The sequence below is a fragment of the Epargyreus clarus genome, unplaced genomic scaffold (assembly GCF_041222505.1).
Source record: "Epargyreus clarus isolate Ecla_fem2 unplaced genomic scaffold, WU_Ecla_fem_2.2 ptg000035l, whole genome shotgun sequence".
NCBI classification, from domain to species: Eukaryota; Metazoa; Arthropoda; class Insecta; order Lepidoptera; family Hesperiidae; genus Epargyreus; species Epargyreus clarus.
This window is the reverse complement of record NW_027332240.1, coordinates 42,501-301,196: the sequence shown is the minus strand read 5'-3', so window position 1 is coordinate 301,196 and position 258,696 is coordinate 42,501. Positions and strand designations below refer to the sequence as shown.

Sequence of the window (258,696 nt, the reverse complement as noted above, 5' to 3'; positions counted from 1 at the left end):
ATTTTATATCATGGTTTTTAAACAATAAAAAGTTAGAACTGGGTTTTTAGGGTTAACATATACTAAAAATACAATATTGAAAATAAATAGGAGTCGCCATACAAGAAACCGTTATTTTTCGTTTTATCTATTGAACCGTAATTACGTAGACAGTTCAAATTTTCACAAGGCATTTACTTTTATAGATGCTACGATCACAAATACAAAAAAAAATTTGACCGGAACCCTCCGTGTCCGAGGTCGATTCGGACTTGGTCAATTATTTTATTTTATGTGTCAGGTTTATGTCTCAAAAATCAAACTTATAAATTTTTGATGAATTGATTCTCACAATTTCTGATGAAAACGAAACATCCTGTATAAAGTAGCTATCACTCATGGCGTGTGGCAGCCCTAAGCCTGGATAAGGGGGCTCAGTGGAACCGGAGACTCGTATCGACGTCACTTCCACGGTATGTATTTGCCACTTGTAATACTTGCTTTCTCTTTTGTAACATACACCTATTAATAATATAGGGGTGTTTTTTCATGTCATGGTGTTTGAAAAAGAAAATTTAGAACTGAGTTTTTCTTATGATATTGAAGTAGTAAAGAATGAATGATGACTAGACATCTGCCGTTGTCCCTGTAGTTCCGGGACCAGAATAGGGCTACGGTATACCCTGCCTGTCGTAAGAGGCGACTTAAAGGGGGTTACCGGGGTTACGGGTGGCAAGAGTGGGACCTCGAACCGCCCAGCCAGCAGCCCCGGGAAGTACGGCGGTATGTGTGGTCGTATATCGTCGTACGCACCAGACGGTGTGGCGAGCGCCAAGCTCACCTGGGCGGAGCCCGACGGGGCAACGCGCTAAGAGGGCTCCGGTTGCGTTCCTTTGAAAATCCCGGAGCCCTCTACGCAGCGCCGAGGACGGCCACCGGGGGGTTTTAGTGCGGTAAGAATCCCACATAACCCTACGTCGCTCCCACGACACCGGGTACCTTTTGAAGGTTTCCCCCTCGTAAACAAAAGACAGCTGCCGTGGTCGTCAACCCAATACTGCCCCACTGCTGGGCATGGTTCGAAATACGATTCGAAAATTGCTGGCTGGTACGGGATAGTATACTTTACCCACCCTTGAAAACGTTTTTAAGCAATCTCAGGCGTGTAGGCTACCTTAAGAATTTTCCTTAATCCTCTAAGCTAAATACATACACCTGATGACTTTAAATGTCCCATATGGATACCCTTACTACACCTTTCAAAAAATTTTTAACAAAATAATACAACCGACTTCTATGTCACTACAAAGTAAAAAAATATTCAAATAAATGTTGGTTTAGTACATATTTCTGAAGTCGGCGCTCAATATATTTCGTTGGATAACGATGTAAACAGCGTGTCTAATATGAGCGCCTATATGAGCGATTATAAGGCAAAACTAAGTGGAGCGGTAGGTGCAGAGTCACATACGAATTAAAAAATATATCTTATTTCCTAGTTTAGGTTATACCCTATATTATCATATTTATGTACAAGAAAAGTATTTCTTCAAAATCATTTTATAAATGAAGATACCCCGAAATAAATAGCATTTACTTTCTAAGACTTACACAAAATTCAAAAGGTCACCGATTATTCCTTCAAAAATGAGATAAGATACTCAATTTAATATAATTTGCTTTTTTATTCATTCTTCATCAAACTTAACAGAAATTGTTAATTTCACCTGCTTTTGAAATATTATCTTCCTCATAATTATAATTTTAGGAGATAACAGAACATCATTAAGGTACAAAATCAATTATGAGGCTCATCATACGCTTACTTATTATCAGACCTTTTATAAATTGAATTTATTGTCTTTAGGGTTCCGTACCCAAAGGGTAAAAACGGAACCCTATTACTAAGACTTCGCTGTCGGTCCGTCTGTCACAGGGCTATATTTCCTGTACCGTAAAACATAGACACATGATTTTTTTACAGAGGATGCATAACGGTGGCCGCTATAACAAAAAATACTAAAAATAAAATAAAATTGAATATTAAATTATATTCTACAAAAAACCGGTATTTTTCGGCAATTTTCGATCTAACTGTAAAACCGTCCTAGGAACACGGTTGATTTTTTTACAATCCGTTTAGTACTATAACTGGTATTATAATAAATACAAATAAGAACCATAAAACATATTGTAATATAGTTATTTTAATTTTATTATGCGTTGTTTACGTATCATTCATCATCACCAACGCCATCTATTTTTGTGTCATATAACTAAGTATTGTTAAAAATAATAAAATGAATAAAAATAAGTGAAAAATAATGAACATTTGGTGGTACCGAAGCCCCCATGTGCGAGTTCGACTCGTACTTGGCGAATTATTAAAAACCCTTTCTCTACCCTAGAGGCACCACCGCCACGCCCACCGGTAAAACCCAACAGCAAATAGCAAAATTCGTCATCATCGCTTGCTAAATAAATGAAAGGAAGGATAGTAATGAACAATCATTATGTAGTCGCGGAAACTAGTAACTAATAATAGATTAGTAATCCATTTAATCAGTTGAACAAAGCGTAATCCGCATGAGTGGCCACCCATTCTCTCATCTACGTATACAGTGCATGCTTAGTGCGCTGTGCGTAAATAACGTAAGTTTAATTAAAGACGTTTGACTTAGTAAGCATCTTATCTATATGTAAAATGACATGGCGCTCATCAAGAAGAGTGCAAAAGAAGAGAGAGAGAAAAAAAGAGCTCTGTTTCAAAGTCGGCAATGCATTGGCGACTCCTCTGGTGTTGTAAATGTCCATAGGTGATGGTGACTGCTTTCCACCAGGTAGCCCGACTGCCTTATCGTTAGGTATACTTAAAATATATATGGAAGAGCTGTTTAAAAGGGGTATATTTAGGGGTAGACTTTGTTGGTACCGCCCAAAATATTTTTACAACTAAAATATTGAAACAAAACCTAACCATACTCTAAAATTGAACTAAATTACGATCTGAAAGCTGAAAAAATATTTCTATATGAAACATTGAGAGCACTCGACCTCTGGAGGGTCGAAATTATTTTATTGTGTATACGAATCAGCCTTCGTTACTCGATTGAAAAGCCTCCGAAATAAAATGAAAGGTAGGCTCTCAGACCTCAGAATCAATAAATATATAGAAGCCGCTTTACGAGATATAATCCTCGTAAAACTGCTAGTCCGCTCTAAATATAGAAATGAATCACATTGCCAGTTGTATGACTACACCTGCTCGCAACAACTTCAGAGCGGACTAGCAGTTTGGAGCGGACTATACCTCCCTATGTTTTTTATAATATAGAAGTAGCAGACGAGCATGCTGCTGCCCGGATGTCTGTAATAAACCCCAGATAAGATTAAATTCCTACCCACAGATGCGCTGCTTTTACTTTAATTGGAATGCCTCTCTCTCTCCCTCTCTGTTAATGAAGACGGTCTTCTTAAGCCTCGCAAAATCTCGGAAAATGCCGCCCATGGATATCTGTAACTTCATATAGAAAATAGATTCTACCTAAAGTCGACCCTGAGTCTACACCTAAAGAATATGGTCTTCCATATAAGCAGCCAGCATCCACGTACTTCTAGCAAAAGGCAAGAACTGCTATACGCTAGAAATAGATACGGCGGTGTTATGTATCTCCACCGTGATGTCACCTTTCCTATTAAATTATTAAAAAAAATGATTTTAAAGAATTTTTAAATTTACATTGCAAAATAAACTCACAAATTCTTCGCTCCCAAGTAAGTCCTTCGTAGTAAGTAACTATTCTTAAAAGCCTGTAGCACATTTTGATACATAAGTCAGAGAAGAATAAAATTTCAGGCGCAATTTTGAAGTAATTTTGTTATCCTTTCGACAAAAACTGATAGCGTATTATTTTGTGAAATAGTGTGATATTTTTAAACAAAATATAAACCAGAATGTACCGTTTCATATTAATTTGTTCACTCCTTCTGCATATTTTATACATTTTAGACCCCAATTAGGGTATTTTGCGTGGATCTATATACGAGCATATAATCCGATATGTATATGCAAAGCCAGTATTAGGTGCAGGTAGAGACCCTTGTCACCAAACTTAACAATACTTTTTTAGTATAGAAAAATAAATAATATATTTTCGGGCAGATGGAGGGGTCGATTTAAAGCCTATACAACAAATCTAATAGACGCCTAATTTAGGCGACTTTGGTTTCATTTACGCGTACTTACTTAATATTTTTACCACGCTTTTATTAGCTTGGGTTGTATCTATGTATGTATGTAACGGAATCTTTGAACTCGATTTTTACCCACTTTGAACGGTCCAATTTATTTAAAATTTTGAACAATTATCAAGAACCAATGACAATATACGATTTTAATCATTTTATCCCATTTTCGTCGTCAGGATCATCAGGAATCATGATTAACGATTTTCCTTGTGCGATTTTAGCGTGGTTTTTAGTTTTTAAACTATAATTATTGGTCTTTAACTGGCATTAAAATTATGACGCGCTTAATAAAGCCAATGACTATGTTATCCGATTTGATTGGGTGAACCCTTTTTTACTAATAAAGATGAATTTAAAGGAAGTCAACTTTACGTAAAATATAAAAATCCTTGTCTAACACTTTTTACACCTTGTGTCATGAATTACTAATTTAAATTCTTGTTATTCATACCCTTAATACATTAATTATTATTAATCAAGATATACAATAATGAAACAATCGTTAATTTTATGTCAATCCCAATAACACCAATCCCTCTCTTCCCGTGGGTGGAAGCAACGCAGAGATTATTTCCCGGAAAGAGAGCCTTAAGGCCCCCCTCCCCCTTTAAGCAAGGTTTTCCTACGAAGTTATTACAAGCTTTAGATATTTATTTAACTCCCTTACGACTGAATTTTATTTCAGTTATCCCCAACCGATTGAGCTGAAGTTTTGAAAACACATTTGATTTGGATGGCGTGGCATGATTACTTCAATGATAATACTCTAGATTTAATAAGGCGGATGCCCCAACATGGCGGGTAAATTACACTTAAATGCCCCCATAATATGGGCGTCAAATAAATGGATTAATTTAAAAATAATACGAAATACGAAATGACGTTACAAAAAAACTTATTTTCAGAAAGATTTTTGTAAAGTCGGTTGCAACCATATTGCACAGCCAAGTAACTATTAAGGTAAAAACCCCATTTCTAGGGGAATTCTACACATCAAATTTTATGATTGTAATAAATCTTTAAGAATATCCTTACTAATATTTAATATTATAAATCCGAAAGTAACTCTGTCTGTCTGGTTGTCTCTTCTTCACGCCCAAATCACTGAAACAAAGATAGTCTGAGACTCGGGAAAGGACATAGGATAGTTTTTATCCCGGAAATCCCACGGGAACTAGGGATGGCGATCTAAGATCGATTAATCGGAGAATCGAGCTTTTATTAGTAAGGATTGAATCGTAAACTATGCATTTAATCAAGTGATGATCTTTAGCAAAGTTGAAGGTACGAATTTCAGTTTTATGTATGTTAGTATCTTATATTACTTTCTTTTAAACGCGGGCGAAGCCGCAGGCAAAAACTAGTTTTTTTATTAATCATATAGGGAAATTCCATTACTCAAAGGTCAAAGACAATTAATTGTTTCTGACCTAAATAAGTATTCATCACTTGTGGTTTGTGTAAAAGGTATTTTTACGAACAATAGATTTCAACATCATAGTATTCGTAAAAATATATTTTCCTGTTTTGTAGCGACTTTTAAGGTGGTAGAACTCTGTGTTTCGACGGTGATCACTGCCGCACACCTATTCTGCTTACTAACAGCAGTGCTAAGCGCTGCTGTCTTTTGGTTCGAATGATATGGGAATACGTTTCCGAGGCGTTCCAGCTTAGTCCTCAGGAGTAACGGCGCATCTGTGGCCGACCTCAGGTAGGAATATCTAATCCTATCTGGATTGATTGCAGATGTCCATGGGTAGCAATAGCCACTTACCATCAAATGGACTGCATGCTCGTCTGCTACTACTGTGTTATAAAAAAATAATTAAAATGGTAGAACACTTTGTGTTTCGACTCCAGATACCGCCGCCGCCACACAGTGTTGCTCCTTAATAACAGCAGTGTTTAATGCTGGGTGTGTTCCGGTTTGAAGGGTATGGTAAGAGAGACGTTTATGCAAGGCGTTCCAACTTAGTCCTCAAGGCAGCAACGCATCTGTATCTAAGATAAGACTAATCTTATCTGGGGTTGATTACCATGTACCATGTCAATGGCAGTGATAGCCTAGTGGTAAAGAAACTCGGCCTCTTGATCGAGGGGTCCGAGGTTCAAATCCCAGGCACGCCTCTGATTTTTCAAAGTTATGTTCGTATCAGAAATTAATCAGGAGAACCGTGCCCAGCAGAGGGACAATAATGATGATGATGATGACATGTCAATGTAGGGCACTTCCCATCAGGTAGATTGTATGCCCATTTGCTGTGTATGTCAAAACTTTAATCTCACATATCAAATAGCTTAATTATACTATAAAAGTAATTTTTTACTTGCGTTTGATAAAAATACAAAAATTAAAATTGTACGAATAAATCACCATACAATACTTCCTCCTCTTTCGCAATTGGTAACATAATAAGGAAAACTCTCAAACTCAACTCTTTTGTTTTTGTATAAGTGAGGTATACTCCAGGGGTTTCAAAACAAGTCGATATTAAAGGTGATCGTTTTCCTGTATACATCAAATAAAGGTCCAAGGCCTTTTCAATTTTTCCGTATCTATTTTATTGAACAGGTAGATCACTCGACTCGACTAGCACTAATTGGCCGAAAGTGCGAAATATTTGGCCCAAACTGCACGCTATTATGTTCTTAAATCATGTCGATTGGCCCAAAAAATCGTAACAAAAAGACAAATCCCCACACTAGGATTCCCTGTGTAGCAGGTGCCTTAGACACACATAGACGAATACCCAAGCACCCAGAGCCAGAACAGAAATCTAAATTCATCATTAAGATATCTGTCTGGCCAGGGATCGAACATGAAACCCTCTGCGCGTCAGACTGGTATGGTTAAGACAGGTGGTCAAACCAATGACATTATCGACAACATATAATGGTCACTGTTGGGCATTTTACTCTTAGAGTGAAAGGGGTACATTAGGCCATACCGCATTATTAGTGTGTTCGTGTGACAACATACTTAACCTAAGCGTTCCAGCAAAGTATTCTGGGGTAGCAAACTCCTATCTGGGGTTGATTATTGACGTCCAGTAGCCTTACCATCAGGTGGTTTCAATGATCATTACTCTTATCAAAAGATATTCAAACTAGCAAACTCCTATCTGGGGTTGATTATAGACGTCCAGTAACCTTACCATCAGGTGGTTTCAATGCTCGTTACTTTGATCAAAAGATATTCAAACATAAATCCATCTGATATTCGATATCATTAATTAAACCAATCCCCCGACTATACTATTCCTTAACCTTTAAATCCTGCCGTTACGGTCGAGAGCCTAAATCGAACCCACAGTCAGTCGGTCATGTGTCTAATCGCATTAGCACTGCGCCACTGCCCCGACCTACATGAGGTGAGGTTTCAATAAAACATATGATAAAGGCCCTTTGCTATTTTTTCAGCTATCCACTGCCACTGCTATCTTTGTCGATTAAATTCGCTGTAAAAATGTGCCTTAGCTTTTTTATTTTTTACTAATGTCAATGAGTTGTGAAATAAAATGTTTTTTTTTAAGTATACAAATAGAAAATGAGCATGTAATCCATCTGATTATAAATGGTAACTGCCCGTGTACATCTTTAATCAACCCCAGTTAGTGAGAAGGGTTAGGTTAGGTTAGGTTAGTGCGTATTGATCGACTTCACACACCCTTGAGAACTTTTTGAGAACTCTAATACTAATGATGATACTTATAATAGTATTAATAGTAATAAACATGCATAACTTGAAAAATACATACAGCAGAACAAATTCTACTCATTTTGTCGGTAAAAAATCAGAGGTGTGTGCCAGGGATTCGAACCTGGGGCCCCGTTTGAAAGTTTGATAATTTGAATGACTGTCCTTATGTACCGATATTTCGAGTTAATTATAATAACGTACCTATAACTCATAACAGCAGTGTTAAGCGCTGCTGTGTTTTGGTTTAAAGGGTGTGGTAAGGGAGACATACTTTTCCGAGGTGTTCCAGCTTAGTCCTCAGGGGTAGCGGCGCATCTGTGGCCGACCTCAGGTAGGAATATCTAATCCTATCTGGAGTTCGCCTGCTACTCCTATATTTTAAAGAAAATGAATCTTAGTTTTTTACAAAATAAATCATTATACAGCGAGTGTCAAAGCGACCGCAGTTAACCATGTCGGCTAATACAATAACGTTGATCAAACGATCAGCCGATCAGCCCGCGGTCACTGTAATCACTGTTCTGAACGGATTACAGCTAATGCTATCCTACATATGTACATATGTTGGTATGTACTCGTATAGCAGATAATAACATTTATGTATAGTTTCATTATGTATTAAATAATACCTAAATATAGTTAGTAATAATTAATCATCAACAAAATTTCGTTAACCAAAATTCGAAATTTAATTTGTCAAGTCAGACTGTGTGGGTAAAAATGGTTAAGATTGATTATTAATAACGGTCGTGAGTTAAAAGGCTTCGGCTAAGCATGAGTAGCTTAGTACATCCATGTAACTGGAATTCAACAGCGCTTAACACTGCTGTTATAAGGCAGAAATAGGCGTGGCTGTGGTCTCCAGATTCGAACCATAAAAGTGTTACCTTAAAAGTTGTACATGACTATGTAACTATAGAGAAAGCGTATTTCAACATACATTATTCGTAGTTCATACAGCATGATACAGCGTGTGTCAAAGCGACCGCAGTTAACTATATCAGCTAATACAATAACGTTGATCAAACGATCAGCCGATCAGCCCGCGGTCACTGTAATCACTGTTCTGGACGGATTACACTTAATGCTATCCTACATATGTACACACGTTGATATATTGGTATATGCTCGTATACTAAAGGTATAGATAGCATTAGACTGTTGTAGAGGTACGTTTGAAGCTACGAATTCGCACTTTGCTGGTTTTTGTCATGTGTATGTGAAAGTTATCGCGTCAAATATTTTATGTTTTCCAAATAAAAATATAATTTAATTAAAACATGCGCAAAATTGTACCGGATAAGTTGAATAGATGTTGCGACTGTTGTTATTTGTACTACCCGCATGGTGAAGTGGTCAGCCCACCGTTCTGACACGCAGTAGGTTCCGGGTTCGATCCTCGGCCAGACAGACATGTAATGAGTTTTTTTATAAGTTTTTAGTAGCAAACGAGCATGCAGTCAACCTATGGTGTGGTCACTGTTATACATGAATTGATTAGAACACAGGCTCTAGGTGAAACCAATTACAAATGTGTCTCATAGGTAATCAGAAAGTATCCAACTATCCATACCTTTCACTAAAACGCAAAACTAGTCACTAGAAATAGATATGGCGTTGGTACCTAGTACTCTGTTGAACCACACTGATTCTACCACCTTGCTACTACTTACCTACGCGCTATGACATGGGGCTCTTCAAAAAAGGTGCAAAAAGAACTCTCATTCAAAGCCGGCGATACATTGGTACTGCAAATATTCATAGGCGACGTTGACTACTTTCCATCAGGTAGCACGTCTGCTTTGTCGTTAGGCTCAAATATATATTAGGCAGGGAAGCGAGAGCGCAGTGCCACCACTGCGGGCATGCCAGGGATTCCGCGCAGCACACGCTCGAGCACTGTCCAGCGTGGCAGTCCGAGCGGCGAATCTCTCAGACTCTCCCCCAGATCTCTCAGACTCTCTCCCAGACCTCTCCCCGGAGGCTGTCGTCGCAGCAATGGTCCGTTATGGCGAGGCGTGGGATAGCGTGGTTGCATTCTGCGAGCGCGTTATACTCGCCAAGAATCCCACATAACCTTGTATCGCTCCCACGGCACCGGGTACCTTTTGAAGGATTCCCCCTCGTAAACAAAAAAAGAGGCTCGAGTATATAAAAAAAAAATACTTTTACAAACTACCCTGGCATTATGTAAAACTACGTAAAAGTTGATTAAAATGATACCAGTTACATGCATCACTCGAAGTTAACATTTTAATCACGAATTTTACATCACGTTCCGTTCAGTCGTTCGTTCAATTGACCTATTTCTTGCAACTAATCACTGCCCATTTTATTTATAATACTCATATTTATACAGGAGGGCTGCTTTTGAAATTAAGGGATTTGGTTTTGAAATTGAATTCTGGAATTGATTAATTGGATCGCTTCATATAATTGAAGGGCCCTCTGATATCAAAATAAGCGTTAATTTCTAAGCTCATGTTTTTCATCTGCTTTCGTTTTGTATGGAGTAAGCTTTGAGAAATTCAAATTCAAATTCTAATTCTAATCTCATTTATTCAAAATTGATTCATACAGAATACTTTTTGAAAGTCAACAAACTACCACCGCTTCGGAAGGGGTTTCGCTATGGAGAAGAAGCGGCGCAAGAAACTCCATACGTGTGCATATTTGGATCTTTTAAAGGGTAAATATACAATTATCATTTACATTAATTATTGATGTTGAAGCTGGAGTTGTCATACCATGCGGATTTATCATTTAAGTATTGATTTACATTATAATAAGCTTCTTTACATAAAGTTAATTTTATAGTAGATTTAAACCTTTTTTCGGATAGACCGATAATGTCTTTTGGTATTTTATTGTAGAAACGGATACAGTTCACCATAAAAGAATTACACACCTTGCTTAATCTAAATTGAGGTATGGTCAGTTTATCTTTATTTCCAGTATTATGAGTATGCCTTTTATATTTTTTTTTTCCAAAGAAGAATAAGTCCAACGCACACCGTTTTGATTAATTGCTAATTAGATTTTAATTAAGAAATCTACCCTATCGACATTTTTTTATAATTACCCGATTTTTTATAATAACACGAAATTCCCTGTGTCGTAAATGTGGAGACACGCATAAATAAATACCCAAACGCCTAGACCCAGAAAAGATATCTAAATTCATCATTCAGATGCCTGACCGGGGAGTGAACCCAAAACCTTTTACGTGTCAGAAAGGTATGGCGACCGCTCCGCCACGCGTCTACATTAAAATATCTTAAATATAAAATTCTCGTGTCACAATATTAGTTACCGTACTCCTCCGAAACGGCTTTACCGATTTTCACCAATATTCCTTAAGTAGTTCATACCCTTAAGTGATAAGGAGTGTTCACCCTTAATATTTTTTTATTTATATGGCAACACAACGTTTGCCGGGTCAACTAGTAATTATACTTATATATACATACAAAGTTATGATTTTAAATTTTCCCAAAAGACATGTAGTAGCGAGAGAATATTACCCGGAATTGATTTAATTCCGTCCTCTCGGGACATTTCCCGCACAGAATGGCGTAATCAGCTGGATGCAAATTGTATCAGAGATGTAGAGTTTGGGGGCAAAGGCGACAAGTCATCTCATAAAAGTGTGATATGAAATATGCAAATATATAGTTTTGCGGATAATATCTATTATAAATTATTCTGATTATGAAGTTGGATAGACGTGATCGACTCCGGCACCACCGCCACTATCAACTCCAGATAGGAGTTGATATTCCTACCTAAAGTCGGCCACAGATGCGCTGCTACCCCTGAGGACTAAGGTGGTACGCCTCGGAAAAGTATGTCTCCCTTCCCATACCCTTCAAACCGGAACACAGCAGCGCTTAACACTGCTGTTATGAGGCAGAAATAGGTGTGGCGGTTTTGCCGACGGAGTCGAACCACAAAGGATTCTACCACCTTTTTTATTCTGCGGTAATGGGTTGACAACGACGACCTAAGGACTAAGATGATCGCCTCAAAAACAAGTCAGCTGACATCCACAGTCCATTTCCTTTAACTATAGCACATACACTAGAAATAGCCCTTTAACATCTTTCATAAGCAATATTAATTTTGATTTTGATTCTAAACGTCATCAGTAAATCCAACAGAAATTTCCAATCCGATTTCGAGCTACAAACTAATAAAGCAACGCTCATGTTTACCTTTCAGATGCTGGGAGCAGAAATCAACTCTATCAACAAAGTTGCCGACTATTTCGGTTTCTACACGAATTTAGATATGTACATTTATGTCGGCACATAGTTGCTGGAGTCGTATGTAGTGTTTAACTTATTTATGGCCCATTTAGATGGAGAGAGTTTCTCGTCTCGAAGATACGATTATCGAAGGAATATAAAATATTTTGTTCGTCTAAACATTCGCTCTTCTCGCTCGTTGCCTTGGGCGATAATTGCCTCGCATGGAATATTTTACTGTGTCCGTGTAAACAGAATTTCAAAGCAATAATCGAGTATCGAGATTTTATGCCAGTTTCTATTTAAGTATATCGTGTTTTAATTAAATCTGCTCTTCTAAGGCAAGAATTAATTAAACGGAAAAATATGAAAAGGTTTTGGATTAAAAAATGGCATATAACACGTTATACCTTGAATTACAATTGGATAGTCACTATACTCGAATGAGAAATCTCGCACTGAAACGTTTCAAACTGATTTGTACGATACTCGTACGAACTTCGAAGTATATCATACGAGATCGTGTTTATACAAGTCGAGATTCTCATAAACAAGAATCTCCTTACTATAATTTCGTCGTGGAAACAAACACAGGCAATTATCGCCTGGCGATAAGTCATATGCGAGTCTCGTATGACATAATCGTAGACGAGATTTTAGTTCTCGCCTGTGTTAAACATTTTGACACGATTATGTTATGGCGATTATTGCTTGTCACAGTTGCTTACGATTTCTCGACCCGAAACGTGCGAGAAACTCTCTCCATCTAAACGGCTCTTAATGTACTACATTTATGAAGATACATAGTTGTTGGAGTCTTTTGTAGTGTTTAACGTAATTTATGTACTACATTTATGTATATATAGAGTCGTTGGAGTCGTATGTGTTAAACTTGATGTTTCGACTGAAGAGCGCAGTGCTCTGTGGTCTATGTAGATCAACTGATCAACAAAGTTTGTCAAAGTTAGATGCAGTTGAGCATTAACGATGGGTGTCCGCTAGTAGCTAAATTGGCGTTTCCGTACTTTGTACCATTAAGCCATCAATATCAGTTGTTGCTTTTCGGTAACAGTGGTTCAAAGACGTCGAAGGAAGAAGCATCAGGTTTTTGAAAATATTGAAGTATTTAATAAGCATGAACGCATAAATGCCGCCCATGAACATCTTTTATCAATCACAGGTTCCTATTGAAGGTTGTCAACTGATGTGTTACTAACTACTCCTGAGGAGTAGTCGGAACGCTTCAAATAAGTACGTCTCCCTTTTTTTTGTTAACGAGGGGGAAACTTTCAAAAGTTACCCGATGCCGTGAGAGCGAGACACAGGGTTATGTGGGACTCTTACCGCACTAACCCCCCCCCCCCCGCTCCCCCCGTGGCCTTCCATAGCGCTGCGTAGAGGATTCCGGGATCTCCAGCGGAACGCAACCGGAGTCCTCTCGGCACGTTGCCCCGTCGGGCTCCGCCCAGGTGAGCGTAACGCTCGCTACATGGTCTGGTGCGCACGACGGTATGCGACCACACATAGCGCCGTCCATCCCGGGGTCGCTGGCCGGGCGGTTCGAGATCGTCTTAGTCTTCTTATTTGCACTACAACCCTTAAAGTGGAACGCAGCAACGCCGAACAATACTATTATTAGGCAGAAATATAATCTATATTCTATATCTATATATATATATATATATATATTATAGGTTTGGCGGCGGTGCGTTCATACTCGAAACAAGGGTTCTACCTTCGGCCACTATGTTAATAAAGTGCATGTTTGAACATTGCTCATATAAATATAAATACTCAAGTCAGGAAATTAGAAAAACGCTAGTTTCTTCAGCACATCATATAAGTTGAATACAGGTTGAAAATGTCTGACACGAAATTGCCATTAACTCCTACTCACTTCCTCTAACTCGGCTCTTTTTATTAAGTAGGAGCAAATTTAATTGCATCACAAGTTCTTTTTATTTACACTTTGTTTCTTGGTTCTCGTGCGAGTAGTATTATTCTCTACATCAGGTTAATTAGAGCATTACAGGACCGTGATTTGATACAGTAATACAATCTTCCCGACAATTCGTATGTGATCTTACGTATCCCAGGAAAGGTGGTAGAACCCTTTGTGATTCCACTCCAGCGGCATCACCGCCATACCTATTTCTGCCTCGTAACAGCAGTGTTAAACACAGCTGTGCTCTGGTTTGAAGAGTGTGATAAGGGAGACATACTTTTCCTAGGCGTTCCAGCTTTGTCCTCAGGGGAAGCGGTGCATCTGTGGTCGAACTCAGGTAGGAATATCTAATCCTATCTTGGGTTGATTACATATGTCCATGGGGGGCAGTAGCCACTTACCAGGTGGACTGCATGCTCGTCTGCTAGTCCTATATCTAAAAAAAATACATTTTTTTATAATATAGGACTAAAGGTAAAATTCCGATATTCCTGCCTGATCACTTGTAAATAAAAACAAAACATAAGCCTGTGTAGCTCTCATTGGATAAACATGATGGAGTGCTTCAGACCCACCTACGTCGAGGGAAATACCATTACCATAAATCAGTGGTACATAAAAAGGTGCAACTATAAGACAAACAGGTGTGACGGTGGTACCACCGCAATCAAAGTACAAAAAATTCAATAGTTTTAGATATAAAACTAGATAATACAAGATTAAAAAACAACAATACAACAGCGAATTTAACCTAGATAAAGATCTAAATAATAGGTAATAAACATTACAAACAATAAAAATGTATATACAACGATTGTGGTCAATAAAAAATCTACAATAGTATCAAATGTTTTACATGAATTATATTGTTCAAATTGTAAAATATTAGATTCCAGAACGTAAATGAAATAACCAGAAACATAATCCATTGTTAAACAAATTTCTATACAACGAAGCGGAAAAACTAGATATGTTTAAACGAAAATACTTATCAATTTTATATTGTAGTCTTTTAGTAATTGTGTTAGGGAAACTTTACCTTTAGCTTAAATCTGATTAATGTATATTTGATTTATGTTTTTCTGCTATACATTTTATTAAATCTACATTTTGATTTTATAGCAGTGATAGCCTAGTGGTTAAGAAAGTCGGCCTCTCGATCGAAAGGTCCGAGGTTCAAATCCCAGGTACGCACCTCTGATTTTCAAAAATTATGTGCGTATTAGAAATTAATTATCACGTGCTTAAACGGTGAAGGAAAACATCGTGAAGAAACCTGCATACCTGAGAGATTAAAAAAAATCTCAAAGGTATGTGAAGTCTACCAAAACGCACTTGGCCAGCGCGATGGACTATGACCTAATCCTTCTCATTCTGAGAGGAGACCCGTGCCCAGCAGTGTGACAGTAATGGGTTGTTGATGAAATCTACATTTTACTAATATGTTATCGTTTTAATAACGTGCATATGTTAGAAAACTAGGAATTATTATAGAAACAAAAACCTGTTGCTTAAAATTATAATCCACTAGTTTTGCCCGCGGCTGGCGGTCAGAGTTTTTTTTATCTATCCCTGGGAAACGGTACTTCTTTACGGAATCAAAGGTACCCTATGTACTTTTCTGAAGCCTTGACAATGTGTGTACAAAAGTGCATGAAAATCGGTTATGTAGTTAAGGCGTGAACATGTAGCAAACAAACTCTAATTAAGATAGTTAATTATATCAGGCGTTACCTAATTTGCGGATATCTATGCTATTAAGTTAAGATTAAAACTACTTCGCAACGATCCGCAAGAAATATGTATGATGGTATATATATATTTTTTTTTTAAACCATGCAATGCTATTAAGTTAAGATTAAAACTACTTCGCAACAATCCGGTACAAATATGTATAATGTATGTATTTTTTTAAACCATGCAGTATGTATCACCCTCCCTCCCACAAAGGATGCGTGCAGATGAAAAAAAAAATTTACACAACCATACAACCACCACCAACACGTGTCTCGCTCCAAAACGGAGCATCATCAGGGTAAGTTGACTCTACGACGGTTAATCGTTAAGTCTAATTTATATTTATAATGTTACTTCCTCAATTAAGACGAATGCAACGACACCTCATGTTAAAATCCTTCAAGCCGTTTGGACTGCAAAGTGCGCCAAAGAATGAGACATACATTTATGCTCGAAAAACCTTACCCTCAGCGGTATAGTAAAAATACATACTTCGAAAACAAAACTTACAAACGTAGAATTAAAAAAATGACGTCACTAAACACTAAAATACATGCCTTGAATTTTACTTCGAAAACCGTTCACAACTTGCTACAAAGCTTTGCATTTTTATTAAAAGCGGTTAAACTTCAAGTACTCAACATTTGCATAAAAATAGCACAAGAATCATTGCCCTTAGGCGCGCAATTCTTACCGGTTTTACTTATTTACACATCGTCTATGTTAACGGGTTTAAGCAATAAACGAGGTACAGCCAGCTCCAAAAGTAGATGAACATATTAAGGTTTAAAAAAATACCTATACACCCAAGCATTCATAAGTAGCTGAATACAACTTTTTTTTTTGTTGACGAGGGGGAAACCTTCAAAAGGTACCCTATGCCGTGGGAGCGGCACGGGGTTATGTGGGATTCTTACCGCACTAAAACCCCCCCGGTGGCCGTCCTCGGCGCTGCGTAGAGGACTCCGGGATCTCCAACGGAACGCAACCGGAGTCCACTTGGCGCGTTGCCCCGTCGGGCTCCGCCCAGGTGAGCTTGAAACTCACCACACCATCTGGTGTTCACGACGGTATGCCACCACACATACCGCCGTCCATCCCGGGGTTGCTGGCCGGGCGATTCGAGCTCCCACTCTTGCCGTCCGCAACCCCGGAAGCCCTCTTTTAGTCGCCTCTTACGACAGGCAGGGGATACCGTAGCCCTATTCTGGTCCCGGAACTACAGGGACAAGCTGAATACAACTAGCACCATAATAAGATCTCCGATGAGTATCTAAAAGATACTCGCTGAAGGTCATACAGGTATATGCGCCGACATCGACACACTCCGACGACGAGGTTGAGGTTATGTATGAGGACATATCAAAAGCCATACATACCTCAAAATCGTACTTCACGGTTGTGATGGGGGACTTCAATGCAAAACTAGGTGTCCAATATGGCGATGAGTCGAAGGTGGGGCCTTTTGGATTTGGTCATCGGAACCATCGAGGCCACTTGCTGGCTAACTTTTTGGAAAAGGAAGGATTCTATATGATGAACTCCTTTTTCAAGAAGAAGCCCCAGAGGAAGTGGACCTGGATGAGTCCCGATGGTACTACCAAAAACGAGATTGACTTCATATTGGCGGACAAACGGCATATATTTAACGATGTCTCTGTGATCAATAGGCTTAAAACCGGAAGCGATCACCGGATGGTTAGAGGCACGTTAAATATCCAAGTCAAGCTGGAACGGTCCCGCCTTATGAAGTCGATACTTCGTCCAACACCTTGCCAGGTCCAGGGCTCTGAAGACTTTCGACTCGAGCTCGATAATCGTCTGCGATGCCTAGAACGTTGCGTAGATGTTGACGATATTAACACCAAGTTGGTAGAAACTGTCCGTGAGGTGGGGTCGAAGTATTACCAGACCGCCTCCAAAAGAACAACTCAAAGGCTCTCAGCCCATACACTCGGACTTATGGCAGAGCGGCGGGCAATGTGTGTGCAGTCTCCGGCTTCACTGTCTAAGTACAGGCGGCTCAACGCACAGATCTTTAATAGAATGCGACACGACTTGCGCCTCTCTAATGCTATTCGCATTAAAGAGTGCATTGAGCGAAATAAAGGCTCCAAAGTCTTCGCAAGGGATCTGCGGGTTGGGCAAAGCTTGCTGACGCAGCTGAGGACGGATGCCGGCACCACAGTTGCCACGAGGCCTGAAGTTCTGAGAGAAATTGAGAAGTTCTACGGACAGTTATATACCACTTCGCGTGCGCCTCTACGACCTGTCTTTGACAAGCGAGCCACGCTAACCCGGCACTATACCGAAGATATCCCGGACGTCAGCCTTTACGAGATAAGAATGGCCCTCAAACAGCTCAAAAACAACCGAGCCCCTGGCGAAGACGGAATAACAACGGAACTGCTAAAAGCAGGTGGCAAACCGATTTTAATAGCACTCCAACAGCTATTCGATTCCGTCATTAGCCAGGGTATAGCACCGGAGGCGTGGAGCAAAAGCGTGGTGGTACTGTTCTTCAAAAAAGGCGATACGTCTTTCTTGAAGAACTACAGGCCCATTGCGCTTTTGAGCCATGTCTACAAAGTGTTCTCGAGGGTCATCTACAATCGAATAGCTCGCAGGCTTGACGACTTCCAGCCTCCCGAACAAGCCGGCTTTCGAAAAGGCTTTAGCACCATGGACCACATACACACGCTGCGGCAGGTGGTACAGAAGTCCGAGGAGTACAACCTGCCGTTGTGCGTGGCTTATGTGGACTATGAGAAAGCCTTCGATTCTATCGAGACGTGGGCGGTATTGGAGTCACTCCAGAGGTGCCAGATCGACTATCGATACATCGAAGTGTTGAAGTGTATGTATAAGGCAGCCTCAATGACGATCCGATTACACGACAGAAGTACGAACCCCATCCAAGTGCAGCGAGGTGTGAGACAGGGTGACGTATTGTCTCCAAAACTGTTTACCGCTGCACTGGAGGACGTGTTCAAACTGATGGAGTGGAAAGGATTCGGCATCAACATCGATGGCGAATACATCACTCACCTTCGATTCGCAGACGATATCGTCATCATGGCGGAGTCGCTGGAGGACCTCAATACCATGCTCAATGACCTCTGTGACGCCTCTCAACGGGTAGGTCTTAAGATGAACATGGACAAGACGAAGATCATGTCTAACGTCCATGTCACACCCATGCCGGTCGTTGTAGATGGCGTCACACTCGAAGTTGTTGACGAATACGTTTACCTGGGACAGATAATCCAGATGGGTAAGTCCAACTTCGAGAAAGAGGTCACTCGTAGAATCCGACTCGGTTGGGCAGCGTTCGGGAAATTGCGTGACATCTTCTCATCCAAGATACCTCAGAGCCTGAAGTCGAAGATGTTCGAGCAGTGTGTGTTGCCAGTGATGACGTACGGTGCCGAGACGTGGTCTTTCACTGTGAGCCTTATACGAAGACTCAAAGTCGCTCAGCGAGCTATGGAGAGAGCTATGCTCGGTATTTCCCTACGCGACAGAATTCGTAACGAGGAAATCCGTAGGCGAACGAAAGTTACCGACATAGCTCTCAAAATAAGCAAGCTGAAGTGGCAATGGGCTGGCCACATAGTTCGCAGGACCGATAACCGGTGGGGTCGGAAGGTCCTCGAATGGAGACCACGTCTCGGCAAAAGGAGTACAGGACGCCCCCCGACCAGGTGGACTGACGACCTGAAGCGGACGGCGGGAAACCGCTGGATGCAGACGGCCCAAGACCGGTCGAAGTGGCGCAGACTAGGGGAGGCCTATGTCCAGCAGTGGACCAGTAAAGGCTGATGGATGGATGGATGGTAATTTTGTTTACGTATTTGCCCATATAATTTCCAATCAGCGCCCCTAGCGGATTGTGTCAGAACTAGGAAATCGTATGGGCCAATACGTAAACAAATACCAAAACAGTCATATTTGTCAAAACGTAAAAACTCATGGTAAGGGTACAGAGCTTAACACTGCTGTTATTTCAGTCACAATCGAACCAGAAAGTTAAACCTGAAGCAGAAATGAAGTTGATACAGTATCTGATTCACTCATGTGTTCTCTTATTTCCCTTACACGACCTGCGTGCCGGAGCGGTCACCATACCGGACTGGTGCAGAGGGTCCCGGGTTCCCAGACATATATATTTAAATGAGTTTAGATATCTGTTCTGGGTCTGGGTGTTTGTGTATTTGTCTACGTGTCCATGGCAAATAAAAAAATGTTAAGGGTGAACAACCCTTATCACTTAGGGGTATGAAAAATAGATACAAGCCGATTCTCAGACCTACTGAATATGCATATAAAATTTGGTGAAAATCGGTAAAGCCGTTTCGGGGGAGGACGGTAAATAATATTGTGACACGAGAATTTTATATATAAAATTTACCTAATCTATACTGACATATACCCGAACCGCACACACACGTACTAATTAATGTAATATGTACAGATAAATCAATCCACTACAACCGTAACTTGCTCAACAACCATAAACTATCATACGGCAAGTAAGCCGGGATCAACTCCAGTTGCTCCCACGGGACAGCTATCCCGGAACTCGGAGCATTAATAAGCAACAAGCTCATTTGCATTTCAGTCACCCCGGTATATATTCTAATATATATTCTATATATATATTCTAAACATTGCTTTGGCATAAGACTTTATTTTATCTGTAAGTACTCATTCGGTGGCAATAATTTAAGTATTAGCAGTAGGTATTTCAAATAAAATAAATCGTAAAAAGAATAGAAAACCCTTCTGTTTAAAATGATTAAGAGAAAAGGTAAGTAATGTAGTCTATGCTTTTCCCAAAATTTAGATTAATCCAACGACACCTCATATGTTAAATCAATCAAGTTCATTTGGCTGTAGAGGCTCTGTTTTACGAGGGGGATACGTGCAAAAGGTACCCTATGCCTGGGAGCTCCCAGCAGCAGCAGTAGCTATACGGGTCGGGATCCGCCCAGGTGAGCAAAAGCCACTCCATCTGGTGTATACACTTGTACAGCGGCATGTGGCGCCACATGCCGCCGCCCTTCCCGGGGTCGCTACCCCCGAAGCCCCCTTTTAGTCGCCTCTTAAGACTAGAATACTATAGTCCTACCATATCCTATACTGGTCCCGGAACTACAGGGACATGGGCTGTAGAGCCTGCCAAAGTATGAGATATATACGCTCAAGAAACATTACCCATCGTAGCCAAGTAAAAAATACACTGCATGTTATTTCCTTCACAAATATCATAAACATATAAAATATGTCGTAATAGCAATATATGACCGTGACATCACCACAGAAGAACCTTAGACCACGATTTTATGCTATAAACTGCAATTAAATGTGTATTCATGATCATTATTATTGCAAAAGATGTTTCTAATAGACAAGTTTAGCTGCGTAGAACGGACTGGACATTTTCCCCAAATTCAAAGATATTAAGGATTTTGTACGAACGATACATGTTTTGAATTACACGTAGAGTACGGCGACAAATTTCTAGTCCGCTCTGAATATAGAATTGAGTTGCGTCGCAACAGTAAATTGTGGATATTAGCGGGAAGAAGACAGCGCGGGACCATTGGCCAAGTCCGAGTCGGACTTGGGCACAGAAGCTTTCGAAATATTTTTATTTCACGACATAAACTACAAAATGGACTTATTTACAAAATATATACAAGAAAATTATAAATAAAGCCATCTAATTGCCGTGGGAGGCATGGTTCCCGAAACGCTGGCGGCGTTTCCTTGCTGCACGGCAAGACTTAATCTTTGTGCAAAATAGCTGCCAGCTTTTTGGTCACCGGAAGCAGTGACAAGTTTGGTCGACATGTCTGACATGAATGTTTTCATGTCAGATGACCATGGACCCATTGTCTCTAAAGCAAGCGCCGCAAACAAGTAATTGTCTAATAAATTACTATATTTACGACGCTTGAGAGTTTGGGCATGGTCGGCGGCAGCCCCCGCTTTCACTGAAGTATTATTTATGTATTAATTTTCTTGTTATGAATAAAATAAATTTAGTTTGTCGATACTTTTGTTCATGATTGGAACGAAGTTCCTTATCGCGCGGTACGCTAGGTAAGGGAGCTAGGTGAGCGTCACGAAACATCCTCACGACACTTTTGTTATTGCTATAGTTGTAAGCCGTGCGGCGTGCGCTTCTCTGCCTGTCTCGCTCTCTCATAGAAAGCGAGCCAGTTACTTTCGTTTCGTCTTTCGCATTGAACAGTGTGGTGTCGCGACGATTATTTTTGTTGAGTGGATACAGGTTTTTTGTACATAATAAATAATAAATTATTATTTTGATTATAACTTAAAAGAAATAAAATTTTATTACAATTCCTTCACTATTAATCGAAAGGAATCGAAAGGAACGTCATTCCATCCGGGTGTCCCTTGACACCCCTCATTATTTTTATTAATTTCACTATAATAGAAAAAAACTAATATATCAACCCTTATTTCACTATATGATTTTTTCCGTCCTCGAAGGTACTTATTTAGTTTTTCAAAATCGTTTATCCACCCTTTAAACCGGTGCAAACAGACAGATTTATATCCCTTTACTAATATAGATTCGCCTCGTGAATTCACACAGAACTAGTTTCCTCATTAACGTAACTGAGTTAAGGAACTTGTTCTCATTAGCACTCTGAGCGAACATCTTTAGAAGGCGTCGTAAATTGTTTACTTGTTTTAAATGTCATCTGCAATTTATTTTGTCCACAAATGCAGTCGTCTCAGAATGATAAGGGCTTAGGTTAGGCAAAGTCCACCACGCTGGCCCAGCGTGAATTTGGAAAGTTATACATTAGAGATCAAGGTGGAAGAACCCTCTGTGGTTCCACTCTGGTGGCACCGCCGCCACACCTATTTCTGCCTTCATCATCATCATCAACTCATTATTGTCCCACTGCTGAGTCTCCTCTCAGAAGAGACGGATTAGGCCATAGTCCACCGCGCTGACCAAGTGCGTATTTGTAGACTTCACATACCTTTAAGATTTTTTTTTATAAATCTCAGGTTTCGTCACGATGTTTTCCTTCACCATTTTAGCGAGTGATAATTAATTTCTAATACGGACATAACTTCGAAAAATCAGGGATGCGTGCCTGGGATTTGAACCTCGAACCCCTCGATCGAGAGGCCGAGTTTCTTAACCACTAGGCTATCACTGCCTTTTAAGGCTATATCTGCCTAATAAGTGTTAAAGGCTGTACGTTCTGTATAAAGGGTGTGGTAAGGGAGACGTATTTTTTATAATATAGGAGTAGCTGACGAGCATGCAGTCCTGATGGTAAGTGACTTCTGACGAACCTGGAGTCGCACAGAAGGTTTTACCACCTTTGGAAGTCAAAGTCCACAACGCTGGCCCAGTGTGGGCTTGAAAAGTTATACATCAAACTATTAGGGGCGTAGCTAGTAGCGACTTCAAGGACGCACTTCGAAGGGTGTGGTATGGGAGACATATTTACCCGAGGTGTTCCAGCTTAGTCCTCGGGTGTAGCATCTATGTATCTTGTACAATGTGGCATATTTAATATTACTGTACGCCAATATACATCACATAGAAATAAATATAAAGTTAGAAACATTTTCAATATTAGCAAAGTTATATTTTTTCGCAGTTCTGAAATAAACCTAATCTATGTTTCAGTAAACTAACGTAACAGCTGTTGCTCTTTTCAGAAAGCTGAAAGGAACTCACTTCGGAATAAATAAAAGGCTGTATTTATTAAGGACGCTATTCATGGAAATTTATGCTTGAAGGTAAAATCTGAAGGCTTTATTTCTCAGAAATTTAAATTTAAACCTTTAATTTACGTACGTCAAGTTGAAGATGAATGATGGTGAAGTATTTACAACCCATAACGTTGGTCACCGTAGGTCTAAGGTTCGATGCCTAACTATAATGTAAGCAACTTTATATATGTTTTCGAAATCTTCTAGGAATCTACTTTATTTTTTTTTACTTTTTAAGGACCCTCATAAGTGTGTAGACCGGAGTCAAATATTGTTTTCCACCTCATGGTGTCTACAAAACATAGAAGTATACATAAGAATGTGAACAAAAAAAATTTAACACAAAAATACAACCGACTTTTATGTCACTACAAAGTAAAAAATAATTAAAATAAATATTGGTTTAGTACATAGTTCTGAAGTTGGTGCTCATATTTGAATAATAATTAAAATCGGTCCACTAACGGCGGAGTAATTCGTGTACATACATAAAAAAAATATACCTGCCGAATTGAGAATCACCTCCTTTTTAAATTAGTTAAAATTCACAAGCACCCTAATGCAATAAACAAAAATTGAGCTTTTTATAATATCAAAGTGGCAAACGAATGTAGTCCATCAGATGGTAAGTGCCACACATGCGTTCTAACATAAAGATTAAGTTGGAACGTCATTAACCCATTATTGTCCCACTGCTGGGCACGGGTCTCCTCTCAGAATAAGAAGGATTAGGCCATAGTCCACCGCGCTGGCCAAGTGCGTCTTGGTAGACTTCACATATCCCTGTAGTTCCGGGACAAGATTAGGGCTACGGTATCCCCTGCCTGTCGTAAGAGGCGACTAAAAGGGGGCTTCTGGTGGCAAGAGTGGGAGCTCGAACCGCCCGGCCAACGGCCCCGGGAAGGACGGCGGTATGTGTGGTCGCATACCGTCGTATGCACCAGACGGTGCGGTGAGCGATAAGCTCACCTGGGCGGAGCCCGACGGGGCAATGCTCTAAGAGGACTTCAGTTGCGTTCCTTTGGAGAACCCGGAGTCCTCTACGTAGCGCTGAGGACGGCCACCGGGGGGGTTTTAGTGCGGTAAGAGTCCCACATAACCCTGTGTCGCTCCCAAGGCATCGGGTACCTTTTGAAGGTTTCCCCCTCGTGAACAAAAAAAATATGGTAGACTTCACATACATTTTTTTATATAAATCTTTCTTTTTACAGGCCTACCTCTGATTTTTCAAAGTTATGTGCGTATTAGAAATTAATTATCACTTGCTTAAAACGGTGAAGGAACACATCGCGAGGAAACCTGCATACCTGAGTGATTTATATAGAAAAAAGATAAGTTGGAACGCCTCGGATAAATATACCTACTGTGTCCACTTTGAACACAGCAGCGCTTTAATACAGGCAGATGCGTGACGTTGGTGCCACCGGAATCAAACCATAAAACATTTTTACACAAATTCTCTAATAACCAACAGAAATGCCACAAAACGGACAGTAATTCTATAACATCTAGTCCATAATAAACCAGCTTGGCTGGCACCCAGCGATGCTGCCAAGTTCCACGGGTCCCGGTGAACGACCGAGGCTGGCAGTTATAAATACTATGTTGCATCCTGCTCAGATGTAAGTCTTTATACCAGGATGTTGTTACTGTTAAATAATTGCATGCTTCTTGTTTAGTTATTTAGTTTTCTTTAATTGTTTAGTTTTGAAGGTGGTAGAACCCTTTGTGGTTCAACTCCGGCGGCACCACCGCCACACCTACTTCTGCTCCATAACAGTAGTGTTAAGCGCTGCTGTGTTCTGGTTTGAAGGGTGTGGTAAGGGAAACATACTTTTCCGAGGCGTTCCAGCTTAGTCCTCAGGAGTAGCGGCGCAAAAATCCGTTGATAATTCATAACTCAAAGCAAGACTGAATATTCCAAAAATATAAAATAGAAAAGTATTTAATAAGTGACGTAAAGTATTAATGACGAGGGATATAAATGTATCAATGTGATATGTCTGTAGAATAGGAAAGAACAAAGTATATATGATTTTATAATAAAATAAGGATAAAGGGAAACTGTTATCAAATTATTGCATTGTAATCGGTCCTTGGTACGTGTGCAAATTTTCAAATTAATCAAAGTTGTGTAAGTTGGTGAACATTATGCACAAAGATTCCGTTACATACATACATACATTGATAGATATATCCCAAGCTAATAAAACGAGCCAAGTGTTAAAAACGAGCTTTTAGTAATGTAATTTTGTTTTTCTTAATAAATAAATAAAAACCTTTTCATATGATGCAAAATAGATCCGCCATGTTGGGGCATCCAACATTTTGGATTTTTTTGGATGTTCCTATTTCGCTGCGAGGGTGTGACGACTTCTATTAGTAATTTTAAAATTTTGATCTTTGGTTAACAAAAGATTCGATAGATTACTTATTAATAATGGTCGTGAAACGATATAATCGGAGATCGAAACCAGAAGCATCCACAGAACCGGTATGGACTGTGTCAAGAATCAAGTTTTAATATAAAAAATATTCGCACAAGTACTTAACTATTTTTTTCTTCACGAATACAAGGAATTATGTTCTGCAACTATCGTGAACTACGTATATATCAACAATGCTACATAACGATTAATAAAATCGGCCAAGTCCGAGTTAGACTTGCAGACCAAGGGTTCTGTATAACTACGCCACCAATATATTACCATTGACATGACACCACCAATGTGGCTATTTGCCCGACGCTATTTTACAAACAAAACTGTTTCATTTCATTATTTTCGAGCCTACCCCTAACCCCGTCGCACACTTAGCCAATTTTAATTGTTTGCTATTTACAGTTTGAAGTTAATTACACTGAGATTGACGTGTACGACCGTTTTTGCGGTAGAGCAAAAACAAAAGACGTTCAATAATCACGTTTCATAAATAAGGAAACCTTAATTTTTTACTTTACAATTTTAAACATTTTTAAGGATATCCTCCATAATTACATACACTCTGTGAAAATGTTAAGTACCAGTTAAAATTTATAAAACAAGTCACAAGCTTTTTCGCAGATAGGACAGACAAAGAGAGAGAGAAAGAGACCGACGAATTAAATGAAGGGCGGATGAACAGCTGAACGGAACGTCGAACTAGCGATCTGTACCCTTACCAAAACATGAGTTATGAGTTTTCAAAATATCCCACAATTTCACGTTATGTTTACTCGATCCAATATTCTGTCCCGTTTGCTTCAGTAGACTGAGTAAACGTAACAATAAGTAAGTGATCAAGTATTTCTGCCTGCCTCACATGTTCGCAAAAAAGAGAGACAAAACATAAAGCGCCATTTTGTCAATTTAGACATTTAATGTTACGTTCCTGACACTATAGTTCTAATACAATCCGCCAGGGGCGCTGATTGGAAATTTTATGGGCAAATACGTAAACAAATACCAAAACAGTCATATTGTCAAAACGTAAAAACTCATGGTAAGGGTACGGATAGATGGGTATGGTCAGTAGGACAGACGGACAGACGTCCGTCCGTTCGGACGAACAAATTAAGGAGGGGTCGGAGAAGCAGACAGAACGAAGGACGAACACGAAACCTATGTTCGTATAATCTATGGCATCCGTAATTAAACTTAACCAATGAATTCAATATTTTGTACCACCATAGACATTTTACAAATAAAGTGGTTGGAAATTGACAAATTTCAATCTTGAACTTGGATAGATTGATACATACATGATAACCTTTCCGTACCGATCCCTAAAAATGTTTAAACATAAATATGTTACTACTAGCGATATATGAATACGGATGCAATTAAAACGAGGTCAGAGGTTTGCAAAAGATAACCACGTCACTTATTCTCTAGAAGTCTCGTTATAGGGCAATATCGTGACACTCGATAAATTGCGATCTTGCTAGGACTAGATATTACGAACCAGTCGAGTCTAAAAGGCACGATTTTTAACTGACTTCAACAAAGGAGGTTCTGTATTCAACCGCTTTGTATGTATGCTTGTATGGCCGCGATTTTCTCACAAATTACTGATTGAATTGGTATGAAATTTTGGATATTTGAAAGCATATCTGGTAAGGAAGGTTTTAGTTTAAAATACATAAGGGATTTCTATTGTCCGTCTAATGTTAATTGGTACTGACGCCCACATACATTTATAATCAGCCACTAACTGAGAGTCCTACCAGAAGTCAGACACAAATGCGTCGCTACCCCGGAGGACTAAGTTGAAACTTCTCCTATGTTATGAGTTAATTTGATGAACACGGTTAACTTTCATATTAATTTCATCCAAAATTCTGTATCAATTTAATTTTCCGCATCTGTATTTAACTTCACGAAGTACCTTAAAAGAAGGAAAATAGAAAGAAAACAGCTTCTAGATCGATTCCGGTTCTATTAGTATTTGGTGATAGGTGTCCATGAGTTGCTGCTCCTCACATAGGTAAACAATGGAATTCTATCTACTGTTATTCCTAATTTAAAAATTAATAATTATAAAAATGTAGGATTGTCTGTATGTCCTTTATAGAATCGTAATCTATGCATTGATCATGTGATGATCTTTAGCAAAGTAGTTGTGCATGAGACCACGAAGGTTTCTGAGTTGGTATGGACAATTTTCGTGAATGTTTGTGTATTGTCTTTTATCCAAATTTATTTTAGTTGGTGGCGTAGTAACGCGTTCAAGGTAAAGTATCATAAAATAATGCAAAAATGTCTGTAAGTAATACTACGAAAGCAGAACATTTTACATGTTTCCTACTAACCTGTTCAAATTGATATCCTCAGTAGTGATGGGCTAAATCATCTGTGACTGATCAGGCCATTCGAGTGGAACATTACGCTTCATTAGCACTATACAAATGGGTTATATCGTGTTGGAGCCACTGAAGTGCATTATGAAGTAGTGAAGGTTTTATTAGTGTCATCATGTCCCACTATCCTAGTACTGTCCTAGTGCTTGGCACTGATCTCCTTTCGGAATAATAACCATAGCTACGCTCGACAAATGCCTGTTGGTAGACTATATTCAAATTTGAGAATATTTTTTTCTAACCTACATACGAGTACCTAATTATGCTTAACAGTTTAGTCTACTAATGCGCATTTGGTAAGCCTAGTAGTCCTAGCCTAGACACTTTTCATATTAGGGTTCTCATCGGTCTCCATGCATAGTGGAAAAGTAATGGCTAGATCATGATCAAGTGGATAGCTTAGTCACATTATGTCAGTATTTCATAGAGGCAGCGTTCTTGCAAGAATGTAGAGTTCTTAATAACATTAACTGACCAAGTTATATCTAATTTTGTGTTTTGTAGAAAATAATTAATTCCCACAGAGCGTTCTCTGGCAAACAGTTCCACTCCTTGATTAACAGACACAAGCAAAGGCTTAGCTAAAGGAACATCTACGAAGTAAGGCTATTAGCCAAACTTTATCGTATCAGGAGGTCTATTTTGTAGTGGTGACTTTTACATTGGCAGCACTGACATTCCCTTAGATAAATATATATAGATAGATGGATAATAAAGCAAATCACTTTATCTAAGGGAATGTCTACTAGTAAGGGTTTTCGTCTGACTGACGATTATTACATCATGACAGGCATAGGTAATATGTGGAGGTGAGACTCACGAAGCCTGCAGAAATTTCCACTCATTGATAAACTGGAACCAGCAAATAGCTTTCGCTTAGCATATCTTGTGCCCTAACCAAGATTTCCAGTCTTCCAGGCATCGTTGACTAGGAAATTGTCCCGGCTAAAGGAATGTCTACGAAGTAAGAGTGATCGGTCCTGGCTTTAGGGTCCTGGCTTTAGGTCCCGTTGGCTAGAGGAACACCTTCCAAGCAAGGCTGGTAGCCTGACTACATCAAGGGGTATAGTGGTGGTACTCACGGAGCGTGCGGGGAGCGAGGGGTGCGGGAGCGGGGGCGGCGGGCGGCGCAGGCGGGCCAGTGCGCTCAGCAGCCCGTCCGTGGTCACGCGCCGGCGCCCCGCATCTGGTGACAATAGTACCTGGTATTATGTGCCTTAGGTTCTGACACTAAAGCTGGCAGATATAAATTTGCTACAAAACGGAAAATGTGCACGATGACTGACCACTGTAATTTCGACATGTTATTGATCACATGGTTAATAAAAATAACTGTTAATTAATTATTTGGTAACTAAGATATTTTATTAAGATGCTTAATGCCCATATTCTGGAATAATGTTGTTTTGGTATAATAACTTTTTGGGACTTTGAAGGTGGTACATCCTTCGTGATCGTGATCGTGTCGAGATCCGCAGGCACTACCGCCTGCTTTCTGTCTTTAATTTAATTTAATTGGTTATTGGATGTTTTAAGGGAGAAACACCTATATAAGGCATTCCAAATTAGTTTTTAGGTAGCAAAGCATCTGTGGGCGACTTATGGCAGGCAGACATGTGGAGGGCCTCATGTTGATCATCTAAGGTTGATTCCAGATGTCCATTGGCGGCAGTAGCCACTCAACATCAATTGGAATTCATAATTTTTGTTTGCTTCTTTTATATTTAGAATAAAAAAGGCCTTCCTCGTAAACATTATGAAGTTATTCGGCCATAAAGCGTATTTTTCAGCTGAAAACTGTTTTCGACGTTTCGAAGAGTGACTGCATTTGATGCCTCGTTAATTAAGTTCGCAGATTGTTTACCGACACGTTTTGACCTAGATCTAGGCAGGATGTTGGCTAGAATATCATGACAATATATCGTTACACAAGTTGTTGGTTTAGTTTAGATATAAATTATACAAGCTAATATTAAAGTGTCTGTTTGTAATATCGAATTACAGGTTTTATACTAATTACTTGTGGAAGTATATACGGTTATTGTAAAGAAAAAAATATATGTAATTGACATTTTTGTCTGTCTGTTTTGTTCCAACTAATCTATGAAACGGCTGGATTTTGACGGGAGCAGATAGCGGATGTTAGTAAGAGTTACTCAGGGTACTTTTAACTTAAAAAAGAATTAGGGTTCAGCGCAAAAACATGAAACCCATGAGATCTCTAGAGTATTTATTACACTTATAACGCGAGCGATGTCGCGGGACAAAGGTGGTATGAAATAAGTATGACAATTGATATGTCAATCGTGAAAAAAAAAATTGTGTTGCTGTGGAAGCAAGTGATACCGGCTGACTTGCATGTGAGTAGACTATCTTAGACATATGGACTGGCAAAAAATCTGTGAGCGGTAAAGTATTTGTTCTATATCGAGTGGATTATATATACCCATGGATGCGAGTGACGGTGGTAGAACCCTTTGTGGTTCGACTACGGCGGCACCACCGCCACACCTATTTCTCTCATAACAGCAGTGTTAGGCGCTGCTGTGTTCCGTTTTGAAGGGTGTGGTAAGGTAGACATACTTTTCCGTGGCGTTTCAGCTTAGTCCTCAGGGGTAGCGGCGCATCTGTAGCCGACCTCAGGTAGGAATATATAATCCTATCTATTGATTACAGATGTCTTACCATCACTTGGACTACGTGCTCGTTTCCAACTTCAATCTTACAAAAAGACTTAAAAATAACTACTAATTAAAACTAATGGAAACACTGCTTATTTTTTTACCACTAAAGTTTCGTCATCAACCCATTACTGTCCCACTGCTGGGCATTCTCCTCTCAGAATGAGAAGGATTAGGCAATAGTCCACCGCGCTGGACAAGTGCGTATTGGTAGACTTCACATACCTTTGAAAATTTTTTTTAGATTTCTCAGGTATGCAGGTTTACTCACTATGTCTTTCCTTCACCGTTTAAGTGATAATTAATTTTTGATACGTAACAACTAAACTTTTTTAAAAATCAGAGGTGCGTTGGCTGGGATTTGAACCTCGGACCCCTCGATCAAGCGGCCGATTTTCTTAACCACTAGGCTATCACTGCTATTTTCCCACCAAAGTTTTCCTGGTATAGTAAACTTATGTCAGTCCCACAAGCTATAAAGTTTCCTACAATTTCGTGGCACAAATTGTACAAGTTTCCTACTTTCCTGTTAGCCTGGTACCTCAATTATAAGCAAGCATATATTTTATGATTTTTGTACACTTTTTATAAGACTGAAGTAGCTAACGAGTATGCAATCCTAGTAAGTTACTGCTGTTCATATACATCTATAATCAACCATAGATAATCCTGCTTATGTTTGACCACAGATGGGTTGCTACTCCTTTCCGCGAAACCTCTTAGCACCTCTCAAGCAGCGCTTAATACAATATTTTTAGGCAGAAATAGGTGTGACGTTGTAGCCTCCGGAGTCGAACCTCAAAGGGTTCTCTCATCAACCCATTACCTACCTTCCATTCCATACCATTGAAAATATATTGTGCATAGTCATATACACGTTTCCAAATGAATCTCGTATGAGTCATAATGTTACAATATTAGAGGATCGCTTAAAAGAGGTTAAATGCCACCGTGTGTCATAAAGTGACTCATATACTCATTCATAAACCCTCCCATGAGACTTAAATGTTCTTTTTTTTGTCTGAGAATACATTCAGTAATTTTCCCATTTTTTCCAATAGTCCATGGAATATGGGTAAAATGCTTTTTTGTATTTTTAGGAATGAATTTTCCTAATGGAAATCCCCACGTTAGAAGGTACCAATGATAACAATGTAATATCAAAATGCTATGAGACCATTAGTAGGCAATTTAATTTGTTTACCTTGTTTACATGTTTACATTTTAATCCTTAATACTTACTATTGCAATTTTGTAATGAAGATTAACTAAGAAACTACGAACGAAATATGCACTTGGTAGCCATTCGATCAGATTTGACTCTATAATAATTATTCAAACTTATGAGAAGTATGAGGAAAGCACAACTGAGATTTTTTAAATAGAAATTGGCCAGCAGTTGCTTTTGGTATAAACTGGTCACTCGTTCCCAGTAGTGAGACAATAACAAGTGGACGTTATTTCTACTAGAGTCACTCGACCGCACACGTATATTTTTGTAAAGAAAATGCACCTCAACAAATCGAATTAAGCTCTCATGCGCTTATAGAACAAAAGGGGCGCAGTGAGGGGAACTGAGACCTGTACCCTTACCATGTTTTTACGTTTCGAAAATATGACTATTTCGGTATTTGTTTACGTATTTGCCCATACAATTTCCAATCAGCGCCTCTAGCGGATTGTATCAGAACAATAATGTCAGTAACGTAACATTAAATGTCTTAATTGACTAAATGGCGCTTTATGTTTTGTCTCTCTTTTTTGCGAACATGTGAAGCAGACAAGAAGACTTGAGCACTTACTTATTGTTACGTTTACTCAGTCTACTGAAGCAAACGGAACAGAATAATGGATTGAGTAAAGGTAACGTAAAATTGTGGGATGTCTTGAAAACTCATGGTAAGGGTACTCTACAAAAATAATACATAACCTGTGTTTTATTTACGTTTATGAACAGTTTAGTGGTCTATTGTTCTCAACAATGAAGTGACTTACACTTGAAAAATTTAATTCATTTTACATTGTTATAACTTTGTGTTATTGCTAGTGATGTCAAACTTTGAACAATGGTTGTTGTTCTTTTTAATACTGACATTTCACTATTGTTATGAGATTACAGTGGTCACTGCCGCCCATGGACTTTTATAATCAACTCCATATTGAACAGTTTACCTAAAGCCGTTTTCGGATAAATAGGTACTCGTACGATACTAAGGATAATGATAAGCAGTCCTAAGGATAAGCACTGTAACATCATAGTTAATATAAAATATATCATTATAATTATCCCTTTCATTATACGTATTAGAAATTAATAATCACTTGCTCTAACGGAGAAGGAATCTTGAGAAACCCTGCATAACTGAGAGATCTTTTGCACACCTGAAAAAATCCTTAAATAAGTTCTCAAAGGTGTGTGAAGTCTACCGCTTGGACAGCGCGGTAGAATATGGCCGAATCCCTCTCACTCTGAGTGTTCCACCAGTGGGGCAGCGTGTATTAATAACAAATTATCCCTTTAATAAAAAAAAATACGTGTGGCACTCGGAGACTGCCGCGGTAAAGCTATTACATAGCATTTTTTATGCTATGAAAACGCTCAGAAGGAATTCCAGAAATACAATACATTCTTCCATAATCATCAACATTTACATTAATACACATCTTTATCCACTATTTTATCATATCTCCATTATATAAGACATTGCAAATATTAAGACGCAATTTTAAGATTTCCGCACGGATTATAAAAAAATGTGTATTACTGCCATGTGTTCAAGTTGACGAATCAAGGTTATCAAATAAAATAATAAGGAATGTAAAATAATACTTTATTCAATTATATCCATATTTTTCTATTGACAGTCAACAACTCGGTTGCCTGGACACTTGATATCCAACAGTCCTCCACTGCTATTTTAACTTACACCACCAGGGGCGCCGGCAGCATTTGGTCAAGGTGACGGCGCACCAGTATGCCATTTTCAGTTCTGACTTCATAATGGAGTCTACCTAATCTTCGGATGACGACTCCATACTCCCATTTAACTCCTGGGTTGGTGTAACTGCGGACTTGTACCTTATCACTTTGTCCGAACTCCTTCGTTGGCGGTGCATTGTAATGTAATCTGGATAGTGGGGCGGATTTCTTAAATAAGGCATGCATATAGGTTCTTACCTCTCTGCCGAACATTAACTGATAAGGTGATAACCCTTTTGTATTAGGTGTACGTCTCAAGCGTGCCTTGACAGTTAACAGTTTATCAAATAAACTTCCGCTCTTGCCGATATAAAAGAACATTCAGGTATTAGCCGATTATTTTCTTTTTGTACATTCAAAAATTTAAATTTTAGCTTTGTATATATTTCTTCAAATTCGTACCTGTATTTTATTTCCTCATCTAAATTTTCTTCTTCTGTAAGCCCTTCAATTTTTTCTTGAATCGCGTAGAATTTGTTCAAATTTTCTTGTAAAGAATTCAGTCGTATATTTATTTCTTCATTGTCAATTTTTTCTATTCCCGAAATGTAATTTTCGGTTCGTTTCATTAACCCACGTAATGTGGCTCGTATTTTCTTATTGTTTTTTAGTTCATTCGACATCTCGTCGCCAATGTCAAATAAAATAATAAGGAATGTAAAATAATACTTTATTCAATTATATCCATATTTTTCTATTGACAGTCAACAACTCGGTTGCCTGGAGACTTGATATCCAACAAAGGTGTTATTAATTTTCGTTACGGAATTTCTCGATTCGGTCGCCGCGCTCAAAGCCCGCGATAAAAGCTATGCAATAGCTTAAAAAACATACCAAGACATAAATTTGACATCCATTTCGTAAAGCCATCGACCCACTTACATACAACGTACACTCACCGCTTCACAAAATGGCTGCGACACAAAATGGCCGCCAAACAAGGTCGAGAGTGCTTCGTTAACGACTAAATTCTGAATGCGGGCTGAATTAGCCGGACGTACAACATTTACTGACATGAAGTAATGAAATGTGCTTAGAAACACACGTACAATACATAAACGTACAAAGAAATAAAAAAAAACAATCGTTGAATCAAAATCAAAAATTACTGTAGTGTTTCTCGGCGTGGATTGCCTTACTTTTTTTATAATATAGGAGTAGCAGACGAGCATGCAGTCCACCTGATGGTAAGTGGCTACTGCCGCCCATGGACATCTGTAATCAACCCCAGATAGGATTAGATATTCCTACCAGTGGCCGCGCGTTAGCCACGGATGCGCCGCTACCCCTGAAGACTAAGCTGGAACGCCTCGGAAAAGTATGACTCCCTTACCACACCCTTCAAAACGGAACACAGCAGCGCTTAACACTGCTATTATTAGGCAGAAATAGTTGTGGCGGTGGTGCCCTCACAGTCGAACCACAAAGGGTTCAACCACCTTCAAATATGCCTAATATTGAATACTGTAAATGATATACTTGATGATGATTACTTAATGATATAATGATATAGTTTTTCGTTTTATCTTTTGAACCGTAAAAGCACAAAATAAAAACATAAAAGGTAGACAGTTCTAATTTTCACAATGCATTTATGTACTTCTATAATTGCTATGATTACAAAACTAAAAATAAACATAATGAATTTCTTGATACGGAATCCTCGGTGTGAGAGTTCGACTCGCACTTGGCCAATTATTTTATATTAGAAACTTGTTTAAACAATTTGTTTATACGGAATAGTAGTGACTTGTCAAGCTCACAAAGTCTTCACGTATGACGATTACTAAAGACGAATATTTTTATCAAAAAGAAGTAAACCAGAACAGTACTCTTACCACGAGTTTTCAAAACGTCCCACAATTTTACATTACGTTTACTCAATCCATTATTCTGTTCCGTTTGCTTTAGTAGACTGAGTAAACGTAACAATAAGTAAGTGCTCAAGTCTTTTTGTCTGACTCACATGTCCGCAAAAAGGAGAGACAAAACATAAAGCGCCATTTTGTCAATTTAGACATTTAATGTTACGTTACTGACACTATAGTTCTGATATAATCCGCTAGGGGCGCTGATTGGAATTTGTATGGGCAAATACGTAAAGAAATACCAAAACAGTCATATTGTCAAAATGTAAAAACTCATGGTAAGGGTACAGACCACTAAGCACTTACGAGTAACATCAAGACTGCATATTCATATATTATTTTAAAATATAAAAAGTCTGACAGAAACGCAGTGACCACAGCACCTTCGCATACCAACTACCAAGAGAATTCAAGTTTTATAGATACAAACCACTAAGTTGCGGGAAAGTGCATCTGCAATATACTGTAAGAGGTTTTCTGTGTTTGCAAACTCTTGCATTATTCTTTGGTTTTACTTTGTCATTCTTGAACAAACTTATGATAAACGATGGTTAACTCCACGTTTAGATAACAATATGATTTACTGGAACTTCATGCATTACTATTAGTCATTTTGTCAAAACTTTGAATAATGATTGTTTAAACTAATGGTAGCAGAGATAGACTAGTGGTTAAACTCGGCCTTTTGAGCGAACGGTCCGGGGTTCAAATCCTAGGCACGTATCTCTGATTTTTCAAAGTTATGTGTGTATTAGAAATTAATTATCACTTGCTTAAACGGTGAAGGAAAACATCGTGAGGAAACCTGCATACCCAAGAAATAAAAAACAAGTTTTCAAAGGTATGTGAAGTCTACCAATACGCACTTGGCCAGTGCGGTGAACTATGGCCTAATCCTTCTCATTCAGAGAGGAGACCCGTGCAGATTAGGACAGTAATGGGTTGATGATGATGAAACTAATGATACAAATATATTTTAATATGTAACGGGTACTTACGACACGTTTTTAACTGCGCCGTGACCACGATCAATGCAATTGGTCAAAATATCAGCAAAATAAATTAAATAACCGCGTGTCGTGAGTGCCCGTTACATATTAAAATGTCAGATTTCCGATAAACTTATATATAAAATTCTCGTGTCACAATGTTATATTACCGTACTCCTCCGAAACGACTTTACCAATTTTCACCAAATTTTATATGCATATTCAGCAGTTTTGAGAATCGACTACTATCTATTTTTTATGCCCCTAAGTGATAAGGGTTGTTCACTCTTAACATTTTTTTTATTTATATGGCAACACAACGTTTGCCGGGTCAGCTAGTATTAGTCTAAAATCATATGATATAAATATATTTTAGTGTCTATCTGTGATTTTATTATAACTGTTATTTTCCCGACCCGCGTGGCGGTGTGGTCATCATAACGGTCTGAAACGCAATGGGTTCTAGGTTCGATCCCCGGCCAGGCAGATGTGTAAGTTTGAATTGGGATTTCTGTTCTGGGTCTGGGTGTTTGTGTATTTGTCTTTGTATGTGTATATCCATACAACACATTTAATTCCTAGTGTAGGGCTTTGAGTGTAGAAAACGATTTTTTTATTTATTATGCTAAAATTTCTACACACATTATTTTTAACGAAATAAATAATTAGACTAGATGTAGGCTGTCTTTTTAGTTTTAACAACTTTTATTGTTCTTATGGAGTATCTTAAGCCGCTTCTCTACATCAAAATACTTTTTTCGCACTCAAAGACTCACACATATAAGCTATGCGTACCATAGATACAAGGCACACATACATAGACATCTTATCAGTTTTCAGCCTGGGAATTGAACAGGAAACTTTGTGCGAAACAATTCGATACTATCCTAACTTATCTCGGGTTAATTACTCATGTTCAGACGCAGTAACTGCTTACTATCAGATGAACTGTAAGATCCATTATGACATCAATCTTTTAAAGAATTGGCCAAGTACAAATGCAAACTCGCACACGGAGTGTTCCGTACCACCAAAATTTTCATTTATGTTTATCCATATGGCGACCCCCATTTATTTTTATTATTTGCTGTTATAGCGACCATCCTCATACATATTCTGTAAAAATTTCAATGCTCTATGTATAACGGTTCAGTGAACCCTGTGACAGACGGACAGAAAGCGGAGGCTTAGTAATAGAGTTCCGTTTTTATCCTTTGGGTACGGAAACCAAAAAAATAAAAGGTTAAAAAAAATTGCCTTTAAATCTGTTACCATTTAGGCTGACAATAATGATTACAATAATACCAATGTAGTTATTACTAATTACTTATCAACTTATTTAGTTAAGTAACTTTAGACCAGCATAAAAAATTCCAAGTTATGCTTCACGTGTAACCAAAAAAGTCGGTTTATCCGCTCGTATCATTTGCATTTATACGTTAAATCCTTTCTCAGTGAGGCAATAGATAACTGTTACTAAGTCAGGTTGGGAATACGTAAACATACGTAATACGAGGAAAACGGTTGGTATTGTGGTAAGAATAACAATAATATAAATGATCAAAGGTTTCGAGATATAAATTACAATAAATACTTGTAATAAAACCCGAAAAAGACGAATTAGTTGTTTCAATGCCTTAATTGTTAACTTGCCAGCTCTAATTTCGTCTAAAATATTTTTTGGTTATAGATTTTGGCCAAAAGCGTAAACTCATGCTTACCATCAAAGAGAGAAAAGTCTCTTACTTGGGTCACATTCTACGGCATCCACGTTACGAACTTCTCCAGCTCATTATAATGGGCAAAGTCGCGGGGAAAAGGCGAGTAGGGAGAAGAAAAAGTCTTGGCTGCGAAACATTCGAGGGTGGACGGGGATAGCAAGCGCAGCTGAACTATTTCGCCTCTCAAAAAACCGTCAGGGATTTAGACAGTTGATAGCCGACCTTCACTAGTTGGAGAGGCACCGCAAGAAGAAGAATAGATTTTACGCAACGGGATTTTGCATGATTTGCTAAAAAAACAACTAGGATATACTTGAGCTTAATTTCCATAAATTGTTATTAGAAAGTTATCAACCAATCCACTAAGTAGGTCGTTTTGTATAGCATTCGAGTCCAAATGTTAAGCGCCTTCTAAAATGGCTTCTTATAAAGAGTAAGCTAGTCTGCCAGTTAGTATCGTATCTTGTTTTAGCAAATATCAAAGCACCACCTTCACTTGTTTCTTCGATATAGGTGTAGTATAACTGTGTTGTTTAGAATTGAAGTAGTAAGACTCAAGTAGTAGTAAAATACGGTTCGACTCCGGCGGCACCACCGCCACACCTATTTCTACCTAATAACAGCAGTGTTAGGCGCTGCTGTGTTCCGGTTTGAAGGGTGTGGTAAGGGAGACAGACTTTTCGGAGGCGTTCCAGCTTAGTCCTCAGGGGTAGCGGCGCATCTGTGGCCGACCTCAGATAGGAATATCTAATCCTATCTGGGGTTGATTACAAATGTCCATGGGCGGCAGTAGCCACTTACCATCAGGTGGACTGCATGCTCGTCTGCTACTCCTATATTATAAAAAAAAAAAAAAAAAAAAAAAAATGATTAAGTAAATAAAGTAGTAGTAGTAGTAAGTAGTAGAACTGTTTGCTGTTGCTTACCAATTTGCATTTGGTCAACTTGTTAGACTATGGCCCAACCCCTCACATTCTGAGAGCTTTAAGATAATAATAGATAGACAATAAAAAGCGCCTTTGCTTCTTTTTAATACGAGCTGGGAGCAAAGGCAAAGGGAGCAAGAAGGTAAGGCTAAGGCAGATTTTTGTCCTTTTTAGAAGACCTTACTTTCAATCAGACTTTAGAGGATATTTATTTTCAAATTACACATTATATTAGCGACTTATAAACAATATGAACAGAATCATTAGTTCAATAAGACCTAGGATAACGGTTCAATGTTTAACTAGATATAGTCAGACAAAGTCAAGGTCCCAGCCTTCACCGCCGTGACATCACCCGCTATATTAAGTAAGAGGTTGTTGTTTTAAGTATTTTGTACGAAACCTTGGAATTCTTTGAGGAATTCGACCTCGTAGGCTTACGCACCTCACGAAGAGACATAAAGAAAAGAATTTATCACCCCAAACCCAGTGTAATAAAATATGTATAGTCCGCGTTAAACTGCTAGTCCGCTCTGAATATAGAAATGAATGGCGTCGCCATAGCAAATTGTATGCTCATCTGCTCGCAACAACTTCAGAGCGGACTAGCAGTTTGTCGCGCAGTATACGAGTAGGTACCTAATATAATATCTGGTTATTTGTAAATAAGACAATAATCGAGTGAATCCCTTTTTATGTCCTACAGCAGAAGAAATTTAGTATTTCTAATATTGAAAATAAAGATGCAGCTATTTCAATACCTCTTCAAAAAAAAAACATTTTTAACTTAAAATTACTCATATGGTACCGAACTCTACAACGATGCATTGGAACTCAATTAATAAAAATAGCTATGTCCGTCAGTTTAAAAAAAAATATTTTAAAATGTGAAATGAAATTATAATACATTTGTTTTGTATAGGCCTACGGTGGCACTTACAAATTGTCAGTTATTTTTTCTTAAACTACTTCCGGATCGGGACGCTACCTCTGTAGGTGTTAAAATAATACACAGTGTATAAACACAACATTTTTAATTCAATCAAAAGTTGTTTCACAATCTCCATTCAATCAACAAACTTGATTATCACACAGCAATTGTTATAAAAATTAAATGTACAGCCGACGACAAAAATTACATAAAATTATAATAAATAATTTTTAAGTAAACATATGAGACGACATATCGCATCGATCGCATTAAGATTTGGAATTTTTTGTTAAGCCGATTGTTTCTGAATAGTTTTCGACTTTAAGGTCAAATATTATATAAGGAATACTTCCGATATTCGGACAAAACCACAGAATATGGCCGAGTTATTTCCTGAGTATATTCGTTAAAATTACAAATTAAATATTATTTTATGTCTATGTTGTATCAGACATACAATTTTTAATCTCCTCTTAAAGTCAACTCCACACATTTTCCTATTTAAAACAATACACTACACATGTAATGGCCTGTAAAACATAATAGATACATGATGAAAAGATGACATGTTTCCTTTGGAAAGTCCTTTAAAAATAAGGTACCTACAATATTTTTGGAAAACATAGAAGCGATACTTTAAGGTAAGTTATGGTACATGAAAATTTGGATAAAATTGAGCAAAAATATATCTTTATATTTTTTTAATTTATATGTTATTCAAGGGATGGTTAATTTCTTTTTAATTTTTCGAAATATCTACAAAATAATACGTGTTACAAAATACTACCTATGTGAAATAAACATCAGTAAATTTTCCACTAAAAACTTATATAAATATTCGGTGATAAGAATTCTAGTATGGCCTAACCCTTTCTCTGCCTGATAGAAAACCCCTGCCGTGGGTCCAGCAGTGGGACAGTAACAGGTTAACGAAACATCGAGGTTAACTTAAAAATTTCAAAATAAATTATGGAATACTCGTAAGTATAACATATTTTTTGTTATTTTGTTTAGCAAATATGTCAATAAAACAAAAGAGAAAAGCAAACATTTTTATAATAGTAAAGAATAAAAATCCAAACCGAAGTTAAAGAGAGGTATAAAATGCCTTGAATGGCTTCGAGAAAAGATAGTTACGGTTATGCCCTTTTTTATATTTACTGAACTTGGCGGGTCCACTACCGTGCACCCAGAATAAATTATTTTTGCAACTACAAAAGGACACGCTGAGAACTGTGTTAAATGTATTTAAGTTTCTACACAGAAATCTGCCAAGACCTTTAGAATAAAATCATAAAATCCCATCTGGAATTTTTAAAATAACTAAACGGACTAAATTAAAACGCCTCATTTACACCTGCCTCAAATAAATATAAAGCAAATGACAAAGACACAATAGTGCTAATACAGTCAAATCACAAAACATTCCACATCAACAAAAAACCGTACAAACATTAGTTAAAAAATTCCATCAACTCTTTAAAAATTTAAACTCAATTATGTTTTATTACACTCAAGTACTTACATCTACTTATGAATAAATTATAACTTGCCTCTTATATCTTAGAATCACTGACGTGTTATCTTAACTAATACATAATTAGAATTAATTAGTACCCAAGGATTGAGATGGGTATACTTTAACCAATTAATTTAAAGCTAATACATCGAGTTACAATCTTCGAATTATTTAAATATTAAAATAAGGTATATCTGTTTAAAATTTAGTTACAACAAACTTTTGTTCCCAATTTAGTCCTTCAGGGGACAAAAAAATGTAATTTCAGTTATCATTGAAGTTATAATTATAAGACTTATTTATAAAGTTATGTGATATGACAATAACACGCACAATAATAAACAAATCAGTGTCACGTTTATTGTACAAACAGATAAATCAATGTTAATCTAGAAATAAATTATACCAAGTGTACGGTAAGAATTGTTTTTCGTAGATAAAAATACAAGGACTCTACCATTAACATTATTTGTTCGGATTTCAGGTTGAACACAAGTTTTTGTTTCATATTTAATGACAGTAAAAACATCTAAACCTGATCCTGTCCTCTATGATCTAATTTACAAAGTATTTCGCTTTAGACTTGTACCCTTAGTATGAGTTTTTACGATTTTACAAAAATGAATATTTTGGTATTTGTTTACGTATTTGCCCATACATTTCCAATCAGCGCCCCTAGCGGATTGTATCAGAACAAAATGGAAATATATGGGAAATACGTAAAAAAAAAAAACAAAAACAGTCATTTTGTCAAAACGTAAAAACTCATACTAAGGGTACTGTCTTGTGACAAACAAATATTTGAAATAGTGATTAGTGTTTTTCTACACATTTTCCAAGTACTTTAGCTTCACCTTTAGGGCATCCATCACCATTGAATGATGTCCTATCATCTAAATCAGATCCAGGTTCAGTCTTATTAGGTGAGATTGTTGTTGTCGTTGTTGTTGTAGAAGTCGCATCCCACACCCATTTCTCTTCTTTATCATCCTCGTTCGTATTATATCTAAGTTCATTATCAGTTGTCGTCTTAACTGGTCCAATGGGTTTAGGGTTATCTTGGTCTATAAAGACCATGCTATCGCCAATGCTTCTAACCTCTGGAAGGCTATCGTCCGTTTGAGGAACATCAATGCGACTATGTATGTTCAGGTTGGTTTTAGCAGATTGACTGGAAACCTTCAACTCATCAGAATTGTTACCAGATTTCTCGTTAGTTTTAACACTGTCTTGGGTGTTTTGATAAGAAGAGTCATTGCTTTTTGTTTTATATTCAGTGGTTTGGTTGGAAGAGATGTCACTTACATTAGATTGGGTATCAAGATTTGTTTTTAGCGAATTTTGTTCTTCATGTCCAGTCTGGTTGTGTTTTTCAAAACGTGGACTATTGTTTTGCTTATTATCCCTGTGATGATGTCTCTGGTTTGATTGATCCATTGGGACATTTTCAAAATTTGTTTCACCTCGCCTTGGTTCATCTTGACTATAATTATTCGCTGGTTCACCGCCATGTTGTAATATTGCAAGTTCATGGTTCTCTACGTGAGGCTCGGTACGCCCAGTTCTGTAATTATCTGAATACGTGTCCTGGTGGACTTCGATGTTTCCAGAGTTGTCTGGTCGGAAGAGCCTTCCATCAGGAACGTGTCGGGCTAAAGCCACTTGCACCAAACTCACTATAAGAATCTTTGTGTACATCGTCACTTAACTTCTCACATATTTTACTGATCGAAACGCCCGCTCTCGGCGGTAGCCGGCACTCAACTGTTTACGACAACAAGTCAACAGAGAGAATTAATTTTTACACCGAGAAGGTGAGGTGGTCGCAGACGCGTCAACTTAACTACTTAAGTTACCATCATTCCATGACTCAGGTTCGGAAAACCCAGCCATGCATTGCATGAGTTTTTCGTAAATAAAATATTTTACTGGGTATATTTACGTACTATTTCCGTTATGTTTTAAAGATTATGTCACTCGTATTAGTCAGAACACAAACTGTAGCTAATAATGCTAATTTAGTCTGTATACATTTTAGAACATAAAAACTATATTATTTTGCGCTAATTAGAATGTAATATACCTATAAGCTGCACGTAATATCATTTGTACCGTCTGTTCTAAACGGTGTTGATTACAGGTGTCCATGGACGGCAGATCACTTACTAGTGCTCGTACACTACTTCAGTCTTATAAGAAGTGTGTATATGTATACTTATGAGTACGTATATATGGTAAGTATTACATTAGTACATTAGTATGCGCGTAAGAAGTGATACTGCTTTAGCGTTTTAAATAAAACGACAAGAAATGACTGCACCTTATACCTAAACGAGCTTTTGCCCGCGGCTTCGCTCACGTTACGAAGTAATATTTTCATCCTCTATTTTATCACCTTGGGGGTAGAATTGATCAAAATCCTTTCTTAGCGGATGCCAACGTCATAACATCTACCTGCATGCCAAATTTCAGCCCGATCCGTCCAGTGTTTTGGGCTGTGCGTTGATAGATCACTATGTCAGTCAGTCACCTTTGAGTTATATATATTTAAATAACGAAATCTCATTTAAATCGGATTAGTATTTTTATTCAAATCGGACATACATATATACATACATACATAAAGATCGAACAAAACTTTCTTTTTGTGAAGTCGGTCAAAAATAATGTTATGTCGAGACAAGTTATGTTGCAAGTTTTGCAATATTTACAAACTATATTCATGGTGTCATAAAAATTTGTCACTCTCATTTTTATCAAATGCCCCAAAAGCATAAAATTTCAAAAACCCGACTGATCTAAAAACCTGTCTCCTCTGTGCAGTTCTACAATCATCTTTACATCAAAACCTTGAGTTTCTGACGCCCTTTTCATTTTGTAATAATTGTCAAGTGCCAGACTAACTTGCACCCAGATGGTTCCGTACCACCGAGATTTTCATTTGTTTCCCTAGAGCATATTTTTTAATGATATTAAAATGTCCTAAAATTAAGGATTTCAATCCTCAAGTGGTCTATAATTAATATTATTGAGTTTCGATCACCAGGAAAACTAATAATAAAAATCCGTTGAAAGATTTCACACGTTTATTTAAAATCTAAAATCTAAAATCTAAAATTTCTATAGAATACGATAAAATATTTTACTTAAAATTAAAATACATAAAGTACCTTAACTTATCTAATAAAAGTTTACAATGTTATCAGTTTAATTGCTATTATCTTATTGAAAGGGTAAAGTGAAACTACTGAAGCCAGTAAAGGTTTACGATGCTAGCAGACCAACTACTTTTAGCAAAGGCGATTTGCGTTTTTGCGATTGCGTCGCTACTGCGATTAGGCGACACGAAAATGCTCGTTTCAGCGAGTGCGCCACGACTATTACCACATCGCCTCTTTGGGTTCAGTTGCTTTATAATATAGGAGTAGCATGCAGTCCATAGTATGTGGGTACTGCCACCCATGGACATCTGTAATCGACCCCAGATATCCCGATAATGCGCCGCTACCCCTGACGACTAAGCTGAAACTCCTCGGAAAAGTATGTCTCCCTTACCACACCCTTCAAACCAGTACACAGCAGCGCTTAAAACTACTGTTATTAAGCAGAAAGAGGTGTGGCAGTGGTGCCGTCGGCGTCGAACCACAAAGAGTTCTTTCTACCACCTTCAAATTTGCCTGCTATATAGAGCTTCAACCTGCTTAATTTGCTGATCGTACTTATTTACACTGATCGTACTTATAGTACTTACTTATTTAACCATCCATATTTAGGCAAAGCATTTACATATATAAATACTATGTCTAACAGTAATGATGTTTTTTGACAATTTATCCGTAAGTTTTTTCTAATATGTATAAATCTCTTGTCACAAAACTGTTATTCACTTGCAAAAGTTTTATGTTTAGAACATTGAAACAAAAAGTTATTTAAATTTCTTGAATTAAGATTACCCAATATGCAGGCCACATAGGTATTATGAAAGACAGGCCACTTATTATTTATATTTGATAAATATACCTAACCATCTATTACCAATTTCGGAATTATGAAATCAAAGATTATTCCGTGATAACAGTAACTGACGTTTATTTTGCTATTACGGACACATTTTGTCATAACATACTTACATATTGATTATCTAGTTCAAAGTTCAACACGAGTTATGTTTCGTTATCAATAATTTAAATTATGAGAAATACAGTCTTCTTAACTTTGGTTCTTTTATAAACATTCTTCAACTAATAACTAAATATCACAAAATTCGTTTAAACTTCATATTTTTCGTTCACTTATTTCGTCGGATTGACTTTTCATGTACTTCTATACACATACCTAATACTTTAGGCTGACCGCCAGGACACTTACCGGCTTCAAATGAGACCCTATTAGTTAAATCTCCAGACAAGTCTATTAAATCCTTATCAAATGAATTCACAAGTTCTGTAGTAGTATCTTTCCCTACCAATAGCTCCTGAGAATTACTTTTTGTCTCATTCTTATTCATTCTAATTTCAAAAGACGGGACTGTCGATATAGGCTTCAATTTTTCTTCTATAGTTGATTGAGTAGACTCGTCATTATTTTGCCATATTTGCTCATTAGTTATATCATCTGCTAATTTATTGTTGTCATGGTATCCATTTCCTAGATTGTTTTGTAAAGCGTCCTCGTGTTTAGCAATAGGACCCAACTTGGGTCTATTATCAATATTTTTACCGTCACTTTGGTCTTTTTTGGTTTTGTTTTGGTGTTGGTGTTGGTATCTCTCACATACATCTCGAATGAGCTGTTCAGTGTCATGCCAACTTAAATTAACACCATCATGATTTCTTCTATAATTTTCGATTGCATTAAGTATGAGCTGTTTCAAATCAGATGGTTCATCGCTGTCTTGGTTTCGCAGTTCAATACTATCTTCACCACTATCTTCTTTAAAATATACCTGACCTTCAGAACTGTGCTGGGGAACGTGTCGGGCTGCGACCACTTGGAATAAACTCACGATTATAAATATGTACATGGTCACAAGGCTTATCACGTATTTTAGAGAACACGACACACGCACTAGCGGCAATAGTCGGCACTTGACTGTTTCAGGCATATTAATAATCACTGTTATATCAGCTCCATTTTAGGGTTCCGTGCCAAAAGGATAAAACTGTATTTATTACTAAGCTTTCGCTGTTTGTCCGTCTGGCCGTCTGTCACAGGGCTCTATGTCCTGAACCGTAATAAATAGACACTTGAAATGTTTACAGAGTATATATAAGGATAACCGCTATAACAGTGAATACTAAAAATAAACAGTTTAAAATAAATTGGGGTTGCCATACAAGAAACCACTACTTTTCGACGTTTTCACTTTGTCTATTGAACCGTAATAGGTTTTCACAATGCATTAACTTTAATGGCTACTATAATAACAAATACTAGAAAAGTATATGATAATTTTGATGGCACGGAACCCTCCGTGTTCGATTTGCTTGTCAAATTATTGACTTTGGGGTGTTCCACGTGGAACGAACAAGGAAAATAATAATGTATCCAAATTTAGTAATATCATTACGTGATTCCCATATACGAGAATGTATATCGTTTGGATTACTAAAATTGATCACTACAATTATTGTTACTAAGTAAAATTAATTTAATTTTATTCAGTGTTATTAAATATCTTCATATGTGGAAACATAATATTTATTATTGTATTATTATTTCGTGTTATCCTATGTGCTAGCCGTAAGTGGTAGAACCCTCTGTGGTTCGACTCCGGCGGCACCACCGCCACACCTATTTCTGCCTAATAACAGCAGTATAGGAGACACTTTTCCGAGGTTCCAACTTGGTCCTCAGGGGTAGCGGCTTGTGGTCGACCTCAGGTCTCAGGCATCTTGTCTCAGGTCTCAGGCATCAGGGGTCTTGTTTGGGGTTGACTGCAGATATCCATGGGCGGTAGTAGCCACTTACCGTCAGGTGGACTGCATGCTCCACTGCAACTCATATGTTATAAAAAACATAGTTGATAGACTCTAACTTAGGATGTCGTTGGAATCGCCTAAATTGTAAGTAATCGAGATTTTTTGTTTTTATAACATACTAGCTGTACCCTGCGCGCGTTGCTACGACACCAACTAAAGTAGCTTTGTAGGTTGTACCAACTCAGAAACCTTGCGGGCTCATGCATAACAACTTTGTTAAAGATCATATGATCATATGCATAGTGTACGATTCTATAAAGGACATACAGACGCACAACATCCCTTATATATATAGGACACATGCTATTTCTGTCACTTCATTTCGTACTTCGTCAACAGGGAATACCTATCTGACATTAAAATGTAAAAATAAATCTTCCGGGAAATATTGCTCTCATTTTTGCGATATTTTGCTAAATTTTTGCAAATATATGATATAATTCGACGATGGTTTTTCAGTTTTCCTGTCAAATTGTTCGCAGTAGCGTCGTGTCGAGACCGGATATCCGGTGCCATATTGCCTTTAATATAATATTTTTCCGACATTGCGCGATATTGGGAACATTTCCTTAAATTTTTGTAACAACGTTTTGTTATTGGTTATCCTCGCTGATATATGCGTGTGGTGGAAATCTTAACTTTACTACTATTATCTTTATTAGGTTATATTATTAGTTTTTACTTGTAAAACTCTACCAAATCTTAAGGCTGTATGTGATCGAGGTTGAATCATATTTTTTTTTAATTTGGCAACCTTATGTAAAAACAGGATGTCCTAAAAGAGAAATAATACATAATCCGAGTTGACGAAAAAATAAATAAAGATATAATTCGCTCATATATTTTAGTGAATGAGCGTAGTAAATAGAAACGCCACCATTTTGTTTTCATTCGAACAAGTTACTACCTACTATATGAGATTATTACATTATGTTTTTACTTAAACACTAGCTGACCCGGCAAACGTTGTGTTGCCATATAAATAAAAAAATGTTAAGGGTGAACAAGCCTTATTACTTAGGGGTATGAAAAATAGATAGTAGCTAATACTCAGATCTACTAAATATGCATATAAAATTTGATAAAAATCGGTAAAGCCGTTTCGGAGGAGTACGGTAACTAACATTGTGACACGAGAATTTTATATATAAGACTAGATGACCCGGTGAACTTCGTACCACCTAATTATGAGTGACTATCTGTACCTCGTGGTTTCACTCGTGTAATTTATGTATTATGTCCATAAACTACTGGTAAATATTAGGAAATGGCCACAGGAGAACAGGAAAATAAAAAATACAATTAAATAAAATTCACTCTACCTCTCTGCACTCTGTTATTTTTTTACCGACTTCAAAAAGGAGGTGATTATCAATTCGGCCGGTATCTTTTTTTATGTATGTACACGAATTACTCCGCCGTTAGTGAACCGATTTTAATAAATTTTTTGGAGTTTACTCCTTAAGAAACGATTTGAGTTATAAGGCCCGGTACGGAAATTTTATGAGGAGTAAAATCAAGTGTAACACGAAAAGTTGAGGCGTAACGTAGAAAGAGACAAACATATATATCTGTAGGATTGAACGTGTAAGAGAATGAGATGGAATACATTACACAGCGTATCTCATTCTCGGGGTCTCCTCTTTGCGCGATACTTCGTAGTCTCACTGTACAGTTCACTACCTCCAGTCTGAGAGTTGAATGTGTGCGTATGTTTGTACGTGTGTGTTGCGCGCCTGCGTATTACGAAGTTCTGCCACAACTTGTATACTGCTGCCGAGTACAGGGTATGCTGTATAATAAATGCATAAGAAATCAATCATCCTAAAATTGGATTTGTATAAATTGAACACAATTATTATTATTATTTATATTATTTTGTAACATACTTTATGTAATACGCATTATTGAAGTAATATAAATAATCCGAATAATTACAGATATATGTTTGTTTCTCTTATCATTTTAGCAGATGCGTTCATTTAGGTACCCTTTTTTTCTATTCGATATATATCATAATTATCGTTCGTATGGAGTAAACTCCAATCGTGCGTCGTAGCACACACACACTTTTTTATTGTGTTATTTTTTATTGTAGGTTCTAATGAAATTACAAAGTCAGTTCATCATTGACTATTTAAGGGTCTGATAATGTGGCTCGGAGACAAAATATGTAACTCCTCAACCGATGGGAATAATTGAGTCGTGTTTGAAGATATTTGGTGTAGGAGGTTCTAATGAAATTGCAAATCATTGACTATTTAGTTAGGTTAGGTTGGAACATATAAGACAATATAAAACTAAGCGGGCAGGGCGCGGCAGCGCCCTGCGAGCGGGCGGTTCCAATCAATGTAAATTCAGACCGTACCTTAATTCATGATCACGTTTATACAATTTTATATTGTATTAATATAAATGTTATTATGTCATCACTAAAAAGGGTAAAAAAAAATTTAACAAAAAATACAACCGACTTCTATGTCACTACATAGTAAAAAATAATTCAAATAAATGTTGGTTTAGTACATATTTCTGAAGTCGGCGCTCAATATATTTCGTTCGAATTATTTTTTACTTTGTAGTGACATAGAAGTCGGTTGTATTTTTTGTTATTTTTTTACAAATACGCGAAAAGAAGTACCTATAACTTCAATAACGGTTTTTTTTAAAGAAAGTTTATTTACTTATAGTACTCTAATCGGGTTGTTGAATAGCTAAAAATGCTGAAACAGGTGTGTAAATAGAAAGGCGATTTATAACAGTCTTAAGGGTTGATCTAAAAAAACAAACAGTGACTCAGATGCTTCATACATAATGATACTTGATACACTTATGATAATTTTCTTAGTGCTCCAAATTAACGGATATTAAATTAAAGTTCCATACCCGATTAAACGACCCTAAAGGTTGATTTTCCAAAAACGGTGAAAAATGTGTTCTATTATTTTGAATCAAAAAGCTAAATTCCAATTTTCATAGACTTTGCTTCAAAATCTGCCGATTTCTAAACGAAGTGTCTTCTAAAGCCAAATGCCAATTTTTACAGTTTTTGCTTCCAAATTAACGGATTTTAATATAAAATTCCAACCCCTACTTAACCAACTTAAGGGTTGATTTTGCAAATATCGTAAAATAGATATTTAATTACTTTCTATCGAAATCCTATTAAATACCAATTTTCATATAGATTTGCATCAAAACTGGGGGACTTTAATACAAACTTTCAACTCTTATTTATTCACGGAAACGCGGTCGAACAGGATAAAAAGTATCCTATGTCCGTCTCCTGGTTCTAAGCTACTTCTCCACCAATTTTCAGTCAATTTGGTTCAGCCGTTGTTGAGTTATAAAATGCTTCACGAAAACGCGGTCGAACGGGATAAAAAGTATCCTATGTCCTTTTCCTGCTTCTAAGCTACCTCTCGATTAATTTTCAGTCAAATTGGTTCAGCCGTTCTTGAGTTATAAAATGACTTCACGGAAACGCGGTCGAACGGGATAAAAAGTATCCTATGTCCGTTTCCTGGTTCTAATCTACCTCTTTACCAATTTTCAGCTAAATCGGTTCAACCGTTCTTGAGTTATAAAATGACTTCAAGGAAACGCGGTCGAACGGGATAAAAAGTATCCTATGTCCGTCTCCTGGTTCTAAGCTACCTCTCCACCAATTTTCAGCCAAATCGGTTCAGCCGTTCTTGAGTTATAAGTGGAGTAACTAACACGACTTTCTTTTATATATATAGATATATAGATAGATATACTTTTATGTACAGTCAGGGAAATAAAAAGGCGTATTATTATAGCCTTCAATCGTTCAAGTATAAAGAGAACCCACACCCTCCTACACTTAGCACAAATTATGAAATGACCTTCGTGGCAATCAGACTGAACGTTTAGCTGATCCAATGATCATTGAAGATAGAAATAGATCTACCCCCCGTAGGTTATAGCTATTATATTGTCACGAGGGACCGTGGTAATAGTCCAAGGTTTTTTCAACATTTTTAGCGTTCCGTGCCCAAAGGGTAAAAACGGAACCCTCTAAGCCTCTGCTGTCTGTCCGTCACAGAGGTCTATCCGAGGTAGATTAGAGCCCTACATGAGGTCGGCCAATGCGTTGGTATCACTACGGAATTAGTTAAAACGTTTCGTGTGGTAGCCTAAGGCAGAATCATTCCATGCCAAAAAACAATTTAACTAATTGAAACAGTTTTACATATTGTTAATGTTAATATAATTTAATTTAACCTTATTTTTGTGTAAACTGATGTCTTGTTTTCATGCTGTCTTTGCCTATAATTATTCTAGCACTTACCTTGTACTTTTGTGTATTGTTTAATTTAAAATGTAAAGGTGTAATGAATGTTGGCAACCTTTAATAAATAAATAAATAAATATTTGGGATGCCTCCTACTAAGTTTACATGACCACCGACGGTCGCCACCTGTCGACGGTGACCGTCGCTGACGATCGTCGCTAGAAACTGTGGATGGTTTACCCTATCGCTCATATACTACGTCCCTTAGGGCAACAAAGTCAACCTTTCTAATATTAGACCTAGACTATTTAAGAAGGCAATTCTTAATTACTTGTGAAGCTTAAAATAGACATTCATAATAGCTGACGATAAATGTCACAGCCCAGTTATAGAATCCCCAACGGATTTTTACTTACGCTAGACTTTTTACAGATTTTTATTATTTTTTTATGTTGACACTACCTATATCGTGCATTTAGCAAATACGAGTAAGAGGGTCAGCATAGAAAGCAATGAAGTGTATTCCAGCAAGATGCCAAAAATTTGGTATATTTTTTGGAAATAAATTGAATACAAAGTAATTGATATTATTTTAATATGTTTAATTTATAAATCAATTAATGCTGTTCATAAAATATGCAAAAAATATTTTACAGTACAAAACTTGTTTATATGATAAAAAAACATCTACAAATTTTCAAAATATTTTGTTATAGATTGACGCCCGTTACTAATAATCAATCTATCCATTTTTCTCCAAAGATCAATATTGGACGATTCCTAGCCGTACTTGCTTTGCCTGCGTATACAAAAATCCTAGTTATTTTGGTAGCAAAAAGTACCCTGTATTATTTTTTATGATTCCAAGTTTAGGCAAAACAATAACTACTCGTTATTATTTAATTTATTTGTATAGATTAAACGCAAATCTGTTAACCGAATAACTTAGAAAGTTCACTTTATATTAAATAATGGTCTGTTTTGTTTTCGCAAACATTTTGCATAAATTTCGGGAGCCCGCTTCATTGAAATACGCGTTTGACTCAGAATAGGATTGTTGGCGATTTCTGATCTAAATGCTAAATATTTTGGAATATTCTAGAGTTTCTGGGAGTACTTACACGATTAATTTAATAAAGAAATGTTGATAGCTTACCACAGACAAAACATGACATTTTTATAAAGTCTACAGTTAATATATTTTTATGGAGACCACGTCAAAACGCAGGGTATTTAAGAAAGAAAGAAAGAAAACATTTATTTCGGTAAACATCCTATCACATTTAATGGTACATAATACTTAATACATATAAATAAAACAAACAGTATAAATAATAACACAACATGATACGAGAAGTAAGTAAAATCATTACATGAGTAAAATATTTTAGTATACAGTTAATAACGGTAATGTGTAGCATTTTTCGAAATTTTAACCTCAATTAAAATATTGTAAGTTTAGATAAATATAGTATTTATATTAGTGGTATCGGCTCATCTGTCGCCGATCTCAGGTAGAAAAATAATCTTATTTGGAGTTAATTACAGATGTCCCTAGGCGGTAGTAGCCACTTACCAACAGGTGGACTGCATGCTCGTCTGCTACTCCTATATTATAAAAAAACATAATGTCGCCTTTGTAGACTGTCTGCGAATACAATACTTTAAAATATAACCTAAAAATGTATGTATAGTGAAATAAAGTTGGTAAAAAATAGAGTCATTGTCATGTTTGACGCTACATTTTATAAGCTGGATGTAATCAGCCGCTCTACTTCAAGCACCGGAAGTAGAGCGCCGGCGTAGAGCGATTTGTCGTTTGGATAGAGTGCTTTGTGACTCACAACTTACCTGCGGACATAAAATATGCAAAAGATAGATAGGTACTCTTTTCCATATAGATAGTTCATTGGGAAAACCGAATAGTATTAAAAAATTTATTTGTAGGCGAAAAAAATCAATATCTTAGATAACATACATCAACATCAGTCCAGCCTCTTCTAAAATTACCTAGTAAAGCAACCAAATAATACTTTTAGATGTTTTTCTAACCTTTTAATTATGAACTTCAAAACTAACTACTAATATTAATATTGTTAACGAGGGGGAAACCTTCAAAAGGTACCCGGTGCCGCGGGAGCGACACGGGGTTATGTGGGACTCTTACCGCACTAAAACCCCCCCGGTGATCGTCCTCGGCGCTGCGTAGAGGACGCCGGGATCTCCGGAACGCAACCGGAGTCCTTAGCGCGGTGCCCCGTCGGGCTCCACCCAGGTGAGCTTGACGCTCGCCACACCGTCTGGTGTGCACGACGGTATGCGACCACACATACCGCCGCCCTTCCCGGGGTCGCTGGCCGGGCGGTTTGAACTCCCACTCTTGCCGTCCGCAACCCTGGAAGCCCCCTCTTAGTCGCCTCTTACGACAAGCAGAGGATAACGGAGGCCTATTCTAGCCCCGGAACTACAGGGATGAATATTAATATTATCTAACGATGTAACTTCATTACTGGTAACATAATAGTAATGTTAAACATAATAGTTAATGAAACTACAGATAAATCGATTATCTTACTTGGTGACTTTATTACCTAAATTAATGGTGTATTTTAAAGGTGGTAGAACCCTTTGTGGTTCGACTCCGGCGGCACCACCGCCACACCTATTTCTGCCTAATAACAGCAGTGTTAGGCGCTGCTGTGTTCCGGTTTGAAGGGTGTGGTAAGGGAGACAGACTTTTCCGAAGCGTTCCAGCTTAGTCCTCAGGGGTAGCGGCGCATCTGTGGCCGACCTCAGGTAGGAATATCTAATCCTATCTGGGGTTGATTACAGATGTCCATGGACGGCAGTAGCCACTTACCATCAGGTGGACTGCATGCTCGTCTGCTACTCTTATATTATAAAAAAAAAAAATCCTAACATATTACCTGTAGGGCTAAAAATAGAATTCTACGCAAGGTCACCCTAGACTCTAGGACGATAAAGTCAATTTAATGTACCAATAGTACCGATAATTGAACTTCATATTTCAGTTTAAGTGTCACGCATTTGTTGTACATTCCCGCAGAGTAAGTAACCAAATAGAAACAAAATATAAAATAAGTATAACATGTGATAAAAATAAGTCTATTTCAATAGTTCATACTTCACTGTAATGTAAAAATCCTGTCAAAATTATTATATTAATATCTTTCTGAAATTCGTTTTGTTGTTACAAAAATGATACCTATAATTTTATAAAATGTTTTGAGATTTTAGAGAAATGTCAAAATATTTCTGCAAAATTAAATTTAATGTAGCAAAATGTATTCCCTAAACAGTTTTAAAATCCTGAGAGCTTTTCAGGCTTTTACATCTCGTAGCGGTCATTGACCCAACAAGAATTTCATTAGCGCAACCTCTGATATTTTAAAAGGTTTTTTTAAATATACGGATAGCAAAAGAGCATGCAGGTCATCTAATGGTAAGTGGCTACTGCAGACCAGGGAGATCTTGACATGTGTAATCAACCCCAGATAAGATTAGATTCCTGAGGTCGGCCACAGAAGTGCGGCTACCCCAAAGGACTAAGCTGGAATACCTCGGAAAAGTAAGTCTCCCTTACCAAACCCTTCAAACCAGGACACAAAAGCGGTTAACACTGTTGTTGTCAGGTAGAAATAACTGAAATAAGTATGGCAGTGGTGCCGACAGAATCGAACAACAGAGAATTCTACCACCATCAAAATAAGTTATTTTAATTTACGCAGAGATTTTGCTTTTTAATACGCGAAAATTATAAATCTATTTATTCATTCATCCTTGGCTTGTACTCGTGGGTACGATATAAAATATTAAATGAAACACTCGTCGAAGGCAGTCACGCGAGGCTTACGCGTTTCAAATGACAAGTATTTGTATCTCAATTATAGGTACATACGTACAACATGTGTGAATACGTTTTAATTTAAAAACCTACCGTAATTTTAATCGCAGTCGTCACCGTCATACGACATACGAAATCTTTCATATAACAGCAGTTACCGTTGCAGCAGCGCTGCTGTGTTTTGATTAGAAGGGTGTGATAGGAGTGTTCATATAGCCTTGCTAGAAAAACTACCAATTTAGATTATAATTTTACAGAAGCGTCTATATAGGGAGATTCTCTTTATCATCATCAACGTCTATTTAGGCCCGCAGTTGGACTCGGACCTCCCCTTAAAATGACAATTGAGTTTATTATTAGTTTTTTCAGGTCCCTTTACAGTATTTTCAATCACAGTTTACATGATTATTAATTTCTATCGAGCACATAATTTCGTAAAATGATAATTTGCTGCTATTAGACTCGTACTAGCATATCTAGATTCCGAACTCCGCACCACCAGGAAAAAGCCAAATTTTGAAACTAGTTAGGCATGATTGATATTCTTTCCATACTATATTTTACTAAAATCCATTGAATGACTTGAAAAATGAGACAAAGAGAAAGTTGTATATTCATGGAAGTTATTAAGACACAGGACAATAGAGGTCGCCACGTCCGGGTGGCGTGTTAGCGCCTTTGTAACAAACCAACTTCCGCTCCCCGCTTTTACAAGCCCCCGTATTTTATTTTTCCACCCTCGATTTTTTTTTCTGGGGTATCTAATATTAAAGGTACATTTTGTGATGTAAAAGTTGATTTCTCGTGGTTGGACTGCGTTGGTATGTACGTGTCACTACTATCTCTATATTAAGAACGTTTTTTTTGTTTCAAAATTATATTCAGGTAGACATTCCGCTCCAACTGAGAGTAGCCCGTGCTCAACAGAGGGATAATAAAAGATTGACGACAATGATTAAGAGATAAGCAATTTCATAAAGGTATTTTAAAAAGTATTATTCAACATTTTGCCTTCTTCCCGACATTTTGCCGTTTGCCGGACATTCCGCCTGGCGGCAAACTCTGACACTGGGAAAACTAATCAACCATGACTTCTTTTTGATGGGTGCTTAATACAATAGCTTATTTATTTATTTATTTTAAAACAGTTTGCGAGATTACAGCTTGCGCCAATGCCTCACAAACGCAATAGTAACACAAATAAACTTAAGATAAACATATAATATACAAATCACAAACAAGCACAAAAAAAATACATTTAAAAATAAAATAAAATAAAAACAAAATTAAATTATAACTGAACTAAAGTAATATTTTGAGAGAAATGCGTTTAATTTATCATTAAATACGTCGGCGGCGGCTTATATATTATAGTTTCTTAAAACAATTAATCTATTCTAAATATTAACAAACATTCTTTACCTATACTTTGGTATTCATACACCTTATTACCTACTCTTATTTCAATGGCCATACCTACTTCGATGTTTACGCAATTTTGATTCGACATGAGATCCACTTGACAAGGTCTGATATTTGTGAATCAATCTCATTGGTCGCGGGTTCGAGTGCGCATAGACCTCCACGGTTCAATGCGTCTCATTGACAAATCGAGAGGACGTAACGTACGAACTGGGCAAATAGTAAGAGCCTCTCGGGCCTACATAGTTTGCTTGATTTTGATGATATTAGAACCCCAAATACAAATCGTATTCCTGATTATTTGAATACATTAATTCAGATAATAATTTTCTCCTAATGGTAACCTTACAACAACAGTATTAACCTCTGTTTTGGTAAAATAATGATAGGCAAAGTTTTTCGAAGTGCTCTATTTTAGTCTTTAAGGTGATCGGCTTGTAATAAAACCTATATTCTATAGAGTTGGTGATAGATGTCGGTAGGTAGTGACAGTAACTAAATGCCATCAGTTGGACTGCACGCTTGTTTCATCATCATCATCATCATCAACCCATTACTGACCCGCTGCTGAGCACGTGTCTCCTCTGAGAATGAGAAGGATTAGGCCATAGTTCACCGCGATGGCCAAGTGGGCATTGGTAGACTTCACATACCTTTGAGATTTTTTTTTATAAATCTCTCAGGTATGCGTGGGCATTGGTAGACTTCACATACCTTTGAGATTTTTTTTCATAAATCTCTCAGGTATGCGTGGGCATTGGTAGACTTCACATACCTTTGAGATTTTTTTTCATAAATCTCTCAGGTATGCGTGGGCATTGGTAGACTTCACATACCTTTGAGATTTTTTTTCATAAATCTCTCAGGTATGCGTGGGCATTGGTAGACTTCACATACCTTTGAGATTTTTTTTCATAAATCTCTCAGGTATGCGTGGGGATTGGTAGACTTCACATACCTTTGAGATTTTTTTTCATAAATCTCTCAGGTATGCGTGGGCATTGGTAGACTTCACATACCTTTGAGATTTTTTTTCATAAATCTCTCAGGTATGCAGGTTTCCTCACGATGTTTTCCTTAACAGTTTAAGCAAGTGATAATTAATTTCTAATACACACATAAATTTGAAAATCAAAGGTGCGTGCCTGGGTTGTGAACCTTGGACCCCTCGATCGAGAGGCCGCGTTTCTTAACCACTAGGCTATCGGTGCTTTTATATGCTTGTTTGCTACTTCAATATTATAAGAAAGACAAATAGCAAATCAATATATACACAAATTTATTACGAAAGTGGTAAATCCCTTTCTGATTTGAAGGGTGTGGTCAGAGAGACATAGTTACCCGAAGCATTTCAATTTTGATCTTACAGGAACAACGCATCTGTGGCCGATCTAAGGTTAGACTCTTATCAGATAAGAGAAGATGGTAATGATGACAGATGGCCATGGGCGGCAGTAGCCACTTACCATCAGGTGGACTGCATGCTCGTTTGTTACTTCTATATTATTAAAAAAAACGGGTTGCACTCCGGGAGCATTTTTTTTTATATTGGAATGCTTAGGGAATTGCTTTGAGTAATCAGTATACAATAAATACAAGTGGTAAAATACAATATTAGTCTGTTGCGCTATCGTACACAAACATTGACATGTCTTACGTATTTTCGATCAGGCCACGTGTCCTGACGCGAGTTTAACATTTTTACCCATCAGAAAAAGTGCACAACGCCGCTAAAGAAGTTTTCGTTTCAAAATACATTTTAGTGTACTTTTCTGTACAGTTCTATAAGTCTTTTCTATCCCCGATCGGAGCACTAAGCTGGGCCGCTAATCCCCGCCGACTTGTAATTGTGCATGGATAAGACGGATTAAACTTGGCTTTATTTTATTATTTTCTATTCCACTAATGCAATGCTTTGTAATTGAAATTTTAATTACATTTTACAAAAACAAAAGTTGTATGTATTTTTGGGTAAAGTAGACTTAACACAGCTAATTATTTGTCACCGGAAAACAGGTAAGTACAAAGGATACTTCTTGGTGTATCCTTGTGTATTGTGTGGTGGTAAAATAATATATTTTTGATTACCCCTATATTTTAACAACTTCCTCAAATGAACCCATTTTTATGTGCATGTCCATTAATCTAATGGATTTCCGGTACACTTAAACACTCGTTAAATTAGAAAAACCATAGTATAAGTTTGACAAATAAGTTTGGAAAAAGGTTGTTTTGAATCACACGCCTTACATTTATTTATACATACAGATTGATGTCTTGGATTTAATTGCTAAATACTATTGTCCGACTCATGGGTGATATCTGGTCGAAGCCGAAAGCGAAGACGAAAATATTTATACATTTTATACTCTATATATACCATTTTGATAATGATTTTTACAACTCGCGTCACTACACGCCTACCAGTGGGTTATGGATTCGATCCCCGGCCACATGGATATGTAAATGACGAATTTAGATTTCTGTTCTAGTACTGAGTATTTTTGCATTTTTGCAGTTTTGTCTTTGAGTGGCACCTGTGTCGATGAAACCTACGACACAAAAAAATCTTAGAGAAGGCAATAAGTATAGAAGAGTTTTTTTTCATAAATCTTTACTTTGACTCTACATAAACTACTTAGATTTAAGAAAGTGATAAGATGAGAATCACTCACCATCAACGTCTTTGCAATTTCAGTTACATTAAAAATCTATGCAAGCTTGTGGAAGGTTATCGCTATCCAACTTTACTATGACAGGTCCTTCAGAATGGGTTGCCGCGACATGGCGTGACACTATCAATTAGTGGATAATAACAGCATTCGGTAGAGTAATCACGGTACTCGGGCAACCGGACTGCCACGCCTCGGCGGCTTGATGAATGGGTTCCAGTGATTTGTATTTGATCGGTTAATCAAGCAGTCTGTAGCTCTAGACTACGAATATTCATGTTTGTAACAAAAAGAGAGAGTTTGTAACAGGTCTTATAGAAAGTGAGGTAAATAACTATCACTGCTTTCTCTTTCGTATGCCTGTATTAGGATTCGCTCTGTCGTAGGCATGCACAAAAATACCTGTTCACAAAGATTCACCTCCCGAACAGAAATAAAAAGGAAGCTTGTTAAATATCGTTACTTTATTTATAACATAGCAGTAGCAAACGAGCACGCAGGCTACATGATGATATATGGCTACTGCCGCCTGTGGACATCAATAAACAACCCCAGACAAGGTAAAAGTCCTACCTGAGATCGGCCGTAAATACGTCATCACCCCTTAGAACTATTAGAAAGCCCCGGAAAAATATATCTCCCTTACCACAGTCTCTAAACCAGAAATTTCTATCTAACATTACATTAGATTTAAGCGCTGTTGTGTTCTGGTTTGAAGGGTGTGGTAGGGGAGACATACTTTTCTGAGGCGTTCCAGCTTAGCTCTCAGGGGTAGCGGCACATTTGTGACTGACCTCAGGTACGAATATCTAAACCTATCTGGGGTTGATTACAGATGTCTGTGGGCGGCAGTAGCCTACCATCAGGTGGACGGCATGCTCGTCGGCTACTCCTATATTATGAAAAAAAAACAAATATCATAATAATGCCTCAAGCAACAAGAATCAAGTTTCAAGGGTCCAAAGTGATCAGAGTTCTCGGTATGACTTACTTCATATCATGCATGTAATTTAGTTTGCATATTGAATGCACGTGCCCTGAATATTGAAGTCGTGACGAACAGGGCTTTGAGTTTATTACTTAAACGTATACCTTGAATATTCTTTAACAGAAATTCTTTTTCATTTTATATTTTAATTAATTATAACTTCTAATGCAACTTGGGATATCTATATGTACAGACTGTTTTTGTATTCATTTACGTATTTCCCACACATTTCCTATTAGCGCCTCTAGCGGACTGTATCAGAAGTGATTGGAAATGTATGGGAAATACGTAAACAAATAAAAAACGGTCATTTTTGTAAAAACGTAAAAAACTCATACTTAGGGTTCTGGTTGGGCGAACGACCAAGGGATGCAGAAACTGTTCAGTAGCTTAAACGGCAAGATAACAACTTATACAACCATCGCTCATGCGATAATAGCCAATGAGTAATCAGCCTTATAAAAATAGAGATAATATGTATAATATCAATGTAAAACTATAAATATGTATAGTGTATATGTTATTAAATAGTTACCTTAGTTAAACGCTAGCGACTGGCGCTTAACGGAAAGTTTTGTAATAACGGAATTGTTTTGTTTTGGAAGTGACGGTTATTTTGACATAACTGAGAAACAACAATTATTTATTGTTGTTTTTAATAACGAAGTCTCATATTAGTACAGAACAGCGTCGGAATAATTATGTTTTAATAAACGACTAGTTTTTGCCCGCGGCTTCGCCCGCGTTTCAAAGAAAATAATATAACATACTAACATACATAAAACTGTAAATTCGTACCTTCAACTTTGCTAAAGATCATCACTTGATCAAATGCATAGCTTACTATTCAATCCTTACTAATATCGATTAAAATAATCGATGTTTTGGGTCCAGAAGATCGATTCTCAGATCGATCCCTAGTTCCCGTGGGATTACCGGGATAAAAACTATCCTATGTCCTTTCTCGGATCTCACATTATCTTTGTACAAAATTTCATTAAAATCGGTTCCGTGGTTTAGGCGTGAAGAAGAGACAACCAGACAGACAGACAGACAGACAGACAGAGTTACTTTCGGATTTATAATATTAGTAAGGAGTAAGGATTAGTTACAGTGATAGCCTAGTGGTTAAGAAACTCGGCCTCTCGATCGAGGGGTCCGAGGTTCAAATCCCCAAGCAAAATTAAGTGCGTATTAGAAATTAATTATCACTTGCTAAACGGTGAAGGAAAACATCGTGAGAAAACCTGCATACCTGAGAGATTTATAAAAAAAATCTCAAAGTTACGTAGTTTACCATTACGCACTTGGCCAGCGCGGTGGACTATGGCCTAATCCTTCTCATTACGAGAGGAGACCTGTGCCCAGCAGTGGGACAGTAATGGGTTGATAATCGTGATAGAAACGATTATTGAGTGTAACTTGCTCTAACAGTGAAGAAAAACATCGTGAAGAAACCTAAATTATTGAGTCAATAAAATAGATTCAAATTTTTCGAGACTGTACTTGGCCAATGACCAAGGTGGTACTTACGGTGGAGATTAGCCCTTCTCAATCAGTAAGAAGTGCCATGCCCAGCATAGGGATAATATGTAGATAATAATGACTTGCGAGTAATAAGAAACTAAAGAAACACGAAATAATTATTACCAAAATTAAAAAGCGTAAATAATTAAAAAAATGCATGACGTAAATTAATAAATATGAGAAGATATTACGTTTATAATGAATATCTTACGACTTAAGGCTTGAATTAATTCTTCATTGATTACATTAAAAACTGGATTTGGGCGTGATGTGGATGCATTTCATACGCAAATGGTCAGCAACACGACAAGATTGAGTTCGGACTTTCCCAAATTGTAATAAAGTTGTAAATTGTTAGTAATTTGGTTTAAAAGACACGATAAAAATTCAAAGGACGTATGCCATATGCGTCATCTGAAGGTATTTAACATGATTATGGAAGTGTGCAGAGGTGACAGTGTATTAAGACTGCAGAGATTAGAAATATATGGCTAGAGAGTGAACAATGGAGACATTTTCAAAAATTTTATACAAAGGATGGACCTTTGTATGACCCGTTTTACACTGACATCATCTCGGTGTGATTGACAGTTGAAATAAACTAATTTCAGATTCGCCAAATGGTAATATGATATGGGTGATATTTTTTCTATCTTTGAGTCAGCTCCTTTAAATTTCCGAGATAAGGAAAATTTAACGAAGAATCTGTTTATAATTTGAAATATCTCTATTTTCAAGTACACAATTTTGTGTTATTTGCAAGTTACCATACAAAAATTGCCAGTACATATACTTCACCATAAAAATAGCTTAATCTATCTAAACTCTAAAGTTATTTAAAGATATTTTAACCTAATTACGTTTTTGGTTGAAAAAATATGCATATGTGCAAGACTTTTTAGAGTTCTAAAAAATCTAAAGGATGTACACTTCTACTAAATAGACCGGCTCTCACTCTGAAATAAGTTGACGACGAAGTTTTACTCTAAACGGCACAAAATGTTTTTTTTGACCAGAATGTCTTAAGAAAGAATGAATCTCACAGAAAAAAAGTTTATACTTCTCGTTAAACGCTATGTAAAAAAGCGTATTATAGGCTGAGTGATTATTTCACTAATAAAACGGTGTGGTCTGTAGTAGCTCCAGCTCCACATGTACCATTAGGTTAAGTGCCAGTATATAAAAGTTGTATTTTTTTTAAGTTGTGTGTTATGGAGTTTCTTTCGCCGCTTCTTCACCATAATGAAACACATTGTGAAGTGGTGGTAGTTGTATTGACATTCAAAAATTGCTCTGTAAAGAACCTATTTTGAACAGAAAAAAAATATTTGATTTTATTTGAAAGGATCTTCTCCATTCCTCTTAATCTATGTCAGTGCCATGACTAATAAGAATGACATAATCTTTGATACCAACATAAAACGTATCAATAAAATATTGTGTTTACGAACAACACGTGCGCCTCGAGACCGGGTTTCCCGATCTGAACACGTTACTCATGGAAACTTCGGCGCTTAAATTGATACGTCTGCGACCACCTTGCCGATTTAACGGAAATTAATCCTTGATATTGATTAGTTATAAACAGTTGGTTGCCGGCTGCCATCGCAAGCAGGCTCGCGTTGTGCAGCAAATTATAGTTTAAATGACAATGTACACAAAAATTCTTATCGTGTGTTTGGTGCAAGCGGCTGTAGCCCGACACGTTCACGACGTAATGTTACGGACACAATACAATACGGAAAGTGAGTTTAGAAACTCTGGAAGGGAACATTTTGAAGTACACAAACGAGAAACCCAGTTTGCAAACCCTGATGACTATGATTATACATATTCTAATGGAGACTACAGTGGACATCACGAGCCTTACATAGACAATAATGATGAATCTTTTCGGCATAACAGTCAACCAGCCAATAATTATGAAATAGAAAAACATGAGAGACTTGAAACGAAAATAAATGACCAAAACAATAACGGAAGGGATCATCATACTGAAAGTTTTGGTAGCCGTGATAGTGATAATTATGATAATGCCCCAGGGAATAATTTCGAGTATGAAAAACAAGATAGACTAAGAACTAATCTCGATTCCCAATACAACGGAAAAAGTGACAGCTCTTTTCATCGAAGAATCGAGTACAACACGCCAGACACTGATTCTTATTATGATCAAAGAACAGAAGACAAGGTTAGAACTAACGGAGAAACTAACTTTAATTCAGACACCCATACTTATTTCAATCGACCCATCGAAACCAACCCGAATATAAAGTTTATTGATACTCAAGCGACACCTCTGCCAGAACTTCAAAGGAATGATGGGGCAAATGAGAAATGGGTGTGGGATACTAACACTACGGTGGAGCCTACTAGGACCTTATTTAATAGGACTGAACCGGGATTACCTAGCGGTGACGTAGACGATAGGACAATATTTGAGGCTGATCGCTGCCCAAAAGGTCATGCTAAAGTATCCGGAACGTGTATACAGACCATAGATCCTTGTAATCGGACTTCGAAGGCACCATCACCACATATAGGGTGCCGTGGTCCGGTTTGAGGGGATCGTAAAAGAGACATACTTACCTGAAGCGTTCCACCTTAATCCTTAGGATAGCAAATGTGACTGTCCTCAGGAAGGACTCTATTCTTATCGCACATCCATGGGCGACAGTCACTTACCGTCAGTTGGACAGCATACTCGTTTTCTATTTCTATATATAAAGAAGATAGACGATATAAGGAATGTGCCAACGTAAAAGCTTGATTTTAAAAGCCGTTTTATTGGAAGAATGGAAATCCAAGGTAAATTAAATCATAAACATATTTAATGGTTGATAGGCAACAAAAACTTGTGTTGAGATAAATATGAATATTATAATATTAATGACTCTACTCTTTTGCATTTTCGTGGACTTAAAGAAACTCTTTGTAAACAATGATTTTCTATAATAAATTCATAAAATTAACCTTGAATTTAAATGTGTGTTAGATTATGTTTGTTGTGTGTGTAAATATTATATTTAATTATGACGTGTATAAGTAGTGTAAGTACTGTGTGAGATGTTGTAGGTACCTATATGATATTCTATAATATAGTGGGTAATTATGTGTTCTAGATGTTGTAACAACTGACATTTTTATATTATGATTTTTAGACGATAAACGATTAATATTTTTATTATGTTTTTTGTTTTTATAACAGCTTCAAAACTAACGAGCCGGATATTATGATTATAAGCGACAACGACCACTTCGTATTAGATATCTTCGCTCAATATTGAGTCATTTTGTTTTTGTATCCTTCACAGAAAATTATTTCATCTGATATCTACATTTCAGGGGTACGTAAAAATAATTTAAATAAATAATTTACCTACCGTCACGGGCGCATACGTCATTATTGATTTAGAATTGGGTACAAAACAAAAACAGGTCTGTAATTTAAAATAACATCACGAAACTTATCACCTATTATAATCTAAACGAAATTAAAGAGTTATGCACAATTTCAGTTGAATCGGTTAGGATGATGTAGTCTTAAATTCAATTGCAACAATTTGATTTTGTCCCTCACATACATACGAATTAACAAAGCAGGTCAATTAAATAGAAAAATGAAAAATTATAGTAAATAATTGAAGGAATCAAAAACCCAAATGCAAGAAATGACAATTTAAAGTAATGCACTAAAAATCAAAAAACCTTGAGAATAAAAAGAAATTAAAACAAACTAAACAAAGTACAACTTCAATTTAACCTATATTATGAACTGAAGCCTAAATTACAGCGAACGGAATCCGTTAATTTTAGTTCGATTCATAATTTACGTGCGTCCACGTCGGCTTGAGAAATACGTAAAATAATAAACGAAAAGTCGCATAGAAACAGTTTTGAAAGGAATATCCGGTGCCGACGTGCAGTCATTGTGGTCGCACGCGTGCCATGCGGCATTCTGGCGTTCTGGCGTTGACAACAATATTGAGAAGCTCCACTGGAAGCTTTGTGCGTTATGAATTTAAACTTTACTTAAATATTTTCTGACATGCAAAAATCCTTTATGTAAAGTTGTTGTGACATTGAATTCACCTTGTGTGGATGCATTAATGTTAATAGAATAAAAGTCCTAGGAACATAGATGCGTTTATACTCTTCAGACCTGATTGTAATACCTCTTGTAATTATCTAAGCATCATTTTAATAATAACAAGTAATTTAGGATGTGTAAACAATTTTAAAATAATCGAAGTCTACGCTTACCGCGCTGTTCAAACCAACACATCAGCACTCGAGAAGAACCCGATAATGGTATGCCATCACACACTACACATGCGCTGAAGGTGGTAGAACCCTTTGTGGTTCGACTCCGGCGGCAACACCGCCACACCTATTTCTGCCTAATAACATCAGTGATAGGCGCTGCTGTGTTCCGTTTTGAAAGGTGTGGAAAGGGAGACAGACTTTTTCGAGGCGTTCCAGCTTAGTCCTCAGGGGTAGCGGTGCATCTGTGGCCGACCTCAGGTAGGAATATCTAATCCTATCTCGGGTTGATTACAGATGTCCATAGGTGGCAGTAGCCTTTTACCATCAAGTGGACTGCATGCTCGTCTGCTACTCGTATATTATAAAAAATCACACACCTTTAAGATTGTTTTTAATATATCAGATGTGCAATTTCCTCACGATATTTTCTTTCGCCATCAAAGCAAGTAATAATAATGTCTAATACGCACATAACTTAGAAAAATCAGGCCTTTCCCAAACCTATAACTTAGATTAAGAAGATTTGAATTCACAATAACACCAACGGAGTTTCAGCTAAATATATCTATGGAAATTCATATTCTCCTGATGTAAAATGCGATATACCGGAAATTCGGTGGCAGCGGCGTTATTTTGCCGTGACAATGCTCGCTGACATTTCGACAGGAAACGAACCAGCGAGGCATTACAGATTATAAATGTTGCAATGTATCATACATTGTTATTTGTATATTTCCATTTGTGATTGAAGTTTCGGTTTCGGTACAGTCGCGCATTTAAGAAGTCAAATTTTTAGTTTCATTTTTATAAATGTGCTTTTGAATCAAAAATGTAATGTTAATATGGTATCCAGTCTAAATGTTTCTATGTGTGAAAATTCTTAAATTCCCAGGAAAATATGTACCTACATTTGCAACTAAAAAACCGTTTGGGTGGGTCACTCATTTTCATTATCCTCAAACATCCATAACGGTTAAGTCTGGCTTAAACTCTTTCAAAAGCCATAAATTCCATTCGCGTGCCTTTGTCGTTGTTTTAAATATATAATAAATAGTTATGATTTATGTGCCTATAACATACTATAGGTGTTTTTTTGCGGAATGATAAACACTTAAGGTCAAAAGTCGATACTGTCAAGTTTTTAGATACTACTATAAAGTATCTTGGGATTAACCAAGTGTTACTTTACCATAGGTACAGGAAAATCTTAGTGATTAATAACTCGAAGTCTGCATCGGGCGATCCGAGGTTCAAATCTAGGGTCCAAACCCTTCATTTATCAAATGTTTTAGGCGCATTAAAAAAAATATTACTTGCTTTAACGGTGAAAAAAAAATGTTAGAAAACTTTAATACCTATTTTTCTGTAAAGAAATCAAAGATGTGTAAAGTCTGTATTCACACTTGGCTAGCGTAGCAGACAATGGCTTAAAGTTTATACCAATCTCATAAAAAAGGCATACCCATGAGATAGTAGCCAGGACAATTTATTAAGGTTTATTTTTTTTGCAGGGCGTCTCAATAAGAACTTGAATTTAAATTTAAATTTGCATACCTGCCAAGTAAACAACGATGACTAAATAAGCGATATTTTATCTCATGTGTAAATGTCATTATTTATTAAATCATTACACATTGATGCAGAAAAAATGTTAATAAAACCTTTACATTTTATTTACTGAGACTATTTTTATATATTAAAATTATTATTATATTTTTTTACTAATTTTTAACTCTTTATTAAAATGTTGGAACCGCCTCTGAGACACTTAAAAAATCAATAAATAATTTATTTATTTGTGTTCTTTAGTTTTATTGTTATGCCCCTCATCGCTACATCCATTGCCTTTACGAATATATGCCCGATATATCGACTGATATATGCACATAATTACCTATTACATAGTCATATTGTATTTTTATGCCATTTCTCTTGCTGAAACTTAAGTACATTAGTTTTTGTAAAAGTTGCCTTTGACAAGTTATGAGCATTTGTTTTAAATGTATATGTTTGAAGAAATATGAAACCTTGATATTTTCTTAATCAACAAAACTTATGTGTTCATATTGTATATACAACAATAAAACAAAGTACAGAAATATCAGTGGTAGAGACACGCAATAATCAACCTACTAAAACTTCATACAGCTCACCATTTAGGGAAAATCATAGAAGCGCTATACCTCAAGGTAGTATCATTGGACCATTCCTATTTTTAGCATACATAAACGATCTCCCTGACTCTACGACAAACCAATGCATATTGTTTGCAGACGATACTACCCTGATTATAAAGGATAAGGACAAAACGGAATTAAAAAATAAAATAGTAAGTTCATTACATGATATAACAATATGGTTAAAAAATAATAATCTGACATTAAATTTAAATAAAACTAAAATAATTCATTTTAACTCAAAAAGGACTTCAACTGATGACATGGATATAAAATATAATAATGAAAAAATTAACGTAGTAAAACATACAAAATTCTTAGGTATAATTATTGACGAAAATCTTAAATGGGCAGAGCACATCGAAAATATCTGTAGTAGGTTAGACCGGTTTATATAAGCTATTAGGAGGATCAGATATACAGTATCAGAGAAAGCGGCTTGGTGTGCCTACCACGGCTACGTCTCATCGGTACTCAGCTATGGTTTGATTATTTGGGGAAATTCACCACATGCGATACGGGCATTTAGAATTCAAAAAAAATGTATTCGTGCAATATCCAACGCTCATCAGCTGGATAGTTGCAAGCCACTCTTTAAAAAGCATGAGATATTAAGCCTGCCTTCTTTATATATTAGGGAAATTTGCTTACTGGTCCACAGATATCCGGAATATTTTACTAAAAAATCGGACGATTCCACTAGGACAGTGCGATATCCAAATAAATTGCTTTTACCTAACTGTGCACTAAAACTGTATCAAAACAATGTACACTGCATGGCCATTAAATGTTATAATAAATTACCCGAAACCCTAAAACTTTTGACTTATAATACTTTTAAGACAAAATTGACAAAATGGCTAGTAAATAAATGTTTTTATACCACAAATGAATATTTAGAAATAAGTAAAATTGACATACAAATTTAATATACATTTTTTTAGCTATTTGAACAATAATATATTTTAATAAATTAATTGTAATAATGATGTTATTTTGATGATGTTATTTTATTATGAACAATATAATGATAATTTGCACACCTTATAAAGGTAGAATAAGAGACGATGTAATTTATAAATTAAGATCATTTTATGTACCTTATCCTTATGCAAATAAAGAAATTGAAATTGAAATTGAAATTGAAATTGAAATTGAAATTGTTTTAACATTGTGAGTCATAGTATTCCCAACCAGCTGTGCTCTATGGTTTTAATCGCGTTTTAAAACAATTTCCCTGTGTGAAAAAATATTGCATAGCCTTCTTTAGTAAATTACCTGTCAAATTTAAAAAAATCTGATTTGTAATCCTACACTATTGCTATATAATACTGGTAATACTATACATCAGTGCTTTAAAATAAGCAAACTCTTCAACTGAATATAAGTAGATAAATAAATATTTAAACGTTACAAAGATGAATATGTGTAGTTGAATGTGTACTATTTATTGCAAAATCGAATACAATGGTTAGATGCTCTCCAAATGTCTTGTAAGTGCAACAAAGCAGCACATACGAGTACGTTCGAGACAAATGTACATATTATTCAACGTTGCATTCGCTTTGTGATGCCAAAAACTGGCAATAAACTGGCTGGGAGCGGAATGATGAGCTCTTCACAATATCTCAATGTCTGCAATAAAATGGCTGAAGGGCTCAAGCTCTCGTAACGGGCCAAATCCTGAGTTTTGCAGACAATTTATTGAGCATGTTTATTGATTTTACTATGTGAAATTTTGAAGTATGTGGAATATAGAAGTTTATTGAACAAGAGACCTAGTGAGCCGGGGACAGGGGGGTGGAACGGCCGACATTTTTGGGGGAAGGGCGTCAAAATCTTACAAATTTCGCAATTTTCCTATTAAATTATTTGTATTTCCGATAGGAAGTCCTTTCAAATTGAAATAATGTCACAGGCATATTTAGAGGCGGCAAAATGGTAGGAAGAGCATTTTTTCGCTGTTATTTCAGAAACTGCATATTTATACTAAAAGAAGATCTTTTTAATGAGATATAGATAGCAATTTAACTTCCTCCTTAGGCGGCTTGAACTCCAATAGCCCTGTGGGGTGATACCATCGTCCTTGCAAGTATTTAGGGAAATCCTATTTAAAGTATCTTTCAGCGCTTCTCCTCCATAACGAAACTCCTTGCGAAATGCTACCACCGTTATTACCACTTACCACTATTATTGATGTTCAAAACCAGCTCCGTAAAGAATCTACTTTATATAAAATATTTATGTTTTGATTCTAAAATATATATCCATGTTAGGTATGTAGATATTGCGACTGAGAACAGTTTCTTAATAAATAGGTAAACGTTTTATTTACTCAGTTTTACCATATCATGACATTCAACCATATCCTTTTTTCCATTGACCTATTCGACGGGGATTCCAACGAATCTGTCTTTTAATTAAAAATTAGGGTCCCTCATCAAAATAAATGAATGTACCACGTGTTTACGAGCGCAAGCCCGCAGGTACCTGCGAACCCGGACAGATGTGCCCTACTTATTCATTGTTTTTGGCACAATATGCCGAGAGGTTGAGTAAATCAATCCCCAAAAACATTTAATTCTGCTCAAATTTCGGAGATTTCGTAAAAGTAAATCGGTAAAAACAAAAACATGAAATGTTTTTTGAATGTCTGACAACAAAACAGCTGAATTTAGAGCAATTTATTAATCACCTAAAATTGCGTTTGCTGCTGCAATCTGTTACATTTCGATTTAGTTTGGCGTTTTTTTGTTATTTATAGTCAAATTTATACCATGTATCTCTTTTTTTTTAAAAAACAAAAACATAAGGTTTCCCTTATTATCAATTTGCTACGGAAACATTTGGACTTATGTTAAACCATAAATTATAGTTGGTTAGTTAATTGTAACCAAATAGCAAAAAGAAAAGATTCAAGCACCTATAAAAAATATACAGGATTAGCATAAATGTACTACACGATAAAAAAATATCTATCCATATAAAAGTAAACTGGTATACCTAATGGTAAAAGTGCGCATTATAGTGCCTTTAGGATTTATCGTTCAGAAGAAAGTGTACCTATGATTTTTTTTATTCTATCGGCAAGATACGTGCTTCTGAAGCTGTAAAAAGTGTTCTGCTCCCCTAACTTATAAGTAGAGTAAGAAGAAACATTCTGAAAGTAAGCTAACTTAAATAGAACACTTTCAAAGAAATTTGTTTGTATAACTTATATTGTGTACATATTTTATGTACCTATAAGATGTTCTTAGTAATATGGTACGTTGCATTTTACAAACGCAGGGGTTTAATAAGTTTATTTATCACAGTATCTTTGATAAATACTAGGAATATCTTCAAACTTATTTTAGAATGAATATTCATTCAAAACACTGAACCCTTCACCGTGTGCTGTCCGAAACATGCTTGACCGGTTTTTTGTATTCGTGTGGAGTACTTACTTGCTTTATTTCCATATATTCGTAGTATTTATATCACGGCATTAATGTGTAAATTTTCTATGAATATTTATAACAGCTCGCAGTATTAGAATTTTCGCAAAAAACCTCCCTTAAGCAAACGAGTGTGAAGCAAAGTACATAATTATTATAATGTGTAGCAGGTTATAGGCGATATTTCTGGCCACGAGGGCTTCATAAGGGGTTGATTTCAACTCACGCTGAATAAAGAGCTGGATAATTTTATATATTCTGTGCGACGACGCGCGATCGCACGCCTCAGAGCACCATGAATATGGAAATACGAGGCTCGATCCAAATCACATGTTCACACAAAATATGCCAACACAACAAATATTATCCAAAATATAAGAATTTATAACAAGAAAAGCATTAAGAAAATTACTGTTCTCACTTACCGTTAAAAACAATCCAAAAATCTGGTGGCTTTCTTTACAAAGGTAATAAAACAAAGACGTTACATAGCACACGCGTGGTTGCGATTTTTGTAAGACAATCGCAAAGACCGAATGACACGTCTATCGCGCACGGTGTGCGGCGTACGACTGGCACGGACGGCGTGTTTACACCACGCGCGCATGCGTACATCTACCCTCGTTTTACAGTGCGTTTCACACCACATTGTTATCTGTCTACTGTTACTGAAATTTCTACTTTATCATCATTGAAATAGTGATATAGTGTATGTTAAAACAAAATTACATTGTCTGAGACACGTTGTGTGTGTATAGTACAAAGCGGTTATTGTTATTTCTACATCAATTTGAAATTAATTGGAGTGTTTTGTGGGCGACGCAACGAATTGATTTATCGAGTCTGTTATTATGATTTAATTGCAATCAGCACGTTAACTGACACTCTAATATTGAATCAAAAATTACATGTGCTGTGAAATATACTTAACATGTAATTATTAATTTTTTATATGTCCAAATCATATAGGTTTTAGTTTTGAGTCTCGTGGTTTTTAATTCTGTATTGAAACATTAATTATTTATTTTTGTTAATTCGTGAAGCATTATCCTCTATTATTATGTCTTCCCTACTACTCTTTTTTATAATATAGCAGTAGCAGACGAGCATGCAGTCCACCTGATGGTAAGTTGCTACTGCCGCCCATGGACATGTGTAATCAACCCCAGATAAGGTTAAATATTCCTACCTAAGGTCGGCCACAGATGCGCCGCTACTATAGAAATATTCCTGCCTCGGAAAAGTCTGTCTCCCTTACCACACCCTTCAAACCGGAACACAGCAGCGCTTAACACTACTGTTATTAGGTAGAAATAGGTGTAGCGGTGTTGCCGCCGGAGTCGAACCACAAAAGGTTCTACCACCTTCAATACTCACTTTCACTTAACAATTAAATGCCCCTTGCCGAGACTAAAACTCTTACGCTATGTTCCAATGAAGAGGGTTCTTCCTCAAGAACTTTGGAAGCTACAAAAGAATGAACTAAAAACTTCGGTAGCTCCATTGTCCGCGCCACGTGCGAGTAACGACTGCCGATTCAGAGCTGTTTAAATGGTGTAATAAGAATAAACTTCAAATATGTTACTTATATAAAATAGACAATGTTATATTTTTATCGTATACAATAGTAAACGTACCTGCAAGTGCCCACCTTAATAGCAAGATACTGCGATCAACTTTTGTAGCTTCATCAAAAAATTAATAAAACTTTTATGGACAAGTAATCTTGCCTGATATCAAATGCAGAAGACTCCTGAGTCCGGAGGATAGAATGGCCTCGGTAAAGTGGATTTGCTTAACTATAGACGCGCTTAAAAAACTACCAGAGATTAGTACATCGACCTATTACTGACTCAAGTGGCATAGCTACCATAACTGTCTGTCTAAAGAATTGTAGGTTCAGTTCAGTTAGCAAACGTTTAGCAGCAATCTAGCCTAATGGTGAGCGATGATGCCTAAAAATAGACACGCTTGTCTAGAAAAAGCCTATTCACCCCCGCTTTGAAGTTTCAAGTCATATATTAACATACAAGTAGAAAAGGAAGATGCACATCTTTAGATACGCGCCAACAGAACTTTTAGAAGATACGTATGTATGGATAATCGGTCTTTTGGCCCTCTAGATAGAATAGTAATGGTTTTCTAGGCTTGTTTTAGTTTTGTGCGAATCTTTGTGTGTTCAAGGCCACAGGGCAAAAATCAGGAAGAATCCGGAAGGTCAGGAATATTGCTATAGTAGTCAATGTCTGGATTCGTGTTTATTTTTACTTTTACAAATACAACGTAACTAATATAGGTACTCTAGTAAACCTTTATAAGTTTCATAAATAAGTATTCATATATTCATTTCGTAAATAACGCTAAGTACAGATACCTATACATATTCCCAAGTTTTCTTCAGGTATCATCGACGCACAGACAAGAGCATAAATAGATAAATACGCATACTCAAAACGGAAATGTAAATTCATTATCGTGGCTGACTGGCCGGGGATCGAATCGGGAACCATCTGCTTATTATACAAGTAAATTGACCACTCTACTGCGACTATCATTATAAATAATAATTAACTATAATCAAGCCTTATTATTTAGAAGTTAACTGTTTATAAGGCCTCCCGCTTGTTTGGGTCCTACTGTTTACAAAGTAAATTTGACTGACCTTTTGTAACGTGATATATGAGACACAATTTCGGAAAAGGTCAAAAGTCAACTGATTTTTGGCAAACAACGTGTTTGGTCTCTGTCATCCGTTTTACTAAATAATGTGTAACTTTTCATGTGCTCTATGTTCCATATTGGGTTCATTGGGTTAGTCCGGAGGTCAAACGAACAGATTCTTCGAAAAATCAGCAATAGTAAGAATTGAAACCACACAAAATCAAGATTTTGTATTTGTTTTTATATTTACTTAGATTTTAGTAACTACTTTTAGTAACAATAGGAATGTACTTAAGAGGAGGTCTTTATATTGCGGCAAAAGACATTCTTGAAATTCGAGGCATTCGATACTTAAGAATTTCCATTGTGATTTTTTTATTATTGAAGTAGCGAACGAGCATGCAGTCCACCTGATCTTAAATGACAACTACCGGTTATGGGCGTTTTTAATAACCCTTACTTAGTGTCCTAACTCCTAATCCTAAGGACAAGTGGAACGCCCCGGCTAGGTATATCTTCCTTACCACCTTCATGATTCAAACCAGAAAATAGCAGTGCTTAACACTGCTATTATAAGGCAAAGTAGATGTGGTGGTAATGCTTTCAGAGTAAAATCATGAGGATTTTAGAGAGTTTGGAATCTGCCATCTCTTAAATAACTTCAGGAATTTAAGCTAGTTACCGTTAAAATAATTTCGAAAATGAAGGTAAGACAAAGCTAGCTTACGGGAAAATAATAGTATGTAAGTAGGTACAGAGCTGCAGTATAAAATCGTGACCTGACCAGACTTCATTTACATAAATATTATTATGTTAAAGAATATTTACTTATAATAAAGTTATTTATGTCTTATAATGTGTTACGCAAGGTTATACCTACATAATTGCATATTATAACGGTAATATGTAAATAAGTTAATAATAGTTAAAGCAGCTTTAATATAGTTTCATGTGAAATATTTATTTCACTTTCCGCTGGGAGGTTAGTAGATAGTTACTTTAATAACTATAAATAATTACGAACGACGAATTATGACGAACGAAAAATAATGTTGTAAAATAATGTAATAAAGAGTTTATAAAACATAGGTACGTTTAATAATGACTTTAAACGAAAATCTTAAATTTTATATTTTTTTCAACCTGCATGGTGACGTCACACTATTTGTCATATACCTACCTATTGCAAACAAAATCCTTCATGAAACTCAACGTGATTCATAAATAAAAATACTTCTAAAAATTACAATTTCAAATCCCTGTCTATTTTGTTTTAATATGAAACAAATGAACCAAGTTGCCGCTAAACAAATTTTAAAATGAAGAATTATGATTAAACTTTGGCCATTTGAAGACTTCCGCCACTGCGGGCGCTCAGAAACAATAAAACTCCTATTAGAAATTAGTTCTCTAACCGCCTTAATATAGCGCACAATTCATTTAATTACTCAAAACTTGCACAGAAAATTACGCCCTAACATTCCGCGATAAGGGTGAGTTTGCCAAGGGGTAAGTAAATTAAATAATGAATGCCCAACACCCTTAAACATGAGCCACTAGTGTAAAGTGGATCAAGTGGGGGGCCGCAATGGCAGGCCTCTGAATTTTCTCATTAAGTATACTCATCAGAAACCTCAAGACCACTCACGTAGCGCTCACTTTAACGGAACTCATTATAATGATATTCAAAGCGTGGAAACGCAAATCTTCAAGTCGATTTTAGGTATTTGAACCTTTGGAAAAATGAAAAAACTCTGCTCATTTTTGTCACCTGACTCTATTTGGGGAATATCAAAAAGATGATGTAAATTATACAGGTAATAAATGTATATTTTTAAAAAAATGTTCTATAATATTAGTAACTGTCCGAAAATGGCGACTGACCGCCTTTACCTACTGTCCGACACAGAACCTTCCATCTTTGTCCCAATTTCGGCCGCAACCTTCGCTCGGTCACTATAATAAATATTAATTTATGGATTATTCCGTTCTATAATATAATAACAACGCTATCAGTGCTAAGTATTACTTTGTTTTAGCTTGAATGGATCAGTTTTAATCAAAGATACATAAAACGTTCAACTAGTTATGTTTTGAAGGGTAGCATCTGCCAACCTTAGATAAGATTCTTAATCTCCTAACCATCCACCAGATTATGGTGATGTGATGTAAACTAAGTCTCGTTTCATGCGGCAGTTAAACTGAAATCAAGGAAATTAGAGTAAAGGTCTATCGGATCGGCTGAGCCCTTCCTATGCGCGATAAGCTTTGGGCTCTTATTACAAGTACCGATCCCTCAGTCCTCGCTTCGTTGCACAGGAAATTATGCCATAACAAACTGCTAAAAAGCACGGGAGCGCATTTAATAGAATCCAGAAATCGAATAATTATTAGATACGATGGTTTTTGTGATATTAAAGTAGCCAACGAATATGCAGACTATCTGATGGTATATTCACTGCCGCACAATTCTACCTAAAATAAACCCCAGATAGAATTGAAATCCTACCTGAGATAATCCACAATTGGTTTGCTACTCCAGGGCAGATGGAATGTCTTGTATGACTCGATATTTAAGTTCTCGCCAAACACAACACAGTAGCACATACTGTTGTTATAAAATAAAATAATAGATATGACGGTGGTGTCTCCGGTTTTTTACCTTCTTCAATAAATATAAATTATAAAAATGTGTGTTACGAAAAACAAAATAATTCAGTTTAGGACATCTTGGGACAGTCTACGGGGAGCTCGAGCCCAAATATAGTTGACATGGCCCTTAATATGCGATCCCAAGAGAACAGCGTTTCTGAATAAAGTCGTTCCCTTCACTGTTTTATATTATTGTTTGCTCCCTGTCATATATTGTTGTCATGTCACAGTAATATTCCATGAATTATGTTAAAAGTGCGCTTATAGCAATGTGGTGTTACATAATGTTTTACTTGTGAACGGATGCATACTGATTGGTTGATGGTTCAAACTAAATGAAATGCACGCCGTTTACCGAAACATTATTTAATAAAATAAACATACAATAATTGTCCAAGGCATCAAATTATATTATCGAGTTCAATTAAATCTGTTTAAATTAAACTGACTTTAAATTAATGAACACATAATCATTGAATCTGTGTTTCGAAGTCGAGAGTTAGATTACATTAATAAATAATGATACATCTATTAATCTATTAAGAATGATACATCTATTAAATGTAGACAACAGATTTTTCACTGTTACAGTGATAAAATTAATTGCGCTAAAATGAAATATAACCGTGGTTAAAAAACCGTGTGTAATATTGTAATGTTCATTAATTTCACAAACTGCAGTATCTCACATGAATTGTTAATAATAAGTATTAAGGGTAGACCGTAGGACGATGAAATAAAAGTCAAAACTGCTTTTCCACTTCATACTCACTGTATGTCTTTATTTATTATATTTTTTTGTATTTTTTTATAAATTTATTTTATTTTAAAACTTCTCTTTAAATCAAACTTTATATTAATATTAAATATATAATATCTCGGATGTATTTACACGGTATGTACAGCCCTCGTATGTACACTTACTGTATATGTATTTACAACAACGGTTAGGTATACATCTAACAACGCACTATGCTAGCCAAACGAACCGATACACATATACAAAAATACCCATTCGGTGGCAACGAAACTTTGAAACCAATTAAATTATTTTAATTAAATTTCTGTAAATGCATCAACGGCTTAACGCTTTGATCAATGGATTGATTAATTCTGAGACATGAGTAGACTAAATTCAATCAATACTTGATTAATTATCGGTCAATAGACCTAGATTACGTTTAAATTTTACTGAAATATACTTTATATATGTTTCAGATATGCATATTTATTGCTGAATTTACCTAGCTACAATCTCCGACCAAAAAAGAAAAGACAGCACCTAGCAGTGCGTTGTATTGGACATATTTGAGTGATTTGATTTAATGAACCGCACAGTAGAATTCATTTTGCAAACCTTTTATTTACTTCTATTTCATTTACTTATCCGAGATTCTTTTGAAGCAATCGGCATGATTTGCATTGTATGCATGATTCGAATATTGACAGAATATGCTTCAATATTTTCTAGCGGGGCAAGTCTTTTTCTTTTTGGTCTCAGGCTACAATTCAAAAATGAGGTAATTCAAGTGACGGCCAGTGGCCAAGGCAAAATGGTACATCGCTAAATTTCGAGCAAAGTTTACAATAGAGCTAAAGAGAGCTATATTGCTATATTTAAAACATTTTATTTTCAACAATATTTTTCTTCACACACGTTACACACAAGCAAATCTTTAACATTCAAATTTCGACAAACTAACTTCATTCTACCCACAAATACACTCAAGTTGCACGTTTAATTTGCGGGTATTTCGAAAAACCGTTAAAAATTTCACTGCCACCAAATGAACCGGCTTAAAACTATATTCGTACAGTAACTTTAGTTGCACTCGTTATAATATATATTTTTATAGCATTTTTATATATATTTCTATTTAGCAACAGCAACATGTTGCTGCGAGTGATGTTTGAAGGCAACACGCGGTCACTAGTGGTACATTTGTCTAAAGGAAACAGTCTTATCGTAGGTCATATTGTATCATAACAGGCGTAATATTCAGAAACATTAGGTATATAGTTACTAAGTATAATCTCTATACGACTCTTAGTTTTCCCTAAACACAGTGTGACTCAAAAATGTATACTTGTACTAATTTACAAAAAACAGCGAATAACAAAACCTAGGATTCAGCTGAAACTAGTTTTGCTGACGAGCTGTAAGATGAGTTTTTATTTAGGATATGTTAAGTTAGATACTACGAGACATTTATCGGGTACTCAGAAAACCATCAAATACCTCGGAATAGTTCTCAGAGGCATCGACTGACTTGAAATCCAAATAAATATGTGAGTATGGTAGTACAATTAAGATTAAAACCTGTGTTAAAACAGTAAATAGGTTTATCTAGTTCTCAGACGCATCCAAATTTATCTAACTCAATTGTACAATTTTTGATTCTATTAGTTCCGACTAAGATGATGATTTATTTGGGGTTTTACCTCAGAAATATACTTGCATTATATTTTATTGCTGTGATCAATGAATTACTGTGATTAACAACTTCACAACATTCCTTACTACTTTAATACCAAAATGACTATGTACACAAATAAACAATGTCTATAATGTCATAATAGTAACTTTTTACCAAAAGTGTATTGTATATGAAAGGTTTATAAAATACTTAGAACAAAAACACATCTATTTAAATTTTTGTCTGATCATCTGTTTATTTTGGCTAATCTCATAAAAACCAGGACCGATTTTTGCGGATATTTTACTGGCAATTAGCTGATTATATACGGAGTAATTTTCGCTAATTTTATTTAAAAAAAAATAATGAGGGTTTTACGCATAAAGACCCACAAAGCTTCCGGAGTACGTAGTATTTAACAGCGAGTGAAACCGCGGGGCACAGCTCGTAATATCATAATTGCTTTAAGTACGGCAATGTTTATACGTTTTTCTTGTGACATCGTAAGCAATTGACATCGCCAGCGCCTGATAATGACTAGAATTATGCTTCTGACGTCTTTGGACAAGTTATTTATGTCTCGAAAAGTCACGTTGAGTGGAAATCCTTTATCATTCATCATTCAATCATTATATTGTTCCACTACTAGGCATAGGATCGGCTTTAAAAATGTCATAGTTTATTTTTAATGTGATAATCGAAACAAATTTATGTATAAATGGAGAAATATGTTTTTTTTTTCTTTTTTTGTCTGATTTTTGCTAACGAGATTTATTGTTTAAAAAAATTGAATTTTTATATAGTTAAATTTCAACAACTACACTAACAATATTTTATATAACGTGCCTTCTTTTTGTACTAAAAAGAGGAACTTTGACATTTTTTAAGAATTCTTATATTTTTGCTAATACAATTTTGAGCCACTCTGAAAATACATAATGGCAGTGCGCTACAAGTTCCTAAATAATTATAGAGTCATTTGATGACGGCGTGCGGCACACCGACTGAGCGGAACGAAATAATGAATGAAATTGTTTATTACCGCTCAGTGAGTTGTCAGGCCGACGGCGCAAAATAAAAAGGTACAGAAGGCAATCTTCATACGATGCGTGCTCGAGCAACGCACACATAGCCACCGCTCACCGACACGTTATCTCGGTCGGATTCAGTCGAAAACGTGCGCAAGTTTCGGTCCGTTCGAGACACTCGTCAAACCTTTTTATTTTGTGCCGACGGACAGGCACAGACGGCGCCAAGCCCCCCTGCGCACTAGCGGTTAACCGCAGCGGCCGCTAACCGGATAACCGCCTTTCCAGTTTAATATGCAACCGTTTGTGATTGTACGCACTTAACCAACACGAAATAATGAGGTGCTAGTCACGCGGTTAACCGCCCCAGAGTTAATGTTAACCGCTAATACATAGGAGGGGTACCGCTTTGAATTTTAAATTGGATAGAATATTTCGCTACTGCGTTCTGTACGGAAGGATGTGTTGTGGGATTTATTTATTTTTGTCTTCAGTGCTAACATGGCATTTACGATCCAATGAGTGCGATGACTACAACCACACATATCGGAACGAATTATACCAATTTCATAATTCATAAAAATAATATTTCATTTACAATTTTATAAATTATGAGAAGATCAGAAGACAACCCCAATGCACGCCAATTTATTAAAAACTGTTTTAACAACTTATTTTCCACACAAAAACGCTACATAACCAAAACATAAACGCGACGTCTGTACCTGCCCTTAATTTTCAATAATCTACACAAAGTGAACTGAGCCAATCAGTTTAAATGCTAATTCGTCAACGGTTACAAAAGTTCCTTAAAACTAAGTTTAAAATCCGTTAGATATTGAAAAGACGCCATACAAACTCCACAAAGGTGTTAACCAATATATATTACAAATTACTATACCACTGAAACTAACAACAAAATCATGCCATATTGTTTTAGAAATTTTCCATAGAAACTTCTCTTGAAAATTTTAAAATGCTCTTCCAGTAATTGTACCACAAAAAATCAACGTCACAGAACTTTATTAAGTAGTATCTTGTCAATTTTATATTTCATAGACTTATTTGCTATAGAACTTGCTGCTTTTTGATTAAGATAAATTGTCTTGTTTCATGACAAACGCGTTAAACTCCATCAAAATCGAATAAATAACCTACCTCACACCGTTAAGTAATTGAACATAGGGCATATGACGTTCGGACACCATTACAACTATATTACGCTAGTGCAGGGCTGTTCAAACCACGAGCCGCAGACCTAGAGCAGTCCACAACATATTAGTGCGGCCCGAAAATCCGTTTTCTCGATATAAAAATACTAGCTGTGAGCAAGATTAATAAAATTTTGTTTATGACTTTAATGAGATTTTAAATACCATTGGAAGTTGGATTAATTTTTAATACTGTTTATCCCCATTTTTACCAGATTTTTTAAGGCAATTCAAATCTTCCAAAATCTAGATCCATTTACATCTTACGTGTCAGACAGGTTATATGACAAAACAAAATCATATCGTTATATACAATGTGTATGAACATATTTCTATCTTCCGTAACACGACTGCGCAGACACGGGTCGTGCCTATCAAAATATTGCATAAAAAATATGATTTCGTCTGACACGACACGTTTATTGTCTGTAGATATAAATATCTAACACAGACTGATTAGCGTTACAAGTATTTTTATATCGATAAACATAAAAACTGAGAAATTATTAAAATCAACCTTGCAATGCTATTTATTTAGTCGCCAGACATAAACCCTTTATATTTTCCATAACTTTTTGTGATATATAGATATCGCCTATGCTATACGTATATGGCCAGAAATAACATACAACACTGGATATAAATATAAAGTTAAATACAATGTATCTACATAAAATACAGCAAGAGATCTATTATTTCATGAAATTGTTACATTTTGTTGCAATGAAAATTCATTAGTCTGCCAAACTATTTTATTCCTACTTTTCGGTGCACACCAATCACTGGATTTGAAATGAGATCTAACTAGATTTGACTCCCTACTACACTGATTAGGCGGCTTACATTTCATTCCAAGGCGATTATTTTATATTACAAGACAGACAAGAAGTGGACGTGCAGTTAGCCTAAAGCATATACAATAGAGTAAATCTGAACAATTTAACACTGAAATATTCTAGGCATAAGGTTGTCATAACATGGACATAAAAACCCAACTATTTTGCAAACCATAATAAGACAACAACAGGCGAGATAATTTCATTGATAATAATAAATATTATACCAAATGTTGACAGAGTATAGAATATAATATGTTGTGAATTATAGCTACATGCAATAATTAAGTACCTATAGTCATATTCTGTTGTCTAGCGAATGAAGCAGTATTTAAGATGATTTAAAATCTATATTATTTCATATTTTTGTTCTTGACCAGATAACTCATCAATTTTTGTTTAGATTCGAAATTTATTTATTTCATATCTTGGTTCTTATTTTTTATCGTGAATGTGTGGAGATCATAAAGATTGTGATCTCCACAAATTCACGTTGAACCCTAGTGGAGTATCAAGCGTTCCCTTCGAGCTTTTCAAGTAATTTTATATCTCACACCCATTAGTCACCATACAGTAAGTAACCTTTAAACTTTTGACAACTGGGACAGCACGTGTAAGATCGCTTAATAAAGTCATGAGTATAATGACGTCATGTCTAAGTCTAAAAATAACAGGTCTAAAAATAAAATCATCATTCATGAAATTGAGTATGACGTCACAACTTGTCAACGAGAGGAGGGGGGGAGGGGGGGAGAGGTCGTAAACTATTATTGTGTAAAGTAAATAACCTTAATGGTTTTTAAATAACCTACCCTTTACATAAGGTTGGCTAACAAATGCTATCAATATAATTACAAGTTTTAAAAGCAAGTTCAAATTAAATAATTATTGATCATTTATTTTTTGTAGTGATTTTTTTATTCTTATCAACTTCAGTTATGAATATTGCATAATATGCATACCTAGAACAAGAATATTATGAAACCTGCGATTATTATTAAAATGCAGTAGTCGTTCCAGTAGTTCTGAATGGAAATGGTTACATAACACTGTCCTAGCTGCCACTACCTCCTGTGATTTGGTAGACGCAAAAAGCAAAATACCTTTTTTACCTTTACAAGTTTACTGTACAATTTGCTAAATAACTACAAAGTTATAATACACATTATTTTTACAATACTAATACGTACATGTACATGAGTCAGCGCGTACCAATATAATTAAGTATTGCTTTTGAGCACATGTCACAAAGAAAATTTACCCAATTTATTTCATCATTTTTAAACGATTATGCAGGGTGATGTTTTTTCTTATATATAAAATTCTCGTGTCTCAATGTTAGTTACCGTACTCCTCCGAAACGGCTTTACCCATTTTCACAAAATTTTATATGCATATTCAATATTCTGAGAATCGGCTACTATCTATTTTTCATACCCCTAAGTGACAAGGGTTGTTCACCCTTAACATTTTTTTTATTTATATGGCAACACAACGTTTGCCGGGTCAGCTAGTAATATCTAGTTCCATGGCATGCCTTTCAACCGTAATAGCTTATCGGATTTTAACATGAAGTATCGTCGATTTGTCTAAAGATATAGGCTATATAACTTTTATTTTCAGTTAATTATTTTCAAGCAGTTTATGTAATAATTACTGTATATTTCATTTTTTTATGCAGAAGATGTAGTCAAAATTTATTATTTATGAGGCATATGAGATGTAGCAGAGCATCTGTGATCAACATTATGTAGATAATACAGATACTTTTTTTAAGTTTTATTTTTGACAAATAACATAAAGCATTAATTAGATTTAATTTCATATTATATGCTTATTACAAAATTTTCCTAAGTGTCCCAAATTTGTAAATAATGTACGAAACTAAGTAAGACAAGATATGGGCCGTGTAAGGCATATGAGGTTGAAATGTTTACAGTAATTTATATTTAGCTACAAGCAAATTGTAGCTAAATATATATTTCTACAATTATAAATTTATATTTAGCTACAATTTGCTTGTAGCTAAATATAAATTTCTGTAAACATATCAATGCAATTGTTAATCAGAATCTACCTTACAGTGGAGTAAGTAACAGGTGTGGTTATATGTACATATTTAAATTGAAAATACTAGAGAAAATCCTGTACAATCCACTACAGCAGTTCAATATTCATGAATTAACTAACTTTACAAAATATCACATCTCTTACAAGATATGATTGGCTACAGTTTAATTTTTACACTATTTATTTGTTTTACTTATTTTACACGCGTTGGACGGATTGAATATTGCTTCTCGTTAGAGTTAGATTATATTAGTCAATTTGTACAAATAAATACAATTGAAGAGACTATCTGTGCTTTCAAATTTAATTATTTTCTAAGCCCATAAGTTTCTTTCGCACATTTGATTTTAATAGTCTCTATCCATAAAAGCTAATCTTTAGAATATCTAAATCAATCTTGATAGGACTTTCACATACAGATAGAGAAGATGACAGAAAGTGGCACAGTATACGATACATTTTACGATGATATTTCAACAACAACAAATTTACATGAACTACACAATGACTTAAACTTGTAAAGGTAAATTGTTTTTATTTACATGAAGCATACTTTAATTAAGATGACACACCTCACGAACTTCAATTTAATGTGTAGTAAGTAGAATAATTTTAAAATTAAAGTCAAAATCAAAGTTGTATTTCGAGACCTTGTTATATGTGAATATTACCAAAAAATTTAACAATCTACATCGATTAGTGCAATGAAACTTATTTTAATCTGCTGCAAGTTTTGGATATCAATGATTTTTTATATTAAATTGATTCTATTCTAATGCTAGTATTCTTGGGACTACTATATCAAAGCCTAGTATGTACGAATCTTACTGAAGCCTTTAACCGGAGAATATTTATGTATTTGTTTAACATAAACTCTATGTATGATGACTGAATACTGCTCCATCCGCTCTACCTGGTTTATTACATAATTTCTAAGAACCACAATCATCCTCAATGAAATGTACACAGCTTAGACATGTAAAATTATTTGGAACAATTTACAACATTTTGAACATCCCCTTTTGTATAAAACAGTGAACCAACTTAACATTCTATACTCTTATGAATCATCTAGCTGTAGATAGAAAATTACTAAAAATCCATTAATGTACTCTAATATGCCAATTCAACCCGTTAATCAGTCCAGTTTTAACGCTAAGGTCGAAATCGAACGACTAACTTTAGTCCTAGACTATGCGGTAACACAACCTTATTTTCAAATGTAAAATATATTTCCAGTTACAGTATATATGATACATAGTAAGGCAATGAAGCGTTGTCTTAACAGTGATAAATATCCAACAGTTTTGAGACTTTGGTAAGTAACAACTGTACTATGGTGACTGTTAATTCAATGTTGACCATTTTAGAACAAGCAAACAAATAGTCCACCTGATGGTAAGTGGCTATTGCCGCGAATGGACTCCTATTATCAATCCCAGATAGAATTGGCGTTCTATTAATTAACTTGAAACTTGATTAACTTGAAACGTCTGAAATGTCTCTCCCATACCACACCCTTCAAACCAGAACACAGCAGCTTAACACCACTGTCATAAGGTAGATATTACCATTGTGTCTGCTACAAAATTCTGTTTAAAAAACTTTTAATCTAATACCCATTGCAATACTCCATAGCAATGCTTGTATGCCAACAGTTCCAATTATACGAACAGTCACCAATTTAGCCTTAGAAGACAGTTTTGAATACAAAGTGGAAAACGTCAATATTTAGTTACAAAAGTCTCAAACTCTCCATGTACCAACGCGTAACGGACCGTCTAGTTACAGTAACTACTCTTAAATCACAATATCTCCGTCAGTTTGTATGAGAAACTCACTATCAGTCTATTTTATTGCTGTTCACTTGTGGTTCGCAACTTATCTTTATAAAAATGTACCCTACGAGTACCGTGTTTATGCTCTGAACTGCAATGGTCCACATATACCACAACATTTACCACTATAGACAACAAGTTTGTGTAACTCTTATGTCTCTGATACCGGTTATTACTGGTTATAAGTGGTTGAGGACCATTGACCACAAAGCCCCTAAAAATGGCGTCTAAACTACATTGTTGTAATCACAATTTGAATTCGAAGTTATGCTTCTTTGACATTTGTAACAACAAATCAGTTTACATTTTGCGTGGAACGGAGTTGCGCGCCGATGTAACACATAATTTATTTGTATTTACTTTCATCTATTGTGTTTGCTCAGTTAAATTTATTTCAATGCGTAAAAAAATATTCTATGAATTACGCCAAAGAAGTATAACTTTTTATGTGCGTACATAAGTACACAAACGTTTTTTAAAGCCACATCACACTCGTGTGTTACAATGTCGCACTGGTTACACATACAATAGGGCCAACCTAACAAAATCTCTGTTAACCTACCATAGATAAATGATTTTAACATTATTTTTCTCATATTTTTAGATTATTGAGTTTTCTTCTATTTTTGGTTTTATATGTAGCTTCAAACTATGCTATGTTACTCTGGTTTATATACATAACACTTGTCATACATACCCAACACAGTTAAACACTCTCATCATAACTTAACATACAATATAGTAGCAACTCGCCAAAGCATTTACAGCTCATGCTTAACATTTTTATACACATCTCCCTTTACTTACACTCACGACACGTCTCTTAACCGATTATTGAAAATATTTTACTGATATTAAATAATATACACACCGTTAAGTCATCAGTAGGATTAAAGTTTGAATCGCGAGCGCTACGTTGCTATCAGTTCATTATTACACTGAAACGCTCGAGATACACTTACAGCTAGCAAACAGTATCGTGTTGTACTATACTTATTCCGACAGCAGTCTAATAAATTCACTCGCACCCGCCACGTGTCACAGATCACTGGTCACCGCACACTACGCACCGGCCGCGGCACTAGCAGTCGGTCCGGCGGCGCGGCGCGGGCGGTCGGTATCATCGCTGCGGCGGCTGCGCGAACTGCCGCCGCTTCTTGTGGCGCTCGCCGCCGCCGCGGTACGCGCGCGACGGCGGCGAGCCGTTGTACCGCCGCTGCTTCGAGCTGAACGAGCGCGCGCGGTTCTTGCCGTCGCCGCCGCCGCCGCCACCACCGCCGCCGCCTCCGCCACCACCGCCGCCGTTGTTGTTGTTGTTGTTATTATTGTTGTTGTTGTTGTTCCCTGTGCTCGTCGGCCCGCCGTAGCGCTGTTGCATCACTCCTAAAACAAACACAACGATTATAGATATGTTCTAGTTATATACCGTCCAGAAACCATGTAAACACCTGTATTATGCAATAAATACTCTTAGAAGCATTTTGTCGTTCATAAAATATATTTCTATAATCAATCAAGCAATTGACGTATCCGTTATTATTAATCAATCCAAGATCCAAATTTGACAATTTCCGCGTACAAGACATAGTTTTTTTATCTTTGGTAAAAAAAAGAATTATAATATATTTTTATTAATAATATTTATAAATAATGGGCAATATTATAATCAATGGTTGCCTGCAGGTATGTTGTGTGAAAATGATTGCAATACCTGAAGATATTTTGTTTGCAATGGTTGCAATACCTGATGGTATGTTATTGAAGTCGGAGTTGCTAGTGATGTGGTGTATGATGAGAGACTGGTGCGCGGAGACGCGGCGCGGCGTGGGCGAGGAGCACTGCAACGCGGACAGCGGCGGCGGCGACGTCGGCCGCGCGCCCGGCACACCCTCCCCGCCCGCCGCGCCGCCCGCCGGACCCACCGCCGGACCGCCGGCGCCAGAACCGCTGTCTGACCACTCCTGGGAAACACAATTTAATACATTACTTTAAGTTGTAACTGGCAAATATACTTATCGAAGTATTGTTTGTACAATGAAGGTTGGTTTTCGCTAGGATGGTGAATAAAAGTAAAAATAATACTTTCCTCATTCATTAATTTTCTTTACATAGTTAAAATCAATATTTTATGAATATATGTATTACAAAAATATAAATAAACGAATAATTAATCCGTTTCCTTTGGGAAGTCACTTACAAGAGTATAATGCCGGAAAGTACTGCGAAAACAACAGATGCATCTGTATCACATCTGATGTAACGACTTAAATTTTCTACTTTAACACACCTTTTATAATATAGTATTAATATGAAACATGTTGAGAAAACTTCTACAGCGTGATTCAGGATACTTGTGACGCCATTTCTTGACGAATACTGTGAAATCGCCAAATTTATATTTGCGTCTATTCCTCTGTACTCGGCGAGCACTAGTGGTCGTGGCAGCGTGTGTCAGCGTACCGGGTCACTGTCGGAGGGCTCCGGGCTGGGCTCGGGGCTGGCGCGGCGCAGCGGGAAGAAGTACGGCTGGAAGGTGTCGCGCACCCAGCGGCGGTACTGCAGCACGTGGTCCGTGACGCGCACCACGCGGCCGAGCGCGCTGTGCCGCGCCGCCAGCGCACACGCCGCGCTCTGCGGACCCACCGCCTGCTGCAGGATTATGTAGCCGTAGTCGAACGCCTGCCGAACACAACACAATACAATATTTAAAGACAGATTTAAAGTATAATTTGTTTATTTCTTTTTTAGCAACGAGAGATCTCCCGCCGGGCTAGGTGATCATGCCAGGGGAGCGGCCGTGCTCCGACAGTCTCAGTTAGGACAGGAGCCTGTATACAGAGTATTTTTTTTAAATAAGCCTTCAGTCTGCAAAACTGCATCATTAGTTTTTTTTAATATCTTTTTCCCTAGCAGGGAATCGAACGAGTTCATTTTGAAAAAATACATCCTCTTTATTAATCCACTAGGTATCTGATAGTGTCACTTATAAAGACCAAATTATAGGAAATAATGTTATGTGACAAACTGAAGGAAAAGCCTCAATTTTAAGTTTAGAGATTGGGCCCTGAAGGCCCATTTGATAAATTCACCCTGTATATGCAGGATGTTGAGAAAACTTCAATAGCGTGATTCAGAATTTTCGTGACGCCATCTCTTGACTACCGACATAACCACTACACCCCGCAGATTATAATGGTCATAAAATTATATTTATTTGCGTTTTAATGAACTATCATTAAATTACCTGTTTAACTTGCAACGCGCCGTAGCTGGAGCGGCCGATGTCGTTGCCGGCGGTCAGCGGGTCCTCTATGCACAGCAGCGACGGTCGGTGGCCGTCGTTCATCTCCTACAACATCGTTATTATTATAGTCCGCGCCAAACTGCTAGTCCGCTCTGACGTTGTTGCGCGCAGGTTTAGTTAGCTTATACTCCGTAACGTAAGGGCATACTAACGCAGCTATATAACCGTGGACGAGAGCGGGAGAAGGGTCCCGCGCTGTCTTCGTCCCACTAATATCTACAATTTGCTATTCGACGCGACTCGTTTCTATATTCAGAGCGGACTAGCAGTTTGGTGCGGACTATACTCATACTCATACATTATACATTCGGTAATACGGTAAACAAGGAAATTACCGTGCATGCAAATAAGCACATGAACTTAGATTATATTTATTTGAAAGTAGATGTTTTTGTACTCGTACATAAATTTGACCGTTCTTGAAATTTACATACTAAAAATAGCTTGATTTGTTTAACAGATTTCAAGAGAAACAAATATACATGTAATTTCATTAAATAAAGGTTGTAATGCAAAATAATAGCATTTTTATTTGTGTAGCGAGAAACTTATTTGGAACATACATATTTAATTACATTGAAACAGACAATTTTATAGCCTCCATTTATGTGTGAGTGACAGACATAATATACAAAAAACATTATTTTTACACATAGCATTATTGAACCAAGTCCTACATACTCACGTACACCACACATAAATACATACACACAAACAAATTCATTAATTCCTCATCATTCCCTCATTAATTCAGACCTGCAACTCACCTTCTGTATATCGTCCTTGGAGACGTACGAGCCGCCGTTCTTCACACGTATCGCTGTCTTTACGTAGTTGAACTTCCTGCCGTAGAGCTCGAAGAACTCTATCAGCAGCACGCCGAGGTTGTGCGGCTGGCGGAGGCGCTCGGGCCGCGGGTGCAGCTGCAGGAAGCTGATGCACATCAGGATGAGGGAGTACGACGAGATGCCGCCCGTGAACACCTCGTTCAGGTCGCGCTGCAGCAGGAACTGCTTCAGGACCATCACGAGACGCGAGAGCACCGGGTACTTCTCCTGGAAGTGAATGAGTCAATTGATGATTCGTTCATTTTGACGCTATTGTGAATTGTACTGAAGAAATGCCCTGCGTTTCTTATTTTTTAATAAGTGGAAATTAGGAATATTCTTATGTAAATTAGATTGCACTTTATTTGAAGGTCACTAATCTACCTGTGGTTAACCACAGACGCGTTGCTAGCTCGCTACCACTGAGGACTAAGTAGGAACGCCTCGTACAAGTGTCTTTTGCGTACCACACCCTTCAAAACATAACACAACAGCACTTGACACTGCTATTACGAGGGTACGTTTTTAAGTTCGCGGAATGAGGGACAAGGAGCGAAAATAAAATGTCAAAATTATTTTTCTTTTTCTACATATTCTCCTGCAAGACGAATGCATTTTTCAGATCTTTGTATTAACTTATTTAAACCCTCATAAAAAAATGTTTTGTCCTTGTCGGAAAAATACGAGGAAATTGCGTCCTTTACTTCTTCGTCTGTAGAAAATTTCTTTCCACGAAGCTCTTTTTTCATTTTTGGAAAGAGATAATAATCGCTGGGAGCCAGGTCTGGACTATAGGGTGGGTGATTTAAAATATCAAAGCCCACCTTATGCAGGGCAGCCAGTGCAATACGGCTCTTGTGTACGGGCGCATTGTCGTGCAACAGCAGGACACCTCTGGATAATTTTCCTCGTCTTTTTTCTTTGATGGCTTCTTTTAACCGCTCCAAGATTGTTGCGTAATATTCTCCGGTTATAGAGACACCTTTATCTTTGTAATCTATTAACGAAATTCCTTCTGCATCCCAAAAGACTGTCGCCATGAGTTTGCCGGCCGATTGTGACACCTTAAACTTTTTAGGAGGTGCTGTACCCTTTTTATGCCACTGCATGGAGTCTTGTTTAGACTCAGGTTCATAATGGTGAACCCAAGTTTCATCTCCAGTAACAATTCGATTCAGTACAATATCCTTATCTTCTCCACAGAGGTTCAAAAACGCACGGGAACATTCAACGCGCTGTTGTTTCTGAGGCGGCGTGAGCATTCTCGGCACCCACCGCGCGCTGACCTTAGTCATGCCAACATGGTCATGCAGAATTTTAAAAATGGTTGTATCCGATACTCCAACAAGCTCTGCAAGCTGTTTCTTCTTTAGCCGAGCATCTTCCAGTACTAATTTTTCGACTTCCGCTATCGTTTCCGGAATGGTCACCTCAACAGACCGTCCTGGTCGTGGGTCGTCTTCAAGTGAATCCCTGCCTTGCTTAAAAAGGTTGTTCCACTTGTAAACCATCGTTTTTCCAGGGCAAGAGTCCCCGTAAACCGATGACATCTCTTCCATTATGATTTGCACAGACTTTCCTTGCTTGGTAAGGAACTTTATAACGGCGCGATGCTCGATTTTCTCCATACTTCCAATTTTCTTCCGGATTGAGTTGTTTAATTGTCGATAGTTTTAAAACTAATGATGCAATTGTGATAAAACTTTATATTTATACTATTTATGAGTCACTTAACACGTACCGCCCTTAACGAGCCCGCTATCCCCCCTCCAACCCTGCCATTCCGCGGACTTAAAAACGCACCCTCGTATAAGTCAGAAATAGGTGTCATGTAACCTCCAGAGTAGAACCACGAAGGATTTTATCACCAAATGATATTTACCAAGCGTATATCGTAGGAGCATGTCGCAAAAAACCTGCATTTGCAAACCACAATCCCTGATCACACGGCGTCATGTCATATCTAAGTAGATATCATAATATCATCAGTATTGTGTATAATAGGAACGTGGCGAACAAAAATGATGTAACCGCGGTATTTATACAAGTGCACGCAGGCACGCCAAGGCCCCGCCATCACGGATAGGCAACAGTGCGAAAAAATTCTCCACAGGACTGATAGAACATCTTTACCATTGATGCTGTAAGTTACGTTTATAATAAAGCCAGTAATTAATGAATCATATAAAGAAGACTGAAAAAAACAACTTAAGAACTAGACGGGAAAGATGTGGTTTTGGTAAGTTAAATAATAATTATTTGATCGTAATCAGATTCAATTTAATTAAAGCACATAGGAATTTTATTTTGAAGGTCGCTAAACTTGCGTGTGTGTACGGGACAGGCGTTCGCTCCAGACGTCCTGGGAGCTGCCGCGTACGATCGCCCCGTGCGACCGCGCCCTAGTAAGTCCGCTGCGGCGTAAGCGCGGACGACATTCATTATTTACTTTAATTTACTCTTGGCGTAAAAGAAAAGCTTCCTCAAGAGCTCACATTTAGCATAGCTTGTACTGTGCACATAATCATATTATAACAAAAGAAAATCTGCTGCTTGTTGCTCCAAAAGCTTTATAAATTGACAAAATACAATAAAGGTAGAGTAATATGGAGTACAGATAAAAGCTAATAACCTAATAAAAACTATCAGTAGTATATAATATTATAGTAAAAAACTAAAGATCACGGTAAAATCGCACAAGTAAAATCATTCATCCTCATGATCCTTATGAGGAGAATGGGAAAAAAATAATCGGTTCTTGATAATTGTTCAACATTTTGAATTAATCTGACCGTTCAAAATGGCTTTAAATCAAAAATACATACATAATTATATACCTACACACATACAGGTCAGTAACAACATATGGTACATATACATAACGTAATCGCGAGTAGGACGATACACGCGTCACACGCATAAGTCATACGAAGATGAGCAATAATTGGCATCAGCTTCGTCCACCGACCTTAAAGTGCTTGATGAGCTCCGCGCTCTTCACCCCGCTGCTCATGTTGAACGAGATGTCCACCTGACAAACAACAACAATTAGATGAGTAAATAAATAGTAGAATATATGTATTTTATATAGTAATTGTGTGGTATGAAGTAGCCCCAGCTCCATATATATGCTCGTTAGGGTGTCCTATGCATAAATTTTGTGGTGAAAAGATGTGTGTTATGGACATATAATTAGCTGACAAATACTGTAACATATTTATTCTTTGGTAATTGTATGGTATAAAGTAGCTCCAGCTCTATATGCTCGTTAGTTGTCTTTGTGTATGAATTTTTATATGATGTGTGTTTTGGAGTTCCTTTCGCCGCTTCTCCTTAATAACGAAACACCTTTAGAAGTGTTGGTAGATTATACTGATTGAAAAATAATTTTGTAAGGACTGTGCAGACGAGCATGCAGTCCACCTGATGGTAAGTGGCCACTGCCGCCCATAGACATCGGTAATCAACCCCAGATAGGATTAGATTCATACTTCAGTCCCGGCCACTGATGCGCCGCTATGCCCGAGGACTAAGCTGGAACGCCTCGGAAAAGTATGCCTCCCTTACCACCAAACCGCTCTCACTCTGAGGACGACCCATGCCCAGCAGTGAGATAGTAACTTATGTTTACCACATCCTTAAGTGATAAAGTTCATAGATTAACATATCCATAGTGTTTTGTTCTGAAATTCACAGCGCAAATACCATCCAACCTCATAACGATTGCATGATAACAGTATAACCGACGACAAAAACAAAATATTCTGATCCGAGCGTTATTTATAAAATTAACTGAACATGCCATATATGGAAGTCAGGAGACGGAATTAGCGTATGCGGCGAGGCGTGCTGGAGTGTTTTGTTTTTATTGCAATGATTCAGCGCCGTCGACATTATAAGGGTCCCGTGCGCGCAGGCTAAATACTAAGCCCCGATCAACAAGTCTCTTCTGTCTGTTTGTCTGATCGTCTGTCTGTCTTATTCTATCTCTAGAACCGCAATAGATAATCGATTTTTTTTTACACAAAATGTAATATTGTTGCTATAACAACAAATATAAAAACATTAAAAATAAAATGTGTCCATAATGGCCATACAAAAAATATTTTTAAGCAATTTTTAAGTTTAAGTTTTTTTCTTCAGTTTAAATTATTGAGCCATAATAGCTAGATAGTTTAATTTTTACAATGCATGCGTACTCCTGTGGTTACTATGATAATAAATACTACAAATAAAATATAAATAGAAATTTAGTCATACGGAACCCTCCGTGTGCGATTTCGACCCGCACTTTGCCAATTATGACATTCAGTGTTTCTGACATTGTTTTTCAAGTTGGACGAGGCATGCATCTGAGATATTTTAATGTTGGACATTTATTTGAAAGCTTACGCACTAATAATCGCCTTTTAATTGTGGCACAGTTATTCATAATTGTGTAATTTTGTCACTATGCCGAAACATAATTTTGTTGTTTTCTATGTATGTATGTATGTATGTATCTTTAGTCGGTCCCTCAATGCCTGCGGATCGTGACCTCTTTATGTATAAATAATTAAAGATAATTAAACAATAAAACTCATCCATTGGTATTTCTAACAAATTATTCGTCAATATCGGAGGAAATATCCCGCAAAATATAACCACATTTTGGAAATTTATTATTTAGATTGAAGTTGAAATCCAGCAGTAAACTTAAGTTGTAACTTAAGTCTCACCTTAACATCGGAGTACTTGTCGGTCATCTTGACAATGGGCACGGTGGCCTTCTCCAGCACCTTGATGCTCTCCTTCTCCGCGATGTCCTGCACCACCAGCTCGCGCTCCAGCGTCCACAGCGGCAACTTCTCCCATTGACCTGCGGCAAGGACGGAAACCTTTACTTAAGATCCTTCAGTATATAATAGTGTTCATCTATAGTACTACTAGTAAAGGTCTTTGGTACTGCGAAAAAAATAGATATTCACAACAACAGCCAAATTATTTTAAAAAGGTTTTTTGAAGCTTGAATCAACTAACGTACACGATATCATTATTATATATCATTATCCTTTAGGCAAATAAACGATTTAGTTTGATTTGAGATTAGCGTTTACGAACATAGTAATAACCCGCCGGATAATCGGACTTTCCCTTATTGTATATTTTTGGAAACAGTACTACCGACCTTGACATACACACGTGACTATTGAATGTACTGCATAGAAAGAGAATGCGTCCCCTCTACTTCTTAACATAACAATATCCAGGGTATAGGCGTAACAACTTAAAATGAGCTGTAGACTTTCGTACCATTTCATAACGAAATAGGCCAGGTACACGGTCCCGACACAATTTACTGTCAAATTGTTTCCATTCGACAGTGAGTCATACTAATGACGACTTCCTCGGCTATTCCATTCAAATATATTTGTGACAGAATTAGGTCTACAGTCCACAGCGTGTTAGTGTGCGAATGGCCTAGACAAGGTCGGAGTTGATTGTTCAACAGCTTTTCGTTTAAGTGCAAAGTTTAAGGAGAGTGAAGGGGGGACTGTATGTAATATTTTTCGATTATAAGATTGAATTGGTATGTAGTGGTCACTGCCTACCACGACCATCTGTAACCGATTATAGAAGAGGATTTCTACCCTAAGCTGATAGTCACCAGATGCCGTCAGATGCGTTGCCTGAGAACTGACTGACTCCTGAACTAATATGCTCGACTCATATGTAACTCATATGTATGTGTATGGCGTGACAATGTTTAAATAGAGTTCTAAAAATGACATCACATCTACTACAAAATTCATGATTATATTTCATATTAAGTTATTAAAAAACATTACATGTTGCAACTGCGTCATAAAAGTGAGAGGAGCCTCATAAATGTGACAATGTCTGATGTGACCAAGTTGTATTTTAACCAGAACTATTGAGTCCTGTAATTGGCAACATGTCTAAGATATTAAATCACCTTATACCTACATACTATTTAGTCATCTAATGTAACATTACGAGCATCATTGACATCATCAACCTATTGTTGCCCCACTGATCAGACAGGAGATGATTTGAGACACAGTGCACTACGATATCAAGTTTAGTATTTTAAAAAGTAGGTTTTTTTTTCATTCACACTCGTACCCCTTCACTAGGATTCCTTATGACGTGTGTACAATGGACACACAAATAGACATAAACACCCAAACCAGGAAAAAACATCTAAATTTACTGCTTAGATTTCTTCCCCGCTGCGACAAACGGGTCGTTTATTTCGAAAAACCCTTAGAACCTCGATTTGAACCCCAGACTATTATAGGTAATTACGTGTACTGCAAGCATTATTTGTGTAGTGATGCGATTGTTTAGCAATTTGTACAGTTCCATTCAAACGAGTGATTCAATAATATGTTAATGAGAGTTTCCTCATTCGCCTGACTCATTTCATTCAGTCACTCTGCATTTATATAATTCTTGTCATGATTTGATTCGTTTTATACTTTGATAAGTTAAATAGAAAGATACTTCACGCTTTGACATTGAATGAAGCCACAAAAGGATGATTTTATCATTTATTGTTTGAATTCTTGACAAATAAAAAACTTTTTTGAGAAAAATTACAAATAAATAACAAATACTACGTAATATGCGTAATAAATTAATAAGTATTCCAATTTTAGGAACATTTTAGAACGCAACAATTTCAATTCTCATAACTGGTTACCTATACTTTCTCATTAGGAGTGATCAATCTATATATTTTACTCATCTAAGGTTTTATATTTGGTGTTTCAAAGATTAACGCAGCATTTTATACAGATGTCTATGTCTGTTCTCTTCGAGTAAGGGAAAGCAAAGAGAATAATTGAATGTGGGCGAGTCAAATATTTAGACCATTGAACGGGAGTCGTTGAACTGCAGCTCATTTGCAATTTGAACGGCTTTCGGCTCACATAAATTTGTATAAAATCCATTTTACTCTTTGCTTGCAATCTTAATCAAATTCATACCGATGGCACATTTTAAGATACCGTAACAGATGCGATATCTATTTAAAAATGCAAATAAAAATGAGATCTATGAACGTCGGCGCAATACTGAGCTGAACTACAATCCACACGTATTTATTATATTCAGTTAACTATGTCTAATTGCTTTTTATGAGTTACGGAAAGATTTAGCCATCTCGTAATGAGTTGCGGGAAATCATCACACTCGCGGCAAATCATCACATTTTTAAGCATCACCTGTTTTTCTATCTGTCGTGCAATGTGCTACCAGATCATACGGCGGACCCATTGATAACAGTGATTTTCTAATTAATTGGATTTAAGGCCGAATTGTCGTTATTTTTTTTATAACAGTTTAAACCACTGAAAATATTTTTACATGAGCGCATGAAAAATGTGAATGCAATTCTTTAGTAACCTTATCAAGGATGAAATAAACTTCAGCATTCAACAATTCCGTTCGCATTGAATGAGTCATGCAGTAATGACCGTTACCTCGTTCACCACAATTATTTCATTCATTCTTGCGTGTTTGGGCTCCACTGTGTAATGTTACGTTTTGTTTGTTCGCTGTGCCAAGTTCGGCCTTGACAAGGCCATGAGTACGAGTGACAAACTCGAATAACCAAGAAATGACAAATATTTCAGTAAAAACTATATGTCACGGAAACTTGTTTTTATGGAAACAGTAAACGAGAATGTAACGCGCCTCGTGTAGTGTAGTGTACCACAGCCTTTAAATTAGAACTCGGCACCGCATCATTGCTGCTAGTAAAAATAGGTGTACCGGGGATATCCTTTAAACAACTATATAGCTCTATCACATTCGAGTTTATATATTTTACGACAAAATAGAGAAACATTTTTGACAATTGATCATATTTTATTTCTACAAATCCTCTCTATGAAAATTTCTACAAATCCTACTTATGCTAAGTTGAGCCAATTGTCGATTGTATGTGTACTGTTGGATAACGTATGTCACCTAAGTTTTTACACTACGAATATCATCCCTTACAAAAATTAGAATACCAACATGAATAACGTCAAAGTGTACACGTACATAGGTGTATTAGCTATTACAGGGCCAGCGAGGCCGTTTAACCGTGCGACTCGTCTGTCAGGCGCGCGGTATAAATAGATCGCGACTGAGAAATAAACAACGATCGCATTGGGCCATTCGATACGTTATTAACGAGACCGAGAGGACGGGACCTACCTCGACGGACACGCGCTCAGCGATCATAATGTCGATCATTACGTACCGACACTCGTAACCACATTCCAACTTAATAATATTATAATGACATGTTATGCACTTTTTGATTGCAATTCAATGCAACAAGCAGAAGTTTAGCAACGCCGTATGGTATGGCGACCAACAGTGGTCCATATGATGTTGTACGCGAGTAGGAGATTAAATCTTTGAAATGGGCAGCGTCTTCCCACCCAATCATTAGTACAGGGCATAGGGCGATCACGAACCAGCAAGCCAGCCTGTCCAAGGGTCCAAAGGGGAGCAAACGCAATGAAACAACTTTTCCAAATGAGCACTGATATTTATTTCTTTGGGGTATATATATGCCCAGTAAAAAATCTCGTCACCGTGTTCTAATTTTGGTACAGAGACATCTATTAATGACATGAAGTAAATTATATGTTAAATAAAGAACGTCAAACAAAGAACGTCAAACATTCCGCCCACCATGGACAAAATGTCCATAATCTTAAAGTTAATTAAGTACATCATGTCACCAAATTACCGCCCACCATGAAAAACGTTGACAATTGGGCACTTCGAAATAAGCGGACTGTATACAATTCAATAACTTAATAAAATTAAAAAACATTCAATTGAAATAAAAATAATAGCCTTAAAATTACAACATAGCACAATCTAATAAGAAAATATGCTTTTTTAACTTGCTATGGGTAATACAATTAGTTTTGAAATAGGTCTTTTTATTATAGACCCTTTGCAACGTAAAGACACGACTCTCGTAATGTGATCTGGACCGCAATGTTTTTCGACAATAAGCCCGTGAAGCCATCTTGCAGGAGGCAAGTCATCCTCAATGACTAACACTACATCACCCACGTTTGGTTCAGGCGAATTGCGTGACCATTTATGTCTTTGATGAAATTGAACCAGATATTCACGAGACCATCTGCGCCAAAAGTCCTGTACCATACGTTGAGTCAAATGCCACCTTTTTAAGTTGCTTAAGTTTTCAAAATTAGCTTTAGGGACAAGTAACAAAGGTTCCCCAAGCAAAAAATGTCCAGGGGTTAAGGGACATGGATCCTTTGCAGAACAGCTGATAGCAGTTACTCGAGTTAATCTCTGTAAAGTTGAAAATCTTGATATAAAATCATCTTTTTCCCCTTGCTCTTTCACTAAATTAACTACAACATTTGATTTTCTTTCTTCTAAATTAGTATGAAGTAATGAACTCTTCTTATATTCAATCACTTCATTTCTAAGCCAACTAGGTCCGGACACTCATAGATCAAGTTTGTCTAAATCACACGGATTCACTCCACGTGACGCGCAGTCTACTGGGTTTTCCTTTCTGGACATGAAACCATTGATTATTATTCATAACTCTAAGAATCTCTGACACTCGATTGCCTATGAACGTTTTCCAACGACTGGGGTGGCTACTCCACCAAGCAAGTACCACTGAAGAATCAGTCCAAGCCTGTATATTATCCCTCACAATTCCTAAAGTGTCTGAAACTTCTAGCAGAAGTTTTGAAAGCAGCACAGCGCCGCACAATTCCAAACGTGGTATAGAAACCTGTTTGATGGGAGCCACTTTAGTTTTCGAGGCTACTAGACTGACGTGAACATAGCCATTCGAATCAATAGATCGCGTGTAGACCACAGCTGAGTATGCATATAAAGAAGCATCGCAGAACCCGTGCAATTCAAGAGACTTGTCTTGACGACTTGTATGAAACCATCTTGGCAGACGAAAGCTCTGAAGATTATGAAGGTTACTTCTGTAATCCAGCCAATCTCTTAATAGGCAATTAGGCAATTCTTCATCCCAATCAATGCCTGAGAGCCACAGTCGTTGGATGAACACCTTAGCTGTTATTATTACAGGTGCAATCCAACCAAGAGGATCGTAAAGGCGTGCGATATCAGAGATCACCCTTCGCTTGGTTACGGGTGTCTCCAGTGGAGGAAGATGGACAGCATACTGGAATTCGTCTGAACTTCTGTTCCACTTCAATCCTAAAATTTTCAAAGACGCATTTATTTCAAAATGAAGAGTTTCGTCATCTTTCGATTCGGAGGATTGTAATTTAGTCAGAAGATCGTTGCTATTGCTCGACCACTTCTGAAGCTGGAAACCTCCTCGACCGAGCATCTCATTCATTTGATGATAAATCTGTTCACCTTCCGCCACAGATTCACAACCTGAGAGAAAATCATCAACGTAGAAGTCCTTTAAAACTCGTTCTGACACTAAAGGGAAATCTTTTCCTTCATCATATGCTACCTGTTGAAGAGTGCGAACTGCAAGGTAAGGAGCTGACGACGTACCAAATGTGACACGTAATAACCTCAAATGTAGCAATTCAGTATCTGGGCTTTCGCGCCATAAGATACGCTGATAATCCACATGTTCGTCGGACACTTTTATTTGACGATACATCTTCACGATGTCAGCAACTAAACATATTGGATGGCAACGCCAACGCATGATGGTATGACGTAAATCGGGTTGTAAGGTAGGGCCTACCATCAAATCATCATTCAACGAAACTCCATTGCATCCCGAACAAGAAGCGTCGAAGTCGACCCTGACCTTAGTGGTACTCTTATCTTCGCGTACCACGGCGTGATGCGGTAGATATACCGCAATCTTCTCAATTTCCGACTGGGGAACAATCTCAGCATGTCCCAGTTGAAGATACTCTTGAATGACAGACTTGTACTGCATTCCCAGTTCAGGATTTTTCATAAACTTCTCCAGTATGTGGAAACGTTTTCGAGCTATCTCCTCTGATCTACCATATTGACTCTGCGGCTCTTCAGATTTGAAGGGCAGCTTGACAATGTATCTTCCGGTAGCATCACGTATAGTTGAGCTAGAGTAGAAGTCATCGCATTTCTGCTCTTCTTCTGTCAGTATGACCTGATGTCGGGTTGAAGACTCGTCGGATTCTAACTCCCAAAACTTTCGCAAAAGCTCGTCAACATTTGTACGTGCGACTACGCTGCAACATACTGGTACTGTCATCGTTTTGCTGACTTCGCCTGATAAAATCCACCCAAGCTTAGTTTTCTGCGCAATAGGTGTACCAGGCGGACCTTTAACTAAACCTTCCTGAAGAATCTCGCCCACTACACGCGTACTCAACAGTAAATCAATCTTCCCAGGAGTATCGAACGATGGGTCAGCTAATTCTAAGGATGCAAACGATGATGGTAAAACCTGAATAATCTTCCTTTCAGGAAGAAGTGATGTGAGTCTTCTCAACACATAAGCACTGACGGGTAAAACAAAATTGGGATCTAGGCGTGATTGTATTTTAAAACTTACTATCCATCTAGAGGGCATTGTAGCACCTTCATCATCGCCTAGTCGAATAATGTCAGTGTGAGCTGATGTTTTCTTCAGGCCGAGCAACTGAACCGCGGACTCTGTAATAAAAGAGACCTGAGAGCCCTGATCCATCAGGGCCCTTAAGACAATTGGTGATCCAGTCTTTGACTCGACGTCGACCAAGGCTGTGGCTAACAGTCCATGGTTGGTAACATCTGCGTAACAACATACACCAGCGGTGGGCTCATTTTGGTTGGACGATGCGGCTACTGGTGCAACAGAATTATTTGAATTAATTGTTGCAGCAGTGGTGATAGATTTAGGGTGGAGTAGTGTGTGATGCCTTTTCTTGCATAAATGGCATCTAGTGGCTTGGCGGCAAGAATAAACATTGTGAGTTTTAGACAAGCAATTAAAACATATTTTATTAACTCGAGCGAACTCACGACGAGAGTCAGTGTCCTTCTTTGCAAAGTCCTTGCAATGGCATAACTTATGGTCACCGGAACATAACATACATATTTGAGAAGCTACATGGAACGACTTTGTATTATATCGGTTGACATTAGGCTTTTCTGGTTTACTATCTAAGTACTCTAACGATCTAAACCTAGATTCTAAAAAATCTTTGAATTCATGAAATGTAGCTAGTTTATCGCCTGCGCTAATCTGTGACTCCCATAGCTTACGAGACTCAAAATCTAGTTTGGCACTTATAATAAAAACAATAATAGTATCCCAAGAGTTAAGATTAATATCAAGTGTGCGCAAGCCATGAAGACAATCCACAGTAGTATCTAACAGATTTTTTATTGCTACTGAAGATTCTTTGGAAATTGTCGGTTGATTAAAAAGACGTTTTAACATACAATTAGACAAAAACCGTTTATTATTATAACGCTTTGTTAAAATTGACCAACATTCTTTATAATTCGAAGCAGTTACTGGAGTGTGGCGTAGCAGTTGTTCTGCTTCCCCTGATAAATGACTCTTTAAATAATGTAACTTCTGAACGTCATCTAATGCATCATTTCTATCAATAAGTGAGAGAAACAAATCACGGAACGTCGTCCATTCTGTGTATTGTCCTGAAAATGTCGGCAAAGAAATTTTTGGTAGCTTTACGATACTTTTATTTGCTTTAACCTGTTTACCTTCACTACTTACAGACGTGCTACCACGCATGCACTCCTTTAACTCAGTCTTATACATAAAATAAAATTCCTCTGTTTGGTCATACATTTCCTTCGTAAAATATGAATTATTTAAATCGTCATCAGTAGCTACTTCTATAATATTTTTATGGATTTTAATGAAATCTTTCCAGCGGTCTTCAAGTGATTCTAATCGCGTTTCTAGATAGACTTGAGTAAGCCTATCCTTTGGTGATTTTTTAAAATTAATTCTCGCCTTCTCAATTAACTTTTTGTTCTCAAACTGGACCTTCAGGAAAGACTCCATAATTGTATAATTATTTTAAATTTAAATATTGTATTTTCGTTGAACCGAAAAAATTACAAGTGTTTTTGACTTAAACTAAAATCAGCACAGCACAAACATATTAAGGAAAGAAAATTGCAAGTTTTACAAGTGTTTTTCAAATTAATTTAAAGAAATAGAAAATTGGACATGGATTCCACGTCTGAACAATTTTAATGAAAATATTCTAAGTCCAATTTCTACCTAAAAAATTACAAGTCTTTAGTAAGGACACACACAATAAAATGACTCTACTGACCGAAAAGATAAAGTTGAAAATTGTTTGAGCACAGCACAAATTATTCAAAGTCAACTCACGCTGTTGCCAAGTAACCACCTTTGTTGTTTACTCCACTTGATATTCCATTTAAGGCTTCATCCGATTCCACATCTTATTGCGTCTGCTTCCTTGATAGACAGTAGACACCACCTCCAAGTGGCACCCTCTGCCAGAACAATCCGTCGACTCCTTGGTGCGGAGCGACGCGCGGCAGCACCTTCGGCGGTCGCTGCTGGGGTGAGGCTGCAACTCGTGCAGCACTCAGGCACTTCAGTGACAATTGGCCACTGGTTTCTGTGCCTTAACAAAAATTGGTCCCGGACATGGAAAACTAGTCTTAATATCCGACTCGTAAGGCCCAAAATAATGTCCAAGGGTCCAAAGGGGAGCAAACGCAATGAAACAACTTTTCCAAATGAGCACTGATATTTATTTCTTTGGGGTATATATATGCCCAGTAAAAAATCTCGTCACCGTGTTCTAATTTTGGTACAGAGACATCTATTAATGACATGAAGTAAATTATATGTTAAATAAAGAACGTCAAACAAAGAACGTCAAACACAGCCACTAATCTAAGCAAAGTAAAGTGACGTGAAATAAAATCTTCCCTTTCTGGTGAAAGTACGTTATCACACATCTTGGAGTCAAATTCTATGTTCCTTGTCAATCATTGTAGGGTCTGATTGAGGAAAATGACACAACTCAATTTGATTAGATAGCGACGGGGGAGTACCCAATCGTCTAGGCCAGGGGTTCCCAATCTTTTGTAACCCGCGGCGCAGTTATAAGTTTAATATTCTTTCACGGCGCCCTGTGCCCTGTGCTAGCTAACTATTTGAAGAAGACAGTCGAAAGAAATAGGTAACTACAATAATAGTAGTTACCTTAGGTTGATCGAAACGAATTTAAAACACCACAATATGAAATTGTACAATACGTTATTATAAAATAATTTAAACGGAAAACAAGAAGAAAGACTTGAGGATAACAAAACTAAAATACGATATGTATTCAGTCAAATCAATGTGAAGGGTGAGCTAAGTGATCTCCGCGCAGTTTTTCAAAGCGGGGAATATCACTTGACACTGCTATTCTCATTTCTTGCTCCACATTGATCCGATATTTGTTCTTTATCACAGCTACATCTGAAAACCCAGCTTCACATAGATATGATGTTGCAAACGGAATGAAAATTTTTAATGCTTTGGATGTTAAATTTGGATATTCATTTTGAATCGATGACCAAAACGCCAATATTTGTGGTGTCCAATGATTAGAGGATCGACTCACGGCGCCCCTCTTTACTTTCTACGGCGCACCAGGGCGCCGCGGCGCACACTTTGGGAACCCCTGGTCTAGGCAACTTCGGCGATTATTAGTCACTCTCTTCATGTCACTAAAGAATGCATTTTTACAATTAGCAAGTTGGTATATTAGCAACATCATAAGTACAGTAGTCATTTTGTAAGAAAATAAATTAATATTGAAAAGTTTTTTTTTTTTGTATTTGCATTAAACCCATTTATTTTGAATCCCATATGAGTATTATGTACCCCCAAACCGGTAGAATTCAAGAAAAATATTTCATCTGACTTTTTGGGACGTCTGCAATAAAATTGGACTTATCATAACGTCTATTCGTAACACCTATTCCAGACTCCTAACAGCAGTATTATCCGCTGTTGTGTTATGGTTTGAAGGGTGTGGTAAGGGAGAAATACTTTTCCGAGGCGTTCCAATTTAGTCCTCAGGAGTAGCAGCGCATCTGTGGCCGACCTCAGGTATCAGTAATATTCAATCCTATCTGGGGTTGATTACAGATGTCCATGGGCGGCAGTAGCCACTTACCATCAGGTGGACTGCATGCTCGTCTGCTACTCCTATATTATAAAAAAAGAAATTCAATATTAAGCGTATTCAAATTTCAATCCAATCGGTTGTTGTTAACCGGTTTTAAAGTCAGTTCCAAGATTTGACCCTCGAATACTTACGAATATAAACTATCAAAGCAAGTTAAATAAAAGCTTATAAAAAATAGCAGATTATTAATTCTGTTTAGTTTTAATACCCGAATAAATGACGCTTTTAACATACGACCTGAACTATAAATGAGTCAGCGCCAGAAATAGTTCCAAGTTTATCGCATACATTTTATTCATATAGTAGATCATTATAAAATCACAACTAGGTCGCACACTAATATAAAATCTAGTTATAAAGTGTATAGAATCGATTATTTTTATACTTTTTTGTTGACTTGTGAAAACTAATCGATTGGTAATGATATATAATAAGTACAAGATAAAGTATGTGTAGGTTTCCAATATTGTTTTCTAGTTGAGTCATGTCTACAAATGGACTCCAATGAATTCAATCCAGAACAGCATAACTGGGGACTGTTGTTTTACAACATACTGTTATACCAATCAACCATACTCCGAAAGCGTTACAGACAGCTAGGTTACAATGCACAATTGCACATGTATCAATACTTAAAAACTAATTGGCAGAATAATTATTTTCTTATCGCAATGTTCCCGCCACGGTATGTCTCATCAGCTTCGTAGGTGTTTGAAAATGAGCGTTTCAAGGAAAGGAGACCAGTGTAGAACCAGTGTAGAGACAGCGGTAGAACCACTATGATTTGACCGAGGAGTTACCAGGTTACCATCGTTACACATATTTCTACGGGGAAGCAGTTTGTTGGAAGGGCGTTTTGTTGGAAGAGTATGGTTGACTACTATATGCGACGACCGAGTCCTCAGAAGTGGCAACGTATCTGTATTGACTTCAGACGGAGCTCCTGTTCTACATGGTTCTGTAGTGTAAAATAACAACACATATCCAGTACAGCGTGAGTTCTTCGACCCCTCTCAATCTCGTATGACTGCACAATACTCTATTGTGTCGTGAAGGAAGCATTTCATTCAATCAAATAGTTGTAAATGTCGGTCCGTCGAGTACCTACACCCACACAAACACGTGCTAATGTATTCTCGACGTGGGCTTATCTGAATGATGTAATGGTAACTTGAATAAAAATGCCCTCCAGATGATAATGTCAATGTATCGGTTATAGTTTGTTGTGATTTTAATAATCTTTTGTTATTCACATTGTACTGCATGCTTCCATGCATACAAAGTTGAGGAGAAAAATTGTTTTTATTTCGTAATGTTATCAATGTTATCAGTGTGTCATTTAGATGTTAAAGTAAAAGTTATAGGTATCTTTAATTTAATGAGCCAAGCATATCGTTTTACAAAGCCCGAACTGCATTTATATTTTTTCTACAGTACCTCCAATACAACCCTCTTGAATTGACGTAATGGTTTGTATGACAGCCCTCTCCCTGCTAAGGGCACCAAGGTCGTCTGTACACTATCTGAAATTCTACATAAATCTCTCCGATAGAGCCTACTTTGACATTTTTATGAAACTTTACGGCCTCCCGATATGAAAATATGGAAACTTATTTCTCGTGCCGTAATAACCAACCCCTTATTCTTACCTAAACGGTAATGGTTGGAATACTGCACACTCACATCAATTTTATTTGCATTATAAAACAGACGAACTTGTTAATCAGATTATTACATTCCGTAAGGACATAATTATGCACCCAGACAAAAACCAGACCCAAAAGCACACTCGAAACTTGCCAGATACACAAATGGAATGAAACAATAACATGCAAACATTTCATGCAAGCATTCCGAAGTCATCGACTTCGCTAATCCCACCATCTTAATATCAAGAGATGAGATAGCATCCGCTAATTATCTATCTGTTTGACATCTGTAGGTGACAAACAAACTGGAGCGGATTATATACGAATCAGCAAACAGGTTATCTGCAACATCTCCATAATCAGTTTTACGAAGGATCTCTCATCCAATCTGTCCAAAGTCGTATGTCTCGTGTGTAAACAATTACTCTTGTACACATCCGACATTTGTATAAAATCACATGCTAATGGCAACACTGTAAACACGTACGTAGCTCATACGTGTAGTTCCCAAGGTCAAGTGGCTGTTGCCACACTGGCGCCTTATCTGTATCTCTATTTCGGTTGTGCCGTAATCGCGGCCGCGCCGGATCACTAGGTTTTTAGATATCTCTGACTGATTGTTATGTTCAATAGTATAGTCCGCCGCAATACGCCGAAATAGTTCCTGCGAAGAGTCACTTCTGGTTTGTAGCTAATCTTAACTACTCCATATCGCAATTTCACAGAAAAAGAAACAACGATAAAATTCATTTTTAAGATGAACATTAAATGGTAATCAATCCTAAACCAAAGAAGGCTATGAACTCTTCGTTTCCTCGTGATAAATAAGGTAGTTAAGTTAGAATCGTAAAAAAATAATTCGAATAACTACTCTGACCTATATTACAATGCTAGTTCTAGACCAAACAACTGCCAATGATCTAGATAAAGAGAGTCAATCAAAACATGAGCGAAACGTGTGATGATGATTATAGCATTCTAAATGAGAATAAGAATATAGGAAATAGTTGTCATCAAAGAAATAATGTCATAACATTAATAGAAGTGCGGAAAACAGTCGAGACTCTTAAATCGCCTGGAATAACTTTCTCATTGCCAAATTATTCGCAGCATTACTTTGGGTAGATGTTATTTTTCTATTACTCGTGTTATCCTAAAAATCTAGAAATTGGAAGCGAGTATACACATTTTGATCAAAAATTAAGAAGCTTCTCTGATAATCTAATTAAAAACTTGCGATAAACTTACCGCGTTCTGTTTCAAATGTATCACTTATTCAATTAAATGATAAGTGAATTTATCTATGATACTAAAAACATATCAATCGAAGTTAGAATAACATTGAAAAACTACATTTATTATAGAAGCAACTATGTACAATTCCTAGTATTTATTTACGTTAATTTAATCTATAACACCAGTTCTGGATCAGACCGGTAGCTGATAGGATTATAAGTGGTAGCACTTTGCGGATTACAAAGTTAGGAACTAGATAATTAGAAAGGTTATCTTTTCAATTACTGTATATTTTAAGTCTTTAATCAAGAGAAGTATCTAATAGCAAATCTCATACATAAAACGCATCTGTACATCTTAACGACAACTGTTTCTTAAATATAAACTTCAAACGAATTTTCCAAGTTACGAGAAATTTATTTAACATCCGTATTGCTGTACGGACGTTTCATTCTATGTAAAACGTTGGAACTATTTAATTACTATGAAAATGTGCTCTACACACGAAAACTCAGTACCTAATTGATTATTGACAAAAGCAATTCAATTCAATTCAATTCATTTATTTATTGCAGGATAAGGTGAAATACATTATATATGGAATACATTAGTTTTGTGCTCCTATCCTAACCCAAAGGGTATGCAAATATGTCATAGGTTCTAAGGTCAATAAATCTAATTAAAATTACATTAAATTAATAATATTGAATTAGAAAAGAATACAATAATAAAATTAATAGAAATCATCATATTAAATTAATAATTAAACAACAAAATAGCATGTCAGTACAAATAAAAATATTTTATTATAAAATAATGGCTCATACTTAAAACAGACAAGATATAATAGAAAAATAATTGTTTCAGTTAATGTCATTATAAAAATCATTAATATGGTAGTAGGACTTGTCAATGAGATATTCGTGTAATTTATTTTTAAAGTTTTGATTGTCGCTTATATGCCGTATTGTTTTTGGTATTTTATTGTATATCACTGGTGCTTTGGAAAATAAGCTTTGTTTAAATATATGTGTGTTACATTTCACAGTTTGTACCTTATCTTTAAGACGGGCTCTAGAATGAAATTTAAATAATTCTGGATTACGCAACGCAAATATAATATGTGAACAGAGCTGTAGCTAGCTCTTGAGCTCCTGAACTATACCACTTGGAGTCCTTAGCCGGCCCCATATTAGCTCAAATTCAAATATCCATAAAAAGAGTCATTAACAGCACTTAAGACACCACTCCGAATTTTATCATATAATGATTTCATATAAAGACTATTGAGAAGTGAGCTGATTTGTCTCTGAATTGAGCTAGTTGATAGAAACGAGAGGTGCATGTAATATGAATGTTTGAATTACATACACCTAAAAATGTTACAAAAAGATTTATTAAGCTTCGACAAAGAGGTAGTTATTAAGCTTCAACATCTGCATAAAACAGAAAAAATAGTTTTTAAACATCGTGTCTCGACTAAACATCCGAAAGACACCTAAACATCCGGCTTTGAAGAAGTCTGGCTCATCCGAAAACAGATCATTAAACTTCGTCAATGAGAAAATATTTTCCACCAACATGGGTTTAGAAAAGATTCTTACAAATCATACGGACAGCTGTATAATAAAAGATGATACAGCATGGGGTCTGGGGGTATGGGTCCGCAGTGACGTTGCGAAATTAATATTCCCCAGACGGCTCGATCGGACAACGCTCTTCCTTTCACCGCATCCGATCGTGCTCGCGCCGGAGAGGCTTAGGAATTATTGAGATGAGACTCATTGTTTTGCAAGTTTTGTACAGCTGTCTTATAAGTGGAAAAGTCGCGTTCCGATCCGGTAGTAGTTTAAGAAAAAATATTGTAAAGTTAATAATAAATCCAAAAAACTACACTACGAATATTTAAATAATTTATGAGATAAGTGCTTAGGTCCCAATATTCTTATCTCAATCAATGTATAAGATGTAAAAGTATTCGTCGATTGAGATAGTATTACGGTACAAATCTGGAAAAATAATACGTTTTTATTTTATTTAAAGTCGGGGCTGTAACATTACCAATGCATTTGTCAGCTGGGTAAAATACTACAGATACCACTTTTACAGAAGCTTGCTTGATCCGAAAGAAGTCCGTGTCGATAGAAGGTACTTTAACATTGAAAGCGTTTTATGTTTTATTTATTTATTTCTTAGGGATAACAACAATAACAATAACAGTTATCCACATATTAACATACATGCAATAAAGCAGACTAAAATTAGATGACTATTACCTACATACAATTGTTTTCATATGGGTAGACAAAAAAGTAACTTCAAGACATAACTAAATTTTTATAAACATTTGTAGTCAAAAATTAACACCACCAACCCGTATTGGATCGGTTTGGTAGGCACTCTTCTACACCGAAATGCTTTCTACCTACACCCACAGCCCTACACAAGGATTACCTGTGTTGTGGGTGCTATGGACACACACACAGAAACTAATACACAAACACCCAGAACAGAAACCTAATTTCATCATTTAGACATGTTTGATCTGTTTGGCCAGGGATCAAACCCGGAATCCTCTGCGCGTCAGACCGGTTTGATGACCGCTCTGCCCCGCTTCTTCGTTTTACTCAGTCAAATAAAAGCACAACTCACCAATAACAACGAGGTCGATGTCGCTGGTGGGCAGGTAGAGGCCGGTGCGGAAGGAGCCGAACACCTCGACGCGCGCCTGCGGCCACAGCGCGAGGATCGCGCCGCGGATGCGGTTCACGACGGTCGTGCGCACCAGGTGTTCGGTCTCCGACGGCGACATGTAGATGTAGAAGTGCTCGATCTCTTCGTGTAGCCTGTGGAAGAAAATATTATTTTGGTGAAACAACTGTTGTAGTACTGTATCATCTTATCAGTTAGCTATATTATACAGAACGGTTCCGTATGTAAACCGATTGAATTTGTGGGTAAAATTGTCAATTAGACTTATCTATTCTAGTTAGGAATGTTTGTGGGTATGGGGATTGGACAAAAATAAAAAAGGACTTTTTAATTCTATGATCTCTACATTTATAAAGCGAATATCTTTATTTGTAAGGTATTTGCAAGACTAAGCGTTGTATTAATACATATATAATACATCAATATCTAAGCAGACCTGTACCAGTTTAATCTGTACTGACTACAATACATTCACAAAATATCCTGAAATCTCGGAGCGAAATAATCCAGATTGTAGCAAGGACGTAGAAAAGCAACAAATACCGTACAGTTAATGGTCTGGTATAAATCGTAAGCTCATTCCCGAATCCAAGGGGACAAATCCAGATTCCTATCAGCACAAAATACGTAATGTCTAGACATAGGCCGGTTGTAAGCAGTCATTGACCCGGCCTTAGCAACAGTCCGGTACTAAACGTATCTTTTACGAGGTCTCATAAGCCGGGCACAGAAGCCATAAACTAAGTTGATCCGAAGTTTAGATGCCCGAATTATTTCTGGTACAAGATTATATTTTCTGTAACATTATTCTCTAGGCGGAATCGCTTTAGTAGCTCGAGAACTTTCCTCAAGGAAAAAGAATCGTAATGACCTATACAAAGAGAGAGGTAAATTGAATCGTAACCACAAAAAGATGCCAATACCTTCGATGATTATGATGATGATGCAATATTTATTACTGAAGTGAAAAATTATACTTTTAGAATCCAGAATAATTATTTAATCTAAATCATCTAGATCTGTCTGGTCGCAAATCGAACCCGAAACCCACTGCGTGTTAGGCCGATTTGGTAACCACTCCGCCACGCAGGTCTTCATCGTCAAATTTATTTAGGAATAACTAGCAACAACCTACACCTACAATTAGGCAATCGCCTCAAATTTATCCAACTCCAGAGAGAAAAAGACTCCTATCTGAGGTCAGTCATAGATGCGTTGCTATACTTGCTATCCTTGGAACTAAGTTAGAACGCTTAGGATAAATATATCTCCCTTACCACGTGCCTCAAACCAGAACCAGCACTTTACAGAGAGAATAGTAATGGAGATCTAATCGCTTTGAATAGTATACAAATGAACAACACGTGTCAGTTGGGTGTTCGTTAAGTACAACGCGCTTCGTTACATAACGTTCTTTGCACAATGCACACGCTCATCTAATTACATTTCACTTTACTAATTACATCTGTTGTTAAGTATCTAACTAAAGTGTTCTCGTCGTCAGCCCCTGTCCCACTGCCGAGCAGGGGTTTTCTTTGTAAGTGAGAGGGGTTAAGACCACTGTCTATCGCACATCGACTTCGCACACCCTTGAGAACTCTCAGGTGCGTGTTTCCTCAAGATGGGTTACATGTCTGTTATGCCTATGATTAATTTCTAATACTCACAAACGTAACGTAGTAACATCAAGATTGCGTGCCTAAGATTCGAACCTTGAATACCTATTCCCATTGTCCACCACACCTATAACTTCTTGAACCCTAGTGACGGTATGAATATGCATTTTCTTTCAATTAAACAAAGTAGTCAATGATATTTTTTTGTAATTGTAAAGTAAAGTAAGATAACGTTATGATTATCAAAAAGTCGTGTTTATTATGGACGGACGACAACAATAAACTTATCTAATGATATGTGCAGAATGCGTTTTAACGTGTGACGTAAGCAATGAAATCCGCACTGCTTGTATGATTAAATATCTATTCTTATTTAAGCAAATCACGTATTACAGCGAAATGATACACAACTATGAATCAAGTATATATAAATACAGACAGCGAAGGCATAATAAGTAAAGTCCGTTTTTGCCATTTCACTAAGGAACCCTAAAATTAAAGAACTTTCAAGGTACTTAATTACATCAACTGACTGAATGCAGGTGGGATTATAGTCACCACAACAAATATTTTACTATATTCCATTAAAAAAATATATTTGGCAAAGTCAGAGGACGCAATTTTATTTTTTGTATGTCAAGGAGGATTACTGTAAAGCTAAATCCAATCTTGCGGGGTCGCGATTCTAATGCCTCGGCTGCTATCTTGAGAAAGGGTAGCAAGTCGGTTTCACGCTTGCCATGATTCAAATTCGGACCAACATCCATGCCAGGGTCAAACAGTTCAAAGCCCCACAAGCATGTATAGCTATTAAAGACTACCTTCTCATCAAACAGAACTAATCGTTCCCATGAAAGTTATTGCAAGTCGTCGACAGTTGACTCTCATGGTAACATCAGAGCTCATTATCACGAGCATATAAACAGCACGGTATGTTATCGCGATAAATCATGCGTTTGTTTACTACGGGGCGCACGCGGCGGGTGCATTGCTCGTGCCGTGACGCGGGCCAGCTGTTGCATAATGCAATGCAACGCTCATTCAAATTTGATATGAATATTGATGGCTGTGGGAGTTTGCGGAGGTAAGGAGTCTAGTCTCGAGCTTTATATAGAAGAAACAAACGAGCATGTGGACTACTTGATGGTAAGTGGCTTCTGCCGCCCATGGACACCTCTAAACAACCCTAGAGTTATATCTGACGTCGGTCATAGATGCGTGGACTGTGGACTAACTTGAAACGTGTCGGATAATATTTACCACTGGTGTTATTAGGCATACATTGGTAGATGTGGAGGTTCTTTCGGACACGAGCCAAACGTTCGGGAAAGAAAATTTCTACAACTTTCAAGTAGTCAGTAACAAACATAATAAACATTTATTTTCCGTTGAAATGCTGGTTTTCTTTTAACTCTATCAGCCTACTTGATTAACTACAAAACAACAAATCGTTGCATTTTGCAAATTAAATTCAATAAAAACTAAATTGAGTACATCATTCTCTTTAAAAATGAAACAAATGCGTAGAATGTAGATAGTTAAAGAATTATTCAGCTGTTTTACGAATCTGGAACATCAAATGTTCCCAAAATACACAAGTTTCTATCACGATGACAGAAATGTGTGGAAATCCCGCTGACGCTATGCAACTGTCACCATTCCATCTCACGTACTCCAATATTTTACAAAATACAAGTAACAACAAAAGAATTTAACATTTTGTAAAATGTGAGTAAATCCTTGCATGCCAACACAATTTCGCAAACATTACAATATTTACAAGTGGCATACTCCTGGCGTAATGGTCACGAGAGTGGATGTTTGTCATGCTTCCCGCGTTCCACTTGACGATGTCAACGACCGTGTTATTATTTTTGTCCTTTTTAGTCAAATGGCGAAAAAGGGATCCTGATAAGTTCGTCCTGTCAGTCCGTCAGTATGTCATTGCCATTTCGGAGGAAATTAGGGCTATATAAACAAAAAGATTTTTTGTTGCACTATCAATTTTAAAGATTATATTGTAAAGTTTTTATTAGCTTGGGTTGTATGTATGTATGTACGTAACAGAATGGAATCTTTGAACCCGATTTCTATCCACTTTGAACGTTCAGTTTAATTCAAAATTTTGAAGAATTATCAAAAAAATCGATGACAATACACGATTTTAATAATTCTGTACCATTGTCCTTATCAACATCCTCAGGATTAACGATTTTCGAGGCGAAATTGTTAAAGCGCCTGTGAGAAAGTTCATCGCAAGTTACTACATTGCAAATAATTGCTTTTTAGTTTCAATAACTGTTATAGCATGATTTTTAGTTTAGAAAATAATAATGTTATTTCCCTATAACTCAAATGTTCTGAAACACATCTATAACGCCCTCTTGTAGAATGATTTTTAGGATTCCGTACTCAAAGGGTAAAACGAAACCCTCCGCTGTCTGTACATGTGACACTGGGCTTTATCTCTTAAACCGTAATAGATAGACACTTGATTTTTTTACAAACGATGCATGATGGTGGTCGTTATAACAACAAATAAATGCTTTTCCAACCTGATAAATGGAGCACCCCACACTTTTTCCACAATTATACTATTTACTGTTCCTTAATTGATTCCTAGATTGAAGATTATTTTTTGCTTTTTAGTTGATTTTAACATAAAAGCGTGTTTTTTAGTTTTTTAAACTATATTTATTTTAAGTTTAACGAGCACAGAAATAACCTTGTCATTCACCAAAAATTCGTACTATGAAGCCACAAATATTTTTGGCTACCAATAAAATGTTCAACCCAACTATATAGAACTATGTATGTATTCACTATGATTGGAGCGACTGTGGCCGCTTTTTATATATTTTTTTTTTATTCACAGTTACTATAGTAAGTGGAACACTCCTTGTTAAACTTCAATCAACAATGATCGAAGTTGTTAAATGAGACACAAATCAGTAATATTTCCAAAATCAATTAAAACCCAACGAAATATTACCCATTGCGATCGAGATGGGGTTTTGACTGCACTGCTTGCAGATGGCCATATAGGCGGCAGGGGTCATTTAACATTATGGATTGCATGCTTGAATGCTACTTCTATATAATTACGACATAGGACTCTAATGCTATGTATTACAAACGTCTATGTGTAGCACTGACTTACTTTAAGGTCAAAAAAGTGTACCAATATAAAAACAAAATTGTAACTGTGTGCTACATAAATCTTGAATCAAATCGATCCGAGCGTAGTAGCGGATAAATTAACTATACTAGAGCCCCATTTATTTTTTAGCTAGCCTCATTGAGCACACGTGGCGAGCAGGGGCAATTTAATCTCAATCAAATTCCGCGCCGGGTGAAAGGTCTGTGTGCTGAGGCCGACCACTGCAGGAATTCCACTTGCTCTGGCATTTGCACACCTATGCCGTGTGCATGTCGGTGGTACGGACTACGGTCACGTGTGACGTCGGTCGGCTTTGGGTGTCGTTTTTTTATGATTTCTCTAAGATTTAAGATTACTGTTGAATAAAACTGTTAACGTTATTAACATATTACGTGTGTGACGATGAATGAAATGTAATTACATCATGATACAACATCGTGGTACAACTCATTATAATTCAACTGCGTGACTAAATATATATTGTCTGGTTGACTGCATACCATTTACTAGTTCAATTACAAATGATCTTCACATAATTAAGAAAGCTTAAGGTAGCGCTAATCCTTTTGACCTTTTCGTCTATCAGTTTTATAAAAATAAACGTCTGCTTCAAAAACATTTATTTCCCAATCTCAATAATAAAATTAAACAATTTTCAATCTACATTCTTTAGAAAGATAAACAAGGAATGCTTCGACAAAATACTAAAAATACTTCAATAACTTTTTGAGAGCGTAGTAAGAGACAGATTTACAAAAAAAATATGACCGCACGTTCCCAATTACGAAACTTGTTTACTCAAAACGGTTAGCAACAGTTGCATACAACATATCTATAGCAATATGGCTAGATAGTTGCACTAAAAGTAAAAATAATATTAGGTATCGTGCGCCGGCGCACGGCCGCTCTCGGATCGAGGTCGTCCGCTGTCTGGTCTAGACTTCTACACCGCCTTTGTTGCCTAGCTTTCGTCCACTGCAACGGTACTCTTAACTTGTGCCCTATTATACACCGATTGCTATACAACACTTTATTGTGTCTGTTTGAACTGGTTATAAAGTGACTAATTGATTAGAAACACTGTTAAATAGCACTTGATTACAAGTAGAAACTTAATTGAATTAAAAACATGACAATGTAATTATTCTGCTTTACGTGAACTAGTTTTTGTTAAAGTTAAAACGTAAATTTGGATTTTTTTACAATAAAGTTTAGACACTTTCATCTTGCATATAATTTTCGAGATATCTAAACTTCCATCTGTCTACACGCCAAATACTTAGAATAACGTAATTTAAACGGTTAGCCACTTCTTATAACACTTCTGATACATTCCTACAAGACATTATACTAGCATAGTAACAGTTCTATTAGCAGTTTCTCGCGACTATTATTTTAAAACAACAGCTTTTATCGCCAGAAATAAGCTTTATTGACAAGCGAACGCGTCCGGAGGCGAAAGTTAGTGTCATCGTTTTTTATCTGGAGGTCAACGAACTGATTATTTATCGGTACAATTTGGCCAAATGAATGTGGGTCTTGATAAGGGTGCGGAAAATTTGGAACTTCGGTCTTATTGATGGAGATTTAGCGAGTTTTCAACAAAAGAAATCTGTAATGACCCAGAATTAATCGGGTTAATGGGCATACGTTAGAAACTTATTGAGAAGTAAAATTATTTTTGAACGTAACTCTTCAAAAAAGGTGCAAAAAGAGCTCTCATACAAAGGCAATGCATTGGCGACTCCTCTGGTGTTGCAATGTCCATAGGCGGCGTTGACTACTTTCCATCAGGTAGCACGACTGCCTAATCGTTAGGTTAAACTATAAAAAAAAACATAAGATTTATTTTTTCTTATTTTTTAATTTTGCTTACATGATATTCTTGTCGGGAGAGACATAACTGACTTTCCCCCCTGCCCCACCCTAGACCAATCAAAAAGAAATCCAACTGAGGTCTATCACACACGCGTTGCTACCTTTGAGTGTTCAGTCTGATTTGATTTTGATTTTGGAACCTTCATGTTAGTAACTGCCTTTTTTTATAATATAGGAGTAGCAGACGAGCATGCAGTCCACCTGATGGTAAGTGGCTACAGCCGCCCATGGACATCTGTAATCAACCCCACATAGAATTAGACAGACCTGAGGTCGGCCACAGATGCGCCGCTACCCCTGAGAACTAAGCTGGAACGCCTCGGAAAAGTATGTCTCCCTTACCAAACCCTTCAAAACGAAACACAGCAGCGCCTAACACTCCTGTTATTAGGCAGAAATAGGTGTGGCGGTGGTGCCGTCGGAGTCGAACCACTATTATTTACCCACACCCAACAAACAAACCAGTACATAGCCGAACTACACCACTGTCATTAGAGACTGCCGTAGTCGAATCCACGTGCTTCTATCGCATAAAAATGCGGCTTAACAAATGGTATGGCTACTTGAGCGCCCAACTTTTGCCGCCAATTTGCATCGCTTCGTGTGACAGGCGGACAAAAAACATAAACAAATATTGTAAATTCCACACGTGTAGCATGTAGTGCTAGTGTGTCAAGTCAATCAGCTGTCTGCCTGTGGACGTCTCCGCCCATGAATCATTGTTATCAGAGCGGCACGACTGCGGTCACATATTTTATCTAATACTTTATGTAATATAACGCATGGTTTTGGGCGGTTTTGTGCGGAATATAATTGTAAATTTGATCACGTTTTTAAAGTTGTTCAATGTATTTATTTTTGTTTATCAACAAAAGCAGTATTAACTTAATGGTAATAAACTCGGCCGCTCAATCAAAGCCGAGGCATGTACCTTGGATTTTTCAAGCTTTAAAGGAAGAAAATATTGCGAGGAAATCTGTACGCCTGAGAATCCTTAAAAAAGAGTTTTCAAGAGTGTGTGAAACCTATCAATCTGCACTTGGCAAGCATGATGGACTATTGCTTAAGTAAGTTCACTCTGAGTGGATGGATACAAGCATTCAGCAATAGAACAGTGTTTGGTTGACGACGTTTTTTACCAAATTCCTATATCCGTATTTTTTAAAGAGAACTAATATAAAATAATCCAACGTTCCGATAGCCTCAAATAGACCATTTTCCAGTCCAAAGACATAAACTATTGACATTTTCATCCTAGAATAGTTGTAGAGTTACTAAAGAATAAAATTCCCTATTGGCGTTATGCGAGCGAACGTACGAAGCGTACGCCGTCGCTACCCTTGGAACTACTTGGAGGGATTACGGAAGCTGCGGCAATAATTTCCCTCGGGGAAAATTGTATTAAACGGGACACAACTAAATGATGAAATATTATCTATAATTGACTGTAAGCTTCTTATTGCTATTTTCTGATAGAACATTCTGGACTGAAAAAGATAATTCTTTAGCATTACAAAAATATTGTTGAAAATGGTCTGTAAAGGGTGGACATGTGTTACATTCATAATAATCAAAGTGATAATTGCAAAGAATGTCCTTGAAGGGAATCCAAGATGGCATATCCTTATTTTGGGCTAGGGGAGCATCCAAGATAAGAATGCCACAAAAGAAACATACACAAAGGCCCAAAAAGGGTTTATTATTCATCACCCCTCACTTTATATCCATAAATAACTTTTTTTACCATTCAATTATATCAAAGCCCTTCATGTAGCACCCTAATCTTAAGAAAATGACAGTGTAGATAGAAGTATCACACCAGAATTCACCCTGCACGAAACTAAATAGCAATAATGTAAACTTCCTACCTTTCAAATATTTAATTGTATTTCAGAAACTCTATGTCCTATGGTGTTGTAAAGGGATTATTTTCAATATAATATTGGCAATTTATACTTCATAAATACTTTTTTAATAATAATCAACCTATTGTTTTTTTGATATTATAGTCGTCAATGTAATATACCCATTTTGACACATGCCATCCAATGGCACTAAGTATGTGATAGACAAATTGAGAACCAAATAAACAAATTTTTTTTACGACAAATCGATTACAACCCCACATTGTATTATCATATCATATCATACTTAATATTTTTCAAACATAATATTTGTTTAATATTTTTCTATATTACCAAAAATTTAATAAAAATGAGAAAAGAAAATAAATTGTTTTGTAATTATAAATTTAATCGTTTTCAGGAGACTAAATAAAGCATCACTCAGGCTATTAATACAATTTAAAAAAAATATAGGGAAAAATGTTCACTTTTGTGTTTATAACTTCTTTAATTTTTAATTTAGGGCAAAAAGTTATATAAATATATTTGTAGGCAAAACAATTTGCTACAAATTATGATTTTGCAAAATTTTTGTAACACAAATAGTTTCCGAGATATTACGGAAAAAGGTCGCGACCCCACAAACTTGAGGTTAAGCTTTTATTGACCCTCCACACATATCCCAAAAATAAAAATGTGTGCTATAAAAAATTCAAAGGTCATGTAACATTACAATGGACTACTAGAAATGTAAAATATCTCTGGTGTTCCAAAATTCGATAGATTGATTAATTGATAATGGATCTAAATCAAATAGGTAATTAGACAGCAATTGCAAGCTGATTCATTGATAACAACAAAGTGCGTCAGTAGGTCTGCACCACCTGCTGATCAACATGATTAACTGTTAAAGTTAATCATGTTGTTGTTTCCTTAGACCACCTTTATCATATAAACATCATTTTATAATGAATTTGCATTTAATTTTCCCGCTTATCTTTTATTCCTGAAATTTCTTGTGAATAAGATTTACTGTAATTTTTATTTAATTGTACTGTTTGTTAAATAGAAATAGGGACATAAGGATGCTTCATGATATACACATATTAATTCTTGGTGATTGTTAAATATTGCTAGTCGGTGGATAAGTAACCAAAATTTTAATTAATAATAAATTAGAGAAAAGGGAAATTTGTAATATAAAATTTATTTGTTCCCCATGTGGCAACCCTGATCTGTTTTTTGGTAAGCATATGGTATAGATAGACTAATATAAGCATTATGTTACCATGCTGTATACTATTTTATAATTGGATATACATATACATACAATTTAATTGGATATTATAAAATGACTAATACTTTGAATATGTAGTTGTTATTTACTTTTTGAATAAAATAATGTTATCTAATTTATCAGTGATAAGTCAGATACAAAATTAGGACAGTATAATGTAAATAAATCATTGATAATCTCTACATCATTTGTATGAAATGCAGAAATCTGGAATAAAAATCCTTCTATGGAACTGCAGAAACTGCTTCACGATTGTCTCTATACTGGCTTAACCTTAACATTATTAATGATATACTTATTTACTTCAAAACTTGTAATGTGCAAAAAAATGTATTTACCATTGTACAAATTGGAAAAATTATATCTACAATTCTATAATTAAAAACATACTATTTAAGCAGGTGCATATATTATTTTTATCTTTTCATGCGAGTGCAACATGCATTCTTTACATTGTAGATGCAACAGATATGTAAACATGGTTGATAAGAGTGATGCTCTGTGACCCACATGACATGTGATTCAGAAACACAGATGCACAAATATTGATAAATACCGATTATTTTGTTTTTGCATTTTTTAAAACAATTCTTAATGAAGATAACATTGCTTTCATTTATTTACATAACATTCAATAACCTTTACATTACATTGTTTTTATGTAAGAAAGTGTTTTTAATGATCGATATTGATATCTGACTTATTGACTGACTTTTAATTTTATTTGAGCTCCTGCGAGTAGCCACAAAGTAGAATTCTATGCCCAAATTCATGAACATATATACAATTTCATCTCAGCTTTTTTCTCTGCTTTGAAAATGTTTTCTTTATTTTGTGACGTGAACCATGGGTCTATAATGAAGTCGGTTAAAAATGAAAATATTAATATTAATCAAATCATATGGCATATGTTAAAAAATTCAATATAACTTTTTTTTAATACTATGTTGTTGAAAATCACATATCATTTCAATAAGTAGTCGCTTTAAACCAGTGATTTCAATCTACTATATTTTTGTACTTTCACAAAAACTTTGGAAAGGTCTTACTAATTAATGAGTTTAAAAATATTAAACTGGTCATAATATATTTACTCTCCAGTAATTCCACAACTGTGCTGATGTTGGTGGTAACTCTAAATCATTTAAACATAAACCAAAGTACATAAATATGACATGACTTTTATGCAAAATCATAATATTAGTATAATATATGTTGGTGATTACTTTCAATAAACTTAACTCATGCCTGGAGGTTACACAGAAATAATTTTAACTGGGACATTCATTGATGCTATTATAATAATGATTAATTGCAAGCCATTATGGTATACTGCCATACATTAAACATAGGCATGCAAATTATTGAAATAGTATGTACTTCATGTTCATTAAAAAATAATATCTTTTTTATTTACAAAGCTACCTTATTTGTTATAAAATGTATCATCCCTAAGTGAGGTACTTCGGGAGGTTGGAAGGTTAGAATTAATTAAGAGGATTATTTTGTGATAGGTTAAGCGGATCTCGCGGCTGCCACCGGGCACCGCCACTGACACTAGTGACAGTCGCAGGCGGCGGCGCTGTCAGCCTCAGCGCCACCAGCATCCCGTCTCGCCCTCCAACGCACCCGTCACTCGCTGACAACCACACTACACTAGCTAATCACTCACCCTAGTATCCCGGGCTTGTAGTTATAGTTGGGTATCCGCCAAGGGCACCCTCCGTATTCACCTATGAGAGCATCGTGGTTCTTGTTCAGGTTAAACGTAGATGCGCGGTTATCGTTCATTTTCCTCCGCGCGGGGTTGAAGTAGTTATTATTCCTAGTTTCACCGTTCACATCGTTTATTGGTATAAAGTCTTGGGCTTTATTCACGTTTGGATTAGCGTTCTCTATGTTTTTGAGGTTCATTCTGTCTATTTCACTTTGAGTTTCCCAAATCCGAAGCCACAGGCGCTTCGCGGGTCCTTCCTGCTCGGGCTGATACCACGCGACGGCGGGATCCATTCAGCCGGAGCGAGGTTCCACTATATGGGACAATACATGCTGAAGCATTTCACATTTATAATTATTATACGGAAAATTAACACAAAACAAAAATAAGTCACACCACATTCGGAACATGGACGACACGCGGATAGTTGACACTTCATGAACTAGAGGGCGCCATCTTAGCAAAATAAGTTCTAGACTTTTGCTCAAAGTAACCACTCAATTATTTATCGTCATGAACACGAACACGAGACACGAACGAATATTTTTTGTAATTCATGAATAAAGTAATGAAATATAACAAGTAAATTAGAATTGAAATGGTTTCTAAGTTTCTTTTTAAAGTTCCATTGTCAATAAAGTCTATGTTTACATAAGAGCAGCCAAACTTAAAATTAAATTAAAGTATATTTATGACGATCATTTTTGATGTAAATTTCTGTAACAATTACTAAAAATATGTTTAATTTAAAAAATATGTAACTCTTGACTAAACTCGCGTATAATAAAATACGTCACTTTTTAGTACAAGTATTTGATCGTACATATATTTTGATTTCGCGCCGAAAAATGACAACATTCAACATTGTCAAAATGTCAACAAATTGAGCAAGGTTATAGTAATTTTGATTATGGATTTTTAAAAAGAAACAGATTTGTTTTTATAAAGCTTCGTGACGGAATAAATAATTAAATATGAATCAAAGAATAGGTTATATATGAACGGCTTTACTAAGTTGTTTAAAACTTGTAGAGTAGTATCGTTACCAATCAAACATCATTGTATAAGTAACAGATCTATCCCACATTCCTGTAACGTTATTTCACAAATATTAAGTACCCATGTTAACGTAAGAACGATGGCACAGAAAAGTATTACCTCGTTTTTCAAAATAACCCCGAAGAAATCTCAAGATCCTGAAGAGCGACCTAAAAAGGTATGTCCTATTCCAATGATATCATGAAGTTGAAAAGAGAGAATTATTTTAGTATCTGGTAGCAACAATATAATGCTGTATGTAATTGAATTGAGTGGCCTAGTAAGTATACACTATCAGTGTCATCTAGGACTCTTACCACTTACCATCAGGTGAACTGCATGCTCGTCTGCTACTCCTATATTATAAAAAAGAAACACTGGCTCTCCGATTACTAACTAGATCTTTGATGATTATATTTTTAGGATGAATCCTTCACCAACGATGAGATTGATAGCAGTAAATCACCAACCCCAAACGGAACTTCGAAGGTAAAATAGAAAATCTTATGTAGTATTTTCTTTGTATTGGAAGTACCCAATAAGAAAAATTGAAAAACCTTTCATGTTGCTATAAAGTGGTACTACCTGCATACTTGATTTTCTCTTATAACTGAGATTTTTTTTTTAAGGATTTTTTCAAGAGACATTTCAACTTAGTCATGGGTGGTACAGCATCGAAGATGCATTTTAATAACTTGATATCGATATATTTGAGTTGATTATAAATGTCTATCTATAGTCAGATAGATATGTTTGTATGCTATCTCAAATGAATTATATAATAGAGAGTAGAAGATGGTTGCAAGCGTGGACTCGGAACTATAAAAAAAAATGTTATACCAATATTTTTAATATGAATATTATGTTCACTAACTATTAATTTTATTTCCAGCATAAATCATCAAAAAGGTTAAGATCGGATAGTGAAGGAAGTGATTCTTCAAAAAAGTCTTCCTCGCCAGTTAGCTCTGTTAAAGTATGTTAATGTTTTAATAATAATCTATAGATAAAATTGCTGTAGGTAATTTTTCATATGGTGCTTACGTAAATAATTGTTATTGTTTGAGTTCCTTGTCTTTTTATATTTAAGTTTAATTGGATTGCCCCATATGGCAAGTTAGGGCAAGATGTTAACAAAATAGTTTAAGAACCAGTTACACATATCAATCTTAGTTCAAATGTGGTTTTATTATGCTTAATTTGTACAAACTTAAATAAAAAATTATTAAAATTGAGAAAATCTACAAGGACTTCAAAATTTAGTCTAAATAAAACAAAAGTATTTTATTAACTTATTTATTTTACACCAACATAATTCACATCTATATATATAGATATATGCAATAGTTTAAAATAGAGTTCAAATTCTAGAAAAAGAAAGTGAAAAGGCAGCGTATTGACAGCTCTGCCAGCGAGACTGATACTCCCAAGAAGGTACTTCCATCCTCTCCTGAAAATATTATGGAATGTGAAACAGCTGTGAAGTTAGAAAAAGATAAGCCCAAGACTTATGAGTCACCCAAATCTAAGAAAGCTAAAGGAAAGCAGAAGATAAAAGAAGATACATCTCCAAAAGTAAAAAAGAGCAATAGTAAAAAAAGTCCATCACCAAAAAGTGTTGAAGTTAAGCAAGAACAATTTACTCCCAAGGGAAAAGAAAAAGTTTCAAATAAGGGTTCACCACCTATAAAAGAAGAAGACTCTAGCCCAGAAACAAAGGAAAATGGTGATATTGACTCAAATACAAGTCCTTCACCTAACAAAACAGAGGATGAAAAAGATACACCACCCAAAAAGAAGAATCCTTTTGAATTCATGAAAGTAAAAGGTGGTGCCGCAAAAGAAAATGGTACCAAAAAGAAGGTAGAAAATAAGGAAAAAGATAAAGAAAATGAAAAGAAAGATGGAGAATTAGTTGCAGGTATGTTAAAGTACTTGATAATAACTACATTCAACTATCTTTATGATCTCTGTTAAATATTACAACAATTTCTTTTGCCAAATTTCTACACTTTATTATGTCTTTGTGTATATGTGGGTGCATCAAATGATGTTGCTAATCTCTTGAATAATATGATTTTTTATTTCCCCTCTAGAAACTTCAGCGAAAGAGATGGATGGGTTTTATTTCTGTTATTATTACATAAAAATTTTGACATTATTTCAGAGGCAGAGTACAATCCAGCAAAATCAAAGTACCACCCAATCAAGGATGCCTGTTGGAGCAAGGGCCAGGCGGTGCCATACCTCGCTCTTGCTAAGACCCTCGAAGCCATCGAGGCAACGTCGGCGCGACTGAAGATGGTGGAGATCCTGAGCAACTACCTGCGCTCGGTCATCGCTCTCACGCCCGAGGACCTACTGGCCAGTATCTACATGTGCTTGAATCAACTGGCACCTGCATATCATAATTTAGAACTCGGTAAGTAAACAAACTCGATTATGCATCCATATTCGTGTGCGGCGTTTCTATGCCCATTCTTTTTTTTTTGTTCAGCCACTTGCCGCATAGTTTGTGAGAATCTAACGTAGCATTGCCCGCGGTGCAGGCATAGCGGAGACGTACCTGATGAAGGCGGTGGGGCAGTGCACGGGGCGCACGCTGGCGCAGACGCGCGCGGCGGCGCGGCGCGCCGGCGACCTGGGCCGCGCGGCCGAGCTGGCGCGCAGCACGCAGCGCACCGTGCGCGCGCCGCCGCCGCTCGCCGCGCGCCACGTGCTGCGCGCGCTGCAGGACATCGCGCGCATCTCCGGTACGTACCGCGCGGCCAGCTGGCGCGCAACACGCGACCTGGAGAACCCGCATACAGAGACTGCAAGATTCGCACCCATCGCCCACACTAGCAGGAAACATAAAATGTTCTTTATATTCAGTCAAAAATAAATTTAAAATATAATTTGTTATGTCTTACATTTTTTGTTATGAATAATGTAGTAAGACAAAATTATTTGACAGGTCAAGCATCAGTGAACAAGAAGATAAGCAAGATACAGTCGCTGTACGTCGCATGCAGGCATTCGGAAGCACGTTTCTTGATACGGTAAATTATTCTAAACAAAACCACCAAATAGCAAAATAATATGTCTGTATACGTATATACAACACATCATAGAAATCATGGTGATATCGCTAGTCATTTGATTTTTAACAGCTTTTATTAGCTTGGGTTGTATGTATGTATGTACGTAACAGAGTAACGGAATCTGTGAACCCGATTTCTATCCACTTTGAACGTTCAGTATAATTCAAAATTTTTAAGAATCATCAATAACCAATGACAATACACGATTTTAATCATTTTGTACCATTGTCCTTATAAACATCCTCAGGATTAACGATTTTCGAGGCCAGATTGTTTAAGCGCCTTAGAGAAAGTTCATTACAAGTTACTGTAGATTGCAAGATACAAGTGGATTGCAAATAATTATTGCTTTTTATTAGTTTCAGTTACTGTTATAGCGTGATTTTTAGTTTAGAAAATAATAATGTTATTTCCCTATAACTCAAATGTTCTGAAACATATCTATAACGCCCTCTGTAGAATGATTTTTAGGATTCCGTACTCAAAGGGTAAAGCGAAACCCTGCGCTGTCTGTACGTGTGTCACTGGGCTTTAAACCGTAATAGATAGCGCTTTTCGAACCTGATAAATGGAGCACCCCACGCTTTTTCCACAATTATACTATTTACTGTTCCTTAATTGATTCCTAGATTGAAGATTATTTTTTGCTTTTTAGTTGATTTTAACATAAAAGCGTGTTTTTTAGTTTTTTAAACTATATTTATTTTATCACTACGAGAGGGTAGGGACGAATATCAAACTATTATGTCACCGTGACATCAGCGCTTTAGTTCGCCAATTTTGCAGTCAGCTCGATCGTGTCCTCCTACTGAAGCGCGTTCATCACTCGGTGGAATGTCGTAGGGTTTTAATTACAAAGTGTTAATTGTAAGTTTCTACTGTTTAATTTAAATGTAACAATTATCTCCTTGAACTTAGTGTTTTTGATAATATTGTTTGACGTCTAGGTCATTGGAGGGCAAGCTGCGCGTGGGCCTGGCGGAGCAGTCGCTGCTGCAGGCGCTGGCGCTGGCCGCGGCCGCCACGCCGCCCGCCGGGCCGCGCGCCGGCGCGCTCGACGTCGCCGCGGACATGGGGCCGGACCTGTTCAAGGTACACTCATTTTACATACTCCATCCATACGCCATCCATCCATAGCATAGGGGCATCCTGGCACAGGTTGTATATTTACTTAAAAGCATGCCCCAACACCAACTCATAACTATGTACACAATTTGTTAATCCAATAAAGTATTTTTTTGTATTTGTACTCTGTATCAACCATATATTACTACTTATTGCATTACTGTCCCTTACTTATGCTGTCTTCACTTAATATGCTGTCAGGCTATCCTAAATTAATATGCTACCTTCCTTAGCCGAAATATTAATACTTAATTTATAAGAACGTTTCTGTGCCTAAGTGTGATTTCTTTTTTATACTATTAGACTTGCATGCAGTCCACCTGATAGCAAATGTCTGCTACCGCCCACGGACATCTTTAATCAGTCCCAAATAAGATTAGATTCCTACCCGAGGTCGACCCTATGGTCGAGAAGCACATCTTTATGCACCGTTACTGCTGTCCTCAGCAGTAACGGTGCATATAGATGATGCTAAACTGGGATGCCTCGAAAAAGTACGTCTGTCTTACCACACTCTTCAAACCACTTAACCACAATACAATTGCGTTTAACACTCCTGTTATTAGGCAGAAATAGGTGTGGCAGTGTTGTCGCCGGAATCAAACCACTGAGATTTGTATCACCATCCTATAACTTATAATTAATTTCATTTGTAATACACATATGAGTATGACAAATAATATTACAATTATTTCTTATTTGTCTATTGACTGCCGTTCGTACTGAACGATCTGAATTTTAGATGAAATAATTTGCTAACTATACTAATTGCAGGCGCGTGTGGACGAGTTCGCGCTAACGATCAAAACAACATACTGCGAGTGTCCGAACTACGAGCTGATCGTGCCGGTGCTGCTGCAGCACGGCGTGGAGGCGCTGCCGCAGCACTGCCGCCTCACGCCCGGCATCCCGCTCAAGCCCATGTTGGCGCACCCCACTAGGGGGGTTAGCGAGGTCTTCAACAGGTAACTTTACGTTTGGACGATAGATTCTAATATGGCCTTGATATCAATAATTGTCAGTTAATGGGAAGTGCATAATTATGAATTACTAAGCAAGTATTTAGTTTATATATCCATGTTATGTCTTTCACTAAACTTACTTTAAATTGATGAATTTTAGTAATTTCCGATAAACCGAATAGTTTGATCCAGTATTTGACGCCATATCTTGTCGAAATGTAAAAAAATAACATATATACGGTCGAATTGAGGAACCTTCTTTTTGAAGTCTGTTCAAAAGTAGAGGTAAGTGTATCACGACCTGTACTTTATTATACTCCCAATGCTATAAATACCCCTCAGGTTCGAGAACGAGCAATTCACGTGCGAGTACAAGTACGACGGCGAGCGCGCGCAGATCCACGTGCCCGGCGACGCCGCGCCGCTCTACGACCAGGCTGCCATCTTCAGCCGCAACCAGGAGAACAACACCGGGTAAGATAAACTCTCTAGATATTCGTATGGGTCATACTATCCTTTAATATTAACCCTAAATTATTGAGTTAGTTAAGTAGTGTAGATACACAATCACTTAATTAAACCTCCTATAAAAGTTTATCATAATGATATCGTGTAGTAATTACAACAAATATCTTAGAAATTATGTTATTTTATACAGTAAAACAAAATGACAGATGACATTATTACTGTAATCACTGCCGCCATGATATTTTTCCAGTGTTGTGTTGTAAGTTTAAGTGTAAATTATTGCTTTGAACAATTAAACGAAGGTGATTTCAAGAAAATGAACCACTAAGAATTGTTCTTAGCATGTTTTTTTAATTTTTGGTATAGTGTACGAAAGGTGGCCGGTAGCCCATACATTATGAAACATCTCCTTTATATCCAGTTCATTACATCTTTATTGTAATTTCAGTAAATACCCAGACATCTTAAGCCGCCTGCCCACACTCCTGAAGGATACTGTGACTAGCTGCGTGCTGGATTGTGAAGCGGTCGCTTATGACATCGAAACTAAGCAAATACTGCCCTTCCAGGTAACACTAATTGTAATGAAAATTCAACCAACGAATACAAATCCCTGCTAATTAAATATTTGAAAGTTATACAAAAAAATTGTAAGTGGTATGTATTAAGTTTAAGGGTCTAATACTTTGTCATGTACAAAGCGAGCATTGATAATTTTTATGCCACAAAAAAACGATTTTTTTTTTCTATTATTTTATTATTTTACTACTATTTCCGTACCAGTCGTGAATACTATACTACCCATTTTCAGTTTATAGTTGCTTATTAATTTATTTATCATTACAGGTTTTCTTAACCTAAAGCGATAGAGTAGTCTAAATATAAATAAATTAAAAGGGTTAGATAAATTAAAAGTAACTTTAAGTACATTGCCTTACATAATAAATAAATATTATAAGGTATAACATGAATGTTAGTAGTATATGAAATATGTTGACACTTTTGCGAATTCACTCCACTGCCAACAAAAGACATTACTTCTATTGTGTACCTCGTTAAGAATTCTAATAGCTCTGGAGATGGGAGTCTTGGTCAGCAGTTGGGTCCTAGCTACCGGAGGCGGGCGATGCCGTCGCCACACATACCGATTTGGCACGCACATATTTAAAGACTGCAACACTACCGGGTTGTAAGTCGCAGTTCGAAGTAATTTTATATTTGAGTACACATGTATACAGGGTGAATTTTTCAAACGGGCGTTCAGGGCCAAATCCGAAACTATAAGGATTAGCGAACAATGCTGAAAGGAGTTACGAGGCCGATTTTGATAAAAACTAAAACTGCATCATTACTTTTTTAAAATAACTTTTTCCCTAGCCGGGACTCGAATGAGTTCATTTTGAAAAAAAAATACCCTCTATATTATTCCACTATCTGATAGTGTTGCTTATAAGGATCAAAATCTGGGAAGTAATGATAAATGACAAACTAAAGAAAAAGCCTCAATTTTAAGAAAATACATATTTTTTCATATTAACTTGGCAGTTAAGTTCCATTCATCAATTTGAACATTTCGCGTATTAACAATGTTTGGCTCAATGTTTTAAATCAGTCGAACCGGACGTTTTGTTCTCCAAGAATTTATATTTTTATGTCCGACTTAGTTAAGGTTATTTTAGGACCATCATAATTGATTTAACTTGCTATGGGCGGAGTTTCGTTTAATACTGATAATTTGCGAGTAAATTTGATAATTTGCGAGAATGACTTTTTCGAGTCAAACCCGAGTGATTACTAAATAAAGAGATATAGAAAATCATATAAAACGTTGAAACGAAGTTGTAAACAACAAACAATAGGAATTTACTATTTAATTAGTTATCTATTTTTATTAAAAATAAATCCTAAAAACGGCGGTAACTTATTTGCCAAACTATTATTTTCTCATACTAAGCCGTATGCCATGGTCATAACATCGAATAATTAGTTGATTAACCAACAAATTCTTCAATGGTATGACTTATGTATGTTTCTAAATAATTATACATAAATCATTTATGTTATAATCCTTAAGGATTAGTATGCCATTGTATGGAAAAATATGTATTTTCTTCAAAATTTTCCTTTTCCTTTAATTTATCACATTTAATTTATCACATCACATAACATTACTTCCCAGAATTTGATCCTTATAAGCGACACTATGAGATAGTGGAGTAATATAGAGGGTGTATTTTTTTTTCAAAATGAACTCGTTCGATTCCCGGCGAAGGAAAAAGATATTTTAAAAAACTAATGATGCAGTTTTAGTTTTTATCAAAATCGGCCTCGTAACTCCTCTCAGCATTTTTCGCTGATCCTTATAGTTTCGGACTTGGCCCTGAAGGCCCATTTGAAAAATTCACCCTGTATATGAATGTATTTTATCATCCAGGTGTTGTCGACCCGCAAGCGGCGCGCGGCGGCCGCAGCGGCGGGCGGCGAGGCGGCGGCGCCGACGGTGCAGGTGTGCGTGTTCGTGTTCGACCTGCTGTACCTCAACGGCGCCGCGCTGGTGCGCCGCCCGCTGGCCGAGCGCCGCCGCCTGCTGCGCGAACACTTCCAGGAGCAGGAGGGTGAGCTACGAGCACTAGCGTTTTATATTTGTTTTTAAATGGATTATAAGTGGGTAACTAGTATTGTTATGATTTAAACATTTGTTTTTTTCAATGTAACTCTTCTATCTTTATTTTATATGTAAGTTGATTCCTACATACTAGATATAACAGTAATACCAAAGTACGACTGTACGACTCATTCGATTAACTATGGATTTTCTACTTTATTTGTATTGCTTATTACAAAAAAAGATTTTTTTTATTACAGTTGAGCAATAGAAAATATAATCTTAATTTTAGTTTACAATTTTGCAATGACCTCGCAGGTACATGGCAGTTCGCGAAGAGCCGCGACTGCTCGACGACGGAGGAGGTGCAGCAGTTCCTGGAGGAGGCGGTGAGGGGCTCGTGCGAGGGGCTCATGGTCAAGACGCTGCTCGGCGACCACGCGCGCTACGACATCGCGCGACGATCGCACAACTGGCTTAAGGTAGACGTCACACGTTATACTCAATAACAAGACCTTCGAAATTACTTCTAAAACTTTTGAACATACAGTTACATGTTGTATCCGTATATACTACATACACACACATACATGCACGCGCAAACACACACACACACACAAAGATAAACAGAGAAAGGGAGACACTGCAGTTTTATGATATTTAAGTGATTTGCAAAAGTAGTCAACAGAATTCTAGTGTTACAATTTCATAATACTTTAATACATTGCAGAATGATAGTTCTATTCGTTTTTACGTTACGCAATGCTTAAATAAAACTAAATTTCGCAGCTCAAGAAGGACTATTTGGAGGGCGTTGGCGATACGGTCGACGTGGTGGTGATAGGCGGGTACTTCGGCAAGGGCAAGCGCTCCGGCAACTACGGCGGCTTCCTGCTCGCCTGCTACGACCCCGACAGCGAGGAGTACCAGTCGCTCTGCAAGATCGGCACCGGCTTCACCGACGAGGACCTGCGCACACTCAGCGAAACGCTGCAGCAGCACGTCATTGATGGACCCAAGAATTATTACAGGTAAGTAATGTGAAAGGTGAATGTAAGTGTCTGCATGCGTGCGGTCGTGTTCGCGTGCACGCGTGTGCGCGCGGGCGTTCGTGTGTGCGTGTGCGGACGCGTGGCTGGGTATGTGTATGAGAACTGCGAATGATAAACTGTTCACGAAATGTGTGTGTGTGTTTCAGATACGACAACTCTCACGCGCCGGACGCGTGGTTCGCGGCGGCGCGCGTGTGGGAGGTGCGCTGCGCGGACCTGTCGCTGTCGCCCGCGCACCGCGCCGCCGGCGGCCTGGTGCACCGCGACAAGGGCGTCTCGCTGCGGTTCCCCAGGTACGCTGCGGCCCCAGGGGGCACTGTGCCGACTGTCGCTGTCGCCCGCGCACCGCGCCGCCGGCGGCCTGGTGCACCGCGACAAGGGCGTCTCGCTGCGGTTCCCCAGGTACGCTGCGGCCCCAGGGGGCACTGTGCCGACTGTCGCTGTCGCCCGCGCACCGCGCCGCCGGCGGCCTGGTGCACCGCGACAAGGGCGTCTCGCTGCGGTTCCCCAGGTACGCTGCGGCCCCAGGGGGCACTGTGCCGACTGTCGCTGTCGCCCGCGCACCGCGCCGCCGGCGGCCTGGTGCACCGCGACAAGGGCGTCTCGCTGCGGTTCCCCAGGTACGCTGCGGCCCCAGGGGGCACTGTGCCGACTGTCGCTGTCGCCCGCGCACCGCGCCGCCGGCGGCCTGGTGCACCGCGACAAGGGCGTCTCGCTGCGGTTCCCCAGGTACGCTGCGGCCCCAGGGGGCACTGTGCCGACTGTCGCTGTCGCCCGCGCACCGCGCCGCCGGCGGCCTGGTGCACCGCGACAAGGGCGTCTCGCTGCGGTTCCCCAGGTACGCTGCGGCCCCAGGGGGCACTGTGCCGACTGTCGCTGTCGCCCGCGCACCGCGCCGCCGGCGGCCTGGTGCACCGCGACAAGGGCGTCTCGCTGCGGTTCCCCAGGTACGCTGCGGCCCCAGGGGGCACTGTGCCGACTGTCGCTGTCGCCCGCGCACCGCGCCGCCGGCGGCCTGGTGCACCGCGACAAGGGCGTCTCGCTGCGGTTCCCCAGGTACGCTGCGGCCCCAGGGGGCACTGTGCCGACTGTCGCTGTCGCCCGCGCACCGCGCCGCCGGCGGCCTGGTGCACCGCGACAAGGGCGTCTCGCTGCGGTTCCCCAGGTACGCTGCGGCCCCAGGGGGCACTGTGCCGACTGTCGCTGTCGCCCGCGCACCGCGCCGCCGGCGGCCTGGTGCACCGCGACAAGGGCGTCTCGCTGCGGTTCCCCAGGTACGCTGCGGCCCCAGGGGGCACTGTGCCGACTGTCGCTGTCGCCCGCGCACCGCGCCGCCGGCGGCCTGGTGCACCGCGACAAGGGCGTCTCGCTGCGGTTCCCCAGGTACGCTGCGGCCCCAGGGGGCACTGTGCCGACTGTCGCTGTCGCCCGCGCACCGCGCCGCCGGCGGCCTGGTGCACCGCGACAAGGGCGTCTCGCTGCGGTTCCCCAGGTACGCTGCGGCCCCAGGGGGCACTGTGCCGACTGTCGCTGTCGCCCGCGCACCGCGCCGCCGGCGGCCTGGTGCACCGCGACAAGGGCGTCTCGCTGCGGTTCCCCAGGTACGCTGCGGCCCCAGGGGGCACTGTGCCGACTGTCGCTGTCGCCCGCGCACCGCGCCGCCGGCGGCCTGGTGCACCGCGACAAGGGCGTCTCGCTGCGGTTCCCCAGGTACGCTGCGGCCCCAGGGGGCACTGTGCCGACTGTCGCTGTCGCCCGCGCACCGCGCCGCCGGCGGCCTGGTGCACCGCGACAAGGGCGTCTCGCTGCGGTTCCCCAGGTACGCTGCGGCCCCAGGGGGCACTGTGCCGACTGTCGCTGTCGCCCGCGCACCGCGCCGCCGGCGGCCTGGTGCACCGCGACAAGGGCGTCTCGCTGCGGTTCCCCAGGTACGCTGCGGCCCCAGGGGGCACTGTGCCGACTGTCGCTGTCGCCCGCGCACCGCGCCGCCGGCGGCCTGGTGCACCGCGACAAGGGCGTCTCGCTGCGGTTCCCCAGGTACGCTGCGGCCCCAGGGGGCACTGTGCCGACTGTCGCTGTCGCCCGCGCACCGCGCCGCCGGCGGCCTGGTGCACCGCGACAAGGGCGTCTCGCTGCGGTTCCCCAGGTACGCTGCGGCCCCAGGGGGCACTGTGCCGACTGTCGCTGTCGCCCGCGCACCGCGCCGCCGGCGGCCTGGTGCACCGCGACAAGGGCGTCTCGCTGCGGTTCCCCAGGTACGCTGCGGCCCCAGGGGGCACTGTGCCGACTGTCGCTGTCGCCCGCGCACCGCGCCGCCGGCGGCCTGGTGCACCGCGACAAGGGCGTCTCGCTGCGGTTCCCCAGGTACGCTGCGGCCCCAGGGGGCACTGTGCCGACTGTCGCTGTCGCCCGCGCACCGCGCCGCCGGCGGCCTGGTGCACCGCGACAAGGGCGTCTCGCTGCGGTTCCCCAGGTACGCTGCGGCCCCAGGGGGCACTGTGCCGACTGTCGCTGTCGCCCGCGCACCGCGCCGCCGGCGGCCTGGTGCACCGCGACAAGGGCGTCTCGCTGCGGTTCCCCAGGTACGCTGCGGCCCCAGGGGGCACTGTGCCGACTGTCGCTGTCGCCCGCGCACCGCGCCGCCGGCGGCCTGGTGCACCGCGACAAGGGCGTCTCGCTGCGGTTCCCCAGGTACGCTGCGGCCCCAGGGGGCACTGTGCCGACTGTCGCTGTCGCCCGCGCACCGCGCCGCCGGCGGCCTGGTGCACCGCGACAAGGGCGTCTCGCTGCGGTTCCCCAGGTACGCTGCGGCCCCAGGGGGCACTGTGCCGACTGTCGCTGTCGCCCGCGCACCGCGCCGCCGGCGGCCTGGTGCACAGTACTGTCCCTCTGTACCCAACTTACAACACCTTTTTGGCAAAGGGAAATCAGAGATCTCCGGGCTAGTTAATCATGGTCAGGTAACGGCCGTGTTCGTTCGACAGTCTTAATTTCGCAGCTTTTACTTGTTTTCAAGATAAGGAAAATTCGTTTTCGTTATTCAGAAGCGTCCTCTTTTAGCAAGTTACGGAAAATATCCACACCTTCACCATGTCTCCTTTATAGTATTTTATGTTTTACCTGACTACATAAAATTATTTAGAACAGATTAATGTAGTATAGTGTTGAATGTAGTGCGTACGATGGTATGTAAATGTATTTAAGTGGCATTTATCTGTATATTAATTCCATGTTGAATATTAACTAGTACTTTTACTTATTTACAAAATTATTCAGGGTTTATAACGACATTTTCCACGTCAGGTTCATCAGAGTCCGCGAAGACAAGACGCCGGAGCAGGCGACCACGGCGCAGCAGATCGCCGAGCTGTACCTCGCGCAGGACCAGGTCAAGAACCAGGGCACCAAGAAACTCACCGACGACGACTTCTATTGAACCAATGACGCATTTACTATTATTTTGTATGTGGGTGTAGAATGTCGCGAGCACTAAACTAATACAGGGCTGTGGTGAGGGTGAGCTTCTTTATAATCAAAAATGATTATTTTATGCTTAAGATCACAAAATAAATATTTACAAAAAGTTTGTTAAATGATTGGTATATTTTTTAATATTATATCATATCTCAAAAGCACGCTAAATGCCCTATTCGTATGGCTCTCTGGCATGGTCCTAAAATTATGTAGTCGCAAAGAGGGTGCATACACAGATATTTTGTTCCAATTTTATACTTTAAAACCAATGTTTTAACTGTATGTTGTAATAATTATATATTTTTTAAATTTAGAAATTGATCTACAGTCATTATGAATGTAATAAAATGTTATGTATTATAAGAAAATAAAAGCCAGATTTATGATTGCATTATTTTATTTTAAGACACCTTATTCTACTTACTTGCTAATAGGTATACAGAATGGGGCCGAACGATACCTGGAGTCAGCTAATAGTTAAATGTGATATGTAGTCAACAAACCTACTACTTGTGAAAACTGTAGAACATATAATGGAGCTATACTAGTAGCTTGTACTATACGGAAAATGAAGTTCTGTTAAGTTTATATTGACCTATTGATGGTGAAACTATTGTGAATATATTGAACAATTTAATTTTAAAAATGAATACCAGTAACCCATAATGAATCATCATTATAAATATATTTTTTGAAAATAACCTACAAATCCAACATGATACATGAAAGTGCAAATATATTTATACCATAATTATAAAGCTATCACAAAAAATGTACTCTTAATTAGTACTCAGTTTCATAGATTGGTGCAATAACGACGAACACAACCTAAAATATCCACTTACAAATTAGAATAAAAAAATGAGTATTTTTATATGCGAGTTGGTAGACATTGGGATATGCTTAGTCTAGTGGATCCGCCTACTTTATTGCGTTTTCGTAAATTACCTTGCCTTATTTTGACACAACCTAATTTCCTAACTAGTGGAGAGCTGCCATCTGAGAGCTAGATGTAACATAACTGGCCATAATTTAAACCTAAATGTTAAATGTAGAGACACTACGTAAACGTCAATATGGCACAATGCACATATAATATCATTTATTACAATAAATCATTAACTTATTATAAACTTATACAAAACTTATACAAAATTGTACTAAATAAATGATGTATGTAACTATGTAGCGCGGACCGCCGATATGCACGAATATAAATTCATTACATTCACTATAACATAATAAATTATACTATTATGCTACAAATATAGGTTACACTCACATTTGTAGATTCTTTTAAAATTTGCGCATTTTATTATGATTTTTAATTTAAGTTATTCAAATAATAATTCGAATTTATTTACTATGCGAGTATGTAAGAAATAGAACTTTCATCAACATCATAATTGAAATACCATGAATTGTAGGCAAGAGATAAAGACAGTCATTTTTTCATAATTCTAAACTAAACTTATTCTAATTGTAATTATTAAACATACAAATTACTTGTGATATCGTCGCCCATCGTACCATCGTACCGTCATATTTGGTCTTACACTTACAATTTATATAATCTGCTGCAATTTTTGAGTTTATCGTGAAATATTTCCGCCAGGTACCACTCACCCTTCATACGAATAGTGGAGTAAAATCAAAGTTAATATCATATTTAATTGTCGACAGTTTTCCGTCTATGGTGGCGAAATTTGTGTACGATTAACCTAAATAGACATACATGTGAAAGTTGATTAACAAATAACTTATGCATACAAAAATATGAATCATTTGATGTGAAATAGCTGCATTTGTGAACACTTAAATTATATACTAAATGATAATAAAACTGCAATCAAAACATAAATAAAATCATAATCTTTGTAGAGAACTCTACGCTAGTGTGATCTAAATGATCTAAAAAATCTACCGCTACTGTCGTCTAATTGGTCTGTTTAGGTCGTTATTCACCTCGTTACCATTTGTGTACGTATGCTTATACAAACATGTTTAACATTTCACGTCACATTTCATAGTTAAAATAAAAAATAATGTGACTTATAATGCATAAATATTTCGGACAATTTAAAACAGGTGTTTGGTCAAAACATTACAACATAAACGTATACATAGAAGATATTATTTTCTACGTCTTATAAGATCGTATTATATATATACGTAAAACATTATTTTGGCACATTCCATCGTTGAAAGTTCGTGAAGACGAACACCCAAACCCTCCGCACGTCACCCGCTCCCTTGTAACTTAGACTCGTTACGTAACGATACGTAATAACTTGGCAGTCGGTACGTCACGGCCGCTACACGGCGGTGGAGCAGTAGGCGTCCCCGGTGGTGGCGCAGAGCGCGCGGGGGCGGGGCCGGCGCGCGGGGCGGGGCCGGGGGGCGTGGCCTCACAGCAGCGCGGCGCGCTCGGGCGGCGGCGTCGGCGCCTCCGCCTCGGCCAGCAGGTTCGCGTGCTCCTGGAGATGATGGAAAATTATTTATCTCTTGTGTATACTCCGCGCCAAACTGCTAGTCCGCTCTGAAGTCGTTGCGGGCAGGTGTAGTCATACAATTAGCTATGGCGACGCAATTGATTTCTATATTCAGTGTGGACTAGCAGTTTTACAGTGGACTATACAATGTGGTATAACATATTTGAAGATAACTTAGAACAATTATTAAACTTAATTTAGAAATAAATTAAGAAAGGAATAAATTAAAGAACGAGAGTAATGTGTAAGTTGTACTTGTGATTAGAGAGATTAGTAAAAGAAGTTACAAGGCTATTAGATTTTTTTCTTAGAATCAAATCTATTACATAAAAAATACAACAATTAAAGTTAAAAAGCATATAAATCGTGCGATTACCTCAATAGGATGATTCTGTTGCGCCGCATACATGCTCTCATACACTGGATTTGCAAAGTGGTTGCCACCGTTCTGGAACATTACATAAGACAATAAATTATCCATTCAATGATGTGCCCTCTCTTATAAGTTATAGCTTTATTAAATATGTGTGAATATATCTATCATCATATCATTAGGTATAGTATATGTTTGTGTATACAGGGTGAATTTTTTAAACGGGCCTTCAGGGCCAAATCCGAAACTATAGGGAATAGCGAAAAATGCTGAAAGGAGGCCGCTTTTCATAAAAACTAAAACTGCATCATTAATTCATTTTTTGATGTGAAACATCTATAGCCGCACGTAAAACCGATTTCTGGCGTGGCGACGCACGCTATACGATGGTATATATATACAGTCTATATGCAGTAGTGTGTACGGTGTGGCGACGCGTCGCCATGCGCAAAAATCGTAATATTTTATTTTATCATTATGACATATTTAGTTCCTATCACAATATGTTATTTTCTGCATATTACTTTTACAAAATAATGTCGATGTTTCACATCTGCCACGCGTCCCGTGACGGCTCACATTGTTTTTTTTTTTAAATAACATTTTCCCTAGCCGGGAATCGAACGAGTTCATTTTGAAAAACAAAATACACCCTCTATATTATTCCACTATCTGACAGTGCTGCTTATAAGGATCAAAACCTGGGAAGTAATGATAAATGACAAACTAAAGGTATTAATTAAAGGTAGTAAAGATATCTTTGATGCGATTTCTAATAAAAAAAAATAGTGTCGTTATAGTAGATAGGTCGTGCGATGTAGTGGTCGAGTGCGTGGCGTGTACGTACTGCGTGCGGGCGCTCGGCGCGGTCTGCGCGGGCGGCGCGCGGCGGCTCGTCGTCGGCCAGGTACATGGGGTTGCTGATCTCCACGTTGTCCGCCAGCCGCGCGTGCACGAACGCGCCGCTGCGGTCACAATACACCACGTGTTATGTTGTATGTTTATGTATCTACTTGAGTCTTTAGTCTATATGAATATTCAGATACTGTTTTAACACTCCGTCCTAAGTTTATTTATTTTAAAGTAAATAATCTTTTACACCGAAGACAATTTGGCTTTACCAAAGGCCGTTCTACTACTGACGCTGGTGTTCAATTGCTGCGTCATATTTTTGATTGTTGGGAACAAGCACATGATGCTATAGGTATATTTTGTAACTTGTCTAAAGCTTTTGATTATGTTGATCATAAAACCGTATTGTTAAAATTACAATATTATGGTATTCAGGGAAATTCTCTAAAGTTGATAAATTCTTATTTAAACAATAGATTACAACGAGTGCAAGTAAATGGAACATTATCAGTTCAAACATGTCGTTAAACAAACGCTATGTAAAAAAGCGTACTATAAACTAAGTGATTATTTGACTGACAAAACGGTGTGGTCTGAAGTAGTTCCAGCTCCACATGTACCATTAGGTTAAGTTTAACATTGTAAAATCCATTTTTTTAAAAGATGTGTGTTATGGAGTTTCTTTCGCCGCTTCTTCTCCATAACGAAACACCTTGTGAATTGGTGGTAGTTTGACATTCAAAAAGTGCTCTGTAAAGAACCTAATTTGAATAAAAAAAATGATTTGATTTGATTTAAGGAGGCTTAATATTGTTTGAAGTTTATTTTTATCCTACAAGAAAAAATTGCCATAATATATTAACGTAGGTCGACCTCCGACGATTATTTGCTCACATAAGTTTACCTTTATATATTACTAATATATAATATATTATAATACGTACTGTCTTCGCCTATGTACGATGTAGAGCAGTGCGAACACGGCGGCCACGGCGGCTAGCGCGCCGAGTACGGCGCCCGCCCAGGCGCCGCCCGCCCCCGCCGCGCCGCCCGCCCCCGCGCCCGCCGCGCACTCGCCCGCCACGCACGCGCAGTACGCCGTGCCGGCCTCCATGGGGTTATCTGCACGTAAACAATTAACAAATTATTCATTAATTACTCCGTAGTACATTTTTCAGAATATACAAATACCAAAGGAAACATGCCAGTACATATTATGATAGTAAGTGGCTAATCACTATTGGACTTTAGTAATCAACTTGAAATAAGATTAGGAGTCCCACCTAACATCGCTTACAGATGCATTGCAGCCCCTGAAAACTAAGGTGGAACACCTCGGACACCTTGCCACACCCTTCAAACAAGAACACAGCAGGACGGTGCTGCCGGAGTTGAATAACAAAGCTAAGCTGAGTATAAGCTGATATTTTAGACAGTATGGTGTGTTACCGGAGGGCTTCCAGGCGCAGATGGTCGGCGGCGTGCAAGCCTGCGCCAGGCAGGCGTGGTCGAAGCCCACGAAGTGTCCGCAGCGCGGCCCGCCCCACGCGCCCGCGCACGCGCACACGCCGCCCGCCCCCGCACCGCCCGCACCGCTCCCGCCCGCCCCAGCGCCCACGCAGCGGCCGCCGTGCAGGCAGCCGTCCGCGCAACCACCCGTCCATTCTGTGAAATTATATTTTGTACATTTTAAAATCATTGTCGTCATTGTCGTCATCATTGTCACATCGTACCAAAAGGAAATAAAGAGATTATTCCGAACGATTCTGACCAGAGAGAGCCAATAAAATAATTTATAAAATACAATATCGTATTTTTTATATTTTGTTTATAGTTATTAAAGTTAAAGTTGATTTTATTTCTATAAATATATGAATCCCAGACGAAATTTCTTTCAGTATTACTTTTAATAGTATAAATAGGAACTTAATTTGTTCAAAATAATATATTTCAGTGATAAAATTCTACACGAGTATCTTATTGTTTCAACGAGAAAGACAAGTTACTAAAAGATATGTATACTACCTTAAAAACGGTAAACTACAATCATTGTATTTTACCTCAACTTTATTTATATCAAGTACGTTTTAGACCACGTTTATTAATAAGAATCTCAAACATTTGGCATATTATGTAACAGCGCGTCCGTAACCACAAACAGATTATGTCACGGTCGGCCAATTTAAAGTCCACAATACTAGAGACCGATTATATTCCATATATTATACCACATATACAGTAATATCTAAGATTATAAATAGTTGGAAATATCAAGGCAACATTTAATTATTTAGCCGGCTCTCCCAATGACGCAACAAAATTAAACTTGTATGCAAAACACGAGCCAGAAGATTAATTACAGATTATACTACTGTTCAAGATTTAGAAATGATGAAATAAACTATCGCACAAAATATACAAGTGCTATTTGCCTCTGTTTTCCACTTGTTATTGATGTGGATTAAAACAATATGCGAGTGAAGCGAAATAGATTTCTTCAATAGGACCCGAATAAGCTATACGAACCGGAAACGGAAAAATGGTTGTTAATAATTGCAACACTTTCACACCATTACTGGGCTGCAATGTCACCTCAAAACTAGACTAAACCATACGTCACGGATATAAGTTTACGTAATTTTCATGACATTATTCGCTAGATGTGCTAAACAGGAACTTTTACGTACTTCAATATCAAGTGGGCGCTCTTTAAAATCTTTCCTTATATGTAGCAAAGCCGCCGTAAGGTCTCGTCCAACCCACGACAAACTGTGGCTCAAGATATAAGATATATAAGCTCATTTTACATTTTAAACTCTTAACAAGTAAAATGTTAACTATATTTATTACATAATTTATATGTTTACATTAATTTAGCTACTAAGGATGTGAAACGTAAAACTTTCCCTCGTAACGTTGCATCAACAAAAATGTAAATAAATTGCCATTACGTCTCAAAAAATGTAATAGAAGAAAATGGAACAATGATTATAATGGGACTATAGATATAATAGGTAATCCATAGTTCCGTGGTCTCCCGCTGCCGGGAGTTACGTGACTGCAGCGACCTTGACCCGCCGCCGCCCGCTCCCCCCGACACCTCGCCTCGCCTCGCCTCACCTCACACTTATCTACCATTTCCTAATCTTCTTTAATTACTTTAAAAGTATATTTGCATATCAAATACATGCGGGGATTGCCTACCATAGTGACGTAATCATAAAGCAAAGTTTTTATAAGTAAATTTATTTATACTATTTTTTTCAGATAGAAGCTCTGTGCATACTTTCTATACTCTGTTCTAACTATAGGTTTTTTAAATCACATTATTGACTATGACGTAAGTGATATAAAATAACGGTTTAGCAATTATATGGTAACTAGTATAATTATAGTTTTATGGTATATAATAAAAAACTATTTTTTAAAATGTGGCTTTTACTCCAAGGCCCGCCGCCTTCAAGCTTTTATCATAATTATTAATCAAATTGCAAATAAACCGAAGTCTCTTCAATCTTTAATTCGAATGAATCTTGAGTCTTGTCGAGAAACAACGTCAGTAATTGAATTTTATATGAAACAATAGAAACAAATGTATAATACGAGTACAAACAAATCGCTTACACAAAATCGGGTTTATTGTTGTAGCCGGTTTTAAAATACTTAGCGCGGGAAAATGATTGTGATATGAACCTTGACACGACTATATAAATTTAATGACTGCGGTGGTATTAATAATGACTCAGGCAACTGCAAAACGCAAATATTTGTCTCCTACATGGAGAACATGAAGGGCTATATTAAAAACAAACACAATATATCATATTGGAGTAAAATAAAAAATACATTATTATATTTTATGTACTTAGTTTTGAGCTTAGCGTATTATAAAGCAGATTTACGTAAGATTAATATTTAAAAAAATATAAAGCAGACCAAACGAAATGAAATGTTACAATAACATGGAGTTGGTACGTTAATAATATGAACTCCCTCACGACCGTCGATCGTCGGGCGCGTCACTCGCCTTGACTCGCATTGATCGCAAATGATACCGCTCTGTCCAAATATCCACTAATACTCATTAAAATACCATAAAATGATATTATTTATTTCGCGTAACAATAATTTTAAAATGATTATGAATGATGAATGATGATTATGCTATAAGATAAATATTAATACGTTCTATAATTTTTTTCATATTTCTATGAATTTATCTTCCATTAAATTAAAATGGAAGCCTAACTTATAGTACAGTGCATCTACCGGGTAATAAATACGTAACGTTATTATTTATAACTTTATTGATACTGCTAATTCGTGCAGATTGAATGAGAATTAGTTTATTTATTAAATACACCTTTTTATTTATTTATCTATGATTAATTAAACTAGTGCTACGAAATGAGTACTGCAACCTTATTTTTTACTTTCTTATTACTAGGAAACATAAATAAGTTTAGACAACATTTTAATTGATAAAAAATAATAGCATTATCTTTCACAGAATCATCTAATTAGGTGCCCGTTTTATGACTCTTGTAGTCTAGATTTCAAAAATTTAATTAGCATTTCAACAAAAGAGATCATGAGATATACGTCGTGACTCATGAGATAAAAGACAATGTTCCAGATATGATCAACGTGTGAAAATGGGGCGAGGATAAGGCTCTATCAACACACATTGTGCGGTCGCGCCGCTCTATATTACAATAGCGCAGGAAGGGACTCGCGAGCTACGGGAACGGGCGGGCTTCGTAGCTGCTCCCGCCCGCGTAGCGCTGCGTAGACGCCGCGTAGCCGCCGCCACTGCCGCTACGCCGCGAGTTACGGGGATGCTTTTATGAAAATGCTCCGTATCCCTTACGGACAATCACGTGAAAATTATTATAGTTTGAGTGTTTACCATTTATTTTATTTTTTATTAACTTGTCTCAAATTATATTGATAAAATTATTTGTTATATAATTGGTATATTATTGCATTATTATCAATGAAATAAAATATGAGATAAATGTTATTTATTAATTTTTCACGAAAATATAAAAATATTTGAAAATATTACGATAGAACGATTTTTAACTTAATTCAACGTTTGTTGTCAATGTCGACGATGAACACATAAATTTATATTTATGATTGTGGTCTACAAAGGTTGCCAATTTTCTAAACTGATAGCTTGCATATCATCAATAATTGCCGCTAACTCACCGTAACTTCTTCGCTTGCGACGTCCCATCGCTTCCAATTTACCGGTCACTTATCACTAATCAATTCCCGATTTACAAACAACAATTATTTACACAAAACCTATTTACATGAACAATCAAACTATAAGTTAAGTTGAACAACGGACTGTCTCAATGGTAAAGTGTTACGTGCATCGTTACGAGTTTGACCAGCATCGTATATCGCGCGGAGCATGCGACGTGCTCGTGGCCGTGCGCGCGGCGCGTGTGAGTCGCGCGCGGCCGCCGCGCCGCCTGCTGCACTGCGCGCCGCCGCCGCCGGGCGCCCCCCACCCCCCCACCCCGCACCGCGTCGCCATGGCTACCGGGTAAACAACCGCCGCAACTCCGCAACAAATACGTTCGCGGACCTCTTGTCGTGCAACAAAGCCTCTCCGCCCGACTAAGCCTGAACTATGACTTTTCGCTGAGAAATCCCAAAAATAGACACACCAAGTATTCTCTGTATTGATTAGTTATAATATAGACACGATAGTTGATTTTTGAATGGATCTCTTGTAATAAGAGTGTAAGAATTGAGTAATAATGATTGTAGACATTAACAAACGATATACTATAATCGAATGACAACACAAATTGATACTCTAATTTTACTACTTTAGATTAATAAATGTCATCGTAATGAACTTTAAGTACCATGTAAGTAAAATTAAATTACTTTAACAATAGTTAAATCTCCAGGAAGCCGTCGATCGTAATTACGTATTACGGGGAAGGTCAGTGGCAGAGGTAACGATTCAACCAAAAGTACCTGCAATCATTAACATGTACAGCTTTACAGTGCAGTTAGCAGGAATAAATTAACATATACCTAAATAGAAATAAATCAAGATTATCAATTCTATCATCATTGTTATATGTATTGTATAAAATTATACAACGTTTACAAATTAATCTTTTGAATATTTTTAGAACTCAACAAAAAAGTGAGAAGTTCGAAGCAAGTTTAAGCTTTGGCTCGGAGTCACCTTCCAAGTTAACATCACTTCGTGCGTCAGTAACGTCGATTGAAGTTAAGGTCAAGGATGTTTATGATTTACATGACGCGTATGACCAGTGGGCAAACTTAGGATATAAATTACTTAGCAACAATACGTTATCGATAGGATATGCTATTTTAAACAGTGCAGTATGCAAACCCCTCCCACACAGTAGTGTATGGTGGAGATGTTGCTACTGGTAGTCATAGATAAGTATAGATATCTCACCGCCTTGTAATTGAAGGCAGCCATTAAATGGCTGACTATGTGTCCGCAATTTAATGTAAAATGACTGATTGTTTTCCCATTACGTCTCGGACTGTCATGGTGTAATTTACGCAAACAATGCCGAAGTGGTGCAAAAACACGAAATCGAAGAAAAAGTGCTGAGAAATCGTTTCATTCGTAAATGCTCTAAAAACTACATTTTTAAATATTTTTCAAACACGAAAATAGATGACAGTGAGAATTTCAATTGTCAAAACTGGTTAAATTTTGTTGTTGGGAGTGAGTAATCTTTATTAATCTATGCTGGTAGTGTATATTTTTATTTTTTGTATGTGCATTGTGCACGTATCCTGTGTGGGAGGGTATTCTACTATATGGTTTAAAATAAATACCGTCATACAAGTTGGTAGCTGTTTGTTGCGAAGTTATTATATTAACTTTATAGCATAGATTTCCGCAAAGTAACGTCTTATACTAACTATCCTAAGTTTTGATCAGTGAGTCACAAATGACCCGGGTTTAACCGGAGAAAGACAATACACACACACAACCACCGAAAGTGATCGATATTTTACAAAATTGTGGTTTGGGTAAAAATGGCTATGTTAATTTGCGGGAGTCGAATATATGAGGTCGTAGCAAAGTGGCGGTGACCTACATCCCTGCAGCCGGCAGCGCCGCAATCGATACGCGGCCGCCGCAGCGTCGCCGCCGGCAGCGCCCGCACGGCACTGGCCCGCTGCTGGGCACGGCTCGCCTCTCACACTGAGAGCGGTGTAGACCACAGTCCACCGCGCTAGCCAAATGGGAATTGGTAGTCTTCACACAACCTTGATTTTTTTTAACCGACTTCGAAAAGGTTCTAGTCAAGGTTGAGGAGGTTCTGTATTCGGCTGTATGTATTTTTCTGAAAGAGTTCTCAGCATTTTACTTTGAAAAAATTCGAGGTATCACTTGGAATTCAAATCTTGGACCCCCAACTGAGAGACCGAGTTTCAACCACTAGGCTTTCAAATATAAGAAGTTTGTCTCTACACCGTATAACTATATTCTATAATGTAAAAGAATATCGCGTAACCACTCAAACGTGTTTAAACGAATTACAAGAATTCCAAATAACCAATGCATGTTTAACAACATTTAATTTTAAGTAAACAGCACCAACACATACGGATAGGTCCAGATCGAGGAGAATGCAGTCACGTCGCGCGAGGCACTGACCCTGCGCCGGCGCAGCTCGGTTTGATTTACTTAAACTATTTATTACTTAAATATGCAGTGACGTCATCCGTGCTTCCCGCAGATACATAGATTAACTTCTGTACTTGCTTATTTAATGTACGATAGTTACATCTAAATTAAAATTACCAAATCGATATAACAGAGTTCAAAGTCTACATTTACCTACGGACCATTTAGACGCTTAGCGACCTGCTGGCCGGCTCTCGCTAATGGCAAATGAAGGCTTTGGGTTTTTTTTACTTTGTTTCACGGCAGGCAGATATATAGAGACCAAAACTAGTTTCCTTATTCTGAGGATCTATTGCGGAAAATTGCCGCAGTAAAAACCTATGTGAATATAAAAACTGAAGACAGAATTATACGTTAGAGACACGTTTTGTTAATGTCATCTTGTTGCAATGCAACGTTGTCGGGCGCGCGGGTCAGCACGGACATCTACTTATTCGACTATTTAGATTCTTAATTTAAGGCATCATATATGTTCCAGTAAGTAACTGCTAAATAACTGTGCGCGAAGAAGACGATTAATATGTACTTTTCTCTTCCCTTCCAAACATATATAGTTCATTCATAAATTACGTCACCGCTATAGACAGGGAAGGTTTCATATAATGTGACGATGTAAAGTATAACCGTAAGACCGTTTAAACTCAAAATATGTTAATACACCTTTTTCAAGTCTTTACAACAAGTTGGTTTCACGTGCGCTTAATAAGCAACTTCATTAACATGAACTAGCGTAGGTATAGATTGTAGACGAAGAAGCATGTATTATATATAATTAATAACGACGTGATTTCCGCAATAAACCAGAAAGCAGTCAATTACAATAAAATAATGACATTCGGCATTATCCGAATGGTACGTGGTGTACATTGTTTATTTTTGCTGCCATATATAGTCGGTACATTTCGGGGAAGCGGCGGCTCTGCGCGGTGCCGCCCCGGCGCCCACCTCGTGTTTATAGCAACTTGTAAGAAAACTTGTCAATGGTCGATAATTATTTTTATAACCAACACCTAACGTGCTAATGATTTAGCAAACAATTGACTTGATATCGACAATTGTTCGTTCTCGTATATTGAATGCTCAATAACAATTAAATCATCCGTCATTAACAATTAAATTAATGAAGTCTAGAATAATGTTTTAATTATACATGGGTATTATACGAGACTCGTACTCGTAAGACTGTTATAAGTATGTAAATTGACGATGTAATTTGTTTTTTCTAAAAATAGTGTTAGTTCTAACTATCAATTCATAAACTATTAAACTATAAATTCATTTTTGGTAAACCCAGTGGAAAGATGCAGAATAATTATGGAAGAATAGAGAATGCGTCCTAAATATGTCGACATAGGGCTTTACTCTATATAGTAGTCTCTTTACATTTTAACTAGCATATTGCAATATTCACTGTGGACATATTTATCCATGTTGGCAAGTGGTAACCGTTTTACCAATCGTGGCAGCTTTGCTAGGTAAATACAGATTCTTGTGGTTATTATAGTTATTATATCATAGTACTTTAAAAACGTTGGACGTAGAACTTAAAGGTAAGTTTCTATACGTCCCGATTAACTAATTATATTATTTAATCATCACATCGTAGTAATTTGGTAACATATCTGGTATCTGCTGTAACTTAATAAACAGAAGTAATCAATTCAAATAGGGACATGTACTAATAAAGGGGAAATACAGAATCATCCATATCGTGGAAAATACGAACAAATAATGACACGTTTGAATTACACTGTGTGGGAAACACGGCAAAGCAAACATTGACCGCAGGTACTGAGAAACGACACAGCGCGCTCGCCGCGGGAGACACACTGCTAGGGTTCCGTGCGCACACGGCCGACACGATACCCTAGCAGTAAGCCTCCGCTATCTGCTCGTCTGTACGTGTCCTGCGTGTTGAGAGGATCATAGAAAGGTTGTGGATGTCCGCCTATGCAGGCTCTATTTCATAAAACGTAACGGATAGAAACTTGCATTTCTTATAGAGTGTGTAATGCTACGGCCGCATTAACTATGTACGTACGTACTAAAAATAGAAGAGGGTCCCCACATAACAAATCGGTATTTTTCGACATTTATCGAACTAAGTATTCTGCTACATTTTCAAAATAAAAAATAAAAAAAATGCTGGTACGGAACCCGCAGTGTGCGAGTTCTAATCGTACTTTGCCAATTATTTTACCGTATTCATAATTTTGTTCCTCAAGGATGCCATGAATCACAGTTTACAAATTAATAGCAAATTAATACCAACAATACGTCGTTGTGAAATCTACTATAATTTACTGTGTTTAACCTCCGTAAGTAAGCGATTATAATGAAGTAGTTAAGATGATAATAACACTCGTCGGTCAATTGATTGCATCTGATTTGAATAAATGTTAATATTCATAGCTTTTAAGTTGTGCTGGTGTGCTTAGTGATTTCCTTCGCAAAATTGTTGTGAAAGACATTTTTACCCTCACCTTAGTTACGGAGAACATTATTACTTACTATTATTCCATATTATCGCACTATTATTTCTTATAAAATTTGGAATTTGGAATTGTATGTATAGAATAATATATGTGTGATAACTATGTCAAAGAAACTACTAATAAAAGTACTAGTAACTACTAATGATACTATTGTAACATTAAGTAAAATCAAACAAAAAAACAAAAGTAAAAGTAAAAGTTATAAACAAAAGTAAAAGTTATAAACAATTATTATACGAGTATATAAAATATAATAGAGTGTAGTCACGGAACACCAAACCTAACCCACAGTTGTCCAGTAGTACGAGTAGAACCAATATGATTCAACCGGAGAGATACGACCACAAACCTACTTCTATCGTTATGCAGTTCGGCCTTTCATCGGAAGGTTGTGCGGCTAATCTACGTGAGGCCCCCGTCTTAATCTTCATGAGAAGCAACGCACCACTGATCAGCTTTAAAAAGATCCACTCGTGTATATGGAGCTGGTTACCGACGTCCATGAGTAGCAGTAATCCCTTAACCATCAGGTGGACTGTATGCTCGTTTGTTACACTGCATATAAACCCCGCGGGCCACGGCGCGGCGCCTGCGGTTGACTCATGCATTGTTCGCATCGTCTAGCTACTGTTATATTATTGCACTAAATTACTTCCACTAAGCTATTAATTGCTTCATATTTTATATTACTGTAATCTTCGCTAGTTTTATGCATCGTGTTTTTATTTGATTAAATTTACATCCAATTAACCGATTGGATAGCATGTAAAAATTTAAATAGCATAATATTTAATTTTTAGAATATTATCCGCGACACGTGCAACGCCTGTTTGCCTGGCCTTGGACACTACGTATATATTTTTAGAGTACCGTAACCAAAAGGTAAAAACGGGACCCTCTTACTAATCCTCCGGTGTCTGCCCATCTATCTCAGGGCTCCATGTCAAACAATTTTAGTTAGACATTTCAAATTTCAGAGTGCGTATCACTATAGCCGATTTAACAACAAAGTACTTAAAATAACAATTAAAAATTGGCGGTACGGTGAGTGCGTGTTCCGACTTGGCCAATTTTGCAATCTCAAAATTAAAAGTTATACATACATTTACACATCTATACATACACACTATACATTTTATCCACTTTCTATTTGACACTTCATATTTTTAGACTTTGGTACTGAAGTTCACCTACATACACTCTGACCGCTGTGAAAATGCATTCCTGAAGACTGTCAGCGTCAGTTGGACATGACTGGAGATGGGTGTAGTAAAATTTGCTTGTATCGATTCATCTTATGAATGTAACTATAGCATAAAGAAAATAAAAACAAGACTAATATATCTGGAAATATTTAATAAAAATATATAAAACAATAAGTAGCAGTGATAGTCCAGTGATTAACAAACTCGGCCTCTTGCTCGAGGAGTACTAGGTTCAGACCCAAGACACACATCACGGATTTTTCCAAATTATGTGCGTGTACGGTCTTTGGCTGACCACGCATTTACACCAATCGCAAACGCATTCAGTGCACTACGTGACGCGTACAAATCATCATCATCATCTTCATCAGCCCCCGCCAGTCCACAGCTGGACACAGGCCTCTCCAACGACGCGCCCCTGAGCCCGACCGGGCTCTCCGCTTCCAGCTAGATCCGCCGCCCGGCGAAGATCATCGCGTGCTTGCGATGTGATTGGAAACTAATTATTACCTGCTTAAACGGCGAATGAAAACATCGTGAGGAAACCTGCATGTTTGATATATTTCAAAAATAAAGTTTTTCAAAGGTATATGAAGTCTACCCATACGCACATGGCCAGCGTGGTAGAGTATGGCCTAATCCTTCTCATTTTGAGAGAGGAGACCTGTACCCAGCAGTGGGACGGTAATAGGTTGATGACGATAATTATGATGATGATGATATAAAACAAACCATATTTATAAAATAAAGAAATTTATTTAATTGTCAAATATTTTTAACCGTTTTCACCTAAATGCAAAACAAAAAGTATTACATCATCAATTTTGATAAATCATTAAAAAAATTCTAAAGTCCCATATTTATTATTCATATTTTATTACTATTTATTTTATTTTTAAAATATTAGAAACAAAAACATGCTTATTATTTTATCATATAATGACAGATCGTTAAAATCGATATAAGTATTAGGCATCGAAACTAAGTTATAAAAATCATCGATTGACGTAACGTTTTAACAGCCTTTTTAACATGAATCGTTTTATACTTATTAATTATTATTTTCTTAAATTCGTATTTATTTATCAATAAATTTAGCCCCAAAATATATTACCAATTATTATTTAGGGAAATATTAAACTTTCTGATGATATTTTTATTTATACCTCAAATGAACGATAGTCCAATTTTCATAATATATTCGACGCCACTCCATAGTTCAGTGTGACGCGACCTGTCAGGAATGCATTTTCTCAACGGCCGAACATTCATTCATTTTCTCATCTTAAGTACTAACATTCCCCCGGTCCTGGGCGTGCCCGGCGCCGTCCAGCGACGAGATATTAAAAGCACCTAAACAAACGTAATCATAACAATTTTAGTATTGGAGCACTGGTGGTTGACTATCAACAAGCCCGCGTATGAAAGCACCACCGCCACACCTCTTTCTGCCTAATATCAGTAGCGGGTAGCGCTGCGGTGTTCTGGTTTGAAGGGTGTGGAAGGAGACATACTTTTCCGAGGCGTTCCTGCTTCGTGCTCATGGGTAGCGGCGCATCTGTGGCCAACCTCAGGTAGGAATATCTAATCCTATATGGGGTTGCTTATAGATGTCCATGGTCCTCCTATATTAAAAATGGTACCGCCGTTATTTTTTTCTATCCAATAACAGCAGAGTTAAAAGCTACTGTAGTCTGGTTTGAAGGATGTGATAAGGGAGACATACTTGTCCTATGGCGGCAGGAGCCTCTTACTATCAGGTATTGCATTCTCATTTGCTACGTGTATATTATAAAAACACAAGGCCAGACATTTTCCGAGAACCGCACCTCGTTCCGGATCATCGTAATAACTCGTTGCTAAGCTTTAATCCTGACACAGACCTGTTCTATCTACTCTTGTTTATTTTATTTCATTGACCAAAAACCAGAAATACACGACTTTCGATCAATAATAATTAATGTTGTACACTTTGGGATGGTAATCAAGATTTAAATATGTTGGTGATAAAAATAATGGTGTTACAGTCATAAGCTGAAAATTGTGACAGTATTGTATACAAAATAATTACAATGAAATGAGGCCAATCATTTATAACAGATATATATATGCACATTCGTATCCATGATCTTAATTAAAACTCGGCTTTCCTTACGTAGTAACTATTTATCTGTGGCTTGACTATGACAGTGTTTAATATGAAAAAAATAAACCCAGGACAAGCCAGGCGGGTGCAGGCGACTAGTGCTCGATGGTAATCTCAGTTTGTTTTACATATTTTCAATCGTCTTATTTGATTTACAGACGGACGTAGATGAATCCAATTCCGACCATGATGGTAAAACATTCATCAAATACTAAAATTATGATTTTTAACAGTCTGCATGTGAAACCACACACAGATTTAACCAAGGATATAATAATTTAAATAAATAAGTCGCGACCTCTACACGTTCAAGTGCGCTTGAAGTATCTAATCGTGTGGTAAACGCAAATGCCAGCCGCGCGAAGGTCCGAGCGGACAGTTTTTATGACAAAAACAAAACCGATTTTAGATACACGCGAACACGGAAAACGATAGCTTCACATCATTTCAAAATTATGATGACGCATGTTCATTTATTTCGACTCGAATGTTTCCAAGGAAAAGTGTACAGGAAAAGATGTTTGATAAGACATTAATATTTATTCGAATTATAAGGATAAACTATTTTATCCTGAGAAGTACGCGAGTACAAATAGATTGCAACATTACAGTTGATATATTTTTCTGCATATTTGGCTTACGCATCTCGTGTTAAAATGTAGAGTTGAGATTTTCGATTTACTTATACAGGAAAATGATATTTTTTAGAAAACTTATGCTATATTATATTATTTATGGTAATTTATATTATATCGTATTTATGGTAAAAGGAATTTAATAGCCTGGGTCAGCATTCCGAAGTATTTGATTGGCAATATAAGCTACATAGTAGCTACATGAGATAATGGCTGCTTTTGGAAGTAAAATAAATTGGGTTATTTGAGAGGCTCCACGAATACGTACGAGCCATATGGAAAGGGCTGCGAGTAGTGTATAGGGTTTATCACAAAGGAATTGAAGTGATGTATTATTTGTCTTTGCTATGTTATTGTTACGTTATTTCGTATTGTCAATGAAGAAAAATATTAATATATAAAGTAATTAGAAATTTCATTTATAGATATTTTTTACTAGTTTTTATATTAAACAAATGGTGAATGTTTTATGAAATACCACTTGGAAATAATTATAACTTGGGTGAATTATGTTGGAAGGCTTGTTTATATATGTATTTTACTTAGTTATCTCCAATGCCATATGTTCCATGCATTAATACTGTAAACATAGATAAGTATAAATATCTCACCGTCTTGTAACTGAAAGAAGTCATTAATTGACTTAAACAGCTGACAGTTTTGCCAGCCATTTAATAGCTGTCATGGTGTAATTTACGCGGAGCAATTCAGACATGCGCAATTAAGTGATGTAAAAACGTGAAATCGAAGAAATATCGTTTCATTCGTAGATTATCTAAAAACTACATTTTTATAATAATTTCAACACAAACAATCATCAAACACGAAAATAGATGTTAGTGACAATTTCAATTGTCAAATCTGGTTACATTTTCTCGTTAGGAGGGAGTAATCTTTACTAATCTATGATTGTAAAACAATGTGATCGCTTACCCGCAGTTAACTTCGTAGCGTGAATGATTTAGTCCCGTGAAGTGAAGTGGGTGGTGCGTCTCCGCGCGTGTGTGTGTGTGTGTGTGTGTACTCACTGTGCGGCTGGCGGTCGCTCCCCGCGTCCCCGGCGGCGGTGGGGGCGGTGGGGGCGGCGGGGGCGGGGGCGGTGTGCACGCGGTTGCCGCGCGGTCGCTCGCAGCGCGGGCCCGCCCCGGGCTCGCCGCCGCACGCGCAGCGCGCCGCGCCCGCCGCGTCCACCGAGCACGTGCCCTGCGGAAACACATGCTGTACTATACCCTTCCGGTCAGTTTTTACGTTTCGATAAATATCACTGATTTGGTATTTGTAACATAACGTAACATTTAATGTCTAAATTAACTAAATAACGCTTTATGTTTTGTCTCTCTTTTTTGCGACCATGTGAGGGAAGCAAAAAGCTTATCGTCACTTGAGCGCTTACTTATTGTTACGTTTACTCAGTCTACTGAAGCAAACGAAACAGAATTGGATTGAGTAAACGTAACGTAAAATTGTAGGATGTTTTGAAAACTCATGGTAAGGGTACTTGTAGTGACGTCGCAAGGCAGGTTCGAGTTAAAAGGCGTCTTGATGGAATGAAAGCTTTATTATAACTGACTTAATGTTACTCTATTCCTATCTTATATAAGAATGCCTTAGCTCCACACTACATACTGGCTCGAAATACACGTGATACGACATCTTATCACTCGGAAAATAGCAATACTATTCCAACTATTTCTCTATTTTAATAGAAATGTATTCCAATAGTTTGTAGTTTTTCTACATAAAATATATATGTTAACTATTGGAGTTCAATCCTTACAAATCGATTTTCGTATAAAACCTTGGAATGAACATTTTTATTAAAACTTAAATTAATACATGTACTAAGTCAAGAGAATTATCTCTTCCGAGCAACGTATATATTTTTTTTAATTATGTACATTTAAAACATGTATTTTTGTATAGTGAAATCTAGAATAAAATCGTCCTTCAATGTCACACACCTTTTAAATTACTTGTATTTAAATTTATGATATTTACATATCTATAACTTAAACATAAAAATATTACGGTTGTTTCTATTTTCATACAAAAATGTAACCAATAAACGAATATAAAGAATAGCGCGTTGTTATTTAAATCGAGTTCCAAATATATATGGCACATGCACATGCACCGGTATTAATTGAGAACAGACCTGGTTGTAGCAGTAGCCGTCGCACAGCGCGAGCCGGCACGCCGCCGCCGCCGCGCCCGCACCGCACCGCGAGCAGCGCGCCCCTGCCGGCACACAACGTCACTCGCAACGCGCACCACACTCGCATACCCTCCACACGATTGTTCACGACAGTAGGACATACACGGAGGGACGAACGTAGTACGTGTAACGCGAACACTCAAAACTAATTCTAATTTCTAACCAGTCGGGAATGAAAACGTTCCGCTACGTTAGTCGACCACAGAATACGACCGAATGATAGATTGAACTAATGATTTTCAAGTAACATTACATATTAATACATTAATACTATGAAAATTATAAAAAGTACAAAAATCTTTCAACACTCCACAACTATATCCATACCAATGTATCCTGGCGGGCAGTCGCAGGCGAAGCCAACGGGCAGCGTGCGACACGTGCCGCCGTTCTCGCACGCGCACGCCTCCGCGCCCGCCCCCGCGCCCGTCTCCGCCCTCGGCACCTGCTCGACCGTCTCCGTCCGCGCGCGCTCATCGTGCGCCGTCGTCACCGGCACCGCTATCTCACACCGCGCGCCCGTGTAGCCCGCGTAACATGAACACTAACGGAAATTAAATGAAATATTTTTAATTTTTTTAGACACCTTTCTAGTTACATTATTTTTTCTTAAATTACTACCGGATCGAAACACGACCTCAGCTGAGGTGATACGGTAAGAAACTCGGCGAGTTTATCTTTTCTTCTATAACAGTTATTACTCTTTTTGTCTTCTTTCTTTTAATTTTTTACAAGTAATTAATAAAGCATTAGCTCCAATATCTTGCTTTACATTTGGAGAACAGTAACTAAGTAATTATTATAAACATTAAACAACTCGACTACTTATTTTTAAAATTAATTGACTGAAAGCGGAAATAATAATTATTATTTCCGCTTTCAGTATGAAACGTACGTACGATAGTAGTATTAGTAGTTTTAGTTATTTAAATTGTGGGATGCATAGATTATAATCTATGCATCACACAATTTAAACTAATTCAAGGTCATCATATATCATTTCCGTGATTTCCGCGAATGAGACACGTACAAAGGTTGAAAAATATAATCTTCCCCGGTGGAGTAAAAAGCGAGGATAGCATAGTGCAAACCTTGAGCGGCGGCCTGTCGTCGGTGGCGTTCGCGGCGGCGGCGTCGAGGTGGCAGGCGCCGCGGCGGTTGCAGTGGTGCGCGCAGCGGTAGTGCTGGCAGCGCGCGCCCGCGTACAGCGCGGGGCAGCGGCACGCCGCGCGCCCGCCGCGCACCGCGCAGCTGCCCGCGCCGCACGCCAGCGCGCACGCCGCGCCCTCCGCCTCCCCCGCCGCGCCCCCCGCCGCGTCCGCCGGCGCGTCCGGCCCCGCCAGCCCGCCCGTGGAGATGACGCACTCGCGCCGCTCCTGACGGCACAACGATACGATCACTCTATAACTTGTTCTCGAACATTTATTTAACGATTTACGCAAAATTACGCCTGGCGCTAGTACGCAAATCTGTTAAAATTACAACGCTCGACGACAAGAACGCTTAGCGCTGCGCTAGAACGCCGTACGCGTACGCGCTGTGTGACCGCTCACTACTTACTCAGTACAACACAACGCGGCGCTAGAACGCGTCTTGTCTTGTTTGGCAGGGCCTTTATCATTTATTTATTTTTTATTTATGCACACAAAATATAATACATAATATAACTTATATTTAAAATTTAGTGCAAAGGCACTGCTTATTTCTCATTTAATTCATTCATTTATTCATCGTTTAAGATCGAGTAAATATTAAGAACAAGGTAGTTTTATATTAGGTTGAGTTTAGTTAACCGGAGTACTCACATCGGGCTCGTCGGTGGTGGCGGTGAGGCCGTCGGGGCAGAGGCAGGAGCGGCCGGCGGCGCTGCGCAGGCACAGCGCACTCTCGTGGCACGCCGATCGGTTGTCCGGCAACACGCACGGATTTGGTACTGTGTCATATTTATAATTTTTGTAAAAAAAAATTAAGTTAAGGATGAATAAGAAATGTGTATTTTATTTATTTATTTATTCATGATCACCAACATAATGTACACCAAATAACAAAAAGCAACAATCATAAATACAGGGAAAAGAGTTTAGTGTCATTACAATTATAGATGAAGACAGCATGCAAATACAGAAAGCGGGTAACATAGCTGTAGGAGTAGTATTATCATAATTACACTATTAAAAATCTAATATCACGAATTAATAGATTATTTTTTATAAATAACGGATTGTAAAATAATAAAGAGAAAAAAAAATGTTTGCGCATGATCGATTCGCTTCCGACAATATCAGTGTCTAAAAGTCGCGTACGTACTGGATTGCAGGTGCATCGCGCGCGCCGGGTGCAGCACCGCGAGCGCCTGCACGGGCGCGCGGTGCGCGGGCGGGGGCGCGGGCGGCGGCGCGCGCGGCCGGCGCGGCAGCCGCAGCAGCCCGCGCGGCGACGCGCACCACACGCCCTCCTCCCACAGCGCCATGCGCGCGCACGGCCGCTCCCAGCGCGGCAGGGCGCCGGGCGCGCGCGCCCACTCCGGCGCCGCGTGCAGCGCCGGCGCGCCGCCCGCCAGCGGCGCCGAGTGCAGCGTGCCGGAGTAGCCGTCCACGTAGTAGAGGCGCGCGGGCGCGGGCGGCGCGTGGTGCAGCGCCAGCGCGGTGGGCCGGCGCACGCGGCGCCGCGCCGCCCAGCGCAGGCCGCCGCCGTCCAGCCGCGCCGCGCGCACGCCCGCGTCCGCGCCGCGCTCCGACCACACCACCTCGCTGACGAATTTATCAGAAACGATTATGTCGCGCACGTCTCGCTCTATCTTCCTAGCATGAAACTTATCGCATCAAATTCGATAATACGATTCGTCAGAAAATTACTGACCGATTATTCCCAATCTCTAGAGAAGTAAATCTACCTAACAGAAAAGTACCTTAAATTATCAAAACGAGATCATAAAATATTCGATGCCATCTTGTGAATTAAAATTCCTCTGGACTCGTAGGTAGGTTTAATTTCTTTCAAAACCTCTATCGTTTCACAACTATCACAAGGTGTCCCTGACGATGAGTTAAAACTAAATAAAAAAAAATGTGAGCCGTCACGGGACGCCTGGCAGATGTGAAACATCGACATTATTTTGTAAAAGTAATATGCAGAAAAGAACATATTGTGATAGGAACTAAATATGTCATAATGATAAAATAAAATATTACGATTTTTTTCCAGATAACGATGACTATTTATTGAATTCGATTGCGCATGGCGACGCGTCGCCACACCGTACACACTACTGCATATAGACTGTATATATATACCATCGTATAGCGTGAAGACGCATCATGCGTCGCCACGCCAGAAATCGGTTTTACGTGCGGCTATAGATGTTTCACATCAATAAATAAATTCAAAAAGTTTGCAATATCATTCACCTGGGATAATAATTATATACAGTGATATGAACAGTGAAATACGCAACAAAACTGTGTCAGTTACCCGGTGTGCGCGGAGACGAGCACGTCGTCGGGCTCGGCGCCGGGCTGCCGCCACAGCGTGGCGCGGCGGCGGCCGTCCAGCGCGGCGGCGCGCAGCTCGCCCGCGCCCGCCGCCGCGCGCGTCCAGTACAGCCGCCCCGCCACCGCGTCCACCGCCACGCCGCGCACCGAGCCCTCGTCCGACACCTGCACACACCCGACACCGTGCACTCGTCTCGCTGAAACTCATTTCACAAGAGACTCGTTTATGGTTCCTTCGTGCGGTTAATTATGATCGTATCACTTTGAAAACGAAATTGTAGATCGAATCAAAATCAATTAAGCGAATAATTAAAGTTGAAATATTTTCGATTCCGTGACTCGATACAGAATACGACCGACATACCTACTATTACTTTGTGACAACAGTAAATAGTATTATTTATATTAAGGACCGTTATTAAAACTCGGAACTGAATTGAGCTACCTACGACCCGATGTTTTACATGGTCATTTATTATTTACACATTATAAAAAAACAATCTTCATTTTCAACAACCGTACGAGGGATGGGTTTAGCTAGGTAGTTAGGACGTGTGTATAGTTACGATGGTCTCGGCGAGGGCGGTGTCGGGCAGGCGGTCGGGCAGCGGCGCGGCGGCGGCGGCGAGGCGCAGGCGCCGCACGCGCCCCGCGCCGTCCGCCCACCACGCCCACCACCACCCCTCCCACACCTCCGCCACCAGCGACAGGATCTCCGGCCTACGACAACATTATGACACTTGTACGTACGTACGTAAGCGCGAAACTAATTATTTGCGGTTCCGCCATCACGCACGGTGGTGAACTTACGTTCGTCTGTTACTCGAGTCCTTTCTGCTCTTAACGCATCTTGGATACAAACCCTGAATGAGACTCGTTAGCGGATGGATAGAAGAAATTATTGTCAGTGTGTATGAGAAATCGCGAGAAAGACGTATAACTATATACTTGGTTTTGTACAATAGTAATTAAAGTAAAATATTTAAATAAATAAACACAACACAATACACACTACAACAGCTTAGTACCCTGCAGAACACTACCACTACATTATACATTTACATGTTACTTCGGTAAAGGTATTTATAATGATGAAATAATGATAAAAATTTTGCATACCTGTTAAAGACACAAATAATATTCTTACTCAAAAATGCAAGAACGATCAAAGTGACGTCGTAGGATATATAATACTCCCTATTTAAACTACACTGAGTTAATAAAAACTTCAATGACATTATAATAACCCGACATTAATATTCGCCTCCTCGGAGTGTATAGCTACGTGCACAGCTAGCGCAGGGGGTACCTGTCCTCGGTGACGTTGTCGGGCATGTAGTGGTCGTGCTTGTGCAGCTCCCACAGCCGCAGCGCGCCGCGCACGCTCACCAGCACGCGCGCCTTCTCGCCTGACACACGCACACACACGTCATACAATACACGTTGCTATTCTAAACTCAAATACGATTTTATTTTGAACATTTAACGTTTATAATATGCAAGGTGTTTGTTTATATAGAGAGGTAGCACTCACCGTTAGCTTCACAGGTGAGGTTGCCGTCCGCAAGGAATCGCTGTTTGAATCCCGCTATACACCTACAATAATCACGGCGATATTTTATCTTTGATATTATTGGTAACATTATTAAAATAACATTTTGACCTATCGAGTAACAGATCCGAAAATATTCGAACTAAAAGTATCACAAAATGAAAAATTGAAAATGTATACAGTATCCTCGAATTGGACATGTTTTCTTCGGATTTTTTTTCGTGAATTTATTACTACATTCGTAAAAAATTACAATTAGTAAGTTAAAATAAAGAGTAAAGGCGGGACTCACTTGCAGCTGTACTGGTAGGTGTGCTTGGGCAGGCACAGATGCGGACACTTGCTCCAGTCGCAGATGCCTTCCTCTGCACACACAAAGAATTAAATATTACACAAAGACACTATACTTCAACTATTACAAACGCGCGAACTGAGTCATAGGCCATTTTTATCAGATCTCTCGTTTACACTTAAAGGCATATCGGGCTTTGCCTCGCATTTCTAGTGTTGTATGTAACATAAACGGATTTGTCGATAGTTAATAGTCAATAGCGGGTAATCAAGGAAAGATTAAGGAAATAATGTAAAATATTTTTTAATCGAATAACGAGTTGTGCGGCATTGGCACATTCCTTTGACGCAACAGACTTATAAAGTCAGTTCGCAAGTTTGTAGGGGCCCAACTATGGGAAAACGATAGATACGTTCGATGAAGATAGAACCCCAACGCGGCACGCTCGTCTCCTGCCTCATAACAGACTTCAGGGCTCGAATTCGAGGTTAATTAGTAATGTCTAAGGACAACAGGTGGTTTAGAGGTGGTAGAACCCTTCGTGGTTCGACTCCGGCGGCACCACCGCTACACCTATTTCTGCTTAATAACATCAGTGTTAAGCGCTGCTGTGTTCCGTTTTGAAGGGTGTGGTAAGGGAGACATACTTTTCCGAGGCATTCCAGCTTAGTCCTCAGGGGTAGCAGCGCATCTGTGGCCGACCTCAGGTAGGTATATCTAATCCTATCTGGGGTTGATTACAGACGTCCATGGGCGGCAGGAGCCACTTACCATCAGGTGGACTGCATGCTCGTCTGCTACTCCTATATTATAAAAATAAAAAAAATTAAAAAAACAGCAACAGAAGCCCGGGTTCCACGGTCATCGGGTCCTTCAAGGTAATACAAAAGCAACGTACCTGAGTCGCAGGAGGCGTCGAGCGGCACGCAGCGGCCGTCCGCGCACGCCAGCGCCGCCGCGCCGCACGCGCCGCCGCCCTGCGCGCGCCGACCTGACACACACACTGCTATATGAACGTGGTCCTCTGTGGTTCCACTCCGGCGGCCCTACCGCCACACCTGTTTATGCCTAATAACAGCAGGGTTAGGCGCTGCCGTGTTCCGGTTTGAAGGGTGTGGTAAGGGAGACAGACTTTTCCGATCCGTTCCAGCTTAGTCCTCGGGGGTAGCGGCGCATCTGTGGCCGACCTTAGGTAGGAATGTAGGAATATCTCTATCTGGGATTGATGCCCATGGGCGGCAGTAGCCACTTACCATCAGATGGACTGCACGCTCGTCTGCTACTCCTATATTATAATATATATATGCAGCCATACATTAGTAAACATTACTCACTCCTAACAAGATACTGTAACCAGTTTTGACACTTGAAATAGTTGCGTAAAAAAGTTTTACCACATCCCCGTGCTAAAATGTCCCTAAAATATATATATATATTTTTTTTATTTGGGAAACATACAATATTTAATACATAAAGTAACTTTCACACAGACATAACAAAAATCAGCAAAGTTTCCACTAATAAATTTGAAATACTTATTTATTCGTTATGTGAATTACGCAGTATTAGTGATTTATTCGTAATTTTTTAAGAATTAAAAAGAATAACTGACAGATCAGTGGCTTCATTCAATTTCAAGGCGGTGAAGTATCTTTACTTATCACAGTATACAGCCTTCAATGCCGCACTAGACACGTTATCACTTTTCGTTACGTTATTTTGAGTCTGCCAAATAAATTCAAATTAATGATTTTAGTTATGATACACGTATATATATTCACTTTAAAAATGACAGTAGCGGTCGATTTATATTTAGATTAACATGAATGTAAATAGTGTTAGCGCTCACATAGCTCGGGGTCCTCGTCGCTGGAGTCGTCGCAGTCGTTGACCCCGTCGCACAGCAGGCTGGGCGGGATGCACGTGTTGTTGTTGCACCTGGATTCATTATTATTATTTGTGTTAGTTAAATACGAAGTCTTTAATTTAATATTAGTTTCATTAAACATTTGTTTTCGTTATCGGTATAGTATTTCTATTTAAAAATAAAACAAATAATCTTCTTTAAAGTGTATCGGTTAAAGATTATAAATGCTATTTTACCGTCGAGAATAATATCATACCGCCTTATATGAGTGCCTAAAGTTTATTATTCTTCAATGGGAGTATTAGCTATCAGCCTCAGATTCGAAACACAGTTTTTGTGATATCATGGCACGCAATCCGCACCGCGCAGGACATGCCTACCGGAACATGGGCGGCGGGCAGACGTGCCGCGCGCAGTCGTCGGGGCGCTCGTCTGTGCGGGACATACGTACCGGAACATGGGCGGCGGGCAGACGTGCCGCGCGCAGTCGTCGGGGCGCTCGTCTGTGCGGGACATACGTACCGGAACATGGGCGGCGGGCAGACGTGCCGCGCGCAGTCGTCGGGGCGCTCGTCTGTGCGGGACATACGTACCGGAACATGGGCGGCGGGCAGACGTGCCGCGCGCAGTCGTCGGGGCGCTCGTCTGTGCGGGACATACGTACCGGAACATGGGCGGCGGGCAGACGTGCCGCGCGCAGTCGTCGGGGCGCTCGTCTGTGCGGGACATACGTACCGGAACATGGGCGGCGGGCAGACGTGCCGCGCGCAGTCGTCGGGGCGCTCGTCTGTGCGGGACATACGTACCGGAACATGGGCGGCGGGCAGACGTGCCGCGCGCAGTCGTCGGGGCGCTCGTCTGTGCGGGACATACGTACCGGAACATGGGCGGCGGGCAGACGTGCCGCGCGCAGTCGTCGGGGCGCTCGTCTGTGCGGGACATACGTACCGGAACATGGGCGGCGGGCAGACGTGCCGCGCGCAGTCGTCGGGGCGCTCGTCTGTGCGGGACATACGTACCGGAACATGGGCGGCGGGCAGACGTGCCGCGCGCAGTCGTCGGGGCGCTCGTCTGTGCGGGACATACGTACCGGAACATGGGCGGCGGGCAGACGTGCCGCGCGCAGTCGTCGGGGCGCTCGTCTGTGCGGGACATACGTACCGGAACATGGGCGGCGGGCAGACGTGCCGCGCGCAGTCGTCGGGGCGCTCGTCTGTGCGGGACATACGTACCGGAACATGGGCGGCGGGCAGACGTGCCGCGCGCAGTCGTCGGGGCGCTCGTCTGTGCGGGACATACGTACCGGAACATGGGCGGCGGGCAGACGTGCCGCGCGCAGTCGTCGGGGCGCTCGTCTGTGCGGGACATACGTACCGGAACATGGGCGGCGGGCAGACGTGCCGCGCGCAGTCGTCGGGGCGCTCGTCTGTGCGGGACATACGTACCGGAACATGGGCGGCGGGCAGACGTGCCGCGCGCAGTCGTCGGGGCGCTCGTCTGTGCCGCCCGCGCAGTCGCGCCGCGCGTCGCACTGCCACGCGCGCGGCACACACCGCGTTCCGCACTGCGTTCCGGGACATATGAAAGAATTATTTATGTTGTATCATTATTTTCAATATATTTTAATAATTAAGTGTTACGAAAATTGTAATATTAAAGTGAAAAATGTACTTTTTAAAATTTAATCCTTAATAATCAAACAAACAGTATCGCACCTGCATGCGTGACCCGCACGTATCGGGCAGGACAGTCGCCGTGACGTTCGCGCAATCATCCTCGTCCGAGCCGTCGTAGCAGTCCACTTCGCCATCGCACCAATACTCACTGTATACGCATATTTTCATACTGTAATACTGATACTCCTAGCAACATATATAAAACTATAATTTTAAGCAACCTTAAGCAATTTAATTGGCAACTTTTTAATTTTAAATAAGATTACATGCGTATAAGATATTGCAAATCGTAATCAATAAAAACGCTCAAAATCGTCTCTTATAGTTTCAATATAATCGCATAGTTCGCGAAAAACTGCCAGTCCGCTCTGAATATAGAAAGGAATCGCGTCGCGATAGCAAATTGTCCGACTACACTCGGTCGCAACAACATCAGAGCGGAGTAGCAGGTCATCGCGGACTACAGCATGATAAGCGTGAAGGCGCGGGGCAGCGCGTGCGGTCGTACGGCGGCAGGCAGCGGCGGCGGTCGCGGCAGCGGCGGCAGGCGGGCGCGCAGGCCGCCTCGTCCTCGCCGCGCGCGCACTCCGCCGCGCCCGAGCACCGCAGCGCGCCGCGGATGCACTCGCCGTTGTCGCACCTGGCACGCACCGACACACGCTTTATATACCTCCGACCGGACATGCGACGCTCGGGCCGTGGCGACCGAACGATACGTCGCCGATGATAGTTTATAACGAATATATGCGTAGGTCCCGACTTTGAATAAAAACCTTTTTAAGTTTATTTCAAAACTAGTTTTTGCCCGCGGCTTCGCCCGCGTTTAAAAGAAAATAATATGACATCCTAATATATATAAAACTGAAAATTCGCACCTTCATTGGAATGACAGTGGCGCCATCTGGCGGAAATTGGAGGTACCAACTCTAAAATCTTCGTGGGATCGATTTTCTGATTAATCGATCTTATATATAGATAAAATCTATCCTATGTCCTTTCTCAGGTTTAAGATTTTCTTTGTACAAAATTTCATTAAAGTCGGTTCAGTGGTTTAGGCGTGAAGAAAAGACAACCAGACAGACAGAGTTACTTTCGGATTTATAATATTAGATAGTTAATTGTATCAGGCGTTACTTTGCGGAAATCCATGCTATTAAGTTAAGATTAAAACTACTTCGCAACAATCCGCTACAAATATGTATGATGGTATATATTTTAAACCATGCAGTATGTACCACCCTCCCTCCCTCAAAGGATGCATGCAGATGCAAAAATTAAAAATATACACCACCATACATACCACCACCAACACGTGTTTCGCTCCAAAACGGAGCATCATCAGGGTAAGTTGACTCTACGACGGTTAATCGCTAAGTGACGCTGTCAACCTAATGCATGCCTTTTATAATGGTATCCAACCCTCCCCTCCACAATGAAATGTAAACAACTGATGACAGTTGTGTGATAATAAGGTTATAGATTAATTAATCTATATGTATACGGTGTATATTTTTAATTTTTGCATCTGCATGCATCCTTTGAGGGAGGGAGGGTGGTACATACTGCATGGTTTAAAATATATACCATCATACATATTTGTAGCGGATTGTTGCGAAGTAGTTTTAATCTTAACTTTATAATATTAGTAAAGATTTAAACCTTTAAGTTGAAGAAAGACTTCGACTCCATTGTAACTCGATGAAATACATTTATAGGATTGAACTGATAAGAAAATTTGTATAATATCTTCCGCCTACATAATATAGTGTTTCCTATAAAATTACTTTAAACATATTAATATAGATGACACAACAATATACAAAAAATATAGTTTACATATGATTATTATTTATCGATGAAACCAGTTTCATTTTCTGAAGATTAAACTTTTGATGCGTATGACCTGCACATAATTACATGTTGTAACGAAACGATTAAAAGTATTTACCGGAACTCAGTCTCTGAGCAGTTGCGCGGCGTGCAGTCGCGCTCGTCGGCGCGGTCGCCGCAGTCGTCCTCGAAGTCGCAGCGCCAGCGGCCCGGGATGCAGCGCCCGTCCGGGCAGCGGAAGTACGTCGGGTCGCACGCCGGCCGCTCCTTGCAGTCCGTCTGCGTACCGTCATTCGTTACTCATTCGCACATTACACGAACAGGTGCGAGATGTCTCCGTTGCACGGTAAAGGCTCACCTCGTCCTCTCGGTTGGGGCAGTCGACGTCTCCGTCGCAGAGCCACTCGCGCGGCACGCAGCGGCCCGACGAGCAGCGGAACTCGTCCCGCGAGCAGCCGCGCTGCGCACACTGCGCCCCGCCCCCCGCGCCGGCCGCTCCCCCCGCGCCGGCCCCGCCCCCGCTCGCCGTGCCGTTGGCGGCGGTGGAGTTTCCGCCCCCGGGCCACTCGTCGGAACCGTCGGAGCAGTCGGAGTCCTGGTCGCACACCCACACTTGCGGCACGCACATGCCGTCCGCACAGGTGAACTACACGCGCACGATCAAATGAGATGAGATATGATAACAGAATAATTTATTAATGTAAGTTTTTCATTCGTATACCTAATATAATATTTTTGAAATCTATTTTTTGATATAACATAACTCACGTTTTGGATATAACATATTGTATAAACGAAAAAGTACTTGGTGTCGCGTAAGTAATGTGTGGTTACGTACGTAGTGCGGCGGGCAGGTGCGCGGCGGGCAGTCGAGCTCGTCGTCGCCGTCGTGGCAGTCGCCGCGGCCGTCGCAGCGCGCCGCCGCCGCCACGCAGCGCGCCGCCACGCCCGCCGTCGCGTTGCCGCGGCACTTCCACTGCGACGACAGGCACGTGAACTGCACAAACGACCACATTGACTCGACTCACCGCTCCACTCCGGATGTCATTTGAAACGTCACCATGAATGAGCGGCTAGTTCTATCGCGGGAAACGTGACTCGCCTGGTCGCAGTCGGTCTCGTCGGAACCGTCGCCGCACTGCTGTTCTCCGTCGCAGATGTGCGCGGGGTGAACGCAGCGGCCGTTGGCGCACTGGAACTGTCCCGGGGAGCAGCGGAACGCCGGACACGTCGCCGGCTCGTCCGAACCGTCGCCGCAATCGTCCTGAAACGACGCCGGTAAAATAGAGTACTGGAAACATCTGATAAATCGCCTTCGGGTCCATCGATCAATTTACAACTTACATTTTGTAATCATGAGATGATTCAACGAGGCAACAGAGTCGAAGTTATGTACTGGGATGAAGAGTTCAATGTGTCCGTACCTGCGTGTCGCAGCGCCACCAGAAGGGGATGCACTTGAGCGCGCGCGCGCACACGAACTGCGCGGAGGTGCAGTTGGGCGCGCACGAGCGCCCGTCCGCCGCCAGCGCGAAGTGCTCCGGGCACGCGCACCGCGCCCCCGCGCCGCCCCCCGCACCCGCACCCGCCCCCGCCCCCGCCCCCGCCGGCGTCAGCAGGCACAGCCCCGAGCAGTTCAGCTTCTCGCACAGCTCGGACAGAGCTGCCACATACCAATAAACTGCTAGTATACGCTCTCAACGGTCCCTCGTCAACTGAATGTAATAAACATTTGTAGTAGATGAAATCATTAACTGTGCCGAGAGGCGCCTATGCAATCGATTAAATATTTTAGTTAATTTCGTTTATCTTAATTTAAATTTGTGACATTATTTTGTTATTAGCGGTCGAGTTCACTTGAGCAAAAATCTGTGAAAAGCAAATACCAGGCATAGGCGGTTGGCGGGCAGGATGTAGAACTCTCAGGTCCATGGGCTTATGCACGGTGTGGACCTCCGTCCGGCAGCGGTACGCGCCGCCCGACTCGGCATTAAACTCCGCGGGTTCCTAAAGTATACAATACCGATATAGTAGAGACCACTGATCTAAGAATTACTTTGATAAATTATTAATATCTCAAATTTAACGACATTGAAGTAAATTGCATGGATCTAGTTAGTATATTTACAATCATGCAGTTTAATTATGTTAATACTAATATTGATAGCAACAAAATTGTAAATTGTAATTGACGGAATGATTCGGCTATTGTGTGTATTGGCGGCGGAGTGGTGTCGTACGGTGTAGTTGGCGAGCGGACGGCGGCGGCAGCTCTCCACGGCGCGCGTCTCCCAGTCGCTCCAGTACACGCGGCCCTCCCACACGGCCAGCGCGAACACGTGGTGCAGCCGCAGCCACGGCATGCGCTCTGTGGGGCAGAGAGTGCACACACACACACGTTATGCTACATTCGTATACTGGATGAATTTTTTAAGTGGACCTTTAGGACCATAATATCTGAAATTATACCTTTTTTATATCTCTTACGTATGTAGGTTTCCTCACGATGTTTTCTTTCACCGTTAAGTGAGTGATAATTAATTTCTAATACATATCTCTGAAAACTCAGAGTTACGTGTCTGGTACTCGAGCCTCGGACTTCTCGATCGAGAGGCCGAGTTTCTTAACCACAAGGCTATCGCTGCCTCTTTTAATCTATTTTAATTTTTTGGGAACGTATCATAAATAAAAAATTTAGTATTCGTGGCAAGAAAGCCCCGACGATTCGAGGCGACACAACTCAGTCTTCGGCGGGAGCGCCCCGGGGCCGGCGTACCTCGCGAGAAGAGGATGCGCACGTGGTTGCCGTCGAGGTCGGCGACGGCGACGTAGTCCTCGCGCGCGTCGGCGAAGTACAGCTCGTTGCTGGCGGGCAGCACGGCCAGCGCGTTGGGCCAGCCCAGCCCCGCGCGCAGCAGCACGCGCCGCGCGCTGCCGTCCATGCCGGCGCGCCCGATGTGCGCCGCCGCGCCCCAGTCCGACCAGTACAGCCACCTGCCACACACGCACGCTGCACACACCGATCACCTCACTCGACACGTCCACCGGGACCGGACGATTATGTATTTTTTTCAAAGCCATCATAAGGTGCACGATGCAGTGTGTTTAAAGAATACTTCCTTTTTTATATTTAACTTAACGATAAGACAGACGGGCTACCCGATGAAAAGCAGTCACCGTCGCCGATGGACACCAACAACACAACACCAGACGAGTCGCCGATGCATCGCCGACTTTGAGGAGAGCTCTTTTGTACACCCCTCTTGAAGAGCCCCATGTCAAAGTCCTGAGATAATACCTTAGGAATTCCTTGCTTGTGATAGATTAATTTGATATTTTCTTTAGGAAAATAATTGTCAATTATTTATCAATTGTCTCCTACTTATATTCACTACTTTACTGGCTAATATAGACATGGCCAAAAATGCCAACTACCCATTTTCTGGCACCTCTTAAAATGATTTATTTATAAAACTTAAAATCGCCATGTTCGAGGGTGTCGCATACCCGGCGGCGGGGTGCAGCGCGAGCGCGCGCGGCTCGGCCAGCTGGCCGCGCAGCAGCACGCGGCGGTGGCGCCCGTCCAGCCGCGACACCTCGATGGTGTCCGTGCCCTTGTCGCACCAGTACACGTTGCGCGCCACCCAGTCCAGCGCCAGCCCGTCCGGGTTCTGCAGCGTCGCGCCCTGCACCAGCTACACGAACACGAGAACACAGTCACTTTTCCTAATATCCTATATTCTACTATTCATTTATTTAATAAATAATTTACTTAAAATTCAGGTTAAGAAGTTATTTATAGAATACCTGGTAATCGTCTGATGCGATGTCGGGCAGGCGCGGCGGCGGCGCGACGGGCGCGGCGGCGGCGGCGGCGGTCGCCAGGCGGCCCGCGCGGCACACGCGCTTGATGGACGAGCCCAGCCGCGTCACGTCGCTCCAGTACAGGCAGCCGCGCGCCCACTCCATCTCCAGCGCCACGGCGTTGGTCAGGTTGTGCACCAGCAGCGTGGTGGCCGCCGCGCGCTCCGTCGCCGCCTCGTCCTCGCCCAGTATCGCCGTCCGCCGGATGTAGTAGCGGTTCGTGAAGATGAGGGACGCCTTCACGGCTGCAACGATACGCATTCATTCGAGCGACGACTCAAATCGTTAAGGATTTAATTTACTTTGAAAGCTTTAAAATTAGTCTTGACTACGTACACGAAATCGGTGCGCAGCTGGCTCCATCCTCCATCAGCTTGTATCCTTCCGCGCAGGAGCACACGTAGCTTCCCATCGTGTTTCTATTAAATACAAAAATCCAAAAATACAAAAATGATGTTCAACTAATTGCAAACACTGAAAATCAGTGGCTGTGGTTCGCCGCGGTGAGGCTGAGTGTAGACCCTTTTGATAAATTTTACTGCAGCAATGTTTTATTTTAAAGTTATGTTTACTATTGTTTATGTCACATAATGTTGTAGTATTTTTTACGAATAAATGTTTCTTTCTTTCTTTCTTTTTTTTCAATGTTTAAGGATTAGAGGTGGACGGAGCGGTCCAGACGGCGCGGTACCTGCAGGCGTGGTCGCAGGGCGCGTCCTCCTCGCACTCGTCGACGTCGCGGCACGCGCCGCCCTCGCGCCGCCAGCCCGCGCGGCACACGCACGCGTGCCCCACGCGCAGGTCGCGGCACACGTGCGCGCACCCGCCGTTCTGCACCGCGCACTCGTCCACGTCTACGACGCGACACGACATATGTACATACACACGTGAGCTAAATACGTTGAAAAGTAGATGGCATTGGACCGTTTCGATAATATAATACGCACTGCAGTGCCACTCGTCGGTGTAGTCGCCGCAGTCGTCGACGCCGTCGCAGAGCGCGGCGCGCGGCACGCACGCGGCGTTCCCGCAGCGCCACTCGTCGCGCGCGCAGCCCGCCGCCAGCGCCGTCAGCGCCGCCGCGCCGCCCGACACCGCCGCCGCGTACGACGCTGCAACGGCCGCACAAACGAATTATTACATGGAGCTCATCGCGATACGTGCCGCATGCAACTTTTTATAGCGAATCACTGACAGCACATCTCCGGGTCCTCGTCGCTGCCGGCGCCCCGTCCGCCGCCGTCGCGGCAGTGGTCGCGGCCGTCGCACTGCAGCGCGGGCGGCACGCAGCGGCCGGCGCAGTACAGCGCGCCCGCCACGCCCGCGCACAGCGCCGCGCCGCGCTCGCCGCCCGCCGCGCCGCCCGCCCCCGCACCGCCGCCCGCCGCGCCGCCCGCCGCCGCCTCGCTCGCGTTGCCGGCCGGCGCCGCGGTGGTGGGCACCGAGCAGCCCGGCGGCTCGTCCGACCCGTCCTCGCAGTCCGCATCGCCGTCGCAGTACAAGCTCTACACGGACCGAGTAGGAACTGACTCATTTCAAATGTACGATTTCTTCTATGAAATACAAAACGTATCATACCCGACACTGAGAGTTACAGATCACTAAATAAGGCATCAAAAATATTGCATCGGCATTCTCGGCACTCTTGCGAATGCTCATAGCGAAAGCATATATAGTCTGATTCATAATTAGGTGTCCAAAATGTAAACAAAGAAATGTCACTGTCAAAATTAACAAGAAACAAAAACTTTATGTAACTCAACAAAAAACGAAAATTTAACAAATATACACAATTTAACAAACGCGTTATGTAAACGAGAAAACATTCGAGTTCGATCACAATCACGAAAATTAATAATATCAGCTATGAAACTTAAAAATGACAGCACAAGAAATGTCTTGGGTTCCGACTGTGTTACCATTATCACATTTTAATTTTCTACCATAAACTTTGTTTTTTATTATTATTACTGTATGGGACGAAATTGAGGTGATATAAATATTAGAAAATATGAATTAATCTTTATTTATTTAGATTATTATTTTATTATTGTTGTATTACTTTAATATCGACAAAAATAAGAAACTACCATTTCTAAAGTATTTTCTTGATAGGTCAACACCTTTGTTTACATTTTGGACACCTAATTATGAATCAGACTATAGAGGTGTGTGAGTTACGGTGGTGAGGCAGAGCGGGTCGGCGGCGCAGCGGAAGGTGTCGGGCGGGCAGGCGCAGGCGCGCTCGTCCTCGCCGCGCGGGCAGTCGCGCCGCCCGTCGCAGCGCGCCGCCGCCGGCACGCACGGGCCGCGCGCGCCGCACGCCAGCGACCCCGCCCCGCACGTCACGTTCGAGTGACCTGCGACGACAATGTAAGCTCTTCGAATATCTACTCGCTCGATCACTAAGGCCATCGCGGCAACTTTCCAATTTGATTATTCGATAACTCTTTAATATTACATAAGACTTCGAAATGAATACAAAGTTTTTGATGTAACGCCATTTCTTGTACGACGACAGGAAGTGTTTACATTCTGGCATGGCGTTGCAATACGAGTGTGTGAGGTTACCGCAATGTTCTCCCTCGTCGGAGCCGTCGGAGCAGTCCGCGCGGCCGTCGCAGCGCCAGGCGAGCGGCACGCACTCCAGCGCTCCACCCGCACGGCCGCACGCCCACTGCTCGTCCGAGCAGCCCAGCGCCGGCAGCTCCGAGAACGACTCCGCGCCCGCATCCGCGTCCATCGACGCCTCCGTGCCTGACACCACATCATTATTTCATTACTTTTAATCGCTATTTAGTATTATTAAAGGTTAATACTCGCAAATTTCTCATATTGCAAAAAGAATGAGTGAGTTTTGACCGACCTTTTCTTACCAAAATTTTAAATGTGGGAAAGCTTTTTATGTTTTGACTCCGGAGATCCCACTGCCACACTTCGCTTAATACTTTTTCTATGTTATAAATAAAAACCGAAATGACGATCTAACCGTTAGCGGCGGGGCAGTGGAGCTCGTCGCTGCCGTCCGCGCAGTCGGCGTACCCGTCGCAGCGCCACGCGGGCAGGTAGCAGCCGGCGTCGGCGCAGCGCGCGGCCGCCGCGCCCAGCGCCGCGCACGACGCGCGCGCGCAGCCGCGCTCGTCCGAGCCGTCCGCGCACTGCGCCGCGCCGTCGCACCGCGCGCCCAGCTCCACGCACATGCCGTCGCCGCACCTGCCGCCGCACACACACGTACACTTACGCGAGGACCGTCCACGCGAGAATCGCAGGCCGTGGTTGATTTAAAAAAATCGTAATATTTAATTAACGTAACGTAACAGTAGATCGTACTTGAAGTGCTCCGGCGGGCAGTTGCACTCGGTCTCGTCGGCGCCGTCGTCGCAATCGACGTGTCCGTCGCACACGTTGACGCTGCTGACGCAGCGCCCGCCCGTGCCGCACGCGAGCGTGTCCGCTGGACACTTGCGTGAAGCTGCAACAGGGAAACGTTCATTGGAAGCACCGCAAGACGGGATAGGATAGGAACGAAGCCCTCGAAAAACGAATCGGCCGGTGGACTCACTGCAATAGTACAAGTCCTCGTCGCTGGCGCCGGGGTCGGTGCTGCAGTGGCGCACGCCGTCGCACACGAGGTCGGCGGGCAGGCAGGGCCCCTCGGCGCAGGCGAACTGTCCTTCTAGGCAGTGGCCGCCGCGCGGCGCGCAGGCGCGGCCGTCCGGCGCCAGCGCGCGGCCCGCGCCGCACGCGCACGCGGCGTGCCCGCCCGCCGCCGAGCACAGCTCCGCGCAGCCGCCGTTGAGCACGCGGCACGGGTCCTCGGTGCAGGTCTGGTGGTCGGGCGCCACGATGACGACGGCCATGGCGCGCGGCACGTCGCGGCGCAGCGGCGCGGCGGCGGGCGCGGGCGGCGCGGCGCGGAACACCCCGCGCGCCACCCAGTCCGTCCACACCACCCAGCCGCCGCCCGCCGCCACGTCGAACGGGTGCTCCGTCGACGACCGCGTCACCACCTGCCGTCGCAACGCACACGCTATACGTTCGTTCGACGAGCTTTAAACGGTTATTCGATAACGACTCCGCGCGATTTACGCACCCTTCGATGCGAGCCGTCGTAGTGCATGCACTCGATCTTGTCGAGGCGCGCGTCCGCCCAGTACAGCAGCTTGGCGGCGTGGTCCAGGGCGAGCCCGTTGGGCATCAGGATGTCGCTGGTGACGATGGACTGCAGCCCGCGGCCGCCCACGTGCGCGCGCTGGATGGACGGGTGCGACTGGTTCCAGTTCGTCCAGTACAGCCGCCTGAGAACACATTCCTCAATCACAAACGTTACATAACATGCTGTAGTGAACAAGCAGGCTCGTGAGGGATTGAGGAGGCGTGTTTATAGTTTGATGTCTTTATTGTAACTAACTTAATATTACTCTAACACTATCTTATATTATAACGCCTTAGCTCCACACTACACCACCGGGGCTTATTTAAAAAAATAAAATTTAACTAAAAAAATTATATTTTTTTTAAACATATTATTTTAATGAAGTATTTTATTCGGTAGGTGCATTGTGTGCTAAGACCTAGTTACTTAGTTCTTAAAAATACACATAACTAAACATAAGTAAAAGAAAAGATGAATTTAAAATTATATAAACTAAAATTATTATCTAAAAACTACACATAAACTTATTTTTCATCTTATATTATATAAATCTTAGTCATTTTATATATTTACGTATACGTACGCATGTCATATCCAGTTAATTTGTCTTCATTTCCGTGTCATGTACCTAAAAGTACATAAATACATTTCCTTGAACAAACCATGTGGCCTATAGTTTATTCAAAAGAAAATGTCAGTCATAATCATGAATTATTATAGTCATTGTACACAATTATACTTTAACTTATATATTTTCTTGACATTACTTATTTTATTTCCACCTAATGTGAGCTTACATTTATTTCCATCAGCTCCTACTTATTATCATTTTCATTTGAACCCTTTAATTTTTATTTTATATTTTTATACATTTTACGTATTCATCATTTATATAACTTTGGGTTTAATATGCCATTTCTTTCACAAAGACGTCTCGCGTGCATCATGATCAAGATAACGGTCATTCTTTCCTTCATTTTTTTTTAATAACATTCAAATGTATATTCTTTCGATCCATTTCTTTCACGTATACGACTCGCGTAACTACATGATCAAGATAATGGTCTCATATTCTTTTCTTTAATATACAACATCTCATTTTTACTCCTTTCATAATAATTCTTAAGATCCTACTCTTGTATACCGATGACTGCAGATCATACAGCATAATCAAGATATATTTTATTCAAATTCAGATTACAACCATAATACTTTCAATGTTCTTATCCAATAACAACATACAAAATATTTCGTCTGTATGTTAGATATCTTCTTAACTCTCGGGGGATCAATCCCGATCATTACTAAAAATACTAACTTACAGGTGAAATCCATACAAAATTTCCATACAACATTCCTTTTCTTCTTAACATTTACATTGCTATCGACTTTCAAACTAATTGTGTTCCATGTTTTAATAAAAACATTCTCATATTATCATTAAATAATCAATTCCCAGGCAAGACATCATCATTCTTTCAATTCTAAAAATTTAACATAAGCCACAATACAAATTAGATTTAGATGACAATCTTATACAAAGTAATTAGAAGCGGCGTCGGTATTGCATCATCTATGCAATCCGAATCGAAGAACATTCCGTTCCCGTAAAGGATGTAACGCGAATCGCGACACGTTTTCGGTACTCAGCATAATTAAACAATGCAACTGAAACTAGTGTTGCTACCTGGTTTTACTTTAACATTAATATTTCATTAAAATTATATTATGACTCCGATTTTAGTACTTACATGGATTTCTGTTAACCATTAGATTAATTCAATTAAAATTGTTATTAAAGGAATAATAATTACATTATTATATTATTAACTTGAGATAAATTTTTATAGATAAATAATTGTCTAATAGCTGATTTAAACATTTGACTTTAAAACATTACAAAAACAATATTGGCTACTGAAACTACATTAAATAACAAATTTGTAGAAAAATGTAAAAAAAATATACAAACAGACTATACTCATAAATTTTCTTATATCAAATTTAAAACGAATCTTTATACGAACTACATACATTTCAAAGTAATAGTTACATACCAGATTATTTTTTGAATTACAACAAGGTGTCTGCTGACTGAGTTGGGATGTCCACGGGAGGGTGGGACGACTCGTCTTCTTCGATGATGGGCCATGATGATGACAGGTCATGGTCCGCTAACTCGTTGCCGATGTTATTTGCCGTGAATTGATGATGTCCTCTTGCACGATTGATTAGTTTCTTATTTGGTCATTAAGATGTTCTTATCGTCTTCATCTTCGTCTTCTTGTGTTGGTTACATTTTCTGTCTTCAAATCCACTTCTGTTTCACATTTTCTTTACGTCTATATTTTAATATTTTCTTCTTCTCTTCGATTTGGTAGTTATTTGTATTTAGTTCCTATCTTATCCATGTTTTTTTTTCAAATCCTGTATCTTCTTATAAATTTCTTCTATATTAATTACTCTATATATCTTCTTATTTTTTCTATCTAATCTTCCTAGTACTTTTCTTATTTCTTCTCCAATCTTCATTTTCAATTCTTCTGTTTCTGTTATTTATTTTCCATTTCGAACGCCTCCCGGTGCGCGTGCAACGTGGCAGCGCCACACGCGCACCGGCCGAGCAGGGTCGCCATGTAGTGAACAAGCAGGCTCGTGAGGGATTGAGGAGGCGTGTTTATAGTTTGATGTCTTTATTGTAACTAACTTAATATTACTCTAACACTATCTTATATTATAACGCCTTAGCTCCACACTACAATGCACAAATATTTACTGAGTATTAATAAAACTCTACCGCAGTTTAGTAAACTGGACAAATGTATCGATTTTACTGTCGTCTCAATATTGTGATTTTTTTACATAAATACATGGAAGATATAACGATACCTTAATTCGCCAATCAGCCAACTCCACTTTTTGTCAAAATGATTTTTTTTATTTTTTTTTTTATTTATTTTAATTTATTAGAGAAAACAAACAGTAACAAAATACAAAATTACAGAAATATGATTTAACTTTGCTACCAGCACCGTTTTCCACGATTTACTGGTTCATATTAGTGGTTCTTACAAAAATAAGTTACTTTATTATTTATTTTTGATTTCGTTCAACCCCATTTACTATCAACGACAAAAAGTGGAGTTGGCTGATTTGCGAATAAGGTATCGATAAGTAATATGAAACGAATGCAATATATGTATGTATATCGTACCGCTCGCAGGGGTCGATGTCGAGGCCGCGCGGGCGCTCGCCGGGCGGCAGGCGCAGCACGGTGCGCACGCGCGGGCCGCCCAGCGCCGCCGCGCGCACCGCCGCCGCCGTGCACGTCCAGTACAGCGTGCGCGTCGCGCTCTCGAACACCATGCCCTCCACCGCGCCCACCTCTGCGTGTCACCCACCACCCGTAACGTCACAATTATAGTCGTACGTCTGGAGCGGTATCCACCTCTATTGTTTTATTACCCTACTACATTTAACGTGCAGATATATGATCTCTACAATTTTAGTTATCGTTTAAAAATATATATATATATATATAAAAATAAATAATAATAAAAAAAAGTTCAATTTATATTTTTTTGCTACAAAAAACTTAAAAAAATAGGTTGGTACAAATTACACTACGCTAGAATTAAGAAAGTACTACGATATAAATATACTTACGTTCCAGTAGTACTCGGTGGTTGGAGCCGTTGAAGTGCACCGTGTTAATGGAGCCGCGCTGGATGTCGGAGTAGAACAGCGTCGACGTGTTGTACTCGTACGCCAGCGCGATCGCGTTGCGCATCAGCGTCCTGGACACGCCGCACACAAGTTTTGAATGAATTATATTTATTTTCTAAAACTACTACCGGATCGGATTATTCAAGTCGTGTACCTTGAATGGAGACTTACTTGTTTTCGATGGAAGGGTAAGGCGAATTGAGATCCTTTTCGTCATTTAAATGAATACTGTCAATCTTGGTGACGCGCGAATACATTATGAAGGATGTGTACGCTGCAAAACATAATCACAATCAATAAAGACATACAAAGTCACGTTATTATGCGTTCGTACGAGAGCTGACTGGTACGTACGCTTGCAGGTCTTCCCGTCGGGCGCGAGGTCGCCGTGCGGACACACGCAGCGCGCGCCCGCCGCGCCCCACAGGCACAGCGCCGCGCAGCCGCCGCCCGCCCCCGCTCCCCCGCCCGCCCCCGCCGCCGCCGCGCACGGGTGCGGCGCCGCGCCCGCCGGCACGCTCTGCGCCGCGCGCGACCAGATCTGCGAACATAACACAACCACATCCCTTATCGGTCACACCAGCGTATCCATTATTTTTCACAATCTGCGGAATCTGAACAATTTTACTCTTAAGATTAATTAATTTTAAATGTTTAGAAGTTAAAACTTCTTTAGCGGCGTTGTGAACTTATTGTAATGGAAATATTAAACTCTGGTCAGGACACGTGGCCTGATCAAAAACGTCAAGATATCATCCAGTGTCAGCATAGAAATATATGTCGATGGGTTCGGTTTCATTCTTATTGATTATATTTTATTATTCAGGTTAGGTTTCGAAAGTTTGCACTTCTGTCGGCACTCCCGGAGTGCAACCCGTAGATTTGTTTTTATAAAAAAGACGCAGCATTCGAATTCTTTCTGCATCATTCATTGCATTTAAATGCGATTATAATCTGAGTAAAAAAACATGTGTACTTTAAGTAAATACCATTAAATCTTTGAGGCTGTCCCCCGTATTTTCAGCGAGCACTGTTTGAGAGCTGAGATTGCTCAGTGGAGCCGAGATGACGCTGCCGTGATTTAACATCCTGAAATGTTAAGAAAATAATGTTTGAGAATCTTTCAATAATATTTCAGAACATACTAAAAAAATATAATTGTTTTTTATTTTAAAGCAATTACGATTTTTTTAATCCACATTTAAATGATTCCTGTCCAAATTTAAAACGTGAATGCGGCACTCACGCGTCGAGCCAGTAGAGGCGGTCGCGGTGCGGCGCGACGGCGACGGGGCGGCGGCGCGGCGCGGCGGCCAGCACGCGCGCGCGCCCGCCGCCGTCGTAGCGCATGCGCCACACGCTGCCCTCCCACGTGTCCACCCAGTACACCGCCTGCTCCTCGCTGTGCAGCGAGATGTGGCCGACGGCCGTGCCGTTGTAGAGCAGCGCGCGCTGCGAGCCGTCCAGCCGCGCGCTCTGGATCCAGCCGCCGCCCGCCATGAACAGCAGCCCGTGGATCGGGTCCATGGCCAACACTGGCAAAATTTACACACTTTTAAACTGTGCTCTATTATCTCTATTTAGTTTATGAATAAATCATCGATCACCAATCGCACACTACAACGTATTATTGTGCTCCCATAGAAAGCACCATACCCAGATCTAGTTCAGCGTAAAAAATAGCAGTGCTAAAGAGGCCAAAAATCGAGTTCGAGTCCCTTTTTACGCCAAGTCACGCAACAGAATGGACCACCATTAAATTTCACATATGAGTCTAATTTACAAATGTATCTTATGTTATAATACGATAAGGTGTACTGACACGTGACAGCGAGGGGGTCGGTGTCTAGCAGCACGTATCGGCTGGAGCCGTCCAGGCGCGCCACCTCGAGCAGGCGCTGGCGCGGGTCCGCCCAGTACAGGTTGCCGGCGCGCCAGTCCACGGCCAGCGCGGCGGGCGCGTCGGCCGCGTCCTCGCCGCCCGCCCCCGCGCCGCCCCCGCCCGCCCCCGCCGCCAGCAGCGTGCGCTCCGCCCCCGAGCGCCGCGCCCGCCACGCGCCGCCGCCCTCGGGGTCCGCCCAGTACAGCCACTCGCCCTCTGGATAATACATTTTACATTTGCATATAGGGTAAAAAAAATTGTAAGTTTTCAATTATAATCGTATTCATTTATATCAGAAAAATTAAATAAGAATTTGATACGGCTCATGTAAACGACGGGGGGAGACTCACCAACTTGATAGTCGATGGAGGCGGCCATGGAGAGCTGAGGGATGGGTGGCAGCGCGTTGTGACGGCCGGCCTCGGGCGCCGCGCTGGCGTTCAGCAGGATGCCGCGCAGCTCCCAGCTCAACGAGTATATGAGTACCTCGTCCATGGCTACATTAACACGAATAGTTAGAATAATACTTTACGTTGACCGTAGGTAAATAAACATGATCAGCGGCAATACTGACGCTCGCATCTGGTGTCGCGCTGGTGGTATCCCTGTGCGCAGCGGCACGTGCTCTGCGTGGCGGACAGCGGCAGGCAGAGGTGCGCGCAGGGCTCGCGGCGCAGCGCGCAGGCGCCGCCGCCGCCCGCCTGCGCGCGCGCGTCGTACACGCGCAGCGACAGCACGCCCTCTGCACACGACACACACACGTTAGCAACAGCGGCGCGGGCGAGCACGGGCACGGGCACGGGCGGGGAGCGCGCGGTACCGGTGTTGGCGCGCAGCAGGCGCGGGCGCTCGCAGTCGTGCTTGCGGCAGGCGCGCAGGGCGCCGTCCGCCGCGTCCGCCCACACCAGCTCGTCGCCCGCCACGTCCAGCGCCGCCGGCCGCGCGCCGCTGCCCAGCGGCAACTGCACACACGGGAACATTCGCTACACTCTGCTCACCTCAAAGCAGACTTAACTTAACACTTTGCGTTGACGAATGGATGACAGAGTCAAGAATGCATTCGTATATGTCGAGTAGGCATTAATATAGTGTACCAAAAATAGTCAAAATTATAGTTTATTTATTAAAACTTGACAAAAAAGTATGATTGCAAATGAACTTACAGTAGTAAATTTGCCAGTGTTAATATCCAGGTATTGAATCGTAAAGGAAGCGGCGTTAACCCAGTAAAGGCGGTCGGTGGCCGCATCCACGCACAAGCCTGCAATTAGATGTCAACATTTTAGAATAGATATTATGTTCAGAAATCACAATTTAATGTCGTGCGATAAATGTTAAATATACGCTACTAAATTGCAATGGCGTTTTTATTAATATCTGACAAATAGCATCATACATAAACATGTAAATAGTATAAATATAATAAGTGCGTGTGTCGTACTGGTGACGCCGCCGAGCAGCGCGTCGGCGGCGGCGTCGAGCAGCGCGCGCGCGTCGCCGCCGTCGCCGCGCGCCGCCTCCAGCCGCTCGCCGCCCGCCGTGCGCACCGCCCAGAACAGCCGCCCCCTACACACAGTACGGGTAATATCATATGCACCCCGAGGATGTTCTATGCGACGTTGCGATGAACGGGATAACGGGATATTCGAAACGGGATAATATGTTTTTGCCTTGTAAAAAGGTTACGAACGAGGTTAATACATTAATTAAAAACTTGCATTATCACAGTCGTTGCATATATTAGGGTTTGTTAAATAATTCTGTTTGGTTAAAAATATAATTCAAAACAGTGTAATTTTTATTCACTTTACTTTAAAAGTGTACGCGAGGAACATATGGAAATTCCATAATTTCGTATAAGTTAGTCAAGGTAAAGCGATGTATGTGTGTGTGTGTGTGTATGTGTGTGTGTGTGTGTGTGCGCGCTCACTGCAGCGGGTGCACGGCGAGCGCGGTGATGTTCCCGTGCGCGGGCGCGGGCAGGCGCGCGGTGTGGTGGCCGGCCAGGCGCGCGGCCGCCAGCGCGCCGCCCGCGCTGTAGTACAGCACGCGCGCCGCCCAGTCCAGCGCCAGCGCGCGCGGCCGCCACGCGCCGCTGTCCGCCACGCCCGCCACCGCGCCGCCGCGCACGTCCGTGCGCTTGATCTCGTTCGTCTGCGACACACCCGACCACATGTACGCTACCGTCTCGCCTACGCTTACGTTACGATATTCGAAAACAAATGTTATCTCTTATTATCGTACGTATTGTTCATATTTATCTAAATTAATTCTATATCAAAAAGAAATGTAAATTTTCATCCAGGATACAGAAATAAACCACAAGTTTACCGTAATACTTAAGAAGTAAAAACGAGACAACAGGAACGTTACGTACCTCAGTGTCGACCCAGAAGATGGCGTACTCGGCGGCCAGGAACTGCACGGAGGAGGGCATGGTGAGCAGCGGGCCCGACACCGTGGGGATGATGTGCACCTGCGGGTCGTCGATGTCCACGCCGCGGATCTCCCCCGCGCGACTCACCAGCAGGATCTTTTCGTGCACTAAACGAGTCACCCACAAAAATAGTACTTCATCAACGCCGAATACTTCAGTACATAATCGGAATTTAGATACTATTGCAAAAGTACACATGATCAGTTCGAGGAAATTTGAAATGAACGTATCCATATGATACGCGGTGCAAGGTGCTCACCCTCGCAGGTGAGGTTGTCGGGCGCGAGGCGCATGATGTGCGGGCAGGCGCACACGCGCGCGTCGGGCGCGTCGATGAGGCAGAGGTGCGAGCAGCCGCCGTTGCGCGCGCCGCACGGGTTGCGCGCCGCCGCCGGCTGCCGGCTCGGGTGCACCACCTGCAGTGCACCGCACGCGCGCAACACGTTATAGCGGGGTGCGTGCGACTCACACGATACGAGGAAACTAATGCTAGCACGGAACTAGGGAAGATTACGGTTCTTGCGGCGCCACGATTTGAAGGTGTATTCGCATAGATCTCGACGACATTAAAGGAAAAGTAAGAATTATTTTTTACGATATCTCGCATAGTTTTCGAGATATCTATACTTAAAAACTGAAAAATGACTTTTTTGTTCGTAATGGTTAGGTTGGAACATAAAAGAAAATATAAAAATAAGCGAGCAGGGTGCAACAGCGCTCTGCGAACGCATAAGTTCCATCCACGATAATTCGGACGAAACTATACGATTTGTAGTTACTGTAATACAACAACCAAGATGACGTTGATATAACATAAAATTGATCATTAATAATTTCAGTTAATCTTAAGATTTACTGTACATCGGGCTTTTACAATAACATACTTATTACTTTGACTAACTTAAACATGCATTATATGTCATTATATATAATTAATCGTTAAAAGTAGAAAACAAAATCATTCATCATCTAAAAGTAAGCGAGATATCGAAAAATTTTATTCTTACTTTTCGTTTTATCTCGTCGAGATCTATGCGAATATACTTTCAAATCGTGGCGCCGTATGAACCGTAATTATGCCCGGAACTATGAAATTAACATTTTTCACGTTATATATCTTGAATTAATTTTATGTATAGTTCGTTGTTCGTAGTAAATGATGCGATATAAGTGTATCGGTGTACCTTAATATCGAAGGGCTGGGTGAGCGTGCGCTGAACGACGGTAACGTCGCTGCCGTTCCACTTGTTGGCGCGCACGACGCTGTTGCTGCGCCAGTCCGTCCAGTACACGTGCCCCTCGAACACCGTCAGCGCGAACGGGTGCGACAGCGCCGCGTGGCCGCGCAGCACCTCGTGGTAGTCGCCGCCGTCGTAGTCGGTGGTGTGGATGGAGTCCGACCTGGCGTCGATCCAGTAGAGGCGGCGCGCGAGGTGGTCGAGCGCGATGCCGTTGGGCCAGGCGCCGTCGGTGAGCGCGTCGACGCGCACGAGCGCGGCGCGGCGCCGCCCCGCCAGCGACGCGCGCTCGATGCGCGGCGCCGCCTGCTCCCAGTCGCTCCAGAACAGGTACCCTGCGGACACGCGTCGGCTACAGTCCGCGCTCGCTACGGTTGTCTCGCTTCGTTACGTGGGTGCGATCGAAGGGCCTCACCCATCCTCGGGTCCACCGCGATCGCCCTGGGGCTGTCCATGTCTCCGGCGATCAAGGTCCGTCGGTACTGGCCGTCGATGCGCGCTACCTGACGAAATAACGTGACGTTACGAGGACGATCGGGACGATGAAACAAAAACATGCTACAGATTACTTTTAAAGGGAACGCACCTCTATTTGATGCAAGCTACTCTCCACCCAATATAGATTTTGTCCGACCCAGTCCACCGCCAAGCCCTCGGCCGTCGATAGTCCCTGTTGCACTACGACTTCTATTCCACTGAGCGCTAAAACATTAAAGGACATGTAATAAGTGACAGACTGATTCATATGTATAGAGAACGGCTGCGGGGGCAGCGGAGCACCGACCGTTGGCGCGCAGCGTGCCGCGGTAGATGTTGTCGTCGACGACGTCGGTCCAGAAGAGCGACACCTGCCCGTCGGGCGCGCGCAGCCAGTCCAGCGCGATGGTGTTCTTGAGCGACGAGACCAGCGCGCGCGACGCCAGCGACGGCAGCTCCACGCCGCGCACCTCCTGCCGGTTGCTGAACACCAGCAGCGGCGTCACGTTCACTGCGCGCACATACACGACACGATTACCATATTATTGTTTAAGATCAACACTGAATGCTTCTTTAAAACGAACGCTGCATACGGTGCGCGCATAGCTGATGTTAAAAAATACTTATACTTCCATGAAAATATTCTTACTCACGAATATATTTTTCGATTATTTAAGGGACGTACCTGTACTCTTACAAGTGAAGCCGTCGTCGGCGAGACGATATCCTTCGTAACAGGTACACTTATATCGATTCTTCTGCGGTCGACACGTCTACAAGAAAAATGCCACATTAAAACTAATTATGAAGCGAACTACTATCGGCGACAACACTGTAGCGGCGAGCGCCACGCACCTGGCTGCAGACGCCCCACTCCTCGCAGAGGTGCGCGGCGGCGCACGTGAGCCCGTCGCGCTGCAGGTGCAGCGGCGGCGGACACGTGCACACCGGCCCGCCCGGCGCCGCCTGGCACTCGTGCGAGCACGCCGCCACCGCGCACATCGGCTCGCCTGACACATACAACGTCCGTTCAATAACAGTAACTCATCGTCTACGGTATAAAAATGGAACCGACTTCCGTCGCTCGTACCGCATCGGTCGGCCTCGTCGGCGCCGTCCGCGCAGTCGGCGAACCCGTCGCACAGCTGCAGCAGCGGCACGCACCGGGTGCCGTTGTCGCAGCGCAGCGCGGGCGGCGCGCAGTCGGCGGGGGCGGGCGCGGCGGCGGGGGGGGCGGGCGGCGCGGCGCTGCTGGTGGGCGGCGCGACTGTGCGCACCGTCTCGCACTCCGCCTCGTCCGAACCGTCCAGGCAATCCACGTGTCCATCGCACCGGAACTCCTTTTAATTTTTAAAATAAAGGTTAGTTCACGTTATCCAAGTAAAACCACAATTATTAAAACTAAATTTACAATTATTGTGTATGAATTCTTTGTTCCTAGATGTTCTGTATATTCAATAAGGTTTTGTTTTTTATTTACCTGATGGTCCTGTAGCTGAAGTCGCATGTAATAATTTAAATTACATTTTATTACAAAAATATATAGCAAAAACAACATTTAGTAAACGTCTCCCTCTCGCGGCGGTGTGGGGGGTTTATTTGTTACATACATCATTTTTTATTGTTATTAGTAAAATTCTAATAACGAACCAAGACAATCACATGCGGGTTAATATAACAAAATAATATGAAGTACTCGCCATTCGTATACATTCCCTGTTGTTGCATTGAAACTCATGGTCCTCGCAGAGCCCACTCTTATCGGTATCGTTATGTCGGTGTCTGCAATGGATAACCAAATAAAAATACAATCTGCGACCATAGCGTTCGAGGCGAAATATTATTTTAAAAAGTAAAACATCGCCTCACTCGTTGGGTCGGGTGGGGCCGCGGTGTCTGGGCGGCGGGCGCGGCGGGCGCGGCGTCGCGCGGCAGCCGCGCTCGTCGCTGGCGTCGGCGCAGTCCGCGCGGCCGTCGCAGTAGTACTCCCAGGGCACGCACGCGCCGTTGTCGCACTGGAACATGACGCTGCCGCAGTCGGCGGCGCGGCAGCCGAGCTCGTCGCTGGCGTCGTGCGGGCCGCAGTCGCGCGCGCCGTCGCAGCGCCACGCGGCCGGCACGCAGCGCCGCGAGCGCGCGCACGCGAACTGCCCCGCGCCGCACGCCGTCCGCGCGCACGCCGCCTCCGCCTCGTCCGCGCCGTCCGCGCAGTCCTTGAACCCGTCGCACACCCAGCTCGCCGGCACGCAGCGGTTCTTGTCGCACCTCAGGTCCTGCTCCGACTTGCACGTCACGTTCGCTGAGGAACATATCGGATCGACGTTCACTTCGGCCGTTCCGACGAAGTCGATTGAGTTATCGAATCGTCTCCCGTTAACGTACCGCACGGTCCGTTCGGGGAGGAATCCTCGTCGGCGCCGTCGGGACAGTCGGCGTCTCCGTCGCAGACGTACGATGGATCGAGGCAGCGTCTGAAAGGGAAGCGAACGAACGTTCTGAGCGTGTCGATGGAACGAGGAGGTCAGGGCGGTCACGGAGCCGGTCGGGAACTCACGCGCGGCCGCAGTGGAAGTATCCGCCCAGGCAGAACGGCGGCGGCGCTTCGGCGGCGGGCACGCACGAGCGGCCGTCGGCGGCCAGCGCGCGGCCCGTGGCGCACGCGCACGTGTGCGCGCGGCCTTCCGCGCCCGCCGCCAGGCACAGCTCCGCGCATCCGCCGTTGTTATGTGAACACGCGTTTTTACCTGTATATTTTGTAGTTTATATTATTCACCAGGCATTGGACGTCGAATCCCGATAGATGTAATCGTGAAGGAAATGTGAAACGAACCAACTCTGGTGGCGGAGGAGATGAGACGGATGTCGTAGAGCGGCGGCGGGAAGGAGCGCACCGTGGTGATGGAGCCGTTGCTCTCCAGCCGCCGCAGCGCGCCCGTGCCGTGCTCGCTCCAGATCACCGCACCTGCTCACAAGTCATACTGGACAATTCATTAATTATATAAGAGATTATTATACTAAATATGGTATAGTTGATAAAAATTTATTGAATATGATAATGATAATATTAATCAAAAAAACTCTGAATGAATGACTACTCTGACTGAATTACAGAAATCAGCCAGAAATCACAGTGTATAAGAAGGGACGGGAGGTCTCACCGTCGTAGAGCGCCAGGCCGTAGGGCTTGGCGAGCGGCGCGGCGGCGCGGTGGCGCGCCAGCAGCTCGCGCGCCGCGCCCGCCGCCAGCGCGCCCGCCGCCGACACGCGCACGCGCTCGATCTTGTTCAGGTACGTGTCGCACCTGCGCACACACACCGCATTCACACGCCGCACTCCGCGCCTGCCGGGCCGCCCGCCGGGCCGCCCGCCGGGCCGCCCGCGGGCGTAGCGAGCGGCGGCCCGGTACGAGATTATATTAAAAGCTTGCCTCCTTGGACGGACGCCCGGGCCAGTTTGGTGTTATTGACAGATGGTAAATCGCAAAAAAATTGCAAGCCCCGATCGAATATTTCTCGGGCCCACTTGAAGCTCCCAAAATTTAAAGAAAATTAATTTATTTAATCGTTTGCATGGGAAAAAATGAAAAGACGACATTTAGAAAGACGATTAGAATTTTAAACGATATAAAAAACGACGGTGCCGTCGCCACACACCAGTAGAGCATGCCCTGCGCGGCGTCGAGCGCCAGGCCGCCGGGCCAGTGCAGGTCGTCGGCCAGCAGCACGCGCCGCGCGCCGCCGTCCATGCGCGCCGCCTCCAGCCGCCCGCCCGAGCCGCCGCCGCCCGCCCACACCGACCAGTACATCACGCTGCACACACACACACACACACACACACACAGATATATATCAATATTCCAACAATATTCTTAATCTAAATATTGAGTCGTCGGCGATGCAACTATTTTAACCATCTTGGTTAAATAGGTTAAACTATTCAAAAGTTTTTAATGAAGTGACACTAATTTGAGCGCATTACAAAAATCACAATGACACTTTGCTTTTTTCTTTAAATAGATGCAATAATAAAATAGGTTTCAATTATTCATATTCCACCATTTACTATATAAATAGTAGGGTATGGTGTCTTTAAAAAAGCGATAAAAACCAATGATTAATGCAGTTACCCGTTGGCGGGGTCGAGCACGATGGAGCGCGGGTTGTAGTTGTGTTCGCGCACGAGCACGCGGCGCTGCGCCGGCGCCTCCAGCCGCGCCACGCTCACCTGCCCCAGCGCGTCGTCCGTCCAGTACAGATTCCTGCCTGCACAGTCACAACCGCAGTATTATCTTGCACGTATGTATTCCATGTATATGTCATGTAAACATTATCCATATTATTTGATTTTCTAACGTAGGAGTAAAGAAAGAAAAAAAAACGAACACGCAGCGTTTGCACGCGTGCAGGCGTGTAAAATGAAATTAAAAGCTGCTATTACCCATCCAATCGATGGCTAGACCCTCGCAGTTGTCCACGTCGTCACCGATGAACACCTCGCGGCCCGTTCCGTCCAATTTTTGCCGAACGATCTCGTACCTGGGAGGTAAACGGGAATATAATAATTACGAGCGAACGTAAACGCAAGCGAGACTTTCGAATGGCGGGCGACGTACCTGTGCACGTCGGAGTAGTAGAGGTACTGGTCCTGCAGGTCCACGTCGGCGGCGGACGGGCGCGCGGCGTCGGCGGCGGGCGCGGCGGGCTCCCAGCGCGCCGCCGCCGCCGCGCCCGCCAGCGCCACCGCCGCCACCATGGCCGGCGAGCCGCGGCACACCACCAGCCAGCTGTCCAGCTCCACGCCTGTTCACACCGCACGACGTTCGTTACGATTCATTGCGAAATTGCAGGGCAACACTTCAACATGTAACGTATTTTTATTTTAAAAAGGCATTTGATAGAGTCGATAACGACGTATTGCTTGCAAAACTTTGTAATATCGGATTCGCTCCTGGATTCCTGAGACTACTCGCTGATTATTTGCGTGACCGCCGACAATACGTTAAATTGGGTATCTACGAGTCATCCCCATACCACACTAATTCTGGAGTGAGTCAGGGGTCGATACTAGGACCCTTGCTTTTTCTCCTGATGATAAATGACCTACCGGACGTTGTTGCAATGATAGTGTCTTCTGTATGCGGATGATCCTAAACTGCACGCAGAGATACGATCGAAAGCGGATTGTTTGTTACTTCAGAAGTATGTTCGTGCGATGCATGAGTGGAGCACAGTTAATAAAATGGAATTTAATCTTTCCAAATGTTATGTTATGATTTTTGGTCGAATGTTGCGTCCGATTACCTTTAATTATAAAATTGGCACCACTATCATGCCAAGAATCATATCGATGAAGGATCTGGGTTTAACATTCGATCATCATCGACCAAAAGTTGACATTCCATGAGCACATTGTGCTAATTGCAAAGGAATCTTTCCAACGGTTAGGTTTTGTTCTAAAAAAAACTCGCGCGAATTTAAATCTGATCAGGTAGCTCGTCTGTTATTAAATGCACTAGTACGCAGTAAATTGGAAGCCAGTTCTTGCGTTTGGAATCCTCAAGAATCTTTCTACGAGCTACTACTTGAAAAGGTTTAGAAAGAATTTCTAAGATACCTTTACACACGTAACGTAAGTATCGAAAATACTACTCATTCATGCCCCACGACATTCCTCCTGGGATGTCTTAAGACCAGAAGAGCGAACGGTCAATTAGTAACTGCATTCGAAATCTACAGAGGGATGATCGATGATCCAGATTTACTAAGTGAGTTGGTTCAACTTTTCGCCCTAAACAATTACTGCCGGTGCCGTAAGCACGAATTACTTGTAGTTCTATTTAGCAAAAAATTTGGGCACGCAAATTCACCGATACCCCATATTCTCTCTGCTATCGGCGCTCTCCTGAATTTTTTTCCTGACTTTGATATTTTTACGGATTCATCGCAAAACGTGTTAAAAGTGTGTCTAAAACACACTGAAAAATAATATGTATTTTTTTCTTCTATTTTGATATCGACAATTATCATTTAATGTTCATCTTAAATGGTATTTTTTTTGTGTTCTTTTTTTTATAATTATTAATAATTTTTAATATCTTGCCAGTCTCGGAACCATGGAATTCAAATGTAATATTTGATACTTAACTATTGTATTTTCATAACTTATCTTTTATCATCATTGACATTTTTTTTTAATTATTATTTACATCGACATTGGGAATTTATATAATTTATTTTTATCTGTCTATAGAAATGTATTTATAATGAATGTTAATAAGTGTCATTGGTGCATAACCGTTCTTCTTAACATTAAACAATAAATAAAAAAAATTTTTAACAAAAAATACAACCGACTTCTATGTCACTACAAAGTAAAAAATAATTCAAATAAATGTTGGTTTAGTACATATTTCTGAAGTCGGCGCTCATATTAGACACGCTGTTTACATCGTTATCCAACTAAATATATTGAGCGCCGACTTAGACACGCACACATATTAGACACGCTGTTTACATCGTTATCCAACGAAATATCTTGAGCGCCGACTTCAGAAATATGTACTAAACCAACATTTATTTGAATTATTTTTTACTTTGTAGTGACATAGAACTCGGTTGTATTTTTTGTTAAAAATTTTTTTTCACCCTTTTTAGTGATGACATACTAACTTTTACATTAATACAATATAAAATTGTATAAACGTGATCATGAATGAAAGTAAGGTCTGAATTTACATTGATTGGAACCGCCCGCTCGCAGGGCGCTACCGCGCCCTGCTCGCTTAGTTTTATATTGTCTTATATGTTCCAACCTAACCTAACTAAATAGTAAATGATGAACTGGCTTTGCAATTTCATTAGAACCTACACCAAATATCTTCAAACACAACTCAATTATTCCCATCGGTTGAGCAGTTACATATTTTGTCTCCGAGCCACATTATCAGATCCTCAAATAGTCAATGATAAACTGGCTTCGCAATTTCATTAGAACCTACAGCAACATTCTTCAAACACAACTCAATTATTCCCATCGGTTGAGGAGTTACATATTTTGACTCCGAGCCACATTATCAGACCCTTAGGGCCGTATTAATAAACAGATCTCAAGTTTGAGATCTAACTCAAGTGCCATCTTAAGTTCGTTATCGTATTAATAAACAAAACTTAAGTGTCAAACATTGAACGCGCTCTCACTTGAGATCTGTCATCGCATTCGCTAATTAATAAATCAAACTCACTCTCAAGTAGCCTCTTGAGATGTGTTCTGAGATGGTATTAGCTGAGTGTAGTCGGACCTTGACTTGAGACGACGTTTACGTATAGCCGCGAAATGGATTTCGAAAATATTTTCGACGAAATCGATTATTACGATAATTATGATTATTATGATAATATTTATGATCATTATAGTTATCGGTTACCGAAAATATATTTAAGAGACGCTCAAAACCCATTTGAACTGCCTTTAAGTAAATTTCAAAAAAGGTATAGATTCCATCAAGAATCAGTGCTATTTATTATTGCATTAATTGAAAATGATTTAGTGAAATCAGACAATCGTGGTTTGCCGATTTCTCCTCACATGTGTGTTTTATTAACATTAAGGTTTTATGCTACAGCATCTTTTCAGGTATGTACTCGTAGCAAATACTTTGTATACATACACAAATACATATAATTTGCCATTTTCAAATAGGGGAAGCTATAAAAACTTTATTTTTTTCAGATTGTTTGCGGCGATTTAATGCAAATATCGCAATCGTCTGCATCGAATATCATAAAAAATGTTTCCAATTTATTGGCTAAATTAAATAATAAATATATTAAGTTTCCGAAAGATAGTGAAGCTTCAAGCAATAGGGAGCTTTTCAAAGAAATGGGTAAACATGGGCGCTGGCCGGGATTACCTGGAATAGATGGTGCCATTGATTGCACTCATGTAAGAATAGTGTCCACGCCAGGCTGCCAATACCATGAAGCATATCGTAACAGGAAATCATATTTCTCTATAAATGTACAGGTAAATAACAATGTTTCATCTCAAATGTTTGTTTAGTTTGGTGGCAATTAATAATAAAGCAGTAAAGCAAAGCAAGCCTAGCGGTATTTTTAATATGGAGGTCCAAGGTTCGAATCCTGGGCATGTTACTAATTTTATTATGAGTAAATTATGTTTATTTTTACTTGTTTAGGATAATGTTAATAAAGATGAAATATTATGAATTGTAATCTTTTATTTTAATATATTTCAGGCTGTGATTGGACCTAAGACAGAATTTTTGGACATTGTGGCAAGATGGGCTGGAAGTACCCATGATTCCAGAATATTTCAAATGTCATCTGTGTATGTAAAATATAGTGAAGGGATTTTAAGTGGTAGATTAATTGGTGATAGTGGGTACCCCACTTTGCCCTTTCTATTAACCCCTGTAAGGCCCACTCCTGAAGATTTACCATCACAAAGATTCAATAAAGCCCACATTAAAACCAGAAATGTGGTAGAAAGAACATTTGGCATTTGGAAAAAAAGGTTCCCTTGTTTATCTAAGGGGCTAGGTAACAAATTGTTAACTGTGTCAAATATAATAGTTGCATGTGCGGTCTTACATAATATTTCCTTAATTCTAAACGATGTTATTTCTATAGATACTGTTGAAGATAATGTTCTACAAGAGGACCAACAGCACAGTTTGGTACCTAGTACTCGTGTAGGATTTGTGCTTAGGAATTCCATTATAGAAAATTATTTTCAGTAAGATTATGAGGCAACCATACAGTATTTTTAATAGTTTGCATGCATTTAAGAATTTTTCTCTTTCTCTTTCAGTGTCACTTCAGTTTAATATTAATTTTAATATTGATTCAATTTTACTTCTAATTTAATTTTTACCGAATTTTAGGAGTAATATACATTTTATAAATCAATTGTAATTAATTTATTTATACTTTTGAACTGTAATTTGTTTTGTAATAATTAATTTCATTATACTTCTGTAATGGATTTTTTTATCTCTTGTTATTCAATTACATGAAATTTTGCCCATGATATTTATGCTATTTACATACAAAGTGTAACAAAATGTATTAGTTAATTATTATAACATTGGTAACTTGAAATAAATAAATTGTATTAAGTTAAGGCTGGTACGTGTCAAAAATACTACAAACATAATTTTATAAACAATGTATTAAACAAACCTATTTCTAATATTACAATTATAATATGTTAATACGTTTTCAATGTTCATTTAAATTTTAAGAAACCAATTTTAAATTGCTCAGCTTTACCTGAAAAAAAAAGACAAAACTGCTTTATATATAATAATAACTAATATAACCGAATTTTAATAAAATAGTTTTAATAAATAAAAAGTTATTAAACATACATAATCCCATATATAGTTCTATAACTAATAAAAGAAAATGAAATTCTCTATAATATAATCTTTTATTTTAAATAGAAATTTATTATTGTTCAAAATGTAACTTTAAATTTTAATCCCAAATATATTTTTTAAAACATAATCCTTATCTGTTTCTATTGAAAATAATAATAAAGTTAAATAACGGGTACATACCAAATTAATCTAACATTTTTCTTTCTCTGCTAAAGCAGCTTTTGCTTTAGCTTCCCTTATTTGTTCCCTTAATAGTTCTTTTTGTAATACATGTATTTCATCTGCTCGTTCTTTTCTATCATTGTATTCTTTTTTAATGAAACTGACTCTATTGAATACTTCTTTTTTACGGATTGTGGAGGAAGTGGTTGGGTTTATGGACACAATTGGGGTTTCTAAAATTGAGGCAGCGGGCGGATGCAGAGTTGGTAAATAGGGTGGAGTGCTAGGCTTGACTATGACTTTTTCTTTTTCCTCTGTATCGTCAGGCATGTGAATAATAGTCATTTCTAAAAAAAAAAATATATATCAGTAATGCAGCCTGAAAACATAACTACTTCTTTTATAAAGTTAACTAACACATTGCTAACTATAGCATACTAACTAAACTCAACAAAAATGTAATTTGTCATTGTCAGCAACAACAAAATCATCAACCAGTCACTGTGGGTTGTGAATAGATTTTCTCTCAAAACATGAAAGCTTCAGGACATAATTCACCATACTGGACAAATTCAGATTGATGAAGTTTATCTCTAATATGCACATTAAAATACTTCAAATAGTAAGGTATGTAGAGCACCACCATAAAACATTTAAAAATGCATACCTGATATAGTGTCGGAATCAATCGCACCATCAATACTAACAAGTAGCCCTGGAGTCAGCTGCATTACATCGGTGTCTAATTCTGCGTCGCTGGTAGAAGGGCCGCCTCCTGTTGACAACCTATGTTGTCGTTCTGCAGTCAATTTTTCACGTTGTCGCTGCTTTAGGTTCATCCACAACCGCCTTAGTTGTTTACTCGTAACCTACAACATTATCATAAGTATCAAAATCATGCCATTTTAGCAAATACAAGTCATTTGTATGTATAAGTTTCTGTTAATTCTATAAATATATCTGGCATTTAGCAGCTCAGATACACTGTAGGGAAAGTACAGTGCCTATATTACAAGTTTTTCACACAGTTTAGGCAGCTACTGACAATACTAAATTAAAAGAAACGATTATTATAAAGACTACCCTGTAAAGATTGTATACCCTTTGTAATTGTAATGATGCTTCATGAAGTAAAGAATAATTATTAGGTATGTTTAAGGTTATTGGTATACATGAAAAATAGATAAGTACTTACTTGACGGGATACGTGGGGGCTGGCATTATATTCACTAGCAATTTTATGCCATGCAGAGTTCTTCTGTTGCAAAGAGTGTCCGTCAGTTTTTTTACACTCCACTACGCTATTATATTTTTTTAAAATATCTATGAAAACGTTTTTTTCCAATTCACTGAATATATGTTTCTTATTCATTTTCATAATAAAACAGTCAATTAATGTAAATACAGCTAATATTTCGCACTTCACAATCAACACGCAACAATGGAACACAGACAACAAACTAATGACGCGACGCGTTTTGTTCACATTAACAGATTCTGAAATAAAATTCATGATATTTTTTTCCAAAAATATAGCTCGTGGAATCAGTTACTTTTAATTAAATATATAATTTAAAAACTATTTGTTTATTTTATAAATATACTAGATGACCCGGTGAACTTCGTACCACCTAATTATGAGTGACTATCTGTACCTCGTGGTTTCACTCGTGTAATTTATGTATTATGTCCATAAACTACTGGTAAATATTAGGAAATGGCCACAGGAGAACAGGAAAATAAAAAATACAATTAAATAAAATTCACTCTACCTCTCTGCACTCTGTTATTTTTTTACCGACTTCAAAAAGGAGGTGGTTATCAATTCGGCCGGTATCTTTTTTTTATGTATGTACACGAATTACTCCGCCGTTAGTGAACCGATTTTAATAATTATTTTTTTATTGTGTTATTTTTTATTGTAGGTTCTAATGAAATTACAAAGTCAGTTCATCATTGACTATTTAAGGGTCTGATAATGTGGCTCGGAGACAAAATATGTAACTCCTCAACCGATAGGGATATTTGAGTTGTGTTTGAAGATATTTGGTGTAAGTTCTAACGAAATTGCAAAGTCAGTTCATCATTGACTATTTAAGGGTCTGATAATGTGGCTCGGAGACAAAATATGTAACTCCTCAACCGATGGGAATAATTGAGTCGTGTTTGAAGATATTTGGTGTAGGAGGTTCTAATGAAATTGCAAATCATTGACTATTTAGTTAGGTTAGGTTGGAACACATAAGACAATATAAAACTAAGCGGGCAGGGCGCGGCAGCGCCCTGCGAGCGGGCGGTTCCAATCAATGTAAATTCAGACCGTACCTTAATTCATGATCACGTTTATACAATTTTATATTGTATTAATATAAATGTTATTATGTCATCACTAAAAAGGGTAAAAAAAAATTTAACAAAAAATACAACCGACTTCTATGTCACTACATAGTAAAAAATAATTCAAATAAATGTTGGTTTAGTACATATTTCTGAAGTCGGCGCTCAATATATTTCGTTCGAATTATTTTTTACTTTGTAGTGACATAGAAGTCGGTTGTATTTTTTGTTATTTTTTTTACAAACACGCGAAAAGAAGTACCTATAACTTCAATAACGGTTTTTTTTAAAGAAAGTTTATTTACTTATAGTACTCTAATCGGGTTGTTGAATAGCTAAAAATGCTGAAACAGGTGTGTAAATAGAAAGGCGATTTATAACAGTCTTAAGGGTTGATCTAAAAAAACAAACAGTGACTCAGATGCTTCATTATGTCTTATGATAATTTTCTTAGTGCTCCAAATTAACGGATATTAAATTAAAGTTCCATACCCGATTAAACGACCCTAAAGGTTGATTTTCCAAAAACGGTGAAAAATGTGTTCTATTATTTTGAATCAAAAACCTAAATTCCAATTTTCATAGACTGCTTCAAAATCTGCCGATTTCTAAACGAAGTGTCTTCTAAAGCCAAATGCAAATTTTTGCAGTTTTTGCTTTCAAATTAACGGATTTTAATATAAAATTCCAACCCCTACTTAACCAACTTAAGGGTTGATTTTGCAAATATCGTAAAATAGATATTTAATTACTTTCTATCGAAATCCTATCAAATACCAATTTTCATATAGATTTGCATCAAAACTGGGGGACTTTAATACAAACTTTCAACTCTTATTTATTCACGGAAACGCGGTCGAACAGGATAAAAAGTATCCTATGTCCGTCTCCTGGTTCTAAGCTACCTCTCCACCAATTTTCAGTCAAATTGGTTCAGCCGTTGTTGAGTTATAAAATGCTTCACGAAAACGCGGTCGAACGGGATAAAAAGTATCCTATGTCCTTTTCCTGCTTCTAAGCTACCTCTCGATTAATTTTCAGTCAAATTGGTTCAGCCGTTCTTGAGTTATAAAATAACTTCACGGAAACGCGGTCGAACGGGATAAAAAGTATCCTATGTCCGTTTCCTGGTTCTAATCTACCTCTTTACCAATTTTCAGCTAAATCGGTTCAACCGTTCTTGAGTTATAAAATGACTTCAAGGAAACGCGGTCGAACGGGATAAAAAGTATCCTATGTCCGTCTCCTGGTTCTAAGCTACCTCTCCACCAATTTTCAGCCAAATCGGTTCAGCCGTTCTTGAGTTATAAGTGGAGTAACTAACACGACTTTCTTTTATATATATAGATTTAATGAGATATTTCACTACATTAAACATTTTATTGCATTAGCAAAGGAGCGGAACCGAAACGCTGCATGACGTGATTGTAATGTTCAACTCTCATTCATTCATAGCTGTCATTTTAAAAAATATTTTTAATCTGTTCTACTGTTTCGAATGAGATGCTTCTCTTGAGACCGGTATCAAATGATACGCACTTGATACTCATTTATTAATTAGCGACGTTCTCAAGTCGCTGATCGCAACATAAGAGCGACTCAGTTGATACGAACTTAAGATTGATATTGAGATCCATCTATTAATACGGCCCTTAAATAGTCAAAGATAAACTGGTTTTTCAATTTCATTAGAACCTACAGCAAATATCTTCAAACACAACTCAATTATTCCCATCGGTTGAGGAGTTACATATTTTGTCTCCGAGCCATATTATCAGATCCTCAAATAGTCAATGATAAACTGGCTTCGCAATTTCATTAGAACCTACAGCAAATATCTTCAAACACAACTCAATTATTCCCATCGGTTGAGGAGTTACATATTTTGACTCCGAGCCACATTAGCAGACCCTTAAATAGTCAATGATGAACTGGCTTTGTAATTTCATTAGAACCTACACCAAATATCTTCAAACACAACTCAATTATTCCCATAGGTTGAGGAGTTACATATTTTGACTCCGAGCCACATTATCAGACCCTTAAATAGTCAATGATGAACTGGCTTTGTAATTTTATTAGAACGTACACCAAATATCTTCAAACACAACTCAATTATTCCCATCGGTTGAGGAGTTACATATTTTGACTCCGAGCCACATTATCAGACCCTTAAATAGTCAAAGATAAACTGGTTTTTCAATTTCATTAGAACCTACACCAAATATCTTCAAACAAAACTCAATTATACCCATCGGTTGAGGAGTTACATATTTTGTCTCCAGAACCCACTCTGATCCTCATCATATTTAAATGGGACCAACTTGTAGCAATTGTCCACACACGAAATGAAAGGCATTAAAATAGGTTCATAAATGGCGAAGTTATGGCTGTTATATTTGGGTGGAGGAGTTCCCCTCTTTTTCTCCAGAACCAATCGATGGATCCTAACCATATTTAAATGGGACCAATTCGCAGCTCGTCTCTACACAATAAAAAAAGAATTATTAAAATCGGTCCACTAACGGCGGAGTAATTGCTGTACATACATAAAAAAAAAAAAAAAAAAAAAAAAAAAAAGATACCGGCCGAATTGATAACCTCCTCCTTTTTGAAGTCGGTTAATAAATAAAAAATAAAGTATGCATATACTGACGAACGCAATCCCCGTGTCCGGCGAGGCGGAACCCGTGCCGGCAGAGGCAGTGCGCGTGCGGCGCGGCGGCGCGGTACGCCGTGACGCAGATGTGCGCGCAGCCGCCGCGCGCCGCGCCGCACGGGTGCCGCAGCGGCGGCTGGCGCTGGCGGTGGTAGGCCAGCGCCGCCACGGGCCGCGCGCGCAGCGCCAGCGCCGCGCGCGCGCCTCCCGTCTGCAGCGCCACGCTGCGCTCGTCCCACTGCGGCAGGAACAGCGTGCCGCCCAGCACCGATATCTGCTGCAGCTTCTGCGTCTGTAACCGCAACGCGACCGGATTTACTTTACACTTCACTCGTCGATAGAATATTTCAGTGCGTGTATCGATAGCGTCCTCGTAACTTACGTACTAATTAAAATTCAATACATTCATTTAACTTCAGGTCAGGTGAACGAACGGTATAACAAAATCATTACATTAATTACGGGCGTATTTTAGTACGTGGAGTGATATGTAGTGTATATGTCGCGTGTGACTCACGGAGTACGCGCGGCGCACGGTGGTCCGTCGCGAGCCGTCGTAGCGCGCGCGCTCCACGGTCTCGAGGTAGGCGTCGGCCCAGTAGACGAGGCCGGCGGCGGGCTCCAGCGCCAGCGCGGCGGGGTACACCAGCCGCTGCGTCGCCACGCCGCGCCGCGCCTCGCCCGCCAGCGAGCCGCGCCACACGCCCGCCGCCGTGCCGCCCCACACGCAGTAGAACATCAACCTGCACCCGCACACCGCACACGATTAGCAGTCTCGATCGGTCGATAGATTTGTGCCGGTGGATCGTTTCGAGGCCTCGAGGAGGGGACCGGTACGTACCCGGCGGCGGGGTCGAGTGCCAGGCCGCGCAGCTTGCTGAGCCCCGCGTCCACGAGCACGCGGCAGTGCTGCAGCGCCGCCTCGCACACGTACAGCACCTCGCGCGCCTCGTCCGATATGTACCAGTTGCCCGACACCCAGTCTAGCGCCAGGTGCGACACCGCTACGAACATATAGATTGAACGCCATGAGTCGACAGATACTTCAGTTATAGAATACAAACTGTTGTGAATAATTAAAAAAGTACGAACAGTTGAGGTCGGGGAAGAGCGTAGGCGCGGGCAGCTCGCGGCGCCGCGTGAAGTCGTCCGCGTCCACGCACACGATGGCCGAACGCGACATGTTGTGGTGCACGTAGCAGATCGACCTTCGTGCAGATAACGTTTAAAAAGAACTCGAATAAATCGATGTAAAATTTGCTAAGATTGCATATTATGTATTTATTAAAATGTAATGTATACTGTCGAGTATACGTACCTGTTGGTGTAATCAAAGTCGATTGCACGCACATCGAGCGCGTTCAGCGATAAATTTAGAGGGCGTGGCGGGTTCGGCTTTGCCCACATGCGACTCACGCCCTCCTGCGTCACCACCACCAGCGACAGCGGCAACCCCAGAGGCTCTGCGACACATTGCAACATTTGCAACATTGCATGTACCGACATTTGCAACATTGCATGTACCGACACAATTAGGTATTGTTTCGATTAAAACAGTTAAAATCTAATGAAAATTATTTATTGCCGGAAGGCCAGAATAGTTGCCGAAATGATAATAAGGTATTTAGAAGTACCGTTGATGGGCACGCAGGAACGCTGGTCATCCTGCAGCGTGTAGCCGGCCACGCAGGCGCAGCTGTACGAGCCCTCCGTGTTGGTGCACTGCTGCGCGCACGAGCCCTCCCACTCACATTCGTCACTATCTGTCCATCGTAAATATTTCAGTCAAGCGAGAAACAAACACAATATATTTCTAAATTACAACCATTATTAGACGTAATCTACATCATGTTATTTTTTACCGAAAAAACAAACCGTTTTCACTACTGTAGTGTATACTCGTATGAATATCCAAATAAATGTCGGTAGCAGGTACAAGCATCAGGCACGAGCGTCCTGTTAATATGAATAATGGTAGGCATGTGTGTGGTGGTGTGGTGGTGTGGGGGTGCGGTGCGTACCGACGCAGCGGCCGTCGCGGTGCTCGCGGCCGGCGTCGCAGCGGCACGCCGGGCCCGCGGGCGTCGGCCGGCACGCGCAGCCCAGCGCGCTGCACGTGGCGTCCGTAACTGCCGCCAAGCAACCGTACATTTACACAGTTACAGTATTTACACAACCGACACGCTGATATTATTATTGCTCGTTAGTAATAGTTATACGTTACATACTGCATTAGCGATGGCAATGAAAGAAGCGATCCAATTTCTGGAAAGATACAGTACAGAGTAAAGTATGGTGGTATATTACAGTTATCGCAGAAATCCCACTCGTCGCTGCCGTCGAGGCAGTTGCGCACGCCGTCGCAGAAGGCGGCCACGGGCACGCAACTGAACTGCCCGTCCGTGGGCGTGGCGCAGCGAGCGTAGTTGCCCGGACACTTGAAGTCCTTTTCGCCTGCGACGTAATTATTTTTCTTAATTATATAGAAATACAGTTACACGCGAGTGTTTTGGGACACATGTGCGGCGTTCGCATTAAATGAGAGCAACGTACACATGTAGGGATCCTCGTCGGAGTCGTCGTGCGGGCCGCAGTCGGCGTCGCCGTCGCAGCGCCAGCTGGCCGCCACGCACAGCCCGCTACGCGCGCACCGGAACTGCCCCGCGCCGCACGTACTGTTCCACGCTGCAATGTACACCACAAGACACTGTCAACATTATGCCTTTTATTAAAATAGCAAATGGTTATTGCAATTTAAAGAATTATGTTTTCTGCTGGAACTAACAGCAACAACTTTAAACTTAACAGCATAACCAGCAAAGTGCGTGGGAAGAGTTAAAAATAAGACATGATTGATAATTTTGGTGAGTGTGACGAGTGGTCAGATATATAGTAACAAGTTTGAGCGGTCATACTGCAGCGCAGCTCGTCCGAGCCGTCGGCGCAGTGCGGGCGGCCGTCGCAGCGCCAGGCGGCCGGCACGCAGCGCAGGCCGTCCTCGCACGCGAACTGCTCCGCGCCGCACGCCACCGCCGCCGCGCCCGCCCCCGCCGCCGCTCCCGCCGCCGCCGCCACCTCGCCCGAATCCGCCGACACCGAGTTACTCGCCGTGCCCGACAGCTCCTCGCCCGGGATACCTGCAAAATGGCAAACAGCTATTTACTGTAACCAAACGAAAAAAAACCACGCTCGTAAATTATTATGTATTAAAAATATAATACTATAATGAATATTATAATAATTTTATTATGAATAATATTTTATAATACATAATGACTAACTACGAGGATTAGCAAAAAATGCTGAAAGGAGTTACGAGCACGATTTTGATAAAAACTAAAACTGCATAATTACTTTTTTAAAATTTCTTTTTCTTTAGCCGGGGATCGAACGAGTTCATTTCGAAAAAAATACACCCTCTATATTATTCCACTATCTGATAGTGTTGCTTATAAATATGAAATTTGAGATTTAATCAAATCGTATATCATCACTCGTCAGGTTGTTAAGACACAGAGCCTAAGCCGGACGGGCCCCTCGCCCGCGCCGCCCGCCGCCGCCGCAATTGAGGCTTCCTGCGACGATGTGCGTGCGCCGCGCATCGCACTCCGCCACACGCAATCTTGTTGTGCTTACATTACACCTGATTGCTTTGTTACCATGAAACGCATTTCATGTTGGGATCTCCAATACCGCACTACGGACTAATCCAATAAGATGAACATTTCCCAAGATTAATATTATTTTGGGGTATTTTACAATAAACGGCGTCGGTGTAGCCTATTCTAAACTATCATAATTATTTGAATACATTTGAAATAGCTCGTGCACTATAAATTCAAGTTCATTATTATTTTTATTTGATAGAATATATAATAATGAACTAGCCGCATTTTAAAAAGTCAATTTGTCACCGACACAACTTGACAACCAGTTTCAATGACAGAATTCTTTCTAGAAGTTGATCAAAGATGCGTCTTTATCCCTGGCGAAACGTACAATATTAAACGAGGACCAGTATACTTAATAGGGTAGAGTATTTAACAAGAAAATCGCATTTGGTATTTTGTTTCTTGTCAGGAATACCTATGTAGTTGCTTCAAAATATGTAATATAAACCCCCAATAAGAATGAAGGTGCTTGTGTTCCTTCATTTCTATTTATAGAGTACAGCGTCGGTGGGTACTATGCAACTCATTAGAATATGCAGTATCGGGCTCATTAGCGCGCAAACATGGCCACCTACCCAGTACCCACCCGCGCCCGCCGCCCGCCACCAGCCACGCGCTCCGCTCGCACAAACTACCAGCTACTCTCATATTTCCATTAAGTACTGTGCCCATCATTTTTTTTCGAATAATAAATATCTATTTGATATTTCTTTTTGAACTTTATATTGGGAGAGATATGTCTGTTTCCAGCCACTATAAAAGAATGCAACAAACTAAAATAGGTTGTATACGTATTGAGTATTTATTGCAAATACAAATGGAACAAACCAACAAGTATTTGATAAACCGTCTCCAGGCTGATGTCGGAAACTGTTGAAGCGTTTTGTTGGAAGTTTGTGGCAATGGTAGTCCTTTAGACTTTTTGGCATTTAACTATGGAACTAAAAATCGTATACAAAGCTGGGCATTGCTACAAACGTCAATAATCTGTACTATTACGGTTTATTTTTTTATAGTTACACAAAAAATATTCCATTAAAATTACAAAAAAATATAAAATCGTACAAACAGCATGCGGCATGCCCGACGCGCGGCGAGCAGCTGTCCCCACTCGGACAAGTACCCACGCTCGTGAGCTCTTATTTCTAAGAATTATAAGGGCTTGCCTACTTCAAGTGGTATTATTAAACCGTTTTCTCTTACAAACATTCGTAGCTTTGCAAATTGTGTCATGGTAAAAGCATTTTCTGATTATTACGTGAAGATCCTAAAGTAACATGTCAGTGTATACATATAAATAAAATTGGAGTGTCTGTTTTTAATATTGAAATAACCGCTTTTTACTACATGCATATGAATATACATACGGTGCATACACCAAAATAACATTGTTTACAATTTTTGTCTGTGTGTCTGTCTGTTTGTTCTGGCTAATCTCTATAATGGCTGGACCTGAAAACATATGATTTGAGTGCTTGCCTGTATTTTTTAAACATCAGTAGTTCAAATTGTTGTTACAAGATAGATAGGTTGAGGAGTTATCGTTTGCAGAGCAACACTGAAAATATCTACGTATGTGTGTAACATCGCTCCGTGCAATCGTTCCTAACAAATTTGTATTCCAAAAGCATTTATTTAAATTCAAATATAAAAGATATAAGCTTACATTCTGATACCTATGAAGAGCGAAATGCCGTTAATTAATAATATAAATACTGGGCGATAACCTCTGGCCGCCGTGCTCTCAGTGACCCACTGTCTACAGACTCATAATCATATTCATACAAAACTGTTTCGTTCAATTACTCTATTATTCAAAGGCAATCGACGACGATGCCAACGTTCAATAAGCGGACGTAGCATAGCTATTAGCTACCCATTACATCATTTACATTTTTAATTTATTAAGTATTTTGTACTAAACTATAAATAAATTAAATTGAACTATGTATCTACCTATGAACTGTTGAACTATGTATTCTAAGAAGCGATTGACCAAAGTTTGATAGGACTTCTGCGTATAGATAAGAGCGCCTATACGAAACCGCGCCATAATGCTAGTAATTACTCGTTTATCAATATCATTACATATTATTAGAGAAGTCGTCCTATCGTACATGACATGCTGAGGTCAAGCCAGGCAGCGCGTACCACCATGTCGGACAGGGGGCTTAAGATGTTCTAATTGCAAAGTTGTTGAAACCAAGTAACGATGATGCAAACTATCGTATATGTATTGTGGACCAAATAAATCAAGAGCAGTTATTGAGTAAAGATTGATGGCACCTCCCGAAACTCTGCAATCTGCCTGTGATTGCGAAAGTACGAATTACAACAGAACTGTGGATGAAGGCGGCGCGGGAGCGGCCTCGACATTGGCCGCGGCGGCTCGCGGCGGATACACTCGAGACGACCGCCGGCCCGCTCCACGCGCACCGAGGGTCCAGTAATGACGACCGACCGTAGAGTAAACACTGTCATCGACCACTCCAACTCTAATAAAGCACAATCAGCGAGATCTGCTATGTTTCCCGTGACCAAAATGTCTACCCTGTGTCAGAGTTCAATTGAAGATTAACAAGTTCCATCTTCAACATTTAATTACACATTTTTTTTATAAAACTGAAGGAGTAATCAAGCTAGCAGTCCACGTTACACAGCGATGCCATTGCCGCCCATAATATCTGCGACCAACTCCATCATCATCATCATCAACAACCCATTACTGTCCCACTGCTAGGCACGCGTCACCTGTCATAATGAGAAGGATTATGACATAGTCCACCGCGCTGGCCAAGTGCATATTGGGTAGTCTTCACATACCTTTAAGATTTTTTTTTGGACTAACTCCATATAGAACAGGTTCTACCCGAAGTCGTTCACGGATGTGTGGGCAATTCTGAGGAGTAAGATATGTAAGTCAGCAGGCACCACTTTACCGAAGCCCAGAGCTGCTGACACGCTAGATACGCTAATATTATCACCGTTAGTTAGGTTCTTCCAACGTTTGTTTTATAATTTTTTGCATAAAAAGAAGTTAAAAACTACTGGAAAACCAACTAAAGTAGACTAACTAGATAATACAATTTTATTCCAATAAATATATCAGATTCATCACGGCGGTGCACCAGGATGTCATTTTGTAATGTATGCTTATCGCATACTTAATATTTGTAGTAGGTGCCTCTCTATATTAATTTGTTTAAGTAGTTCCTTTTAGTTACGTAGAGAAACTTAAAACGAATACTGAATACAGCGTCGTCAAAGTGTAACTCAATGCTGAGTTGCATTTTATACCGCACACACTATGTGCGGCGGCGCGTGCGGATGACTCTAAACTAGAGAAGTTGCTTTTGGGGAACACAATGGCCTAGCAGTTTTGTGGTATATCTTTAACGGTCGGACGGTCAAACGGATAAACTAGTCTACCTGCACAATGCATATGTTGCTGCACAGTTAGCATAGCGAAGAAATACAACAAAAGTTTTTGTCAACTACTTACCATGAATGAAACTTAATTTACTTAAACATTATTAAACTTGTGCGTCAGTAATCGTTCGATATGGACGGAATACAACGTGCCGTGTCACGGTCTTGGGTCATCCGCAAGAAAATTGTATCATAATTTTTGTTTTTTTGTTTCTTACAAGTAGAAGGTTATCAAATCGACACAAGTTATGCGATAACTGAGGGTCGCGTTAACCGTTAGATATGATAAATAGTATTGTTTGGGCTTAGACTTATTTTATGGACTATGGAGATGCTTCGTCAATTATTCTGAAATTCCGACAACTAGTACGTTAAATGAAGTACCTATATGTATATGATGTTTTGGTACAGTGTAGATACTATTGTGTGCAGACAGGCTGGTAGATAATTGCAATACATTGCGCGCATGCAGGGCCGCGGTGCAAGGCTTGTGGTGAGCGCGCGGTCGGCGCTCGGTAATTGGAGCCGGGCTGCGGCCGCCATTGAGACCGACCCCCCCCCCCCCCCCACCAGGGCCTCGCGCACTCCTTGGCTCGCCCTTCCGCGCTTTCATGGAAAACTACTAGATTCATCCTCGCACCTCTTCTTGTCACGCTTCAGAACGAACCATCCGCTCCTTTCGGAACTAGAGCAACTCTATTTACATTCTATACATTAGTTCTTCACATGCATGTGGTCAACATTGTGGAATGATCTTTTTTCGCAATATTTTTATGATCATAATTATTACATTAGTTATTAAACGTAGGTTTTCAATAGAGGTCTGCACGCAAAAGCTCATCTATAACGGAGCTGCTTACAGATACGTAACAATCGGCGCGATGTTATTTTGATATCAAAAATCTTCAAACTATAATTCAATTGTTGTAATTACAATAGGCACTTGTATTAAGGTTCTGTAACTCAGAAAATCCCAGCAGACTATTAGCCTGCTGCCTAAATATATACTGCGTTTTGTGACAATGATTAGAAATAAAAATAACCTAGGTTAGTTAGTTAGGTTAGTATAGTCAGAATTTTATGTTGGTATAATCTACCACAAAGATCTCTGTCTGTCTGTCTGTCAATCTGTGCCGTTGGTCGAGTAGACTTCTCGTTTGATAGCATTTTGCCCTCAGAAAAGTTCTAGACGTGACGAAAGGAACAATTTAAATCACAAAAAGTATCTCAATAGTCACTACGGATGGTTACATGGAGATCATATTCCACGAAATGCGAGGTTCTCAAAAAAAATAGTTGCAAGAGATGAAAGTTGCAGGCGGCTAACTAGACAGGTAAGCAGCACTGCGAATGCGGCGGCGCGGCTCGAGCGGCGAGCAGCGGGAACCTGTACTCTCCTCTGTTTAGTGTTTTTGTGCGGCGACCGGTCCGGCGCCTGCGGACAACCACCTCGCGCGACCTTCACAGACATCACCAAATACGACACTCAACTATCTAATACTTGCAACTTTTATAATAACAATATACTATAGGCTCCTTTAATGCCTTTAATCCTTTAATTAATAAAACTTTTTTAATGCCTCTTCTCTTTATAGTTTTTTATAGCAGCCATATTGCAGGATTATCCTGTTAATTTTAATTCTGTTATATTAAAGTGTATTGATAGGACAAAATCAATCAAAGAACATGCATGCATTGTAACTTCAATGCAAATATACAACCAAGTTGACAACATGCAGCATATGTGGCACATGTTGGTACAGTATATGCAAGCTATAATATTTTATTGCAGGAGATATAAGATCGGTGAATGTTATCTTATCATTTGTTATTGCAATATTTATATATTTTGTATTTATATGTATACATACACAAAAACCTAACAATCATATGAGTACATTTTTGTACACACAGAATAATTTTCTACACATAAATATGTGTAGAAAATTATTCTGCTACAGATTCTATAATTCTACTATGACTTTTTGAAGCATAATATTAGAACAAAAGCTATCTGGCTTCGACGTTTACGGACATACCATGGTTGGTAAAAGCTCGTTAATAAGGACTTTAATATGGTATTCTGGATTTTAACTGGTAGGAAGTGACTACACAGGCTACGTATCAGTTCTTATAGTTGATGTTAGCTTAATGTAATCAGACTGTTTTACAATGAAAATTGGTGTAAGGGCGGCTTTTAGTAAGGGTGCATGTATCGAGAAATGGAATGAAATTGAGCAATACAATTTCTATATGTATTTCTTGAAGTAATTTTTGTAATAAAATGAAAGATTATCAACCTACCAATAATCAAGTTTAGCATTCTCACCACTTGGTTGTTGAGAAGTTTTATGGAAACTTTCAAAACAACTCAGCTATGTATCTCATTAGTAAATACCTGATGGCATCAAATATTTATCTACCACTGAAGTACTATGCAAATTTGAACAATAGTATATCCATACTTGTTACTTGGTAGTTTATTACATTCCTTATTACATTCTGGCATTATGGACATGTATCTGTTGACTGCCTCCAAACTTATCAATTGCTAAAATGAATGGCTGAGATAGTAAGAGATCAAGGGGTCAAAATACAATGTTATTCACAACAGAAATAGCGACACGTTCATTAAAGACTGGAGGTGAACAATCTGCTGCCAGGTTCCCAGTGCCGCTGTGGCAAGTAGCATCATATGCCATGCTTTACTTCTGATTAGTGGTTCCTGTAAAAACCTTACTGCTGTAGCACTCGGTTGGAGTCGCTTGCGACGGCTCGTGAGGAGCGATCGACTGATGATAATCTATTGATGATACAGTTTAGATATTTATATTTTATTGCAAAGTTGATTTGTTTTCGTAAAGACAGTATTATCAAGGTTTTATGAATGGCTGTTATTATTTAAAGATTTAACTTACCCGGATACAAGAGCGCGGTGTCGGCCGCCGCCGCCGCCGCCAGCAGCAGCAGCAGCGCGCCGCGCGCCGCGCCGCTCATGGCCGGCAGAGCTCCCGCTGCTGCTTATGAGCGCATCCTCCGCCACGAGCCGTCGCCAGCACTCATGCACTACACTCCACTCAATAATATGCGCCCACAAATTACCTCTTCTATAAATTGAACCGAAACAAACACTTGTACGATCACTCTCGATGCGTTTATTTTTATTTTTGGACACGAATTTCGACCGCTGGCCGTTCGGAGATTATTTTGTTGCTCGATGACGACCGGGTCCCGTCCCGGCCTTAGCTTTCTGCTTGAAGCTTTAAAAGCCTTTCTTCCTAAATCTTTGAAATTACAACTTTTCAATCTCGCTGCTCGCCGACGCCGATATCACATAAAATTAAAATTACTATACTTTTTTTATAAAAGAAGATACAGGTATTTCGAGCGTATCATTGTCTCTTTTCACATTAATTAATCAGTAGCGGTACAGTGGCGCCGAGAAACGAATACATAGCAATAATAGCAGTAGAAAAATGTGATGTGAGTGAAACAACATACACACACTACTGCTACAACAACACTACAAACGTACGTACGCTTCGCTACTCGCTAGTCGCTAGGCCGCTTCGCGTACATTCGCCGCTAACCCGAGTGCCGCGCGCGTAATACAAATAACGTACGTCGTACAATAGGCTTCAATAACCTATGTACCTATCTGTAACTGCTAATGCACCCGCTGTTCTACCTATAAAACAAGGAGCCAAAATGCATGCACTTCAATAAAAGTATAATTTAATACTCTGAAGTTATGTTTTTATATAAGTAGGTATTTATATATTTCAATCATTTTATATATGAAATATTCTTCAAATTTCTTTCTAGATCCTTCTTTATTGCTAAAGGTAAATTACGCGCTATAGACATGCTATAGATCAAAAACGAAATAAATCGTTACTAGGAGCGAGACACATGTAATGCAGTCTGTGAACGTTAATCTGTGAACAAGACTATATATGTTCTTTTAATTTAACTCAAACCACTCGAGTAATGTCAAATCTGTCAATGTCAGTTTGACTTTATTGCTTTATTATTTTTGGTGAATAAGTGATACGTACTTGGTAAATATATTTTTTAAATTATATCCATTATTAGAGAATAAAATTTATGTTATATTTTCGCAGTTTGTCTATTCGGCAACATTTATATTTACACAGGAGCTTAGTTATGTAACTGTAATTTTATAGGTTAGACTAATATTATAAGGGCAAAATCTTTAGATCTCTCTTCCAGGACTCCCTTGCAGCTGATGTTTATTATTATAGTTTATTTATTAAATTTCAAACTGTTTCAGCAGTTGTAAGAGTCTAAACAATATTCTGTGTATCATTGCAGATCAAGAATGGGTGGTCACGGGCACGGCCCTCCATACACGGTGCCGCACTACTCGCAGTTCCAGGTGCAGGGCATCCCGCAGCTGGAGGAGCTGGAGAAGGCGCTCGCGAAGAAAGGTCTTAAAGACCCATGGATCAGGTAGACATGTTATTTCTTATTATCTGTTTGTGATATGTGCCTCCTTAACCGATTCCATGCGGATGGCACCACAGTTGTGCCATGAATTTCTTTTGTGTATGGCGGGTGGCACCCGAGAGGTGCCAAAATTTGAATCCATAAAACTCGGATAAATTGACGTTTATGAAAGTTGTTCTGAAAACAAAAGTGTCTTTATTTATCACGTAGATCCTTCCTAGAAAGTCAGTTTCAGCAGATCACTTGATTTCACATACTTCAGGGATTGTAAACCTTTAAAAAAATATATTATTTTGCAAATTACTGTGATTGTATTACTATAATAGTACCTACTTTTCGTTAATAGTAAGCCAATAAAAACTGGATTAAAATATTTGTACTTTGGTGTTTATCTTTGTCTGAATAAATAGCACAATCAATTTCGATATTCTATTAGAAACCTATCCATTAATAATTTGAATTATTATTCTTAACAAAACACCAGAAAAGAACTATCATAGCGCTGTGCACATCTCGAATGTTCATATTTAATTCTATGTTACTATAGATTAAAATAATCAATTTATTAAAAACTTACAAAAATGTTTGTAACACCTGATCGAAATAAGACACTTACGTTCCATTTCCGTTATTACACGTAGATAGTCACTTTTGTTAACACTAATCAAAAAGTTAAACCATTCACTTTCGCTTTTGGGTGGCTACTAAACTTAGCACGTGGAAAAAGCAAAAAAAACCGATAAGTTACAATTCATGGCAGAGGGCACCTTAGCGGTGCCATCAAAATCCCTGGCGTTGGGCACCACAGTGGTGCCACGAAATATTTGTTCGCCGCCAGGCGTTAAAGTTTGTCCAAAAGGCTGCCGCATTGAATCGGTTATAAAAGTGCAAAATTTACAAAAAAAATATTTCTTTAAAAATTTTGACTTTAGTGTAGTAAGCAAATCAACTTAGAATAGCATCATTCCCTATTGATTCCTAGCCCTATTTTCAGTTTTTACTTTCTCATAGAACAATGGTTATTGGGTCTGCTTCTCATAAAAATGATACCTAACAGCTAATGTACTAGAAAGTATTTCAAAGTGAGGTAAAAATAATAACATTTCAGGAATGAAACTTGGAGGTACCATCCTGGATTTGGTACTCGCTTCCAACGTGCACGCAAGGTATTCTTCCGCGGGTTCCCCCTCGGTCTGGCGCTCACGGTGGCCACCGTCGGCCTCCGCAAGATGTTCGGCAGTGATGACCACCATGGTCATGGCCATGATGGTGATCACCACTAGCCAAGTGAATATATTTAGGAAAATATTAGTTATCAGTTTAATGACAACTGCGCTTATAAATTAATACATTGTAAATTGTTATATCTATTCGTCTTTTATTGGTGCACAAAAGTGCTTGAAACCAGCCATATGCATTGTATCATCAACAACCCATTACTGTCCCACTGGTGGGCACGGGTCTCCTCTCATAATGAGAAGGATTAGGCCATAGTCCACCGCACTGGCCAAGTGCGTATTGGTAGATTTCACATACCTTTGAGATTTTTTTTTATAAATCTCTCAGATATGCGAGTTTCCTCGCGATCTCTTCCTTCACAGTTTAGCAAGTGATAATTAATTTCTAATACGCACATAACTTTGAAAATTTAGAGGTGCGTGCCTGGGATTTGACCTCGGACCCTTCGAACGAGAGGCCGAGTTTCTTAACCGATAGGCTATCACTTCTTGCATTGTATGTTTCTATCTTATACATTTTAAAATGAAGTGACCGTTAATGATTAGGTAGAATTAAGTATTTTTAGTTTCAATCCAATGTCACAAGTCACAATACCTCCTTTAGTGACTATGATGTCACATATTTCTTGGTTTTGATAAGAAAGCTTATTTGAAAAATTATAACATAACAAGTATTGTAAAGAAACTATAAGACTGTAGTGAATGACAATAAAATCGTAGACTGCAGATTTAAATAGCATATATTTGGTACAATGAAATTCAATAACCTGTTATTTATAAATGTTTGATGCTGGAACTCTTATAACAACAGTGCACTACTAGTATTATGTTTGCATGTAATGATAATAAAGTTATACCAGGTAATTTGGCACCCTGGAATAATAATGCACCTTTGACCAAATTTGAAAAGCAAGCATATTTTCTTTAGAATTGGTTACAGATATACATTATAGACATTGGGGGCAGTTACCTTATGAGCAAGTTTATTTGTCATTTCAATTTAATACAAAAAATAAGAAAATTTTAGTTTATTACCACAAAACTTACATATTTTTACATATAATATAATTTACATCACTGCAATGTGCATAGTAATTTCACAACAAATTAAATGTATACACAATAAGTCAACATGATGTTTGGGCACTGGATTTGGATGTAAACAATTATGTGGAGCGCGGCTTGAGGTCTTCATAGCACGGTCGTAGGAAGATGAAGTTCTTCTTGGTTGGATTGTAGTGCTCATGTCCCTGTGGACGAAATGTTGCTCTATAGGTACTATTACTCGTCTGTCTCCACATATATCACTTTAACCTCAGTAAAGGTATGTACTGCTAATTTTATTAAGTGTAGGCACAAAATTAAAATAAACTTTGTCTAAAGAAAACTATTGAGAAGAAACCTGATTAACTGAGTGAACCAGAATGATTTATAAACTCTTTATAAATCAATTGCGTATAAAAAATTAAGATATAAAATCTACCAATGGGCACTTAGCCAGTTAGGTACCCTTCTCTTTCTGTGGATATCATACTCCCAGAAGGGGAACATGTTTCAGTTAGCTTTGCAGTACAATAAAAAAAAGAAATTGCAGGACCCTTTGTGGTTCGACTCCGGCGGCACCACCGCCGCACCTATTTCTACCTTAATAACAGCAGTGTTAGGCGCTGCTGTGTTTAGTTGTGAAGGGTGCGGTAAGGAAGACAGACTTTTCCGAGGAGTTCCAACTTAGTCCTCAGGGGTAGCGGCGCAACTGTGCCCGACCTCAGGTAGGAATATCTAATCCTCTCTGGGGTTGATTATAGATGTCCATGGGCGGCAGTAGTCACTTACCATCAGGTGGCCTGCATGCTCGTCTGCTACTCCTATATAATAAAAAAAAGGATTTGCTTAATAACAAGAACTTACCTTAGACCAGTCGTAACCGACAGAATAAGCGAAGATCTGGCCGTTGTGGTTGAAGGCGCACTTGGTGACGGGCTGGTCCAGCAGCTCCGAGGACTTGAGCTTGGTGCGCGCGTCCTTGTCCCAGAAGGAGAAGGAGCCATCCGAGCCCACCGTAGCCAGCGTGCCGTGCGCCGGGTGGAACGCGATGTCATTCACTGCATAGATGTCCTATGATCACATCATAAGATCTATATAAAATATGTACTGAACAAAAGGAAAGTAAATAGTTATTATCCCACATTGCGATAAACTGACCTGAAACCCTCCTGTAGTGCCAGTGGACCGATGGCATTTGAAAGTGAAGTTGTCTTTGGGATTGGTGGGGTTGACATACTGGATGGCCACCCTTCCTTCGACGCTACCGAGCGCAAAGCCTGTGGGTTGCTTAGTCTTCTTGTCGCGGAAAATGGCAATGCAGCGGTGCTGATATTTGAGCGGTGACTCCACACGCTTAAACTCTGCTGGCTTGTTTTCTAGTGTGTATAGGCAAATACCTCGGTCCGCTGTGCCCACCACTGCCATGGGGTAGTCCTGTCAAATAACAATATCATATAATATTACCAACAAAACAAACCTAAATATAGCAGTTCTTTTTTTTTATCACAGTTAATGTAATCCATTTATTTGTATAGAATTTGCCTTACCACATCTGCACAGTAGCAACGTTCTGATAAATTCATGGTCATTATCGGCACTGCACTCCGTGTATCCCAAAACTATAAAGAAATTAAACACATACACAAACTTATTTAATATTAATATAATTTAATTTAATTGATTTAAGTAATTACAATGGTAGTATACCATTTGCATAAATTAATAAAAGGAATTAAACCAAATGTTACTGATATTAATAATTTTGTTAGTAGTGCTTTTGAAAGGAACCTACTGGGTATACTTTGCAAGCTACTCTCAAAATCACAATCCACTAGCAGAATACCTCAGACATGGGGAGATCAAAGAATTTCAGGACGTTTAAAAAAAAATAATTGCCACATTAACAAAGTAGTATTTTTGGTTTATTTAGTACCTTAAGTGTTTTATCCCAAGAGGCTGTCATCAGGCATGTGTAATTAGGAGCTTTGATCCAGTGGCATGTCTTCACGGGCGCGTCGTGTGCTGCCACCTGCAGTGAAAATGTAGATAATTGCAATTGTACATACATATTTCAAAAAACACTTGCTAAAACTTATAATTCATACAATAAATATTTTATTATGTGTTACTGATACAATAACATACAACATAACAAGTATTTCAAAGTTATTTTATTTTCTGATCAATAAGACAAGCAAACATGTGCATCAATGGTGTATCAATTTCCATTTAGTGATAACCTTATAACTGTACCTTGTATGTTTTCCTGTTCAAATAATATAGCAACATATTGAATAACCTCACCTGCATAGCCTGGTTGGCAGCAAGGTCCCAACATTTTACACTCTTGTCGGTGGATGCCATAAACACTTTGCTGCCATCCTACAATAAATGTTATTTTATGAAACATCCAACATAAATGATTGCATAACATTAATACATTAAGTGCAACATGTCAAGCAGTGCCTCACATCATGCCAAGCCACGTCCAGGATAGGTCCATCCATGCCTTGCGCGGCTTTTGGAATGGTCTTGCCGGAGGACTCCACTTCCCAACATCTCACCTGCAAATATAAATTATAAATTACATTTTTATTCAATTGTCAACTCCAACTCCAATTTACACATTTGCTGTCTGTAAAAAATATTTACTTATGAAACAATGAAAAGTAAATTCCTTGATAAGAGCCTTTCCCAGTTGTTAAACAAGCCTAAAAGAATACCTCAGCACTCTCAGATTCACTTAAATCAGTTTACAGATATTGTGTACATTAATGACATTGTTAACATTTATAACATATAGGTAACCTGAAGTTTACAAAATATATTAAATTAAATGTTCAACAATATCGGGGATTGATTACTTTATATACTGTCTTGTATAATCGCACAAATGACGAATGGTATGACTTCTCTGAGATAGGTATACTCAGCGAAGTCGGCACATTGCACTGTGACAATGTTTAGTTAGTTTAGGATAATGAAGCGGGCTGGTTACCCGGCAGTCCCAGCTGCCGGCCACGAGGAAGGTCTGCGGCACGGAGGGCGGCGAGAACTCCAGCGCCGACACCGTGTCGTCGGGCGGCGACGCCACCTCCACGTCCTTGTTGGGGTTGTTGCCGCCACCGCCTAGTTGATTGTACATTTTGCTGCTAATTACACTTTCCTAATATAATAAACTTAACCACTCGAGTGCTTCACACTGTTCTAATCTGCTTACAGATCTTTATCTGGAAGTTAATATTAATAAGCGATAAATAAACTTTTAAAACACACGCTCGAAAGTTTACAAGCAGTCGCATTCGACCGTTTTACAAATGTCAAGTATTGTCAGTGTCAATTTGGGTCAGTCATGTCAAAAATACAGCACATGCGTTCCCATTTTACCAATGATATTTAATAATTAAAAACAAATTGGCTACTTGACACTTTTTGGGAAACTGTTTTAATGAATTCATATACGTATTATATATGCCTTTCATTGATCATTTTTTCGAAAAAAGGGCTATTTATTAATAAAAACATATTTTTATTACGGTAAACGGAACGTTACGCCAAAACAGGCTGTCAAGTGTCATTTCGTAGCGTGACGTCAACACATTGAAAATATAGAAATAAACTTCGACGCTACACATACTTCAGGGGAAATCTTGGGAATTATTTAACTTTTATTAGTACATTTGCAAGAATGTCAAATTACAAGGCGTGTGCAGTGACGATGTGTTCAAGTACGATCGCTAAATATCCTAACAAATTTGCTTATACAAGTTCCTAAACCCAAATCTCATAAACGTTAAAGAACTTGCAGATTCTTATATGTTTAAATCCTCTGTTTGCAAGCAATGACATTTTATACTATCTATGTAAGAGAAGTATTATTGAAAAAAAGGAATAAATTTAGTAACTCTCGAGTGATTCGTCAATTCCAAATCATTGGAACGGGACGTAATCAAAACAAAACAGCAAGTGGAAGTATTCATATATTTAATATATTATATAGATGTCTATGATAAGAATAGAATTATAAGACGTCTATGAGAATTCTATTTTAAGGGCCCATTCTGTAATTAATAGGACACAATTAAAATATTTCATGACTGTGTTATTATTGATGGTGCATGTGCACTGATTAAGTAACAGGACTGTATAATTAAAAATACATGATTTGCTAATATTAGTATTTTATTAACCGATTTCTTTGTTTATTTGGTTTATATGGTTCTATTAGTGAGTACACACAGTAGAACTTTTGTATATATTTATCATATGTTACAGTTAGATACAATAATTACTACAGATCACCTAAGCTAAATTTTTGTGCTGCTTGTGTGTCTGCTTTTCTTCATTACTAAAATTATTTTCCGTAACAAATGGATATATATTTTTATCACTGTCATTTTCAGAATTAAATTGCAATGCAATAATAGGAACTGTATGGTCACTTTTCTTCCTTCATCTTGTTGGGTAGGTTACGCAAGTAAAGAAGTACTATTTCCCGTGTACTTTACTTTATGTATTTCAGACTGGTGCCCACTTTCGAAACTTTTGGCTCCTCACTTCTTCTAGGCAGGACAGTCATCACATTTTCATTTTCATTGATGTACCTTGTGTTCAGGACAACTTTTACTTTTCATGAAACACAAACTTGCCTTCCTCTTAAACTGCACATACTCTATAACGTCGTCACTATACGATTGTCGGGAAGATCTGTAAATATAAATATAATCAATTAATAACCTTAAAACAGTTCACATAAGAACATAAGTATATTTAAAAAAATCTTAATAATCACTTGAAGACAACCTTTCTTCTGTCTGAAGTCAGTTAAGAAATGTTTTAATTGTCCGATATGATTAAATGTAAATATAAAGAATGTTTTACTTACGTTGTTTATTTGATATTTCCATAGGTTATCTCACGGAAGTTTTTGTATCCATTTTGATTTATTGCACTGCATATATGGAGATTCTTTAAGCAGGTTCACGCTATCAGCTTTAATATAGTATGGCTCCATTTCGGTTCACAACATATTATAAATTCAACCAACTCTAACAGCAAACGATTTAATTATTATTTGTCTTGTTTGGTTTCGATGTAGTGACGTCACATGACATTTGAGGCAGCACTGTCGCCGTTTTGGGATTTAAAATCCACAGATAAAAAATCGAAAATTTCTTTTTAAAAATTAAAATACTTAGAACGTATTAAAAAATAAACGAAATACTGCATAATTTATGTTTACTTATAAGCTATTATATGCAACATATTTCATATTTTATTGTTATAACTGTCAAGTACCCAATTAATTTTAACTTACAGATTCTATCAGTATAAAGAAGTGATAATGACCGTGGTATCGTGCAAAGAGTATAGTAGTCTATATAGTGGTAACGTGTATTTGGTTTATAAAAAGTTTTAATGATTTTATGCCTATAGACAAATACATATTCAAACTTTTTCAATATGGCTGAATTATTTGACGACTTTGGTCACAATAGCTTACAACAGACAGCCAAACCTCTATGGTTTACAGCTGATTGTCAATTTTGCAATAATCTTTATTTGTCAGCATTTGATAAAGTAATACATAAATACTGGCCATTAGTTATAAAGATTTAATAATAAATAAAGATTTACTTTATATATTGAAGTTTTCAACAACCTCCAACAATCTTACATTAAATAACTTTAAGCAGCGTTCCTCTTGTCTATTTCTCGGATGTAAAGTGAGGCGAGAGCAGGTGGAGGGCTCCGAGGGTACCGAGAGGTGGGACGAGCGCGATGAGCACGACGGAGTACGTGCAGATCAAGGAGCTGAAGCCGGGCATGAAGAACATCAACGCGGTGTTCATCGTGCTGGAGGTGGGCGCGCCGACGCTGACGAAGGAGGCGCGCGAGGTGCGCACGCTGCGCGTGGCGGACGCGTCGGCGTGCGTCAACCTGTCCGTGTGGGACGAGCCCGGCGCGCTGCTGCAGCCCGGCGACATCGTGCGCCTCACGCGCGGGTACGCCTCGCTGTGGCGCGCCGCGCTCACGCTCTACTCCGGCAAGTCCGGCGACATACAGAAAGTCGGCGAATTCTGCATGCTCTTCAATGAACAAGTAATTACATACAAATATATGTAATAGTGTCCCATAATTACTGAGACATTTAAAAATACTGCTGTATATATTTTATTTTCATTATATAGAATACATATCCACCTTATGGTAAGTGACGACTGTCATTCAAGAAATCTACAATCAACCCCAGATAAGATTAGGTTCCTACCAAAGGTCAGCCACAGATGTGCCACTACTTCCAAGAACTAAGCAGGAATGCCTCGAAAAGTTTGTCTCCCTTAGCACACCTTTCAAACCAGAACATAGCTAAACTTGACACTTCTGTTATTAGGCAGAAGTAAGTGTGGCGATGGTGCCACTGGAGTCACACCATAGAAGGTTCTACTACCTTTCACAGTTCATTTCCTAATTTAAATATTCAAACGTATTCTAATCTTCATGGCAGGTAAATATGAGTGAGCCGCAGCCTACTCCTCCGCCGGCTGCCACGGGCGCCGCCCCCGAGCGCAGCAACGGCACGCATTCGGGACCTCGCAACATGATGCAGAGCTCGCAGCCAGCCAACTCCAGTTCCTCCCAAATGACACCCAAGTCGGAGCGCTTCGCGGGCGCGGCGCAGGACCACTCCTCCAAGCACGCGCACAAGACGTACGTGCGCGGGCGCGGCCACCAGCGCGGCAACAGCAGGAGGTAGCCCTCCCCGCACTAGCGCCGCTGGGTTGCCACATGCAGTGCTATGTATCACATAATGTTAAAATCAAGTTGCTGATGTTGCATGATACCATGACTAGCGTGTAATATTTTATCTTGTAGCTTTTGAGAACAGACAAATAATTCATGTATTGAAAAAATCTTGTATCTGTAAACTGTGTGATGACATAGTAAAGGACTTGCCAACGCTAAACATGATTAGTTAAATTTGTGGTTAACTATCATTTCATAATAGTGTGATTGAGGCCAGTATAAGTGATGACATTTTATTACATCTTGCATAATTAACTTATTAAATTCAAATGCTAACATGATAAGGGCGAGACTAGCCTAATATACAAATTTTGCAATCCCCAGAGAATATTATCATAGTATTTTTGTACTGAAAACATTGTGAAAATTAAAACGAAAGTTCCAAACAGGAATATATATATTTTTTAATATAGCATTATCACAATTTGTCATATTGGGAACACAAAACAAATATGTAACATTATTGAAATAAATGTACTTATACCATTTTTTAATCATCATCAAATGTAAATAATATAAGCAATGTGTTTCAATCAATTATTGTTTTAATGCCCTTTGTGGTTATACCTACACAATCTGCAAAGAAACAATACGAAAGCATTTAATGGTGGACTTTAGCACTGTAAAGGAAAAGATAGGAAAACCAGATTTTACACTTACAGCCCCACATCCTTGTGTCGTGAAGAACAGCCAGTCCCAGAAAATATATCCAAATTCCTTATTCAGAAGTCTGTCTGGCCAAGGATTGAATCCGGAACTCTACGCGTCAAATCGGAACGGTGACCGCTCCGCCACGAGGGTCGGGTCAGGGATTCAAGCGAGATTGATTAGTTATGATCAGTTCGGCTCGGAAAGAAATCGGGCAATAAAACGCAGCATATAATTTTCATTGCTACTTTGCAGATATGCACAGAATTAAAAAAAATGCATATATTTTACTAGTTTCCCACTTCAAATACAAGGGGTGGTTTCTTACTGTGCCTTCTGAAAAACAGATGAGATAGTCAGAAATCAGATACTCATACAGTTTTTTTTTCTTTTCGAGGGGGAAACCTTCAAAAGGTACCCGACGACATGGGAGCGATGGCGGGTTATGTGGGATTTTTACCGCAGTAAAACCCCCTTCGGTGGTCGTCCTCAGCGCTTTTTGGAGAACTCCGGCATCTCCGACGGAACACAACCGGAGTCCTCCAAGCGCGATACCCGGATCGGGCTCTGCCCAGGGGAAGCGTTCGCCCCTCCCACAACATCTGGTGATTACGACGGTATCCGACCACACATACCGCCGTCCTTCCCGGGTAGCATACTGGACGGTTCGAGCTCCCACTCTTGCCGCCCGCAACCCCGGAAGCCCCCTTTTAATAGCCTCTTACGACAGGCAGGGGATACCGTAGCCCTATTCTAGTCCCGGAACTACAGGGACAACTCATACAGGTCCTGCTCTATGCATGAACGATCTCCGTTCGCGACGTCCAGCGGATGCGTACCTACTTGGGAGCCGTAACTACAACTTTATACTTTTAAAGCAGCTGCACCTGTGTAAAATCTGAAGCTGGCACAACACAAGCTTAGAACTATGTTAAAGTAAATAATCAACAAAATAAAAAAACCTTGCAAACTACAGGTTCAAATGGAATGTAATTTTGGAATATACCTCGTTATATTATGACCTCTTGACTACTTAGAATTCAAGCTCCTAGCACTATCAAGGCTATTCTAAAGGCTGTTACGGCGGTGCCCTATTTTGCTTTGGTCGACTTGGCTGGGGCACTGCCGTGCTACCAGACGTAGGGTAAATACATATAGAATTTTAAAATATTTGTAATAGTAATAAAAATGCATATGGTTTCCCGTAATTCGGTTGATATGTAAAATGTTTATTTGGTTTAAACAAAACAAAAATATTATTATGGTGTAGGATCGCTTTCACTCGAATATATCACCGAGAACAGTCTCTTATCTAAATAGCATTTTAATAATAGTGGAGACTACATAAATATACTTTGAACTTAGACATTATTGCGTAAACAAAAAATAACATCGCAATAGCTCATACTTCGTTTAATAAGATCGCATCCACATACGAATTAGGTATGTGTAATGTGGACCATTCAGGTACATAAGTAATAAGTATCTATGCATCGCACATTTCTTTGTTTTTGTGGCCTTTAATGTCTGTTTAATATGATTTCAATTTTATTTATTTCTGTAATTTCATATATCTTCTATACAGAGTGAATCTCCATAAAGTGCACATATTGAAACAGGTAAAATTAAACCGCATTTTGTCGACAAAAAAAATATAAAAAATAATAAAAAAATTTTTTTTTGGGTTTTACGACCTTTTGAAGTTTTTTTTTTTGGAATTGTGCACCTAAAGTAAATAAATCGCTATAACTTTTGAACTAAAAGAGTTATCATGTTCAAACAAAAATTACAATGAATGCCAATTATAGGCCGTACTGATCCATGAAAAAAAAAAAAAACAAAAAAGTTTATCTTCCCAGAAAAAAATGTTCAGATTAGTGTGAAAAAAAACATTTTTTAGGTTAAATTTCAGTAATCGTGAATTTCCTCAAAATAATCTAGGCTTTTTATTTTATTTTTATTATTTAATGTAATTCTACGTCGTATTAGCTTTCAAACACTAAAAAAAGCATGCCTCTAACTTAAGTATAAAGTTTCCTGCGAGCGCTTAAACATAGGCAGTTTTTAAGGGTGTTGGTAATAAATAACATTTTTAATACAAGCTAGTGTTTTTTTTTTAATTATTAAAGATTTATTTTATTACTGTTTTATCACTTTAATATCGTCAAAAATAAGAAACTACCACGAATTTACCATTGAAACATATTTTTGATAGTTTTCTTTGTTTATATTTTGGACATCTAATTATGGGTCGGACTATACCAGTTTTATTAGGGCGCACGTGCGTCGCGTCATGAGTATCTTTTTTGAAGCGTTCCTAGCAAACTTTATACTTGAGTTAGAGGAGTGTTTTTTTTAGTGTTTGAAAGCTAATACGACGTAGAATTGCATTAAACAATAATAAAAAAATAAAATGCCTAGATTATTTTGAGGAAATTGATGATTACTGAAAATTTTACCTAAAAAAGTGCTTTTTTGCACTAATCTGACATTTTTTTCCTGGGAAGATGATTTTTTTTTGATTTTTTTTTTCATGGATCAGTACGGCCTATCATTGGCAATCATTGTTATTTTTGTTTGAACCTGATAATCCTCTTAGTTTAAAAGTTATAGCGATTTATTTACTTCAGGTGCAAAATTCCCAAAAAAAAATTCAAAAGGTCGTAAAACCCAAAAAAAATTTTTTTTTATTTTTTTTATATTTTTTTTGTCGACAAAATGCGGTTTAATTTTACCTGTTTCAATATGTGCACTTTATGGAGATTCACCCTGTATATATAAAAGCGAAAAGATACGTTCAAAACGTATTAATCAAGGTTTTGACTAAACTACTGAAGCTACAATCATGAAACTTGAGATATAGCTGCATTTTATGATGTAGATGCGCACTAAGAACGGATTTTTTGATATTCCACCTTTAAGGGGGTTAAATGGGGGTTGAAAGTTAGTATGAAAGTCCATCAGTTTTAAAGCAAACTGGTTGAAAATTGGTATTTAGCTTTCTGATTTAAAGTAATAAAAATTTAATCTAAGGGTTTTTCCAAAATCAACCCTAAATGTGGTAAAATAGGGGTTGACAGCTTATTTTAAATTTTGCCATTTTGAAAGCCAGCACTTTGAAAGTTAGCCATTGCTTTACTGGTTAGATATAATAGAACTTTAGTTCTACCGTTTTTGGAAAATCAACCCTTATGTGGGTTAAATAAGGGTTGTAAGTTTGTATGAAAGTCCCCCAGTTTTGAAGTAAACTGTATGAAAATCGGTATTTGGGTTTTCGATAGAAAATAATTAAACACCTATTTCACCATTTTTGGAAAATCAACCCTTAAGTTGGTAAAATAAGGGTTGACAGCTTATTTTAAAATTTGCCAATTTGAAAGCCAGCACTATGAAAGTTAGCCATTGCCTCACTGGTTAGATATAGTGGAACTTTAATTCTATCGTTTTTGGAAAATCAACCCTTATTTGGGTTAAATAGGGGTTGTAAGTTTGTATGAGAGTCCCCCAGTATTAATGTAAACTGTATAAAAATCGGTATTTGGGTTTTCGATAGAAAATAATAAAACACTTATTTCATCATTTTTGGAAAATCAACCCTTAAGTTCGATTAATATGGAATAGAACTTTATTTTAAAATCCTTTAATTTGGAAACAAGGATTGTAAAAATAGCATTTTGCTTTCTGGTTCGAAATAATAGAGCTTCTTTAACACCGTTTATGGAAAATTTACCCTTAAGAAGGTAAAATAGGGGTGGAAACTTCGTTTAGAAGTCCACAGCTTTTTAAGCAAAGTGTATGAAAATTGTTATTTGGCCTTTTGATTGAAAATAATAGGATACCTATTTCACAGTTTTTGGAAAATCAACCCTTAAGGTTGGTTAATAGGGGATGGAATTTTATTTTAAAATCCGTTTATTTGGAAACAACGACTGTAAAAATAGGATTTAGCTTCCTGGTACGAAATAATAAATCTTCTTTAACAACGTTTATGGAAAATCTACCCTTAAGAGGATAACATAGGGGTAGAAACTTCGTTTAGAAGTTCGCAAATTTTAGAGCAAAGTCTATGTAATTTAGTATTCTGCTTTCTGATTGAAAATAATAGAACACCTATTTCATCGTTTTTTAAAAATTAACCCTTAAGGACGTTTAAGAGGGGATGGAACTTTATTTTAAAAACCGTTATTTTGGAAGCAAGGACTGTAAAAATTGGCAATTGGCTTTCTGGTTGGGAATGATAGAACTTTTTTAACACCATTTATGGAAAATCTACCCCTAAGTGCGTAATAGGGGTTGAAAGTTTGTGTAGAGGTAAGCCGATTATGAAGCAAAGTCTATGAAAATTGGTACTTTGCTTTCTGATTGTAAATAATATTTTTTTTTTTTTGAAAATCAACGCTTAAAGTCGTTAAATAGGGGTTGGAACTTTATTTTATAATCCGTTAATTTTGAAGCAACCACTATGAAAAAATATCATTAGACTCAATGAAACATCTGAGTCACTGTTTTTTTAGATCAACCCTTAAGACTAAATATTTTTGCCATTGTGTATATTCTAATCAATAGCATCACTATAAGACTAACTTTTGGGCTGTATCGAGTTTTATTGTTTGTTTTGACTGTGTATTTTCGCTACACACCAAAGTAGGAAATAATATTTAAATTAGGAATCATTATCAAAATTAGCCATAATACTACTCCCGTAGAAACTTGATAAAGCGAACTATTTGTTGCGGTACGGCATTCGGATTATCGAAAATTTCGGATAATTGCGTTTATGAAGAAAAGCTATTTGATCCGATTGAGGAAGGTAATGTTTTTCAACGGTATGTTTGTACGTATGTATTTCTCATTCTTTGTCAAACTTAAACAACTTCACTAATTTTGACATATGATGTGTCGTTGGATTCATCTGAATTGCAGGGATAAGATAGGCTATAATTTGAAGTAATCGCGGTTTTGGTTTGTATAGTAACTTTCCCGTTGCGATTTGGCTGCTTTCTGGAATTTAAATGCACATATGACATAATATAGCTGATCTGCGGTTATTACAAAGTTACTTATTCACGTTTGGTAATCCAAATAATTGCGAATCTGTATAACTGAGGTCCGGATAATAGATTTTCTTCTGTATCACTAGTATACATTATGTGATTGCTTATCATATGTTTCTTTAATACGTCTAGGCGCAGTTCTTATTATATGCCATTGGTCTAGACGCCACTAATTATTTAAAGATTTGTATTTATGTAGACTAAATGGCTTGATGGATTTTGACTTCTGTGTGGTGTTAGATTTGCCTTTATCACAAGAGCAGAATAATAGAATAGGCCAACTAAAAAGTTTTTAACCCAAAAATCTACTAGGTACAAATTACTAAATTTTAACTAAAACAAAACTTCTTCACATCAAATTTCAATGGTTTTGGTTGTGTCACTTTTTAGTTGTTTTTTTTTTCATTCATAATTTTAATTTCAATCATTTATAAGTTTTCCTTTTTAATTCCAATCATTTATAAGTTTTCAAAATAATTATCATATTTTTTCATATCAATTGACAAGTATAAGCGGGTTTATGTCACACGAGCTATAAAATAGTATACGATACTTGTGACATAAGTAGCCTATTATGTGCACAGCGTTTAGCACCCTCGCTGCGCTCGGGCGCTAATTTCACGCCGTGCAAAAATAGGCTACTTTGGCCACGCGTATCGTAATGTACTATTCTATTTTTAATATCTTACATATCTGTTTTGTTGTAGGTAATTAGAATTATTGTTAATTGTGCGGGACAACGTGAACAGCCGACTCGGACTCGACATGTAATTATAAGTTTTTCAATTTGTTTACTTATTTTATAGTTGAAAATAGTTTATAAGTTTTAATAAACAATGATTTCATTATGCGTAACACACAATCAGCTGATAAATATTGTATACTTGTGCGGACGACGCGAACAGCTGACTCCAACTCAATCAGCTGATCATAGCGGTAGGACTTAGTTACGCCGATCTACACCGTGACCTGGAGCTCGCTCCAATACAACAAGTCCTCAAACAATTCTCTGAAGCGTTCTTCGCCCGCTCAGAACAACATCCTAACCCATTAATTAAGGGTGCAGCGGACTACGCTGCCCCTCTTCCTACACGTCACAACTGCTGCCGGCCAAGAAATATCTTGACCGACGCTTCTAACAAACTCTCCACGGATCTGGAGAATATTCTGGCCGCCCACAGGGGCGAACCACTTTCCATTGATAATCGTCTTCCCGACGATTATAGTCGTATTCATGATACGTTGACACCTTCAGTGTCAACTACCCAGCGGTCGCTCTCTATGGAGCGCCGCTAGCGCCTCTCGTTCCACAACGAGAGGTCGCTATCCGATGTCGGCTGTACGGTCCCCTAGGACGAAGCTTTTAAGGAGAATTTTTAGAGGGATGGTCTTCCCTTCAGGAGGTCCTTTCACAAGCCCCACACTACGCAGGCACCGGCCGTCGCGGCCTGTAAGTGCTTGGTTGCATTTTTACTCCTCCCTCTCCGCTGAGGGTCAGCCCAATTTTCCACCTATTCGTCTGGCCACAAAAAAAAATGGTTTTTACTCGCAGTACTTGCAGTATACCCACGGAGCAATAAAGAAACAAGGAACAGAACAAAAGTTTTTCATTTTCTTCCAATCCAGCAATATAGTAAAGTGCCCTGCACATTAATAGGGAGCACATTAGAATATTGACGACCCGCGCGACAGTCACCATATCGGTCTGACACGCAAAGGATTCCGGGCTCGATTCCCGGCCAGACAGATATCTGAATAGTGTATTCGTCTTTGTGTGTGTCCATGGCACCCACGATACAGAGAATCCTAGTGTGGGCGGTGAGTGTAGAAGCATTTATATTCGTAAACACTGTACCTAAGTATTTACGGAGTATTTGTAGTGAGACTAAATACTAGAATACCTCAATACCTACCCCACCCGCTCTCGCCCGATGACATTGGTTAATCCTGCTCTTCACCGCGTCTCATTTTTACTCTTATTTTAGATTATTATTAAAAAAAAAAGATTTCCGTCTCTTAATTAGTATGATAAATCTTCACATATATCAGTAAATTTTAATATGTAAACATCTTCAAGAATCGGTGATGCCTTGGATTTGAATCGTGACCTCTGACACAAAACAAATTAATCATAATCGATTACGAGAATTGGATAAGTGGATGGAGCGACACTTCGGAAAATCAAAACATTAACGCATCTTGGACAAGGATATGTAATGCTTAAGCATATTGTTGACATTTTGTATGATCACGTTTGTGTTAATACACACACAAAAATAAATATGAGATAAACAAATAAAAGAAAATGTTACGACAATTTTGTTAAGTTGTGTGATTATAAATAAGTACGTACTTATATGCGTTTAGGAAATTATATTTATTTAAAATGACAAACTGTAGGTATACGAGTAGGTGCTATTTTATGTTATATGTTACGCAAAATCATAACCTTAACGTTATTTCCTTAACCCAATATCTGGTTAGCTTACCTTCAAAGTATAGGTACATATATTATATTATATGTATTTAGTTATTTTGTTCTACTATATTTTTTGAACGAAAATGTTAATTAATATACCAATAAAACATAATCGCTCAATTAATATTCATCGGAAACCAATCGTACAGCTTGAACATTTGCCCGCAGCGGAGTGGTAAGTAGGTTAGTGATGCACTTTGCGGGCTTAGACGATCATTACGGTGAGGTTACTACACGCGTTGAAGTCTTTTATATGGCAGACTAACGACCTCTTACTATCGAATTTCGGTCGAGATAAAGTTATCTATATTGTAAGAATATAACAGATACATGTCTATTTGTTTAAGTTTAGTTCTGTGCTAAAAGTATTAGATTATTTATGAACAAAAATAAAGCATAATTAAGTATTCGTCGTAACAATGTTTGAATACTAGAATTTTATTTGTCTAATATCACGGGAGTCGAAGTTATAACTTTAGAGCTTATTCATAGTCACTGCGCTATTACATTATTGTATCATTACATTATTGTAAGATTAATACTCATTGCATGTATATATAGAAGAGGGGGATCGATTTTGAGTGACCATCACTATTGACGCCCCGCGACCGGAATGATAGAGGTCATCGTTGATTGCGTGCTTGTACCGATGTACTCACGCTAGTGTTAGACGCGGTCCGTCGCGCGGACGAACCAGCGGGCCGAGTGTAGTGTTTTATAAACGTTAGCTTTCTGTGCGGTATTAGTAATGTCACGTATTACACAATGACCGATTCTTGTTTACAAAGCTTGCTTATTCCGACTTCTCGTCCGCGGCCGCGGCCCACGCTCCCTGAACATCGTCTGTCTCATCCACTGTATTATATCAGGTAAGTTCGTATTAAATACGTTTATGATACTTAATAATTAACAAAAAAATACAACCGACTTCTATGTCACAACAAAGTAAATAAAAATAATAAAAAGTAAAAAATAATTGAAATAAATGTTGGTTTAGTACATAGTTTTGAAATCAACGCTCATATGGGACTCATATGAGACTCATATTTTTTATGGTCGCCCCTACGATTTTTGAAAGTTCCCCTCGATTTCTCTAGTCTGCCATCCTGCCATCGGACCCTGATTTGATAAAAAATATAGGTATTAGTGACCTAAGAGTGTTGCTGTTTCATTTAAATTATTGAGTTGAAACACCTCCACTAGTAATAGTTACATACGTAAGTACATTTCAAAATTTACGTAATTTCAATTCTTCATATTAATTTATACTATTGTACAAGGTAAACATTATGTTTTGCAATAAAATTGATACATTGAAGACGTCACACGCACGACGTCTTTACTCAAGTTGTTCAACAGCCTTTACCTCATTATGAAATTATTAATGTAGCTTATCAAGTTTAAGGCTAACATTCCATACAAATGTAACGCCCACAGTTATGACTCACATGTACTCGTAGTTTGAGGGTTCCGTACCGTAAAGGGTATGGGATGTGGAAGTTTTTCTAAAGGTTCTTATTTAAGTTACACTAAACTGTCTATTATATTGGTCCCAAAATAACCTTAACTAAGTCGAAGATAAAAATATAATGGCTTGGAGAACAAAACGTTCGCTTTCGATAGGTTTGAAACATTAGGCCACAAAAATTTGTTAATACGCTCGAACTCGTTCGATTTCCAGCTAGGAAATAAGATATTTTAAAAAACTAACGATGCATTTTTAGTTTTATCAAAATAGGCCTCGTAACTCCTTTCAGTATTTTTCAGAAACAACGCTTATATATTTTAGGTACCTTTTAATTATTACAATTTATAATTTAATTTCTTAAGCACCGATAAAGATTCTCTGTATATTTTGATAGACGCAATCTTTATTGCGCCAAAAAGTTTTTGTGTACCTTAATTAGTACGAGTAGAGTTGTGTAAACTCCATAAATTTTATTAAGGTAGCTACTTGTTCATTCTGTCATCACCTATACGCGTATGCAAATGCAGAAAATGTTAACTCGAACCTATAACCAAACGAGTCGTGTCGTCGTAAGGTGTTGTTTTTCGTATCTCAAATGAGCATATCTATGTTTAGGGAAAACAATCATAAACGTTTACAAGTTCGCGTTTACAATTTAATATTCGCTGCTTACGAATGGGCAGTGGATGTCGACCGCAGACATTATCATTTAAATATAATTTTGCCATTAGTGAATACGGATTTTCTGAGGCTTCAGGTAGCGGGAGGCGAGGGCGGCTGAGCCGTGCGGCGGCCGAGGGCGTCGCCGAGCGCTATACCCGCGAGGCGCGCCGCGACGGACACGCGTCGCTCCGCTCCGCTCCGACACCACCGACACCGCCGACACCGCCGACACGCCCGCACCGCACTCACGCCATGCCGACAGCTTCACAGTGCGCCTTGGCGGCGCTTGCGCTCTGCCACTGTAAGTTCTTTATTTATTTTAATAGTGTTTAAAACGTTAAGAGAAATATATGAGAATGGATATATTTTTATATGTATCGTGATCGTCATACAGCCAAGCCACACGAAGATACATTGTAAAAATCACATTAACTGTCGACCATTTATTATAACTGTCAAACGCTTCAAAATTGTTATCATGCAAGGTTTGTTTTGTCAAGTCAATAAATAAAATTATTTAAAAAAATAATTAGTAGAGTAACTTAGTAAGCTTTACGCTTGAAAGTTACTTACAAGTTAAGGATGAAAAAGCTTTGTTCGTAATTGTTTCCTTTATCATTAAATGATGTTTTCAACAATTTGAAAATTAGGCATTATTTAGACAAACGACTTTATCAGAACGAATCAGCATACATCGTTAAACTAAAATATAATGCCATCAAAAACAATGCTTGTAAAAAAATCCAAGTCTCGCCATTCAATTCTTCTACCGTAAAAAGTCTTGAGATCTATGTAATACCAAGCCGGTAATGTATGCAGTCCCTACTTAAGAGACCTTCTGTCTTAAGGTATTATCTCACTATCTAACCTAACAACATCTTATGGGACCATACCAATTTTAAAAATATTTTATGTTCTAAATAAATTAACGTGGCAATCGTACTGCAAGTCACATTGTGTTTTCATCTTATCATATCGCATCACACAAGTACGATTGCCACGTCAATTTATTTAGAACATAAAATATTTTTAAAATTGGTATGGTCCCATAAGATGTTGTTAGGTTAGATAGTGAGATAATACCTTAAGACAGAAGGTCTCTTAAGTAGGGACTGCATACATTACCGGCTTGGTATTACATAGATCTCAAGACTTTTTACGGTAGAAGAATTGAATGGCGAGACTTGGATTTTTTTACAAGCATTGTTTTTGATGGCATCTCATTCCTTTTTGTAGATATTTCTACTCTTTTCCTTTCCGGTACCTTCCACTAGTTGAATCTCAACAACAGATTTTTTAAAGGCAATTAAATTGTTTAGGTAGTCTTTGTAGTTATGTAAATAATCTTGCCATTCATCATCACTTTCATTCGAACATGACAATAAATTAAATCTAAAAAAGTTACTATTTTGACAACTGAAATTATGCCCGTTATCCTCAGGAAAAACATTCTAAAACATCTCTACTGATTGTGATTTATTTATTTATTTATTTATTGGGATTTAACGTGTCTTCGTATTAAATAATCGACATCCCTTACTTTCTTCTGAATATCCGACAAAAATCATTGGTAATCTTTCACTGACTTCGTCGGACTCCGGTTTTTGATATAAACCACAGTATTTACTGCTCTTGCTCAAATTAGTTTCAATTTATAATAGACTTCTGACTTCTGAAATGAAATGAAATATTTATTTAATAATGATAACATCAGTTTTAGACTTGTCGCATATACAATAATAGTTCTGTTAGCTGTTTCAACCACAACAATTTGTTTAGGGGTATACAGTATCGCCTTCTAATGTAGAATTCCATTTGTTGATAAGAAAATATTGAAAGCTCTATTACAAAATGTCGTCCCACCATCTGATCTCATACATTTGTTCGACTTGCTAGTTCCTTTTTCAACACTTTATATTTTTTAAATTTCTTAAAGACTCACTCTTATGTTTTAGAAAATAAACATTCATCGTGTCATTCGAGAATAATAGTCGATAAATAATAACATGTACCTTGAACCGTTGAGTGAACTAGCTTCCATGGGACTACATAAATCTGTATGTACGATCTCCAGTATATCGTTCGTTCGCGTTCAGAGGTTTGGAAATGGTTTCTTACTAGTCGTCATATCCGTCGGTAATGTTCACATTATCAAGACCAGTCATAATATTCTTTAAAATTCGCATATATTCCGGATTAATATGGGCTAGTCTTCTATGCCAATATTTATTTGACATTGTCAAATTACATATCGGTGATTTGACAAATTGTTTAAATTTATATATACCATTTACGTTGTGGCCAGTTGCGATGATAATATCCATAGAGTTACTAATAGTGCAACCGTTTTTCAAAATTAACAGTAAATCCTTTTTCAGTAAGTTTACTCACCGCTAACAAATTCATACTTAAAATTATTTATATTAAAAAGGTTTCTTATAATAATTTCCACGTATTTTCCGGGTAGGTACTAACACAAAATAAAAACTAACAGAAGTAAATCTTCATACAAAGTGGGCTGAAGTAACGCACACGTAGACACCACTTACCGACTCGTTATCTCGGGGGGACTCGAGCGCATACGTGCGCGACTGTCAGTTCATTTCTGACACGCGTTTGTAACTGTTTTGTACAAGCAATGGAGCAAAATAAAATACCCTAATTGTGCAATGGACGGTTGTTTAAATTCAACGTTAAACTGTGGATTTTCGTTTTTTTATAGCTATCAATTATCAAGCCACTAGGAGCTGATATTTTTGGTGATCATGGCAAGAATATGTTATAAAGTGGATATCTAAGCTCGATTTATATAACAGTTTCCTATTTCGAATCATTTGAAACGAACTTAACTAAATTTTTGTAATATTGCGTTGAAATGTTACGTACCTAATATTACGTAAGTTGAAAACATGATTTTTTGTTCGTATATATATTGGTTTGTCTTTAATGCCATTTGGTAGGTTTATGTCTAAAACGGATAGGGCAAAAGGAATTGTGTAATTAGGGTAATCCGTTTAGAAGTTATTAGGGATTTTCTATTGTGAACATTATAATTTTTTATGTGCTTACATATAAAAAATATTTTCATAGACATTTATTTATGCTCAATAAGGCCGAAAGGAGATGTTTCAAAATGTATGGGCTCCCGGCCACCTTTTGTAGACTATATTAAAAATTAAGAAAACTTGCAAAGAAGGGGGTTAATTTTCTTCAAATCATGTTCGTTTAATTGTTAAAAAACAATGATTTACACTTAAACTTGCAACACAACAGTGGAAAAACATCATGGCGGTAGTGATTACCGTAATAATGTCATCTGTCATTCTATTTTAACTTACTATATAAATTATATACTTTTTAATATATTTTTTTACGCGAATGGGCGTAGATATATAAACATTGTATTGTGTGAATTGAGAAACAAGGCCTATATTTGATAAACATTAATTATATTTACTTTCATAAATCTTGACTTAAAACAAACATACCAAAATATGTACTTCTATACCAATTTATTTTAGTTAAAACATTTAAGTGTGTAAATAAAACAACTTTAAGTACACATTTGATCATATTTTACTTACTCTTCACTTAAATACATTATTTATTCATTTTAAATATCTTCCCTTATCAATATTTTCATCCTGTGACGAGCTCAGCCCAAACATCAAACAATGGGCATAATGTGAGCGCAACTACCTACGAGTACGGTTCGTTGCCCAGCGATGCAGTTGCAATAATAACTGATTATTTTGTCATCCCAAGAATGTCCATGTCTTGCTAATGTAATTATCTAAAAAAGAGAAATGTAAAAAGATTAGCTTCTGTAGTTTAAAATTATTTACGATTATTTCACGATTAATACAACAACTGATGTATATTTTACCTGATGATATTGAATCCTTGTCAACACAATCCACAGCGATCGCACGAAAATCACAAGAGTCCATAAAACATAAGCTGGGTAAACAAGTAAGGTAGAATCACAATAATCGTAAGCAGCACAGAGCAGAAACATATTCAGGATTAAAATGGAATCTTCTCATCAGTACCTACATATTTATTCAACGTTTACATTGGAGTCCACTATTATAATATGTATATATCCACTTTTACGCATATCAAATTGACAACTTCTTCTTTTTTAATTTGACATGTCACTTACATCTATAAAACCAGATACTATTTAAAAGGTGGTTTTGTTATTATTATTATAAATAATTAATTAAGTTCAGAAATAATGAGGGGATACCCAAAACAAAAGCCAGGTTGTAAAGTACTAAGGTAACAATAACTTTACGACAAAAACAGCGAAATACAGAATTACCGACATCCAAAGAGTATAGTAACCTATGTGTGGGGTACACATAGGTTCCCGACATCGACAGTTTTGAAAACTTGACATTGACAGTATTCCGCCATATTTAATATTTCAATGAGGATTGCTTATTTTAAATATTTTTAAACACGAATACTTTAGGTTATCAAAATATATGTGTATTTTTCTTCAATTATGCAAATTATTCGTGTTTTTTAGTTATAATGTACATAAGATGGCCGAAAATGAAACATCTCCTTTGCCTAAACACTTGTTTCCTTGGAAACAAACTTATTATTATTTTATAATGCGGTGACAGTTGCTAAACCTCACGACAGTTATTGTATATTGTGTATGTTACCGTTAGATTGTAGAATACGTTAGCATACACATTAACTAGACTTAAGATTAGCTAGAAAATATGCAGATTAACTATGTAGTTAAAATTCGAAACATCTTTTCAGACTTGTTCTTAGGGCTAAAACACATGCCTTTTTACGACACGACGACGTATCGTGACACATAGCGACATCGTGCCGCAAAGCGATATTGTTTCGTGAAAATATACAATGTTTGTCGTAAATTCATGACACGACGACGCATCATGGCATGCACGGGTCGACGTCAAGGGGTGAAAATTGATACAATCTCGTTTTGTACTTTAGGTAATGGACAAGCTAATCTGCGTTTTAACTGATTTAGGCACATTAGCCGTAACATCTAGTTTTTTTCTCATGACATTTGTCAGAAATTCGGAATGTTTTTGATATTATATAACTTTTTAGGGTTCCATACCTAAAGTTTAAAACGGAACCCTATTTCTAAGCTGTCCGTTCGTTTGTCTGACATAGAGCTCTATTTCTGGAACCTTAATACATAGAAATTTATTTTTTTTACGGAATATGTATAATGGTGGCCGCTTTAACAATATGTACTAAAAGTAAAAAGAAAAACTTTCAAATAAAGGAGAGTTGCCATACAAGGACCTTCTTTTTCTTTATAAGGAGGAAATCTTGAAAAGGTACTCGACGACGTGGGAGTGACGCCGGGTTATGTGGGACTTTAGCCGCACTAAAATCCTCCGGTGGCCGTCCTCAACGTTTGTTGGAGAACTCCGGGATCTCCGACTGAACGTAACAGAAGTCCTTTAAGCGCGATGCCTCGATCGAGCTCTGCCCTGGGAGAACAGTTTTCGCTCCTCCTAAACTATCCGGTGTTCACGACGGTATGCGACTACACATACCGCCGTCCTTCCCGGGGACACTTATTGGACGGTTCGAGCTCCCTGTTGCCACTCCCAACTTCGGAAGCCCCCTTGTAGTCGCTTCTTACGACAGGCACGGGATATCGTAACCCTTTTTTAGTCCAGGAACTACAGAGACAAACATATAAGGACCTGCTATTTTTTAGCGTTTTTCATTTGAAATGTTCACAATGCATTATATGGCTGCTATAACATCAATTAGTAAAAATAAAAATAAAATAAACAAATATTTTTGTGGTACGGAACCCTCAGTGTACGTACGAGTTCGATTCGCACTTCACCCATTATTTGAATTGAATTTAAATTGAAGTTGGAATTGAAAACGTCTTTTATCTCGAGAATAAAAACAATTGACGTCGCCTATAATAGTAGGGGAGCCCAAGACGGGATTTCGAGAGTGACTCGAACGCGGCAGATTAAGATATGGGAGATACCTTACATCCTATAGAGTATCTTAAACTATCCATTTGGGGGGTTCAACCAGGGAAGTCCATCAGACTATTAATAAAAAATCGTATTATCTATAGTAGCTTAATTACATGCTGAAAACAATAAATTTATAATCTGATGGTTTGAGGGCGGCGTTAGGGAGTAATAAGGTTGCAAAAAATCTATACCTGGACATACTCGAGTGCGGTATTTTTTTTAATACAAAGGAAATAATGCTAGAAAATATGCACTATCTGATAGCGCCATTTATTAGCATGGATCCCTGGAAAGTAATGGTGTACAACAAACTAAAGGAAAAGGCAAATTTTATGGAAAATACATTATTCTTTATATATTCTCATTCTGTTTTTTTTTTCAAATCGTCAATATAAAAAACCCCTCCACTAAATCGTCAGCTGCAACATAAAACATCAGCTGGAATTTCCTGTATAATAATCTTACGCCCTCGAGTGTGTCAAGATAACGTTTTTTTTTGCATTTTCGAAGAGTCACTGACAGTCTTTCGAATCGAATCGTCAGTCTTTCGAATGGGGGACTCATCTGGGGTAACTTCATATCCCCTTTGAAAATCTAATGTGCTGGTTACTTTTTTTCCATTTTTACCTCTCGTATGGCTGTCCCCCTATGCAAACCAGCAGATAAACATATTTCCGGCATCAGAGATATATACTCTATCACTAACCTTCCGCGCCTTGAGTATGTCTGACTCTGCTTTTTACATTTTTCGAATCATCTAGAAGCTATTTCCACGGTGAATCGAAAAATATCACACAACCTTCTCTTCACTCTAACGTGTAATCTACACAATCGTATACGTCCTATTGACGCTCGAGTTTCTACCCATTTAACATCATGGGCTCCCCTACTACTCGTACATTTCGCGGACAGAAACACAGATTCATTAACTGCAAATGTAACTTTGTAATCCTATATAACTTATATAGGATACAAAGTTATTTAATGTAGTTGGTGTATCTAGATAACTGGACAGAAATTGCAAAATATTTTAGTTTTTCCATGAGTTATATACTAAACACTAATTGTACCCTCAATTTCAACGTTCTATGTCTGCTGGAAGTGCCTTAAACTTTTGATGATCGGTCAGTCAGTCAGTGAGTGAGTGACAAAATTACGAACTTTAACTACTTGTAATTCTTAAACTACTGGTTCAAATTGCATGAAATTTGAAATGTACCGTGTCTATACAATGCTTGCTTGGCTCCTGAAAATTCAGGCTTCTAGCTTCATATGCAACGAAGTTACAGGGGGTCAAAAATGGGCCGAATTGCTTCGGGAAAAGTATGGTACGGCCGTGCCGCTTCTTTTGGCTCGACTTGGCGGAGGCACTGCCGTGCCTCCAGATCATGCATAACAACATGATTCATAGTTAATACATATCATATTTTCAAATCTTTTCTATTGGCACACCTTTTGTGCCCCCAAGACGCGGAAACATTCGTGTTGAAGTGGCGCGGGCAGCGCCTGACCCTGGCTGATCCATCTATGGCTTACCACTCAACATTACTTGGAACATCAACCGTGTCGTTTGCGCAGCGATCCGGTCGCTCGTCTGCCGAGCACATAATAATGTTATGGTCCCCCTAACATGTGGTTAATTATCAACCCATTACTGTCCCACTGCTGGGCACGGGTCTCCTCTCATAATGAGAAGGATTAGGCCATAGTCCACCGCGCTGGCCAAGTGCGTATTGGTAGACTTCACATAATTTTGAGATTTTTTTTTATAAATCTCTCAGGTATGCAGGTTTCCTCACATTGTTTTCCTTCACCAGTTAGCAAGTGATAACTAATTTCTAATACGCACGCACGCTATCACTGCCTGTCCCTGTAGTTTTTGGACCAGAATAGGGTTACGGTATCCACTGCCTGTCGTAAGAGGCGACTAAAAGGGGGCCTCCGGAGTTGCGGACGGTAAGAGTGGGAGCTCGAACCGCCCGGTAAGCGACCCCGGGATGGGCGACGGTATGTGTGGTTCGCATACCGTCGTATGCACCAGATGGTGTGGCGAGCGTCAAGCTCACCTGGACAGAGCCCGACGGGGCAACGCGCTAAGAGGACTCCCGTTGCGTTCCTTTGGAGATCCCGGAGCCCTCTACGCAGCGGTGAGGACGGCCACCGGGGGGGTTTTAGTGCGGTAAAAATCCCACATAACCCTGCGTCGCTCCCACGGCGCCGGGTACCTTTCAAGGTTTCCACCTCGTGAACAAAAAAAAAAGGCTATCACTGCCTGGTTTCGGTCAATTAGATTATGGTCGAATAAGAACATAAGGTATTGGCTAACTCTGTGACTTGAATATTCATATAACTCTAAGCGACACTGCCCGCCGAATAAATTTAATCAGTTTTACAATATTAATTAAAAAAGATCACAAAAAAAGGAACACGAAACTAATTCAATGACGTATAAAATGCAATTTGAATACTAATTTAAGTGTGGTACTCAGACTTTTAAAAATATAATAAGTTAATAAAATAATAAAAAAACAACTCAAATCAAATCAAATCAAAATTTTTTATTCAAAATAGGTTCTTTACAGATCACTTTTTGAATGTCAAAGCAACTACCACCACTTCACAAGGTGTTTCGTTATGGAGAAGAAGCGGCGAAAGAAACTCCATAACACACATCTTTTAAAAAAAAAAATGTTTTTGACAATGTTAACTTAACGTAATGGTACATGTGGAGCTGGAGCTAATTCAGACCACACCGTTTTGTCAGTCAAATAATCACTTACTTTATAGTACGCTTTTTTACATAGCGTTAGTTTAACGACATGTTTAAACTTTTTTTCTGTGAGATTCAAAATGTGGTCGGGTATTTTATTGTAGTAGCGAATACAGTTGCCCACGAAAGATCTAGCCACCTTACATAATCTATGTTTAGGAATTGCTAATTTATTTCTATTTCTGGTATTAAAGTTATGGTGGTTACTATTTTTTTCAAACATATCAGTGTGTTTTCTTACATACATAATATTTTCATAAATGTATTGACTATGCACCGTCAATATATTAATAGTGGGAAACAGTTCTCTTAGGGACTCACCACGCCGCAGACTATATATTGACCTTATTGCTCCTGTCTCCAGTGTCACTACGAAGTAAGAACACGAAAACATAAATTTAAATTATAACGTAAACTCAAACTTCAACGTTATCGTAAACCTACCGAAAAAACCGTAAAACGAAAAAAGAAAAAAAGGGAGAAAGGAGAACATGAAAAAAGAAAGAATGTGAGAAATAAAGAGAAAAAAAAAAGAAATAAGATATTAATAGATGAGAAGTAAATACATTTTAAAATAAATTACTACGTGAAAATGAAGAAAAAATGTGTATACATCATATCTAATGATGAACTAAATTACAATAGTGAGCAAAGACATTCTTTTTAAAAGTGTATTTGGAGCACATTTTTCTAAGTTCCACAGGAAGAGCGTTCCAAAGCCGCGCTGATTGGTGCGTGAAAGAATTAGAGAGAAACCCAGACCGGTGAAGAGGTAAAGACAGAGCACGAGAGTTAGACGAACGAAGATTGTGTGACTGTCGCTTACTTATGTACATATTTTTCGGATATATTTTACGTTGTCCGTAAGTATTTAAATAATTATATTATGCATTTACGTCTGATAATGGGATGTTTGATTGCAATGATACAAGCATTAAAGTGGCGGAGTGAAAGTCAAACTTGCACACCGTGGGTTCCGTAGAATTTAGTTTATTTCTTTTTTCATTATTTCTTACTAAAGCAAATATACAGAAGCTTATTTTATTGTTTGTTGCTAAAAATTATCTAACGTTTTCCAAAGTCTACAAACATTTGAAATGTCTATTACGGTTCAAGAGATAGAGCGTACGTATCCTGGAAAACATTAAGGAACCCGTCAGCTGTAAACCTTATTTTATTAAAAATCGAATACTCACACTAACAGCAGTATACATTATGGAAGCATGCAAATTTGTAAAGCAGTACCCGCAGTTCTTTCAAAAACGAGAGGAGTGCCTCCAACGATATCAGAGTCGACAGAAAAACAAATTATTATTACCAACTGCCAAACTTAAAATTTATAGCACTGGTCCCAATTTCATGTGCGTAAAAATTTATAATAAATTGCCAGAAAATATAAGATCAAACAAAAACGACAAGGAGTTCTACGCCAACTTAAAGGAATTATTAATAAAAAATGCATATTACAAATTAAGCGAATATTTAGAAAACTAAAATACGAAACAAATAAAATTATTATTATTATTATTAACAAAGAAATAAATACTAATTAAATTAAATAATATTGTAAATCTGACATCAATGTTTATTTGTAAATATAAATCGGCCGCTCTCATGTTCATTGCTACACCCACTGTGGGTTCATGTGTTTCTAAAATTGTAAATGATTTTTATAAAACAATTGTAAAACCATGATTGCAATAAAGTATTGAGTATTGAGCCCTGTGACAGACGAACAGACAGCGCAGACTTAGTAATAGGGTTCCGTTTTTAGTAAAGTTATAATTATAGTTTGGATATTAACTCTAATATGTAATCAAGTACATTAATAAATAAATTTTAACAAATATGTTTGTCAGAGTTAACGACTGCTTTGTTTATGAATAAAGTGGTATTATTTGGTATTGATGATTTTCTTAAAGGTCGAGTTATTTAAATGAGTTAAAACTTGATCGTCTTCAACACATGTCACACTATACGATGATTGCATGCGAAGCGAAGGTACGTGTATAGACATTATATTATGTATGTATTTGGAACACACCAGTTGAAAACATCGATTAACCTTCAAAATCTTAGGTTTACTGTCACTAGATAATCATCATAACTAATCAAACAAGTAGCAGATAAAATATTATCTATTAAGCAAGTATTAGCAAGTATTATTTAATTAATAACTATAATAATCTTCGATATAACACAATGGAATAGTTATTAAGGGATATCATATCTATTTCTGGATAACTTATAACAGTAGTAATAAGCCCCGTTGTGCTTAGATTTGAAGACTGTGTTAAGGGCCTAAGGGGAAGAGTTCCAACTTAGTTCTCAGGATTCCCTTCGGCATTGCTGGGCGTGTCCAGGTAGCTCTCCAATTTTATTTAAGGCTAATTACAGGTGTTCATGAGCGGCAGTGGTCCACTTATTATGTGCTTAGGGATCGCGTAGTTTGTAAAAAAATATATTGTACTTTTCCGTAGCTGTCGTTATTGATATATTCTAGTACATCAACAAAATAGATTTTTCGTTGAAAATTATTAGTTTTCATTGAAACTTTCTCCATAAAGTGCTCATAAGTTCTAAGTATCTACACGTAGAAGTTCCGTCAATATCGGTTCGCTGTGGAACATTATCTCGTACAGACAGACAGCCCGATGACCCGATAGCCGTGACAGGTGACAATAGAATATACACTAGTTTATTAGTTAAAATATAATCTAAGTATTGAATACATAAAGTTTCAACAAATTTTATACAAGAAAAGTAGGTATGCAATGACTTTAAAAGAGCTTTGTCCTTTTAAGTGTTATCACTAAGCCCGAGGTGGCGAGGACCCAGCTGACCTCGACATTCACGCTCATTATAAAAGTTCAGATGAGCCTGAATTTAAATATCTAACATCCGGATCTTTCCTTACATGAGTAGGTATCTACCTCGGCATAATCTCGGCCGGTATTCATTTTGCTATTTTTTACTAATCCTCTGATTTTTAACAACATTTAAGAAAAACATATCTATAGATTTAGAACTAATAATGAAACACATTGCAAACCTTCATAACTTATGTACATACTTATATAAGATACCTAGTAATTAATGTTGGTTAATAGCCCGTATGGATTAATTCAGAGATGCAGATACCTAACAAGTGTTATAAAATTAACATTAGTATAAAATCAAAAAGCCGTGAGTTCAAGAATAATTAACTGAAAAGGGAAAAGCAGGTAGTAACTACAATGATTTTTAAAACAAAACAAACATAGTTACTTTTTTGTATTTTTAATTGTAGCAGAATCAGCCCGGCTACTTTATTATAAGAAGTCAATTTAATGACGTCTTTTCTAAGCAAAAAAAAAAAACAGTTTTTGCCTTTTTGATGAATATGAATAAATCGTTTCTTAAAATAAATATTCACAATAGATCTGTTAGATATTCAAGCACCTCATGTTTATTTTACAATGAAAAGATTTAAGAAAAGTATATTAGGATAGACGTCGTTACGATATGTATAAAAGTTGTATAATTATGAATAATATCTGTCCACATAAAGTGATTATATACTGGAATGTTTATGAAAAAAATAATGCTATTGTACCTACTGTTAACAAATATCTTCGTTTTATATGTAGTAATAGGTTCTACCCTATGTGATTTATGGTCACCCTAAATCAGCAACTAAGACACGATACAAGTTCCATACGAATTCATCAATTATATTCCTTAGTAAGCAGTTAGCTCTGAGGTCGGTACTCATACTGGACCATAGATATAGGATGTCATAGCGAAAAAAGTCTATGTACTGGACACGCTTGTCGTACTTACGCATAACGTATTAAATAATTTGGTACGTGTAAGTGGACCTTTGTATCTATCACATAGGATTTATTTTCTCAATTTGTAAAATATGCAATTTACTATTGATATCCGTCATTCTATTAATAAATAATAATTATCAATTTATAATAATAAACAACGGCGTCTTGAAAAAAATTCCAAATGTTATTTATGATCCCAACAGTTATGAATTTATATTTTTATTTAAATGATACATATTAATGTTCACATAATGTGTTACGTTATTTTATGGCTAAGTTTGCGAAGGTTGCTAAGTGACATATTTTATTATTTTAACCATACCTTAACATAGAAGGTCAAGGTGATAGAACTCTTTTTGTTTCGTCCGCGAAGGCTCTATCGGCGCATCCGGGATCAATTTTAAGTACCGCCCACGTATTATTTTTGTTTCGTGGCTCGTGGTTGGTGTCCAGTTGTCCACGGCTACCATTGACGGGTCGCAATTTTTCTGCATGTTTGTTGATACTTTTATTATTAAACATACTATTTTAAATGTTTCCTAAATGACTTATTCTAAAATTACCCATCATGTATGATTCTAATACTTTACTACAGTAAATGTTGTTTATGTCTTTTATGTCGAACATTGATAGATATTAAGCCAATTTGAATAATTAAAAAATTGCATTCTAAATAGATTAGTCAATTAAAATTGGTTGATTTATGGTCGCGTTCATCAGATAGGTTCACTTTTCGCATTGACAACTTTAGGATTTTATCTGATGATGATATTTAAAAGATTATTAGTTAGCTTTTTTACTCGTTAGTGATGACTTGATTCTGAAAGGAAGGTCTAGTATGATACACTAAAATAATTATGATGATAATTCTATTCAACTTAACTTGTCAGTCCTAATACTTTAAATTACCGTAGGTAATCTCAAAAAATGCAATATTTACTTTTTAAGGCGAAAGGATAGGCCAAACTACGACATATACCTCTCTTTAAAGGCCTACTACTACTAGACGGATTGATCAAATTAAAAAATAAAATATACCTAATATGCATAATATAATAAACTTTAAATTTTAAGTTTATTTTTATCATTATTTTTGGTGGTTTTTAAGAAAAAAAATCTATTATATCGTCTATATATTTGCAGGAATTTGCTTACTGCTTCCAAAGGACTGAAGCGATTTAAATGTTTTTTTCACATTATTATGGAGTCTATAATATAGACAATTTATTGCTTTATTAAATTTAAGTTCAAAGTTTTCCAAAATGACTACTTAAGTGCTATTAAATCAATAACACCATATTATTCTTTCGCGGATGGCGCCGCGACTGTCTCAGACGCGCGGGCCAGTCATAGTGCTCGTACACAAAACTGCAATGCGACGTCGCATCGTAAAAATCTGCGAGCTCCCTCGACGCATCGCAAGAACATGCGAATTAATTCGCATCGCACATTCCTGCGATGTTTCGTCACACTTGTTGACGCCATTTTTAGTTCGTTCTGAGACAGCGTGTGGGGAAGACGTACAGACCTGTATTTGTTGGGTGGGAAGATGTATATTTTAATGTAAAAAAATTACAAAGTACGTGGTTGACTTTTTTATATTACTGATTGAGGAGCGCCCTGTTCTTTGGGAAACTAAATATAAAATAAATTATATATTATAAATGGATGAACCTAAAATTTTCTTTATTACTCTTTCCTGTATCTCTTAAGCAATAACAAAAGTGCACCCTTCTTTTTACGATCCATGTCACGACCTAATTTTCAAAATACCGTTCCGTACGTTTGACGGTTGTCGAAATAATGGTCACCCTGGAAGACGCTACGCCGCACGATATCGCATCGCAGTAATTCGTGTCGCAATTTTCTGCGTTGCGAATTCCCATCGCGTCGCATCGCAGTTTTGTGTATGAGCCCTTACCCAAGCGTTCGCACGGGGAGGTTGTGTCACATGTCAGCGCGCTCCGCTCTCTATACTTTGCGTCAAAGAGTAAACTGTTCAGAGAGTGCATTTGGTACAAAGCTTGGACGTTTTTAACATAAATATTTTTATTAGCGTGCAAATAACTTTGTAAATATTTAGATTTTATTGTTTTAGTAAGTAGACACCTGAATATACATATTTTTATTAGTGTACAAACTCTTCGTAGATAGTTAATTATAATTAAATATTGTTGTAATTGCGAGTGGACTCTGAATATTTTTGAATATAAGATGCCACTCTAGATCAGCTAGCGAGACAACTGAATGTCCAAATTGCACCCTGTGGGCTTTTTGTAGACGAAGTAATTCTAAGCCGTAAGCCGTAAGCCGATACTATTGTCGAAATTAAATGCCCTATAACAGCATACAATAAAAATGTCAGAGAAGCTGTAGAGAAAAAGAAAATACCGTTCTATAATATTAATAAAGGAGAGATGATTATAAACAAAACGCACGCTTGGTATTTTTAAATACAGGGACAATTGCATATAACCAAAAGACCAAAAGGTTTGCTTGGCATTTGGACGGGAGAGGATCGGCCTTTACAGACAGAATTGATTCCCAAAGACGATAATTTCTGGGCGAACGAAATGGAGGAAAAATTGTGCACATTTTATACAGAATGTCTACTTCCAGAACTGGTCGATCCCAGGTTCCCACGAAATATGAAAATAAGAGATCCCCAATACATTCAAAGCGCGATCGAAGAAAAAAATATAAAGAAAAGCGAAAACATATGAGTACAGAAAATAACGATAAATCTGGCAAGCCAAAGAAAAAAACAAAAACTTGTAGGAAAAGAAAATGAAGAAGATATACGGAAGTCAAGCTCCAGTAAAAAAAACACAGAAGGAAAAAAAGTACCTGTAAATTAAACTATTATCATAATGTTGAAGAAAAAAAGATATATGGAAGTCAAACTTTAACCAAAGCAAAACAGATGAATCTATGTATTTAGAATCTACGTTGGTTAGAGATTTAAAATTTACCGAGTTTTGATTGATTTAACGAAACTGCAGTGTTTCCGCAAAAAGAGAACTATCATATTCATAGTGATTTGATGTGATTTTTATGCACAGCCGTGAAATCGGGTCATTTTCACGTTGTTTTCGATACTCATAATGAAGACAAGAACGTTTACTGACTTTTTGTTCGGTTAGTGAATTTAAGATTTTTATTTTAGCTTCGTGATGTTTCGTCGAATAGCTAGAACCCTTGTCATCATTCCTATAAAATGGAGAAAATGCCATTTTATCGTTAAAAATGTTAAAATAAACGATAGCTATAGAATGGTACTTTCAAGACTGTTTTTAAACGGTCTAAACGAAACGTTCAATAAAGATGTTATTTCCACATTTCAGTTTTTTATTAGAATAAGCACAATAAAAAAGTGTACCTTTTAAAAAACGCATATGGCACATCTGTGGAACCGGTTCCTTTCACTCACTGTACAACCGGCTCCCGGTCACGTCACAGACAAGCGGTATAATTTTTTTCACAAAATAAATTAAAATTTTCCTAATTTTAGTACTTATTTAAAGAAGTAGTTGGTTAGTAATGAAAATTAATGAAAGTGTTGAAAATTTGAAAAATCTCCAATTTCACTTTTACAACAATAACTATACTTACTAAACAATATTCTATTCAGGAAATAAGCACTGCAAATATTTGAAGTCTGCTTATATTCAATCGTTTTATGATGATAGAAGTCCATAGGTGACAAAAATGCTTCGAACGCATCTGTTTCAAATACTCTTTGACTTTCGGGGGAGTGCGCGTGCGCGTGAGGCAGTAATCGCTGGCCGCTTACTGTCTACAGTCTACAGTGTCGTGTTCGATTCTCAAGGACGTTGGGCTATCATTTCGCCTTAACGTATATACGTATTTAGAATTCGTATTCTATAAACAAAACCTTTAATCCTTGTATTCATTAGGTAGATACTTTACTAATTTTATTTACAGCTGACACACGACATTTTATTTAAACTAAATTATGAGTAGGTATATAACCTTTTTTATCATACCTAATTAATTTTCTTAGATATAGGTATATTTTGCTTTTTTAAACATAATTACATCGTTCGATACTCCGTTGAAAGTCAGGAACAAGCAATTTGCTGGTGAGGTTACGATGCCTGATATGCTTGTCCGCGGAGCCAACAATGCTGGCAGTCTCACGTTATATTGTTATGTAATGTGTTATGTCCGCAGTGCTGGGCGGGCTGGCGGCCGCGCAGGCGCAGCAGTACTCCCGCCGCTGGCCGATGCGCTCCTCCGGTACGTCATCATAATTATAAAAAATACGTAGTACCTATTTCATTTTTATTACATATTGATGTTCTTAAATATAGTATTATAAGTATAGGAAATTATATACTTACAACGTTATTTATTAATTTGCCTTTTCGTCTTTTCTAAGTAAATATCTATCTATGTCACTTTTTATCATCCAAGTTTGTTAATGAGTAGGTATTTCTATAAAGTAGAATTTATTGTCAGTTGGATGAGTGGAGGAATGGCATCCTGTTTTTATTATAATATTTAAATTGGTTTTTGAATAATAATTAGATTAAAATACCACGTTAATAGGTGCCTTTGCCTCGGGTAGTTCCATAAAGTTAGTATTATTTATTGTTGTTTGGATGAGTGGATGACATGCTAATTTTATTATGTTATTATTTTATAATATTTAAATTCGTTTTCCAAAAACAAAATATCAATGAATCAGATATTTTTTAAAGAATTATATGAGGAGGAGTCTGATGCGGAGCCGGCATACTCGCCTCGCGCATCCTCTGCTCCTGCGCTTCCCCCCGCTGCGGCCGCCGGCGCCAGCTGGCCCTTCCAGCCCATGCAAATCAACGTGGACTTAGGTGCTACTACGTTATATTGAGTTTTTCTTTCTATCGTATTTGTTTTTTGCAATTCTAATTCAATTGTATTGGGCAGGACGACACGCTGCGGGCGTCGTGCCGCTGGTGTTGGTGCCCGTGCCCGTGCCGCAGGCGGCGCCGGCTGCCAATACAGGTATGACCCATGTCTGTAGTATAGATATTACACTTATGTTTTAATAATCGGTTATACATAATCTCTTCTTTCGAATTATATTAGTTTCGAAACAAAATAAAAGAGCAATTAAAGAAAATACCATAATTAAACGCATTGCAGAGTGCAAAGCAACATCAACGCAACGTAACAATAGGAACAAGTTGGGTCAAGATACATATGAGGAATTCTACCGCGAGCCCGCGCCACCGCGCCGGCAGCGCCCGCCGGCGCGCCCGCCCGCCTACGACTGGGTTGACCACGCACGTGACCAACCACGCGACCAACCTAGTTATCAGCCAAGCGACCAACCCCGCGACCAGCCCGGCCACCAGCTCAGCTACCTGCCCGGCCACCAGCCCAGCTACCAACCCGGCCACCAGCCCAGCTACCAGCCTGGCGAGCAAACACACGACCAACCCCCCTATCAGCCGAACGAGCAGCTACCTGAGCCTTCAGTGACTTATACACCTGACGAAACTGTTTCGCCACAGAATCCGCCGGTAGAAACATTCCGTACGTGTTTATGTATTTTTATTCCAATTTAAGTATTCCGTAAGCAGCCCTGAAATATTATTACAAGCAGTGAAATAAATGACAATAAAAGAATAATAGACAATATGTGACTACATATTTGTGGACAACGAAGACCACTAAGTTAAAAATCCTACATATTATTATGACCTTTACCTACATGTGCATAAAATAAAGTTAAGGAAATACGAAATGATATGTACTTGCAGTGTCGTCTCAACAACTCGTGGAGGAGTTCCGGAATCAGAGGCCGAATGCGCCCGAGTTGCCGCCCATGCTGCTCTCCGAATACGACAGCAGCGAGCGTGCTCCCATCCCCTACGGCGATTCGTCCGAGTCGTCGCCGCCCGGCGCGGACGTGTTCCTCGCGGCAGACGGCGGCGCGGCGAACCAGAAGCGGCAAGCGACGGCGGCGGGCGCTCGCGAGCCGCCGCGGCCGCGCCTGCAGCCGCCGCCGCTCATGCGCGCACACCTCACCGTGCCGCGAGCAGACTTCACCGAACCCTATACCGTTTGGTAACTGATCTTTATTTTTCTATGGAAATGGAATTATAAATAATTAATAAAAGCACAAATCATTTGGTATTTTTTTTTTCCACTTGAAGGTATGATCAGGCGAGTGGGGCAGCGCGTGTAGATTATCACGGTGGCACTACCACCACCTACCGCACCATGCTGCCGGACGGTACCGTGCAACGGGCTGAGGTATGGATTGATTAATATCGAATATGAAAAATATCTTAATAAAATCAGGTATTTAAAATGAATATATTATATTCATTTTTAGATTACACATTTTTATTATGGAGTATGGAGTATGGCTCATAATCGAAAACGTGTTTTAAGTATTTTCCTCAATGAATCTTCAGAATTGTGATGATTTGTGAGTAGGTGCGAGTGGACAGGTCAGGCGAGAGCGCAGTGCGGCGCTGCGCCGTGGCGAGCTCCCCGCGCGCGCCCGCCGACCGCGCGCACCCCGCGCTGCCCGACATGCAGCAGTTCTCCTTCGGCGGTTAGTACGAGTTACTATTGTTTGTAAGCGTCAATAAGTAAAGCGTGCATATTACCACAGTATAAGGATATATGCAGTATTTTAACTCGGCCCTGACCTTGAATTAGATACCTACAGTTGCGCTGGGCAACGTTACGCGTTAGGGCCAATGACATTTTATACTAGACACGTTATACGCCCGCTAACTTAAGAGAAAACTTGAGCGAAACTGCTTTGATAGCACACATGCACGTTTTTTATTTTACTTACCTTTACTACATAGACAAATGTTCTATAAAGGACAGAGCTATTAGAACAATGTGATAAAAAAAGACAACTAGTGTTTGACCTTGCGTTTCAAGTCTACGCAAACGTAAATATTGACCATGGAATATAGTGACCAAGGATTACTTCAGTCAAAACGGGACATCGATTTTTTTATGTCAAATACTTTTTACTTGAAAAAATATAGTTAAATACTAAAAAACACGCTTTTATGATAAAATTAACTAAAAAGTAGAAAATAATTTTCAATCTATGAATCATTTAAAGAACAGTAAATAGTATAATTGTGGAAAAAATGTGGGGCGCTTTTTACAAAACTGGTAAATGGAGCACCCCATGTTTTTTTTCATAATTATACTATATACTGTTACTTAATTGACAATGGCAACGGTTCATTTCGGAGACAACGGCACGAAGCATCGGAAAAAGGGACTGTCCCGTTAAAAACGGGACGTATGGTGGCTATCCCATTGATCCGCATGCTTGTCAAAGACAATGAAATAATGGAACAGAAGGTAAAAAATGTCCAAAACTGTCGATAATAGTTTTAGTACGTCGTTTACGTAGAAATGTTATAGTACAGTTTAACTAAATAAATAATTATTAAATAAAAATTTAATTCTCAGACTTACTGAATATGCATATAAATTTTGGTGAAAATCAGTAAAGCCGTTTCGCAGGAGTAGGTACAGTAACTAACATTGTGACATGAGAATTTTATATATAAGATTCTAATTTTACTGTGGTCTTTTTGAGGATTAATTTCTGGCTATACAAAGATTATTTATTAAATTATGTTTAGGTTAAGGAAGAAATACGACCTTAATGATTGAAATATATATTCAATTAAAGAAATTTTAAAATACCGTATACTATCCTATATAAATTTTATGGTAATATTTTTTATTATTTACCACAGGTATCGAAGGAAATTTAAAGATTAGGATACAGAATTTCCCATATATCGATTTTATTTTATTAAAATAAACCATAAAATGTTATATTTTGACTAAAAACACACTAATATAAAAATTAAGCAGTGGGATCTTAAACTATAACATACGACATATGAACATCGTCAGATTCAATAAAATGTCACTTCTGTTCTGTTGATCTATGACCATGCATTTTGCGTCTTTATCACTTTCATTGACAAAAACATACTTTGTCTCTTTCTGGTTACTCACGTAATCATGGCGGATCGAACACGAAAAATAAACAAAATTTAATAATTTCTCTTCATTTACGTGTGATAGGTGATTCCATGAAGTTTGTTTCTTTTTCGAGCATAATTTTTGCATTTACGCATTGCACAAGAAGGCATTTTGAGGCTTTAAATTCAAAATAATGACGTTCAACGTGTTCAGTGACATTCGTGTGTATTACTACGCCGCGCGAGAGCGACTGGACTTGGCTGGAGTCGTTTTACACCACTTGCCGTATTTTGTATGTTTCAAGTTTTGCCCGCTTGTGGCGGATCTTTATATTTATAGATCAATGGTTAGGGCTACCTGCCTACAGTTTTTTAATTACATCTGCATACTTGACTTTCTTTTTAATTTTTTGATTGTAAATGTTGTATTTTTTTATTTAAACAAATGAATGTTATAGTAAATTTTATAGAAAGTGTTGAATGAAAATGCATGTTATGTTTTTTAATATGTATATATTACGTAATAAAAACTATTCTTATAATTGGGTACTTGACAGTTACAACAATAAAATATGAAATATGTTCGACATGATAGCTTATAAATTAACATAAATTATGCAATATTTAGTTTAATTTTTAATACAATATTTAATAATAATTTTAATCTATACTCCGATTCATAATTGGGTGTCCAAAATGTAAACAAAGGTGTTGACCTATCAAGAAAATACCTTTCAAATGGTAGTTTCTTATTTTTGACGATATTAAAATAATACAACGATAATAAAATATTGATCTAAATAAATTAAGATCAATTCTCATTTTCTAATATTTATATTACCTCATTCAGAATAGTCCCTCGGCGGCATATCGCGCGAACAAACGGGTGCCGAAAGGCTGCTAAGCCACGCCCTAAGCCTTTGTTGCGCCGCGCGACGACGAATAAATACGACGCGTTCGTTGTGCAAGCAAGCCCTTCGTTTATCAACAGTATCAAATTATATTAATTAAAAACTAATCTAATTTAGTAGTAGTAGTAGTAGTAGAAACAAAAAAATATACTTCTTAAAAAACTGTCACATCACCCGCTCGTCACCGTGGCACATTCACGACAGTGCGTATTCCAAGTGCTTACTAACCTCGAGGCGAGTAGGCGTGGCTTGCGTTTCGTGCGTTTGTATGAAGATAAATTACTGTATATATCCTTATACTGTGATATTACGTCAATCCCTCGCTGATATTTTCAGAATACGAGGAGTCTCCGGACGGGCGCGTGGAGGTGTGGCGGCGCACGGTGGGCGGGCGCGCGGGGCAGCTGGGCGGCGCGCGCGGCGAGGCGCTGGCAGCGCGCCACGAGCTGCGTCTGTTGCGCGCCGCCGATCGCGCCGTGCCGCTGCGGTGAGCGCCGCGCCGCTGCTAAACACACTTCATTATGATATTTTACCCGGTTACACTACTTGCAATTGCTAAATTCAGCGACGACGAAGGAAATTAATTAATAGCTATAACTTATCCTCGAATAAATTACAAAACCGCTTGCTTGTTATAATAAAAGTAAGATTCTAGTTGCAGTTGCTAGTTCCATAAAAATAAAAATATTTTCAAGCTTTACGCGTAAATAACATTTTTTACATTAAGCCCACGTGAAAAAAAGGAGATGTAATATTTGTTTGAATTGCATCTCAGGTACACGGTGATGGTGGACAGCTCGACGCTGGGGCCCGACAGCGACGGCTACCAACACTTCTACCAGTACGAGGAGGCGCAACCGTTGGATTCTAAATTCTTTAATGTGGATCTCGGTATGAAATATTAGTTTATTATTTTTAACTACATTTAGTCAATAAGTGATGTAAGTGGTGTGGTGTGTACTTCTATATTGCAGTACACACCATTTACATGGCGCTTAAGTACACGAGTAATTACCTAATGGCATTTCTGTTTTTTTTTTTGTGTCATTTAACTTTTTGTTGTAAATGTAGTCGATAATAATGTATGTAAGAGTGAGAGTTTTTACGTATGCAATGTTTTGTTACAGAGAAGCTATGTGACACGATAGAGCACTTGAACGTCAGCTCGCCAGAGGACGTAGCGCGGCTCGAGCCGCTGCGCGAATTCACCTTACCCCATCGTGATATCCGATATGACGAAATTTTCAAAAGGTGAGTTATGTTTTAGTAAGAGCAATATCGATCATATACATGGATAAACAATTGTAACTGTGGCCTTCAAATTGTTTCTTTTCAGATTTAAAACTCAGTTCCAACGGCGTTACGTCGACGACAAGGAAGAAGCGGTGCGAAAGAACTTACTTATACAGAATGTTCGCTTCATTTCGTCCGGCAACCGTCAGGGCAGCACGTCCGAGCTCGGCGTGAATTTCCTCGCGGACCGCGCCGGGACGGAGCTGCAGCGGCTGATGGGCGTGCAGCTGGCGGCTGAGCGCGTGCCGGGCGAGGCCTTCCCGCACTCGCGCGACCATGTGCGCATGCAGCAGCGCCGCCTGCCGCGGGCCTTCGACTGGCGCGCGGAGGGCGGCGTCACGCCCGTGCGATGTAAGTTCCATCATAATAATAATTAACATAAATAAGCAAAGCGACACAGTCGTTGTAACCTTTCACACGGGTGAGCCCGTATTGTTCTGACATATTATTATGTATAATACGCTATTATTGGTCAGTAATCTATTGATATTACATGTTATTGTCACTGCGCATATTTGATGTTTCAGTCCAGGGGACGACGTGCGCGTCGTGCTGGGCGTTCGCGGTGGCGGGCGCGGTGGAGGGCGCGCTGTTCCGCCGCGCGCGCCGCCTCGTGCCGCTCTCCGAGCAGAGCATGGTGGACTGCGCGCACCCGTCGGTATCCCGCACCGCGCCTTGCACCTTGAATATGCCGCCCAGCCGTCCATCTGTAACATGCATAACTGAATATTATGATTGTTTGTACGCAGGTACGGAGGAAAAGGTTGCGAAGGGACGTGGCCCAGTCGAGCCTTTAATTACGTAGAAGAGCGTGGCCTACCCGCTCTGGACGACTACCCTTATACGGCAAAGGTTAATATGTATTTGAAGTATACATTAAAATTATATTTTAATTAGTAATTACAAATACTTACTTCCCTTCGTCCGGTTGTCTTTCAGGCTGCTTTATTGTTGTCGGCTGATACAGTGTAAAGTGCATAATGATGTTATTCGCAGGTGGGGAAGTGTGTGGACGAGAGCGTGCCGTCGCAGACGCGCATCAGCGCGCACGTCAATGTCACAGCCTACAGCGTGCCCGCCCTCAAGGTCACATTTTATTTAATACAACATTCATATGAATTAGTTAATAATTGACATTCATAAAATAGAACATGAACCATATTTGAAGTACAGATATTGACAGTGAAACGTTACAAGATATTTATGTTTTTTTTTTTTTTTTTTATAATATGAGAGTAGCAGACGAGCATGCAGTCCACCTGATGGTAAGTGACTACTGCCGCCCATGGACATCTGAAATCAACCCCAGATAGGATTAGATATTCCTACCTGAGGTCGGCCACAGATGCGCCGCTACCCCTGAGGACTAAGCTGGAACGCCTCGGAAAAGTCTATCTCCCTTACCACACCCTTCAAACCGGAACACAGCAGCGCCTAACACTGCTGTTATTAGGTAGAAATAGGTGTGGCGGTGGTGCCGCCGGAGTCGAACCACAAAGGGTTCTACCACCTTCTTATGTTGTGTTCATTCTTAATTTTCCAGCTTGCAATAAGGAAACACGCGCCGAGTGTTGTGATTGTTGACGCAAACTGCAAGAGTTTCCAGTTTCATAAGACAGGCGTATTATATGACGATCGATGGTATATTTTTCATCATTAATTACACAAAGATAATAAATAAATTTCTACAGTAGTTTCCAGTAGCTTTCAACCATCTGTTAAATTCTTTAATTACATGCCAATAAAAATCTATACATTGCTTACCTAAGCGAATAATGTGATGTTTAAAATTATATATTTCTAATATAAAACCGTATTAATTTATAAAATCGCACACAGCGCAAAAACCCTGAAGAAGTTGGACCACGCGGTGCTGGCGGTGGGGTGGGGAGAGCGACAGGGCGAGCCGCACTTCATCCTGAAGAACTCGTGGTCGGAGGCGTGGTGCGAGCGCGGCTACATCCGCGTGCAGGCGCGCGCCAACACGTGCGGCGTGCTCACCAAGCCCTCCTTCCCGCGCCTCGAGCACCCGGACGTGGCGCAGCCGCTGCGCGCCGCCGCTCGCCTCTAATTCAACAACTTACCACTATAATGTGATTGTAGATTTGCACTATAACTTACATTTTTCATACAATAAATATCTTTTGTTTTTTTGTTATTATTGATTTAATTTATTCTAACCCCTACAAAATAGTATCCCCTACAATATAGTAATACTGATTAAGGAACTAAATAAGTAGTAAGTATAGTAATCCCGTCCTAAAGTAAAATATTAAACTATAGTCCGGCCGCTCAGAGAATGCATTTCGGTTGAAGGCGCTAATCTCTGGAAGTACTGGTACAATTTGAATAAATCTTTATAAATATGTTAAGTAATTTTTAGAAAAAAAATATTACGATAGGTTTTTCGAAAAGAAACATGTCAATCAATACAACCAATACAACTCCCCGATTCACCATTCTAATCCAACGAGTCTCATATATCTCCATCTCATATCAGAAATGAAGAGGAGGGGCGCGCTCCCGATTAGTTACAAATTGATGCACACGCCACCGTATTTTCAATATCGGAGCCAATGTGTTATTTTAGACCAAAGTCAGAATGCAAGGAAAGACTACTCCACTAGTAACGAAATAGATAGAGGAATAACACAAGGCTCCATATTAGGGCCATTGCTCTTTATATTGTACACTGCGGATGTAGTTAAGAACATCAGATATTTTAAATTCAAGAGTTGGGGTAACCATTGGTTGGTTGGTTGGTTGGTTGGTTGGTTGGTTGGTTGGTTGGTTGGTTGGTTGGTTGGTTGGTTGGTTGGTTGGTTGGTTGGTTGGTTGGTTGGTTGGTTGGTTGGTTGGTTGGTTGGTTGGTTGGTTGGTTGGTTGGTTGGTTGGTTGGTTGGTTGGTTGGTTGGTTGGTTGGTTGGTTGGTTGGTTGGTTGGTTGGTTGGTTGGTTGGTTGGTTGGTTGGTTGGTTGGTTGGTTGGTTGGTTGGTTGGTTGGTTGGTTGGTTGGTTGGTTGGTTGGTTGGTTGGTTGGTTGGTTGGTTGGTTGGTTGGTTGGTTGGTTGGTTGGTTGGTTGGTTGGTTGGTTGGTTGGTTGGTTGGTTGGTTGGTTGGTTGGTTGGTTGGTTGGTTGGTTGGTTGGTTGGTTGGTTGGTTGGTTGGTTGGTTGGTTGGTTGGTTGGTTGGTTGGTTGGTTGGTTGGTTGGTTGGTTGGTTGGTTGGTTGGTTGGTTGGTTGGTTGGTTGGTTGGTTGGTTGGTTGGTTGGTTGGTTGGTTGGTTGGTTGGTTGGTTGGTTGGTTGGTTGGTTGGTTGGTTGGTTGGTTGGTTGGTTGGTTGGTTGGTTGGTTGGTTGGTTGGTTGGTTGGTTGGTTGGTTGGTTGGTTGGTTGGTTGGTTGGTTGGTTGGTTGGTTGGTTGGTTGGTTGGTTGGTTGGTTGGTTGGTTGGTTGGTTGGTTGGTTGGTTGGTTGGTTGGTTGGTTGGTTGGTTGGTTGGTTGGTTGGTTGGTTGGTTGGTTGGTTGGTTGGTTGGTTGGTTGGTTGGTTGGTTGGTTGGTTGGTTGGTTGGTTGGTTGGTTGGTTGGTTGGTTGGTTGGTTGGTTGGTTGGTTGGTTGGTTGGTTGGTTGGTTGGTTGGTTGGTTGGTTGGTTGGTTGGTTGGTTGGTTGGTTGGTTGGTTGGTTGGTTGGTTGGTTGGTTGGTTGGTTGGTTGGTTGGTTGGTTGGTTGGTTGGTTGGTTGGTTGGTTGGTTGGTTGGTTGGTTGGTTGGTTGGTTGGTTGGTTGGTTGGTTGGTTGGTTGGTTGGTTGGTTGGTTGGTTGGTTGGTTGGTTGGTTGGTTGGTTGGTTGGTTGGTTGGTTGGTTGGTTGGTTGGTTGGTTGGTTGGTTGGTTGGTTGGTTGGTTGGTTGGTTGGTTGGTTGGTTGGTTGGTTGGTTGGTTGGTTGGTTGGTTGGTTGGTTGGTTGGTTGGTTGGTTGGTTGGTTGGTTGGTTGGTTGGTTGGTTGGTTGGTTGGTTGGTTGGTTGGTTGGTTGGTTGGTTGGTTGGTTGGTTGGTTGGTTGGTTGGTTGGTTGGTTGGTTGGTTGGTTGGTTGGTTGGTTGGTTGGTTGGTTGGTTGGTTGGTTGGTTGGTTGGTTGGTTGGTTGGTTGGTTGGTT

The 258,696-nt window shown here is 39.2% G+C and overlaps 9 protein-coding genes and 1 long non-coding RNA gene across 11 annotated transcripts; 4 read left to right on the top strand and 6 right to left on the bottom strand.

The window, feature by feature from the left end:
* Window positions 1-41,357: 41,357 nt before the first annotated feature.
* LOC140756352 (uncharacterized) lies at window positions 41,358-43,870 on the bottom strand. The gene has a single exon (XM_073091822.1). It carries the CDS (start codon window positions 43,777-43,779, stop codon window positions 42,895-42,897), a length of 885 nt encoding a protein of 294 aa, XP_072947923.1. The 5' UTR covers window positions 43,780-43,870; the 3' UTR covers window positions 41,358-42,894.
* Window positions 43,871-86,188: 42,318 nt separating this feature from the next.
* Window positions 86,189-124,265, bottom strand: LOC140756395 (terminal nucleotidyltransferase 4B). The gene is made up of 9 exons (XM_073091871.1): window positions 123,759-124,265; window positions 112,232-112,425; window positions 96,237-96,376; window positions 94,487-94,549; window positions 91,459-91,746; window positions 90,632-90,736; window positions 89,848-90,066; window positions 89,132-89,348; window positions 86,189-88,770 (listed from the first exon to the last, which is right to left on the bottom strand). Exons 1-9 carry the CDS (start codon window positions 124,094-124,096, stop codon window positions 88,508-88,510), a joined length of 1,827 nt encoding a protein of 608 aa, XP_072947972.1. The 5' UTR covers window positions 124,097-124,265; the 3' UTR covers window positions 86,189-88,507.
* Window positions 124,266-124,651: 386 nt separating this feature from the next.
* Window positions 124,652-137,996, top strand: DNAlig1 (DNA ligase 1). The gene is made up of 16 exons (XM_073091851.1): window positions 124,652-125,019; window positions 125,265-125,330; window positions 125,734-125,817; window positions 126,213-126,762; window positions 127,009-127,263; window positions 127,391-127,594; window positions 127,798-127,882; window positions 128,872-129,016; window positions 129,824-130,014; window positions 130,354-130,485; window positions 130,928-131,048; window positions 132,914-133,094; window positions 133,403-133,566; window positions 133,874-134,115; window positions 134,283-134,429; window positions 137,440-137,996. Exons 1-16 carry the CDS (start codon window positions 124,801-124,803, stop codon window positions 137,570-137,572), a joined length of 2,919 nt encoding a protein of 972 aa, XP_072947952.1. The 5' UTR covers window positions 124,652-124,800; the 3' UTR covers window positions 137,573-137,996.
* A 488-nt stretch (window positions 137,997-138,484) lies between these two features.
* On the bottom strand, window positions 138,485-146,707 carry LOC140756377 (uncharacterized). The gene is made up of 6 exons (XM_073091852.1): window positions 146,542-146,707; window positions 142,777-142,992; window positions 142,272-142,449; window positions 141,323-141,440; window positions 140,479-140,550; window positions 138,485-140,087 (listed from the first exon to the last, which is right to left on the bottom strand). The coding sequence occupies exons 1-6, from the start codon at window positions 146,567-146,569 to the stop codon at window positions 140,019-140,021; spliced, it is 681 nt and encodes a 226-aa protein (XP_072947953.1). The 5' UTR covers window positions 146,570-146,707; the 3' UTR covers window positions 138,485-140,018.
* Window positions 146,708-153,583: 6,876 nt separating this feature from the next.
* On the bottom strand, window positions 153,584-211,446 carry LRP1 (LDL receptor protein 1). The gene is made up of 80 exons (XM_073091850.1): window positions 210,799-211,446; window positions 203,696-203,917; window positions 203,334-203,465; window positions 203,088-203,234; window positions 202,802-202,909; window positions 202,415-202,543; window positions 202,099-202,243; window positions 201,873-201,988; window positions 201,622-201,784; window positions 201,298-201,523; window positions 200,778-201,072; window positions 190,835-191,021; window positions 190,660-190,757; window positions 190,349-190,484; window positions 189,876-190,031; window positions 189,381-189,523; window positions 189,053-189,184; window positions 188,777-188,966; window positions 188,605-188,693; window positions 188,092-188,521; window positions 187,923-188,004; window positions 187,313-187,562; window positions 187,078-187,232; window positions 186,908-186,995; window positions 186,530-186,733; window positions 186,332-186,447; window positions 186,161-186,248; window positions 185,692-186,080; window positions 184,767-184,923; window positions 184,448-184,614; window positions 184,001-184,224; window positions 183,512-183,636; window positions 183,234-183,331; window positions 182,891-183,032; window positions 182,645-182,812; window positions 182,421-182,567; window positions 182,011-182,286; window positions 181,435-181,723; window positions 181,178-181,277; window positions 180,543-180,729; window positions 180,360-180,462; window positions 180,129-180,259; window positions 179,677-179,848; window positions 176,400-176,604; window positions 175,869-176,316; window positions 175,637-175,778; window positions 175,296-175,519; window positions 174,878-175,063; window positions 174,488-174,666; window positions 173,502-173,811; window positions 173,254-173,418; window positions 172,998-173,160; window positions 172,643-172,725; window positions 172,250-172,551; window positions 171,950-172,137; window positions 171,219-171,436; window positions 170,683-170,810; window positions 170,329-170,449; window positions 169,867-170,105; window positions 169,545-169,706; window positions 169,281-169,439; window positions 168,801-169,088; window positions 168,561-168,721; window positions 167,121-167,252; window positions 166,652-166,760; window positions 166,382-166,500; window positions 164,919-165,007; window positions 163,968-164,060; window positions 163,070-163,142; window positions 162,760-162,821; window positions 162,535-162,634; window positions 161,792-161,945; window positions 161,206-161,390; window positions 160,042-160,484; window positions 159,540-159,667; window positions 158,826-159,110; window positions 158,062-158,278; window positions 157,675-157,757; window positions 156,548-156,722; window positions 153,584-154,091 (listed from the first exon to the last, which is right to left on the bottom strand). The coding sequence occupies exons 1-80, from the start codon at window positions 210,875-210,877 to the stop codon at window positions 154,024-154,026; spliced, it is 13,767 nt and encodes a 4,588-aa protein (XP_072947951.1). The 5' UTR covers window positions 210,878-211,446; the 3' UTR covers window positions 153,584-154,023.
* Window positions 211,447-211,788: 342 nt separating this feature from the next.
* Window positions 211,789-213,718, top strand: ND-B12 (NADH dehydrogenase [ubiquinone] 1 beta subcomplex subunit 3). Its single transcript, XM_073092104.1, has 3 exons — window positions 211,789-211,941; window positions 212,216-212,353; window positions 213,459-213,718. The coding sequence occupies exons 2-3, from the start codon at window positions 212,223-212,225 to the stop codon at window positions 213,631-213,633; spliced, it is 306 nt and encodes a 101-aa protein (XP_072948205.1). The 5' UTR covers window positions 211,789-211,941; window positions 212,216-212,222; the 3' UTR covers window positions 213,634-213,718.
* An 883-nt stretch (window positions 213,719-214,601) lies between these two features.
* Rae1 (ribonucleic acid export 1) lies at window positions 214,602-217,968 on the bottom strand. Its single transcript, XM_073092102.1, has 8 exons — window positions 217,631-217,968; window positions 217,104-217,196; window positions 216,937-217,014; window positions 216,566-216,661; window positions 216,180-216,251; window positions 215,791-216,066; window positions 215,497-215,703; window positions 214,602-214,838 (listed from the first exon to the last, which is right to left on the bottom strand). Exons 1-8 carry the CDS (start codon window positions 217,775-217,777, stop codon window positions 214,755-214,757), a joined length of 1,053 nt encoding a protein of 350 aa, XP_072948203.1. The 5' UTR covers window positions 217,778-217,968; the 3' UTR covers window positions 214,602-214,754.
* A 2,157-nt stretch (window positions 217,969-220,125) lies between these two features.
* Window positions 220,126-221,976, top strand: LOC140756576 (SOSS complex subunit B homolog). Its single transcript, XM_073092103.1, has 2 exons — window positions 220,126-220,734; window positions 221,141-221,976. The coding sequence occupies exons 1-2, from the start codon at window positions 220,414-220,416 to the stop codon at window positions 221,387-221,389; spliced, it is 570 nt and encodes a 189-aa protein (XP_072948204.1). The 5' UTR covers window positions 220,126-220,413; the 3' UTR covers window positions 221,390-221,976.
* Window positions 221,977-230,142: 8,166 nt separating this feature from the next.
* LOC140756574 (uncharacterized) lies at window positions 230,143-256,697 on the top strand. 2 transcript variants are annotated; one of them, XM_073092101.1, is made up of 18 exons: window positions 230,143-230,489; window positions 231,846-232,052; window positions 248,539-248,604; window positions 249,069-249,200; window positions 249,277-249,354; window positions 249,496-249,888; window positions 250,116-250,422; window positions 250,512-250,611; window positions 250,798-250,918; window positions 253,583-253,733; window positions 254,022-254,137; window positions 254,374-254,497; window positions 254,583-254,890; window positions 255,067-255,193; window positions 255,289-255,391; window positions 255,536-255,625; window positions 256,083-256,180; window positions 256,379-256,697. In XM_073092101.1, exons 2-18 carry the CDS (start codon window positions 232,004-232,006, stop codon window positions 256,608-256,610), a joined length of 2,595 nt encoding a protein of 864 aa, XP_072948202.1. In that variant the 5' UTR covers window positions 230,143-230,489; window positions 231,846-232,003; the 3' UTR covers window positions 256,611-256,697. The 2 variants fall into 2 exon arrangements, with proteins under 2 accessions (XP_072948202.1, XP_072948201.1); XM_073092100.1 differs by lacking the exon at window positions 230,143-230,489 and having other exon boundaries at window positions 231,500-232,052.
* LOC140756578 (uncharacterized) lies at window positions 233,218-235,119 on the bottom strand. The gene is made up of 2 exons (XR_012103899.1): window positions 233,764-235,119; window positions 233,218-233,423 (listed from the first exon to the last, which is right to left on the bottom strand). It is a non-coding gene; the product is annotated as an uncharacterized LOC140756578 (long non-coding RNA).
* Window positions 256,698-258,696: the final 1,999 nt, after the last annotated feature.

What these genes read in the sequence shown, in the direction of transcription:
- LOC140756352 (XM_073091822.1), bottom strand. Translation starts at nt 43,779, where the DNA reads ATGTACACAAAGATTCTTATAGTGAGTTTGGTGCAAGTGGCTTTAGCC.
- LOC140756395 (XM_073091871.1), bottom strand. Translation starts at nt 124,096, where the DNA reads ATGGATCCCGCCGTCGCGTGGTATCAGCCCGAGCAGGAAGGACCCGCG. An exon ending in ACAAGTACTCCGATGTTAAG is followed by an intron (nt 94,550 to 96,236) that starts GTGAGACTTAAG and finishes GTTGTTTGTCAG; the next exon opens with GTGGACATCTCGTTCAACAT. An exon ending in CCAAGGACGATATACAGAAG is followed by an intron (nt 90,737 to 91,458) that starts GTGAGTTGCAGG and finishes ACGATGTTGTAG; the next exon opens with GAGATGAACGACGGCCACCG.
- DNAlig1 (XM_073091851.1), top strand. Translation starts at nt 124,801, where the DNA reads ATGAACGGCTTTACTAAGTTGTTTAAAACTTGTAGAGTAGTATCGTTA. An exon ending in TGGGGCCGGACCTGTTCAAG is followed by an intron (nt 129,017 to 129,823) that starts GTACACTCATTT and finishes TACTAATTGCAG; the next exon opens with GCGCGTGTGGACGAGTTCGC. An exon ending in GGACCCAAGAATTATTACAG is followed by an intron (nt 134,116 to 134,282) that starts GTAAGTAATGTG and finishes TGTGTGTTTCAG; the next exon opens with ATACGACAACTCTCACGCGC.
- LOC140756377 (XM_073091852.1), bottom strand. Translation starts at nt 146,569, where the DNA reads ATGGGACGTCGCAAGCGAAGAAGTTACG. An exon ending in CTGCGCCTGGAAGCCCTCCG is followed by an intron (nt 142,450 to 142,776) that starts GTAACACACCAT and finishes GTTTACGTGCAG; the next exon opens with ATAACCCCATGGAGGCCGGC. An exon ending in ATCGTACATAGGCGAAGACA is followed by an intron (nt 141,441 to 142,271) that starts GTACGTATTATA and finishes TTGTGACCGCAG; the next exon opens with CGGCGCGTTCGTGCACGCGC.
- LRP1 (XM_073091850.1), bottom strand. Translation starts at nt 210,877, where the DNA reads ATGAGCGGCGCGGCGCGCGGCGCGCTGCTGCTGCTGCTGGCGGCGGCG. An exon ending in CACCGCGCTCTTGTATCCGG is followed by an intron (nt 203,918 to 210,798) that starts GTAAGTTAAATC and finishes GCCATTTTGCAG; the next exon opens with GTATCCCGGGCGAGGAGCTG. An exon ending in ACAGCCTCAAAGATTTAATG is followed by an intron (nt 180,730 to 181,177) that starts GTATTTACTTAA and finishes TTATGTTCGCAG; the next exon opens with ATCTGGTCGCGCGCGGCGCA.
- ND-B12 (XM_073092104.1), top strand. Translation starts at nt 212,223, where the DNA reads ATGGGTGGTCACGGGCACGGCCCTCCATACACGGTGCCGCACTACTCG. An exon ending in CTTAAAGACCCATGGATCAG is followed by an intron (nt 212,354 to 213,458) that starts GTAGACATGTTA and finishes ATAACATTTCAG; the next exon opens with GAATGAAACTTGGAGGTACC.
- Rae1 (XM_073092102.1), bottom strand. Translation starts at nt 217,777, where the DNA reads ATGTACAATCAACTAGGCGGTGGCGGCAACAACCCCAACAAGGACGTG. An exon ending in CTGCCAACCAGGCTATGCAG is followed by an intron (nt 216,662 to 216,936) that starts GTGAGGTTATTC and finishes TTTTCACTGCAG; the next exon opens with GTGGCAGCACACGACGCGCC. An exon ending in CTTGGGATAAAACACTTAAG is followed by an intron (nt 216,252 to 216,565) that starts GTACTAAATAAA and finishes ATTTCTTTATAG; the next exon opens with TTTTGGGATACACGGAGTGC.
- LOC140756576 (XM_073092103.1), top strand. Translation starts at nt 220,414, where the DNA reads ATGAGCACGACGGAGTACGTGCAGATCAAGGAGCTGAAGCCGGGCATG. An exon ending in GCATGCTCTTCAATGAACAA is followed by an intron (nt 220,735 to 221,140) that starts GTAATTACATAC and finishes TCTTCATGGCAG; the next exon opens with GTAAATATGAGTGAGCCGCA.
- LOC140756574 (XM_073092100.1), top strand. Translation starts at nt 231,764, where the DNA reads ATGGGCAGTGGATGTCGACCGCAGACATTATCATTTAAATATAATTTT. An exon ending in ACAGCGTGCCCGCCCTCAAG is followed by an intron (nt 255,626 to 256,082) that starts GTCACATTTTAT and finishes TTAATTTTCCAG; the next exon opens with CTTGCAATAAGGAAACACGC. An exon ending in GTATTATATGACGATCGATG is followed by an intron (nt 256,181 to 256,378) that starts GTATATTTTTCA and finishes AATCGCACACAG; the next exon opens with CGCAAAAACCCTGAAGAAGT.